Source organism: Pseudopodoces humilis, chromosome 2, assembly GCF_049639895.1.
Source record: "Pseudopodoces humilis isolate 2021_Gansu_Grassland_sample_001 chromosome 2, ASM4963989v1, whole genome shotgun sequence".
Lineage (NCBI taxonomy): Eukaryota > Metazoa > Chordata > Aves > Passeriformes > Paridae > Pseudopodoces > Pseudopodoces humilis.
In genome coordinates, this window is record NC_142201.1 from 94,897,128 (window position 1) to 95,117,384 (window position 220,257).

Genomic DNA, 220,257 nt, shown 5'->3' on the forward strand with positions numbered 1-220,257 from the left:
AGGGTGTGTGCGGGTACGATAGTAATGAATGCCTGGATGTGACCATTCAAGAGTAAGTGGCTCCTGTGTGGGCGTGTATAACAAGTCCAACAAGTAAAGGGGAATTTTACGGCCGCTTTTTGCTCCGAGCACCGCCAGCTGCGAAGGCCAAGGCTCGTATTTCGAAAGAAACACTCCGTCAGAGATCTGCCTCGCCATGGCAGCGCCGAGGCGGCGCGCGGGCAATGAGGTACCGCCATGTTGGCCGAGACGGGGCGGAGCCCCGCGCGGCGGAGCGCGCACGCGCGCGGCTCGCGCAGGCCCGGCCTCCCTCCGGCCCCTTCTCTCTGCCCTGCCACGTACGGGCGGTGGCGGCGGCCGTGCCCGGGACTCGCCAGGGGCTGGACGGGGGGGCTGCACCGGTGCGACGGCGGAGAAACCAGAGTAAGAGAGCGGCGGCTGCTCCCAGGGGCAGCCGCCCGTGGAAGCGGCGGGAAGGAGGGAGAGAGGGGCAGCTTTGGGTTTGGGGCGAGCCGGCCGCCCCCTCCTCCCCACCGCCCCCCATCGTTCCCCGGTGCCAGGGGCTGCGCGGCCCCTGGCGGAGTGCCCGGGAGACCCCTCGCGTCCCCCGGGCCGCGGCTGAGGGAGGCGGAAAGCGCCCGCGGCCTCCTGGGCCCGAGGGAGCGGGAGATCCCGGGATCTCTCCCTCGGCACGGCCAAGGGCTCCCGGGGTCACCCAACCGCTTTCCTTTGGGAGCTACAAGAGCTGCCGGCTCCTCATTGCCAGTCAGGGGTAGCCTGTGACTTCTGTTCCCCTTTGGGCCGGGCCTGCCCGTGTGGGAACTGGAGAAAACCGAAAAGAGCTCTTCTCCTTTCTGCTCCCTCGCGTCACCCCCCCCCCCCCCCCCACCTGCCTTGGGAAAACTCATGGCTCTCTCTCGGCTGGCGTTTGGGAGGCAGTCCTGCTTGCTCGTGTTTCTGTCGGCTTCACCCTGATCCTTAACCCTGTTTGACAGGAAAAATTGAAGCAGGAGTGTCTGTCCTTCCCTTGCCTGGGCAAGGCTGTTTTTCTCTGCTGCTGTGCAAAAAGGGTAGTGAAATACAACGTGGTGATGAGATGCTGGTTTTAGAGGGGGATCATGAAGCGACTGGCCTAGATTGGGCAGTCCCTGTCCACATGCACCACCTAGATTAGTGCATGATGCCAATAGAAAGTGAGCCAGGAGGGGAGGAAAAGTATGTACCTGCGAAATGCAAGTAGTACGCCAGGAAGGTTAGAAAGATGTCAGTGTGATTCCTATGGGAAGCAATCTTTAGTCTGAAACATGGAGACATAAATGTTTTTTGGTTGGTTGATTCCTCTCTGACCCGGGAAAGTAGATACACACAGATTTTGTTAAAAAGCTCATTAGTGTGCATTCTGGATGTGTTCTCTGAAAAACTCTCTCAATGGAGTCATCCATTCAGCTGTGTCATAGTGAGGGGAAAAAGCTTTAGTGCTGTGTAATTCAGTAATTTGAATATTTTACATAGTTTTCTGTAACAGTTGCAAGCAGCTGCAGTGTTTAGAATCTGTGTCTTTAAATCTGGACACCTTCAAGCAGAATGGAGAACAGCTGGACCAAAAAAAAGTGCATTTAAATATTCTTTTACTATCTTTTCATAGTCATTGACGGACAGCAGGTTTCTGTGTGTAGTGCTGGTAAATAAGGCATTACAGTAGCTCCTTTCCTTGCACAAAGATACAATTGATACCTTGTCTGTTGAAAGGCCCCAGGAGTTCAGCTGCGTCCACCAAAATGTGTATGTTTAGGACTAACAAGTGAGATTGGGTTCCTACTATTAACAGTTTCTGAGTAGCATATATTGTAATGCTGAAGAAGCAAAACCAGTGCCCAGCTCTAATGATTAAACAACATGAGGGGATAGCTAAATGAACTCTTTGGTTCAGCCACCCTTAGATGCATTATCTGTATCTCATATTTGTCCAGTACAGTAAACTTACCTGGACCTGTAGCAGCTCTGGGGTGAAAGGAGTGCTATCTTCATGCCTTAACTCATTTCATAAAACATGAGTGAGGCATCAGAAAAGTAGTCTCTTCCTGTTCCCCTGCTTAGTGTGTCACAACAGTCTCTCACTGTCAGGAGCAGCTCTCTTTTTAAAGGAGACCATTTTGTACCCAGGATGAGGGGAGCAGCCTCAGCCTTTGAGAACCAGAGAGTGGCTTTGTGTCTTCTCTGGGGTTTGCCTCTACTCTGACTTCATCCTGTATGTTCTGGTTTACTTCCAGTTGAGTTGAAAGAGGAGAGCTGGGAAGCCAAGCTTTATGTGGATAACGAGAAGCCTACTTTTTTTCTCTGGTTAGCAGTGAATCATCTAAAAATCAGATTATGGATTTTTGAAATTGGCTGTACATGTGAGAGAGAAGAGTTGCCAGAAGGGTACATGCATGGGGTCAGAGGGAGGAGCCAGGTGTGTTCCCTGTTGGACTGTTCTGTGTGCTACATCATCTCTTGGAGACTGTCCTGGAAAGGAATACATTATTGTTAGGGATTCCTACATGCCATTATAAAATTAAAAAAAAATAAAAATTATCTTCTATTATGAAATTAAAAGTCTTGTTCAAGAGCTGTTTTAGATGAATGCAAATTCTACAATACTCAAAAATGTAAATCTGATTGTTACATTGTGGATAAAGTAAGGGATTTTTTTTTAATTGGGTATGTTCACTAAGAAGTTCTAAAGTGAAAGATTGATGTGAATTGTGTCATTCTACAGAAGTGTGACTGTAAATATGTTTATTTTCTGATGCAGCTTGCTGTTCTCTGCCACTGATAGTGCATGGCGGCTAATCTTAACTCTGTCCTGAAGTGAGGTGGGAAAACTGTCCAATAATCCAACATCACTAAGACAGACAAGGTAATGATAAATATGTATTTTTGGAAAGCAGATGAAAGGAAACCTGTGGGTCAATACTGTTTTATTTTTTAATGGTTAAATTAAAAAAAAATTCCAGCAACCAACTAACTTGTGCAAAACCCTATGCTTTTAAATCTAATTTAATTAGGCTGGGTTGATGTGCCTGTAGTCAAGACTCCTATGTTGCAAAACCTGAATAATGCATTAGTGAGCATTAACAATACTACAAATCTCACAGTTTCATCACAGTGCATCAGCAGCAATGTGGCTGTGTTAATTGCAGGTCCCTTTTCCCTGCAATTAGGCTGTATCCACCTACCTCCTCTTATGTGTGATTAGGAGAGTGAGTTTTGTTCAATAATTACCTGTATCTTTTTGGACTAAACAAAGGGCTTTGCCTGAAATCTTTGCTTTATCCCCCCCAATTTAATTGCAGTCTAAATATAGCATTATACTGCAGCTTTTTAATGCAAAATGTTGTTACTGAAACAGTAAAGTTAAATCTATACAGGTGAATCAAGGAATGGGAATGTATTAAAAGGTTTTAGCTGAGTGTCTTGTTTCTGGTAGGAGAGAATTTTCTTTGCAGTACTTTAAAAATAGACTGATTATAGCAAAACTCATTTTTCTTACAGGGCACTGTGTTATAACATCATTAAAGGTAAAGGAAAAATGACTGCATATCTCTGAGAGCTCTTCTTGCACAAGAGAATTAATAACATATACTTTCCTGCATGTGGCTTCAGAAGTCTTGATTTGGATATGGGCTGCCTATGTTTTAAGTTCACCACTAACTGTACTTCAGATGTTAAGATAACTGCTTCTTTAGTTGCTCCTTGTTCCAGATCTATTGTTTTGGCCCTGTCCAGAGCAGTGAAAATAGGAGGGGACATTTGACTAACTACCTGGATCTCCTTTTCTGGGGCTTTTTTTCCCCTCTCATTCCTCTTTTGAGTAACTTTGCTGTAGTTATAGATTTTTAAATGTAGAGCCTTTGTGTTTTCAAAGAGAGATGCTTAATACAAAGTGGTAATTTTTAAATTTTCTTACATAAAATGTTAAAATGTAATATTAGTATATGCTGTGTGCTGCTAGTACACAAGATGTCTTTGTTGCACTTACTATTCAGTTGGAACAGTTGTTCACCTCTTAAAACACGGAAAGTAACAGACTGTTCTGGCCACATGTTGAGCCCAATGAGTAGCTCATGTGTGATCTATTGAGCTGCTTTTAAAAGTCTAAAATCTTGGTTAAAATATCCCAATCAAAATTTTTAAAAATTAAAAAATTGTGTGTCTTCCTTTCTGGACAGGAACCTGCAGTGAGTTCTGATCATCCATGTGACGATAAACCAGTGTTTAGCTCTGCACTTGTTCAGGAAGTGATACATGATTCATCTTGATCCCCTTAGTAAAGCTATCTTACAGGCTGAAATCTTTGAGATAAGATACTTGTTTTGGCAGTCTTTTCTTAAATGAAAAAAGAAAAGCCATTTGTTCTTTTTCATAACAGGGGGGCATGTAAAAGTAATTGAGTAAGGTGATAATGTAAAGCTTCAGAACCATCATCAGATAGATTAAAATAACTAACAGTTCAGTTTTTTAAAATGTTTGTAATGTTTTGCTGCTAACAGGTCTGCAGGCAATAAGGAATCCACCATGAATGGGCAGCTGGACTTAAGTGGGAAGCTGATCATCAAAGCTCAGCTTGGGGAGGATATTAGGAGAATCCCTATTCATAATGAAGATATCACCTATGATGAATTGGTGCTAATGATGCAAAGAGTTTTTAGAGGAAAACTTCTGAGCAATGATGAAGTCACAATAAAATATAAAGATGAAGGTAAGGTTTAATAACTACTGTTGAGGTTTAATTGACTGCTGTTACTCTGATACAGTGTATCTGTGGATAGAAACTTCACCTTTCAGAATTGTCCAATGTCACAGACAAATGCAAGTGATTTATTGTGAAATCTTTTTAATCAGACAATAGAAGCTGTATCTCTTGTTATACTCTCTTAATAGCATTTTCTCCATTTTTTTTCTGAAATATTTCCTCAGTTTTTTTTTCCTGAAAGTGCACTTTCTGCTGTTGCAAGAAGTCGATTGCAGGTTTCTCTTCTGCTCACTCATTCAACTTTTTTTTTTTTTTTTTTTTGAGTTTTCAGTGGGTTTGAAGATGAAAAGTGAATAAACATGTATGACCTAATACAAGTTCTTGTAAGACTGAAAACTTGATTTATGTGGTGGTAATTCTTCATTGTTTTTCTCCATCAATAAAGATTAGAAAAATAATTTCAACTTGAAATATGCATTAGAAATTATCTTTCCTCTTTGGGACCATTTGAATCACTTTGGTTGTTCCAGAGAAATTACTGATCGTTAGTGTTAAAATAAACATAACCTTAAGGACTTCCACAGAATGAAGAGAGCTCTATTTGAGATGCATAGAGACAGCAAGTTCTGATTGGAGGGCTTTTCCTCTTTGAATGTCAATGTGGCATGGATAAATTACTTAATTTGGGACAGAGGGATGGTGTTCATAAAATGAAACTTGGAATGAAGTGATAAAATCCAGTCTGTTAAAGACTGATGATTATGCTGTTGCACAGTAAAAAGTGCCACGTTACTGAAGCGTTGAGGTTCATTTTTCTTAATAGCCCTAGGAGACCTTAGTGCTGCCTGTGCTGCCTAAAATGTTAACTTTCATTCATATATCTAAGCAATAAAATTCCACTTTGAATAACCCTGAAACAATCTTTTGAGGTTCATGAAGCTTTTGAGATGCTGCTTATCAAAATTGTAAGTAGTGTAGGTCTTGGGTCTTGACCAATATTTTGGGTCATGGTCTCTAGTGAAAGGGAGCTCAGCAGATTTGTGGTGGTTTCATTTTCCCTCTTACCACATTTTTTTTTTTTTCTGAAATGAGAAGGGTGAAAGGAGATTGGATGCTTTTTTATTAGGTTAAAGCTTCAAGTAACTTTGGTTGTTTTGCATTCTTACCTCCGCTTCAAGTATGGTCCTCTGGGGTTTTTAGTGTATACTGTTCTGTTATATTAAAAATAAGATAATGGTGTTATGATGGAGACAGTAATTTAAGTTTCATTCTTTGGTTGTCTTTAACAGTCCAGAGACTTCCTGTTTTTACTTTTAGTTTTCTTTGTCTCAGTATTGCATTTGGTTTGCATAGCCAGGTTTTGGTAGTAGGGGGGTTACAGGGGAGGCTAAAGCCAGGCAGCTCCAGGACAGACGTGCCGGCCAAGGCTAAATCAGTCAGAAATGGTGGTAATGCCTCTGTGGTAACATTTTTAAAAAGGAAAAAAAAAATTGCAGCACTATGGCACTGGTGTAGTTTTGGCCAGAGAAGAGAGGAGCAAGAATATGTGAGAGGAACAGCTCTGCAGACACCAAGGTCAGTGGAGAAGGAGGGGTAGGAGGTACTTCAGGCGGCAGAGCAGAGATTCCTCTGCAGCCCGTGGTGCTGAGCATGGTGAGGCAGAATGTGCCCCCGCAGCTCATGGAGGTCCATGGAAGTGCAGACATCCACCTGCATGGAAGTGCAGCCTGTGGAGGAGCCTTGCACCAGAGCAGCTGGATGCCTGAGAAGAGGCTGTGACCTTGTGGGATGCCCATGTTGAAACAGGCATGGGTTCCTGGCAGGACCCATGGAGAGAGGAGCCCATGCTTGAGCAGGTTTCCTGGTAGGACTTGTGACCCTGTGTGGGGCCCATGCTGGAGCAGGCTGTTCTTGAAGGATTGCACCCCATGGAAGAATGACCCATGTTGGAGCAGTTCCTGAAGAACTGTTGCCAGTGGGATCCACTCACATTGGAGAAGTTTGTGGAGGACTCTCCCATGGGAGGAACCCCAGGCTGGAGCAGGGGAAGGACTCCTCTGCCTGAGCAGTGGCAGAAACCATAACCTTCCATTCCCTGTGCCCCTGCATCACTGGGGAAGGAAGAGATGGAGCTGGAAAGGAAGGAGGGGTTGAAAGGTGAATTCTCCCCTCTGATTTTGACTGGTAATAAATTCAGTTAATTTTTCCCCAAGCTGAGTCTGTTTTGCCCATGACCGTAATTGATTTGTGATCTCTCCCTGTTCTTATCTTGTCCTTTCACTGTATGTTCTCTGCCCTGGCCACTTGTGGAGGGGAGTGATGGAGTGGCTTTGGTGGGTATGTGGCATCCAGCCTACACACAATGTACTACTATTCCACTCTGATTTCAGTGTATGTTAGCTGATCATCACTACTCTAAACAAATAAATGTTCATAATATCAGAGGTAGTTGCAAGTGATCAAGGAAAAGGTTAATAAGGCTTCAATTTGCTTGTCATATGAGAGCTGATATATCCTTAACTTCATTTCAACTAAGCTGAGATTGTTCCTTAAATATATCCCAGTCATTAGATGCATTGGAATATATACATTTCAGCTATTTCTGTTTTATTACTTATCCCCTCAGACCTCCAGGAATGCTTGTCTGGATCTGTTATGGGGAGATAGCTTAAATGGGTCTAACGATGTCCACTACTTCCACAGCCTCCATCTGGGTCTTCTCCAAACTCAGGTGCACAGTCTTTGAGTGTTGAAAGAATGCTTCATCTACCCCTCCATATTCCTACATTATGTTTAGGTTATGTGGTGTTTTTATTAATTACCAGAGAAAAGAAGCCTCAGGTTGAATGCTGCTTTGTGAAGTCCAGTTTTATATTCAAGCTTACAAACTCCTAAGGAGTTGAGCTAAGGAAATTGCTCTGCTAGATGTGAAACAATTTTCATGTCCTGTTTAAAGTTCTTGAGTACACAAAACCCAATGTCAGCTAAAAAAACCCAACCCCAAACTAGTGAGGACTGTCAGCAATGAATTTGTATGAATCAAAGAGTAAAATTGCGTCTTAGGCCCACCATGTTACTGAGTTACACATGCTAAAAGGCCCTACAGAGCCAATAACAAGAACTTTACTTTTTTTAAAAAGTTATGCTTGAATTTAAAATAGAGAGTGTAATACGAGATTGGCCTTTTTCCTCTTGTTCTTCAGTAGTTTGTAATAGAAGATGGTTTAGTCATACTGCATGTATTCAAGCTGCTGTGCTAGTCAGTAATCTCTCAGCCTTTGGTAAATTTACCAGAGTGAAGGAAAACTACATTTTGATATTGTGTGGTTTTTTGATTGTGTAGGGTTTTGTGTTTTGTTTTTGTTTTTTCAAAAATGGACTAAATGAGAACTGTAAGGGTGGATAAGTCTAGTAGATGATGAAGCTTAGTAGATGATGAAGCTTAGTAGATGAGGAAACAGCAGGGCAAAGGAATGAGGCAAACTTCTAATGTCATCAAGGTTGAAATACATCATCGTGATGCAGCATTAATGCTGAAATACCTTACAGTGTTAGTGGTTAGTTAAGGGAGTCACTAGTTTATAGAAGGAAAAAAATTGTAATTGGCAAAACAGAGAATGTGATACATGAGAAATTGTAGAGAGGGAAAGCTGTGTCCCTTGTAAAAATGAGAAAGATCTTAAAATAACAAGACAAGTAGGGAAGATAAAGGAAAGTCTGTTTCATTTTCCAACAGAAAATAATTAATATTGTGTAGTTTTATCTGTGTCATCGTAACAGGAATTAAGCTTCATTGGCATTCCTTACGATGAAAAGTTTTTTTGCTAAATCTAATATACTTAAATTGTCAGACATTTCTGTGACTTTATACCTTATGAATCCTAGCATATACTCTTCGTGGCTAATAGCTTGATGGCTGTCAATAGGAATTACAGAACTGACTATGCATCTAACAAGATTCTCTACTTGGTGCTTCTCAGCCTTTTTTTTTCTGCTAACAATTTAAAATAGAAAATTTATTAATTCTTCTTAATGCCCTCATCCTAAAGGTTACAATATGTGAGGGAGAATTAAGATGGAATGATCCCAGTTCTTTTGGGTGACATTAATCCATGTAAGCCATGTATATTGATGTGCATTTTCATCTCACTGTGCAGGATAGACTGTTTAGAACATGCATCTTTGTTCAGACAGTGAATCTGAGTGTGTCTGGTATGACAGAAGAGCATCAAAGGATGGTTTGCCAGTGTTGCAGATTGCTAAGAGAAGTAATTATCATTTATTGTGTTACCATGATAATAAGGAATAGAAGGGCTTTGTGTTAAGACATCAGTGGATTTTGGAATCAGCGTTTAGGAAAGGTTACTAAAAAGCTGGAGAAAGTGTTTGATTTGGAGGGAGCCCACACCTCATCATACCCCTTTTTACTGCCAAATTAAAAAAATCTATTTAACTTTGATAAAGTCTGATTGTCCAAATCCTGTTATGGATCATAATGGCAAACAAGGACGCGGATCCTCCTCTTCCTGGCACTGGTGAGGTGGCACCAGTGAAGGGTGCATGTTTGTGCTCACGTAATGTGTGCACTCCAGACTTGGAAAAGCTGTGGAGGGGTCCAGCAGCGTATGATGAGGACAGGGAGGGGATTTGTGCAGGCGGCCTTCAGGGAGCATGGGAGGGAGCTGGGCTTGTTCGCTGTGCTGCAGAGGGGGCTGAGCCAGTGGAAAGGGAGTTGCAAAGGCTATGGAATGTGAACCATTTGCGGTAGCACCAGATGGCAGCAGCCTGAAATTTCAGTTTGAGAGGCTGAGCATGAGTTTTGGCCAGGAGGGCAATGTGTCACTGGAGCAGGCTGCCTGGTGGGGTTTGGAGCCCTCATTTCTGGAGACTTTCCAGTCTCTACTCAGAGAATCCATGACTGATGCTGCTATCAACAGATGTCTTTTTGAGATTGTGAAAGTGAAAACTGCATTAAAAAAATCTTGGGAGGCAACAGTATTTCTTTCAGGAAAACTTGAAAATTGTTTTATATGCCATCACTTTATTAGTGTTTGTAACTTAATTTTGTTAGAAAGCACCTTCTTTGAAGTCTGGCAGGGACTGTGTTATTAATGGTACTTAAGAAAACCTTCCATTGCAGAGGTGTTACTTGTAGTCAGGGATGACAGAATATGTAGTTCTTAAAATTCTGAGCTGTTTTTGACTTCGTATCACGTGTTTTATGACTATTTATACTGAATCATTAATTTATTTGAAAATTTTAACTGTAACTTAGATACAGTTTGCCCTTGTCACCAGTCTGTAAGGAATTTATATACACTAAGAATTTTAAGGCAGTCATCTGTAATGGAAAACCTGTTCCTGTGTCCGTCCACAGAACCCCCTTGCTACAGTGTTTCATAGAGGAGCCTGGGCAGCACGGAGTTGGCTTTGTTCCAAGCTGTGTGGCATTTATCTAAAAGCTGTTGCTTTTCAAGGTGAAACTTCTCTAGTTGGATGGTCTTTCACCTCTGTTCTCCATCATCAAACTGCTGAAGGAAGTGTTCCTGCTATCCCTTGTGCCAGAACACATTTTCCTGATAACGCGCTCCCATTCTTTCCTTGCGCTGCTTAGCTTGGGTTCATTTAAGCTATGAACAACCTGTTGAATATATTAAACACGAGAAAATTTGTCCTCCCAAAGACAGTAGTCTTGTTTTAGTTGTGATTTTGTTGAGTAAGCAAAGATGTTAATGTAGCTTTCCGTGACTCAATTTAAAAATTGCAAGAGACCAGACTTAATGGGAACTTGGTATCACTTTTGAGGACTAATACGATTAAAGGTGATCAGTGCTTTGTGCACAGCCCTTTGTATCTTAAGAATAAATGATCCCATCCAGTTCTAATATAGGTCCTGTGACAGATGGCAATGTGCAAATTCATCAGAATCCTCTGACACATGACATGGAAGAAATCCATGCCTAAGAATTGTGATTTTGTATCAAATTCCTTTTTGAGAGAAGTTTTCTTCTGACTACTCTGGCATCTTTGTGTCTTCATACTTATTTGTGTGTTAAAGCTGAGAGAGACCTTTACTATTCACTTCTACACATGAGTTTTGTTTTTCAGCAAGGGAATGGTAATAGTCTTGCAACCTATGTTTTGAATATAACCTGAGGAAGTGCTCTAGACATTTGAAATTTTATTTTGATTTTTAAAAATTGAATTTGGTTTGGCTTGTGCATTTATCTGACTTCTCTCTGTTCGTGAACAGCATGGTTCTAGAGCCACTTGGCATAGGCATCTCACTTTTAACTGGTAGCCTCATTCTTCCTGGTGCTGGACTTTGTGAACTCTTAGCTCTAATGTTTCATCCTGTATGTAAACATAAAAGAACGATGGACTATATGGAACATCGAAGGGCTAATGTCAGAAGACTCCCTTTTGGAGCCAGTCATGCGTCTGTCTTGCCTTCTGTGCACAATTTCTCTGCACACTGATTCTTGCACTAAAATAATAAACATTTTTTCTAGCAACCTCACAATCAGATAGGGGAAGTTATTTTTGAGTAATGAAGGAACACTTCCATCCTGATATGAAGCTCAGTAATTAGAGGCTATAATTTTAATGTATTTTTTTCTTGTCCTTTTCAGATGGAGATCTTATAACAATTTTTGATAGCTCAGATCTCTCCTTTGCAATTCAATGCAGTAGGATACTTAAGCTGACATTGTTTGGTAAGTATAGAAGACAGTATTTTTCTATTTCTTTTAAATAATATTTATTAAAATTCAGGCAGTACTTCAGAGTGGTACAAAAAACTTTAAATTTGTCATGTCAGAAGGTGAAGAAAATGCAAACAGTAAGTTGGAACTGCTGAGTTAATACATGATATCTGTTTTCTCTTGATGTTTTTTGTGAGAATTCCGAACTTAATGGGAACCGAAACTACTGTTTTGTAAGGTTGCTCAGAGTATTTGGCATGTGTGCATATACATGTGATCAGTGGTTCTTTCTTCCTTATTACTCTTTCCCATGTTCTCTTCCACTCTCTAGCATTTGTGGGGTTTTCTTCACAGGTGCATGAGAATTTGAAGCTGACACTTATCTTGCAGTGGTAGCCTGCTCCAAACTAGTGTTAGTTGTTTGGAGCTGAATAGATCTTAACATTTATCCTTTAACCTTTGTGTAAAAGTTCTTTATTTTCAAGCTACTGTAGGTAACTTAGCATGTAATTCCAAGACTTTAACTCGGACACTGACCTTATTCATGAATTGCAGCAGTGTTGTGTGTGCCATGTTAGTTCTAAAGGTACAGCTTTCCAGAACCACTGCATCATTCAGGGTATATTCAGGGAAATGAGTAAACAATGCAGACACTTGCTGTGGACTTTGCTTTGGATCTGTAGCTTTTTCTGAACTGAGATTATATTAAAGGAACAGTAAGCTCTAAAATGAGTTCAGTGTGTGTGGACTAAACTTTGTCACTTTAAACTTCACAAAGAGTGATGGTGCTCCAAGCAAGTCAAAGTTGGAGTTTTTTTTGTCAGCTTAAACTGGATGTTACTACAGTCTTAAGTTTATCTAATTGCTGTTTTGCAGTGAATGGACAACCAAGACCCCTAGAATCCAATCAGGTGAAGTACCTGCGCCGAGAGCTGATAGAACTTCGCAATAAAGTCAATCGTTTACTGGACTGTTTAGAACCGCCAGCGGAACCAGGGCTTTCCACTAATCTGCCTGAAAGTGGTAGGCAGCCTGGCAAAGAGTTGTTTGCTTTGATTTGCAGAGTGGTGCGCTGTTTAACAAAGTGAAACATGGATCATTCTTAATTGTTGCTTGATGGCCCAGAACTTAATTTTTAATGCTTTAGTTGTTTCAGAGTGTAGTGGTTTTTTGTTCGAGGTTTCTGGAGTAAAGTACTGAACTAATTTAGGAATTAAACTTCAGAATCCAAGGTTTTGTTTCAATGTATGAAAACACTGTAACTAACACCTGTGAACCCCAGCAATGTCTTGAGAGGGCTTTTAGCCAAATTAATAGTTTGTTGCTGAAGAGTTCTTGCTCGCAGTTGAGTAGTCCCCTCTGCTTACTTTGGGCTAGCTCTGGTGCTTATCTTGTGTTGCTAAGCAAGTTTGATTCACTAAAACAGTCAGATGTCAATTCAGCAAAAATTATATCCACTTTTCTTGCCAGGTTAGGAAATTGAATCCACACATTTTGCGCTCAGACCAGCATCAGAGCTGTCTCAGGGTAAGCAGCACGAGGGTGCAGGTAGGGGTGGGAAAGGATTTTTGGGGGAGGGCAAAATGGGAAAGAAAGTCTTATTCTCCTAGTTTTGAGATGTTGATCTCCTAGCTTAGGGCAGTTGTACTGCAAATATTCTATCTCTGTGTGCTTAACTACAGAGTTTAGGTAAGATGGAGACAAAAAATAATGACACAGTCATGAAGTAAAGTGCTCTGAGTAAAGGAGTGAACAAAAACATTAGCCTGCCTTTTAGGAAATGTTGCTTTTGTACTTTGAAATTCTACTGCTTTTGTTGCTTAGAAAAATCCCAGCCCTGTTCCTACAAAATATGCAATTAGTAATTTCAGTGGAATACCATGGATTCTGGTTACAAACTATTTGGAAGGAGGTTAGAGTGATGATCTAAGAGTGTAAACAAAACTAGCCAGTCTGTATTTATCTGTAGTTGTTTGCTTTTAACAGAAAATGTGGCTCTATTAGCTAAGGTATTTCTGAGGGATTTAGTTATGCATATAGTTGTAAAGATCTCAACTGTCAGTTTAGGAAAAATTAGTGGAGAACATTAGAGTACAAACCAGAAACTGCAGCTGATAAAACAGCATAATAAGTTGGAACTATCCTGTATGTTCTCCTAATTTTGAATTCTTTGTGGGCAATTCATTTGTTTGAAGCAGGAGCTTTGTGCCTTTGAATTTCAGAACATGTGATATATATTAATAGTCCACAGGGTTAGTGTATCTTTAAGTATCTCTGCAAGAAACTTAAGCTTTGTGATCCATCCCAGTTTCAGATACATCAGTGATTCTTCACTGTTACCCTAACATGCACATTTCAACACTTAAATTTACAAAGTCCCCCAGCTGTGCGTTGTTGCAGTTGCTGTAGTGCAATGTGTGTGTGTGCTGGTGTTTCAGTTCTGGAGAGCTGGTAACTGGGCGTTTTGCTTTGTAGATGCTGTAGATGGTAGGGACGAAAAGCCTGCTGCTGCTGACGCTAATGTTAAGCCATCCACTCAAGTTATAGCAGCGAGCATGTCTGCATTCGATCCGCTAAAGAACCAGGATGAAATCAGCAAGAATGTCATGTCAGCCTTTGGCTTGACAGATGATCAGGTGTCAGGTAAGGATGTGGCTGGTGAAAAGGAAAGCTAAACCTGTTCATAATCGATGACTCCAGTTTTGATTTGTAACAAAGCGTTTGTATGTTGGATGTATTAAGCTGTGTTCTGTGTTCACTATGTCCTTTCGGAATTCTAAAACTTGCTATGTTAAGGTGTTGTATCTGTGTGCTAACTTTTGTATAGAAAATATTGAAATGTTGCTGTTGATTTTAGCATTGTGTTTTAGCTTGGAGTAGAAAATGGCTTCAATTTTTTTTAATTTGAATTACTTAAACCTATTGTGTGGATAAACTTAATTGGTATCTGACAGTGACAGAAGAACTCGCTGCTCTGCTTTAAGGTTTGGTCTTGCAGTTCATGTTCTTGGCTTGTGCTTCTGCTGTTTGGGACATTCAGAATGTGTCGTATGGTCCCGCCTTTTCTCTTTTTCATTTTAGAAGTAAATGGAATCAACTTTTTCACTGTGAACAGAAAGGAATAACATATTTCACTGAATTATATTTATTTTTGAAGACCTGAGGACTGTTAGCCCTAGTAATAACATGCTAAGTATATGAAAACTCATTATACTAAACTGAATGCTGTCAGCTTGAGACAGGATAACTGAAGCTAGAAAAGCTTCAATGGAGAATGTGATAAGGAGTGTGATGCAGAACTTAGGGAAGTGATTTTGCACAGCACCTGTGCAGGCCTGGCAAGGTTTAATGGTTCATTGAAACATGAAAATGAAACTGCTGTTAGCTAACAGGATTTGCTGTGTACTCTCAACTCCAGAGCGAGTGAGTTTTATATGATGTGTGAAGTAATGATACAGATGAGCAAGCCAGTAGCAACTGGAGCTCATTCTTCCAGTATGGGTGCCATGGCAAGAGTGTGGAGTAAAAGGAATAGATCTGCACCGTGTGATTGTGACTGTGCAGGATCCAAAGTTGTACCCACAGAGAGTGGTTGACTTCAGTATGAAGTACTGGTCTGTGGACCAGGCCTCATGTGGGATCTCTTCCTCCATGGGACGTTTTGGGTATTGTCACAGCATGGTTCTTTCACAGACCAGATGTATTTGAAAATTTGCAATGGGCTATCTGAACAAGTAAGCAAGAGGAAGTGAAGCACAATTGGCAGAAAATTTGAGCTAATTTTTTAATGAGTGTTTTTGTCCCCATCAGTTAATGTTTTGATCAGTGATACTTCAATATTTGTGTCTCCATAATTCTTCTGAGAGAGCAAAATGACCATTCTTTGAACGTACAAAGAGCTCCACAGAGGACCATTTAAACAGGGTATATGAAAAACCATTCCTAAAAGCTGTAATCCTGCAGTTATGTATATAAGTGCAAATCAAGTAATAGGCAGATTTAATTAGCTTTCCCCTAATAAGATTAACATGAAAACACAATTAGAGGCTTGTTGGATGCATATTTATCTTGTGTAAATATAACTATCTTAAAATTGCAAATGAACTGGCAGCAGTTCTAGTACTTGTGCTTAACTTAAAGCAGGTATTTGAAAGTAGTGTATCTTAGCATTCATACAGTTGGAAATATCTAGGTTTAAGCTCCTTTGTTTCTAGCAAAATATTTTTCATTAAATTGTAGTATATTGCATTTGTTCACATGTGTGTTTCTTCTAGTTCTTAGTAACAACTTCTTACTAATGCAGAGCAAATCTGAATTCCCAGTTTCCATGCTGTCTTTGGGTGTCAGTTGGAGTATTTTCAATATCAGCAGAGCAGACAGTTGCTTTTAGACTGAAACCTACCATATCCTGTCTGGGTGTATGATTTTAACACCTCTTCAGAAGTTTTCTGTTCACATGCTATTTTACTATCAGTAAAACGCTTTGTGGCCTGTCCATGTGTTTCACAATAGGACACTAATCCATTTGGATAGTTCCATGCAACCTTTTAACTTTGCTCCAGATAAGAAAAAATAGGTAAGTGCATGTTGCGTCCGAACATGGCAACTCTTCAGTGTGTGTGCATGGGTGTGTGTGCAAGGTTAGCAGTTGAAGCTGTTGAAAAAATACTCTGTCATGAAGGATTTTATCTCACAAATGAACAAATGAGTCAGGTTCCTCAAAAGAATGAAATCTGAGTGAGCTAGAGATAGGTGGAAAAATCCCCCCCACCCCTGCCAGTATTTTCGAAAGAAAGTTTAGATGTGCAAATATACACTAATTTTAGCTTGGGTATGACACACATGTAAATCTGAAGTGGAAAAAATGTTGAAAACATCACAAGGGAGGGATCTTGTATTAGAATTTTTTAATTTCAACTTGGTGTTCATTTTGCATACTGTATTTTGTTCTTCCTCCTCTAGGACCACCCAGTGCCCCTGCAGAGGAGCGATCAGGAACGCCAGACAGCATCGCTTCCTCCTCTTCTGCAGCCCATCCCCCTGGGGTTCAGGCACAGCAGCCACCCTACCCCAGCACGCAGCCACAGACTGGACAGGTGGAAGGTAAGCAGTTTGCTTTTCCACTGTCCTGGATGTGAAGGATGGTGTCTGAGTCTGCCTTGAATTAGCAGACTTAGCACATCCAAAGTGGATGCCTTTGGATACTGCAAATCGCTGTGCGCCCCTAGGCAGAACAGACTTTGTCCTCACTGCCCGTGCTGGTCGATGCAGGAACAGCAGGTGGAGCAGTGGCTCTTTGAAAGGGAGACAGCAGAGAATTTTCATGGTGCTGTTTTCTGCTTGTATCTGTGCTCGTGTCATACACTGTGTGTTGTGTCGAGCTTTCACTCAACTAACAGTTTGTGGACTTGTCTACTATGTATTAAAACTGTTGTTCATTCATAATTTCTATCTAACAGACTGGAAATAGTATTTAATGGCTTCCTTTTTGTGTTTGGCTCTGTGCCAGTCAAGTTAAACCCCGTAACATCTTAAATGTATGGTAGTTCCTTTTAACTCCTGAGAGCTCAGCTGGCTCTCCTTTAAATTTAAAGGTCTTAGCTCTGGTATTCAGATTTGTTTGCACTATGTCCTTAAAAATGCTATTTAACTTCTCACAATTTACCTATTCTGAGGTTTCCTACATTTGGACATAATTTCTTCTTCTTGTTTTCTAAGAGCACTGAGCCTTCTGACCAGCACACTTCTGGATCAAACTGTTTGTGTGTCGTGGTTTTAAACCAATAACTAAAAAAATTACTTATTTCTTGCTGTGAGATATGGATTAGAACAAGAGCAAAACAGGCTTAAAACTTAAAAGGAATAAAGATAGTTTATTAATAAACTACAAGAATAAGAACACCAGAATAAACTTCCAGAAAACTCTTTTATTTCTTACATCTTGACCATTTTTTTGTACACATGACAACATAGAGACAAACAACTTTAGAACTTTTGGTGGTTAAAAACAGTGTCAGTTCTTGCTACAGTCTTTTCATCAGTCTTTGTAGAGAAACAGAAGTCTCTTTCTGCTAACTTATGGAATTTCTCACAAGAAAACTATTGCTATTATAGTTTCCTATTGCTCTGATGTCAGCTGCCTGGAAATCTGTCATCAGTTCTTCTCCTCTCATTTCACACCGCTCTGAGGTGTGTATGGGCCATGAGTTTAGGGATGTCATTTTAAGGATGAGTTATTTAAAGGCAAAAGTCTTCTTTATCTTTCTCTGTTAGCTTTCCTGGAAAAACAGTTTTCTTTTTGCCCCCAAAGGCTTCAAAATCTTCACTCTACCCAGTTCCAGCCACTCACAGTATCACAAGTACTCTCTTTTTCTTCAAAAGTCCACACTTTGAACACTCTATTCCTCCCAATACTCTGTTATGAATTAAAGGAGTCTTTTTAAACTACTATTTTCTATCTCTATAGCTTTAACAGAAAGATATTTCAGCTGTAAGCATCTCCCTATTCTCTCTCTCTTATTTAAAACTTAACTCTTTTCCTGACTGTTTTTGGTGGTTTTATGATGTCTTCTTCATGTTGATTGTCTCTCTCTTTCTCTGTCTTTCTGAGAAAAGGAGTAATCTGTACGTTTTATCCAGGTAGTAAAAGAATTAAAAGCTTTAGAAAAACTGCAAGAGTTCATGGTGTCAGGTTTCAGTCCAGCAGCAGCAGTAACTGAGCAGCTCTGCTTTCTTTTCCTCCCCCCCTCTTTCGTCCTCTGCGGCCTTATCTGGCCGCGGGGGGCGGGGGGGGTGGGGGGGGAAAGAAGAGGATATGACAGGGCCTTGTTACCTTCTCAAAAGCCAGAAACAAAAGAGGACAAGAGAGCTCTGATTGTACTTCTTAAGGGGGTTGAATTCACTTTTTAATGGTCAGACCTGCTGTCAGTTTTAGAAATGACTGATAATTGGTCAGGAGAAAAAACTCCTATCAGCCACCAGCAGTTTCAACTTCCTTAGCTCTCAAAACCACTTTAAAGGTAAAGCTACCCCATGACATTGTGAAATAACCTGCTTTGTTACTTCTTTCTCCATATGAAGAATAGTACTAAATTATTTCTGTGCTGGTGTTGGCACAAGTGAGAGCCCCCTGACGCTTGCTTTACTGATGTAATACTCAGACACATGTGAGATGATGGTCAAATATCCATAGTCATTTGGATTTTCTTGCCTGAAGGGAAATAAGTAATATTTTTTTCGAGCAGAGCATTTGAACAACTGGTAGTTATGTATAATATTTAAAGAGGTATGAATACTGTTGGTTGCAGTGGAGCTTATGAAACACTACCTGCTTTTTCAGCCTTTTCTTGCTTATTAAAGTGTTAAAACATAGCAGGAGACATCTTTGTAGCTTAAAGATAGAGCAGTTTGGTGTTTATGTATAAGTTACTTTTGCGAAAAAGGGCTCCAGGTTCATCTGTTGGCAGTGAGAAAATTTAATGTTCAGAAACCATATTCTCAGCTACTGAACTTGCATTTTATGAGTTTAGTTTTTTTACTTTAGTTTAATACAGTAAGGTAAGAAGTTTTAAATGTTGCTGTTAAACTAGAACTGAAACAAAAAAGTGAAACACTTAAAAGCACTAGGAACACTAGCTTGGAATCCTGTATGGCTGCTAACACCAGGGAAGGGGAAAAGTATTTGTTTCTGTAAAACTCATCTTATTTGTGGAAGATGTTATCTAGGCTTATGTATCAGAGTAGATGTAGTGATTTTTCTAAACTTGGGTCAAGAAAAATATAATGCAACAGTGCTAATTATAAAAGGTTTTATGTAGTTTTATGTAGTTTTTATTATTTCTACTGCAATCTTTTAAGTATTGGTTATATTTTCTTTGCTCTGTGGTTCAGTCTCTGGGAAGAGATCAGAAGCAACTTTTGTCTTTGTTCATTAGAAATACATTGCTTATGCTGTGCATTGTATGTATGTGGTAAACAGCAGTCTCTCACCAAAGCTGGATAATCTAAGTGCAATTATCAATTTTATTCCAAAGTGTTCAAAGACTTTTCTTTGAAACATGGAGTTGGTTTTTATACGTCACTGAGGTTTGATAGCACCTCAGTCCAGTGCTAGTCTGTGGGCTTGTGCTCTTGTCCCCACAGAGCCATAACCCAGCCAGAACTTTGGACAGGTTTTGATTGTTTGGTTTTCAGCAGGATGGACTCACATGAATGGCACTGCTGGTGAACTGCAGGTTCTGTTAGAAACTAGTTTTGAAACTAGTTTTAAGATTATTAGTTCATATCATAAAAAACCCAAGACACCCCAAGGTCTGCTTCCCCCATACACTTTCCCAGTATTTTGAAGATATAAGTAAACTGGTGATGCCAGTCATGTGTCAGTCCTTCTGGTGTACCAGGGTTTATTAATTAATGGCTTTCTCTGCCAGTCCATGCTGTGATGATTGTGATTGGTTATTAGGTTATGTGTGAATACCAAGTCACCTCACTTCTGTGTGCTGATACTACTGAAGAGCTGCCTCCCTTGAGAAGTTTTCAGCATTCACTAATTTCAATTAAATCAATCCAGCAAAGATGTTCTAGTACAGTACTGTGTCTTGTGGCCTGTGCTTTTCTACCACTAAATTCAGTCCTGAACACACACACAAGAAGCAGTTATATACAGATGTGGATGCTTTTTTAGTCTTTGCTGAAATACATGTGAAATCTCAGTCCCACAAGCACTTCATGGTCTTCTAGGGAAAAGAATGTTGTGTGAATGTATGTAAATGGTTATATTCTGAATCAGACTAAAAGTCTTTTTCAGTGCACAGGAACAATGGTAAATGCTGGCAGACTCTTTGCTGCAATAAACACTGCTAAGTACAAAACCATACACTAGTGCTTTAGCTCATCTAGTTTTCAGAACAAAAATGCAGGGAGAGAGAAGACTGTGTGTGAGGACCCATAGGATCCCTGCCTGTATTCATTGCCATAAATTAAGAATGTTTTCTTAAATGGCACTGGAACACCTCTCTCTTCCCCAGTAACGCCTCAGCCTTGGAGAAAACAGCAGGCTTTCTCAGAAACCTCTGGTAAAACTCCATGCTCTTTCTTTGCTCTCCCTTTACCTGGGATTTCCAGCAGGTGCCAGTGTGGTCTCTCTGTTAGCCTGCAGGGAATTATCCCAAGACAGGCAGTCTGCTGGTTATTCTCTCAGAACTTCCCCACATCAAATGAGTTTCAGAAAGAGAGCTTTCTAATTCTTAATTATCAAGCTAACAGGCTTAAATTCTCTTCAAGCCTTGTGCTTTGAACTCTCATCATCCCACAATAATTGCACACCAAATAATATTTAAGTGACTGCATCAATATAAAGTATTCTAAATACCTTAGTGTGAATGTAAAATACTGCTCCTTTCAGCTGCAAATAATGCAGATAAAAGAAGAAATAAGGTGTTACTTTAAATCAGTGTGGACAGGGGAGTCTGGGAGGACTTGGAGCAGAGTTAAGTTGCTTTTCTCCCGGTGCAGCCCCGAAGATAGAGTTTACAGTCTATTTATACAGTTTGCTGGTCTTTGCAGAATGAATAATAGTACAGTAACACTTCATAATAGTAAAGTTTCCATGTCTGCTTCAGTTCATCTAAGCTTTAGTTTTGGCAGATAATTGATTTTGTTCTTTGACTGTGACTTACTAGATTGAAAAACAGCAGAAGCATAAAGCCTCAACAGGACCCATAGGTTGTCTAAACAAATATTCTGCCTCTTCTGGCCAAGAAATTGAAAACAGTGAATGCAGGAAAAATAAGCATAGACTTGGACTATCAGGCTTAAGAATGTATGGTTTTATTTTTGCTTCAGGTCTATACCACTGGGTCTCTTAAGAAAACTTGGCGATGGTAAGAGATGGATGACTTATCTGGAAAATTTGGTCGGCATACATAATGTACTGCTCTGCTTACAGTACTTGGTTGCAGAAATGGTCTTAAAAACATAATCTAAACAGACAATCTGAGGACATGTTTAACTTTCAAAGTACTTTAATTTACAGTGTAAGTTCTGGAGCAGTTATGAAGATGTTTAAAGATTCCTGGTCTGTTACCCACCAGAGCAGTGCTAACTAAGGTACAGCCTCTGAAAATGTGCAATAGTAAGCCTCACGTAACTCTTTAGATAAACTTTATTTAGTCAGAACAACGTGTTTCAGAAACTAAAATCTGTACTTTGATGTCATTGGGCTTGTTTCTGTGATGTTGAACTGTCAGGGTATCGTTGGCTGTAATGCACCAGGGTACTGGGCTTCAATGAAATGCGTTTTTAATCCCTAGGTCAGATGTATCAGCAGTACCAGCAGCCTGGTTACCCTGCTCAGCAGCCACAGGCTCAGCCCCAGCAGCAGTACGGCGTGCAGTACCCAGGTAAGCAGCTCTGCAACAGCAGCTCAGCTGCAGGACCTCTCCTGCAGTGCCCGACCCTGTCAGCTTCAGTTCCTGACCCTGTGGGGCAGGTCAGGGTGCTGAGCTGCCCAGATGCCTGTGTTCTTTTTTGGGAACTGGCACCATTCAGAAATTGCCAGGAAGAGAACACTGTAGCTGTTTATGTTGTTAATATGTAGTCAAAGTTCAGCCCTACTTGATTGTGACCAAAGGCAGATGTCATTACTAGTCAGCAGAATGCCTTGTTAGAAAGGCAAGCAAAATTCATCACCTGAAGGGTGAGCAGACTTCAGGATTATACTCTGCAGTCATGGTATTCTAGCAAGTAAGTGACTAAACATCCCAATTTAGCTTCCTTAAATATCAAAGGTGTCTAAAGATGGCCCCTATTTCTTGTGTCTAGAATGATCTCCATGTCCAAAATTTACTGATTTAAACACCGTAGCTGTCAGTCAGTAAATCCTTGGAAATGACACATACTGTAAATCCCAGAGAAACTTTCAAGTGATAGTTTTTCTTTTTTAGTTTTTGATTTTGCTGATTCCTTAAGTAAAGGTGCCAGTAGACTTTCAGCAGAAGAATATTTTAGTGCCCTAGTGGTTTATGTGCTGTGAAATATGAAAAGCTAGCTTTGGTGTATACCCAAAATAAACTTGACCTCAGAACTTTCAGTTTCTTCAGAAGCATCTGGCATCTAGGAATGCATAGTATATGCTAGGAATGATAATCTAGATGAGGTTTAGGGATGAACCTGTAAGAATAGATTCTGTAACAAATTGCATTTTGCTTAATAATTTCAGAAGACGATACAAAGCATTTATCATTCCTTGTTTTTAAAAATCCTCCTAAACAAAAGACTACCATTAAGTGGGTCAGATCCAGTGTGACCTTTTCTTGGTGCACAGTGGGAGTGCATCAGTTTTTATATCGATGCGAAGATTTGCAGAGCTCACAAAGAAATTCCATGCTTAGCTTGGAAAAGAACCCTAGAATACTTGGACTGAAGGTTTCTGCCTCAGACCTTGTTCCTGTGAACTGTGTGAGAGCTTGTTGTTTTGAACATCGATATGGTAGCTTGTTCTTTGCAGATTTCTACCCCCTGCATTTGTAACTAGATTACAGAGACAGATGTACTGAGGTATAATTTCAGAAGTAGCAAGCCTGTTGGAAGTAGAAGGGTCTGTCTGACTCTCTAGACTTAAAAACTGAGTGGGAAAACAAAGGAATTTCAATCTACTTTCTAGACATATCCTACCATCGTCTAATCAATTATTTTACTGATGTTCCTGTGAAAGCTGAAGTGCAATGTGAGTTTTGCTTTCCAATTAACATCATTGTCAAGTATGAGTGAAATGCCACCAGAAACTTACGGGGGCAACTCTGTTTGTCATAACTTAGTTCACAATTAATCTTCAGAAAAAGAGGTTTTTTTGAGGACCTATTGCCTTTGGAGATGTTGGGTCATAGGATCTTTTTGTTTGTGTTGCTTTAGTTCTCATGAGTATTGTCTCCTTTCAAACCCATGTCTCCCTGAGAGCAGGATCCCTTCCCATTCTTGTAGATCTACTACTAGGCAACAGTGGCTATTTATACAAGGGTGTAAAAAATGGACCCTTCAGAAGTTTGTCTCATGAGTAAATTTTGATCCCAGTTTCAAGGTGAGTTTATTGCAGTGCATTCTTACCCTTACTCTTTCCATTTAGGGCTGTGCACTTTTAATAATTTGTGTGTCTGGTGTTTAATGCTGACAGGATTCCAGTCACTGGAGAGGTTTCATTGCAAGTAGCTGCAGGTGTGTTTCATGATGGATAAAAGTAGCTATTTCTTCATGAAAGGACTTTGTTCCATTTTAAAATTTTCGAGAAGAGAAATTCCCTTTGGAAGAAGTTTCATACAGAAACATCAAATTTTTGGGGCATATGTAAATGGAAGTTTTGTGCTAAAGGGTTCTGTTCTACATAACCTTTTCATATTTAATGCTAAAGAACTGAAAACACCTATCATTTAACCAAAGGCATGACTTATATTAAACCCTGAGAGTATTATCAAGCAGTTTAATTTGGAGGTTTTATTTGGGAAAAGGGTTGAATTTTGCCTCATTTGCCAATGAAGATTTTTTGTGTGTGTGTGATATTAAGGAAAAGACTACTTGTCTTTTTTTTCTTTATTTCTTGTCAGTCACAGGAAAACTGTTTTTTAGTAACTGTTGTCAGTGTGCTGTGCTGCCACGGTGTGCACCAAAACCCTGGCCGTGCGCTTGTGTGAAAGGCAGGAAAACTTGCAGTTCACGCTTGATTTGCCTTTTCTGTGCTTCCTGCATCGTTTTGCGTTTGTCACTGTGACCATTAGGAACAAAAGGTCTTTCTGCAGGCACCCACCGTTCTTTAGCGTCTCTTACCCTACCTTCCTCTCTGCCTTTCCAGCAGGCTACAGCCAGCAGCAGCCCCCGTCGCAGCAAGCCCAGCAGTTCCCCGCCTACAGCCAGGCGGCTGCCCCGGCCCCGGCCGCCGCCTTCCCGGGGCAGGCGCAGCAGCTGCCGGCGCAGCAGCCGCCGCAGTACCCGGCGGGCAGCTTCCCCCCGCAGCCCTACACCACGCAGGCCTCCCAGCCCGCCGCCTACAGCGGCTCCCAGGCGGCGCCGGGCACCTTCCAGCCGCGGCCCGGCTTCACCCCTCCGCCCGGCAGCACCATGACCCCCCCGCCCAGCGGGCCCAACCCCTACGCCCGCAGCCGTCCCCCCTTCGGGCCGCAGGGCTACACCCAGCCTGGGCCCGGCTACCGCTAAGGAGGTGCCCCTGAAGACAGCAACTGACACGTGCGATTCCATCCCGACTCCAGGATTTTTAATTGAGATTCCAAAACTGTAATGAGGCAAAACTATAGCTGTTAATTAAATTCTGCTGGGGGAGGGAAATGACCAAATCTTTCCTGCTTTAAATTGTATTCGCTTCCTAGTTTAATTTGGGGCTGGGTGGTTTTTGGAAAACACTACTTAAATGTCTGTAAAGTGATTGACATTCTAGCTTGCCTTGTCTGAAGGATATGAAGATACTAGTTGGAAGTTTAGCCCACTTATCAGGCTTGTTTTTACTAATACCATGATGTACTAAATTAGATTCATTCTGGAAGTCAAACTAGATATGATGTATTATAAATTGTAATGTTCACATGGAAAAACTAATAAAAACCCTGAATCTATTAAATGCCTGATCTTGATTTTAGAAGTTAGGGAATACTGAACAAGACAACTGTGCTAAAGACCGGTGTGCATGCTGGGGGCAAAGAGCCCCAGCTCTTTTTTTCATGGTAAAGAGCAGTGTGCTGGGGTTTGCAGGAGGAGAGGCAGAGTTCTGGGTGTGTAAATGGAGAAGTGCTGCACTGCAGATGGCTTTCACAGAGGTTTCACAGCTGGGGGTGGTTTTGTGCTGTCAGCTGTCATTAATTGTCTAGTGACCCTTTTACCAAATCGTTAGGAACCAATCCATAAAATCTTAAAGCCTCTTATCAATTTTGCATTAACAAGGTGTGGGAGAGAATTCATTTATTACTTGAAAATTTAAACCAAATGTGTATCTTTAAAAAAGAACTCATAAAAACCCCCCAGCTTTTGACTGTGACTTCACAGTTCTTCTGGGTGGTTCTTTGCCACCCAGAAAACTTGGGAGTGCAATCCTAGCGACTCAATTTTGAGCCAAGAAAAAGCAGATCAAGGGCTGTAATGAAGTCAATAGACCATATTACAGCAGAGGGCAAAACATTCTCCCAGTTAATATTTTCCATTTTGCAGATTCTAGGAATATGTAAAACTAAGTGGGGAATAAAAAAATGAACTGAAGCATGCTGCTTGAATTCTCCTAAAGAAAAATTAGGAAGTTGACTGAAAATATTCCTACCTTCAGCATCCTTAGACAGTGCAGTGCCCACAGCTAGCCAGTAAGCTGTGGCTGTACCTCCTCCCATTTCTGCTCATACCTAACACATCCCATTTAACAAGGGCTTGTATCCAGCAAGCAGTTTGTTCTGAATAACAGCATTTACCACAGACACTAGCCCTTGATTCCATGTAAAACACTTGAAAAAAAAGCACTTGATTAAAAAATATTTTATTAGGAGTACAGTGTACCTGCAATGTACTTTATAAGGTATTTTCTATAAATGACTACTATATAGATCTGGGTGTTCCTGTTCATATTTCTTCAATACATTAGTAAGATAATGAATAACACCTTTAAAAAAACCTACATCTCTTTATTTAGTTCGTAAATGTTCAAGCGGTACAACAAGTAGCTTTGGGAGAGGTTTTAATCAAAATAAATGTAAAGCAAAGTTCAGTTATCAGTATTTCCCCTTTGTCCCCAATGAAAAATGTTTTAAACCAGAATTTTTCTTTTTAAATAAACGTGATCATGCTGTTATAACTAGTTTATTCTTTTTCCTCTTTCATTTGTCTTTCCAAGTTCCCTTGCACGGTACGTACATTTGGCTTTTGAACCAGTAAGTGTCAGGCTCTGAAAACTGCATTTTCCTGAAAAACCCCAGCCGGGTTTTTCATTCCAGCCAGGCCAGCTTTGTTTCTTCATTCCATGTACATATGTACCTGTCCACTTCAATTAGAGAGCACCAGCCCTCCCTGCCAGGCTCACAGGCAGCGGCTCTGACTCCACAGTGGCAGGCTGAACATGGCTGTGGCTGGGGCTGACACATTTGAAAACAAACACAGAAGAAAACCCCACTGAACTTGATCATTTAAAGCTGCACATACAGCAACCTGCATTTTGGCAGGAGCATAAACTATGTGTAAGGAGAAAGTGCTTCAAGTTTACTGGCTGCAGAATATTAAAAATTATAGGATCTTTTCTATAATTTATGACTGGGAGATGTTACAGGTGGATTAGGATGGGTAGCTTATGGCACTTACATTACAGGACCAGTGAATATTTAAAAACTAACGCACATTGCATTCCATGACCAACTCTGGCATATCTGTGCCTTAAACATTTATTACAACATCGTGATAAATAATATACACACTGTATCTTTTAAAATACCATATAAACCATACCTCAAGAATAGGGAGCCAGCTTCCCTATACATTATCCTACAACATGTCCCTAGCCTGTGTTTCTTTTTATTCTAAAAACAAGTTTGTAACACTGGATAACTACAGTAAGCAGCCTACACTATTACACAATTAATGCAGTATTGGCATTAGACTGGCATAAGCCTCGCTCGTCAGCCAACACCGAAGTGCCGGGCGCACTGTAAGCGTTGCCTTCCTGCAGCCTGCGCTGGGCAGTTGGGCTGGGCCTCTGCACCGACCTCACGTGGCATCTACCACTTGCCAGGTATCGATGTGCCGCACTCGTACCAGCGGACGTAGTTAATCTGAGTCTCCCCGCCTATCTTCCCAAATTTGACAGGTTCCTGACGAACTGCCCTGAAAAACCCTGGAACAGAGAAGAGAGTTTTGTTTGCGTGAAGCTCTCAGGACAGTACCACGCTTTGGCTCCCTGAGAGGCCTGTAACATAGCCACTCACTGCAAAAGTAGTCACCAAGCCGTTAACCTGACTGCCACAAGCAGAGCTCTTTGCTGCCCCTACATCCATTAGCACTCTACAATTTTCCCACCCAACTCAAAGCCAAAGTGCTTGGGATGGCAGCACAGAGGTGAAGCCTGCCTCCCCTGGGCATCCCAGCACCCTGCCGTGGGTGGTGCTGGCTGGGCACAGCCTGTGCCCCCTCTGTCCATGCTGGGCTCTTGGAACAGGAGGCTGCTCCACATTGCAAAGTGACAGTGACAAATAGTCCCCACTGCGCAGCCTTGACACTGCAGTGGACCTCAATAAAACCCAGACACTGGGGATAGTTCACACTGTCTCCCCATCCTTACATGAGAAATCATCCTCCTGGCTTTCACTCTGCCGCCTTTTACAACACATTTGCTTCCCCTTCAAAAAACATTAAGTTTCAAATTAAAGTGGGGAATTGGGGCTCCATCCAACCTGGCCATAAGGAATCTATGTGTGGCTGGAGCAGACACATGGGCACACGCACACAAAATACTGTTCTGCAGCTAAGAGACAGCATTGGCCGTGATTCCCTGACAGCATTTCAGGTCAAATACATGTAGGTATTCAGAAATCGACCCACAGCAGCCAGAATAATTGGTCTGTTGGTCTTTCTTTTCTCTATTCAATTCATTTACTAGAAAACAAGCTATTGAAAAGCTACTTTTGTTTGCTTGTTTCGTTGTTTGTTTTGGTCTAAAAATGAGTGTAGCTCATGAATTCACTCAAATCCAGTTGCTGAAATCAAATTGCTTTTAAGTGTCTTTTAAACTGAGGTAGCAAGGTTGTTAGGTAAAAGTTTTTTTAAATATTCAAATATTTTTAAAAGTGTGAATCTGGTACAACTGAGAAGTTTGCTGTTCTGGCAATGCAGATTAGATTCTGACCATCTCCTAGGCAAAATATCCTTTCAAATGGGCAGCACTGACTGGGAAGGGAAAGCAAAAGCCTCTTTAGAAAAAGCTCACAAAACACATAACAAACACCCTTCAGACCATTCAACGACTTTGTTTTTTGGAAAAATTTGTGAAAGACTTAGCAATTTCACACTCATCTCCCACACCTACCTCAACACATTTCTGGACTCGTGTGGGGTGTTTTGTAAATGGAGCACAGGAAGGTTTGGTCAACACGCTGATATTGTACTGAAAACTGTTTTGCTGTTTTCCTCAGTAAAATGTTCCATGAGACGCTCAGCACGTGTGCATGTACCAGCACAGCCTGCGTTCTTACCCCACTAGGAACGGAACACCTCAGTCTGGCACTGCTGCCAAGCAGCAAGGCAGCAGTTCAGCTGACAGAAGAACAAATTTTGTATGCCTCAGCCTCAGCAATGAGTGAAAAAATAGCCAGGCAGGTCACAGCTGTGTTTAGCACACCCAGTCCCATGTCCACTTAGACCAGGCTGGAATTTTGGGCACCCTTTTGCAATCAGTACACACAAAATTACTGCAGCATGAATTATATTTTCCAGCTATAACTTTGCAGTTTCTCGTTAGTACCAAACAAGGTATTTTAATGCCCAACGGATTATGTACGGTGCTTTAAATCAACCTTGCTAGTTTAAGCACACCACTTAATGCCTCTCTGCAAACTCAGATTTTTGGTTGGGTTTAAATATGTAATACCAACTGTGAATAATTCGTTGGGCTGTTTTAAACAGGAGAGAGGCTGTTTGCTACCTAACAGAATCTAAGTCATAACCATCCTAATAAGTCATCATTCACTGTCAAAAACTTCTTGACCCTCTTCTGCCTGCAAAGCTGGCCTTTCATCACCCACCCCAGCAGTGGGCATTGAATCCACCGGCAGGAAAAAGAGCAAACAAAGAATTGCCAAGGTTTGCTAGGAATTACCGTCTTTGACTGGTAGATCTTCTTGCTGTCCTGTCCTTCCATCTAAGAATGAGTCTACAAATTGGCAGTGATCTTCTCCATGGCCCCTCTGGTCTCCTATGTTATAAAATTTTCCTGAAAGCAAAGAAGCAGCAAAGTTAGTGAAGGCTATTTTCAAAAACCACCAGAGGCAATGGGCTGTGCTCTTTCCTCTGTGGGGAAGCCAAGGTGAACGCTATGATTCTTTTCCTCTCAGGACCTGTAGCTGTAATTTGAACATGACGTGCAGGCTCCAAGTGCTCCTGGCTAAGGCAAAAGTGCCCCACTCCTGGCCAAAATGTATGCATGGATATAATTTTCCCCTCTCCTTACATTTCATACAGTAAGGGAAATTTTGTTACTACCAAGAACATCATCAAAAAGCAAGTTTTGGTAGTGATCTGAATGGAAGGCGGGTCTGGTTCCCTGTCAGGAAACCCCCAGTATCTTCAGAGATGTTTTTATAGACCACCTCCTAACATAGCCAAGGCCTGCTTTATAAATCATCATATTTTTACAACATGTATATGCAAATGATAGCCCTTAACATATAGATGACCTCGCATACTAAGTACTTCTCCAGAGCATGGAGTGTGTCCATGTATTTACTTGCAGGATTGCTGAACAGGGCACTTGACTGCAACTGAGTAGAAATCCAAGTCTCACGTGTCCCATGTAGCATGTGCTGATGACACTTCTGTGCTTATCCTGTTAACAGGCACAGTGAAGGAGCTTTGACAGATGTTTTTACTTGCTGATTTGATTTGCAAGACATTAGTAAAATTCAGTTCAGGAGATGGAGGAGAGCATGCTACATTCTCTTCCCAAACCTGTAACAGAAACCTTTGTAGGTTTCTCTTTCTTTCAGAACTTACCATTCTTTCTAATCTTTCACAGCACTTAATTCTCAATATGTTTAACCTTTGGTTGAGATGTTGAAAGGAAAGGTGAAAGCATTTAGAAAAAGGCTCAGGCAGAAAGTCTGGCAGAAAGTCCAGTTACTCATTAGATACTGGGTGTCCTGGAGCCTTGAGTCCATGCTAGTCTGGTCATTTGAGAGGTGGTGGGATGGGTTGTAATACTGCTCCCAAAGAGCAATTAATGAAAGAGTAGCCTACCAATAAACTCCAATGTTTTTGTGATCTAAGCAATACTTTGCCAAAATTTCTCACCTCCAGTTGATGGCCTCTGTGTATGTGGCTCTTCTCTAGCTTTACAGAATTATTTATTGCTATCTAGCTTTGGCTGCAGACATGTTTTTTTCCATAGGAGAACTGGTCAGAGTGAGTTCCTCTCAGCAATTTTGTTCTGAAATTAAGAACATTCAGGCTGCCCAAAAAAGTCTTTTTTTTATTTTTTTTTTTCCCCAGCTGTTGAAGGTCACACATAGAGTTTATTTTTTTCCTTCCCTCAATAAATACTTATTTTTAGGTGGCCTGCTTTTCTGGAATGCCTACAGTGACTGCTCTGGTGGACTGTTAAATGAGGTCAGCAGTAGATGCCAGTTTATAGAACAGTCCTGGCATGTGAAACAGAGATCAGCTTTTCTCCATAAGAGAAAGAATAAGCCAGATATTTTTATGGCTAACACCAGAACAGTAACTTGCAGATACAGACATATTCTTCTGGCCCACAGCTTAACCTATGCATAACTCAAACAATTGGTCTTCATAAATTAGCAGCATTCTCAATGACTATTACACTCTTACTGCCCAATTATTTCCACAATAAAAGAACACACTTAAAACTATTTAGCTAAAAAATATAACTGGTTTTCTGTTTTGGGGATAGAAATTCTAGCACTAAGTAAATTTTTTTCCCCAGTGTTTCCTTGGGGGTGGCCTTACAATCTCACATACAAACTTTGTTTTATACATTACAAATTCCACAGCACAAGAAGAATAAATTCATGCTAAAAACCGGTATGCAAAGATACAGTTGTTGCCTGCCTTATACAACAGCATTTGGACAATGCACCCAAGTTTTGAGGCAACTATACTGCTTCAACTGCAAAGCTTCAGAAGATTTTTCAGCATCCAGTGGAATTCAGAGCTCAGTGCAGCCCTGCACTGCTGGCACATACGGTCCAGCTGGCTGGTGCTTGCAGGGACACTTCTGCTGGCCTCGGGGGCACGGCGAGGCAAGGTGACCGAGAAACACATCAGAACAGAGCTTGGCTTCAAACGGGAAAACTTCTCACTCGCAGGCAGAGGCCTCGCTTAGCAAACCGGGGAAAGGCAGCTTTCCTTCTACATAACTATTTCACTTTTAAATATTGTGACAACTGGTCAGCACCGGTTGTAACAATTCAAGTGTAAGAACCAGGCTTAGCAAGTATAATGAATACAGTGTGTCTACCTCATCTTCTTCCAGCGAGGTTAAGCCACCACCCTTCCAGCAAGAACAAAAACAATCTAATGAAAATAGGAAAATGGGCTCTTGATATGAAACTTTTCTTCTCAAATTGGAGTAGCTTTCACTGTGGTGCTAATTCACTTGATTTAGGGCTGAAGTCTAGTCCTGCTAGATTAGCACTGCTATTTCCTCTGCTGGCTGGTTTTGGGACTCATCATGCCTCATTGCCAGTGCTTGTCATTTGATCACAGCTGGTTAGTACAGTGACAGTTGAATGAATGATACATCTGTTCAAAACATTCTCTTTTATTCACATAACTGCTCAGATATTATTTACATACAGAGCATTGTACTTGCTATTAATGACAAGGCTTTCCTTCCTTGTCTGCTCATCGGAGAATGGTGCTGGATGCAAGGCAGGGAAGATTAAATTTATGGCAACGTGGGCTGCCCTACAAGCCCCTGATCTTTTCCTTCTATGTTCCTTCCATGGAGCCCAGAGCCCTGCTCCTCTGAGGTACTGGGCTCAGAGATGGGGGCAACTTTAGGTTATGGAAGTGAATTCTTCCAGGCACAGTCTCTCCTAGCTAATTCAATGCCATATGTTGGACACACTTGTCTGACTTACACTCAAAAGGCATTTCCCACATGTCTTTGTGCTCGGTTGCCATGCTAATGCCATTGTCACAGAGCTGTCTGTGGTAAGAGACCTCACACAGAAGAGAGCCAGGAGCCTGAGATGCATTGTAAGAAGTTAACATATTTCTTAATGTAGCAGATATAGCTTGCACAAGCTGCGTGAGACAAAAAGATCTCCTATCAACTAGCTGAAAAACACTTCTCACAGGCTGCTTCCCCAGCATGTGTCACCTGATTCAGGTCTTAAACACATCACACTCAATTGGCCTCAAAACACCAAACAAAGCTTGAGAATGTAAGGCCAGAAAGTTTCCCTTTAGTAATAAAATGTAATATGAAGAAAACAAAAGGGTGGGGGAAAAAGATCATAAGCAAAAACAGGGAATGGGAAAACAAAACAAAAATGTCAAAGCAGGTGAGTAGAACATGTTGACTACAGTCAATTTATTTATAAGCCTCGTAGTAATGAAGTAACCAGATGTTTACCAAAAGGGATGGGAACGTCTGGTGTGATCCTGGTCTAAAATGAGGTCCTGATCCTCTAATTAATTATTCCAGGCTACCCTTTAAATACCAATTTGGCTGTTTCACAATATATGCTGTCCACTCTGATCTTTATCAGTCTTCTATATGATCCCCAGTATATGAACAGGTACTTAAAATCAGATGATCACCACAGAGAGTGATCACCACAGACTCCTCTGAAGTCTGAAAGTTCAGTATCAAACATATCAATGGTTACTGAGCACATGCAGATTACTATTTATGATTAATCTATAGTAATAGTAATAGATTACTATTTATAATTAATCTGACTAATTTAAACAAATCTGATCACACTTCAGAAGAGCTCATCTTACTAAACCTCTTATTTTGGGAATCATAATATCTTTCAGGAATATATAATGTGGACACCACTGTTTTGAATACTTCTTACCTGTAAGTGAATCACTGAGGTATATCTTGTATCTCAAAGAATTGCACAGCTGCACACCTACAAACTTCTTATACCAAGTCCTCTTTACATATTGTTTGCCTTTGCATTCTGAATATGTGTCTGAATTGAATGGTATTTCAGTCCAGATAGCATCTTTCCCCACTGCAGGAGAGGAAAAAAGAGGTTGAAGTATGATGCTGCATACAAAATGACACTCAACAAATACATTTGAATAACTAGAATTAGAAACCTTGATGAAGCAGAATGTACCATGACACCTGCATTTTGAACATGAGAAATTTTTCAGAGAAGCAGCAAAGTATGCAGATACAGTTGGTGCTGTGAACTTCTCCTGCTGTCCTCTGGTTCAGGATTGGAATAGATTCATTCAAGGACCTTGCTGGGGGGACAACGTTTGTATTGGAAAAACTCTCATTTACGAAGTGTGTGATATAGTCACCATTCTTCAGTGCATTCAAGCCAAGACAATCAACTTGCAGCAAACTGTGATCTAACAAAAGTACATGCAATAATGAAGGGCCATTAATTATGTGGAGAAAAACAGTGCCACAGTGTTTGTCAAAGTGAAAGTGAAGTCTATTACAAATACAAAAAGCAGCCAAATTTGCTTGAGTGCTCTCAGCCCTTTAAAAGCTCAGTCCACCTTCTGTCAAGGACAGCAAGAGTCTTCTAAGTGGTCTAAAGCAGAGCTAGATCAAGCTTTCTGAAGCAGAAAATTTTCCTAAAACACAAAGACAGGTAAATAGAATCCTCGGAGTTGTGCTCTGTTAACTCACTTAAAAAGTGTGGAGTAGCTTATTCATTTTGCAGAGCTTTCTTTGCTTTAATGACAAGGTTGAGAAAATATGAGGCTGTCCTTGGCTCATTTGTGTACATTGGTTTGAAGCCATCCCAGCTGCCATGGGAGTTCCAAATCACACTGATTGCCATATGCTCAGGTAAACAAGCAGCCTTTCATGAATTCCTTAGCAGGGGCATGTGTGGAAGGAGTGAAATTGTGTGTGAATGCTGCTTGATTCTGAAATTCATCCAGCTGGTGCAGCAGAGCCACCCTCCTCGTAAAATTCTGCTATCTCATTTCTGAAAAAACTGCTGATCAGATTTATATATAAAACACTTACTTGAAATTGGCTCACTCACTCTTGGGTCCGCTGGGGGAAGAAAACAAACATTCAGTCAGACACTGTAAAATGACCATTCCCAATAATTCGATGGAAAAGCATTGGTAAGTGATTTTTTACAGCTGACGTAAGCTGTAATTTGTGAAACAGAAAGAGTTTTGGAAGCAAAGTTAACTTTTGTATTAAATTAAATTAGAAGAAATATATTTCTTATGTGAAACTCCAGTATCAATGAGCTTTTAATAATTTTACTTATGGGACAACACCAGCCAAGCAGACTTCTAGTAAATACTAGAGTTTAAACCTGTAACCAGTCAAACCCAATTGTACTGCATCTTATTAAAATTTCAATTTCAAAACCTAAATAATAAAAGGGGTACATCTGTAATACTTGCCACAAAAAAACTTGGCTTTGAAAGCCCAAATGTGAGAAATGGATGTGTGCAATTAAGAAAAAACAAAACTGGATGTTTAATTTGTCCAAACTAAACAGGAGACAGAACATAAGCCTTGTCATTCATGAAAACTGCATTTGGCACAAATATTTTTTTCACTTTTAACAATCTAACATTACAAAGAGTGTATTCAGAGTTTCTAAATACATGTGGCATAGTCTGCACTCCTCCCTGAGTAATTCTTTGCTCAGCCAAAACTCTCATCCATCAGTGACAGCACTAGCTGAGGACTATTAAATTATTACACCTGGCTCAAAACACAGACTGAGAAAGTCCTTTTAGAAAGGCTAAATCCATTTTGTGTTTTATGTGGTGTTTCAGTACTACCAAGCAATAAACACTTCTGCACAAAAGACAGTATCTTGCTTGCCTAAAGTCAACAAGTCAGCTGTAGTTAACCTTGGGGGGAGCAAGAATAGGGAAAGCAAAAGCGCTCTGATTCTTACTTCTGAGTCAGACAGAATTTGACTTGGGAACCAACCAATGGCCAAAACAGGCTTGTGTACACCTCTTAAACAGTTTCACTGGAGAGTAAACAGGATGGAAGGGAACCTATTGGGACACTGACTTCTCACAACAGCTCTTTCTCAATCCTTATTTCAGCCAAACAACGTCATTGTTTACAGCAGCCTTATTGAACAGGTAGCAAAAGCACCTACGAACACACCAGCCCAAAAACACCCCTAATGTTCCCCATCCAGAAGCTGTTAATGAGTTGGGTAGATGCAAAAAGGTCAGGAATATAAATCTGAAATGACTGAGCCCCCTCTAGGGATGAAGTAATTTTCTTTGCGATGAATACCAAACAAACCCTCTGTGTTCCTCTGTTTTTTCCCTCTTGCAGTCTGTCCATCTTACATCCTCACACAACACAGTTCTGATCCCAGGCTGACTTTCCAGGCATGGTGGTAAGAAGCCAGTCAGGAGACAGTAAAGAGCAAGATGAAATGAACAAAATGAAGCAAGAGAGCCTTTCATGCATCCCACAAACATGGGTACTAAAGCTGCTGCAAATGATGGTCTGGTCTGTGGAAGTTCTTACCTGATTCAGTACTGAATGACACAACATTGCTACTTGGACCTTCACCAAGGGGATTCCTAGGCTTCACATGGAATTCATAACTGGGGAATAAAATAGAAGAGATGAAAATTTTGAAAACTAAGCATTCTTGAATAGTTTGGAGCAAGCAAGCAAGCAGCACACACATTGGTGCTACTCCCCTTCTGGAGAAGAACAAAAAGCCCAATTTCTTGCCACAAAACAACTGAAGCATTTTTTGTCCTAACTGTGTTAGACCTGAACTGAACACAAAATTAACCAGCCCTTTTGATAATTTGCACACATACTGTTGATACTTGATTTAATTCACCACTGACTTGTCTGTCTCCTCTCACACAGCAGTTTCAGCTCTGGCAAAGGGAGCAAGTTCAGATGAGGTCTGAAGCAACCTGATAAGGAGAGACTGAGTAAAGGACGTTGCTATTTATTTGTACTTTTTTCTTTCTTAAGAACACAAACCTCCAACTCAATGCCTGTTAGGCCCACCAACAATGACCGACAGGACCAGTAATGAAACATAGGGCAAGTCTTCCAGGACAGGAGCTCAGCCAAGGCAAAGATCCAATTGCTTGAATGTATGTTAATAATAAGTATATGAAGCAAAGATGAGACACTGTGCAGAGTCTCTTTTGCTTGCGTTTTTCCTGATGTGGCACCACACCAGCCTGTGCTGTAGTTATCTCATGATCACTTTTCATCACTGTGTTGGAAACCAAACACAGTGCTATGAAAACAGAACATGACTGAAGAAAAAAATCCAAACCAGCCTCCTCTTCTTAAGCCTCCCCCAACTCTCAGTGCTTGATTAGCAGTGGAAGTGCCACGTACAGAAGGACATCTCCCATGCTCCGAGCACAAGCGCGGTGAATCTCTCCTGACACAGAGTGTCTCTTTGTCAGTGACAGGGAGCTGCAGGACATGAGTCAAAGGGACTGTAGACCTGGAAAATGGGCCCCAAATTAGAGGCACTTCTGCTGTAAACACAGAAAAACATGGAAGTCCCAGAAGTGGGCAACTAAACATTCAGCTCTTGACTCGAGAGAGGATCATATACCAACGATAACTTTGGCAGCTCGTGACTGTAACATAGCATTGTAACGTAGTGCTGGAACTGTTTCCAAACAGCAATTTTCTAAAGAAAGAAAACCCCCATACCACACTCGGCACAGTTGGAAATTTGTAAACTCCATTTGCAATTCCCCAGAAGAATAATTCAATCCAAACTTTGGATTACCTCTCATTCCTCCTTGGCTCCTGCAAAACCTGAGCTAATTAACCTCAGTGGAGTATTCATGCAGTACCAAGCAACTGTTTTCCATCCACTGTACTTCTAAGACAATATTTAACTTTAAAATTGCTTACTTAAGCAATTGCCTTTATTTCTAGGGTTTTCTTTTTAAGGGAAATACTTCTATAGACTGGTATGCTGAACAGATGCATTGTGGAAATTCACAGATATTGCTAACAGCTTGTTTTCAGCTAAAAAAAGTCTATTTTGAAAAATCTTGACATTTATTTAAACATGCTGAAAGAGTATTTGGATCTACCCATATTACCCCGTGGTAGGAGGGAGACATTAACCAAATAATCAGTTTAAGAAATTTATGAATCTTTTATTATCAACTTCAAATTGCTTGCACAAAGACATGCTTTTAAAAATAGTACCTGAGTATTTAGTATTCACATTGGCCATGTGGTACAGTAACTTTTTTGGTCAAGAAGTATTCTTGTCTGGTAGGAAAGGTTCTAATATAGAGAACTGTAGCAAAGCAGTTGGAGATTCTTTCTGAAGAATCACTGAAGTATAAACAAAGATTTCCTAATATGTTGGGGGTCTTCATGTAATAGCTAGATGATACATTTAAAAAAATGTAGGAATTAATCCACACCTAGACATAAGACTGCAAAGAAGTTTTCCTGCTCCCTTCACAGGAAGAACGTCTTATCTAAAGCTATTATTGTAATTGTGATCATCAAGATGGAATGTTCTATTGCTTTATGGCAGTTTATGGCTTGATCTCCCAGGTGATAATAATCTGTTTTAGCCCCTTTGTATGTATTTTGCTGATTTTTGAAGAAATATATTGTTCTCAATAGCTGATATGCCCCACTTTGGGTTGCATTAGGCAACATTCTTCATAGGAGTAAGTCCTGGTCCCAAAAATCTTTAGTCTGTGAACTTTGACTCATAAATTCTCTAATTCCAAAAAGACAAAAACAAGAACTGAAGGTTATTTTCCAAGCACTGTTTTTCAAATTACAGTTTAGAGATCACTAGGTTCTCTGCAAAAGACTAAACCATAGCTTGGAAAATTAGGACAAAATTTAAATAAAGATATAAAATCTACAGATATAGATTTCAGCTTATATAATCATATAAAGAAAATAGGAGAAAAGGAAAATAATAAAGAAATGTCCAAAGTTTAGCTCAGTCAATTAGGGAAGCATCTTATTAACAATGTTAAAAGGAAATTTTAGAAATTAAAATACATGCAATTCTATGGTTCTGTGGTATGTGTTTTTACAAGCATCTCAGGCTCCTTTCCTCTGCCAGTTTCAATCCTAAAACAATACCAGTGGCTTCCACAGAACAAAAATAACAAACAACCCCTTTTGGAGATAAAATGAATTAGCTAGTTGACAGAACATCGAAAAGGAAAGGAAACGTAGGACTGGGATCACAATATGACATAGTTTAATTTTAAAGCTATGCTGTGGCTGTTTTAATAGAAGACAATCTAAAGTCTTCCTTTTTGTGTGTCAGGTGAAAGATCTGAAAAATAGAAATAAAATGGTGAAAAAAGGGTACCATCTGCACTGTTATGCACTTCCATAAAAACCACAAGGAAGAGGAAAAATTGGTTAGTTTCAAGAAGAACGTATGGTAAAATTAATAAAGGGGGATAGGGAAGCCATACAATGGTTATCCCATGTCTGCTGGTTAATTAGACTTACCTAATGAGAAACTGGAGTCTATATTCCATCTTTATATCTGCCTGCCTAATACACCAAAACCTCTGCTATCCTATGTAAGTAGCAATCTAATGCATCACACCTTTAAGATTGCTGTTCTACAAACCTTTGGAGACCAGGCCTTCCAAATCCTCCCCAACTGTGTAAGCCAGTAAAAGTCCTTGTGCAGATTAAATGGACTTGACTTACAGTAATTACTACTTGGAGTGTATTTTTCCACCACAGGAAATCGCTATACCACATGGAACTCTGGCAAATGCAGCTGCTCCTGCATTTTTTAAATCATGCAAAAGGAGAAGATTGAAGATTGCAGGACTGAAAATAGGTGAAGAGAGATTTTCACCATAATAGGAGAACTGGAGCAGCTGAGTACAGTCCTGAGACTTCAGGACTATTGCTGGGGAGTTGCTGGTGTTGGATAGCAGTTGTGCAGGGCTCTGTGCACAGAGCTTCTCTGTCTCTGCGGAGTGTGCTTGGATGGTAGTGTGGCCAGGAAAGAAAGAAAGAGAGAAAGAAAGAGAGAAAGAAAGAGAGAAAGAAAGAGAGAAAGAAAGAGAGAAAGAAAGAGAGAAAGAAAGAGAGAAAGAGAGAGAGAAAGAGAGAAAGAAAGAAAGAGAGAAAGAAAGAGAGAGAAAGAGAGAGAGAGAAAAAGAAAAACAGAGAGAGAGAAAGAGAGAAAGAGAGAAAGAAAGAGAGAGGAGGAGAAAGAAAGAGAAACAGAGAAAGAGAGAGAAAGAGAGAGAGAAAGAGAGAAAGACAGGAAGGGAGAGAGAGAGAGAAAGGGAGAGAGAGGGAGAGAGAAAGTGAGAAAGCAAGAGAGGAGAGAAAGAGTAAGAGAGAAAGAGAGGAGGAGCTGCTATGCTTGTTTGAGGAATCTTTCTCCTAGCAAAGTTGGAAGAAGGTCTAAGAGAAATGGAAAGTGCTTATCCATGAACCCTGATATCAACAGCAGTACCTGTTAATTTTTTAATAAAACAAATAGAAACCTCCAGCATTTTTCTGCCACTTTCTGAATTTTGCTGCATTGAAGCTTCCTTTGTAGTTCCTATCTCTTGAACCATGCTGTTAGCAAAAGCTAAACTCTCTGCATTGATAGAGATTTTCTTGGGTTTTGCCTCATATGAGATTAGAACATTTGGGTGCTAACTACAATACAAAACAATATTAGATAAAGGTGATAACAGTCTTGGGACACAATCTAACACAAAAAATCCAACAGAAACCACTCAAAATTTTTTAAAAAGGAGAAGAGTATATTTGAATTACCAAAATAATTAATGAGGAAGCAGATCAGTACCTAATGGGAAGTTATATAAAACAATGGAATGCAAGCATCACAGGCTTTTTGTTTATTATTAATAATATTTTTCTATACCAGTAGGCTGATGGGACACATCCTCCAGTGGCTACTCAAACTTCCCCAGAGTAATTAGAACAAGTCTTACTATTTTTCTTTACTACCTTCCAATTACTGCCATTACAAATATACATGAGAACAGCTTTCAGCAGTCTTCAGGCCCTTTTTTGAAGGCTTGCATAGGAATTTGGGCTGTAAAACTTCCTGGACACTATGGCCTGTGCTATGGGCTTCACTGTCCTTAAACAAACTACCAGAATGAAAGAGAAAATGTACACCGACCAAAAAACAGAAGGTTCCAAGATAGGGCAGGGATACAGAAATAAGAACTACATATTTTGGCACAGAAATCAGCAGAAATAACAAAAAATCTCATTGGAAAAAAAACCCAAACAACATCTGCATTTAATATTTTAGGCTAGGAAAGTCCATGAAAAAACTACAGGTCAGTGAAACCAATTTTTTCCAAGGAGAATATGCAGAGGAACACCATCATTACTACACAAGAGATGGAATTAAGACAACAAAAAACACAGTAAGCCCTTTTCTCTCTGGGGCCTCTCAATAATTATTGCAAACAAGCAGCTCAAGGAGAAAAATACTGAAAATTGTGGATAATAACCTTATCTTGACTCACATATGGGAGATCTTGCTTGACTAATATTAACATGGGAGAAGTTACTGCAATGCTTCCTTATGAAGGAAAGTTTTAATGTGAAACAAGGAAAGAGCAGAGTCTTGGGTATGCCAGTGGTCCTCCCATTGGGAGTTCCAATGTGAGCAGCCTTTTAAGGAAACTGAGAAACAGGAGACCTGTATGGCAGCTTAGATGGAATATTGCAGGTCTCATTCCTCAAATGGCTGCTTGGAAGTTAGACTGTAACTACTTTGACCAAAACTATCAGTCTTGCAGTTTGACTCTTTTCCAGGTGGAATAAACACTGCATTTCTCACTATAAGAATCACAGAATTTCCATGTGGAGGATGAAAAATTGTTAGTTCCTAGTAATGCATTTGCTTCTCTCATTTTTCTTTGCTAAGATAGAAATGACATTTGCCTTAACACACTAAGCCTGCATTAAAGAAATTGGAGGAAACTGAGGTGTGCAAGACCAGAAACTGCCCCTAAGGTCCAATCTTACAATAATACATGTCACACCTATAAGGGTGACCTGGTCCAGGCCCCTTTTCATGACAGGGCTGATTTAGCTGCTTTGAGCTCAGGGTTCATAAGGTACAGTAGTGGCAGACACTCTTTGAACAACAGAATAAAAACTGAGTAGCTCACTACTCTGTTCAGACTAACCAGGAGAAGGAAGGATAAATGGAATTTGGTTGCTACAATCTTTTCACCAACAGAAGAATAAAGATGGCAAAAACTGCAGAAATTTTGGTGTGTGCTTTTGTGTGATACTGAACAGAGGGCTGAGTGAAATGTGACCTGGACCTTCTCTAAAGTTCTTGGAAGTAGTATAAAGGATAATAAATGCTAACTACAGTACAAAGTCATAATCAGCACTGTGTATATGTGAATATTAGGTCACAGAAGCACATCTATAGAGCAATGTTTAAGCAGAAGACATTCATAAAACAAGAGGAAGTTTTCTTCAGGCACCAACTGGTATATGTAATTATATCCAATTAACTATCTGTAGAAGGAAGATGTATATCATTATCTGGCTCACATAGCGTAATAACACTACATGCTTAGTGATATTTCAGGTAAAGGTTACAATCAGAAGCAAATCTGATGAAATTAAACAGAATTCTGGACTGAAGCCAAACAGCAGCTTACCACCAGCAAGAGTACCAATTTCAAGAACTCTGACCAACCAAATAATGGATATCAAGATTTGAACTTCCCAAGTTATTTAAACTATCAGAAATCTTCTAAGGTTTTAAATCCTGCAATCACCATATTTGGCAATTCACTAGGTGAAAAAGGATAAAATAATTGTTGTATAAGGAAAGATCCTTTAAATTAATGTGTGGTTGTCAACTGTGAGGCATGCCTTACTGTGGGAAAGTGGCACGGATAGGATATGTCTTTCCTTGGGCAAAAAACATGGATCTCAACATTCCAATGAAATCACATTGTACAGGAGCCTCTAAAACTTTTTTTTTTAAGAAAAAGACCCCCAGACAATCAGTTGCATTAGAAAGCAGCTGACTGTGCCCCACATTTATTTAAAGGGTCTATGTCCTCACAATCAGAAGTTTTTCAAAACTCGATTTTACTTTCATCTCAGAGTATCAGACTTGTAGTCAAGTCACCAGGAGCACATAAAGCTGGGTGTATTTAAGACAGAAAGGCAACAAACTTCTGTAATATATATGACTTGATTTGTTTAAAAGTAACCTTCACAAGTTGTGGTATGCCTATGAAAGTCCATTTTCATTTCCATCTCCATATTGTCATGGTATGAGTCTGCTAAAGCCAAACACTTGATAACTGTACTCAAAGTTGAAACTCTCTTTTTAGCCAGTGCATTTTTTCTGGATCTAGTCACTTTTCAGACAGCTAAATGGACACACAGAATACTACACGATAATCCTCATCCCATTTAACTTCTGTGTTTGTACTTACTGACAGCTGCAGTCTCACATGCAATTTTTGATGAGGGACTGTAAAAGTCTCTTTGTTGCTTCCCTAACACTGTCCAAATTCCTGAAATATTTAAGGTCTGGCCATTAGCTCTTAATCTTTAAAAGCTGCCTTGTGTAAGGGCCAGCTCAAAGGAAGAAGGGTGTCTGCCTTGCTGCAGAGCTTCCAGAGGTGTAGCGGTATGACCCATTTGAAGAATGCAAAAAAGTAAAGCAAACAAACAGCATGATCTGGCACCCAGGTTTTCCCTGCTGCTTCTTCTACCCCCTTCACACTGAAAAGTTGTTTGTCTTGCTTCCCTCCTGCTGACTGTGGGCAATTAACTCTAGCTTCTGGGCCAGGCTTTACCATATCCTACCTGAAGTACATCAGCAGGATGCTGGGTCAGGTACAGCTGCTCAAGAGCATATGTCTGCACAGCCACAGGCTTGAAGTGCCTCGCTGCCACAGGGTCTTTCTGCTCTAAACTGACCCATGAAGGCTGAGGTAACAGATTCACAAGCATTTTTATGCCTTTTTGGGAAGTCTTTGTTTAGGTCTGTCTGCTTTAGATCTGTCCTGAACTGCCTTTAGCTCTGAATGCGCTGGACCTTCAGAGCAGCATAGGGGGTTCACACAAGCCTCACTGAGGGCTTCAGGACAGAGGGAAAAAATAGGGTGTCTAATTCAGCTTGTCAGTTTTTCCAGAGGAAGAGGTTCTTCCCAGTTAATCCACCTTCTGCTGCTGAGAATCTCTCTTTCCATATATTGCTGGTACGTTTGCAAATGTTGATCACTTGTGGGAGGGATTTCTATTTCTCTTCCAAGTTTCTTTGCCAGCTCTACCTCTTCTATAGCTCTTCCCTTTAAGGCTAGTTATGGAAAAGTTTCCTTGCCAATCTTAATGTATTGTTTGATGAATTTTTAGACATTTCAGGGACTCTGTTAATGAATATTGAGCTGTGTTTAATTGTCGCTCTTCCTCCCATTTGCAGTCAATTTTATCCAGAAGTCCATTTCCTTCATCTAATGAGCAGCTCCTGATAGACAGGAGACTTTTATTATGGACATGTGATGTTTCTTGGCAGAACAGATACTGTCTACATGATGCCAGCTGTCTTAACCACTTTCTTGTTTTCCCTGAATTTAGTGTGCCAGCAAGCCTGGATTTAAGTGGTAACAGGAACTTCTTGTGCTTCTGCCAAAGCTCTCAAGGTGTCCTCAAAATTAGGAAACACACATTTTGCTTGGAATGGGAGTTTATTGAACAGAGCCACTCTGAGGACTTTACATCCTTAAATCTGGTGAGACTTGAGGGACATGTACCACTGCAATTTATATCAAAGGTTTTCAATTTTGGGCAATGGCCCTCTGGATCTAGAAAAGCTTTCACTCTTTCTTTTTGAGGCTGGGGTTGGTGAATGGTAGTTGCACTCTCCTCAGGAAAATTTATCCCTTTATGTCTTAAGTCAGCCTCCACCAGTCACTCCTGATTTCCTACCTAGCTCCTTGTAAAAAAATGCACTCTTCAAAAGACAGCTGTACCCCATGGCGTTTGGTTGGCCCTTGCCCACCAAAACATGAATGTCTTCTCACAGGTTTGACAGAATTGTTGCTAAATAAGATTAAAAAACATTTTATCTGCTTTTGCATAGCTCCTGCCTTCATTATGACCTTTCCAATGGCTCTAGCTGTATCTGTCTGTCTCCATCTTGCTTCCTTTCTGAACAAACAGCAGTGTAAAAAGCTTTTCTCTTATGGTCATGTGGACACTGCTCCCAGTAACAAGGGTTTTCCTTTGCTTCAATGTCCTTCTACACTTAACCAAATCCATCCCATCTCTGCCACCACATGTGACATGAAGAGTTTGAATGTGGAATGAAAGAGAATCTGCTTAATAACACAGAGCTCTTTTCAAAAATGCAACAGTATTATTTCAAAACAGAACTGAAATGAAAACACAAACAGCATAGACTGACAACTTTAACAGCACCTACTCCCCTTCTTAGTCACCACTCCAGAAATACATTGTTTTGCCATCTCTTATAAGTCTTCTCAGCTGATCAAGAAAAACAATGCTTGTTGCCCAAGCTATGTATTGCTAACATATCCTAATTGCCTCTTAACATGAATGAGCAACATAGCTGCTGTTCACCCACACACAAGCCACATGCTTTCAGGAATTCTTGAATTCCCAAAGCAAAACACAGCAATTCTAGCCCATCTTGTGAGCCCATCTTTTGAAATCTGTCAGATAAACTCTTTTGGGGTATCATAATCTTGTTTTTCAAATTCTCTTCCCTTGCCCTCCACTTTGTGCAATAGGTTTTCATTCCTTCTCCCAGGAGCTGCTGGTAACAACAGAGGTTGAACCAGCACCTCAGATTACACCACACATTGCCTAAAAATAAAGGCTCAACGTGGGCTCTATGAAGAATTTTGTGCTGTGTTTCCAATGCATGGCTGATAATAATGGAAAAGGGTAGCTTATCTAAAACAGAAACATCCATTCACCAAAGCCAAATGGATGGTCTTACAGGAAAAATCCCAACTGTCACTCATTAGCTTTCTGATTAAATTAGTAAACAACATTACAAAAGACAAAGGGTTTTCTTCCCTGCTCTGAATTTCACCATAAAAAGAAGGATACATTTTTATGATATTTGATATTTAAAGATAGATCAATGCTTATTTGAATTAGTTGCATGAGAATCACACCATCAACTGGAATTTATTTACTCATTTTTCATTTGCCAGCTCTTTTAACACATTGAAAGAAAACCATAAGTTCAGGACAAATGTGTTTTTCCTCCTCAGGGTGATTTCCTTACTTTTGACAGGTAGTCTTTCTGATACCACAGGTCACTCCTGCAGCTTGTCCAGACCACAAATACTCTTGCAAATTTCCTAAAGATTCCTCAAATATGTTTTATCTGTTAACTTAGAAGAAAGATAAACCAAACCACACATTTTTTTCTATCTAAACAGGAGTAAAACCAATTGGGTCTTATTTCCATAGGTATTTCCATCTGATGTGGCAGACAACTGCCATTCTAAATTAGTAGGATTAACTTAGAAAATTATATTATTTAATTACCTTGTGTCAGGTTTTAGGTTTTCCACTGTAGAATGGGTTTGATTTGTCGTGATAATTGATTTCTCCTTTTCACCATCACTTCCTCCATTTTCAGTTGATACAACCTCATACTCTGGAAAATTACAGTAAAGAAAAATCACATCAAGTAACATCTCTTATTTGAGCTTCTTAAATACAACCAGATAGTGAATGAGTATGCAATTTTACAGGAATTCAACCTTTCTGCCTTTTGCCAGCCTGAAAGTCAATATATGATTTGGACTTTTTAATTCATTCAAGTTGGAAAAGAAAATGCAGGAAATGAATGAGCACACAAATATGTGCATGCAAACACAGACACACACCAAGAACTACTGAGTCCATTCAGTGCCTGCTTGTTACTCAGTGCACAAGGCAAGAAACTGCCCTCCACTTCTGTGGCAACACAAAGGAGCAAAGCGTGAGCAAAATGGTCTTGGTTCCTGATGTTTGTAGTTTTTTATGAAAACAAGGAGGTGAGTGTGATCTCTGTTTTCGTTGTTATTTGTCAGACCTTTCCATTATGTTTTGGTTTTGGGCACACCCAATGAAACCCCTTGTACACAGTTAAAGTCAAGAAAAATAACCATTCAAGAAACAAAATGATGCAACAAATTATGTTTTCTGTTTCTACCTTTCTATCTGAAACAGTGCATTTATTTATAAAAAAGAGATGCAATGCCTAAATACGATGATTGGAAAAACATGCATAAACTACAAAAATAGAAAGAGACGACAGCAAAATTGGTTTAAGCCTGTCTAAACAAGTCATGCCATAATGGTGCCAATATGAAGCAATCACTTCAGCATTCAATGCCTTCTCTTGAATTCAGAATTGATTTTGATGAGTCATTGACTGAGTTTTTAGCTAACTGCAATGTTCAATTTTTGTCAGCTAGTGTTGAGGTACAGAAGATGTTGGAAGAATTAGGAATGTCCATCTTGCATGTTTACCTGTCTGTGTGCCTAGTCCTGCATGACTCACATGTATTAATTCTCAATATAAACCTCTTTAGAAATGAAAAAAAACCCAAGAGATTCTTTTAACAGAGAGGGCTTGTTGACCCTCTTGCAGTGGGTACTGCAAGTATTATGCTGGCAGAGTTCTACTGACTTACTAGATGGATGTCAGCTTTGATTGTGTCTGGCCCACTGTGAAACAACCTCCTCAGGTGGAGAAGGATGCCTACATTATGTGTGTGCATCCATACTTACTGCTGTATTGTTGGAACTTCTTGACTAGATCTTACCAGATCCTGTACTGAGAGGGTCCAGAAAATTGGAGAAGATACAGAGTCATAATTCTTAAGTATCTTTTTGTGTCATCACTGGCACCAATGCTCCTTGCTGTGTAAATCTTGTTGTAATCTAGTGGCAGGTTTTCACCCACACTGGAAATGACAGTAGCACAAAAAAACCCAACCCCACTGGGCTCCTTTAATCCCTGAGGTCTAAAGTACTTTTAAATAGCAAAAAACTACTGTGAAAGTAAATTAAGATGGAAATACTGTATTATCACACAATGGAGGAAAGAAATCAAACCAACCAGTAACAGTGTCATTGTCCGGTTTTTCCCAATCCAGTATGACAAAGGATGGACAGCCCTCCACAGTCACCACGGTGAGGTTGGTTGGAGGATTTTGAGGAGGACGAGTGGGTTCTTCCTTGCTGCCAACTTCTTCTTGAGGAAAATGCTCGAGGGAGCTTGTGATGGAGCAAGGCACATCATCATCTTTCTTCATGTACTTGACATGGGGGGCTAAGAACAATGAGAAAGAGCTGTTACTCAACAGAGTGTTTTTACAAACTGGCAGCACCATTTCACCTGGTGCACGGCACCCATACAAGGACACTAAGCAAAAGTCTGCACAAAGCTTTCAGAATAAACCCCATATATTCAATATGAAGCTGCTTGTTCTTGTTTTTGTTTGTTTTGGATTTTGTTTATGTTTTTGTTGTTGGCTTTTTTGCTTATTTTTAAAATTTTACTTATTGTTGCTTGACCTGGAATCTGCCTTCACTCCCTTCCCACTGGCACTACTGATGAAATGACATTCTGAAGGTATTAGCAGGTGATACACAATGTTTGAAAGAATTAAAATCTGTCACAAAAGGATCACAGAAGGATCTGTTACAGAAGGATTGAGAACTTTCGTCTAGAAAGTAAAAGTAAAATTCAATCAAGAAAATACTGCTTTGTACTGCAGCTCTTTCATCTGTCACTAAAGTGACACAGAATCAAATAAAATTTTGGTCTTTGAATAACCAAATAAGATAATTTGATGCAAGATGGCTCAGACTTCATATACTCCCTAAAATAAAAATACCATAGCTATGAAAATCCTACCTTGGTACCTTGGTTTTCCTGAAGAATCTGTTTCTGATGTAGGACTTGAGCTGAAGACAGTTTCATCAACTGTAGAAAACACAGACATAATTTGCAATAAATACAAAGTTTCAGTGTTAGAACTGCAGCATTTCACAGTTCCTTTGGCACTTTAAATCATTGTAAGAATAGATAAATGGTAGATATTTGTTGCCAGATCTGTCTATTTATTTTAGGTACTCCATTTTTTCTGTGATGCTGTGTAAATCCTGTACTTACCTGGTAGTACAGACAGCCATAATCAAAATGACAGAATTCATGACTGCTGCTGGATTTAGTTCTTGCAATATATGTAAAATACTTTTTAGACCATTGTCCTGGGTTTGTTTTAGTTGAATTTATGGTAAGGACAAGAAAGGTCAGCCACAGAAAAAGGATGTTTTTGCACTGTGCTGGCTGTTTAGCTTGGAGCTTTTTTGATGTTCCTGGGATATATAGAACTACTACACTGGCCAAGTAGCTTCTCTAAAAATAACAGGGAAATAAAAAATTCTATTTTCAGAGAGCACAAATTCCAAAAAATTTGAAGGAAATTGAAAACAAATACACTGGTGAAGAGAAATGTGCTAAAGCAGTCAGGATTCATGACACAATGTTGTATTAATTAGCTACTACACTGAACACGATGCAAATACTACAATGGACCTCAACAGATAAAACACAAACCTTCCCATCAAGCAGTTATAAATAAATCTAGCATCCAGCTCGCTTTACTGAGCACTGAGGATTACAATGATCATTGTAAGGAGACAAGAATTTAAGTATTACTATAAATCCAGGAAAATTAGAAGCAGCATCATTAATGACAATGTACCAAGAGCTGCACATTTGGGCTCAAAACTTCTAACCACATCCTCTTCCAAACCCTTTACTGTATGCCACCTTGAAAAGACTTTGCTCTAAATTTGTAACCAACTCTCAGTTTTATAAATGGAAAATTACCCACTGACCACTATGATTGCACTACTACAGTTTTTTCTATTTAAATGGTGGCAGTTTGATCAAATGAAGGAGGATATCACATCTGTGATGAGCACTATCCACCACTGACAAATAACATTTTGAATTTATGTATTGGGAAAATTGAAACATCCAGAAAAAGAAGTGCCTTGTCTATTCTTTGCACAGCTTTAAATGACCACTGATTAGTACTGAAAGCCTACTGAGCATGTACAAATTTCTAGGAAAATGGAAGTCCTGACATGTTCTCAGTTACCAAGGTGTGTAAGAGAAGGGAGCTAGATCTCAGTCAAATCAGAAAAGTCACAAAGTGGCATAGAAGAAATCAGAATCACCCCAGACAAAATACTTTTTATGTTAAATATAAAATGCATCAATAAATCTTAGGGAAGGGAAGCAAAAGAAAAATGGAAACCCTAATGTTAATTAAAAAAAAAGAAAAAAGGAAAAACCAGGAATGTTTGTAATATGCTCACCATAATACTCCGGAGTTGCAAAAGCTGTTGGTGTCTTATATAATGTTCCTGTCCTCACAGGTGGTGTTGGTCCAGCAGGCTTAGCTATAGTGACAGATGGAGGGACTTGTAGCAACAAGACATTCAGCATTTGAAGGTGTCAAACAGCTTTCTGATTTTCTGAGAGAACTCAGTTTTGTGACAACTGCTTCATGCAACAAGTATTTTCATTTAAATCATAGTAATCCCTCAGCTGGATTTAGGAAAGTTCTGAACTGTGCTAGCTGCAAATGTAACCTAATCCTGAAACCTAGTAAGAAAACTCTTTGCTACTTTGAGGTTGTCTTGGATGACTTTAGTCAACTAGCATATAAACTGGTTTAATGCACAGAACCGTTCTACACAGGCTGGTGAAAGGATGTAAAATGACCAGCATGGACACTGATATTCCTTAAAGAAAGAGAACATTTCTTCCTGAGTTGCAAGACACAATAGCTGAAGTCAGCAACTGAAACTTGGATCCTTCCCTCAAATATAGGTAAGATTAATTTCTGCTCTCAACTCAGCACATACATTAGCAAGGGTAGTGCTGGAACATTTGGAGTGATAAAACACCAGGTCCTTAACTGTGGACTGCATTAAGAGTTTAATTACAGAACAGTACTGGAGCTTCCACTAAATGAAATTAAGATACACTTCAAATGAAGGCAAAGAAAATGCAGCCAAGTCCAGCATTTTCAACATTTATTACACTGTATCAGTCAAGAAGAAAAGTTTTCTTGCTCGACTAATTTCTTTAGTAGTTTCCATAAACCTGGACAGAAACTGACTGATAGAGGCAGTATTATCACCAATAATTCAACAGCTATTTAAAAGAAGTATTTTAGATTATGTGACATTGTTTTCATTCTTGAGCTGTTACCACCTAATAAAGAAAACAGGTTTCTAAGAGGCAAACAATCCTTGGTAAAGGTCTTGATTTCTTGCATAATAGCTGTAAAAGACAAGAATTTAATTCTTAAAACATGCAGATACGCCCAGATAATGATGATATGACAGTGAAATCTCAACCCTGAAGAGTCAAGAACTATATAATATAGTTACTTCCCCATCATATGCGATACAAAACATGGCAACTGAAGGCAGAACTCTGGTGAGCCAAGTTTAAGACAACAAAAATCCCTACTTCCCACTTATTTTCTTAATAAAGTGGAAATCTGAATGATTCTCACTAGGGTTCAATTTCACAAAGTTTCTGGAACTCTCATTTCCATTTTTTTTTTCCCATTCAGGAGATTTTTAATGTCTGCATAGAAACCTTTCCATAATATCCACTGGATGAGTTAGAAAGATGCAAGTAAGGAATTAGTCACAGTGTTAATGAGAAAGAGGACAGAATTCTGACAGGGAAAATCCAAGAAGAACATTGAGGCAAATTTTTCCTGTTAGTACAGTGGAACTGCCTCTCCATGGAACCAGAAGAAACAAAATTACAATGTTTAAAACTAAGCTGGATAAAACACTAGGAAACACAGAAGAAAGAAAATATTCTACTGTCCCCACAAGGAAGAACCAGACTGTTTAACCAGTTTATTCCATCCTGAGAGCCTAGGAAGGTACGGTAAATGCTGACTACCACATAACCTGGCCTCCAGTGTAAGGAAAAAGGTTGAAATTTCAAAACACTGGTAAATTAATTAGATTCTTATTGGAGAAAATTAGTATAGACCCCAATACAAGCAAAAGAAAATATATCAGGTCTAAGACTGATGATGTCTTCTGTTTTCTTGTAACTATTGCTAAGGAAACACTACCCATCAAGTGCAGACACAGTATTTCAATCTTGGCTCTGCTGATGAATAAATGGTTGACTCCAGCTTGGAGATTCTTGCTACTCATCTGCCACACAAAATACTAAAGTATTATTTAGGTCTTTAGTACCTTAAAAGCACACAAAGTCACAAATGAAAAAACAAACAAACAAACAAAAAAAACCAACAAAAAAAGCAAACAACCCACAATAGGCAATCCAATAGAGCTGTATATTCATATATAGCTGTATATTCATATATATAAATATATATTTATATATATATATAAAGGCCTTTATATTTCCAAGGAACTACAGAGATCAATATGAAGAGGAAAGAAGCTGTCATGATGTTAAGCTTAAGGAGATAGTTTCTGACTACGTCGAATAATGTTAGCCTAAGGATTCTTGTATAGAATCCACTGATGAAACATCCATGTGGATACTGAATACCTCCTTCAGGATAAACTTAAAATGAAACAGAAAAGGTGAAAGTTTCTATGTCCTCTTAATACTGAGAAGCCAGAATACTTTAGCACAATAGTCAAGCTAAACTCTGCACATGAAACAACTCAGCTTGCTCTACCTCCCAGTGCAGTTCTTGTCTGGGTGACTTTTAGCTCATTTTTTTGCAGCTATTAATGGATGCATGGTATATATGTGAGGAGTTCCATAAGAAATAACCAGTTAGGACTAGGCATTGCAGCACAGTAATCAACATCTCCCATCTAACATGCACATTAAATAGCAAAAAATTATTTTAGTACACATGAAATATTCTTAAGGTTGATCTGCTTATAGGATGACTTGGAGTGTGTTATTTTGCTTTCAACACCCTTATTAGACATGATTTCGATATAACTAGGTTAGAGGAAGAAAGAGGGCTTTTTGTAAGAACACAAAAGACACAAGGCCCGTGTGTTCCAAAAGACTAGTTTCTATAGATATCACAGATCAAAGAAATCTATGCTATAGAATCCTCCTGTACCCTGCTAGCCAGTATTATCTCACACACAATAAAACATTTATTCTGAAAAGGCAGAAATACCTGGACTCCCTGGTTTACCAGTCACGGTGTTAGGAGGCAGAGGTTTTCTTCTCATTTGTGTAGGCCTGGCAGGAGGTATAGGAGGGTGCTGAGGGCCAGGTGATGAAGTCACTGAATGACATTACAAGACACCATTATTAATTATTTAACCTCAAATCCCATAAAATCAGAAACACTAGAAGTTATATTCTGACTTCTCAAGCAATATTTCATGTCTGACTTAATATCAAAAGTGGAGACGTGAGATTAGGAGCTGATCTGAGTTGTATTTTCAGCCTTAAATTCTCTAAGAACAGTGTGCCATGAAGTTTTAAACAAAGTTTCTGCTGAAAAAAAATGTAGCTCCTTTGGGATTTTGTACAAGTGTTTCAGTGATTCACTTTCTGTGTAGTTACTCATTTTTGTCAACAGTAATTTTTTGGCATTCGAGTGGATACATCTTCACACAACAAACACCACCTCAGTGTGGTCAGAAACATCTTCAGTATCCTACTCACAAAATTTCTGACCTCTTGTGCATTCTGACTAATACAACTGGCCACCCTCATCTTGAAGAAAAAGAGGCAAGAAAAATGAAATTATCATTAGGAACAATTTATTCCATACCATTCAAAACTGAAAAAAGTTACTTCATACACTGACATTGCTAAAGACAATTACTGTTGTAGAAATTTCTGAAGTACCCAACTTGGTTATTTCAATGTGCAGCTCCAGCCAGTACCCATTAAATTTATCTGCTAATGTCCTTTGACAGTGAGGTCTAAAAGGAAAATCTAAGCTCCTTAATTCATACTTACAAATCATTTTACTGTATTTTCCAGACAATTATGAAGGGTTTTATTATGCAAAGGAAAGGCAAAGGAAAGGCAAAGGAAAATATTTTTGTTCCACTATTCACCTTTGCCCTTCTTTCCTTAAGAAAATCCAGAAGATATGTGCAACACATTTATGTAACAAAAGCCTTTTTGTACCTAAAAGGAGAAAATCCTCAAGAGTAATATAATTCTCATAAGGTTGCCAATGTCAACAACTATGTAAGTTGCCTGATACTGAATTGCTGGCTCCATAAGGTACCTCAGGTCCTCTGTATCAGACCTTAGTTTACCCTACAAACAGAGAGATTGTGGGTAAGAAGGGAGCAGATCCAAAGGCTCATTTAGGAGAACTTTTCTGGAAATACTTACAATATACAAACAGGAATATCTCTATCTCTCTCTCTCTTCCATTTTCCTTTTTGGGCTCTTGCACTCACTTATAAGACAGTTGGTTTTATTTTTTTTTTAAATCCCTCAGATCAAGACAAAAAATAATGCTCTATCTAATATAGAAGGATATAGTGGTTTTGAAAATAGCATTTGAAGGTTTCATAGTCATTTTAAATCTCCAGATGGAGATGAAAAAAATATGCTTAAGGCCTGAAAAAGTATAATAAATTTTTGTGTATGTGTCATCATACCCTAGGTATTACTATATGGTAGTATTCATCTTTATTTGCCCCCTGCCCACAATTAGAGAAGGGATTGTCCAAGATATTTATGAAGTAAAAATGTGCAAGCATTGACTTCCCAGTGGTTTCTTTCATATCACCTGAACAGCACAACCACAACAGTTACAGGCAAACTAAAACATTTCGTTCAATGTACCGGGTCACAATTGAATCTACTGTACTGGACTCTGGGAAAACAAGGATTCCTACTACTTCCTTCTGCTACTTCCCGCAATGATTTGGGTGCTGGTCGATGATCCTACCAAATTTAATTACCAGTGTGTGGAGACTGCACTTGTAAACTAGGATGCACAATAGAATTTAGGGATTTTTTGTGAGTGTGGATTCTTGTAAGGACAACAACATGGTGAAATATTGGGACTTAATTAATCTCTAGGCTTCTTTATGGACTGGGAGTCCTTGACTCAGTCACTCCGGATGAAAGAGAAGAATGAGCAGCCTCTTATTGACAGATGCCTTAAAGACATTTTTATTGGTGGCACAGACAATGGGAATGAGAGCACCCTCAGCAGTTCTGTGGATGACACCAAGCTGGTCGTGCAGAGGACAGATTGGAGGGAAGGGATCTCATCCACACACCCTGGCAGGGTGAGCAGGGGCCAGTGCAAACCTCCTGAAGTCCATCAAGGCCAAGCACAAGGTGCCACACCTGGATCAGGTGCAATCACCAGTCTCAGCACTGGCTAGATGAGACAGATGAAAAACAGCCCTGCCCTGCAGGTAATGACTTGAGGATACTGGTGGGTGAAAAATTAGAGACAGATAGGGTAGATGGATATTAGGTAATAATATAAGCAGGAAGAGTGTGGGTTAGGTTAGAAATTAGGGAGAAATTCTTTACTGTGAGGGTGGAAAAACCCTGGCACAGGCTGCCCAGAGAAATTGTGGATGCCCCGTCCCTGGAACTACTCAAGGCCAGGTTGGATGGGACTTGGAGCAATCTGGTTTGGTGGAAGGTGTCCCTCCCAAGGCAGGTGAGGTGGAACTGTTTGATCTTTAAATGTTCCTTCTTACCCAAACCATTCTATGATTCCATGAATTTTAATATCCATATTAAGGCCTCATGAGAGCTGAGACTGCAGTTATACAAGAAAATAATGAAACAGTAGTAGATAATTTCACAACTGTACCCAACTGCCTTTTGTGACTACAGTTCAAGGTATTGGCTTACCTCAAAGCTCTAAAAGCTTAACTTTAGACATCAAATGTCATAAAATGAGTAAAAGTTGGTCTTAATGTCCCTTCTAATCAATACATAAAAAACCTTCAAGTTTCTGCAAATCACAAGTTGGATTTACTTAAGGAAACCCACTGCCTGACATTCAGTAACAAAAAGTGCAGAGCATCATCCTTGTTTTCACTTTACACTTTGCAAAGATTAAGTCTAGCATGATGCACTATTAGTAGCAGCTGAACGCAAAGTACAGTGGTAAGACTGAATAAAGTTAAAAATGATAAAATACCAGAACCTGGCTATCAAGATAGACTCTTATCTTTGTAGAGGTAAATTAGGTGCAAAGGAAATTCAACAGGGATTAGGAACAGGGATTAGCAGTATTTAAAATAATGTTTTAAGATCCAGTAACATGTTATCAAAAGAGTAGCTAGCTAAAAAGAACATCTGCAGCTGAGTAGTAAATCCAAGAGTAAAACAAAAGAATATTTCATTTTCAGTCAGTTTCTATGTCACAAAAAAAACACAGCTAAAGCAAATTCTGTGCCTGGTTATGCTTATGAAACCGAGAAATTCTTTACACCTCAGGGTATTTATTTGCTTTATGTATGTTTTAGTTAAAATATTTTGATTGCTTTGAAAATATGATTGCAAGACTTGCCAGAAGAGTAAACCTTACAAGTCTTGCTTTAGACACGTAAAAAAATCTCTGTAACCTGATTTACTCCACATTGTTATTTTCCTGCAAGCTTAGTATTCTAATTTTCCCAAAAAATCCCAATATTCAATGAAACGTCCTCATACATGGGAGTACAAGTTGGTTATACTTTTACCTTATTCACCTTTGTTGTGTGGATACTATTTGCATTTAAAAAGTCAGTGCTTACAGTTTTGTGGCTTTTAGATCATAAGGATAAAACTCTGGTGGTGAAAATTTCTACCACATGTAGTGACTAAGCATATGTAAGTGACTAAATAGTGGCTATGAATGACTCTTTTTTTAATCTCTTTTAGTAGCATCCTGAAGCCATAAGATTGTGTGTTGATGAGGATGATTAAGAATTACTTTTTCTTCTCAGAGGAGGTGCTTTGTGTGCAGAAAAAGAAGCGTTTTTATTTCTAATAACAACTGTTAAAAATTGCTGTATTGTCTGCTTTTATTAACCTTACCAGAAATTGGTTTTTGCCAGGTATCAAAATGTTCTGGAGGTCTTTTGACATCCATGTCAATTGGTCTGGCAGTAGCCTCAGGTGTATAAAGGTAATCTGTGAAAAAAAGGAAATTAAATAAGTATCTAGAGTGTGGCACCAAGTCATGGAATAGTTGTATATTGAATATGTTCAAACTCCAGCTCACATGATGTGCAAAACCAGCATGTGTGGCCCATCTATGTTTTTACTGATAACATGGTGATATGCCTTATCTTCTTATATAGGTAAGTAGAAAGTGATCTGGTTCTACAAAGTCTGCAGTTTAATTTTAAACATTCATTTAGTGAAGTATATTTTGAAAAAGAAAATTAATAAGATGAAGAGGTAACTGATGAGTTAAACCAAGATTTTAAGTGGAAAAATGAGAAGAGAGAAAATTCTAGTTTTTCAGTGTAAAGAATAAAATGTCCACTGATTCTTGCAAAGGGAAAGTTTTCCTTCTCCCCATAATAAGATCTCTGATCATCCTCCATATTAAATGGTTAGAGCAATTCTGGACCACATATATTCACCATAGTTGGAGTACAGGAGACAAAGTATACATAACATCCAGCTTGTACATAAGAGAAAGTCCTATTTTAAAGTTATATAAACACATTTTTTTAAAAAATAAGTGGTATTAAAAGATTAACACAACTCCAGGTACAGAACAACTGTTCCACATGCTGGTATTTATAGGACAGCCAGACTGTTAAATTAATATGCTTTCTCTAAACAAAGTAAGTATATTTACTTTATAAGGACTCTATATATAGTAAAGCAAGAAGATGCACTGCAACTTCATCATGTTTGTGGGAAAAAAATTCCCCACACCCTTGCTCATGATGTAAGACAAAAAACCCTAAAATTTGTTGTATTTTAAAAACATAAATCTCAGTATTTAACCATAATCTAACTAACTTTACTTTACTATCTAACTTTAACTATCAAATTCCAACCCTGATATAACATGATCTAATCACTTCAGCTAAAGATTTCATAGATTTATAATCTGTTTCTCATTCTTTTTTTGATATTTCACTAGTATTTTACTGGTATGAAGTAGATAATTTTTCTGTTACTTTACTGTTTGACCATTTTTGTTGCATGTTCCTTACACAGTCCATACATGATAAATCCACAGTCCATACATGGTAAATAATTTACTAAATTAATTAATTATTATCAATTAATTATTTAATTACTTATTATTTATTTTCTTATTAATAATATTAATTCATATTAATTAATTATAATTATTAATTTAATAAAGATTAATGTAATGAGAGTTGCAGCAAGCTGGGAACAGGATGCAGATGACCTGGTCCCTGTGTCTAAAATACCTGAACACATCATATGGTTTGGTATAACTGCAATTTGTCTTCAGGTAAGTAAAACAATTAATTAGATCTTCAGCTATACAAAGCACCAGAGTGATAATCAATGTTTCATGTGAATGATGTTAAAGGAAGAAAGGGCATGAGAAGACCAGCACCAGCCTTAAGAAAAATAAAAATAATCTTGTAAATCATGAGTTAGAGCATGTTTAGTTTCTCAGCTCACCTTTCAGTGAAAAATATCAGCAAAATGTGGTAGCACATTGACTAATTCACACTAAATCACCCAAGTCTATATTACAAGACTAAATTAGTTTTGCATGTTACAGTCTCTACAGAAAAACCTATCTCTATCCTACTCCTTGGAATCTAATTTAGAATCATAATCTTTTCTGAATTATATCAGCTGAGAATGAACAAAATATTGCATGTCTTCTAGTTGGAGGAAGTATTTTTTTTTCTTTTCAGAAACATGCACTGCTGTTCTTCCACAGGTAAAGTAGTAATGAAAAATAAATCAAAGTATCAAACCACAATACTTTCATGTTCACAAAATCTCCTATTTTGAGAATTTTAATACACTTTAAAGTTACATAAAAGTTTGTGTTTTCACATGAGGTATCTGCACAACCAAGGTTTGCTGTATTTGTCATAGCATTTGCCTTACTCTACTAATGTAACTTGCTTATTAAAAGCACTTATCACATTCATCCAAACTTTTAATAGAATTGAGAATAGATCTATTACTAGCATATGTCTTTGTGTCTTCTTTTAATTCCATATTTTTTCCTGGAAACATTAATGGGGTCTGGAACACGTTTAAACTGACCTCTCTGTCTTTAATTGTAGGAATACTATTAGAGGGGTGGATCATTTTAAGGGAAATAATGGAAAAAGTGTCCTTGATAAAATGAACTGAAATACACACAGAGTTTAAAAAATAAAATGTAAACAGAACACAAAGTTAATGGCCATTTTAATGAAAACCATGTATGCCTCCTTTTCACAAGGAAAATGGAAATGTTGCTCAAAGTTTGTTTGCCAACACTTTTCAGGAACCTCAGCAGATCAGGAGCAGTATTTATACAGTCAGGATTAAATGAAATATAAATTTATATAAAAATAAAAATATAAATTTTTATAAATTAAATTAAAGTTATATGGTTAGGATTAAATTAAAAACCAACCCAGTAAGTTAAGTTACATACACAAACATGAAAAACCATCTGAATAAAATGATATTCTAGAGAAAATTACTAAAACATGGCAAAAAAGTAAAAGGAATGCTACTCATGAGGAAGCAATCCCTGCCTCTTTTCCACAGTCAAGTTTGCCACCTGGCACTGCAAAACTGGCCAGGTGACTGGAAAGCCTGCCAGGAAACCAGCCACAACCCCATGTGCTGGTGCTGGAAAAAACAAATTCCACTGCTTATCATCTGGGCCCTGCAGCTGCCAAGCCCTCTGTGCATGGGAGCGAAACATCTTTGCACTGAGGCTAAGGAACCCAGTCAGGAAGAAGAAATGGAGTACATTCAACAGCAGTGCCAGTCCAGCAAGGAATTAAAAGATCCAAACTGGTGTCCAAATAAGGGAATATCCAAGAATAAGTGATGTAATGTCTAAAGGTAAGTCTGAAAACATATTGTTACACATATAGCATATTCCTGACAGCCCAGTTAAAAATTCTGATCATCTTAGATCAAAAGTTCAGGATTTTGATAAGCCAACCAAAGAAAATACTGAAACAGGAACTTTTTTTTCTTTGCAAAAATCTGGTAAGATTTGGGGTTCCAAGTTACAGAGTTTCCCAAGACCCTTTTGAAGACTTGGGAATTCTTTTGCAATAGATAATTAATTGCACATTACCTTGGAGAGATACAGAAGATTTCTTTAATTAGTTAATTCCTTTTTGTGCAGATTTATTTTTGTGGGCACAGTCAGCCTTGTGTCTCAGACATTGGTGCAATGAGGTGACGCACTTGCCTTATGGAAGACTTGGGATTTCACTTACTGATTGTCAAGAGAAGTACAGACTGAAAAGTTGTGACAAGCTGCAGTCCCCTCTCAAGATGTCATAAATATATGAAATTCACTGGTGATTTCTCTTACACTTCTCAGAAGAAAGTTGCAGACTCACAGAAAGGTGTCAATGAGTTGTTGTGGCAGTGGGGTTGGAGGTACAAAGAAGTGGGCAGGAGATAACAAAGGCCAGATCTTCTTTGATACTTTGGATATCAAGTTTGACCTAAAGGGCTCACTTGCCAGGACACAAAATTTAGCTAAGAGACATCTACAGGGTGATTCTTTAACTTAGAGAAAAAATAGAGTTATGTAACTTGGCAATGGAAACCACTACTGGAATTATCAGTTTTCAGAATAATTCTAAAAGAAGGTACTTATTTACCAGTGAGTACACAGAGTATGCACAGTAAATAGTAGTTTTGTGGTGACTTTTGACACCATCTACTGCAATCAAGCTCTAGTTCTTCCTGGCAACAGGCACTGCTATAAAAACATGGAAATAATAACAAATGGTGGGCACAGCAAGTGGACCACTTGCAATATGATTGCTTAAAACAATACTTTAGCAACTCAAACTAGCATTAAGCACAAATAATTCCATGTCACAGTTTACTACTATTATGATTATACTACTGGGTTACTAGCATGTATTCATTTTTGCTGGTGATTTTTATAACCTACCAATGCCTCTGAGGAGCCATTACAACTACAGGGGAGAAGAGAAAAGCTCAATGTACTGTGTAACATAACATGTGTGTTAGTGCATCATTTCAACAGCTGATCACTCCTGGAGATCTGTGTTCATTCTCCTGTTCCAGTAATCAGATATTAGAAAGCTCATTTGCAAGGTGACTTCCAGCACAAGTGAAGAGCAAAACCCTTTGACCCACAACTACTGAAATCGGGCATTTAAGGCTTTAACTGGCTCTGGTGTCCTGGAATTTGGCCTCTTTTAATTTACCAGAAGGACTATGAAAGGTTAAAGAACATCTATCTCTAATGAAGGCATTCATTCCATATGTAAAACAGAAATATATGTCATATTCTAAACAGGTTAAATTTAATTAAATTTAAATATACAACTGTTTCCCTGAAAACTAAACCTTCTGATCTTGTTTTCATAGTCACAGTTACTTTCCTGGGAAAGTAACTAAAACTATGAAAACAAGATCAGAAGGCTTAGTTTTCAGGGTGACATCTCACCCTTTCTTCTTTAAAAAAAGAAAAAAGGAAAAGAAAAATGAACAGAGAAAATGAATAATATTTTAAACAATCAAAAAGGAAAGTAATGAAGAAAATAAACAATGTTCTAAACAATCAGAAGGCTCCAGTTTCAGGGTGATATACAACCATCTCTTCCAAGTTTTTACTATTTCTAACAACATGGTGGGCTTCTGAAAATGTATAAAATGAGTACCTGAAGATATTCTATGATCTTCAGGATCATACCTGAAGATATTCTATGATCAGCAACAGGCATTGAATTGACAAATATACCAGGAAGAAACATTACATAGTCAAAAATGTTTACAATAGATGGAATATCACTCAGGCTATCCTAATCTAGCTAGCATAGAAATAACAGGAGTAATAGTAACAGGAGGCAGCAATAATATGGGACAGTAGCACTTTTAGTTGGTGGTCAGCCAAAAGTTTGCCTTGAATATGTACATTATTTATTATTTTGAACTTGAATTGTTGATGAAGAATCCCAAAATCATATATTTAATTAACCAATGCCTGTATATAAAAAAAAAAATCCCCAATGCTACTTGTATTGATGTAATAAATTAATGCTCTATGAAATTAAAAAATATGGCTTCATTATTAATTAGCATTGAAAGTATGTTGATTGGATGGAAAAATCAAGTACAACTGAAAAAGGATAAATTATTTTTCCCCAAAACAGACCTGTATTTTTAATAAATCTTTGTGGTTAGGGACATTTGTTATCTGCTTGTTTAAGGATATGTAAATGTAAGTCCTCGCTGTTGTCTGCCATCCACCACCGTGGAAATTTTTGGTGCTGAAGTATCCAAGTCTGAATACTGCAGAGTCCAAATACTGCATGGTCTGAATGTGAGGAGGTCTGATGTGAAAACACCACATCCATAGAGAGTAACTAGCAAGACAGTTGGCTTTAGGGCTTCCCTACTCCTGACATGGACTCAAACAAATGGGTGACCCCTTTCAAGGAAGCATTTTCCAGTAATTATTGTGGATCTAACATCTAGAAATAATTAGTAAACAGTAGCCACACAAAAATCAATCTGTAAATTTCCACAGACTGAGTACTAATAAAATTTTATAACCACCCTCAGGAATTATGTAACAAGATCAGTAGAAGCAGTTACACTTGGCACTCTGAGGAATTAAATTTCATATTAAAACACAATGAGATATTTTGCAGGGCTCAAGATGACTTGGGGAAGTTACATTTCAGTATTTTATTGATAAATTAAAAAAATCCACCCCAAACCTAGAACTCTACCTGTTGTTGGCACAATCCACTTTGGCAGTCCAGGTGCTTTTGTTCTGGCTGGTGCTAGTGTGGTTTTAGTAAAAGCTGTGAGAGAGTTTCAAAAGAAAAAAGAAAAAAGAAGAAAAAAGGAAGAAGTTCCATGAGAAGAATACCCAGCAGATTTCAATGTGATGCCAAGAATTCCGTACTAGAGAAGAAGTAACACCTGCTGTGAGAGCACACACACTTTTGGTTTCCTTTCTATTTTTTTCTGATTTGGAAAGGCTTTACCACTAGACTAATTAATTCATCGAAACATACTCCTTTTTTGTTCCTCCCAACAATACTTAAAATTCCACTAAGAATAGATGAAATTAATTAACTATATAATCCCCTTCCCATCCCAGACTGAATAAACAATTATTACCAGGTCTGGTCTGTGATTTATCCGATGGCTTTGGTCTTGCAGAAGTGAGACGAGTTTTATGAGGTGCTAAAAGAAATAAGGTCCTGTTTCAATGCTGTGAGTAAAAGAACATGGGACAGTGCAGTGCAATTTGCCAGACAAAAAGCACCATGCACCAATGTGATACAACAAAATGGACATATGAGAGTTCTATGAGTTCTAATTCAAAATGCATGTGGAAAATGCTAGTTTCTTTAGCTGCCAGATGACTCCATCATGCAGTCTGACCAGATACATTCATATGTAGGTTTAGGAAAAAGATGTAAAATATTTACAGCCAGTTACCCAACTGTATATGGATACAGAGTTAGCTCTGCAAGGTATCCATGGCCTTAAGACATTTAGTTAGGTTCTGTAAAAAACAAACAAACAAAAAACCTCAAAATAAAACACCGAACTGAACCCCTCCCCCCAAACCAAAGACTTAGATAAAATTATGAAACATTAAAATATTGCTGAGGAAACAACGGGAAGCATTCAATGCAGACACTGTGTGGGGCAGCTGAAGCACAGTGTCATCAGCAAGGTTGAAATCAGAAGCCCTCAAATTTTTTTTATTGTTGCCTTTCACTTGCAAAGTAATTTTGATAGTGTAGATGTTATGTGATCTGTGAAAATCACACTGGAAGCTGAAAGCATAAGAAGTAGTCACTATTATCTTATACCCAATTAGCAACATCTGTAAATCAGTTAAGTAGAGCTGGCTATTTGATATTCAAGACAAATAAACGTTCAACCCATAACACTTAATCCAGCCTCTCTGAAGCCTCAGAGAAAATACTTATGCAGGACAGAACACATTAGTCATTTTTGACATTTAGATTGGGGAAGTTTTACAGATTTAGATTTTGTAAGGAAAAGGTTGGAACTCAGTTACATCGATGTTTGCAACACTATATATATATATATATATATATATATATATATATGAGTAGCCAACACACAGCTCTAATACTGTTTAAAAACTTCATATAATCTTTGATATTTGAGGCAATACTGAGCAAATCCCATTTGCAGAGCAATAAACAAAAATATTTGAAAAGGGGAAAAAAATTTCATATTACATATTTGAAATGGTTTTAAAGGTAATAATGAACAGACCATTAAACAATACTGATTTTACTTAAGATCTACAGACTCTCAATAAAACCACTTAAGAAAATCTTGAAAAATTACCTGTATGGAACCAAGGAATTTCAGTTGCTTGACCAATTTTGGGCCTGGGTGAAATGTGGTATGTTTCATTGGGAACTGAAAATGGACATATTACTGCTTATTGAATGCAAATTATTTCCTTTTAAACATAAGACATCACAGGTGGAAAGGAAATTAAAACTGTCTGTGCAGATCATAAACACAAGAGTCAGTGCTAGAAATCTGGCTGAAAAATCATGCTTTTATACATGTAAAAGACTTTTTGAGTCTGGGAAGGTTTATATAATTAGTAAGTCAGACAAAATCAGAAAAGATGATAAGGCAATGCCTTTTTATGTGTCTCCCCAGCCTCGTACATGTAGTACTTATTTCTATAAAGAATCACATTAAGAAGAAAAATGGCTGGAAAATTAAAACCAGCAATATTTTGTACATGCACTGCACTGTATCTAACAAATTAACATGACAAAGATATATCAAGGTATTTCTGTTGATTAAAGTGTAGGTTTAGCCATATAGCAAAAGCAGAGAAAGTAAAGATTGATGAAAAATAAACTGATGTAACATTCTCATTACCCAAAGTTATTTTGGACCCATCAACAACATGAACTGTTACAAGGTTAATTGATCCCAGGTGTGTTGCCCTTGGAGCTATAAAAAATAAACCATTGTTCTGTGAGAAGGGAAATTAAAGAACTTGGATTTCATGAAGGATCTGTCTCAATTGTTTCCTAAAAACCTATCTGCACATCTGCTAGGACAATTTTAACAGACACGAGACAGACATGTTGTGATTAGTCTGGATGTATATTCATGCTGACAACCAGACAGTGCAACTATTCTGCTGAGCCCCCAACAACTTCAGAACACTTGCCCTAAACCTGGAGTTCTGACAGTCTTTGGTCTTTCTCATACTTGTATTAACTCACACTTTTCCAAAAGGAAAAAAAAAATAGAAGTTTTTAGTAATGTATTTATTTTTCAGACCTCACTCAAATTTGAATGAATTAATTGAAAGATCTCTAAGTTACTGGATGAAAAGGACACACTGGCAGGCAGGGGCACACACTACATAGCTCTTCGTCTTTCAGAAATAAAATATTGAAGCTGGAAAATATCCTACTTATTCACATAAGGAGCAGTGGCTAAAATGTGCCATTTATATTTAATGGTTAACATTTGTTTACAGTTTTTTCTACCAGTAGCTTGTTTCGCATATACACCATTATAATGATTTAAACTTTAAAAGGCAAAAAATAAGCCCCTAAATTCTGTTCTCTAAAATTGTTTCCTTAAAACTAAATTTGTAGCGGTACCAAAAGATGACGCTTGTTAACTGATGACATGATTGGAAACAGCTCTTATTCAGATGAGACTTAGAATCTCACTTGGCTATTGAACAACCTTTCAAAATAAGGTATTTAGAAAAGAAATATTTTTCCTGGACTGTTCAGTTTGATGTTCACAGTAATACATATGTACATGTGGTATATATATATAGAATATAGTTCTTGAATGAATAGGGTCTCTGCTTGAAACCTTTTTGGCCATATAAAATGGACAAGGAAGGGGGGGTGGAAATTACTGAACCATTCTTTAAGCTATTTGTCTAAGACTAAAATTTTATCAGTTCAGAGGTTAGATCAGAGAGGAGGAAAGACCAGGAGCTGCTCTCATAGATACGTAGTCTCTCCTCACCTGACTATATTCTTTCCTCCTGTTACTTTCCTCCTTAGAAATTTTTATTGAAATAGAACACCCCATGGTAAAGCTGAGATATCACCACCCTTCACTATAATTGTGCATCCCTGAATCTACCATGGTTACTGCAAAAATCACTAGTATTGGAGGCACTTCTACTCTTAACATGTAAATATCTTAGACTGAGACTCTGTAGCTCGATTTTCAAAAGTACTTGAGAAATTGAATAAATGTATTTAGAATAATAAAATTTCCGCAAAGAAGAGAACTTCTTGAATGTAAGCACAAATATATTTTTATTAAAATTAACTGAATTTCTCACATTTTTAGATGGCTACTAAACCCATCCAACTGCTTTCCATGGAAGTTGATCCAATTCTTGGGCATTCACTTTGGTATAATTTATGAACAAATTCTCAGCTGAACAATGATAAAAATTCCTGTCTACTTATTATGCATGCCTCGTGACCACAAAACTCAGTGACAACAGAAATATAACTGAGGCAGTGCCACAGTAACACTTCTAAAGTTACAAATTGTAAATTACCAGGTTTAGTTTGTGGTACTTCTGGCCCAACAGATGTTTTGGATTTGGAAGGAATGAGCAGTGTTTCTTTTGGAGCTGAAAGAAAAGGAAAAAGATTATTATTGTATTCTTCAGGAGTCATGATCCAATACCATATTAACCCACAGAAAATGCATGCCTCAAATGCCTGAAAAAAAGACAATAACAATTCCATGGCTTTCTGGAACCTGAAACAAAATGACTAGCCAAAACACAGAAAAGTCCCACCAGTGTGCTGTAGGATCAGTTGAGTTACTGGCTAAAATTGTTGCTCTAAAAGAAAAACTAGGCCACTGATTTTGGTTGGAGATCTGTCAAATACAGACTTCTGACCAGACGTAAGCTGTAGGCTATTTTTGCTTTAGTTGAAAAAATAGAAACGAGAATCCTCTGTGCTAAGATACACGCATCTGGCAGCAGAATGAAATATACTGGAATGGTGTTACATAAATACCACATTGGAGCATGTTCTCTAGAAATTTCTCCACTGAAAAATTAGAAATACCTGCATCTTAAAGTGAAGGAAACTTATTTACCCATTGTTGCCCTTGAATGACCAGTGGTAGTAGAAGATTTTGTAATAATTGGTTGTGGAGTTGTCGGATATATTGCTGTTAAGGAGAAAATGTGAAAAATCTTAGAATATTTATCTGTAATCTAAACAAAGCAGCATTTGATAAAACCTGCAAAATGTCCCAAACTAAGGAGCAGCAGAATATCTTGAAAATCAACTACCAACCGATATGATTATCTATTAACTTCTGGTATACATTTATACCAAGAAATGGGAAGCCACACAGCCCTCCATAACTATTTTTAAAGTTACTTTCATTTCAGTACAGCAGACAATGTCTGTTGCTAACTGCACAAGCACATTGTAAAGGAGTTCTGTTGCATTTCAAGAGAAGATTAAAAAAAAAGTGCTCACAGAGGAGCACCCAAGATTACCAGAAGTAATCACAGAGAACTTAGTCCACCTAGCCACTGAAATTTGTCAATACCCACATTACTACATTTAAGTCACCATTTGCTATGTGTAATAGACAGAGGAAAACCATTACATATATTATGTATTACTATTATTTGTAGTGTAGTTTTGGCTTATTTTGGATTGATTATCTGAAATGTAATCCATTTGTTTCACCACAAAACTGGCTACAAATAGTCCCATTAAGAAGCACAAAACCTGAAACTTGGGGAAAGAATGATTAAACACAAAATTGAAAGAATGACTCCATTACCAGGTTTAGTGTATGGCACTCTTGGTCTTTCAGTTGTTTTTCGTTTGGTGTGAATGAATGGTTTTTCAGTTGGAGCTGGAATAAAAACAAACAGCACCCAGAACAATAATTGAAAAAATGCACTGCTTTTCACAACACACAAGGAACATAAGTATGATCTGATCTGGAATAAGGCAAATTATGTAAGAACAAAGTTGAAAGTTGAAATTCCTGCAAAGAAGGCAAAACAAGTTAAATGGCCACTTACACAAGAAGACTTCTAAAGAAATAGATATTAATTTGTAGCTTTGCATCAAGCAGTCTAGAATATAATCATTAACATCATTATACTGTAATAAGAGAAAAATAGACAGTGATAAGCTGTGTCTTCTTCCTCTGCCACACATGAGTATCTGGGGAGAGGATTTCTTTTTCAGTAGAACATTTATGTCAAACTTGATTTCTAAATTAAATTCTTTTGTTCTTATGTGGGAACGGCTTAATATTGTTATCTTCATACTATTCAGATAAAAAAAAATTAATCCTGTAAGTAAAAGTAGGAATCATTTACTGGAAAAGTTATCCTTAGCACTTCTGAGTCTGTGGTCTACACCAATGTGAGAGGTCCAAAATGACCTGCCTTAGCCTGTGCAGTGTTCATCCCCCTTGCTCTGAAGAGCCATTTTCTGCATGTCAATGTTACTCAGGTAGCTCAGGTGTTTACAATAGAGCACATACTTCATAAAACTAGATGAACAGATGAATATTAACCTAAGTATCATTGCACACAGGAAATATATATTGAAATAGAGACATGTTTAAAAGCAGTTTTAATTTCCTCTTCCTCAAAACAAAAAAAAAGACATAGTTTGAAGATTATAAAATGCCTGTTAATATTTCATTCTCAGAAAATATACACCATTTCATTCTCAGAAAATCATAGTCAATGTCTGTCTCGGAAACTGGGGACAGAAAACTGAACAAAGATTCGTCAAGCAATGCTCCTGTTCCTGGATACTGCTTGGATTCAGTGACCCTTACTTGGTCAACATCTGACAATTAAGTTAAGAAGGAGGAACACTCAGCTAAGGTTTCTTACATTTTAGCAAGTTTTCCCAACATAGATAACTAGAAGTAAGCAGAGAGGATGGCTTTAAGAAGTAGAGTTGGATTTAGACAGTCACATAACTGGTCTGGAGACTTTATGCTGTTGACACATCAGAATTTTTTTCTGTAAAATTAAACCTTGAGTAGTGAAGAAGAAGAGTATTTTAGAATGAAATTATCCACAATTCACATGAAGAATAGAGGATGAACTCAGTTAGTTAGAGCATGGTGCTAATCCAAGGGTTGTGATGGGCCAGTTTACTTCGGAGTTGGACTCAATGATCCATGTGGGTCCCTTCCAACTTAGAGAATTCTGTGATTCTTTGAAGAATCACTATCTGCTCTTTAAATAAAGTCCTCTTTTACTGGAAAATAGATAACATCTGGAGGAATTGCATCATCCTGACTGGAAAGACTAGAAGATGAGGAAAAGAACCTTTGAACGTGAATGAGCTCATCCATTATAACCCTTATCAAGACCAAAGAACAAGTATCTACAAGTAGAACAAAATTTCATTATTAGCTTGTAATAAAATATAATGAGCTCTCCCTAAGATGACATTCTCTAAAAAAAAGTGGAAAACAGAATAATTATTTATGAAATAACAGTTACCAAATGGTGCCTTTTTTCTGTCAGGAATATGAGGAATCATAGTAGCATCTCGTTCATCAAAGGTTGGAAGAATCTCTGTTGGAAAAAATGTCAATAAATTAACTGCATAATGAAAGGAATTTCCCTTTCCTCCTTTTCTTAAAAAACCTTTCAGTACTATACTGTGCTGTGTATGTGTGTGTATACTGTACAGGGAAGGGATGTTTTAAAACAGCAATGGGCATTCGCCCTCAGAAATTTATGGTAGGAAACAACAGTAACAAGCCTTCATTGAAATCACTTATTATATTACATAGGTCAGTTGGATTTATGACGGAGAGTCACCTAAAAATGTAATTGAAGTAAATCCCCACTCTAATCTGGGTGAAAATGTGTGTATAAAGGAAAAGCAATGCAACAGCGTTAGGAGGTTGCTTTCACAAGAGCTTCAAAAACATGGTGCAAACTATTGAAGTGTGTTGCTCAGATACAAGCTGCAAATAACTTTTTATCCTTGATCAAAACATATAGGTCAATACTATTTCTTCTGTTAATATCTGCATAAGATACAAAATCTCTTGAACTCTGAAGTTTCCATCAGATTCAGTTGCATCCCTGCAGAGGTTTCTTAACCAAGAACAATAACCAGGCAACAGCAGATGCACTAATGGCTATTCCCCCCCACTGCCACCCCAAAAACAATTGTTGAACTATCCACTACAACTTCACAAAAGACCAGATAATTTACCAGGCTTCCTGTATGGAGCATCCGGGATGGGAGTTGCTCTAGGTTTAAAAGGAATATGCTGTGGTTCTTTACGAGCTGTAAGAAAAGATCTGTTTTAAGGATTTATACTTTGACAAAATTAGGTTTGTTGAACAGGCACTGCATGTCTCATGCTTGCAAAGAAAAACAATCCCTGCATGACAGCCTGAAAAACTGAGTGTCAGATACATACAGGAATTCAAGGCAAAACAAAATCCTCAGTGAAAACACAGGTGGAAAATTAATCAGGTAAGCAAAATCTGGAGTCAAGCAACAAAACCTGAAGGAACACAGGCTAAAAACTACACGGTTTCTGTTTGTGTTTCAGAACCCATAACTGCAATACCCATGGTGTGCTGGTCTCCTACAAGTGTCAAAGGGATTACAATGTGTGTGACAGGGAAAGAAATTTTCTGTGAAGACAACAAACCAGCTAGGAATCTTTCAACACCTGCAACAGAGTAGAATGTAGTTCAATTAATAGAAAAGATAACAAATCAAAACCACAAACCAATTATGTGAAGAACAAGCAAATGATATGTAAGCATTGGCCCAAGGAGTTTTGAAAAAATAATAGTGACTAGCTCAAGGTAACTCATTTTTGTGCTGCTGTCTTTTGTTGTTCAACTGTTAATGCACTAACTGCCAAAACTTCATAAAAACAGTAAGATATACAGAGTTAGTGGTGAATATAAGTTAGTGGTAAAAACACTCCCTTTTACATGACTGGTTTGTTTTCAATTTGTAACATATTCTTTTTTTTCCCCCCTTTAAAAGATATTATTGCTTTGTAAAATTATTGAATATACACTCACTCAAAATAATATGTTCAGTGGATACTCTCAGAACTGTTAGAAGTCACAGAGGTTTGGCAATTCATTAGTATGTAAATCCCTATAAGGTTTATTTTCAAGGGTGAAATTCCATTACCAGGTCACACAAACCTATGAGCAGTTTCACTTACAGATATTTAGAGTCCTACATGAAGGCCCTCAAATGAGTTTTTCTATAAGCACCTTTTTACAGGCACAAAAGAGATGCAATTTCGTCCAACTTCTCATGATGTTTTTATGTTGTCTACCCTCCTGTACAGATTATTCATCAGCGATAGAAGTTGTGTCACTGAAAATCAGAGGCAACTACTAAAACTCAGACATTAAAAAGAGAAATCAGCTCTGTTTTCCTTTAAACGCCTATTAATGATCATCAGAGAATGTGTGTGTAATATGAAGGGATATTAAAAAACAAAATTAATTAATAATTAATCACTGAGGAAGGACAACCCAAATGAACCCCTGGATATTCAAACACAACCAAACAGCAATGTATATACCAGGTTTTGTGTGTGGTACATCCGGACTTGGCGATGCCCTGGGCCTGGAAGGGACTCGTCGACTTTCTTTTGGACCTGTGGAAATGAGCAAAGTTTTGAATTTGTTACTGAGCATGATTGACCTGTGAAGATGTGCAAATTTTTGAAGACGTTGTTGTGGGTGATGATTCAACATATGTCTTTCGATTTTTCTGATGAATCAGAAAATTTATTTTCTGCTAAGAAATTTTTTAATGGATTATTTCTGTCATTGGAAAATAATCCCAAACAGATCTCCTGTTAGTGCAATCAATACAATGCCAGTGCAGAGACTAAAGGCAAAATGACTTTTACAGTGTGGTGTCAGATGAACTCTCCAATCCTAACAGCAATAACAAACAGAGCTTTCTGCAGAGTAAACTGCTGTAGCTCTAACACTTCCTAATAGTGCTTATTAAGGGTTTCACATTCAAAAAACCTGCTGCATTTAAATCAACTCTGTATTTAAAAAAAAACAAACAAAAAAACCTCAGCAAAGCAGTCAAAGCAGAGCAAATGTGGAAATTTACCACTAATTTTCAAGTGGACAAAGCTATTTCCAAAGTTTTGGGAACAGGAAGGTATTGTAATTTTAGACTTTTAAAGAAGCAACTCAAAATTACAAATATTTCAGTCACACTCTAAGGAAATCAAGATGCAGATTTTCCTTTGTGCAGGGGCTCAAGATGAATGTTAACCCACACATCTCCATCATGTGGCTGTATGTATAAATATCCAGCTGATTATCTTGTTCCATGACAGCTGTATAGCAAAATTTGATTATGGCAGTGAAGCACAGCCTATTCAATAAGTATCTCTATATCTTCAGAGAAATCATGAATTCTGAAAATGTTCAAAGTGATAAAATCTTCATGCACTGAAGGGGAAAATATTGATAAACTTACTTGCTCTAGTTGGAGGAACACGTGGACTGGGTGATGTTTTAGGTTTGGAAGGCCTGTGATATATATCTTTAGAGGCTGAAATAAAGAAATTGTGTTAAACATTATTAAATTAATAAGTAGCTTGAAATACAAATACACTGCTCTGTAATGGATGTTGTCCTGGAATGATTCATAATATCAAATTCAAGTGACAAAAATGCCTTTGTCAAATGGATCTGCCTCAAGGCATATGATCCAGGATCAATGAAGTGATTGTGTTCTGACAGTGAAATTGAGGTTTGAGTGGAACAGAATTATTATTCAGTCCTTTATGAAGGACTGAATTTCATTTCATAAAACTGGAGGGGAATGGAAGCAGAGAAAGAAAGCTTTCAGGAGGGAGGTCTGCCCACTCAAACCTCTTGACCACCTGCAGTGGTGCTACCTCCACATCTCAGGAAGACTGAGAACATGTAATTGGGATTTTGTTCTGATCTGCCCTCTGCTTCTTACCATTAAAGCTTGAAGGAAATTTTCCTATCTTATGTGCATAACAACTTGAAAGGAACAAGGATTCTCTTTGATTATTTCATAGAAAATAAGAGACTGAGAACCTCAACTGTTAAATTATTAAGGAGCTTGCAGAGAAAGATGACAAATTTATTCAGGTCTGCTTTTAATGATTTGTGCTGAAGAAGAAAGATAATGTGACCATTCAAACAAGACACCATCATTACCTATTGTTGCCTTTGATTTCTCAGTTCTAAACCTAATTGTTTCCAGAACTGCATTAACGTAATAAACAACAAAACCAGACTATTACCAAGAACAATCAAAATTTTACAATCACAATCTCCACAATAACCATACCATCCCTGCTAGGGCTGATGACAGATAGTCACCCCTCCCTGAAACTCAACATAGAAGTATTATGTTCCTCAGAATTTCCTCCAATTCAAGGTAACATCTCTAATACAGAACAGATCCCAAATATAAATCCAAAGCTTTTGTAAAAGCCACAAAAAGACTGTGGGTGGGTTTTTTTGGGTTTTTTTTGTTTGTTTTTTTTACCTTCAGCTTTGTACACTTTCCTGACTTATTTAAAGGTTTTGTTTCAGGCAATAGGTGCAGATTTACTGGGGAGAAAAGGAACCTGAGTTGTTGTCTCTCTGCCCACCTCTTCACCAACACCATCTAATACTTTATATACCTTGGATACCCATACTAGGTCTGACTGGGATGGAGGTTATTTTCTTCATGGCAGCCCCTGTGGTAGTCTGTTTTGGATTCATGAGCAAGGATGTGTTGATAAAATACCAATGTTTTAGTTATTTCTGAAGATGGATTGTTAGAACATCCAAGAGTTCTTTGTTTTTCACTCTGCCCCAGGCAAGAGGGCTGGGCAGGATGCTCAGAGAGGTCACAGCCAGGACAGCAGAACCACCCTGGCTAAAGGGATACTCTACCTCACATAAAGTCATACTTGGCAACAAAACTTTCCAAAGCCTCCTCTGCTCCTAGACTGGCATTGGTTTGCCTGTGGGATGTGGTGTGCGGTTGCTTTGTACCACTTGCTTTTTTCCCTCCTCTTTCTATCCTTCCTTATTAAACTGTCTTTATCTTGAACTATGATTTTTTTTCCCTATTTTTTTTTTCCTTTCTTCTGCTCTTCTGATTGTCTCCCCCAGAACACTGTGGGGTAGAATGAGTGAGAGGTCAGTGTGTGCTTAGCTTCTGGCCAGGTCAACACACTACGGTACCTCACGTCATGCAAGTGTGAGTTGCATAATTTACTTTCTCCCCCCTTAATTCTCCTAAGGTTGTACATGGGTATAACAACCCATGTAGACACAATTATAGGAAGTATTACACATATTTGAATCTCTGAACATCACAAGGGCTCTGGCAAAGTGAACCAACAAGTATGAAAGAAAGACTGTGCCTGAAAAAACAGAAGCAAGCACACAATTTGAGGAATACAGAGCAGAATCCTTCCTCTTTGCAACGACACCCCTTGTTTACACCTTCACTTTCCCAGAACACAAGCAAGTTCACACAGAAAAGACTTATTTTCACTGAGAATTGTACAGAAAGCATCTGTTGCTGCAGTGAATTACAATGTAATAAAGAATTGAATATATTTTCAACTAACCAGGCTGCTTATAAATTTTTCATGTCAGCGAATTTTGCCCCTCAAGGAATGTTCAAAAATATATTCCCAAGAAATACATGTAAATCTGAAGCTGCAGTGATCACAGTAGAATCCATGAGACACATGTGTCAGCATGAAAAGGTAAAGAAACAATGAACTTACCAGGTTTCATTCGTGGCACCTCTGGGCTTGGTGATGTTCTAGGTTTGGAAGGAACACGCTGTGGCTCCCTAGGAACTGGAATTTAAAAAAAAAAAAAAATAAAAAAAGCAGCAACTACAGCAACTATTAGAATTTTTTGAGAACTGATACTAACTGAAAGCATTACATTTAAGAAGAACACATGCCTTTGGGACCCTTCAGAATCACAAAAACTTGAGTGATGAAGAAGTATGAATGCTTGGTACATAACAAACCCCAGTATTGATGGAAAACCTATGTAACAGGACAATATAAAACAAGGCCAGTATGGTTGGACAGTATAAAAGGTGAAGCAGCACATGATAGAAAGGGAGTATAGAGACAAGCAGGCAAAGGTAGGTTGTGGTGCTTCCATCCACTTTGCAGAACACAGTTGTGTGAGAAAAAAACAGGAAAAGATGATCATGAATTGTTAGTGAAAAATCACCAAACCCCCCCTTACAGGATGAACTTTAATAGTAAAAAAATTATGGTAGTGGAGTGCAAATAAGAAGTGCTTGTGATGCACTGTGAAAAAATGTGAAAAAAGATGTGAAAAAAGCTAAATGTGACGGTTCCCAAGTGATTGACACTGTAGGTAAAGCTGTTACCTATTGTTGGTTTTAGTTGATCAGTTCTAAGTGTTATAGATTCCAGGACTGTATCAGAAACAAAAGAGAAAAGATGTTTTGAAAGTTGAAAATTTACAATTAGAGCTACTTTCTGAATCATATAATTTGTATACTGCCTCATACAAAAAAAACTGGATTAAAAGAAGCATCTGTGAAAGCAGTATCATTTTCAACATAGTGTGAGCTTTTTTCTCCCATAGACTTCAATGAAATATCCAAATATTATCATTCTGTCATTCAGAAGATGTCTTTTTAGGGACCCCAATCTTTTCCCTTGGTGATGTGTTTCAAATGCACTCCATGTACACAAGTGGAATCTGACAGTACTTGTTTGTGTACTGAGCACCATTATTAAAGAACATTAGATATTGTGTTGCATAATGCATATAAAGTCATATAATCCAGCTCTAGACTGGAATGGATCTAAAATAAAACTGGGTGGTTTAGAGACATAGGGATGTGAAATTGATGTGTCAATTCTTCTGTATGGATTACAGTTAAAAAAAATAAGTGTCTTTGGATCTTTTAAGACAATTACAAGATAAGTGGATGATGCTGTAGAAAATATTCTATATATTACAGATTCTTGAAGAAACAGTAAACTGTTGGGGCTTTTGTTTTTGTTTGTTTGTTTTAAACATATGTTGATACAAGCTCATAACTTTTGTGTAACAAAACTGTAAATTATTTCTACCATTTCTGAGAAGGCCAGACTACCATAACATTAAAAAATGGCCACAAAGGTAAAAACTGAGTGTATGAGAAGTTGCATTTTAAGGTGTAATTGGGAAACAATGTTTTATAATCAGATGCCATGGTTAAAAAATTATGAGACGACAAGAATTATGACTGTTCGCTACATGAGGAAATCACATCTAATAGATAACATAAGATTTCAAAATTATTGGTCTATGTCTACACTTTAAAGGTCTTAATAAAGTGTTTATCCTTAGATTTTTCACATTTACCAAAGGATAACATATGGTGATATTTGAGACTCTTGAAATTTTCTGTTGATATTACCAACTGGAGAACATAGGACAGTACGTAATTTTTTCTGCCTACCATTGAATTCAACTGCTCCCACATTTAATGACATAAAAATCAAGTATTTTGAAATACAATTTAAAGGATCATTAATGACAATATTTATACTCAAGTACTAAGTGTGCATGTATAAATGGGAAATTTACTACCTCTTTCATAAAATAATAATGACATGAAATTAATTGTGGCTTAGAACGGAAACAGATTTATTCTAAAAATGCAAAGCGATGTTGGAAAGAAGTATACCCCCAAGGAGCCTCAGTACACACTTTATCTGCTTGCTATTTGCTTTAGTTAGCAAGGTTAATCTGAGTGTAACACCACTATTCTCATCCTGTTGTCCTGAAGTAGCAGAGGTTTATTGTTTTGCTCAGTGAAAAATACTTAGTAAATATCACTACTCATGAAAACTACAATTAAATCGCTGAACATCACAGAACCCCATTCTGTTTTAACTGGCTCAGATAACTAAATAGCTGTTCATAAATACATTTCAATCCAAAATAAAGTGTACTAGAAACAATCACAAAGAAGTTTACCATCTTTGGCTTGTGGGATGTGAGGTTTGGGTGAAGCTTTGGGTTTAGAAGGAACACGTTGAGTCTCCTTTGGAGCTGGAAGAGAAAATGTGGGCAATAAGTTGGTAAAATTGCACAGCAATTAGCATCTGATACCAGCTGAACACACAAGCACAGAAACCTCAGAACCACAGTACACCTGCAACTGAGAAGAAGTAGGCAAGTCAGGTAATACTCTCCATGTGTTTACAACAATTTAAGCAAGAAAGTGGAATTTTAGTAATTTTTGAAGCTCAGTTTCTGTTTGTTTTTAAAATAAAATCTGGAGCAGATGCAAACAAGCATAATTATGAGAAAGGTGATTCAGGGCTGGTAGCATAATTTCTTTTTTTATAAAGGAGATATTCCAACTGCAAAGAGAGCAATACACCCAACTGTTTTGAATGCCAGGCAAGATAATTACCTAGAAGAAAAATGAGGTTAAATGAAACAATCCTGAGGCATAAGGATTCACTAACTTCAGTAGTGCTTGCTGTGATGTAAATAAAGCAAACACAACAGCTTGCCAAGGAATACTTTTACCTATGGGTGACCTTGGTGGTTCAATTCGAAGTGTAATAGGTTCCAAGACTGCAACAGAAACAGTGTGACGAAGTGAGTAAGGAGCACACTCCAAAAACTTAAAATTACTCCAGTTGTAAGTATAAAAGTTGATACCAACACAACACCACAGTAATGTGGATCTTCAAGCTGACTTTTAAACTGTGGTCAATTAAAATTCTCAATAATATAGGTGAAATAAGAAATAAGTAATTGCACAAACTTGATGGCAATAGAAGCAAAAAAATGTGGATATAAACCAGTAAATCCAAGAACAAGCAAGAGAAGAGATCACAGAGCTTAACTCAGAGACAGCAAGGGACTCTTGATATACAGACTGTCAGGAGTCACCAAACTGAACTCTGTACTAGAAAGTAGCATGATGACCATGACAAAATAGTTGAAATTTTCCTCTAAAGTGAGCAGTTAAGCAGAGGACTAAAAGGCTGCCATTGGTAGAGCTGTATTTATTATCTGAAAAAACTTAGTTTGATAAAGCCTATAGTTAGTTTTTTCTCATATCCACTTACAATTTGGATCACAAAACCATTATATCATGCCCTTTTCCTGGCCACAAACTATACCAAATGGGTCAAAAAAATATGAGGTTGCAGAATCTATGAAAATTTCTTGGCAAAAAAAGAAAATATATTAAAATAATGCATAAATTCTTGCCTCTCAAGGCAGTAACAAGTAAAGTAGTGTATAGCACACAGATACCCACACCTAAAGATTGAACCTGTTCTATAATCCACATTCACTTCTCTCCCAAACTCTCTTATGCATCTACCCATTTTAAAAATGGGCTTCACAGTAAGTAACACTATAAAACTTTGATTGCAATTGAGGGGGTTAATACTAAAGTATTTATTAGATGTCTATTAACATTCACAGTACAATATTCTGTAGTATTAATATTGCTGCAAATGAAGAAAAATCCCCAAAACAGCCAGTATTAACTTCTACTGACAGTGGCCAGATAATCCATAGAAATCTCAAACTAGTCAGTAATTTTTCAAATGTTCTCACTACATATGCAGAAAGTAAAGAAAATAAAAACTACCTAGAGGAAAAAAAAGTTGAAGTTTTTATTTTCTTTACTTTCTGCACTAATGGCAAGCTTCAAAGTACATAATTTAAAAATAAGTACCTTATCAGATTTAGCTTGAGGTGTTTTGATCTTAGCAGATCCTTTGGGCTTCAGATGTGAGGAATATGTATTTTGGACACTGGGAAAAGTTTGTTTTGTGAAAACCAGCATTTAAGCTGAAAGTAAATCACATTCACATTCAGTAATGAGGAAATGAAGTCTAGGAAATGACCCTCAGTCCATATCAATGAATAATCACAGAAAAAAAATTGTACTATGTGTTTAATGCATGAAGTATCGTTGGATATGAACCAAACAAGCAATGATTATCCATTTGATGGATAACCAAAGAGCTGGATGTTCCTCTGCAGCAAAATTAACTTCTCATAGTTTAGTTAAAATCCAAAGAAAAGAGACTTAACCTGCAATGCAGCATTGACCTTGACAAATCAATGTCATTAGAGGAGTTTTGAGAGTATTTCATTGCGTAGAACTTGTAGTTGAAAACTATGAGTTTAAGTGATTTGTTGCTAATTGACCAAACCAAACTCATTCTATTTTATCAAATCATTTAAGAGCTGTCCTTGTCCTGTGAAGTATCTTATATGTCAGCTTCATCCGGGTTTTAAAGAGCAAATAGACTGCTGAAAACATCTTGAAGCCTTCTCAGAATACAACTGGCACAGTAAATGCAAACAGTGATTCAAATTCTCCTTTGAATTAGATATAACATTTCAGGGCTCACTGCAAAGGAGAGACCTTTGTTCTTAGTATGCATAAAAAAATGTATCTATTAAACACATCACTTATTATGTCCTCCCATACTAAAAATAAGGTCATGTATTACTTTATATAAACTGCACTCCTCATTAAAAATAAAATTACTTTTCTTAAAAATTGAACACAAGTTTAGATGTATTATTTGACATAATGCAGTATTTTAGATTATTTCTATGTTCCATAAAATCTTTATTATTGCAATATTTCTTATTCTTTCTTTTTCTAATGTAAGTGAAACTTTTAAGCAGATACCTTTGAAGTTTTCTATTTTTTAGAAGACATTTCCATGTTAGAAACATGGAGAAATAATAAAGCCCCAAGACTGTACTTCCCTTTGCTGGGTTTGGACCACACATGAATAAGCAAGAAGCCTCCAGGAAATGGGGTTTTCTACTGCACGTATTTTCAGAGCAATGAAAAGAAGAATGACTAAGGATGACTCATAATCATTACCCTCTGCAGTCTTTGGACATTCATATGTGTAGGGACTCCTAGTAGTGACTGACACTGGAATGGCTGCTGCTGGAATAAAGAGAATTTTCTTAAAAGAAATACATGTGCATCTGTACCTATTTTTCAACTGCTGGTATGGCTCAGTTGCTCTTGCTTCCCAAATATAATCCACCTCTTCAAAACTCATTGAATGGAAACACTGAGTAAATGATAAATTTACTGAAATAAGCCTGTATATATGACTTTTTCTGCTTTTGGAAAATAAAAAAGTACATTTATCCTACAGGAACACTGGGAGATGAGCTCTCTAAAGCTTCACCTCCCTGTTTTACTGAATCTTTTTAATCTCTTTATGGCTGTACACCTCTGGAAAGAAACAGTTCCAGAGAACTCCATTTTCTTTGGTAAATCTTTCTATTAATTTTCCCGGATTTCTCCCATAGTGATACAAAGGATAGATGTGAAAGACTTCAGGTGTAAATAACTGTAAATTCACAGAAAGCAATGCTGAATATCCCAGCAGATTATCTAGTGCTACTGCACATTAGATCATCAGGTTAACAAGCTTCCCATCTCTATCTAGAGTATTTAATTGGGTTTGAAGGGAAAAAAATCCAAACACCCTGAAAAATAGAAAGAACTTTGAAGTCAAAATTGGTAGAATTATTTGATATTAGCTTGACTTTTCAAACAGAATCCATTTTCATTCCTAAATACATCTACAATCATTGAGTAATCTTTGTGCTTATCCTTCAAAGTTTGCTTTGTTTACTCTATTTTGACTCTTAGCCTCTGTCCCTCCCTACAGATTTTAGTTAGGAAAGAAAAAGTGATGGATAAATATTGTATGATGGGCTTCAAACTGTATTTTTGGACATATTAACAATTTGTCATGCTGTAATTCACAAGCATTTTAAGACTCACAAGTACATTATTTCAAGGAAATTACCTTGAAATTTTAAAATACAATAAAATATGAGACCTAACACTTCCAAAACTTTGTCAGTTTAGATAAAAAATGACATTCTTAATTTAAAAGTTTCTATTCCCCCACAAGAAGGTTTATGGTGATTTACCTGGGTGGACAGTGATAAAATTTAAAAGATTGAATTATTTCAGAATTCTAAATTTTCTCTCTTTACTGACATTTTTTTTATAGCTTAGACAGCTTTTATATTTGGTACTATTGACACTATTCTAAGAATGCAAAATACTCTAAAATGTCTTCAGAAGAAATAATTTATGCATTTAAGTAAATGCCCAGAGAGGCTGTGAAGTCTCAATCCCTGGAGATATTTAAAAACTTTTCTATAAAGAAAGTGTTGCAGTGCATTTGGATGCACAACAGAAAATTCATTATGAATGGAGAATGAAAAATGGAGAATATTTAGAGAGAGGTATTCATGCTAACAATAGTAAAAGTGAGGACAATGGCTGGGAGTGATCAAATTGACAACAAAACCTTATTTGTTTTCATGCAGGCAACAGATTCAGTTACCCAAATACCAAGAAAGAGAATGAAACTCTGAATTTTCACTAGAATTCACAGTTTGTTAGTTGGAAAATATGAAAATCATTTAAATGTTTGGGGTTTTTTAAATGAAGCTTTTTTTCTCCGCTGCCAAAGAAGGCAAATACTTTACCAGAAACAGCACAAAAATCATGTTAATAATGAGAGGCAAAAATAATTGCTTGACCCAAAGGCAGCTGTTAGCAAATCATTGATTAAATATGAATTTGGCATATATTGTTCATTATTTTGATTCACTGTTAGGGAAAGGTGACAACCATTATCATGAAACAAGTTTCTAGCTTAAGCTGAACTTCCAGTTGATGCTGGTACACAGAGAGGCTCCTGCTCTTTGGCCATTTTGCCACCTACCCAAACCAAAGCTTAACCCCATGCACTGCATATTTTACAGCTCAAATAAGATTTTCTGAACAGGAACATCATTTGCCACATGAAAACACATGCCAGTTTCACTACCTACTTAACAAGAGTCATGACAAGCTTCATCAAGATTGAAAAGTGAGTCTTAGGATTCTACTTGATTGATTAGTGAGACCACTACTGGGAAAGAAAAGAACCAGAGGCATGTGTACAAATATGGAACAATGTCCCTTTCCTTGCAGGCATACAGAAACTTGCTATAGAGCCACTCAGTGTGGAAACACCAGGATAAAACCTCGATCTTGGCAGTCCCAGGGTGTAAAACAAATTTATGCAACAGTTTCCAAATGAGTTGCTTTTTTTCTCAACCCTTTCAAAAAACAACATACAGGGCTCAGATCTATATTCAGACATAGACATCTACAGCAGAGACAAAAGTAATGATTCCTGTAAAATAACACTGGATTTCCTACACTAAAAATTATGAAGGAGCGGTAATCAGCATAAAAAACTAATTATGCACAGTATTCTGAAACAATTCCAAGTCATAAGTGCCATTCCTTTAACAAGCTTCACACGGAATAATTTGATCTGAAGAGAATTAATTTCTTTTTATGAGCAAAAAATTATTTGGGGGGAATCTGGAAAGAATTTAATAAAATCATCTGATCTCTTCCAGTATTGAGTAATATATTCTTGCAATAAACAATTATGCAATTTCAAGCTTTCTAATTTCATTATAAACCATGTAACACTAGAAATATTTTTACAACTGTATTTGTTTATTCTCCAGGTCTAGAAAATGCCAGGTGTGTTTTATTCTCTGCTATACATCACAGACCAAATTTAACCTCAGTGTGAAGGTGCTATTTCATTTGGGATAATAAAATATGTCTTTACTGAATTCCAAAGCAAAATTCCACTCTTACTTTCAGAGTTTCAGGTAAGTCTACATATGCACTAATGATCACTGAATCAATACAAATCCTATGGTTCTATGTAAGATACTATAACCATCAGCAAAACACAAAAATTTGTGTTGTCTGGACCCTATGCTGAGCTAAGCTGGAAAGTTTGTTATTTCAAAATGAAAAGCAGGAAAACAATTTGCTTTGATGTCAGACTGCATGAGTTGGTGACTTGGTTAAAAGTTTTCTTGCTTTGCTTCTATTTTTTTGGGGGGGGGAGGTGTCCAAAACAAAAAAATATTTTTCCTTGAAGAGGAATTCCTCACCTTTCTGATGATTGAGCGCGGAACTTCACATTCACACAGAAGAAACTCAAGCTAAAATGCGCTACTTAAGGGATACACTATAAGAAATGCTTGCTATGGAAATTAGTTACCAGGTTTAGTTCGTGGCTTTGGGGGTCTGGCAGATGGTCTAGGTTTAGATGCAGAAGTAGTGAGTTTTGCTTCCTTAGGAGCTGAAAGAAATACACTGGTTTATAAATTTATGCTTTCCACTGTATCACAAAAAAATCAAATGAGGCAATGAATGGCTACTGGGAACAAAAGCAAATGGTAGAATCAAATATGCCAAGAAAACTTCTCAAAAATCTTCCTAAGAATTCACTATTCCAGCAAAACCTCTGTTAGTTCCTCACTGTAAAAATGAGTAATTGCATTTAAATATGAAACTTAAGCTTGCAATCACATCTGAATGTTCCTCTCATTAAGTTAGCAAATTCATTTTTGCTAGATGCCTAAGAGATAAAACAATAATGCTTTTTATCCTTTTGAATTCCAGGTCAATTTAAAGCCCAATTAGAAGACATATATAGACAAAATATACAGAAATGTCCTCAATTTTTGGCACAGTAAAATAATTACTAGTAAACAGCTGGAAGAACATGGAATCAATTAAAAAATAATGGAACTGCTTCATAACTGCTGTCATTGAATTCTGCTAATAGAACTGAAGTAGCTAATATAAGTAGAATAATATAAGTAGACTAGCAGTACCCTGTGAATGGTAAAAAATTAAGAAAAATGAGTCAGAGAAACCCTTTTCCCACCAAACATGCACACGTTGAAATTGTAATTAGCTAATCTGCCTGTTAGCCTGATTTCAGATGAAGCGTAAACTGAGTTTTTGTACATTTTAAAAAAGCAGTGCAATTAAATGTTTCATAGCAATTGACACAGCGGAAAAGTGTTTGATGTCTACAGAAAGAGCAGAGAGGAGTGACCCATGAAGCGACTGAGAGATGTTTTTCAAACCAAAACTACATTCAGAAGGATTCATAAAACATGTTAACTTAGTACCACAGGAATCCTTCACTGAGAGTTCTGGGATTAACATCCGCATTTACTACTTACTACCTTTACTTTTAATATTACCTTTCCACTTGGCATTTCAATTGTATTTCCAATGAGTTTTCTGAATAAAGAGTGTTGGTCTAGAAAACCTCTCAGCAAAATGGAAGTTAAAAATTTTTACTGTACCATGGAACTAGCAAAACTGCAATAAAAAATGGTTTCCTTTTCTCCTAAGTTTAGAAAAAACATTTCTGAATGCTTGTCTCCTAACTTTCTTCTTCTTTCAAAGAAATTGATTAAATAGAGCTAAAGCTATGAGATAAAGTGTACAAAATGTGGCTTGGACTGCAAAGAAGCGACTAACAGCCACAGAAACATGTATTACCTAGGGTTGCTTTCGGTTGTTCAACAGTCTGAGAAGTTTTAGGCTCCAAAAGTGGTGGTTTAGGAGCTAGAAAAGAAAAATTCCAGTGTAATCAAACCGATCAGTAGATGTATCAACACGAAGCCAAAAGTGTTATCATTTCAACGGTTCAAGGGAGATTTTTAAGCAGTGTAGATAAGCCTTAGTCTTGTGTGTAACACCCCACACTCCCTTTAGCTTTGTTTCTTATGAAATTGCACACTGAATGATTGTGTGAGAGTCTGCTTCTAAGGCTCCTTCCCCTTATTTATGTTCTCAAGACATTTCTAATCCTGCTTTTGATTCAATCAGCAAATAAATTTCTCTTCTGTAATGGGAGAATAGTGAGAAAGGAGAGATGATGAAGAAAAGAACATTGTAATGAAAACTGAAGAATCTATATGTAAGGAAATGTCTAAAGGCCAAAGTTTTGTTAAAAATCCTAAATCAGTACCTGCAGTTGATTATAAGAGAGGCATAAGACAATAAAGGCAGGTCCTGTGTTTTACTGATCTGTCTGGCTATAAGACATGAGAACAGAAGCATTTGAGGCCTCAAATAATCCACAGGTATTGGTCCAGTACCTGAATCACTAAAGGAAACAAATTGTTTTCCCTTAATACCAAATTCAAAGAAAATTAGTAGAGGTCTGTTTTTGCATCAAAAGGTAGAAAATACATGACATGATTACGTTCCTATGGAATTAGCAAAGATGTCATCTTTGCCATAGTACGTCAGTGTGAAAATGGGATATGGGGAGTGGCAAAGGACATTGTAAATGTTATAATCATATTTATTGCTTATAGGAGTGATATCAAAACAGCCTTGTGCTACCCAGAACTTTTTTTTCCATTCCAGTCCTTTAAAATAGTTAGAACACTAGAGAACTGATTTATATTTTTATCACTGGACCCAAATGCATAAAAGTGATGAGTTTAACATTCATTAAATTTATGAGGGTCAATGACCAATTTGAGAATGATGAGTTAGTTAGGATGCTCATGTACTGCATAACTCCTGTTCTTTTTAGGAAGTTTTGCTTAGATATTTTTAGAGAAAATATCTGTCTGCATACCAACTTATGAAATTGTTGTGCACAATTACCAGGTTTCACATGTTGTACTTCTGGGGTAGCAGATGGTTTCGGTTTAGAAGGAATAAGTGGTATTTCTTTTGGAGCTGAAAGAAAGAGCTCAGTTTGCAGTGAAAAATTGTTTAACAAGCATTTCCCGCAACAAACAGCACATGTCACAAGTTTAGATTGAAGACAACTTAGTATGGAATGTCAAAGCCAGCTGATGAGATCAGATTTTGAAGTGTGGAATGGAGATGACACTGAAATGCTGTATGTTGATCAGAAATAAGATTCTGTACGTCCAAAACAGTTAAAATTTCCATTTTGAAGGCTTTACATACCAGAGACAATCAGCACATGCGTGTGTACTGGGAGTAAAAGAGATAGAATGCTGATAAAAGGATGATGGTGTTTATCATGCAAGAGACAAGTTTTGCTTCTCTGAGACAGTAAATCCACCCAGAACCTTGTTCTCATACACAGGTATGTCAAGAACAAACATATAATGATGATGGAAGAACAAGACTCTCTAACCAGGAAAAAGAATGATTATGGATGTGAAATGATATGTGGAAGGAATGCATTCATATGGGATGGAGTACTCAAAACAAACACGGAGTTTTTCACTGGGTGAAAACAACATTACCTAATGTTACCCTTGGCCATTGAAAAGGACGGGAAGTTTTAGGTGTGAAAGATTCCAGAATGGATTCACTTCTTGCTGCTGGAAGAAATTATGACAGTCATAAGAGAGTGAAGAGCTAATGGAAGAAACTCTTCCTTCATGAGCAAAAATAAATTTATTTTACCAAGAACAACAAATATTTCACTAATGCTTGGACATTCATCAGTTTAGTATACATCGGGGAGAAATCCAGAACTGTCCAGAACTTCAATGACTATAAATCAGTGCATCTGTGACACACATAATTCTGGATATTTATTTCCTCCTGCCTTCATTGCAACTGGTCTGGATCTCAACCACTGCCAAGTAAGATTTTAAGTAGAGCTTTTGAACATTTTGAGTACTGGTCCAATATTTAACGGAGATGGTACTGTGTACAGTGTAGATATTTGATGAAAAGGACATGTTGAACAAGCAATTAGTCACACATTAAAACATAAAACATTTGGAATAGAAACCTGACAACAGATCCAGCTGTGGTTTCAGTCCAAAACCACTGTCTGTAACAGTTAACCAATTTCATGTTGTTAAGGATGCACTCATGTTAACATTTTTAGTGATGTTACAACAATAAAATGCAACCTACAGTTCACATCACAGTGTTTTCATCAGAACTCCTCTACAAATACTGTTTTTTCAATTATTTTGAGAAAATAATTTCTATTTTTCGTATTTTTCAGCATACTGAATCATGTGACTGTGAGTTACCATATGCATTATAACTGTGAGAAAACAGCGAGTTTAACCATTAACAGCAACGTAAATTTGAAATCAGCTGTTAGGGGCTAATCCAAATGTACACTGAAAATAACAGCAGTGTATTAATTTTCAGTTGAGTTCTAGAGCATGGCTTGAGCTGTTGAATTAAGAACTAAGTAGAGATTATTGTACCTGGTCCAGCTTCTGCTATTTCAGGCTTACTAGGTGCCACAGGAGTTGAAAGAACAGGTTGAATACCACCGAAAACTATAAAAAAACCACGTCACATTATCTGTATTATTAATTCTACACACAGCTTTTCTTTGTCATAGAAAAACAACCAAAAAATTTGGTATGTTATAGCACACCTCATTTGCACTTCACCATAAGCACACCTTACCTCAGGAATGGAGCAGTATTGGTTTAGAGTGTGAGCTGAAGGTAGTGCTTAAAGTGAGAACTAAAAAGAAATTGTCATCCAGATAAAGCTAATATTGCTTTGAATCACATAGTCCACATAGCTTAAAGTGACCCAGAAAATACAAAGATAAAAACTTCTAATACCTATAACAATAAAGATAAAGCACTCAGTACCCCCTGCCTCCTCCCAAACTATAAAAACTAAAAAGCACTGCAAATTTGTTTCCATGAAAAAAGCACCTGTCTTAGTTCTCTTAGTTGCTTTGGTTTGTGTCAATATTTTTTAGTGAATTTTAATGTCATATAATCTGTCATGCACACATTAAAAGCAAGGATAAAGTTAAAAACAAATATCACTAAACAGCAAAAAAATAGTAAGAAAGGAGCTTCCTATGCTGGCAAGACAATATTTAGGATAAAAATGTGTTCTAACTGAGCATGTAACAATTAGGCTTGTAAGAAAACAACAAGTAATTTTGGAATTCTTATCTAGTCAGTAGTAGTATTAAACCTAGTTTACTAGTATTAAAACAAGTTTACCTCATTTAAGTATATCTCAAAATAGCCCTAGAAGGTTTTTGAGAAATGAATGTGAGATCAGAAACACTACCAGATGAGTTTCTCAGCAGAAAGAAAAGTTGTCATGTGAAAAAAAGGATGCTTTCAATGATCATGACTCACACAGAAGACAACATGGGAGATGATCAAAATATCTAGGATTAATAAAATTTCAAAAATGGCTGTCCAAACACCAAAAGGGGTTTAACTGAAAAACTAAAGCATTACTATTACCCGCGGTTGTTGTTAGCACATGAGGTGTTCTGGAAAGTGGAGGCAGAGATTTTTCCAGGTCAGCAAAACTTGTAACTGTGGAAAAATGTAAACATCCCATGAGATAGATTCACACTGATGCACACATAGCAAGGGGGGCAAAAAATCAGAAAAAGAAAGATTGATTTACATTGCTTTGCAAGATGCCAACACCGCTACAGCAGATTTTCATAAATTTCCAAGTTTAAAATAAAGTAACAAAATTTCAAAATTTTGAAGATGTCACCTGCACCTAATAGACACACAGTGACAGGAACCCTGGCTGTCCTCCTAAAAGCAGATTTATCAACAGGAGTCAAATGTTCTGTGCCCATGTAACATGAAAAAAACCCTGTGCTTTTGACTTCACCTGCACCACAGAGAGAGACCTATTCACTTTAAACGCATGCAAATATGAATTTGTACAACCAGGTATTTCCATTTCTAAAGCTTTGCATGTTTCCATATAGCAAAAGCCATTATTTTGACTTACGGGTTTTAACACACTATACATCAAGCAATTTGTCATTTGCAGTATTTATCTAATTGATATAATATACATTAACACAACTTCTGTGATATATTGAAGAGACAGACTGGGACAGAAAATCTAACACAAAACTGTAGAAATATTGACTGCCAAGTTTAGGATAATTTTCTTTCTTATCTCTTGAACATTTGCAATACCTTCAAATACATTCTTGAATACCTGTGACCCCAGCAATAAAAGTTCCAAGGTGCAATAGCAACATAACTTGAAAAAAGTCTCATGAATAGAGAAAACTGAAAAATAATGTGTACAATACGGCTAATAGAAAATCCTCTACAGTGAAATATCAAGAACGTATCTTTATAACTGATAATGAACCCATCTAGCTATTGGTCCTATTGCTCCTAATCTATCCAACAGCTTAAAACGACACAAAAAACATTAATTCCTGTGGTTTCATTTGTATTTGATCCTATACCACAAAATATCACCATGTAATTATAGAGCCTATCAGACACCTCAAACAAAATTCTGCTTCAGACATCAAGCAATCAAAGTAAACAGCCTGTAACATCATTGATGCAAAACCAAATACTAAGCAATGGAAGTATCATAAATACAATTTACCAGTCTCTGGTTTTGATATTTCTGCAGATGCAGAAGTTTGGGACAGGAAACTAATATGATTAGAGTCCAGTGAAGCTGGAAAAACAAAACCAAAACAAAACATTTTTTGGCATCATCTGAACATATAGACTGAACAGGTTTCAAGACATTACTAAGAAACTAGATCTTGGGGAAAGGAAAATATCTCAAATGAACATGCCATGGATTTCCTTATGTAAAGGTGTGAAAATACACTGATGATGAAAATGATGAAGAGATATGAAGAGATCACATTACAACAGAAATGGAATTGCCACAGCCAAGGGAGTAATTAAATATGGTTTTGCACATATGGCCCCTTTCATGTCTACACTTATGCTTTACTGAAATCTAGGCCCAAGAGAAGCAGCGGGTTGGCTAAAAGCGCAATATCTCTTGGGATAATTCCCATCTTGCATTGCTACCAGAACTGAAAAAATATCATTATTGCCAGAGGAAGCCGGTGTCTCAAAGTGTGAAGAAACATCCTGTGATTCACCAAGGCTGAAATGACGACTTGATCTTAAAACCCTAACATGGCCTCAAAAGCAGCAGCAGAGCAGAGCATTCCCAGCCCAGCTGGGTTTGCCTCTTAAGAACACTGCTGTGGTTTGAATGCATCAGAGAAAGCAAGACCCAGCACCCAAACACAAAGAAGCAGGGGAATGGAGCTGAAGGCCAGGTGCAACAACGTGGTCTCTGCAGAATGTCACATGCTTCCTGCAGAAAATGCTCATCAGCCATGGGAAAAGCGTGGGATCAAACAATAGAATTGCAGAACCAGTGTGGCCAGTGCTCCGGCAAGCCAAGCTGCACCAACAAGTCTTCATCCTCTCCATGGAAGGTGACAAGGATGTGCGGTGGTTTGGGGTGGGAGGTGTGACGGGAAGTGAAGGAGATGGGAGACAATGGGCAAAGGAGGCTGTTGCTAGTTACCCATCACAGTTTGTTGAGTTGCCGGGGAGGAAGGAGTGCTGGACTTCGGCCTTGGTCTTCGAGGAGCTAAGATCAAACACAGAAAGCACCTTCAGGTCCTCACACAGGCTGCTGTCACACAGCTCACATGGAGACAGAGCTAGAAAGAGGGCACGTGGCCCTGCTTGGGCCAGGCTACCACGGCACGGCTTCACTGCCCATGGTGGCACCACGCTGCCTTTCAGCTGGCACTGGCAGCCAAGGCACGAGAGGAAACCTAGAAATGGTTCCACAGGAAATTTACGGGGAGAAGAGTTTTTAGTAAGGAGCCAGAAGGGTCCAGCCACATCACTGACCCACTCTTTGGGTCACCAGCACATTTGAACAGGCTCATCACTGCAGAGCAGAGCATTGCCAAAGGAAGCAGTGAAGGAGGGAATCTCTGGCTATTTACCCTTCCTTGTGGTTTCCCGTGAAGCAGGCGAGGTCGATTCCAGGTCTGGTCTCTTGGTCGCTACAGACACAGAAATGATCTTCAGATACCCACTCAGCCTTGCCACCGCAGTGCAAGCAGCAGCAGCTCACAGCCCCATAAATGTCTGTATTTAGGGCCACACGTGCCCTTTCCTGGCAGTACCTCGTGACTCAAAGCCACAGTCAAGTGCTGTGCCGTGGTTGCAACCAACACAACACTCCCTGAGCCTCAGTAGCTCAATGGCTCTAGAGCAGTAGAAAAATGCCAAAATATCCAATTCACCAAACTACTCCTTACATTTCCTTGGAAGCTGCAAAACCAGCAGGAAATGCAGGCAGAGCATGAGCCAAGACTCGTCTTAGAATTCAAAACTCAGGATGACAAGTCCTGGATATGTCTTCAATGCAAGCAGCTACAAATACTAATTACTAATTTTTCTAGTATGAAGGAATAAACTGCACACTATGCTATCAATATTCATTCATAACTCCAAGCTTTCCTAAAAGTTCAGTAATTTTTGCAAATAAGTATTTTCTTACAGTCTTCACTGTTATTGTTTTTTATATATAACAAAATATATAAGCTCTCATCATTCACATGACAGGCCTTGCAATTCCCTGTGAAATATAATTCCCATTCTTACTTACAGTTAGTCTCTAAGCCAATGATCAACATGTCTGCTCATCAAGCTTGAACTTTAGTTCTCATCCAGAAAGATAAAAAATTCTGTATGCTAACAAATCCACATCAGTAAGAAGACACAAAATTATGTTTCTGCCATACTGGAATAATTCAAAAGGAATAGGAAGAATTTTCAAAATAAAAAATACACATAGAGTCAAACAGGAACTCTGTGACAAATTCTTTTTTTCACTGGTCCCTTCAAAACTAACTTTTCAAGTGATGGAAAAGAGCATATGTTCAAACATCGTAATCATGTCATTAGTATGGCAAATGTTTTAAAGTGCATTAATAAACCACCTGTACTTCTCAAAGTAGGTTAAAATTATGTGAAATGATGGCAAGGAAAAGGAAAAAAATTAAAATATCTTTTTACCCTCTAATGTTCCTTGGCTTGTAAGGTCAGGAGAAGTAGATTTCAGCTTTGGCCTCTGAGTAACTGAGATTAAACCAGAAAACTGCCTTCAGAAATAGAGGTGAACTTTTTTTTTAAAGCTTTGTCAGTACAGAACTGTGTGAATAAAGTCCACATTACACACAGCTTTTTTACATAACTATTTGCATTCATTACTAGGTTATTCCACTTCAAAATGAGGGGGGCTTAGTTGATTTAGTGTAGTATACAGACAGTTAAGCTTTTAGTGAACTAAGCCTATAGAGTAGAAAATTAGGAAAAGTAATTGAGAAGCTTAAGAATTAAGTATCTCATCATTTACATGACTGACCATCTTGCTGAAATGCTTGGCATTGCCTCTATCAGTAAAATAATTTAAATGTTTGGACTAAATTTTAAAATACAGCTTTTCTTATTTAAGTATTGTGAAATGATAGAAATTAGGATGGAATCACTGTTTACCCATCACAGTCCTCGTGGTTTTCAGGAAAGGAAAAGGTGTGGGCTCCAGAACTGGCCTCGGGAGAGCTAAGATTAGAGATGGAAACTATCTTGAGATGTTATGGCAGTCTCTTCATGCATATGAAAGCATTATTTAATCACACCCAAATAAGTCAATATTTAAATTGTGGTTTCTCATGGATACTCTTTCTACCAAATAAATCCTACATCAATTTATAGTCACTTGATACTGCCACAAACCCCACAGTCACTAGCCAAACACTGCTCCAACTGCACAATAGTGATGTTCCAGAGCTGCTTTTTAACTGCACTAAATGACACATTCCAAAATCCTTTTTCAGGCATGAAATATTTTCCAACTATAAATTGTAAACTAGACAATGAATATATATCCAGAACTTTTGTTTGCATCAAAGATACTGCCCACCTTATATTTAATCTGAAAAACTACTAACTAGCTCTGATTATTATATACTTCATCACACTTAAAAATATGAACTTTGGGTCAAAACTAATATACATTTGGAAAAAAAAAAGAGGAACAATAGGTTCTCCACTGAAAAATGCATAAACGTGAATTTAAAAAAAATGCATGAAGGCAAACTTAATTAGGATTTCCATCAAGAGTTGGGCACACCGGTAGAAGAAAACCTACTTGTGCTTTCTTAACCAAAATCAGTAAGAATCTCTAACAGAATAGTTGATTAATATACAAGTTTCTATTCTGAACAGCTATGAAGTACTTTGAACAGACAGAATCTCATATTGACACTGGAAGACAAGGATAAGCAACAAGAAGAGTCACATTTACTGCACTTTACTGCAATTAGCAAACAGATATGCAATTGACAACTGTGAATGTAAAGACAGGAATAAAAATCCCTTCTCTTGTCTAAGAATATATTATTGAAAAAGAAAAATGTTTCTCATAAAAGCATAGAGCAAATTCCTAACACAAACAGATGATAGTCAGTTTATCTAAGAAAAGGGAATCAAAGTTTGAAAACTGTCACCACACTTGCAAGAACATAATGCAGAAAAAGTAGAAGAGCACAAATCTGATGGACCAACAAAGACAACATTACAAACATGGAGTTCTTGTTCTGGAAGAACTCTGTTAGACTCCTCCAGTTTTAGCAAATAAAATCTTTCAAAAATACATCAAAAGTTTGTAGAGTAGATTGATGGGGGGGTGGATTCAAAGAGTTTCAGAAATTTATCCCTTTACATCTGACTACACACTTCTCTGTGGCACAGGGCTACTTACTGTCCTCTGAGTCTTCATTTTGTTTGGTGAAAAATGGGAATAATAAAGAGTTTCACTGATACATTTTCTGAATGTCTTCTCCTTGCCTACCACTGGTTTAAAGAAGTGTTCAACAGAGCTGTTAAGATGGCAAATATAAAAGGAAGTACCTACTTGTTAGTGTACAGGGGGATACTATAGAACAATTACAAATATCTATAGAGGTGTGCAGTAGAAGACAAGGTTCAGAGTGTACCAAGAGAAAAAAATGAGAGTTCCTGTGTTCAGCATTAGATTTGTCCTGTCGGGGAAGAAAATATGAAAGAAAGTGGCTTGATCATTTAGGAAACATGCAGAAAGCTGACAAACCTTTATCTGCCTAAAAAATTTTCCCCCTAAATATATCTAGACTATCAGGTCTCAAGCTGTTTTTCTTAAAAAGATTCCTAACCTGACTTGTGTTTGCAATGTTCACTGTGCTACCTTGAATCTCCATCAAAGGATTTTTGTCATAGTTTAAGAATCCTCTTTAATGAGAAATACATTTGAATATTCTATGCAACCTCTGGATTTACAACTTGAGCACACATTAAGCTGCTTTCAACCCACAACTGAACATGAACAACATTTATAGAAAATAAATCCTTGAAGAGAATTTCCTGCACACCTCACTCTCTGTCCCCAGCATTGGAACTGACCAGGATGATGTCTTAAACACCAATAACCACAGAAATACACTTTAGTAATAACAAAGTAAACAGAAAATAAAAAAGGCTATGACTTGAAGTAATACAACAGCTATCTGTATCACGATACAGTGCATATAGTAGAGAAATTAGAGTTTGGTTATAAGCCCCACAGTTACTCATGGTAAAATTATATTCTGTTAAGTGATACATAATTGGTCAATGGCAATCATGGGTAATACTACCAAATAGTACTGTAAAAGTGAACTCAGAATTTGGAAAGAAGACAATAATCCAGTATTTTAAACGTCATAGATACTGCCTTAAACAAAAATAGTACCTGATGCAGAATTTTTATCTTGCAGCTGCTCTTATTCCCAAAGTAAGGAACAACAACATCTCCCCAAAAGCATCCTGGGAACCCTTCTGATAATTCAAGAACACTCAGTTTGCAAGAAATTTCAATACCAGACTGAGCTGATGGTATTTCCATGACTCCAGATGCTTTAGAGGGGAATTGTGAAACTGTCTGTGATTCATTAAGAGCTGCACAGAAAATCTGGATTTAAAGTGCCAAGGAATCTGACTGTTGCTGGGATAGCAAACACACAAGCTGTGCTGCTCAAGATGGTGTCACTGCAAACACAAGCAAGGTACTGGACACTTCAAAGTCCTTTCTGTATTATGTGAATAAGAAGACATGCAGCCCTACATGGTGACAAGAAGATCCAGTATCTGATGCTAGACAGAGCTCCTGTGAGTCTTCTTCTATACTTTCTGGAGTTTAAAGGTTTCTGATTACACCAACAGAAAGAAGAAATTCATACAAGTTGGTGCAAAAGATCAGTCTTTCAGCACCAAAAATGCTTTCTAGCTGCTGATCAAGAAGTGACAGACATAAAACTGTCCTTTAACAGGCTGGCCATTTAGACTTAGAAGAAAATTTGTTCACAGCAGAAAAAAGGCAGCAAGTGGAAATGTGGTGAAAGTTGAACCTAAACTACTTTTTGCTGCAAGGGAGTTTTGGCAACAACTTGAAACAGACTTTGGAGGAAATTGTTATTATTTAATGGACATTAAATATTTCTTCCTGCAGGGACGCTAAACGAAACAGAACCTTGAGCACTGATAATATTGCATTTGTTCAGTGTCCCATTTTGTAAGGTATTGGTAAGTTAGCTTATTTTATAAATTGAGGAAGTAGAAGCCTAAAGGATAAATGTTGACAAGGAAGATCAGGAAAACTATATAGATTATTACATATTATTAAGTTCAATTAATTTAAATGTCAATAAAATACCATCAATCCACCACTTCAATTCCATGGGGGTCTGATATAACAAGTTTCAAGGGGTGTTTGGAAGCATCAGCTTGGAAGTGTCTGGTCAAGAGCAATTTGTTGCAAATATTTTCCTTAATTACAATGTTGTGCCTTTTATTTACAAAGTTCCACTCAAGCAGTACAGCAATACAGGTGGCATTACACATTTTTGTTTCTGTTAGTCTTGTGCCTATGCAGTCTCTCTTTCTCACAGCAAAATGTCTAATTTAATCACTGCTTTAAATACATTTTAATTAAAGTATTTAAGGGTCTATTCTCCACCATTTTGTACCCTATATGTTCATTGTAATTGTTACTGCTGTTTCTATGCAACTTACTTAACAGTTTCAACTTAGAATGGTTTCATTCAGGGATTTAAACAAAACTTAAATTACCTTTCACTCTACCCCTCTGCAGCATTGCAACTTAAAAAGAGAACTCAACTTTATGGAATAAGATATGCTTATTAACACTAAACTCAGTAATACAGACTTGTAAATATACCAGGAATATAGGCCAAAATTAGAAGAGAATATTTGCTATTTCATGCAAAATTTCCTAAATTAACCTGGTATTTGAGAGAGCAACTTAATTATGACAATTCTGAAGTTATTTTGAGTCAAACTTAACTAACAATATACCAATTCTTTGATTAAATTCTGGGGCAATTTCTATCTGAAGGTACATTTTTCAAGTATTACCAGGTGCAGCTGATGGCATTTCTCGGATGCCAGATGTTTCAGATCTTGAAGAAATGTGCTGACTTTCATCAAAAGCTGAAAGAAAATCTGGAGTTAAAATTAGAACTGGCTTCAGATCCCACAGTATTTGGCCAGTAGTTGGGCAGTTCAAGACAACATTGATGTGAGATCAAGCAAGGTGACAGCAGCTGTAAAGATCAACTGAGAAATGAGGTGTTAGATGAACACGGAAGCTGGTGAGAAATGAAGGAGGGCCAATTCCAGTAGCTCATGTGAGGCACTCTTCTTCCAAGTGGCCTCTTTTAAAAAGCACTTACTCTTTGAAAGAAAACTGCAGCGACCAGAAGAAACCTAGAGGCAACAAAAGCTAGCAGAGGTCTATTTGTGGATTGTTATTCAGACACCGTGGGGAATTATTTTCCAGCTTAGATCGCACAGAAATGGCTGAGTTGAGCAGAGGTGAGGGTGGAGTGTGGGGAGAAAGCCCAGCATCAAGCAGTCTTCGAAGCAACGTGTCTGAATGAACCTTGGCACTCTCCACAGCTGCTGGAAGGGATGGCAAGCAGTGGAAAAGCTAATGGAATTATAAGTTATTTACCCATCACGCTCCCTCTGGTTTCCATGGAGGGATGAGAAGTGCTTTTCAGGCCTGATCCCTGGGTAGCTAAGATCAAATATGAAAATAATCTTGAAGCAGTAAGTTAAATCAGCCTTTAGAAACGGTGATCTTCAGCCCTTAGCAAGGGACAAAAACTTATTTTAGATTTATTGTATACACACTTCTAATTGATATTTGTGGTAGCCTACTCCATTTTTGTCTCATGGGGTAATTTTCTTTTCTGGATACGTAACATTTAATCTCAGGCATTAGCTATTAGGCCAGCTGTCTGCGTCTGATTTTAAAATACTATCCAATAGCAACAGCTGACAGCAAACTTCTTCTCCCTACACTTTAGTTTGGATATCCCAGACAAGTTTTTTAAATAAGGAGTTGCAAATGCCCAACATTATTTTGATACAGTATGCACACAATTTTCACATAGGTGGTATCAAAATATTTTCCTACAAATTCATATTTTGGCCAAGAATCAGATTCTCCCTGCAACTGCACAAAGCTACTTTGATAGAAGCCGGACTGTTGAGACAGACCATCCTTTGCCAGAAAATGGCTTAAAAATACTTTGATGTTTTTCTGACAATACATTAGTACAAACACAAATGCAAAAACAAAATAAAAATCAGATTCTATCAGCCCTAACCATTTCCATTAGAGAAATTATGCAGCCTAGAGCATGAAACAAACATTTCTATGAGTAGTATTATATGAAAAAAGGAAGAGTGGGTACTCTTAATGTTAAGAACACTCATGATTTATTAAAGTGTAAGGCCAAGTAATAAGTAATCTAAGCAGCCCAGTTCTTTAAATCAAGAGAGAAGGCTGTGGTAACTCAGTGAGAACAATCCTGCAGACAGCAGCAAAGTCATGCCTGATAAACTGCTAAAAGTTTTCTGTCTAGTGAAGATAGAAATGACTTTGGATAGATAGAGTTCTCAACTTCAAAAGAAAACAAAAATCTTGCTTTCATGCAGAGGCAAGATAACTGTCAGCACCACCCACCAAGTATTAGTACAGCTGTGTTGTGTTTGTGTTCAGTGTGAATTCTGCAATAGATAAAAGCTTTTCTAAATTTATCTGTAAAGAGAAGCTAAAAGAACACTGACCAAACTGTAACCAAATAAGACTAGAGAAAACACAAATAGTGTATATATGCTGCAACTAGCTAATCTTCAGATGACAAACCATGTCAATGCTCATTTTCCCAGTTGCATTCGATTGGTCCCCAGAAAGAGAGTGATGTTTGATGCATTGATGTAATAAAATGTCACTTGTTAAATCATGCTAGCATGAACAGAACCAAGGATGAGAACCTCACAGCAACCTTCTACTATTTTTTATGACTATACTTTGGGAAAATCTCACACTTAAATACAAATGCAAAAATTGTGCCTAAAACCTATATTCTTCATGAATACATGGAGGGAAATAATAAATTATTAGCAGAAGTAACAGTAAAAATAGCTCTTAGGACCAAAATTCTGTACTGCAGCAGCCTTTTAAATATTAGAGACTACCTAAAAAAGTTATAACAGGAAGCCAAATTCCAACCAATGAATCTCTTTAAAAGGTGTCTACTAGATAAAGAAAAACATTTCCCCTGCAAAAGTTACCTGTTATGTTGATATCAAAAAATTCATCAAAGCCTGTGGGTTTCCACTTAAGTGCTAAATTCTACCCCACTGACCACATCAGAAGCCTTCACTAATACAATACTAGCCTGAAGGAGCTAGGTGGTATCAAGATCACCTACTTGAGGTTAAAACTGCCAGTTATACACTGGTAATTATTACAAATAACGTGAAGCCATAATGGACAAATGAAAGAGCGCTGGAGGCAACATTAAAAACACAGGATATATAAAGACATTGGAATCCTACCATTTAAATATCAAGAAAAATCATACCACTTCAATATCAAGAAAAATAAAATAAATGCCATTTACCAGTCTCTTGCTCTGACATTTTTGCAGATGTAGTAGTTTGGGGAGTCGAGGTAACATGAAGAAAGTCATGTGAGGCTGGAAAAAATGGTGGCTTATTATTTAAAAAATACATGAACCATCACACCATGGCATCACCTGCAACCATGGACTCAATGGTTTAGAATTTTAAAAAGAAAGAGGCTAATAGGCAGAGATATGTAAAACCACACAAATATAATGTGAAAAATTAAACAGAATGACACAAGGAGTATAGGAATATGTAAAGAAATTCCCATATGCTTAGAAGGAATGCAAGATTAAAAAAGTACAAGAACACTGGCCAAGAGGAGTCAAGGAGAAAGCAAATTTATGAGATGAAGATACTGGAAAAAACCCAATTTAAAAATTTGGCAAAAATAAAAGAACATAAAAAGTGATTCAGTCAACATTGCCAGGCAGGGAAACAGAAATAAATATCCTTAGCCCAGCCAAATTTCTATGCCTTGTTATAAGTATCTGATTTCTCCAGTGTAAAAAACAAGAAAGCTCAGAAATTTACTTCAAGTAATGCAAAGTAGGGAATGTAAATTCCCTGGAAAAGATCCTGAAGTGTGTGAAATATCTCAGTTGATATGAAAGCAAGACTGCTCCAGAAAAAAGTGCCTAGGCACTTGATATTGGTAATTTCATTTTTAACTTGCACTCTGCTTCAGATTTTAGGCACACCAGCCTGCTCATGTTTATTACCCCATGGGCCACAAAATACTGCAAGGACACAGGACTGGTCTTGCACACCTGCCAGTGTGAAAGAAGCTGTTGCCACAAACACCTCCACCACTTTTGCCAAGTGCCATAGACAATGCCTGAACTAAATATGCTTTGCATGTATGGCCCCATTTATATCTACATTGAAGGTTTAGCCCAATACAGGCCCAAGAGAAATAACAGGCTGGCTAAAAGCACAATATCTCTTGAGACACTGCTGCATTGCATAGTTGTCAGATCTGCAAGAAATATTGTTAGTACCAGAGGCTGCCAGTGTCTTAAACCATGAAGAAACATCCCCATATTCACCAAAAACAGAAATGAGGTATCGATTTTAAAAAACATAACACAGCCTCAAAAGCAGCAGCAGGGCAGAGCATTCTCAGTTCCAGGTGAGGGCAATGTAAAGGCATGGGCAGAAGAAAACCAGCTGCCTTGAAAGTCAGTGGTGAGGCCACCAAGAGACGCAGCCTTGTCCAAGGAATGCCTAGAGGGGGGCTGAACTACTGCGGTGTGTTCTTGTGCCAGCCCAGCCAAGTTTGACTCTTAGGAACACTGTTTGAATGCATCAGAAAAAGCACAAAGAAGCAGGGGAATGGAGCTGAAGGCCAGGTGCAACAACGTGGTCTCTCTGCAGAGTGTCACATGCTTCCTGCAGAAAAAGCTCATCAGCCATGGGAAAAGCGTGGGATCAAACAATAGAATTGCAGAACCAGTGTGGCCAGTGCTCCGGCAAGCCAAGCTGCACCAACAAGTCTTCATCCTCTCCATGGAAGGTGACAAGGATGTGCGGTGGTTTGGGGTGGGAGGTGTGACGGGAAGTGAAGGAGATGGGAGACAATGGGCAAAGGAGGCTGTTGCTAGTTACCCATCACAGTTTGTTGAGTTGCTGGGGAGGAAGGAGTGCTGGACTTCGGCCTTGGTCTTCGAGGAGCTAAGATCAAACACAGAAAGCACCTTCAGGTCCTCACACAGGCTGCTGTCACACAGCTCACATGGAGACAGAGCTAGAAAGAGGGCACGTGGCCCTGCTTGGGCCAGGCTACCACGGCACGGCTTCACTGCCCATGGTGGCACCACGCTGCCTTTCAGCTGGCACTGGCAGCCAAGGCACGAGAGGAAACCTAGAAATGGTTCCACAGGAAATTTATGGGGAGAAGAGTTTTTAGTAAGGAGCCAGAAGGGTCCAGCCACATCACTGACCCACTCTTTGGGTCACCAGCACATTTGAACAGGCTCATCACTGCAGAGCAGAGCATTGCCAAAGGAAGCAGTGAAGGAGGGAATCTCTGGAATCTATTTACCCTTCCTTGTGGTTTCCCGTGAAGCAGGCGAGGTCGATTCCAGGTCTGGTCTCTTGGTCGCTACAGACACAGAAATGATCTTCAGATACCCACTCAGCCTTGCCACAGCAGTGCAAGCAGCAGCAGCTCACAGCCCCATAAATGTCTGTATTTAGGGCCACACGTGCCCTTTCCTGGCAGTACCTCGTGACTCAAAGCCACAGTCAAGTGCTGTGCCGTGGTTGCAACCAACACAACACTCCCTGAGCCTCAGTAGCTCAATGGCTCTAGAGCAGTAGAAAAATGCCAAAATATCCAGTTCACCAAACTACTCCTTACATTTCCTTGACAGATTCTAACAGTTCTTGCAGATATAACATGGCAACTAAGTATCACAACTATGCATTTAGAATTCAAGATCTGATCTCACTTTTCCCTCTAACCAATAAAACCCTTCATTCTATGGGCCAGAAATTACTGTCCTTGGCACTGATAAAACACACTGCAGAGAATTATCCCTCTGTATATACATGCTTGCAAGCACATGAAAAAGTAAAATTTTCCACAGAATTCTAGCATATCTTAAAACTTACACTTGTACAACTCAACATCTCTTTGTACACTGAAGAACAAGTCCCTTTACTGATCTCCTCATACTCTGCTATCCTAATTTTGCACAGGGAGAATGAACAACCGAATATATAAACCAGTGTCAAATCTGGGCTATGTGCACTCACTACCACTGTGCATATTTGCCCATTGTCTTGGGCTTGGTTTCAGGTTTAAGGGAGACAAGACTTGTTACAGTTAACTAACATGCCCTTGGATGAGGCTGGTGGCAATAAGAAAAGGGTGCTGAGGGATTCCTCTGGGATATTTTGATATTCCCAATATTTGGAAATGAAAATCCACCTTTTCAGGTAGGTCTCTTTGACTTATCCTTTTCTAGCAACATTCAATGACTCACTAACCAAAGTGTTTGCACCTGCTTAAGAACAGTAGATAAATCTTTTTTTCTGCCTGTGGAGGAGCTTTTCCAATGAGTAAAAGGAGTTTAACACATTAACACATATTTAACCATTCGTAACAACGGGCCTCTACACACACACACATATATATATATATATATAGGTATGTATATAGACACCCATATATACAAACTATCCTTCACAAGAAAACCCAGACAAGCTAATTTTACCAACACAAAAAAAAAGTAATGTTATTGTTGTAATATTTTATTTCCAATGTCTCAACGTTGCAGCAGATGCAACTAATTTCTCTCTCTCCAGCTTTATACAGAGAAAGTCAGATTAAACCCTCCATTTAGCAAAGCATTGCAGTGTCTTTTGAGAGACTGCCTGGATGTGAGGAGAACTAGAGAGAAGACAGAGAAGATATTACCAGCTGAGATTGGTGGCACTTCTGGCATGCCAGATGTTGTGAATCTTGAAGAAAGAGGCTTCCTTTCACCTAAATCTGGAAAGATAATCTTGTGTTAAAAGGCTTAATTGCCCCAGAGCTACCTGAATAACTAAGGACTTGGGGAACAGATGTTGCATTGTTAAAATGGAAGCAAAGGGAAAATTGCTTGCAAGTCAGCTGGGCATTAGTCTGTCTCATGGACTATTAGGCTGTTATGAAAGTCAATGTGGAAACCAGGCGACCTAATTATTCATAGCAATGAGAATTCATATTTTTACCTAACAATCTTAGCACATAATGCATGGCAGAAAGTAAGAAAACACCTCTGGATCCAGAAAGTGGTCAGGGGACCAGCCTTTTTATGGAAACATTACACAGAAATAAGAGTAAGTTTTTTATTCCCTCTCACAATTAAGTTTGCTCAGAACAGGAAAAAAGCCCCAAAATTAAGAAAGGCAGGTCCACAGCTGAGTATGTTAATAATGAGAAAACCAAACACAACTAGCTAAAGAGAACTCTCCTCTTTGCCTCTGATCCTCTATCTACGAAGATGAATAATGAGTGCAGATGAGAATCTAGTTCAGTAATCACACAATAAGCTCTGTAGTATTATAGGCATGGATATTTCCAAATCATTACTATCTCTAGCTGAGTAACCAAACCTGAGAAAAAATTTCATGTAAGTAAATTAAGAAGGAACATCTGGTGGAGAGAAATTTTACTTTCCACTACTCTGCAAAACATTTATTATTTTTTACTTATTTATTTAAAAATTAACCCCCTTTGTCTGTTTCAAATACTATCAGTAATTACTTAGCTGAAGATATTAACTTGGGCATCCTCACCTACCTAAGGCTACACAAAAAACAATCTATTCCCAAAGCTATAACTCAAAGTATAGCTTAGTTGGTAAGGTCTGCCCTTAGCTGTGTTGACTTATTTTAATACAATATGTAGGAAAAAATCACAGCCAACTGTATGTGAAAAATTGACAAAAAATCTAACCATTGAAAAGCATGGTCTTGACTGGAACAGCCTTCAGCCCTGGAAAATTTAAATCTTTTCCTGACACACATATCTTTGATTAATACTGCATTATTCTGCAAGCCAGTTGCAGACTTGCTTTAAACTTGTGCTCTGCCTGATCATGGCAATGAGGATGCTGATACAGGAGTTGAAAAAATAAAATGTAGGGCAACACCCAAGGCAAGCAGTATGCAGTAGCTGTCTGAAATCATCAACATGGAAACAGCAATGAACTTCTAATCACCAACCAATCAAAAGGGTATGCTTCTGAAAGAATATTATTATAATTTACCAGTGCCAGGTATTTCTGAGGACGTAAAAGTTTGGGGAGTAGAAATAACATGAAGAAAGTCATGTGAAGCTGGAAAATAAAAGCAAAAATAATGTTGTATTGTTTTGAAGTGACAAGAAACCTTCTGCAACAACATCATATTCCTTCATTAGCTGACAGAACTTCTGTGTAATATTTAACACATTATATTCCACAGACAGGTAGAGTCTGAAATGTACAATAACTGATTAAGTGTGACTTGAAAATGATTTCCAAAAAGATGCATTAATGCATAATGTATTTTATGACCAAATTGTTACCAGACTCACACAAAAAGTTGAAATACTGAGTTAAAAAGTGGAAATACAAGGCTATTCAAAATAGGAGAACAAATTATGAATAAAAAGTAGCAAACTGTGACTGCATGGAAATTTTTTCCTAGGATCAGGAAGGAGGATATCCTGGTGTTGAAACTAGAGAAGGAAAAAGAGTGACAAAACAGGAACTGGACCAAATGAAACATAGAAGCTGCCTTTTGTCAGATATATGAACAGCCGATTGTTGTAATCTATTTCCCCCTCAGTAATGGATTTCCTTCAATGTTAATTTCTTCCAAAAACATATGCGTCAGGAATTACACTATTGGCATGTTAATGAAATTAAATCCTCCCAACTGGCTCTCATCTTAATATTTTTTCCTTCTTTTGGAAGACTGTCAGTTGCCCCAGGCAAATAAAATCTCTAAATAAGAGAAACACATAATAGAAATTCTGTAAGGACCAACTAGAAAGCATCTGAATCTTCAGTGGTACGTTTTTTATAGTGCCAGTTTAGAAATCTGGGCAGAATTTTGGCTATGTTTATACAGAAAAGCTAAAAGAAGAGCCATAGTTTCAAGATACGTTGGAATTTCTTCAATTTCCACTCATGTTTTACAACTCAGAATCCTTCAGCAAATCAGGATATTCTATTTATGAAACTCAGCTGTGGACAGTCTTATTTAAATTTGATATTTACAGTAAGTCAAATTTAATTTTAAAACTAAGAATTACATGCTGTTGCCAAACATGGAAAATCCCCCTAACCACTAGTTTAGTATTTCACATAAAATGTCATAAAGAGATCTGATACTTGATGCAGCACTTTCATACCTCCAGTTATTCTTAATTTATGTCAAACTGAACAAACCATTTCATGAGGGGCACTATGTCTCCTCCAAAAATTCTCAATTGTCAGGAGGATTAACCTCATGAGAAACCATTACCGGATCGGGTTGGTTGCACTTCCATGGTACCAGACGGTTTGGATCCTGAAGAAACAGTTTGCTTTTCCTCAAAAGCTGAAAAAAGAATCTAAGCTTAAAATGCTGAGAGAGGTGTAGTTTGATGGATTAGCATCAAACAGCTGAGTGAAGGCTGTGCATTTCCAGACAATGCTAATGCAAAGCTGAACAAGATGACAGATGGCCTCAAGTGTGATATGAGACAATGGCCCCAATAAGGGGAGGAGATGGCTGGAAAAACAGGTTTCTGGCCTTGAAATGCAAGTGCCACATGCTTGAAAGAACTCTTACCAGCAAGGAATTCTCTCTTATTAAATTTCCTGGGTAAGAGCTGCAGTTATGCCAAAAGAAATAGGATGATGACAAGATACGGCAACACTGTTTTTAGGCAGTTTTTAAGCTGACAACAAATACATTTTTCAGGCAGTTACACAGACACAAGAATGGTGAATAAGCAGCTCTCTATGAATGTTGGTAGCCAAGATTAACATTTGCAGGTCCACATGACTCCAAGATAATAGAAAAAACATCATGGAACTAATCTTCTAATTACCCTTTTCCATCTCTCTCGTTTCTGCAGAAGGTAGAGATATGGGTTTCAAGGCTGGCCTCTGAGTAGCTAAGAGCAAACATGAAACAATTTTATCATTCCAAGACAGACTCTTCTGGCAAGTGATACAAAACCTAATTTCAGCTGTAACTAACAAAGTTTTTTTTGTTTGAAGGTCCCTTTGTTCCATTAATTTCTACCCATTCATATTTAGCATACCCTATTTAATCAAGCCAAATCCTTATTGCTTAAGAGGATTTTATTCCCAGTAAGGCAGCTATATCTAATATAACCCAATATTAGATATTCACACCACTTGCAGGTCTCTAGTCACTACTACAATATATATAACTATTTTTAAAGGAATTGTAATGGCAAAAGATAAGAGTAGTACAATGAAATCAGAGAAATAATTGCTGAAGTTAGTAAATGACACCTACTATCTGTTATCTGTAATGAGGATTATTACAAAGACCTTCTGGCTTCTTTACTTGGAAGCATGGATAACCCGAAGTGTGCTTTAATGAAAATGGAGTCAAGATGGAATTGGGCACTCTTACCTAAAAGCCATCATGAACAAGCTTCCACCATGTGCAGGTTTTGCACTACTGTCCTGCCACTGATCCTACTCAGCTGTGTGTACTGGTCAGTAAGTATTTTTCTTTCTGTTAAAACCCCCATTCAAATAATTAGGGTTCATTTCTAGTACAGAAAATATGAATACATGCCAAAAAGTGAACAGACTCTTTTTCATACATTGGATCTGCTTTCCCATTTACTTTTAATCCACTTTATCACATTAAAAATTTGGATCCCAGGCTACTACCCTGGTATAGTTGGACTCAGCAGCTGGACCAGATGATCATTGCAGGTCCCTTGCAAACGGAACCATTCTATTCTATATTTATAGAGAAGAAAACACTACTAACAAAGCCATATGATTCACAGCTTTTGGCAAAGTCTTCCATTGATCCACTTACATCCACTAAGAACTACAAGAGATCTCCCAAAGGCATCAGAACATTGAAGGCATGTTCACAAAAATATCTTTTCATAAACATTTGGATTCAAAATATACTGACCACACAGGAAGTTTACAAACCAGAGGAGAGATCTCCCTCCAGCACAATCAAGATAGAAAAATAAAGAAAAAATTCTTCAGGGTGACTAGGGCAGAATACAGGTCAGGTGCAGCTGAAATTCATAAATTAAATTTTGCTTTCTTTGCTGGTTTTATGATAGCAGGTGATCAAGGCATGCAGGGTCACAGGGCAGAGAAATCTCCTCTGTATAACCATGTTCTGACTCTCACAGAATGTCTTTGACTTCAACAGTGATTTCATGGAGAGGACAGATGCTCCCTCTGTCCCAATGGCTGGGCCTAGCCTCACATAATGAAATCCCACTTTTGCCAAGTGAAATTATTCTAAGGGAATGGAGGATGTGAGAACAAAACCATAATAAATACTTGAATGAAACACTTATTTTTTCCTCAAATATTGCTGTTATTCCACCTTTACCACTGAAACAAACATAGGATTAGGTTATTATTCTCTTATTTCTACAGAAAGAAAAAATACTTCACATCCCTAACAATTTTCAGTTTTTCAGTTACATTTATAGCAAATAAGTTCCTAAATAATTATGTGTCTCTCTCTTTCCAATGCTACTTCTAATTGGATTTAACCAAATGTCTTTCACTGCAGTGAAATCAAATGTCTGTCCCCATCCCCTCAAACATATCTGGAAAAGAGCTGTGAAAAAAAATCTACCAAATGAAGAACAAATTGTGAAGATTATTTTCATGTTCTTGAGAATCTGCTTCAAATATGCATTTCAAGAACTATGAGGCATTTCTGGAAATGATTTTAAAATCTGACAACCTACATTTAGCAAAAGTATGCCATCCTAATAAGCCAGCATTATTCTGAGACTTCCTGACTAATGCTTAATGAAATATAAATGAACCTGATTCAAGGGCCCTCCAGGTAACTAGTGTAATACAGAGAGCAGCAACAAGCAATAGTTTCGGTAGAATGAGCTATTTATGACTAACACAGAGAAAACACAGGCCTGTTATGAAATCAAGGTCATGAGGAAGGGAGACACAGGGTACAATGTAGAGGAGAAGAGGCATGAAATGGTGAGAGATGGGACTAGGGTTGGCATTTGACACCTCCTGCCACAAACACCTCAAAAAGGTCTGTTGTAAAAACTGCGGACTTGGAACTGGACAAAAATTAGTTTAGGGTAACAACAAGGACACAGAAATGGTATCTACCATTCACAAAATGCCCCCTATGTGGTGAGCTCACATCTGAGATGTCTCCCAGCAGCAGAAAGTAAGAAAGAAGGGAGGAAGAAGAAAACATCCACATAAACATCATGTTCTTCCCAGCACAGGACTCCAGATGCTCACAGCTTGATGAAATATCCCCACTTATCACCAACACAAGCATCAAAGCACTGAGCATAGGGCCCAGTTATGTAGTGAAAGGGCGTAAAAAACACCACAAAAAGGGTACAGTATAAGAAGTTTGTGTGTTACTCCTTTAATTACATTACTTGCCCTATTGGAGCAGACTCTGTGAAGATAATTTTTCACTAAAGTTTACTCGTATTTGAAAAGAAAGTAGTTACCAAGTTCTGTCAATGGACTTTTTGGAGCATCAGGGAATCTGGATCCAGAAGGAAGTAGCTGTATTTCGTTAGAAGCTATGATAAAAAAATAACCACAACTTTACTTGATTAAAAATACTACAGAGCACAACATGGATTTATATTTGGCTTATGGAGTACTCACTCCTGAAAATAATGATAATTAATAAAAAAGAAAAAGTAGTTCCAACCTAGAGAAAAAACACATAAATTGTCACTTAAAAAGGTATGTGGATTATGAAGGAATTCCTTTTTCTCCTAAATGTTAAACAAAGACCTATCAATCATGTGAATTTGGCAATGAACATCTATCAGTAACTATAAGCACCTAGTTTAAAATTAATGATCCATCTTGATTAGTTTTCATATTTTAATCCTTGAAACATAGGAAAACCAAGGAATGTTGAGTATGGTTAAAAAAAGCTGATTAAAAGTTAAAATGAAATTAGATTGACTGTTGGTTTAGCTTCAGTAAATTCTGGAAATCTGCTGTCAAATTTAAATGAAAAAGAAAAAAGTGCAAGACATTAACATGAATCAATAGGATTGTGTAAAATGCATTTATTGAGAAGCATTGGCAGTCCTCTTCATGGGAAGACCTGCATTTCAGTCCTGAAAACATTCCTTGTTCTTCCCTTTATCACACATCCTCCTGAATGCAGGCCAGCTGTGCTTTAGAAAAATCTAAGCAAAGTTTTTTTTAAAAAAAGAATTAAGTACAACTTCAAGTTTAGATTTGTCCTCAAAATTTTGCATGGCTCAGGGAAGAAAGTACAAGCAATAAAATCAACATTCGAGAATTTAGAATTCTGAATACCGGAACTAAATCACAAAACTAACCATACAACATTGGGACAAAAAATGAAAAAAATCAGTAGTGCTTCTCTCTCCTTCAAGGCAAATACAATTATATCCCATCACATGCAATATAAAATCATTCTTATTCATTGCTGTTAGTGTTACCTAAATGAACCTGTAATCAGAAGAAAATCAAGGAGGTAATTATTTAAATTCTATCACTGAGGTAAATTTTACAGATAGAAATTTTAAGTTATGTCAAACATGCAGATCACATAGACAGAAAGCATTAATTTGAAAAATGAAATTGAATCATGCAGTCAAATCTGTGGAAGCCACAGTTTAGCCAGAGCTAGGTGCATCCTGCTTTACAACTCATTCCAGCATTAGTCACTGGAACCACAAAAGAAACCAGAATATTTTAATCAGGACTTCCTTTGGAGCCAACACAAAAAGGATGCAGCAAGTAGTAGAAAAATTCTGCTGGAAATAAAAAAGCATTTAATGCAGAAAGAATGTAAAAAGCAGCAAAATTAGTTACCCGGTATGTTTTGAGTTTGCACCAATTTGGGTTTGGGCGTTGATTTAAAATCTTCAGGTCCGTGTGTTTTCTCAGCCTGAGCTAAAAGAAAGAAGCTTAATGTAATTTAAAATCCCTCTGAACTTTTCTTGATCTACTGCCCAAAACTTGATGCTTTTCTTATCACCACTGCATGTCATATGACTAGAGTGATTTCTACAGCAGCTCAACTGCATCATGATTAGTATTTACTTTTGTTTTCAGATGTGAAATCTATATGACGTTTTGGATTTATTTTGCAGCAGTTTTATATGAACAAAAGAAAATATAAGTCATGAACAGCAAGGTTAAGGTCAGAAACTCACCCTGTACTTCTGTTACAGCCTCTTAAATTCATTGTAATTGATTATGAACAAGATCCATTACATCACAAAGTCTATTTACAAATATTTTCCATGTTATTCTGAATGGTTTTTAATCCTTCTAATATAAAACTTTTCAGGAACATGATACTCACCTGTAATATCTCAGCTCTTTCAATTTTCTAGCAATTATAGAATAGATTTTAATTCCCATTCATTCTCCTAATTCTACATTTTTAGAGTTATACATGGGCAGTTTATTAAACAGCCATTAAATGTACCTAAACTGAATTGCTGGCCATATTTTAAGATACTACTGCATAACTATACTCTGCCAGCAGTTTCACATAACAAATAATACCAGGAGTAAGTCAGTCAAGATCACTTCTTTCCTCTGCATCTTGCTGGAGATCCCAGAGGTGTTTAATCAGCCATAAAGTACTCAGAATTGGACATCTAAGATTGTAAAATGACAGAGCTTATGGATATGGAACACAGAATGGTAAGGTCTCAGCCTTGAATGCACAAGCACATTAATGCCCTCCACAGAGCAAACTGCACAGTATTTAGCACAAATTGCTATTTGGAAGAGATCTTGGCATCAATACGGCACTAAGTTTTAGTATTAATTTAATAAAAGGTGACTTTCTTTTTGAGCCACATTAAAGGACTCTTTGGCTTTTCCTGCATGCTCTCCAAGCTTTTCTCACAATCTACTTAATGCGGTTAAAGCAAGAGCTGATCATGGAGGTTTATAAGCTTCTTATTTCATTTAGTGAAAAAAATGTTTCCCACATTCTAAATAGTGGGATTTGGATGCTATTACGGTTACAACAGTTACACTATTTTCTAGTTTGGAGCATGTGCCACACAATCTGGAACCTTTACAGATGCTGCCTTCTTAGGGCTCAGTACAGCTTCTAAGTCAGTTATAGTGCTGTTACTCTCATCAGTGCAAGGATGTCATCATCTGTCCATCATCATGATCATGACAACATCACGTGTCCAGAATAAACACCATTTTAACATAATTTGCCTTAAAACATCCTTAGTATATGGGAAACCTAGAGTTTTGGAACTGTCTCATAATTTGAAGGGCAGGGAAACTGAATTCTGAATTCTTTGCTAGTTTAAAATCCCATAAGACTTTTCTTTCCTATAAAATTGGATTTTGTTTTGTGAAGATATGTAGAATCTCTTGAACCTGGTTGTACCTCAGGATCTTGAAAAGCTTTCAAGGAACATAGATACTTTTCATTGTCCAGAGAAGGTAGAGCAATTTCCCTGTTTGAAACTTGTGGGAGAGAATTCACTCATAAGAAACACTGAAGCAATAACTAACTACCTGTACCTCAGGAGCAGTCCAAAATCTAACATTTCTTATTGAGAGGCAATAATAAAAAAAACCCAAAAAACAAAAAACAAATACAAACAAATACAAAACTCATGATGTTTAGGATTTAGGGTTTTTTAGAGGTCAGAGGGTTTGCACTCATATGAAATGTATCTTATCTGAGCAAGCTGATCAAGATAAAGCATGTCTAGAATTAGAACAAAACCAAGCTCTCCATTTTGCACAAAACATGGCAGGGATGACATGAAAATAAGAGACATTTTTGTTAAAAAGAAGACACAGGAAGAAGAAAGTTTAGGCTCTGAAAGCTAAATCAGAGAAAAGAGAAATGCCTCTGACTATTCCAGGGCAGCAGGCAAGCTAGGCCTATTGCACTTGTTCAAGGCTACCTACAAAGTAAAATATGAACACAGCCAAGTTGCTTTATCATCACAGCATGGAATACAGCAAGAATGCACCTGGGAAATGCTTCTTAAACTGTTTCCTCTAATTTCTCTTGACCCTCTTTTCATCTACATCTGGAATTAAGACATTCGGATGAAAGCATTAATCTCATTCCTGATATAACCTGTGAGCACAAGGGGAACTCTTCAGGGGGCAGAAGGAGGACAGGAGGAGCAGAACTTGAGAAACATGGCAACAAAGGAGTTATTTCAACAGCATATTAATCCTAGCTAATGGATTCACAGGTGGCACTTTTCATTTCAAGCCTATTCTGTATTTCACAAATCTAATTAATTAAATTAGTAGAATAACCCTCCACATAATGAAATAACTAGGTTCTTTTTTTGTTTCTTTTGTTGTTGTTGTTGTTGTGGTGGTGGTTTTTTGCTTGTTTAAAAAAATAAATAAAAGAAACTAGTTCTTTCATCTCCCAGACTAATGTGCTCATATTTCTAAGGGCTGGTGAGCTCCAATTTCCCTGTGAAGTTAATAGAAAGATGCATTTAGAAGAGAAAATGTTGTAGCCATAGTTTGAGGCATATTAGACAACAATTCAAAGATTGAGGAAAGCACTAGAGATCTGTGCTGTTGTGTTAAGAATAAATTAGTCCTGAGTGGAAAATATTGTAACAAGCCTGGCAAAAACAAAGAATTAAAGAGCTTACTAACAAGTCTTTCCATGGAAATGCATGCCAAGGGAGTGGAGGATTGAAATTAAGAAAATGATGGGATGCCTGGTGGACAAATATACGAAAAAAAAAGTTACTAAACTGTGTCACATCTCAGAACACACCCTTTGATAAAGAGCCAGTGGAATACAAGAGCAGCCCAGCTCACAGAGCCTTTCAGAAAGACTGCTTGCTAAAACACTTGGAGCTCCTTTCTTCCTTTCTAGCATGGCTGATGACACAAGAGCTGCTACAGCACAGAGCTCCTTCTAAATCACTGCTCTGTTGCCAGTCTGGCACCAGTCCTTAAATCTTCCACAGCAAATAATTATTATACCTCACTCAAAGAAGCCAGTGTAATTTTTCAAATAGCAATGTCTGAATGAAATATGATGAGGTAGGTCCTATTGCTAAACTCAATTAATTATGTCTATATACTAAACTGTCTTTTAAATGCAACCCTTGCAAAGGGTTGGTGCTCAGATCTCTCACCTAAATTACTCATAAAAGAATAATAAAGCATTTTAGCCAGACAAGTTATTTTTTCATATGCCATGGCAAGATAGAATTACACTCGAAGAACATTTTTCTTTTAAAGGATTCACTTTGACTTCCCTGTTTCCTGACTTCCTTTTTTTTTCTCTCTTTAAGTGAAATACTGTAACCATAATGGAGTGTGATATACTCTAACATGAGGCACTGGTGTTGAGATTAACAAATAATATCTGAAAGGAATGGTCACCACAGGGAAAAAAGCCACAGAAGCCATAAAGGAAGCTTGAAATGGAAGAGGAAAATTATTCTAAATATTTCAGTAACTATTGGTGTGAGAACAGTAAGAATGTGTTTAGTTGTAACAAATTGTAACTAAATTGATGCAAGGAGAGACAGTACTTGCCGCTTATTACCAGCACAATAAAACACTCTCCAACTTCATAAACATGCAATTCTGTGCCATGTCAAGACATGACAATATTTATGGTTACAAATTCTACATGCTGGTACATAAATATAATTACAGAACACAAAGGAAAGGAAGTGGAATGGACCAATGCTCTCCTCCCCAGCTGCCACATTTCACACTCTTTAGATGACTGAACAATACATCTCATCAATGATATATTTTGATTAGATGAATGCAAACTTCAGGGCTGGGATTTGAAGACATAGATTCTGACAGGGAACCAACCATATAAAATGTATTCAGTTCTCCCTTTCACAAAAAATGGTAAAGTTCTAGAAAATGTGCTTCCATATTGCCAGTTCTTAAATAGCAGTTACTTAAACAAGGTAAATAATCTAGTAAAAAAATTTAATTCCACAAGAGACCTTGAACTGTAAGAGAAAGCAAATCAAAAGCAAACCAATCAAACAACCTAAAAAGACTCCTTACAACTTTCTAAAAAGGATCCACACATTTTCAATGCATCCTTTGATAATAAGTTCCTGTGAAGAGGCATAATTTTTTTCCCCTCTTAATATTTAGGATGAACAGATAAGAGCCATCTAGGTTTTGCAGAAAGGAAGGAATAGTTTAAAGTAGAATTTGGCAAATATACTTATCTATTGAGTAGAAAATAAAGTTCTAACATCTACACAGAAGAAAAAAGGGTTAGTCTGAAAGATTATTGTCAATAACATGATTTTGCTGCATTTCTTTACATCTTTTTAATTCTCTGTGTATTTTTGGGAGGGTTTTTTATTCTGTTGGGTTTTTTTTGTTTTTTTTAAAGATTAAGATGGTATGATGAAGTTAAGCATAGCATTTTTATATACTTAAGGAATAAAATAAACACAATCATATTTATATGATATTTATAGTTAATAAATAATATTTAATCAATTAATATTCAGGCAGTATCTGCCTGAATTGTGTGATGTCAAAGAAACCACATGGAATACCATTTCATCCAGCCAGGAAAGACTTGATAGATAGAAAAGAGTAATGCCAGCAAGATCACATAAAATGTCTATACCAAACCAAAGCAAACCTTGGGTCGTCATTGTTTCCTCAAATACCTTTTTAATTTTAAATTCTTGCCACTGTTCAAGCATCCCTTTTTCCTTTCAGCAAAGAAATTGGCAGAAGCCAGCTATTGTCTCTTGTGACAGCAGAACCAAGACTTCAGACTCAGTTACAGGATTAGAGCCAGACTATAGAAAATGAAGACAGGCATATGCCTTTTTAAACAATTCTGAAATGTGGGTCAATAAAGTAGATGAAAAGTTAATCTTCATTATTTGTCTCCGAAAAATTCAGCTCTTTCCAAGCCTCCTCCCCACACCAGGCTGAAAATGTTAAAATATATGTCTGAACTTGAAATACAAATTTATAAAGCAGTCTGTGTTACGCAAAAAAACCCCTCATTTTGTAATTTTTCACAATTTCAAGGCATCCACCATGTCACAAATGAAATTAATTCTAAGTACTTTTATAAACCTAATGATTATATCACCTGATATAAACTTTTGTCCAAAATTAGATTCAAATTTTTATCCACATTTTACCACTCCTTGCTAATTCAGCCACTATCCTCTGGTTTTCCAACTACTATTTTAACTGTAGATTAAGCAGCACAAAGACGGATTTAATTTTAGTTTATATATTTGGCAAAGATATTCCACAGAGTTTCTAAAAACAGAATTTTCATTACCTGGAAGGGACTGTGGGGAGATTTCTTGAACTTCTGGTGTTTTGGATTCAGCAGGCCATACTCCAGTTTCATTCTTAGCTAAAAGAACAGACATTAGAGAGTAATTACAAAGATGTATCTGCTCTCTTTTACCACAGATTTATTTCTGTCCCACTTTAGTTTGACTAAGTAAGCCAACATGGATAAATATGGACAGCTGAGTACCTTTGGACCCAGTGAACTTCCACTGCACAATCATGCTATGTTAAACACATGCATTTTTGGTTTTGTTTTGTTTATTAAAAGATACTTTAAAAATAAAATATACAGCAAGGATTTAATGACCTATGAATAATGATTTTTACAGTGCAAAATTGTTTTCAGCATTTTTCATTTGTCTAGCATTTCTGCTTACCCAGTTTTTTCCTGGATGCTTGAGGTATGTCATCTATTGTCAGGAGAGGAGGAAGTTTCTGCTGACTTTCATTGAGACCTGGAACAATAAGGTGCACTGCAGAGAAAGATGTGTGCCATTAATTCCAGAAGACATGAAAGCACACAGCCTGCTCTCTGAGATATGTGAGCAACTACTACCGAACCACTGGGAGTTTATTCTGAATATCTGGAAAATGAGTTTGTTCTATCCCGTAATTTTCTCTCCCACTTAGTGCTATTTCCCCTTTATACCCCTCCTTCCATCTCCACCATTTCATGATTTATCAGAGTTGGAAACTATTCAATACTGGAACACAACCCTGGAATACTGCAGCATTACAGATACTGGGACAGATTCTGTCTGGTGGGCCAAGTAGGCTCAGCACCAGACAGGGTTAGTATGTGTGTGTTTGACTCACATCAACACACTGAAACCCACACAAAGAAAACTTAAGCCAAAGTTGTGCAGTCATATAAAATATTTCCATAAATAAAGGACTAAACAACAAATCCAGGAATAAATTGGTCACAAGGTACGTGATGCAGTGAGCCTTTCATGGCAATTTCAGGCAGACCAGTAGTTCACCACATTGTGCACGATATGACAGACTTTCCCCTGGTTTTATGTTCTAAGCCAGTATTGCATATTCTTATAGGTGAAACAAGAACATAAAGCATGAAACTGAATGGCTTGGAGGGAAACAGTAATGCCCTGAGGTCTGACTGGCCCTGACTTCTCACTGGCAAGATTTCTGTAGTTTAATATATCAGGGTTTTGACTGTAGATGTGATGTTACTGTCATTTGATGTTATGATGAAGTCAGCATTTGATGTTACTGCTACATTAAAAGGCCAGTAAGAACAATCCCTCATCTCAATGAGATCTTTGCCATAGAACTTCATTTGAACTATGAAACAACTCCTTGGCTTAAACAGTAGCAGTGTTTTCTTTTTAATACAATGACAATAAAATGAATCTATATCACTTAAGCTTTAAAAATATTTAACAACATTCATAAGCCATCTGTACCACCATAAAATGGAACAAATACTGTCTGCACCAGCTGCAAAATACCCTTTGATATGCAAGGAAAAACTATTAAGATCAAGAAAATTAAAAGCATTTGCAAAATTCTAAGTTGCAACCAGGGGTTAAGAGAAATGATAAAAATATCTTTTAGTCACCTAATATTGCTCCTGGGAGAGAAGAACTATCTGGTGCTTTTGACTGTGTCCGATTTTGAATAACTGTGGAGACAACACAGGGATGTTAGAATACAATTTAAAAAAAAAAAAAAGGAAATAAGAAATAACAAACCTCAGCATTCTAAAAAGCTTTCCTCAATATTTGCAGATGAGGACACCATCCTAATCTTTTTATCAATTTTGTGAAACTGGCATTCTACGCTTATGTTATTGTAGGGCCAGCTGCAGGACATCCCATTGCCCTGACACTCATTTTAATCTCAAATTACTCTTGCAGTGTATAAGAATAAATTTTTAAAAATACACAAACTTACTTTGTTTGATTATTGTGACAGGGACCAACTTCTTATTATCACTAAATATAATCTGAAAAAAAAAAAAGAAAGAAGAAAAAGATAAAAGTAGCGCCTTGGGATAACTGCCATAATAGTAATTGAACTGAGTAATAAAAATAGAGGGTTCTAATCCAATACCACGCCTGTCCCAAGTTAACACTGGATATGAATCTGGCCCTGGTCCCTGATGGTTGTGCTATTGCTTCAGTTCCCACAGGCTAATGTGGTAATATCACATTTTGATCTCCTTCTACCAGCTTGAGATGTTTTACTTATTAAAAACACAATATTTGACATCTTAGGAAACCCCAATTCTTTTTTCTCTTAAGGATATCTGGAGCACTCACTGAGGTGTAGTCCAGAATGCTGAGAAAAGCTGAAATTTAACTACAGCAAAACACCTCAAACATATGCAATTACTGTTTGGTCACAGGACACAAATATATTCTCAGGAATACCATATTTAGAACACAGACTATTCCAGAACCAGGTTCACATTTGATAACCATCATCACTCTTGGGTACACAGCCTGATTAAAGTAGATTAGCTCAGAATAATTTTATTTATTTATAGTGGAATTGTTTCCAAATCACAAGTGGTCAGCCACCCCACATGAGTCTTACATTTTTATGCTAAATACTTGGACTTTTATGCTGTTCATTTTTCTTTGACCCAAATTACATCTTGCCTAAATGTGAATATCTAATTATATTGATTCCACTAATAAAAAAGGAATACATGAATGGACCCCAAAGTTACTAAAAGAAAACATAAGAATTATGAAAAAATTCTGAATGCTCAGTAATACACTCAAGCGATGAGTGACTGTAATGCTAACAAAATAAAAATGCTAAATATATTAAAAGGGGAATTTTTTTAGTTATATTTGAGTTACAAGAAAGAAAATAACTCTGACAATCACCTTCCGTGCTAAATACATTCTGTTCAAATCAGAATCAGATAATGTTAATTTTGCACTTCATGACAGCTGGTCTACTTCATGTGAAAGAACACTTGCATGAAAAGTCAGCATTTGACGACAAAGTGCTAACCATTTACCTAAGGATAGCTATTTTTGTTCTATTCTAAATACTTCTGAAAAGCTTTAAAAACAGTGATTGGGATACTTTAAACATACCAAAGTTTAAGCTGGGTGAAGACCAATCTCCACAAGTAAGATGGACCTTTCCTTGGGGAAATGGGTGGAGGTTACTTATTCGATGAAAGCCATTACTGTCTGCCACCCAATAACAGTATTGCATTGGTGTGAACGTGGTCTTAAATTCAGTGGAGATTTCAATCACTGCCATTATATGAGAATAGAAATAATCTTCTTTCTTTATTTTTCCTTTTTTACATTTCCATTTTGTTTTCTAGTGAAAAAATTGTGTTGCAGATGATCTGCTTTTGAAGTAGCCCTCTTATTCGTGTGACTAAAAAATGGGATTGAGTGCATTTGTTAGAATAAGGTGTTCATTTTATTGTATTTCTCATCAGAAGCCTTACAATCAAATAAACAGTTCTGATGTTGTAGAGAGCATTTGTGTAACCTCTGCTGTAGAACTTTTAATCATAGTTACTATCAGCTCTTTTACTAGTAAATGGTTCTTTTACTGACAAGAGCATTCTTTCTCTGTTGAATAATAATACATGGCTAAAATGATAGCAATATAAAAATACTAAATACATTTAAAATGTAGTTTTTCACTCTGGAATGGATGATTGACATGAAATCCATGTTCCCCAGCTGCTATAATTAGACTGCTCAAAATAATATAAATATATTATAAATAAATATAAATAAATATATTATAAATAAATAATGCTGCTATAATTAGACTACAAATCTGCAACTGCTGCACTTGAAATCTACCCATGTTGTCAAAGCTTTCTTCTCATTTTCCACAAAGTGACTAATTTAGATATTCCTAGGGCTAGTAATATTTTCTACTTATACAAACTATTTTGGAAACATCAGCCCATCATCTGTAGAAATGGCACTATCAATCATATTTTTTAGACAGGGAATATAAAACATTCAGGCATTTGGAATGTTAGTTATTGAGACAACTGTTACCATCATGAAAGAAGATGACAAATAATATTCCTTATTTTCAGAGGAAAATTAGAGATGTAAACTATACCATAGGTCAGACATCTCACTTTTTACCATATACATACAGCATATACTCACAGGACTGCAAATCTCAAATGTTCTGTGAAACAGCACATGGCAACATTACTTTAAGAGACACTTTTTCTTTCTTTCTGTGTTGTATTCTGATACTTCTAAAAGGCAACACAAACTGGCATGCATGTAAGAGACTCCTCAAGGAAGGATCATGGTCAGTCTGGACTGAATAAGGTTTGAAAGAGCAGAAATGTTTCCTTCTAGAGTTTAACAAATGGTAGAAGCTAAGTGTCCTTTTTGTCTGGAAAAACTGGGGAGGACCCCACCTTCCAGGCCGACATGAAATCAGAGAAACTTAACCAGACAGAAGAGGAAATAAATTTCTACTGCATTTTCTCTGCCCTACCACTACCCATTGTTTATGAAGGGAAGAAGAATGACCATTTCTAGAGCACTCCTTTTCTTCCACTGTCATTACTTGTGGCTCACACAGCCCCAGGAGCTTAGACAAACTTGAAGGATGAAACTGCCAAAAGAAACACAAGATGATACGCGACTGATGTTGAAAGGGCAGAATGACTAGATGGGTTGGTACTGTCGTTCTAATAAACAGCCTTTAAAAATGTCCTACAGAGAAGAGCTAGGACCATGTTATGAGTCAGTTGTGTCTTTGGAGCAAAATAAAGCACAAACAAATTTGGCCTAAATAACACTCAGTCTGGCTTTGCATCAGTGATCTGATCACGCCATTGAAACATACCCCACCTACTGCTGTGGAAACTGAAGGAACAACGTGAGCTATCTGCTTTTTCGGCTTTTTGCACCACTAAAGCAAGAATGATAAGAGAAGTTTTATAATAATCTATGGTATGTTTTCATGATATTTCTGCAGAGGGTGATAAAGCAGTACTGCTCTGGAGCTGAGCCCTGTGAAGATCACAAAAAGACTAGATGTTGGCTCTAGTCCTCCTTTCATACTTGAGCTGTGCAAATATTTGGAGAACTGTTTTACCTCACTTTCTCAATTTCTCCCCCATAAATAGAATCCCTACTTGCACAGAAGCAGCGTAACAGTCAGGGTTCTGGCACACAGGGTTTGCTAAGAGGAGCAAAGGAACTTAGCTTGCACTCCATGTCCCAGAATTAATTACCTGATCTTGGGCCGTGTAGCTTTAAATATGTTTGTAGGACCACGGGGAAGAACAGTAAAGTTGACTTCATCAACATAATGTGATAAACACCCTCCTGAATATCTAACCAACTGGATTCATATTACTCACAAAATAAAACATTTTCTCATGGAAGCAAGGCAAAAGTATATTTCCAATAATATAAGACTTATACCAATATAATTGTATATGTAATGCAGTAATTGAAGCATTACTGCCCTAAATGAATGGACACAGACTCAAGTTGCACTGTGGAGGTTTAGATCAGATATTTGGAAAATTCATTTTCACATAAAGGGGTGTCATGCACTGGAAGTGGCTGCCCAGGGAAATGGTGGAGTCATCATGCCTGGAAGTGTTAAAAAATATGTGAGTAGAGCACTTGAGAACATGGTTTAATGGTAAACATGGTGATGGTGCCGGGTTAGCAGTTGAACTGGAGGAACTTAAAGATCTTTTCCAACCTCATTGATTCTATGATTCTGTGCATACCTAATTAATCCTAGAAGAAAATGTATTCAATTAATTATGGTTTGATTCCTGAAGAAATTCCAGGTCTGATAATTAAAGACCATTTATAATATTCTGAAATATGAAAAACAAACAACAAGAAGCCATACATTGCCATTTTCTACCATGAAAACATTTAGAAAATCTGAGACAGAAAAGAATTATGAAGAATGAGTTATTTTCTTGTAATAATTAACACTCATTAGTTAAACCTCTAGAATCTCTAAAGTAAGAAGGCTTTCTACAGCTTTTCTTGGGGAGTTGCCCCATAGTATGCCTCAGGGATAGTAACCTAAAAAGAAGGAGAGAAAAAGAAAAACCAAAAAAACAACAAACAAACAAACAAACAAAAAAAAAAAATCCTCCAGAAGATTAGATGCTGAAACTTGCACTTTGATGAAAAGACAAGGAAAGGAAATATAAAGAAACCAATTTAATCTCATGGTAGAACTGGTAATGCTCAGAAGTTGTGACTAATATGTCTATTTTTCATTGTATTAGAACCCACTAGCTGGTTTGCCCTAGAGAGCCTAAATTTCTGCTTCAGCTGTTGGAACAAAAAAGTATCTGGGTACATGAATCCATAAACAAATGAAATCCATCCATGCTTGTTTATGGAAAAAGTCAGGTGAATAAAACTTTAAATAAATAAAACTTTATTTATTTATAAAAATCATCAATTATTTTTTTATGAAATGGTAAAAATTCTACCATGCCACATAAAATAATTTAATGGATAGCCTAGCAAACTTGCTCTTTCCAGCTTCCTCTGGTTTTGCAAAACTAGCCTCACATATGGGAGCTATTACTGAACTCAGTGGGATGACACATTTAGAGGACCTGAGTGTATACAAAATTATTCTATAAAATCACCTCACCAAGTTATCCCAAAGTTAACTGATCACAGCAAATATCACAGGTTAACAAACCTGACTTCTATAAAGGAATAAGCAACTTTTAAGTTTGGAATTTACACATGGAAACTATCAAATTAATCTTTGATAGGTTGGAATAAGTGTATGTAATCATCTCGGTTACAGTTCTCAATTATTTTATCCAACAACACATTTAAACATTTTCCATACAGTGCATTTAAGAAATTGTTTTCTGTATTGGGAGTCTGTGGCCTTGATAATGTCTCACTGAAGAGTAATAAGGAATAAAAAATTTGATCATATAGAAAATAATCAGGTAAAAAAAGAGACTGTTTTGCATACCTGTGTTTGGGAATTGGGTACCAACTTGTACATATTCTGGATTTGTCCATTTACTTTTTTACCTGTTTTGACAGAAAGATAAATAAATACACAGAATTAATTTTTTGTTTTGTCTGAAGCAAAGTAAACCAACTTTATTCACTTTTTTCTTCAGCTAGGAAAGTTAAGAGGCTTAATTAAAACCTGTATAAAAACACATAATGGAAAAAATATTTTTGTCCTGTGTCTCCAGATCCATTAACACATATGCAAGGCCTTCTATTCACATTTTGACACCAAGGAAATGAAATGTGTTCTTGTTTTGTTTATGGTTTTGCTTATCTCAGTGTATGAGCAAACCCCCAGATTTAAATTCTGAATTTTTTCTTTTATGTTTTTCCTCTTAGTTTCTAAGTATTAGAAGTTTCTTGTGATGCAGCTGTTGAGTAAGTCAGGAAAGAGTTCTGTTCAGCACCCGTTCTAATCTAGCATGATGCTTCAAACTTTCTCTGTATCTTCCACCTTTATACTGCTTGTGCAACAAGAGTCAAGCTACATGTTGTCATATTTTTTTCAAATTCCATCCAGAACAGATGAGAAGTAGAAAACAAATGTCAACTGTAAAGAAATATCAACTGAGATACATTTAAGTTGGAAAAAAGTCTTTCAAAGTGTTTGATACTTCTAAAGAACATAACCTATTATTGACCTAAATTCAAGAGAAAACTGACAGAAGTTTCACACTGACTTCATGAGAAAATCATGGTGAGACGGTCTGAAATAAGCTACTTTCATCTCTTCTGAAAAAAATCAGTTAAATAAATGCTGAGCTTTTGCCATGTCTTTCATGTGTTCTCAAATCATGAATTAAAAGCAGATTCTCCTCCCAACCCCTCCCAACATGTTTAGTATATAACAAAAATTTGGCCTGTGGATTCAACAAATCCAGGAACCTGCAAAGGAATTTTCAGTTTCTAGTAACTGATATATTCTTCAGTGGGAAAAAGAACATTTACAGTGGAGGATATTTGGTTTAGGTTGAGATGCTTCTCCTATAGGAGGAGAACTTGAGTTCATACAAAACAGGAAATTAGCACAGAAAAGAAGTGTCTGCTCGTGTTGATTGATAAACTTTACAGGCATCTGGTTATACATTTATAATAAATATACACTCTCTGTTTACCACTCACGTTTTCTGTATCTACCTGCTAGTCACTAAAAATATGAAAGGCTTGAAAGGCTGACAATTTTCCAATTATAGGATTCTTTATCAGTAGACCAAAATGTAGATATGCAGGTTAATCACAAGATCCCTGGATTTAGCTGCTGCAGAAGCATCCACTGAATACACAAGTCTACACCGTAGACAAAATAAATCTTATGGAAATAGAATATGAACTCTTACAAGAAATAATCTTTTAACCAAAGTCAATGGGTCTCCATAAACTTATAAGAACGATTCTCCTGATCTATTAAAAATGTAAAATGTCTGTACAAAACACCATTTAGGAATACATTATTACAGAAAGAGAAAATTTAGTGATGCTTTCATCAGTCGTGAACAAGTAATAAACTGTAAACATTTTGCATTCATCACTCCCTGTTGTTCTAACTGCTGAAATATATTTCACCACTTGCTCTACAGATGACTTTAAGATGTTTGAAATGTAGAAAATAACAGAAAACACCCACTTGGTAAGATATCTGTAAAGCTGTGAAGCAGAGCTTTTTGTGACTCAAAAAAGGCTGGGAAAAGGCTACCACCATTATCCTCTTTAAGCTCATGGCATAACAATGGATTCTAATTCTGGACTGCTAAAACAACTCAATGGACACTGGGCAGGTGCTTCAAAGTTACAGCTTTGTACTTCATAGTGAAGGCCAGCAAAGCTCTTTCTTAGGGAGTATGAAGGCTTTGCCAGTGTTACAAGCCACCATACTGCTCCCCTCACTTTTCCTCAAGTGTATCGAGCTCCTTAACTCACCTACAAGTCAAAACTGAAGTCCAAATTAAATGTCATCTGGAAATCTCGTATGAATAAGGCTCTCTAACAAGAATTCCCATTCTTTACATTCTTAGCCAAAAATACTAAGCATAGGAGTTTGCAGCATCTTCTGACCAAAATCATGTTTCGAAATACCTTTATGCAAATGCTTGAGGAAAATGAATCAAATTGGATAATCTCTGTTAAGTCCTCTCTTCTTACTAAAAGGAATGAAAGTCTGCTGATGCCTATTTCCTCTACTGGCCTGAGTGATTCTTTCAGTAGTATATGCTGTTACAAGGATTAATTTGACATCACATTTCCTGTATTGTCTTGGGGCTTCAGAGGAGAATCCTAAAATATGACTGACAGCCAGCCACAGGTGTTGTACACTTTCTCCATGAAAACACAAACAAAAGCATAAACAAAACTGCATGCTTCAGACACGATCCATATAATATTCTGATTGAAAATTAGCTTCAAATTCAGCTTTTGAGTCATAAAGGGCCCATTGAGGCAGGACAGGGCCTGTCTAGCTTGAGGACCAGCTCAAATATAAATGCAGGGCTAAAAGAAGATTCAAACAATCCTAATAATTTTCATTACTCATACTAGTTGATGGAAGGAATTAAATAGATTAGTTGGATGATGATTGATGGATTAGTTCATTACTTGATCATCTTATTATTCATGGCCTAAGGAAAAAGCTTAGAATCCAGTCAGAAGTATAAATATTCTTACACAACACTTGATGTGTATCTGTACTAAACACCACTAGAATTCTACTGACATGCAGCAGTTCTTCTATTTGCAATGACAAGAGAACACCTTTCAGAAGACTAGGTGGTAGGTTTTCAAAACAAAAATATTTCTAGTTCCAGCAATTCCTAAAAGAATGCTTTAGGGGCATAATGGATGACATTTAGATAATAAAAACTTGGCCTACTCTAAAGTAATACAATAATAGAAGAAAAAATACTGTCAAAGTCAGCAGCTATTTGATTAACTATTGTCAAATACTTACTTGAGAGAACTGTCTTATGATTCAAAGTCTTGCTCCAAATACTGTCTTCTGCATTGTCTTTAACTCCAAATTCATAAGGTGTGTTTGGCTTCAGGTTGTCAATCACTGTCTCTGTAGCTGGGCAGAGCTGAAAAACCCATTTCTTGTCTTTACCTTTTTCTCTGTAGCGAACTGTGTAGAATCTGCTCGGGGGAAAAAAAAATAGATCTACACAAAGGAATTCACTATAACTATTTTTGTGAGGAAGTAATAATAATAATAATAATAATAGTAATAATAATAATAATAATAGTAATAATATTAATAATAATGTTTTATTGTTCTTTTTTTTTATGGCTCTTTATTGTTACTAAATATCAGAAAAGCCAGATTTATTCCACATATATATATATATATATATATATATATATATATATATATATACCCCATCATACAGACCCTGACATTAGGAGTATTGTACAAAGCACAGAAGGACAGTCTCTTTATTCACAAACACCCATTGTATGTGAGGTTCTAACCACAAAGTGTAAGCTCATTGTCCAAGCAGTTCCTGTGATTCTGACTTATGCCAGAGCCAGTCGTTTAAATCATGAGTCTGCTGGTCAAGAAGCCTCTACTGATTTATCAGAATCTTCTATATCCATCCAGTAAAAGGTGTTCCCTTCAAAATTAGTCCAAAAACATTCTCCAGGGAAGACCAGTAATATCTGTTGTTTGTTTAATACATTCCTCATTCAGGGATCCCATTACGTATTGCCCCCACTTCAAACAAAAAAATAAACCAAGACATTACTTTCAGCAGTTTAAATCAATAATGTGATGAATACTAACAGATTATGAAACTAGGAAACATTTCTACAGAAATTGCCCAATTCTGTCAGGGAGCACCACCCTGAAAAAGCATGACTGCAGTGTTAACCAACCAAAAACAAGGCAGTGAAAGTGGTGAGAGCTTCAGCACAAGAACTGCCCTGCTGACTACAGTCTCATTTTCAATATACGTGCTGAATTACCACCAGAATGGTGTGGAGGTTTCTTTTTCTTGGAAAAGCAAATCTCAGAAAGATTTGGCAACTTCTTAACCCAAGTATTACTGAAAATTGTTACACATAACAAAAATAAATTCTATCCATCATCCATATCTATCTCACATTTACATCATCTGAAAAAGTACAAATTCAGACTGATTGTATTTTGCCACACTTAAATAGAACAACTTAATGCTTGCAAATCGAGGTTGTGAGATTTATTACAGGTATTATATAGACAATTATATAGAGAAAAAGGAAGAGAACTTAAAAAGCCAACCAAAAAAGGGTTCTTAAACAACTGAAAACGTTTCAAAAGTCCAGACTAAAATTACTTAGTGGACCAAACCTAATACAGTGAATTCATAAAACTGCTGCTTCTGAAGTTACAGAAGAGCACTTTCAGAGCACAGTTTACGTGAAATGTGAATGCTGAGTACACAGAAATTGCTACTTCGCTATTAAAACACAACGTAAGACAAGGCATGTATCACTCATGCAAGGTATTTCCAAACTGGTTCACTTTGTTTACTTATTTTATCTCATAACTGTCGAATTTGTTTTCTTGGCACCAAAAATATAGATTCTCCTGATTTAGTTGCTACTTCAGCAGCTCATTCAGGTATTTCACCAGGTTACAAGATCAATATTTATGTCGGCTCATGTATCTTCATTAACTGTACTACTTTGTGTTCAAAACAAGATATAGTCTAAAACTTGAAAAACTTAAAACTTGAAAAGGAAAGAAAAAAAAAACAAGAAGGAAAAAAAAAAGACAAGTAGTGAATATATTCTCTCAGTTCCATGACTACCAAGTAATAATGTGCCTCCTTACTTCTGTGGGCTGTGATCTAATGAAATCCCAAATAATAGACCTAATTATCAGTTAAACTGACAAAGAACATTTTAAGCAATCAATTATTGGAAACATTAAAAGAAGGAAAATTTCTTCTCCTTTATCCTCTTAATCCATTTGTATGTAGTCAACACAGACATTAACCAACAGGAAAAGTTTATTTGAACTCTGTCGCTGTCTTGCAAAGGCTGTAACTTTAATAAACAAATTCAGTGTTCAACACAAATGCCTCTTACTGGACCCCATACAGTCTTTAGGCAAGGGATTTGGAATAAGTATAGACAGACATCAAATGTGAATTCAAGTGGAAATAGTCACCTTCTTCCCATGCCTGAAAGAGGAATTTTCATTTGTTTTCATCTTCATCCTTACCTTTTCCTACCTATTTAAATCCAATGGGATAGAAATAAAATGTTTGCATGTGATGGAAAAAAGAGAGTATACTGATCCAGTTCAGTTATTGAACAATCTAAAAGAAAAATGCATCAGAAATGAGGAGAAAAAAAATACTAAAAATACTTGTTAATAATGAATTGGCTTTTAAGTGGCTGACTCCACTTACTTGTAGTGGACAAAATGTTCTATTTTTAATGCTGACTCCGCACCTGGAAATTCCTTCACTCTAACATGAATTAAAATACCAAGAACACTTGCACAACAACAAAAACAACCCATCTTTCACTTAAATTCAAGATTATTATAAAATCTGAAAAGAAGATTTCCATAGTTGTGCCAAACTATGCCATTAGAAAGAGAAACATACAGCACAGAAGAAATGTGCTCTCAACTCCAAGATTTCCAAGCCTATAAAAACTTCAGCAAGAGTATAATTATTTCAGTGGAAACCTGCCATAGTGAGTACTAAAAACACTGACTGTGATGACAGAATTTCCTCAATCATTTCAGAAAAAAGCAATAAAAATGAAGTTCCATTTAACAATTTGCAGGTCACAATCATTTGACTATTAAAAATATCTAAATATCTACATGTGCTTTTGGAGAAATGCAACCATTTAATTACAGAGTAAAAATTCAGAAATTCCAAGTTTTGTCATCAAAGAACAACAATTCATTGTTAAACCAGACCAACAAACTGCCAAATAAAATGCAAATTCAGTCTGCCTGAGAACACTGTACTGATTGAATTTTGTTGTAATTTTAATTTCTCCCTTTTCCAAACCTTTCTTACATCAAAAATACAATATCAAACAGTCAACACATATAATTGAAGACATGAGTAAGCAGTAAGACCCAGTCACCACTCACATCTATCAATCCCCTTGTGGCAGTGACATACATGCACAAAATGAGTGCAGCTGGCTGAACTGGAAACATTCAGCAAAACATCTTCACAGATTCCCTGCAGAATGATAGAAGGCAGGCTGAAATAGAGTGCTGTCATAGTCACACAGAGGGGACAGCTGCACTATGTGTTACTCAAACAAAACACTTCCCATTACCTCTGAGGTAAGGAGAGGAAAATCTGATTGCTCACCACAGGGCCCTAACAGCTAACATCCAAGTAATACACTGGGGAACACTCCCAGGAATGCTATTCCCACCTGTGAATACTGGTTTGATGTTTCAGCAAGAAGATGGCACACCCAGCTACATATGGTGAATCTAGATTATCAGCAGGTATGAAGAACTAACAATATTTAACTTTTTAATTTAACATTTAATTTTGATTAATTGATTTGTTATGTGTTTTGGTGGGGGACATTTTATCAGAACAATGTTTATTGAATACTCTTGAATCTCTGTTTACAACAAATATTAATCAAATGATTGTAGAGGTCACTCTCTTTGCCAGCTAGCACTCTATAAAACATTAGATCAAATGAGGGAGGTTAGTACCTCCCTCTCTCCCCCTAACAGGCAATGCTTCACTCATTTGAAGATACCACCAACCAGGCCACCCCAGGAACTGCAGGGAAATTTTACCTCCTCTCTTTTTACTAGACAGCTAACATTCCAATAATGTAAAAGGTGTCATGAGCACGTGAGAGCTTTTGGTGCACTCAGAATTTAATCACTGTTGATAATGAGGGGGGAAAAAAGCAAAACCCAACACAGCAGAGGAATAAAGAACCTACATTCATCAAGAGAGCCTCTTTCATATGCATTTGTGCAACATCATGGAATATTTAGTGTCTGCATTCTTGACACTCTGTATCTTTGATGATACTTTAACTTTGCCTGTCCCCATATAAGAGGTACACAAAATGTGATGGCAGAAATAAAATAGGACCAATTTCATAATTTAAAGATTACTCACAGGTCAGCCACTGCAATGATTACTGTATCTGCAAAGTCAATGTAAAAGACTCCCAGCCTCACACAGAAGGCTGCTTCTATTCTGTGCTCAGCTTACATAGTTTGTTTTTTAAAAATGCAAGGGAGTTCTCAGTTTAGAGACAGCCTTTTCATTGCAATAGATGTCAAAATAAAATGATCATTTTAAAGAAACAGCACAGATGATTTTGCTTTTGAAATGAAGCAAATCTTATTCACTGTTAAAGGAAGTAAAATTCTAGGATGGATAGGCAAGACATCAAGTTTTCATCTATCAGTGTGAATTATACTGTTTTGCCCAGAATTCCAGTGCCATTTTTCCGTTTTTAAACTAAATCTCTTTTCAGCCAGATTCCTAGAACATGGCCGCAGAGTCAAATATTCAGACACAAACAATTAGATACTGGAAATCTTATAAGACAGATGGTTTTACAAGATTTCAAGACTGGGTCAGTTTGTATAAATATCATGGATTTATTTGGAACCAGGTCCCAACCAAAACTCCAAACAATTTAATCATGACTATTTTAGTCACATGTAACACTAAACAAACAATTAAGCCTTGGAGAAAAAAGAACATTCCAGCTCCGTGGATTTGTGTTGCCAGAGACAAAAGATTATGAAGCTCATTTCTTTTTTGTTCACAGAAATGTAATCAGAATTTTTAGAAGAGACTATCAGCATACCAGGTATTTCTTTACTTAGAGTTATACTTCATTAGATGTGCAGCATCCATTTAATGTTAGAAAGTAATACAAGAAATGGTTTGAACTATGATTTTTCAGACACTGAGTTTTGTGCAAATTGACATGTGATGTTGATTATATTGTTTCTCTTTTTACTGCTAAGTTTACTTTAAAGTAACAGACACCAGCATATATAACAAATGGGAAGCATGACGTCACTGATGGTTAGCAGTTAAGTTTGCAAAGCACTTTCCAATTTAGTTTTGACTTTTACATGATACTCAAAACTTTTAGTAGAATGACTGAAATGAAGAGTGAGAGGCTCTGAAGAGGGAGAGACTGAACAGCAACAAATCATTCCAGTTTACACCAGCTTTTAGCATGTACTCCCACAGCAGCAACTCAAAAACATCTGAGACTCAAGAAGTGCATTTGCTGCTTTAAGAAATTCTTCTATGTTTAAAGTACATTTTGTATGACACTTGCAACACAAAGTATGACTTGGTTTGCAGCTGCATAATGATAGCAGTTTGTAAATAGGCACAGGAGGAGATAGGCACATATCTTTCGGAATTTAGGGTTTTAAAAACCCTACTTCTACATACTATACAATATAAAAGAGTATGTATGGACTCTGGTTTTCCCTTACTATTTTTGGTTTTGGTCTTTGTTTTTAAAAGCATCCGATAAAAACAAAAGAAAACATAAAATTTGTGCTACTTGCAAGTATGATATTAGGACATTCAAATCACAGGCAAACCAATTAAAACAACGTCAATGTGAATTTGTCATACTTTTTAACTTAAAATAGACACACTTCAGGTTTTAAATTCCTACTTTTGCATGTATCTGAAAGCATTTTTGTTTTTCTATACAATCCACTCAATAGAATATTATATTTTACTGTATCTATAAACCCTGCTTTCATCTAACATGGAAAAAACCAGTTTTTGTTCCATCCTCTGGCTTTCCTTCCTAAAGAACTGTAAGTCAAAGTCCACCTTTTTCAACCCACAGCAACAGAAATGTTCTAATCAAAGCAAATACAAAGAAAGAAAAATCTACAGAGTATTCTCTCTTTTTCAGACCTGGATGGACAGTAAATGAAGCCCCAGTACTTTTATTTTGACAGATCTGCCCACTAATGTTTGTTTGAACACAGGCAGAGAGAAAACAAGCCTCTCACTCTCTTGGAAATAATAAAGAGAGGAACTGAACATGGCTGTGCAGCAGGATATCATGACTTTGCCATCTTCTCTCACCAACTGTCTTCCACTGGCGTCAGAAGGCAGAGGATGCTGAGAAAGGTTCCACCAACAGTGCTTTCTGGTGTAATGTAGCTCTCATCAGTTATATAAAACTAAACATTTGTGGTTTTCGATTTATATACTTTTGCTTTATTTTAAATTCTAGTGGTAAGGGCCTGATGAGAGATAATAATCACTTCAAGAATGCTTCAAAATTTCACCTTTTATTTTTGGTCCACAAAAATGGCAGTGAATACTTTTGCTTCAACAAGGGATTAGCATTTGGGGTTATCTTGAAGGAAATACATAGAACTCTATTGGCTTATGCTGTTAATCTCTAGGGAGTTAACCCAAAAGAATGGTTTGTTGAAAAATGTCACAGTCAGATTTTGTCATGGAGTTTCTTAAAAATTTCATAGATACAGAAGACCACTATGTGCCCTGAAGAAGCAAGCAATAATTTCATTGGAGCAGTAAAAGATTATCAATGCTCCTTGAGAATATGGGGCAGCTCTTATTCCAAACTCATTTGCTCACAAAACCAGATCTTCCAAGGAATATCCCTCTGAGGTCAAACTCGCACTAGAGAAAATCTTGGCCAGCAGAACTGTGCTATTCCATGTGGTTTCTATCTTCTGACTCAGTAACACATTGAATTAACTTTTATTATGCAACATTTGTCCAAAAGCCTAACATCCACGTGGAGATGGTAAAATCTGAGGCTGAGAACAGTGACTCCATTTCAGGTCATAGAGAGTTATAAATTCAAACCTTGGTGGGAGATTTACTGACAGAACTGAGCCAAGAGGTCCTGGCTGCTACGTACTGCCAATGCCAAAGGTTAGAGGTTAGCCACTAACAGCAATCTTGAGGATGATTAACAGCACACTGCAGCAGTAAGAACGACAGATGAAAAAGCATGGAGTCAGGTAGACTGCCCCTGAAATAGACTGACATTTCAGGGAGTCCATTATGTGCTTTTTAAGTCTTGTACTTTTATCACAACACTAACTTGCTAAGAATGGGCTGCTTCCTGTTTTTTTCTTATCTTGCATTATCAACATTCATTCAAATTATTATAATAAATTTATAGTTTTTCTTCTACACACTGACTAGAAATATATATAGACCAAATCTCTCTTAGAATTCTAGATATACATACCATGATCACATGGACAACTGTTCTCATAGCTTATACAAATCACAAGTATTTTGGCCCAGTAAAGGTAAAATTAGTAAGAACACCACTTAAGTAATTTTTTTTTTTAAATTCATTAACTTCATTTTTATGCTTGATAGCAAAACAGAAATCTGGTTATAGGTATATACCTATATTTGATAATATTATTTGTAACTTGATATAAATGTTTTTAAACTAGCTACTCCTGTCTGACAATAATTCACTAAAATGGAGTGCACATTAAAAGTAATTCCTGAGAGGAGGAATACATCAGAATATATTCTAAACATAGCAAGACACTAGTAGAACACTGCCCTAACTGAAAAACTATGTTAAAAACTTGTTCAAACTTTGAGTCAATGAATCATTTCTCTGCTGAGGAGAAAACACAGAATTGATGAAGCCATGGTGGATACCATTTGCCTTGAATTTTCCAGGTGGGTTAATACAGGACATAGGCTTCTCCTGAAGTGTTCTTCATTCCCGCTGCACAAGGAGTGCTGCAACATTGATGCTGACACATCACATAAAGATAAAATCCTTGGTAAAAATGGTGCTATAATTGCTACGTCAGAACACTTTAGAAGCTCATCCAAAATCAGCTCATTGCTTCAGTTTCTCACAGTAGGAAAATATTTGCTTTTTTATTGAAGGAGCAAAGTCTAAGCCTAAATCAACTTTTATTTCTACTGAAGAAAAATCCGACCAAATTTCATCCTTGAACATTTACTAACATTCCATAACTTTTTCCAAACAAACATTAATATCTTCTAATAGTGTTTGAAATTCTGGTTGTTGATGATTTTCTTTTTCAAGAGAAATTTCTGATGCTTGAAAAGGATTAGTCCTTTTGTGAGGTATGAAACTATTGTAAAGGTATGAAAAAGTTATCCGAGCTACATGGGATGTTTTTCTTAATATTACCTATGTTTGACATCCAGGTTAATCGTGTCAGCTACAGCTTTCTTATGAACAGCAGAGTAAGAAAATTCAAGTCTAAATTAGACAGCTACAAATTACACAAATATTAGACAGGTAAAAGAAATGTTCTGAACCATGAAAAAAAAAAAAAAGGTGCATTTAAAGCCCAAAAGATAACAGTTGCAAAAGAGATGTAGATGCATCCCATGGATGCAAAATATTTCTTTTTAGTTTTAGAAAACTCTGCTGTGTAGAATAGAGCTTCACACAATGTAAATTAAGGTAAAAAAAACATTCTTCTGTTGTCAACGAAGAAGATAAAGAGACCACAAAAAGACAGAGTAGGGAAAACATCTGCATTAGCAATTTAAATACTTTTATTCATCTCCCAAGGGCTGACTAAACCATAATAGTGCACTTAATTGAGAAGCTCTTCTGCACTGACTTCTCTTGAAACTGCTACTTGGTGAGCCTTCCTGAATTTCCCACCTACTGTGCCACCCAGTGAATGCTAAAAATATTGACATAGAAGAGATCCTCTTACAACAGAAGGTTAATGAAAGCTGTACTGTATCAACAGAAGGAAAGCCATTATAGTGATAAGACAAAATAAAGGAAACAAAAAATCAAATGGTGCTAAAACAAGGCATCATTCCCCCACTTCAGCACAACGAAAGACTTCTTTTACACTTAATCGGTCAACTCTAAAGTAAACTATTTCCAGTGATTTAACAAAGTTTCAATTGGTTCAGATACAAATGGAGGTAGAGCCAAGGCCATTAGTTTAAGAACAAAGGATTCAGTGTGAAATAGCACAATTTGTAATTCAGTGTGTAGACATCTGACTAAACTTGCTGTCAAGTAAAGAATTGCAGAGCACTAGCATGAGCAAATGAGAAAACTTACTTTACATTGAGAGCTATTGTTTACAACATTTTAATTTCCACTGTACTATTTATCTTAATCACAGCAGAGAGCTGCACAGAACAAAATCATGATAGTAATAAACCCCATCCTTTTCTCTTGTTACCTGTCACTAGCACAGTTACTTGTTGCTGTCCAGTCATGCTGAGGGTTGACTAGGATGCCCCAAGAGAGAAATACAGAGGTTGGGGTGAGGGTGCCAACCACCAGCTGCAGAGGCTTTTGTGTCTTGTTACGACCTACATAAAAAACATAAAGTTAATTTCTCTCTCTCGCATTATGTAAAGGAAAATTTTGCAGTTTGATAATTAAGTAAAATAAGATCCCCTCTTCTAAGCTTGAAGGGAAAGGTACAACAGTTCTCCATTTTTTGTGGTCACTATTTCTAACATATGATTTACAAAAGTGGCAGAGGCAGTGTCCATAGTCACTTTTTCAGCCTAACATTCCAGTTAAAACTAGTTTTTGAAATTGCTCATTTGGTGGTTTCAGTATACCTCGTATAAGAATAAGCTATAGGTAGTTTAAATTAAAAACTCTGGCTATCTTGGACTATATCACAGAAGACATGACAGAGTCCAGGACATTAGAAAGTCTCCATGGATGTGATAAAAATAGTAATTTCTTGGCAGTTTTCTCAGTAACAATGCAAATATATCTACACATAATAAATATTTTCTAGAGCATTCTTAAGAGTAAAATAAAACCTACAAAAGTTCTTTTGCTTTTTACTGCAGGCAGATCTGAGCCAGGGTCTGTATCTGCAGGATTTTTCTCTTTAATTACTGACTATATTGAAACCAGGTTTTGTGTGATGCTGAACTTCAGCTTCGCACTGTATGAAGGAGTACAATTCTTGTGTGGAGAAAGTACTTATTTTAAAGAATGTTTAAAAGCTAATAGATGAAAATGAACAAATGATGTGGAGACTCTATTTTGAACCCGTAGTTTATGGACTGCTACAAGCCCAAGGAGAATCTCTGGTGTTTGAAAGATGATTGACCATAGGAAATCAATATATTCTTTATATTACATTACATACTTCAAAAACCTGAAGGATCTGTACCTCCTCAAAACGTACAGGTGACCAACATTTCTTGAAAGTTTGTAAGCCACTGATCAAAAGGGTTTATTTCTCACTGTTGTGAACCAGATTTGACTAACTTTATCCTTATGCCTTTTGAACCCCACTATCTCTTTACTTAACCAGCCCTAGTGACAGCTTGATTTATATTTTCAACCAATACCTGTGTGTACATTTAGAAATGTTAACCATATTGTTTTTTACTTTATGTTGATGATGAATATGTTGCTACAAAACCTATATTAAAAACCAGCATATATATGTTGCATCTGTAAGGCAAATCACTTTCCAAAACCTTTCTAGACATATTGTGTTTTACCTGGTCAAGAGCAAGAAAAGATTTATCCCAAGCATTACCAGGAGTTAGGAAAAAAAACCAAAAATCATGTAAAGATCATAGAATAATTTGGGTTGGAATTGACCTTTAAGGACCTTCTAGTCCAAGTCCCCTGCCATGAGCAGGGACATCCTCAACTGGATCAGGTTTCTCAGAGCCCTGTCCAACCTGACCTTGAGTGCTTCCAGGGACAGGTCATCAGTTTATTTTTTGCAACAATCCAGTCATCCTGAAAGAAGTCTCCATATTAAAGTACATAATTAAGTCTCCATATTAAAGTAAGGAATTCAGAACTAACAATATTAATGACATGATTAAGGTTATATAGAAAGACTTTGAAACAGAGAATAAAATTCAGATTTCTACTCTGCTGCATATAGATTCAGCTGGAAGTATCACTCTTTCCATTACTTCTTGCATCAGAAAACTTAGTAGTAATATTGATATAGAGAGAGACAGACAGACAGAAGCTACCATTTGCCAATGAGAAACAAAGAGCATTAACATATCAATGGATGAAGGAATCCTCACTTGTAGTTTGGGAAGAATAACTGCAATGTCTTTGAACACCAGATATTAATATTCTAATTTTCACTTCTCATTTGTAAGAACTTTATGCAAAAAATCTTTAGGTAAATCATGTTTTGAATGCCATGTGTGTGGTGGCTACTGACTAGAAAACACTCTCCTACATTTTACCTTTCTGTGTATGGAATTTGTGTGCCACAGTAAGACGCCTACAGGTAGGAATATCTTTTCAGAGAAACTCAGCAAAAGGTTCTCTTTTCTCTCAAATAATTTAGGAAAGAGATGCAGTAATATTATATTACCTGAACAAGATTTCTTGTTATTTGAAACACGTGCTGGTCTTACTGAAACCAAATACCGCGGCTCTGCATCTGCAAATGAATGAAAAAGCAATGAGTACAGATGTGCTGTCTATTGGAAAAAGACAATAATCTGAAATTAACAAGAAGATGTCAAATAGTCAGTGAACTCTTGACACATTATCCAATCTTTGTGATATTTAGGCTGTTTACCTTAAAATTCATTGAGTTCAAAATTATAAATGCTTCAGTTAAAACAAGGTTGAGATGTTTATTTGAGTTTGGGGAATTCCTCTTCAGAAATAAGCTTTTCACTCCTTAAAACCCAATGTCAGAGATTTCTGCCCTTCTTAATTCTTTGAAAAGAAAGCTCTATTCTCTCTGAACTGCAACATGAGAGAAGTTGTCTTAGGAGATTCCAGCAAGATATCCACAGGCAGAATTTGGCTCACTCTATACTGACCAAAATTATTTTTACTCTAGCTTTTTAAAAAAAGGATTACTTTACATGGAATCTTATTCATAGATAGTTAGTTCAGCTATATTTATGTAAATGTATAACTATAAATAAGTGACTGAATTTCCTGCATATTTCAGTGCAACAAGCACCTTTAATTCTACCAACTAAACAGAACCACTAAGAAATCATTCAGTTTTCTCTTACATGCAGATTTCTGTAAAGAGAGAGAAAGGAATAGCAGTACTAAAAAAGCCAAAGCTCGCTGTACTACTGAAAAAGTTCTGCCAGCGTGGGAAAACCACTCTAACTTCACTGATTCTGTGCACCTAAATAACTGGAAACCCATACTATGCATGTACTACTTTAATTATTTAATTAGTCTTTTAAAATGGGTTTCATCTGCACCCAATAACCAAGGTAAGCATTGACAACAGCTGTTCAAAGCAGTGTGGAAAAAAGAGTTAAAAAAAGGAACCCTCAAAGTGCAAATACATCTTCATTTACAAAAAATGTTTTTTAATATTTAGAGGGCTACATAAGTGTGGCACCTGTGTAACCACTCGGACATTTTTTTTTTATTGAGACTGAAAACTAGAAATAAGCAACACTTTAAAAGAATTTGTTTTCCCTCTGTTTCAAACCCCGTTTTCTGCTCTGCATTTATGCCCACTTGTGAGACTATTATAACTCACAAAGTATTCAACAGGGTTATTCTAAAGCATGACCTTGAAAGTTCGAGAACTACAAAGCCAGTCTTCAAAACTAAACAAAATTTATGGGTTTATCAGTAAAATGTCCAAGTATTGTGAAAGAAAGTTATTAAAATACTTTGAAACTGTTTTTTCCTGCTCCATAGATGGAAAAATTAATTCAGGCTGAAATATGAAATTATTTGTGTAGCAGTATAGAAATAGGTCAGCTGCTAAACAAAATCTGGCAATAAACAAAGACTGTTAAGGCCTCACTGGACATCTCAGCTACAAAACCTGGCAGTTTTCTGGATTCTTTTGCTCTAGTGGGTGTTTTTGTTCTGTAACAAAGTGTTTTCTGTGGAAATATTTTGTGTTATGTACTCTTCATTAAGCTTTATTTTGGTGAATTTAACAAATGTTGCCTTAATAAAGAATATAGCATATTCCCATTTTCCAGAGAATTCAAGGCTCTTCTGACTGTAATACATCCTACAAAAGAAAGTATTTAGGAAAACAGGCTGAGACTAGATGTTGAGAGAGTGCTGTTAGAGAAGAAGCAGGTTTAAAAAGTATCACTTCTTTAAAAACACGAAATTTAAGACAATATGATCATTATAACTGGAATCAGAAAATTAAATTGTTAAAAAAATCCATTCAAAACCTGGGATAAATCAATAAATTTCTGTTCTGTACTTAAGATATATCTTAATTTAGAAATATGATTCCATGATTCCTGAGCAGAACCACCCATGTTACTGTATAGATGTTAAGAATAGAGCAAGTGTAATTCAAAATAAATTCATAGGTTTGATGCACAGTATCAAAGCATTATGCATGGGCTGGAGGACACATGCCTTGAAATGTTTTTATTCTGGGCAGGTATACAGTCTATATCCAAGGCACCTGAAATTAAAAAAATGCAGAGAGCTTTTTCAATATCATATAATGAGTCCTGGCTCATTGGAAATGGGAGATCTTTCTTAGTCTTCCACTGAAATTCAACATTTTTTTACTAAGTTCAGAAGACTACTGAGTTTTCACACTGAATCAGTTTTCTTGCTGAGAAATATGACTATCAGTCATCATCACAATGCTGAAATCATCTGATGCTACTATTACTCAATTCATTTTCAGGGCATTAAAACATTGTCTCACCCATTATAAAATTCTGTCAAGTTACAGGAAATATTTAATGATAATCTGTGTTCTTTTATAATGCCTATATATTCAGAATCCATTCCACAGATCCATGTCTATAAGAAGCAGAAATCTTGGGGAGAGGTGAGTAACACAGCAGAAGAAAATGAAAATTGTGCAGAGTACCAGAACTTAAATAAAACCATTATTTACTTTGCACTAATTCATTTAGTGCTTAAGAGATAAATTGCTGAAATAAGAGGTAGGTGGGAAAATGTGACAGTCATAAAAATATGGATGTTTGATTGGATGTAATTATGATTCACAGAATAGATCAACAATTTACAGGAAAATATATTTAAGAGAAGCTCATTTGAAAGATAAAATTATAAACTCGAGTAAAAGCGAACTACACCACAGAGTACAGGCAATCCCATTTGCAACTGAATATTTCTTATATTCTTTGAACTGTATTTAGTAAGAAAATGATAGTTATATAATTAAGATCAATGTTGAAATGTCTGGACACAGATGCATGAATCCAGCATCTGCCTCCAAAAATCACTTCAACATTAATCAGTATATAACAGAGACATATATGATAAAGATAAAAATTACACACTCTGTCTGTCTCTCACCTGTGAGGATCTGCAATCTCATAAATTAAGAATCTGTACAAAACAACTCAAGCTTTAACAAATTAAGTTTGAAATACATTTGCAAATTTGCTATGAAAACTTTATTGACTCCTTGATGCCTAACACATTCTTGGAGGGCTGCTACTCTAAGACCACTTGTTTGAATCTATTACTGTCTAACCCCCTTTATTAAGGTTAGCACAACAAATATCTTGGCTAAGAACTCCTTTCAGATCAGAAATAAAGTCCAAATAGTGATCACCTTCAATTCTTTAGCCACAAAACTCTAGGAAAATGCCCAGATGTACCAGAAAAGTGCTCCTCGATAAATCCATGCCTAATTCTTAGTGGTATAATTCCCCAAATATGGGTTATTATATCAATAAATACAATTATTAAAAGAAAAAGGCTTCTATTACCCACCTTAACAGCTTGTGAAGACAACCAGAATGTAACAAAAATACATGCCACTGACAAATCAGATTAACATAGGAGAGCACTTACTTCCACATGCCATGAGCTAGGCTTTCAAATCAGTGGCAGCAGGCAACTAACATACACTACAAAATGCTAGGGAATTCTGCTTTTGTTCAAGCACACTATTCAGGACCCACACTATTTTTGTTTTGAAAGCAAAACAATGTATGAATGAACTTAGAATGAATCTTAAAATAGTGTCACAAATGTATCATTAGAATTCATGGACCACTGGATTCAGAAATCAAATCAAAGTATTTTTTGGCTTCGAGGTGCAAGTGCTTAATCTGTATTTAGGGATTGATTGTTAAAGACTTACCATGGGATGTGGTTAAGGACAAAGTTGGAGGAAGGGGAGGATTGTAGTGTAACAAAAACGGGAAAAGACAGAGAAGTGGGACAAAGAGGCTGGCATGAATGAACCTGCTGCTGATCAACGCACTTGTCTAGAGGAAGAAGCACCTGCTGATCTCCCCCAGGTCCTCCCTTCCACCAGACTCAGCTAGCATTAGCAATGCTTTATAATGCTGAATTAATATTCACGTTATTTGGCATCTTGAAAGGTGTGTGGCTAATGCAATTGAGAGTTTCTGGTAATTGATCAGATATAAGAAACTGCACAGCAAGATCTTTTAGCTAAGCACTGCTCTAGCACAGATCCCTGAATTACACTTTTTAAAATGTGCTCAAGGTGGTATAGAACCTTCTCATATATATGCATAAGCACAAATCTCACCCATCACTTACTGGCACTGTTATAAAGCAGGATCACTAACACGCCTCTTACACTGTACAGTCTTGTACAAGAAAAGGAAAAGCAAAAGCATTGCCCAACTTTGAGCTGGTTTTAGAAACTGAAAGGGAAAATAATTTTGTTCACTCTGTTAAGTAATTGCTGTTCATTCTTACAAAACTTTCCTGTCTCCACCCAATTTTTTGGGTTTCTCCAACAGTATCAACAATTTCTAGGAGATTGGCTTGCAATCTTCCTAGCCAAGTTAGAAAAGACTAACAAAAGTTTCTTAAGCAAATACTCTTTCTTTATGAGTCAGGAAGACTGAAAAAATTAGAGATAAACCTCTAAAGTCAAGCCCAGAGCTTTTGGATGGGTCCATTCACCTTTTTATTAGTCTAGCTGAATTAACATCTTGATATCTTTTGACACTGTCTGAAAAGCTTTAATGACCAAAAATAATGTTGTTTACTGTCATGTGAGCACATAAAGGATACTCAGCACAAACCACATCTGGTGTCCTGAAACAGAGGCATAATTCTTGGAGACAAATTTTGCTGCTGCCTTGTCATTGACATTGACATTTCAGTGAGATTCAGATCTATCTACTAGTGCATGAAGCTGCTCAAGACTTTGTTGCCAGCAGAAACTCATTACAAGTTCAGGAAATCCAACAGAATCCTTTCCTCTTTGCACGTGCCTTGTGCAGCCAGATCCCAATTTATTGATAATGTTATGTAATTGCTGCTTCAGTGACTATAAAATTCACAAAACAAAGGTAAAACAGATATTTTTAAGAATTACTGCAGTGAGGTGCTCAATATTTTAATGGATGAAATGTGGATAAATGTCATATGTTGTACAAAGTCATATATCTCTCCTGAAAATCCTAGGAAATGTCATGTCCTTAATAATTTCTTTAAAAATATCCATTCATAGAAATGAAATTTTATAAATTAATATTTCTGCTGACTTCAAGATTCCTTTAAACAGGATCATAAGAGGTGTGTGACCCAGCATAAAAGCTGACAATAAATTTCACATTAATCTACAGTGGCTGGGTTGGAAATATGGAATTTGTGGGCCTTAGAAATACATATTGTTGTTTATATTGTGTCATCTTCCATACTACAGTTCCAGCTGGGGGCAATTACCCCAAACAGAATACCAGCTATGCAGCTCCATTAACAAAACCAGGGATGCACAGCTAAATCAAGGAAATGGGGAAATGTCTGCAAGGCACTTCATTCTACCTTGTAGACCTATAATCTTTGTTAGAAAGGAGAAATGATATTTTAAATTGTTGATGCCTTTTAGGAAGGGAATAATGACTTACATGTGAAGTTTATGTGTTTTCTTAAATTGGCCTAACACCTAAATTAATGCTGGTTTGTTTTGTTTTGTTTTGTTTTGTTTTTTGAGTAGGGTCTAGAGCTGATTGTGTATTTGCACAATTTTTCCTTAAAAATTTTGATAGAATAAACAATTTTAATACTACCAGAACAAAATACACATTCACGGATCTTCCATTCTCCTGAATCTAATCTCTCTCCCAGGGGATTACATTCTACAGCATTGTTCCTTAATGTATTAGAAAAACTACCTTTTAGAGAGTAAAAAATGCCCTTAAATGTCCATTTCTAGTATTTACCTTTCAGTTACAAACCAATTTAAAGTTGTGATCATGGTCCCTGAATTGACTGGGGAAGGTTTCTCTTTCCATGAACCACTAAAACTGACAAGAAAAGAGGAAGCATTAAATTGTATTAGCCATGGTCTACATAGACCACAATGAATTTTCATATTTGGGAATCACTTCCTCCACATCCTGTTCAATAAAAGCTTCACCTACCACTGTTCAGGGAAGCCTGTAAACTCACCTGTTTTCTGTAAAATTCACATAAGTCAAAGCATGAGAGGACCAAAAAGTAGTTCTCAGGGCAAAAATGAATGCATTTTTTATAAACCTAGTTGTTTTGACTGTGAAAAAATGTGTGGAGCACACTGAAGACCATTTTCAGAGTGTGCAGTGGCACTTGGATCACTAGAATATCTAGAACATGGGACAGACAGCCTTGAGTGTGAAATTTAAAATACATTGTTTTAATATAACATACTGGGCCAACTTCATCACATACAAGATGTACTAGGAGTACAAAGATAATCTGAGATTTTTCAGCAGTAGGGTTTAGAGGGTTTATATGTTTGGCATATTTCTTGAGAGTATTTTTATTGTCCCTCTACTATACCTTACTTTTTCTAAAATCCATATAAATTGTATGCTAGAGCTGAGGTCTCTGGCTGCCACAATAAAACTTAATAATTTTTCCTAGAATTAAGAACCATTCTGCAATTCTTCCAATTTCTGCCAGCAACTGATCCCTAAATATGATGGGGAGGAGGGAGTGCACTAGCAATCATCTCTGTCTTCATTTCTGCCACACAAGTCACTCTAAAGTAGAGCCAAAAGCACAACTGATGTTTATTGCTTTAGCTCGTGCTCCATACACATTTGGAAAGCACAGTCAAAGCTGAAGTTTAATGTTGTGTTTAATATTTGTGAAATGGGAAAGATTATGCACTCTCTGCTTCCAATAAACAAGTCCCCGAGGTATACAATCTAACCCTAAATCTCTCAACTAAAAGCAACAGCTCCAATAAACTTACTGGCAATTGCCTTAAATAAATGTTTGCAACTTGAGGTACATATTGCTGATAACTTCTTTTACTCCTGTCTTTTCAAAGATGATGTTTTATGAGGGTTAGAAATGCTTGCCTTGCTATCTATATTATGTTACCTTTTGCATGTTTAGTTACTGGACATTCAGAAGTAACAAGTCACAAGGAAACTGACAACTTCTATTAACATGAGGGAGATAAAATTTAAAATAATCATAAAGGAAGAGTATTCCTCAACATTTGTGCTTTTCCCTCTCCAGACACCCTACAGCAAATGGATATGCATGTGGTCAGCGCTCTGATGTGCTGTAGAACAAAAGAAAGGTGCCTAGCTTCCAGCCATTAACTTTTATAGTTAAAGCTACAAAATGTCAATATACCTGAAATTCCAGGTGACCTTGAGCTTTCAGTTTACATTACATCAGGTATAAAAGCTTTATTAAACAGGAAGTGCAAATGATCTTACATGATGATCCTACATTCAGTCTTTTTTTTGCTCTTCCTTAAGATCTCAGAATACCTGGAAAATAGTAATCCTCACTACTCCTGCAACAAGCATTGTTGTGCCTAATGCACAGTATAGTACAGAAAATCCTGTACATCGTTCCTAGTGAACTGATTCAAAAGTGACACATAGGATGAATCAGGTAAGCCAGACCCAGTTTAAGTGATGGTTATGAAGTCAAACACTGGATTGGTGATAGAATTATAAAGAGATCCCAGGAGTATCAACTGATGAAAAGGAAAGCTAACCTTTGCCACAGTGATCCTATAAGTCTCTAATATCTTAATTATTCCATGCCTAACATCTTATTTTTTCAGTTTTTATTCTGCAGTTTTCAGCCTGGAGCAGACACTCACAATGTCCCTAACTGACCACATCAAAAACGTGGCAATTATTACTTTTATGCTCATGCATCCTTTCCTCCCCCTTGTTTTACCCTAAGACCACTAGCATTACTATGATGAGGGTAAATTGATTCATTTCAGGCTAGAAAACTTTAAAGAAATCAATAGGAAAATCCTTAGGGATTTAACAGATTTCTCAAAAGGTCAAATCCTGATAAATCAACACTTTAATAATTTATTTTTCCTTCCCCTTATTCCAGATAACAGGATATAGAATTCTTGACATGGTTTAATCTCTTCCATAAAACAGCTCATGGAGTTCCATCAGTAATGTCTGACATGGAAGTTAGAGTTTAATCTATAACATGTAATACTGGAGCAGATCCCTACAAGAAGAGGCATCATTTTGATATGAATGTTTCTGTCAAAAGCAATCAACCACACAATTCTCAAGACTCTTTCACTGCTTCTTCTATGATTTGTTAAAAGCATGTACATTTCCCTCGTATTCTACTTTATAGCTGCATCTTTAGGCAAACCATCCCATTTGATCTGTGATATGTTCAAGTATAGTAGAATCTCTCAGTGAAACAAAAATCCCCAAAACAAATACTAGAAAGCAAACTTTTCCAAACAGCAAGAACTAGTGGTTCTCCTTGAAGGATCTGCTAATGCCACTTTCCACTGAAATTCTTGACAGCAGCCTTAAACAAACACAAATATTCCCTGAGCAACACCCCAATAAAACAGAAAATTAGGCAAACAAAGGGTTCATATTCTCCTGTCTCTTCCCATAATTCATTACAAGAACAGCATGCAAAGCAAATATGTCTTACCAAGTTCTGTTATGTAGTTTTTTCCTTCTGAAGGTAAAGGAATGTACTGATTAGAAAAGAAGTTGCTTCCATAACCCAGGACAAAACCTTCTAGTTTGGTGCTTTGACTTGGTCGAAGATACCTCATGCAAACAGTGTCATCTGTTGCATTGATCTGAACCTTCAGACTCTGCCTTTTCACTGGGGAAAGAATGAAGAAGAGGAGATCAGAATGCATCATCTTGCAATCACATGTTCAGTAATGGAACATGACAATATAACAATATGTTTAATTTGCTAATAGCATGCAACTGAAAAATTTCTTATAGGTGATGTCTCCTGGAAACACAGTGTATTTTAAAAAGTAAACTAACAGTCATGTGAAATAGTGGTTGCCAACATGACTGTTTTTCCACTAGTTTAGCATTATCATTTGCTTTAACATCTACAATCGCAGTGGTAAAACCATGCATGAAGTAAGTGGAAAAAATGCAAGTATTTTTTCCTTTAAATGCAAGAGTTATAGTATTATTTACCATATGTAGGACCCATAGGAGAAAAATGTACAAGCTTTTGGTTTGATTTTTTTTTTTTGCTTCTTAGTAGAAAATATGAGGTTGTAAAATTCAGTTAATCAGTTAATCACACTCAACAATTATGGTAGAGGATAAATAGTAATTAAATCCAAATAAATCTTCTACATTTTTTTCCCCCTACATTGGGCTGGAAATGTAATTTTGTATTTGGAATTACACCAGGACACCTAACTAACATAAATACTTTACTCAAAACTATGAAGAAACTCTTTTTAAATGTTCATTTTATGCTTTCCAGGGGAACAGCACATAAAGTAAGAAACATCTTGTATATCCATCTACAAAAATTTAACTTGTAGCAACAGAGAATGACTTCACAGCAGAATAACTAAGTTTTTACACTACAAGTTGGTGTTTTGGCTTTTTCTTGGTGGGGTAAGGGAGGATTAGCTCTTTCCTTTTCCTTCCTTGGTATGTACAATTTTAATACTCCCTTGGTACTGTTAGGCCTATCATATTTTTCAGAACTGTTAAATTGCTGGCTTTTCCCCAAACTTACAACACCAGCACTGGACTAGTACATTTTGGGTTGTTATTTCTCTTCTCAGTCTCAAAATATAAATTTTTATCCCCAGCAGATTTTCAGGCATCTGTGAAATCATGAGGGCTGAAACTAACTTATCAGGAAACAAAAAGAACTTTGCAGACAATCATTTTACTTCAGAAACTAAATTGTGAATGAAACTATTAGATAAATGATAAATAATATATCATTAAATAACAGGATAGAGCAATACTAAACTTTTCTTTTTCTCTTTTTCTCTTTTTCTCTTTTTCTCTCTTTTTCTTTCTTTCTTTCTTTCTTTCTTTCTTTCTTTCTTTCTTTCTTTCTTTCTTTCTTTCTTTCTTTCTTTCTTTCTTTCTTTCTTTCTTTCTTTCTTTCTTTCTTTCTTTCTTTCTTTCTTTCTTTCTTTCTTTCTTTCTTTCTTTCTTTCTTTCTTTCTTTCTCTCTTTCTCTCTTTCTCTCTTTCTCTCTTTCTCTCTTTCTCTCTTTCTCTCTTTCTCTCTTTCTCTCTTTCTCTCTTTCTTTTTCTTTCTCTCTTTCTTTCTCTCTCTCTCTCTCTCTCTTTCTCTCTCTTTCTCTCTCTCTCTCTTTCTCTCTCTCTGTAATTGCAGACTGATATTCAAAGTTTCTCTAGACAAGTACATACTGATTCTCTGGTATCACCCCAACATACCCTGCTTTTTTTAGAGAGATTCTAATGACTAGAGTTGCCAAGAGACCAAAACCCTCACTTTGTTTTAGTAGATGATTTGAGCATCTGCAGTTGTCTGCACAGAGAATGTAAAGCCTTAAGCCAACACTTTATGCCTCTTCCCTTTGCATAAAAAAGCGTACAAGTAAAATTGATGGAAAACATCTGCCTCCCTTCCTTTATCTAAAGACTAATCAAGAAAAATCACTCAGCCAGGAAACTGTCACAATTTTCCAAAGGCAACTCTGCCAGGTTCCAGAGGACTGCAAGGTTTCTAGAAAACTCAGATCTCTGGCATTCTCAGCAGTGCAATACCTTCATGGGGAAAAGGGTGGCAATTACTTCTAATCTCCATGACATCCTAGCTCATTTATTTTCAGTACACAAGACTGCTGAGAATGTGCAACTCTGAATATTGACAGGGCTCCAGGTAGCACAAACCAGGAATAAAACACAACACACTTCAAATACCTCTAATGGGCTTCGTAAAGGCACTTAGTAAAATCTGGTAACAAAGCTTAGGATTATTATCTCTGACTGACAGTGAGCTACATCTGTTTAAATTATGGATTCTTCAAAATCCATTAAGCATTACTGAAATGATGGTCTCCTGGTCTCTATTGAGTGTTCTTGTCTAAGAACAAAATAAGACTTACAGAATTTAATTCAAATATGGTAATTTGATTTCCATAGCAAAGTTCTTAATCAGTCTCAAACCTGAATTTACCAAAAAAAATAAAATTAATGAAGATCTATTTAATTTTAAATTTACAATAATTTAAACAATTTTCTCCCCACAGTTGTATCCAGGTATCTCTCAGTTATACTTCACATCAATTTGAAGACTTAATTCTATATCAAGATTATATCCAACTGAAATATCCATTTCAGATAGATGGATACGGTTGTGTAATAATGTGGTGGGTTTAGTGCTGGTAGTTATGGTGCCAAATTACAGTATTATGACAATTCATAAGCAGTCAATTATAGTGACAAAGAGTCTTGATTTTATTAAAGCCTTAGAACTCTCAGTGAGGCTTCTGCAATTAGAAAGCTTAAATGGGATCCCAAAACAGTAGCAGCTTTAAGACCCTTTAGACCTCTTTTTTATAGCTATCATATCAAAACCACCAAGAGAGCTTTTAAAATCAAGGACAGTTCTAGCAGAAAATAAACAGGAATAATGCCTTTAAAAAAAAAAAAAATAAAAAAAAATAAGGCAGGAAAGAAGAAAAGGAGATGCACTTGATATTTAAAAAAATAATTAATTGTCCTCGCCACCCTGTCTTGGCAGGGCTGTTAATTTTCCTCTAATTTACTTTTAAGTACAGTAATGGTCTGGATGGCAAAAAGTATTGCAGAGTCCCTGTAGAGTTTAGGAAAAAAACATTAGGAAAAAATTATTTAGGCTGGAAATGACCACCAAGGATCAAGATATCAACTTCAACCACAAACCCAGCACTGTCAAGTCCACCACTAAACCATGTCCCCAGGAGCCACATCTACACAACTTTCAAATACCTCCAGTGATGGTGCCTCAAACATGGTCAGTCTTTTCCAATGTTTCATGATCTGTTTGGTGAAGATATTTTTCCTAGTATCCACTCTAAAGCTCCCCTGTCACAGCTTGAGGTCATTTGCCCTTGTCCTGTCACTTGTTACTTGGGAGAAGAGGCTGACTCCCACCTGGCCCCTCCTTTCAGGCAGTTGTAAGGAGAGACAATGTTCCCCCTTGAGCCCGTTTCTCCAGCTTCCTCAGCTGCTCCTCATAAGACTTTTTCTCCAGTCCCTTCACCACCTTTGTGCCCCTTCTGTGGACATGCTTCAGCTCCTCGACATCTTTCTTGTAGAGAGGGACCCAAAACTTAATATAGGATTTAGAGTGTGGCCCTACCAGTGCCAAGTACAGGGAGATGACCATTTCCCTGGTTCTGCTTGGCACACTATTGCTGATAAAGGATTGGGTCCCATTGGCTCTTGGTCACCTGGGTACACCCTGGCTCACGTTTAGCTGCTGGTGACCAGCACACCCAAGTCCTTTTTCACCAGGCAGATTTGGGTTGTCATGAGCCAGATGTAGGATCTAGCATTTGGCCTTGTTGAAGGTACACAATATCCACAACCTTTCCCTCATCCAGTAAGTGAATGACCTTGTCATAAAAGAAGATCAGGTTAGGCAAGCAGGACCTGTCTTTCAAGGAGCCTGACCCAAAGAGCAGCAAAGAGCAAGGCAGACAAATCTCCTTCTTAAATTTGACTTAGCTGAGTGTTTTTCAGGGAAAATAACCGCTAAAGCAACAACACAGATGCCACACTTCATATGACTAAACCACATTCCTATTCATGGGCTGTATGCATTCCAGAATCAGTGAAAATGAGGGATGAATATTAACTGGTAAAACAATAAATGACCAGTTTCTGGAAGCGTATGAGCAGAAGTGGAGCAACCAAGGACAAGGAGAGCTCAATCCTACTTGCACAGACACTGCCAGTCTAGTCAAGAGAGGGTCAGCCTGGAGCGATGAAGATATAAATGATATATAAATTATATTGGTAAATGTGGACTGCCCCAGGAGCCAGTAGCAATATAGATTTCACCTGTGTTAATCTCACAATGTTTTGAACAACTAACCAGGAAAACATTCTTATTCTGAGTGATATGTCTCTTTTTGTCACCACTCAGATAAATATTCATTAAATATGATTGAATAGACAAGGGAAGTCATAGGAACTTAACTGTTAAAGTACAGTGATAAGAATCTATTTGATTTTGAGAAAATTATTTTTTCATATTAGGATTTCAGGAGACATTTTTTCCCTGCATCTCCTTGATGAAAAACTCGAATGATGCCCTCTAATTCCATTCATTTGTGCCAGTTTTTGGCATTTGTTGGTGAAACCCTGGTCTTAAGTATTTGCATTTGTAATGTAATTCCTTTACGTTGAGACCATTTCCAAATGGAAGATTCTGAGATCTATAGCTACCTCTGAAACACAATCTTTTCCTCCATGCTTGCCAACAGAAATTCCACACTGATGTGCAAGTATTCTCTTCAACAAAAGTCAGTTGTTGGCCAAGATCAGCAGGAGAAACTGTGCAAAGCGAATCTGAAGTAAAAGCATGAAGTTAAGTGCATCAGAGTGTTTGGAATCACTCTAAGGAAAGGAGTCTGCCTATACTGTGAGAGAAGGAAAAACAGCTTGATGAATCAGCTGCATCATAAGAGAACCAGCCACCACCAACTGTTCAGAAAGAAAATAGCTACCAATGACCTGGACAATCCACCTGGAAGCAGCATAGTTCGGCTGGTTGGAATGTATAGGCAACAGGAGACAAAATCAAAAAAATATTGACACTTTAAAAGTTTAGATGTTACTTTCACCAGGAGTCTACTGCACAATTTAAGAGTGCATGGTCTCTTGTAATCAAATACAGTCCTATTTTTTGTTTTTATCCATAGAGTGGGGATCCTTGAACTCTGCCCTACAAAACTAGAGGGTGAATACAGCTGTAGTGATTTAGAGCAAATTTGGCTTTGTTGCCAGAATTCCTTTTGCCTTACATTGAAATTGTTTATTTTCCATCATTTCAAAGATTTTAAGGGGCATGAAGGCAAGACACAGCACTGCCTCCCAGAGTGCTAGACAAATGAAGTGTGTCTTACGAAAATATATTAGCACCATCTATTTGTAAGCACTACCTCACTTATTCAAATAATTCACAGCAGTGCTCTGATTTTTCCAAATCTGGTGTCATAGTACCACCAGGCAAGTTTTCAGTGATAATCTAAAACTATGAAACTTTTATTTTCTGCTCTTTTATATTTTTGTATTTATTTTGGCTGACAAACTGGTGAAATATTGGTTGTTTGGCTGCAACCCAAATGTATCTTAAAATGGGAAACATTTAAAAATAGTTCTGTTTCTATGTACTACAATAAACAAGACACACTTCTAAAGCAGCCACAGCCACAGAATCATGGAATAATTTAGGGTGGGAGGAACTTCTCTAAGTCATCTAGTTCAACTCCCTGTTCAAATCAGGCCTCAAGTTGCTCAGGGCCACATCCAGCTGAGTCTTGAACACCTCTGAGGACACAGATTCCACAACATCTCTGGGGTAATCTGTTTCAGTGCTTAGCATACTTCTGTTTTTAAAAAAAGTCCTAATATCTAACTGGAATTTCCCATATTCCAGTTTGTGTCCAGTGCCTCTTGCCAAATTACTCTGCACTTCTGCAGAAAATCTGTCTTTGTATCCTCCAGTCATATAACTGAGGACAATGTCTGACCCTTTCTCATGACAGATTACATCAAACACTAAGGCTCCTAGCCATGAAATTCACATTCACAAATGCTCTGAATGATGAAAGTAGGTGCCATATGAAGAGGGTAACCAAGCATACATTTTTAGGGGAGGATGAGCTAACAGCCTTGCATGTAGTTTTGTCATTTGCAAATGAAGTTCCCCAATTGTTTTTTCTCAGAGTATTATTATGCCTACACAAGTCTAACATTGCTTCACAAGAATAGTCTGTCAACACACAGCAGTTAACTGTGTAACAAACAAGCATGTCTATCTACAAAAACCTAACTCTTCAGCTCTCAATTTACATCTTCAAACTACTTAAATCTCAAAGACGGCAACTTTTTTTAGGTGTATCAACATTCCTAACAGAATGCATACAGCAAATAAAATAGCATAAACTGTAATTCCCTCCATATTTCTTTCATATCTGGGACCATTTTAGTAATTTGAATGAGAGAAATTCACTACTAGAGGGGTACCAGTAGCTGAAATATGCAGTAGGGAAACTTCTCCATGCTGGTGTCCAGTTGAAGGTAGTGACCCGAAAAGGACATGTCCTGTGAGGGGACAGGGTCAGTCCCATCCCTTTCTGTGTCCTTGCTCACAGCACCCCTTCAAGGTGACTGAAGATTTTCCTCCAGTTGCTGTGCAAATTTAGTTTTATTAATGCTAGTCAGAAATATGCTGCTCTTTAATGTTATAAACTAAATATATACTTCTGAAAGACAATTGTTACAGCATTTATATTACAAAGCTACAAGGTTTTAAAATTTATTTTGCCAATTCCTTTCTAGTGATTACTACAGTTCAGAACTGAGTTAATAAGCTGTACTCATTAGTACTTTAGGACCAGTTAGGTCAATGCAGAGGGAAAGATGTAGTTATTAACAATTCCAGCTTCTATGGAGATACATAAATCATTGCACAAAGGAAATTTGTTGCTCATATGTTGCCATCTGTTTCACCTGTCTTCAGATCATTCAAGAACATCACTGAAGTTCTCAAATCACTGTCTTCAGAAGTTCTCTTTATCACTATCTTCTTCACAAGGCTCCTTAAACATGCTGGTTTAAAATTAATTTTATTTGCCTTAGTAAAGTAACTGTCACTATTTTTAGGGTGTAAAGCTGAAAACAGTCTGGATTAAAACCTGGGATCCCATTTCAGTGACCCAATGCCCAGTTTCATCTTTCATTCTGCAGGTAGTTTTTCATTATTTATTAAAATAGGAAACAAAACTGAAAACAAGAAAGAAAACTGTTTGAAAATAACCAAGCTTGCAGCTCTGATGGAAAAGGGAAGAGGAGTTAGACATCTGTAAACTTCTGTGGTAGGACTTAAAAAAACCTGACTCTGGCTCCTCTTGTGGGATTCTGTTTAATTTTTATTTTAAATCTTAGAAAATTCAGCTTCTTTATGTGTCCAGTTAGTAAACTTAATTTGGTGTTTGATGGTAAAAATTTATAAAATTCAACATTAAACAATTCAACATTTTTGAAGGATAGGGACCTATCCTAACCAAGCCTATTCATTAATTCAATACATAGTGCCCTTTGAAACTCCTTCAAGTTGAATAATTTTTGATAGAAAACAGTTTTAAAATAAACAGCACACAAATTTAAAAGGACAAGACAAAAACTACTTGTCAGTAAAACAACCTGAAACCCTTATTTCAATTTAGATCATTGATCACTTATTTGTAGTAGGATAAAGATTAATTTTGGTCTGATGTCTTTAGGTTCTCCAGGGCCTTGTTCCCCTGGAGAGGAACAAGAGAACTTTGACTCCCAAAGTTCTTTATTGTTGTTGTTTTATCCAGACTGGCCTGGTATGTATTTTTCTGGATGTAATTTCACCTGGACAGAGCAGATGAGACAGTGACTGCATCTTGTCCAGAAGAGCTGTCTTTCCAATCCTGGCTCCTTTTCCTGTCCAAGGAACCAAGTCCAAGGCAACTCCACCCAGGCTGGGCTATGAAGAAAACTGTGTCCTGGCTTAAGAACCTGACAGATTCTGCAAAAAATATATTCAATAAAGGCAAGCAGAAGACTGTGGGGAGCAAGGAGAGACTCACAAATTTTCTAACTCTCTTTTTTTAAAAGCCTTTAAAGAGCACCAGCCAGTGCAAACACCGAAAGAGGAATGTGGTCTTAGGACATGGCCTCATACAAGGTGATTATATTCTAGAGCTGATCAGCTGAATAAAATCAGGGACTCTTTTAAACAACCTCTCCTCAGTAGGAAAAGCCCAACAAAATACTAAGAACTTGAGCAGGTGAAGGATTCAAATGCTGTTGCACTGGCTTTGCTCATAAACTTCAAATGTATTGAAGCAATTGGTACTAAAGACCAAGGACCTTAATGCAGGAAGTTTCTTACAACTCTGTTCATGAGCAGGCAGTGCATTATCACTGCCATTACCAACTCAGTGGCAGGCAGTGCTTGGCATCACCACTTCCTCAAGCCACCTTTCATTTACAATTATCACTGCAATTTTTAAGACTGGAAAATTGAAGGCATAATAAAAAACTCTCTCTGGAACTGAAGTCACCTTTGCTTCCGTGAGAAGAGTGAGGACACTACACTTTACAATCCAGGAAAAATTAAAATTAGTGTTTATTACTGAGTGCACAGATAATCTGCTACACAGGTTACATAGATTGTAGTGAGGGACTAATTTCCTACAGAAAATTTGGGGTCTGTTCCTTACATGTGATCACCATTTATTACGCCATAATACATAATTTTTTTTCACTCTGTGTCTACCCATCTGGGTAGCTTTTGAAACACTTTGGGAGCAATCATTCGAAAGAAGAATATCTAAATAACCAACAGTAAGAAGGTATAAATTCTACTGTGTTATAATAAGGGAGCTCCAAATCAACAGTTAAAAAAACCTCAAGCAGTAATAAATTGAAATTTGCATGTTTATCTGTGTTAATAGAACAAAACAGGTAGCAATATACTGAAATCTTTTTCTGTGATATCACCTTATTAGCCATAATCCAAGCAATTGAAAGAGCAAGTCTTTAGCTCAGTATTCTGCAACATTGGCTTAGATGATTTCAAAGCTAACTTTGTTTTACCTCCTTCTCTGATTCAGCACATGGTTATTTTTTAGAGACAAAACTGCTTAAAGATAGTATTTAGACATCTAGGAGGAGTTATAAGCTATAGAAACAGAATAAATTTGAAATCAGCATGTACTTCCAACCATTTTTATTATTATTTATTTAGTTTTAGTAAATTAATCTATAAGTCTTGTAATCCCCAACATGTCCACATATATTTCAAAATTGTTACCTTCTCTATTTTAAGTTTGAAGAGATGGATCCCAGTCAATTTATGTACTAGTTCTCACTTCTAAAAAGGTACATAGAGCACTGAAAAACAGGCTGTTTTGATAAATCCAGGGAAAAAATCAAATTCAATGACTAGAAATACAGAGTATATTACCTAGGAAAGAAGCCTGGGGAAATAGGAGTTATTCACCTTAGCGAAAAAGTACATAGATAGATATGAAGACTGTATCCAAATATATATGGCTAACAAACAAAGCCCGGAGGAAAAGCAGTATAAATTAGTTTTGCTCCATGTTTGTGAAGTGACAAACTGTAGCAAGGAAGATATCTGGAAAAATGATACAGGAAGTTACACTCTGGAACAAACTGTCTCAGGAATAAGAGCAAGTTGGTCAAAATGAGCTCAGGAAGTCCGTTTCAGCCCTATATTTCCTTGTAAAAATGACTATTTTTTCTAATTGAAGGCAACTAGTTTTGTTCTGTACATCTAAGTATGCACCATAAAGCTCAAGGAGGGCTGCTCTTCTCAGGGCTCTGTGTGAATTCCAGTATCCTACTTCCTATCTCCAGCACACAGAAAATGAAAATCCAATTAGGCATGGTCTCTTCAGTAAATGGATAAGCATAAGAGAATTTCCAGTGAAAAGCAAGATTAATTTGGTACGTGAGAAGAGGAAAATATCTCAGTGCAATTGATAGAGCAAAGGCAAGGAAGAGCATCCAGGAAACTGCAAGCTGTTGTCCCTAACCTCAGTCACCAGGAGCAGTCACACCTACAAGTTCACATGGTGAACATGAAGGTGATTCGGAACAGCCAGAGCAAATTTACCAAGGCCAGGCTGTCTGGCAAAGCTTTCTGCCTTCTGTAATGTTATTCCTGGCTTTGCATACAATGGGAAAGGGGTGACTTCATTGACTTCAACTTTGGCACAATTTCCACAGGTATCCTTCCTGTCAGACTGGAGATATGCAGGCTGGATTCCTGCATTACAGGAGAGATGGAAAACTGGGCTCAAAGAATAGCAGTTGGTTTAACTTTTGGTTGAAAGTCCAAAGTCCCTTTTGATATCCTTTTGACATTGCTCAATGTCCTCTTTCTGGTTCTTGAGCAATATTCATTGTTAATTCCTATACTCATTTCAGTGAGGGAGAATGTTTTGTGCTTTGTGTACACTTGGGGAAGAGCTTGGGTTGGGTTGGGGAAATAGAAGCAGATGAGCTGTCCATAATGAGCTGCTTTGAAACAGATTCAGAAATAGGTGACGTTCTGTTTATAAGTCCCCCCACTATTCAGGGTATAGTTGAAGCAAGAATCTTTAAAATAATAAGCAAAAATATGAAAATGGAATGGGATAATCCTTTTTCTGAAGTCACAGTGGTTTTCCACTTCCAGCATTGCAACCCACATATTGATCACACAAAATACCTGTGTTCTCTGCTCTTAATAACACCCAAGACATACAGGAATTCAAATAGAACAAGGATTAATAGCTCTGAATGGCATTTGGCAAAGGTGCTTGCAACATTCTCTGTTAATTTTGGAATAAATTTCCCACTTTTTAGAAGCAGACAGATGATAAAGTAATTAACTATCTGAAGCACACATAAGAATTCTTAGTCACTGGTGTATATCAAATGCTAAACTCAGAAAGAGTAAGAAAACTTTGTCAGTAACAAAACAGTATTGAAATATGAAATTCTATTGTGTTTTGACAACTATGATTTTGGCTTGTCAATAGAGTCAAGTCTGTCAACACAGTTTTTAGCCAGTTACTTCCCTTTGGTTTAGAAACCTGTAGACACAAACAAAGAAGCAAAATGTAAATTTTAAAAAATTGCCCTGTGTTTCCAAAAGGGCAGTCAAAATAAAGTGGTTTCACTTATGTTGCTGGTCTCCAAACTGAACGTTCTCACACATGTCTATGACACTTGCTGGATACAACCCAGTCCTATAAGGATTGATTCCAACTGCACATAGTTTTTCCAGCTGGAAAATGTATCTCAACTTGCACCATTAGATGAGACAGATCTCAAGACTGATGATCTGGCTTCTTACTACTACTACTCTAAAATAAACCCAACAAAAACCCCAACAGATTAAGAAAAATCAGAGGTGATCCTTTTAATCTTCTATATTGTTCCACATTCTGAGGTTGCAGTGATCAAAGGAAAGTTTCTATAATCCAAACACATCTGGAGAAAAGAAGCAACAAATTGCCAGTACATCTTTAATTAAAAAAAGTAATAATAAATACTTCATAAGTTTAGAATGTATTGTTATTGGATGCCTAAATTTGTCAGAAATTCTTTTTTCAGCTCTATGGACACATTGTGAAGCAGAGGCATTGTTAACTCATCTTAAGAAAACTAAAATATGAAGTAAATAGTTCTAAATCAGTGGATTACAGAAAATAATGGACACCCAGCCTAGTAAGTATACAACATGTAAAATAAATGCTATGTCTATGATTAAGTGAGTATTAAGATCATACAAATACTTATTTTTGATACTGAAGGTGTTTCATCTTTTCTCCCACATATTACCCTTCCTACCCAGGACAGGGCATATGTTCTGGGTTCATTATGTTCTCTGACTATATTTCCAAGTTCTTTATCTGTTACATCACCTGCTGTATTTTCACCATGTTGCCTTATATCTACAGAGATGAAAGAGAGCTACAGGAAGTTATCTCTCTTTTCAACCTATCTTTCTATGTCTCTACTTACTTTTTTTTTTTAATAAATTCGCCAGCCAGTGCTTCATTTAAAGATAAATGCCAATAAAGGATAGTATCAGCTACACAAAAGGAAGGCTTATGCAAATTCTAGGGTGGGATAAGGGCATACATCTATTCACAAAACCATCAGCTAAGCAATCTTTGTAGCCCTGACTTTGCATTTTTACTTGTAGTTCTCTCAGGCATTTATCCAAATGCTCATGGAGAATTTATGGTATGTAGGAAGCTATGTCTCTCTCATTACTGATCTTGTAACTCAGTTTGCATTAGATTACATTAATTCCCAAGGAATGCTCTCTGACTTAAGAGTGTATTAAGCACATAAATAATGCTTCACAACTTCAGAGTTTCTAAATGAGATGGTCTTCCCTGTGCCAGTTATTTTTGACAACTGACAAATGTTTTAATCCTACAAAAACAAATTATTGGAAAAAAATCCAGAAAGGCCAGATCATGGAAAAAATTATTCCCAATGCCTGAAGTTTCAACAGGGCATAAATGAGATTATCTATTCCCTATATGTAATTTTTCTACATCCTTAATACTATGAGCAATTTCTCACTGCCTTCAAATAAATATAATAATAGCATATGATCTCCCTTGCTAATTGCTGTAAGTATTTCTGAGTGTAAAGGGAACACAATAAACATCTGTTACATTACTGAGAAACTGCTTTCTAAGAATTCATGACTGTACATTAACAACATACTAATGCTTTTATCAACTGCCATTTGACCACATTACAAAAATCATAAGAGTACAGGGGATTGATGAAAGTGTGAAAGATTAAAACATAATTTTTGATGTAATGCATTTTCCAAAAATGAGCAAGATCCCACACTGCCTTTGTGTGCACATGCATGTCTCAGTGTACTAGAGACTCCAGGTGAAATCACACTAGTGGCTTGCTTGTGTGCAAGCTGACTACAGATTTTCTGTTGGAGCAAAAATCCCCAAATCTGCCAACAATTCAAAATAATTTCTTCAGCTTAATTAATATTTTAATATTTTGGGGGAAAAAATCTTATTTATATTTATTCAGACTCAATTAACAAATGACATAAATTAAGTCCTACTCCATAATACCAAGTCACATCAGATGTATCAGCTACTATGGAGCACTTAATAACCAACCAAGCAAGAAGACATTTCTATTAGAATTGCCAGTTTTTGTGTTCCTTGTAACTAAACCAAAGAGCAGGAAGGAATGCTGAAGAGATGCAGGATTGGTGCTTGTCAGATCATAGCTAAAAGCTGGTGCTCCTCTGTAAAGTAGCAAATGATGAGCTGTCACTGTGGAGCAATTTCATAGTCATGTTCACACAGTAAATGTCTCTTAATTAGCTTTATGACAAAAGAAGACCTATTGATTCAAGCTGAAAAGGAAATCTCTCCACTTTTACCTGAGTCAGCTCTTCATCAAACTAAGGGAATTCATGGTTCTTAAGCCTGACTGCAGCCATTTCCCTGACTGTGAAACGAACTGCACACTGTGCTATAAATAAAAACTCTGCCCTGCCATTTAATCCAACTACTGCAGTGTTTGGGTGAGCCACAGAATGGAACTCTGCCAAAATGTTCAGGTCAGACAGTAGAGTTTTCATTCTATTATTTGTATTGCAAAGCTCAATTTCTTATCAACTTTCAGACTATTGCACCCATGCCTTTGTTTTCAGTGTATGTTTGTTCATGTTGTACAGAAACACAGATTTCAAAAGAAAAGCGATAAGAGATAAGGTCTGAAAGTCTTGTAATTTTCTCAGTGTGCATTTTTCTTGTTCATGTATAGGCTTGAACTGTGGTAATGAGGTAATCTAAATCTCCAGAAAATGTTTTAACTTCAAAGTCAGAAAACGATCTTCTGGGACATTTCAAGCATACATATTTGTATTTTTGAACCAACTACAATTTTATGTGTTTTAAAATTACTCCAGATTTTACACCACAGAAAGAAAAATTAAAGTGAATAATTAATATAAAGTAGATATTGCAAGCAGCTGATAAAAGAAGAAAAGTCTTTTCCAAATGTGAATTTAAAAATAATGTTATCCCACATACACTCTCAGTCCTTTAAAACTGGCCAGGTTCCCAAACTATTAATTATGTAAACTCCTATCAAGCACTCTGTGGCCATTTATAGATCCATAAACTAATGCCACAACTGCAGGGGATTGGAAAGAATCTTTTCCCACTCTATTGAATCATGTTATTCCTGAGCAGATTTTAAGAATAATGCAAAACCTTGGAACTATATAAAAAAGCTGAAATAACCCTAAAAAGGAATTCCCTCATACTTTGAGAATCCATTTTGCCATCAACTCTTCAGCTTGAGAAAGAGTATAGAATTACAATTTCTTTTTAAGTATGTACAGTGATACCCTACTGTTAGCATACCCCATACACACACAAAATAAATAAAAATCAAATCACATGCAGAGGTTTAGGCACTTCATTAAGCTGGGTTTTTTTGAAGTGGATTTATTCACATGGAGCCATGATGACATGTTTGTGCAAGGTAAACATGATTTATATAAGAGCCATGGCTATAATTAGCCCAAGAAAAATTGTGGATTCACTTGCCTCATTTATTTTTCTTCCAGAAAGTGCTCTAAATAATACTAGATTATTTCATAGTGATGGACCTCAGCATGAACACAGGTCATATTTTGTCTACCAATCTCTGAACAAGTGCAGTAAACATTCCCCTCCAGAATGGGGGAAAATAGTTTTCCTCTCATAAAAATATATTCCTTACTTCCCTGCCTTTAGGTCTAGAGTCTTCATAGCTAGAGCTTCAACTCTGCCAGCATTTTATTCAGCAGCTCTGAATCAGTGAAGATTCTGTGTTGATATGGTTGATACAACCATCCTTCCATAACCTTGCCTGGATACCTGCACACTTCGATAACGTCACGTTGGTGAACCAGTGAGTGCAAAAAACATTCAATTCAGGTGACCATAATTACAATCACCACTTCATGAACAGTAGAAATTCACTTGGTGGCTCAAAACTTGACCTGGTTTTTCTTCACCTTGATATGACACACACTGGTTTGCTCAAGTGGGGAGGTTTAGAGTTGATGTAGCTAGAGTAAAACAGCACATGATTGTTGTGTTTTGAGGGATGGCAGTACTGGAAAAGTTGGCTCAGGACTTTCCCACACAAAGGTTTCATACATGATGCTGTCAGTAAAATCATCTTCATAACCACCTTTCTCACAGCACAATAAGGCAAATATGTATCTTGCAAAGCAAATTAGCACAACATACATGTTGTCCTGTATTGTAGAAAAAACTACTATTAACTAAGACCATTTGAACTAAAGCCTGTCAAGCAAGTCTGAGTAGGATCTGGCCTGTTTCCAGCTGCCCTTTTCCATTTGGGAAGACACTGCAGACTGGGCTGTTTTGCTAATGGCACCTCTTTTAGGCTGCAGGCTGTCCAGAACACGAATACCTGCTTCTGTTCTTACCAACATTCACCATGTCAGTGAGTAACTGTCTTCTGTAAAAGGCAGTAGTCAAGAACGCTCCACAGCAACAAATTTGTCTTGCTCACAAACAATTTCAAGTCTGCACTTGAATTTCCCCAAGGAAAACAAATCCACCAGGAGCTGCATGAACAGTGCTGTTATGGCAGGTCACTACTAGCCATTTTTTCCCCCTGGAGCAGACAGGGGTTTTTGTTTCCACACGCAGTGTGTATCACACCTGGTGAGTCCAAACGGTCCAAAGAAACCTCAAACCCATTGTCCATTGTGTCACCAGTCAACAGATACACAGACTCTGCTATCCACATACAGTAGGTCTGGCCCCAGAGCAGCAGGATTTAGCCTACAGCTCTCCCCTCAAGTGAATCATGTAGCTTGCCCTTCTGGAACAGCTAGATCCAAAGATTATATAAAGGAGGGCTGAAAAATAAGGTTCAGAAATAGATACTTGGGAACACAAAAATTAAAATGAAGAGGTGGAAGGTTATATAGATTACCCAGCAGTGAGATCATTTTGGAGGCGTTCATACGCAGTGGAATTTAAGTCTGGCAGAATCCACCCATATGTTTCATTGCAATGTTGCACCATGCATGTGCCAATATAAAAATGGAATTCTGGTATTACAGATTATCTTTGAACTCAGAAGCCTGACACTCAGTACTGGGTTTTGGTGTGTTTATGTGCAAACCTAGGACACAACTGTCTGCATGATAAGATAACTTTGATTAAATGAACTGCTACAATTGTTACATTTTTAGAGACTGTTTTCACTTTCACCAAGAATGAGCCAAATTTGACATATCTAGTGACTGAAAACCCTTTTACACCTATTACACCAGATAAAGGATCCCTTTTAAATTTCCTGTTGGACTTCTTGCTTATATGCCATTAAAAATAAGAAAAATATTTCACAAAAGAAACCCAAATTAATTTTGCACTTCTTTTTCCACACACAACAAAAAATGAAGTTAAATAATTTAGCTCAAATTGGCCCTTCTTCATAAGAACATTTTTTTAAAGGTTAATGCATTGTGCATTTTGAAAACTAGTTCCCAGAAAGATGTTTTGTAAGCCATGGGGACGGTAGCATATAAACCACATGTCATTTCAGTCTTTTTCTGATATTTTGAGATACTAGCTTCATTGCACATTCAAAAACCCACAGCTTCCAGGAGACTTCGTCCTGTCTTACAATTTTTGCCCTGCCACCCTACAGCTGCCAAAAGGGTGCTTCTGGCAGGAAGGGAGAGGACAGCACGAAAGTTTAAGGTTTTGCTCTTGCAATATAATAACTGTGATACGTTGAAATAACTCTACATTGTTTTAACTGTTTGACACTAGTAAATGAAAACACATGCTCTGCTTAGTAAGACATATTACGTAACATAGCATAGCCAGCAAACTTAGCTAGGAATAAAATTAGTTTATTCCTTTTCTGAAATGTCAAAGTTTGGGAGTCTACTGTAAATACAACGTTCACTCTCAAAGGGATGTCAGTTATAATTACCTTAAGTACAAATATTAGCTAGTAGCTATCTACAACATCGGACCAAATATATTCAGTACTTCCAAACAAAGAAACAAATCCTCAGTGCAAAACAATTATTTTTCCCACTTTTCTCCACTGCTGACAACTGTAGATAAAAGGAAGTTTTGGATCTGGTTTTGCCTACAGAATCAGGCTTTTTCACATGGTCCCCTAAGAAATGTCAGGTCCCTATTCTTTTTCCCTGAGAAGACAGCAACCAGGAGAAAGCTGAATTCGGGTTTCCTGAACCCTTTCTGGACAGCAGAGTAGGATAGGCCTGATCCTGGAAATTAGAACAAGAATGGACCTGAATTCCACTGTACCTGATGACTAATTCAAATAGTAGGAAAACCACAGTGGTCAGAAACATGTCAAAAAATGTCCTGAAAACAAACTGGAAAAACATTCAAACTCTTTTTTTAAAATAACTTCCTAAAACTGAAATTTTATAGGAAGTGATCAACCCAAATTCTTTTTAGTTCTAACAAAGTAAAACAGAAGATCATAAAGATAGGCAAAAGCTATCAGAAACAGAGATTGTAGTGAAAAACCACACTTCCATGTGTGTCTGTGCTGTAACTGGAAAGTCAAATGACAAAATCTAAAACATGAAACGCTGTTTTACCAAGAACTTATTCTTAAACTGTTCCTTCAACAGTTGTACAAGCTCCAACTGGAAAGATGACAATGAAACACAGTTTATAAGGCAGTACAATCTTGTGGACTATGTTCTGTGACTTGTTTATTCTGGATTCTGTGGCTTTGCTTTCTCATCTCTGTCTCAGATGCAGGATGCTCTGCTTACCAGCTCAATTTTTAAAGACAAGGCTTTTTGTCTGTACTTAATTCCTGTCTAGAGAGACAAAACTGAGTTCTTTAAGAATGGAACTTCTCTGTTATGCAGAACCATAAAAATTAGAGCATGTTTCTGTCCATCAATAAAGCACAACAGTGTTGAACTTTAGAGTCATACATGTTGGATGGCACTGGCATAATGGCATAATGAGAGAGACAAAAATAAGTGGAAGATTCCTAACTAGAAGAAAACTTCAGAGGCTAGACAAAGTTGAACAGATAGCCACTGTAGTACTGGATGAAGTGTCATCTGCAATGATACCATCATCTCTCACTCTGTGTGTTCTCTGATCCCTCACACAGTATCCAAAGGCATTGACTGCAGAATTTTCTTAGCAGCTGATCCCCCAGATGAAACACAAACATAATTGTAAAAATCACTGCTTTCACACTGAAACACAATACCCACCAGCCTTCCTTTCTGAATTATATTGTCTTTACCTATTATTATTCTCCCTCCAACAATACCTTAATCTTTGAAGTCAAAATAATGAAAGAAATAATTAATTAATAAAGAACACTCTTTTGAGAACAACAAAAATATTTTCTTTTTCATCCTAGTAAAACACACATGTATTGAAGTTGAAAGTACAAAAATGTATGGGAAAAGGGAGCAATTTGTGTTCCAGCCTCCTGACCAGCACATTTGCACAGTCTCTCAAACAGCTCTGGAAGTCACTGTACTGGCTCTGTTCCTTTGCAGCTGCAGGAGGCAAAATGTTCCTTCCACCTTGTACCAGTGAAAGGAAATCCCAGTCCATGAGACATGGGGTCAGTGTGTTTCACCTCTGGAAGAGAAGATTTGAGCACTAGAATTGCAAAGTGCTGGTAAGAAGGGCAAGATTTACTCTGATAACCTGTTCCCACAAGTACCTGCACCACCAGAAAGCAAGTTTGGCTAGACTGCTCTCCTTCAAGTTATGAACTTGATTCCATGGTTCCCCAGAGAGCAAGACTGACTCTGAAGGCTCAGTTACATACTTTGGGACTTAAAGAGCACAGGAATTCACTGGAATTTCAGCTTGCATAGAAAGGCAGAGAAGCCCTCTTAAAAGAATATTACCAGTACATATTTTAATTTTTAAAACACTTTAATATCCACATATACTCTTTGCTTATGAAAAAAGTCTGCAGTCCCAAACAAGACAATGTTGTAGAAGACAATCCTTTGAACATTTCCAGACAGTAGCTAAATACTAATACACTTGCTTTTTCAATGCAATTCTTCGTAAATAGTAACTGGAGAGGCAGCTACAAACAAAAGAATTAGACTGCTGTTTCCACACTGCAATGGTAGAATCTTAAAAAAGCTATTTCACTGAAAAGAAATGAAGTTTCCACCTGCAGCTTTATGCACTTGGCAAACAGAACTTCACTTCTGCAATGTTATTTTAGGACAGAGAAAAATGCATGCCAGAGTTAATCTTGCAGTGGATTAGAAGCTTTGTCTGAATTTCACAGTTAGCATAAACTTAGAGCCACTATTCTACAGCAGTGAGCAGAAAGTCCATTTAAAAAAGACAAGCACTAGGAAAGTTCCTTCTCTCAGTGTAGGCAATGCATACAAGATTCCTCTCTGGTCAACATAATCCTCTCTTAAGTCCTTTTTTTGATGAAACTGAAGTCTTAGAGTTAGCTTGACTTGAATTGCACATCTGTTACTCACAGACTACACACCATTCCACTATTACCAGTATGCAGCAAACGCCACATTGGCTCCAGAAGACAAGATTAAAAGAAATATACTTGCAAAAGAATGTCACCATAGGGAAGAAAGAAAAACAATGAAACTCTGGAAAAAAAGAGAAAAAGTCTTTTAAGGAGGGGTGGGGGGTGAAAATCACCTCAACTCCCCAAAATACCTTTAGGTTTCCCTTCTATGAAAGCGAATCTGCTAGGAAGCCTTCAAAGTGCTTATTTCTTGATAAACATTCTCATAACTAAGTCACAGGTTCCTCTAAATGTCAGTGGCTGCAGGAGAATGCAGATGTAAAATGCATTACAAAGCACATTGGACTCAGGCAAGCACTTCCACAAAGAGAGAGCAGTATGTGCAGTACAGAAACAGTTGTGAAATTGCTGCTTTAATGCCAAGGCACTACAAAGTGTTTTACCATCCAGATAGAGAAATATTCTTTTAATTTTATGCTATGACTGTTCTTCCTGCAGTAAGCAATAAAATACTATTAAAATGCCAATGTTACGTGTGTCATATTACCAAGGAGAAGCGATCACTGCCAGCTTTGCAAATCTACTGTACTTCCAGACTTTGAGAGAAAGGAATAGTTAAACAAATATTCACACAGGTTTGAAGGGTTTTTTCTTCTTGTATAAATTTTAATCAATCATATTTCTCTGCCTCAAAATGCATGCAGCCTGACCTACACTAGTCAATTCCTACTGAATTGTTACGGATAGATATAAAGGGAAAGTATACAAGTTCTTTCAAAGACGGAACTGAATTTTTCCACCAGTGACACAGGTTGCTTCCAAGTCACATTATCTTTAAGATATTAAACCACAGACCTGAACAATTCCGTCCAACTCACTATAAAATCATTAAATACAATAACTTTGTGTCATGATACTTCTCACTAGAGTCACAAATATTTTTCATACCATGAAAACTTTTGAGTTTATTTTATTCAAGAGCTTTAAGGTTGCTGTTATACCTGGACTTTGCCCTTTTCCCTGACCTTCTTTCATCTTGTCTATTACCTTCAATCATTCTTAACACGTTGAAAGCAAATTTCCATAACAAAACACAGGCATTAAAAACCCCAAAGCCCCACAACAGAAAAACAAACCCCCAGAAAGTTGTTCATAGCTACTTGCCTCTTGGCAATTTCTGAGTATTTCCCAGGTTTAGTGCAATATATCCACAGAAAAGAAGACAGACAAATCTTGACATCATGGTCACAAACCCAACCTCGCACTGGGAATGGCTCTGACAGGTATCACACAGAAGTACCGCAGCTGCATTTAAGTGAACCGTTCTCTCTGTGACAAGAGGCAGCAACACTTTGACACAAGCTTAGTTTACACAGTGGGAGGAGACAGGATGACATCATTCACTCCCACTGCAAAACGAGAATTAGCATAAAAAAATATTATCAGGCTCCCCCTGCAATAGTCTTCTGGGGCTTGTTATGAGATCTTTTCCACCATTAAGGCTAAGATATTACCATTTTATTACTTACATTTCATGAAAAAAAAAATCATGAATATCAAACTTTCTATTAATGGAAAACTGATCTGAGAGACATTTTCACTGTTTTATCCAAGAGAGCTGGACTTAAACTGCAAAAACAGCATTTGCAGTCCTCAGAGAACTGTTTGCTTTATTGACCTCAGTATTTTTGCAATCTCAACATTTTTCTTAAGGTTAATTCAGGCTACTTGTGGCTTTCATCCAGGCAAAATAAATACTAGTTTAATTTGACATGACATTATAAACAGGCATTGTAAATATTTATTCAGCAAAAGAACTGGACTTGAAAAATTTAAGTGTCATTTTTTCACTTGTAGCAAGTGTTTGCAATTTAAAAATACTTTATAATTTTCCCTTTCATAAGTGTCTGGTGAGTTAATGGGTTGAACGTAATAAAGCAACGCTTCTCATTCCAGGGTGATCTTCTCACCAGTTACATAACTTTAGGTAGAAAAGAAGTTCCATTTTTCCATTAAAAGCTGTTGTACTCCATGTTTACAATGAGCCAAGTAAGCATAGCATTTGGTCCCACTCACAAGTGAGAAAATGGGAAGGAAAGGGTAAAGCAGAAGAAAAAGAAGCAGTAAGGAGGAATTTAGTCTCAGTATCTGGAAAAGTTTCCAAAGAGATTAAATCTATTCAACTAAGTAGTGACATCTCTCTCTCTCTCCCCCTAAAAATAAAAACCCCAAAACCATACAAGGGATAACACAACAAAGAAAACCCAAAACAGACCCCAAGGGGAAAAGAAAAAAAGAAAATCTAACCAAAACCAAACCCAAAAGAATCATCAACAACCAAACCTAACCATAACTCTTGCTTACAATATGTGGAGTTCTTCAGTATGCTTTGTCTGCTCTCACTCCCCACTTGACTGGACCCGATGTTCTGCTTCCATAGTGTTTATAAGCAGGTAAAATCACTTGTACCTGGGTTAGAAACAAGTAGTTTAAAATTAAAAGGTAATATCTTGAAGCATACACGAGCATTTCTTAAAGATCAGATTAATCGCATATTTAAAAAGACCCTGTGTTTGCTATAATTCAGGAAGAACTTCACAACAGAAACCACTGGTCATTGTCTTAGAGACAAACCTGAGGAATTTCAACCTCTTCTAATCAATATGGGCAGCACACAGCTATAACAAAAACAGCTGGACTATGGCAATGTGTTCCAGACTCATCATACTATCTGAATTTGGACATAAGGAAACGTTTGTATTATTCATTAACTCAAATCTGGGAAGAGCAATTTGAAAGTTAATATTTGAGGCAGACCCCAAAAAATCCCTGAACACTATCACCTGAAGGATGTTTGGGAGGATTCAGACCTTGAATATGAACACTCTGAACAGGTAAATGAGATAGATACAATTTGAACGAGATGAAAAGATGTTTGAAAGGCTGTACAGTTAGACAGGGGTCTTACAAAAGACTGTCAAATAGCAGAAAGGGGCATAAAGAGAGCAAACATGCCATTCTTATTGGCTTTTAAGTTAAAGTACTGTTTTCAAAAATGGTCCAGAAACCATATTCTATTTTTCACCTTCAAAATTAAAAAATAGGAGATCAATCATTGATGTAACTGTCTCTTGGGAGGACTAACGGGAAAAATTGCTCCGTGGTCACACAGAGCTGTCTTTGTATTAGTGTAAACTGGACTCTCCTATTTGTCTTAAGGCAAATTCACTTTCCTTCAAAAGATTACACAACACCTTCCAAAAAAAGGCACAAAGGCCAGCTTCTACTCAGAAAAATCTCAGTGAAACAAACATAATAATTATTTGCCTACCTCACAACATCTCTCATAGATAAATATAATCCCATCCCTGCTTTCACAACTACTTGCTTCTCTGCTGCACTTACTTCTTCCTCCTTGGTGCATTATCCAACATGCTTCTCTGCTTAGGTGCTCCAGATAGATAATTAACTTTCCCCTTGAGATCCTGGCAGACCATGCAGATCCCTTTCCCTCTGATCCCTTTAGAACACAGCTCTTCTCAGCCCAGAGTTCAAAATCCCATGTCAATCCCATCCCATTTTGTTCTGTCTTATTGAGGATATGCTTCATCAGGGACAATTTTGGTATAAGCAGATGTAAGTGTAACTTTCCATTAAATACATGCCAAGAGTACAAAAATCAGTTACATAATATTATTTTATAATTTTCTAATATGCTCCCCTCATCTGCACCATCCCAAGATGATAAATAACTAATCACTGATTTTGTCCACTTCTTTTCTTGCGGGACTAACCTTTCCTAGGAAACCTCTGATATATGAAAAATAAAAAAATAATTAAAAAAAAAATCAGCTTCTGCTTTCCTTTTTCCTAAATTCTCTTGCCATTTCAATGGATGTCGACTACCGCAGTGCAAAACTAAACATGGGAACGTAAGGGAGTTCTTGGTTCCTGGAACTTCAAACACTATCCTGCATTGCTGGATGCTTCCATAATGCTGTTCAAGTATGCAATTTCTCCTCTTGTTGGAGACCTGCTTCACAATCTCCATTGAAACAGAGAGAGGATCTGATTTCCATTCACAAAGTTACCAAACCCAGCACATTCCTCAGGTTTCTCTCATCCACACAAACCTGGAAGTACATTACCCGTCCTTCGACTCTTCAGAAGGAAAATATTAAACAAAGAAGATTCAGTTAATGACAGTTTTGTGTTACACCTTTAACATAAAAAAGGCAACAATACTGAGCTTAATGCAGTAATGAAAAGTCTCAAACTGATCAAACAGGAAAAGACAAAACCTCTGATCCTTTAGTGACTCCTCCTTTTCAGCACCAAATTAAAATTTAAGTAACAAAGTCAAGTACTCAAAATTTTACTCTATTACCTCAACTTCAACTGATTCTCTGCGGGTTAGATCTCAAAAGTGGAGATTCCAACCAGATAGTATCACAGCACATCTGGGGGCAAAGCAGAGCTTTTCTAGTCCTATTGTAATAGTTCCCAGACCGGTAAGTACAACAAAAACAAAAGTATGGAAGGAAAAAGAAAAAGTTGGGGGAATGGGAGGAAGAAGAGCAGGAGACAAGATTTTACATTTTGTTTCCAAATACGAACATGCTTTTGTTTTGATTTGGGCTCAGTCCCGATTCACCTATCATTCCTGATTATTTTGACAAGCAAAAGCCAAGTGCCTCAACTCCTTGCTGTTCTAATTTAAAGCAGAAAGAGTGTGCAAAGAATAACCTTACAAAACAGAATCCCGTCTTCACTTTGAAAAGCCCAATAATGCCATTTGGAACTCTCCAAGAGCAAGGACTTACAGTACACTTGGTCTGTCTTTTCTCAGAACATTTCTGGTTGATACTGTACACTTCAGCAGTGCTTGTCAATTACTTGTGAAGCTTCTTTTTTACGAAATATGCTATATAAATTTTAATTATAATTTTCATTCTCTTATGGGTGACTCAATTATTGGACTCCTTTTCTTGCAAATATCATGGGATCTCCTTTAAAGGCCTTCAGGAAAAAAGAGGTGCCAAATAACATTCTTTCAGATGTGCTGTTTAGAGAAGAAAAAGAAGAAAAAAGAAGAAAAAAGAAGAAAAAAGAAAATCTTAACTCTGCTTTCTTGAAGTTTCTAATTACTTCTTTTCCAATGGTTTATTCTCTAAATTTATTCATTACTAATAAGCAAATATTTGAGTTCTCATGCTATCAATAATACTGGATTCACATGTTAGTCTATTAGTCAAAGGTAAGACTCATTCATTTCATAGATAAAAGTGACAAAGATAGGATATTCTAGTGTCCTTATCCCAAACTGATTTCCAGATTTCCAAATTAATGGGATCTGAGACAAAGTGCAAAGAAGAAATCCAGTGAAAAGGAGTGGACAAAATAGCTGTTTCTTGTAACATGCTTTACATAGTTCAAACTCTTTCAGCACTCACTCATTTGACAATTGTTATTTCAGACAGTGACTCATCTTTTCTAACAGGCAGTGTATTTTACCAAAATTCTGTACAACATGGAGCGAAATAAAAAATCCCATTTCTTTAATTTCTCTATTAAGTAATGACTTATCTTATTGCTCTCTTTGTAATGAAAATAAGCTTGTAGACTCAGTTCTGCAGTTTTAATAACAATATCATGACCTGCCCCATGAAGAACCAAAAAAATTCCAGGTTCTCAATGGTGCCACTCCTCCTCGTTATCAAGATTTTGTTATTATTTTATTTAGGGTTTATTTTACCTTTTATTTTTTTTAACAGTCAGGTTTTGACTGACTCCAAGGCAGGACTCAGCAGAGTGTCACTAGGCTCCTGGTACAATGCCTGACCACCCACTTGGGGGAAGAACATTTTTCCCTTGTAACCAATCTCAACCTCCTTTGTTTTAGCTCATGCCTGTTTTCTCTCATGCTTGCACTACGCAGCAATGTGAGGAGCCTAGCTCCATGTTCTTGGCCACCTCTTGGGAAGCACTGTAAGGGCCTGCTGTTATGTTCCCTCGTCCTGACTGAGCAAGTCCCATTCCCTCAGCCTGTCTTCACAAGGCAAGTGCTCCAGACACTGACCATCTTGGTTGCCCTTCTCTAGACTTGCTGCAGTTTATCATTGTCTGTCCTGAATTTGGGGGTGGGGTGAGAGACCAACACTGGATGCTACCTAGGTATGTAATTCATCGAGTGGTGAGTAGTGAGGGGAAATGACTTCCCTCAATCTCCTGGCCACGCTGCTGTTCAGACAGCCCAGGACACTGCTGACCTGCCTTGCTGCCAGGACCCACTGCTGGCTCCTGTGCAGCTTTCCATCCACCATGGTCCCCCACTGCTTTTCACCAGGGCTGTTCCCAACCCGTCAGTCCCCAGCCTGCATCACTGCAGGGGTTACTCCCATGCAGATACAGGACATTGCAGTTGTGGGACATACAGGATGCTGCAGCTGTACTTGTGGAATTTCATGATGTCCCTGTCAACCCATTCCTCCAGTGTGGTGAGGTCCCTCTGAATGGCAGCCCTGCCCTAAAGAGTATCAAGAGATCATCCAAAATTTTGTCACCTGAAAACCTGACAAGAGTTCATTCTGTCACTCCAGGTTACTGACAAAGATGTTAAATCCTAAATAAGTCCTAAGATAACCATCTATGGTGCCTCACTTGTGACCCTCATCTATGCAGTGCATGATCCACTACCTACTGCCCTCTGAAGCCCAAGCATCCAACTACTTACTTGGCCAGATAATCACAGTCTCTGTGAACTGCTTGGGTAGATGTGCACTGCATTAAACACCTGATGTGTGCTACAATTTATATTTTAAAACACTGTCAAGAAACCAGCTTCTTTAAGCAAACACTCAACTCATCAAATGGGTTCCTTACCTGAAGGCTTCCCCTTCATTGTTACATCTTAACAGAAAGAAATCTGCCCAATCTCAGCAAGCCTCTAGAGCAAAAACCTAGTGCTTTTGAAGCACTATGTAATTACTAAGTGCTGAAGACACTGCTTCTGTCTGTGAAGAAAACCACCTTATTCTCCTCTTCCATCAACACATTTGTGCCACTTGAGATAATTAACACAATTACAGCCTCTCTATTATTGGATTACCCCAGAACATTCCTTCCAAACATCTTCTGTCTCTGCCTTTCCTGCATCATATCTCTAAATACTTATCACTGTCTTCCTGAACACGATCTGATTAACTTGAAATGCAAGCAGAAACAAAGAGCAAAACACAAAAAGGAGTGTGACAGTAATGAGTCTTTAACAGAGTAATTGCATGAATTAAAAATATCTCAGCATATATTGATTTTCCTGTGATTAGAATGAATTTTGGAAAGCTTCAATTATCCTCAATTATAATTTAATTATTCTATACAAACTTATAATATGAGCAAAGACTATAAGCAGCAGTCCTGTCCCAGATTGCTTTGGAAGGTGAGCTTCAGAATCCATGCTGTATCAAGTCTTCAATACTCCATTATAATCTTCCTTTGCAGAAGTCAGCACCTCCTGGTCTCTTTCAGTCTCATTCCACAAAATGTTCTGATTTGTAAAGATAATGTAAGATCACAGTCCAGATTAGTGAATTCAGATGTGAAGTCTGGAGTCTATTACTATACACTAGGATAGGATACAAAATCTGTTTATACGTTTACAACATGAATGTTGATGCCATTAGCAATTCTATTTTGAAGAAGAAGAGGGAGATCTGTCTGCATCACAGATCTGCAGAAGCACTCACCTCTGAAGATAAGAATGAAGTACTAACGATTGGCTTCTCTGGTGTTTGCCAAGTTATAGTGGGTTTGTACTGGAATAAATACCACACGCCACATGTCATATCACGTAGCTGATACAGATTCGGTTTATTTTGGATTATTGCCACGGGACAAACTACTATGCCCTTATGCTGCCGTTTCCTCACTGCTCAGCCACATTCTAATCAAGTACTTCTGGCTTCCACCCAAAAGAGATATAATAACGCTTCCTTACTTCTCAATACATCCACCATTTTCTGTGCCCTGAGCCTTTACCTCTGGCTCGCTCCTCTCCAGTTCCCGGGGGAACCCGCCCCGAGCGCTCCGGGCGCTGCCGCCGCCGCCGGCCGCCAGGGAGCAGCGTCGGGACAGCGGGGACAGGGGACAGGGGACAGCGGGGACAGGGGACAGGGGACAGCGGGGACAGCGGGGACAGGGGACAGCGGGGACAGCGGGGACAGCGGGGACAGGGGACAGCGGGGACAGGGGACAGGGGACAGCGGGGACAGCGGGGACAGGGGACAGCGGGGACAGCGGGGACAGCGGGGACAGGGGACAGCGGGGACAGCGGGGACAGCGGGGACAGGGGACAGGGGACAGCGGGGACAGGGGACAGCGGGGACAGGGGACAGGGGACAGCGGGGACAGGGGACAGGGGACAGCGGGGACAGGGGACAGCGGGGACAGGGGACAGGGGACAGCGGGGACAGGGGACAGCGGGGACAGGGGACAGGGGACAGCGGGGACAGGGGACAGGGGACAGGGGACAGCGGGGACAGGGGACAGCGGGGACAGCGGGGACAGCGGGGACAGGGGACAGGGGACAGCGGGGACAGGGGACAGCGGGGACACCGGGGACAGGGGACAGCGGGGACAGCGGGGACAGCGGGGACAGGGGACAGCGGGGACAGGGGACAGCGGGGACACCGGGGACACCGGGGACAGCGGGACGGGGACAGCGGGGACAGCGGGGACACCGGGGACAGCGGGGACACCGGGGACACCGGGGACAGCGGGACGGGGACAGCGGGGACAGCGGGGACAGCGGCCACCTCCACACGGCGGCTGGACCGCGGAGCTCCCGAGGGGTGGGCGAGCCCGCTGGAGCAGCAGCAGGAAGGAGAACGAGATGTGCCCCTGCACGGCACAGTCCGTGTCTCTGAAAGAGAGGAAGGATTAGGAAGGTTGCTGCTGCTCAGACTGCTCCCCCTGTACCTGCTACCAGCCCTGCTCCTGGCTTGGGCTGCTTCTCTATTCATTTCATGGCTCCTCTCAGCATAAGCTCCGAGGACAGAATGGAGGTGGACACCAAACTGCTCTTCTCTCAAGGCAATGCACAAAAGCGTACAAGGCTATGCTCTTTTACTTAAAATAGAGAAAGTTATTCTCCCCGTGGCTGCCGGCTCAATTCATCACAGAAAAAAGAATCCAAAAAAAGTTTAAGTTCTGCTTCACTACAGTGGGGGCACTGAATTAAATGCAACTGAGTACTGAATCTGGCCCACTCCAGAGACAGCAGGTGCAGCCTTAAACTGTGCTTATTTCCCTCTTCCCTCCTCCCTTTCTCTACACCAGTCTTTCAAATATTCTGACAAAAAGCCAAGGGAAGCCCTGCAAAATCTAGAGCAAATAATAGAAACAAAACACTGTTAACTTTTATGAAAAGCAGAGAAGTCATCTCGAAGTTATATGGAGGAAAATGACCAGATTCTTAGTTTTATTAAAAGATATTATTTTCTTGGCATAAGAAAATTAGTTCTTTGGCTAGGATGCACAGATTTGATGAATGCATGCAAAGACAGGAGGGAAATAATTCATGTTTTTTCCTCTCTCCATATGAGTCATTTTGGCCTAAAACACATCTTCCAGAAACTTTTTGGCTGAATTTGGCTACATTAGTTTGCACTCGACATCAGCAGCCTTATCTAGGTCAGAATACTGTGAATAACATTCAAGTGTCATTGCTTGTCACTACTGTGCACAGAATTTAAACATATAAAAACCGCTATGAGCTATACACTGAAAGCTGAAAAAGGCAGTCAATGAGCAACAGAAACACATTAAAGTACACAGCACATTTATTCTAAAGAACTTGTACATATTAATATGAAATTCATAAGTTTACTTGTTGTAATTGTCCTCTGTATCCAGGAATAAAAATTTAGGAAGTTATCTTACGCGAAGATTAAAGTAACAGTGCATGTACAATTTATTTGAAGCAAACTAAACCCAGGATTAAATAAACTCTAAGTGTTGTCTTTAGAACAAAATTAATTGCATGACACTCTCAGAGCAAGTATTTAACAACTGTAAATCTATTCAAAACAACTCTGAAACATTATCATCAAAGCACATTTTCTGTACAGGAAAGGAGTTTTGTTTCACTTCAAAAATGAACAGCAACTGCACATTTCCAGCAGGTAGCTCTCAAATGTGTGATAGAAGATTTTTTTGAAGCCAAGGACTGTGCTTAGCTTTAACAAAAAGCACAGCCCAAAAGAAATGTCTTTGTATGGTCAAATGGTGCATCAGGCCTAACATCCTTGCTTTAAGTTCAAGACAGAACAACAGTTACTTAATACTGATCTTAACCTGGTTCTGTGGACCAAATGACCAGTGGTGGTGTTGTGGACTGACCCAGGCCAGATGTCAGGTACCATGAAAGCTGCTCACTCACTGCCCTCTGTAGCTGGGAAGAGGGGAGAAAATTTAACGCAGGGTCCCATGGGTTGAGATAAGGACCAGGAGACATCTCTCATTAAATACCATCACAGGCAAATCAGGCTCAGCTTAGAGATATAAAGCGAATTTATTACTAACAAAATCAGAGCACGATAATAAGAAGTGAAATAAGCCCTTAAAAAACCCTTCCCCTCACCCCTCCCTCCTTCCCAGCTTTACCTCCTACCCCAGCAGGAGACAGGGAATGGGAGTTATGGTCAGTTCATCCAGACCAAACCCCATTTTAACATAATTTGCCTTAAAACATCCTTAGTATTTGGGAAACTGAAATTTGGGAACTCTTGTAATTTGAAGAGCAGGGAAACTGAATTCTGAATTCTTTGCTAGTTTAAAATCCCTTAAGACTTTCCTTTCCTACAAAATTGGATTTTGTTTTGTGAAGATATGTAGAGCCTCTTGAACCTGGTTGTATCTCAGGATCTTGAAAAGCTTTCAAGGAACATAGAGACAGTGGCCAAAGTGCAAGTTTTCAAGAGCTCAGACGGTCTGTAAGAGCTGGGAACTGCTACAGAGACATGGACACTCTCTGGAGTACACCCAGTTGTAATAGTGTATTTTAGAAATCTCATCTTGTACAACAGTTTTCTAGCAGTTGATATCACTATTTATCAAATAATATCAGCATCTGTGTTTCTGTTACAGCAAACACAAGTAAACACACAGAAACATGCACACAAACTTAGAGCTCAATTCAAAACCTTTTCCCGCACAATTATTGTTTCTCTATTTTCAGAGGTAGGTTGACAGCACAGAGTAGGACAATTTTGAAGCAATCCTGAATTGAGCACAGGGTGCCAGATGACCCTCAACTATGAATTCCTGTTTAATCACTAGACAAATACTTTACTAGTTCAGTAACTGTATTCTGCCAGTTTGCATCAGTCATAAAACTTAAGGATATTCTCCAAGAAAGGAGACTTCCTCTCTCAAGCTGTTCATCCTTGGTGTCACTGCAGACAAATGAGAACTATGAGCATGGTGCTCATTTTACAGCATTGACACCTGGCTGCAGTCACTACCAGCTCACCACAGAGGCATTTGCAGAGGACCCTAACCTGCTCTCAAACTACAAAAAGCCACCAAACAACACAAAAACAAATCTTCTGGATGACTATTATGTGACAATATAAAGCCCTCATTGGCAAGGTACAAGAAGCTGTGTAACAACCACATACATGGTTATCCCCTAGCCTAATAAGAAAATAAAAATTTTGGGATACTTCATGAATGGCAAATTACATTGAAATAAAAATATTAATATATTTGCATCAATTAATATAAAAACTAGAAGTTTTTAAACAAGCTCTGTATCTGCTACACTAATGAAAAAGCAAAGTATTCAATGATGAGAGATACTAGTTGAAGACATATGGAAAAAACATTAACATACACCTGTTCACCACTGATTTTCACTTTTAATCTTGTAATTAAAAGTAAGAGAGAATATGAAAATAATTTGTGGGTTTGATTCATTCATGTGTTATCTTTTCCTTCCTTTTCACATTGCAAATATCTTGATATGCCCTCTCTAGTGCACAGGGGAAAAAGATCTCCCTTTTTATTTTTGTTAAAAGCTACTTACTGGCATACTGTGAGAAAAGAATCTCTGAATCTTAACTACAAACCCGTGCATTCCAGATCAGGAGCAGTAGTAGTCCTCAAATGCATCTAAATTGCCTTTCACTCATAGTCACATACCTATGAAATTGGAAATATATTCTGATCTCACATGTGCCATTCTTATCTTTATAAGCAGATGCTAAACATGCTTTTGCACAGAGGAGCTTTGAAAAAGAATTGACAAACAGAAGACATTTCCTAATTTGAGTGTGGAGTAAGACAAACCATTGAAACTTACAAAGAAAAGAATACCACTTGGTATGAAAACTCTTCTGACTGTAAAGGCAGAAAAGAATTATACTACCACCATTTTTTAGTTTAATTTGATGAGACAATGAAAAGACAGATGTGCAAAGTAATTGCTATTCAAAGAAGTCATGGTTTTTCCAAACAGAATGGATCCCATTGTCATTACATTATGAAATCACTTATAATTAAAGCAGTGTACGTGCTTCCCTGTGGATGAAAGTTTCCCTAGCCAACTCAGGAAAGTACTCAAAACTTCAGATTACTAGTGGGATGTGTCTGGCCTTTGGACAGTAACAGAACAGCTAAATAGTTTGCATTCTCCTGTATAATTTATAACAACTCTGATAATACCAGGAGATTTGGCTTAGAAAATTTGGAACATAAAAGGGCATCAAAAGCTCTCTGAAGTCTGCAAACAGAACTCCTGGAATGGTATAAAAATGTTACAGAATAACATAACACACATCAATTCTGCTGCTATACCTAATTACAACCCAGTCTTGGCTACTGAAATCATTTAGTAAATGGAGATAAACCTTCTGATTAACTACACATGGGTATACAGACATACCTTTTGTAACAAGCCTTTCCTTTAACAGCAAAATATTCTGTCATCTGCCACATCCCTAAAGATTTCTGGGCAATGATGAGTCAAAGTAGTTAAGGGGAGAATCCCACAGCATCAGTGGTATCGTGCGAGCACAACAAACATGGAGTTAATCTACTGAATCAAGTAATTCTTAACTCAGTGTTCAAGATGTTGGCTCACCCTCAGTGAACCAGTGACAAGGGAACAAGTGCTGCAAGTGTAGAGCGGTCCCAAAAATAGAGAAAAACAGCAGAAAGAAAGACAACCTCTTGATACTCTCAGAGTATCCTGAAACCAAAATTAGCTCAGTCTCGGGTCAGAGGCTTCTTCCCCCTGTTCCCCCCACCCTCCCTTTTCTTCTATAGGAGAGCTGAAAAAAGTCAAACATGACATGGACTTAATTCGCAGAAATTCCTCAGGCATTGGTTATGCACTTTCCACAGATGTTAGCTGTTTTCAAATGGAAATTACAGTGTCAGACATCGTTTTCTCAGAAAAACAGTTTTAAACTCTTTTGATCAGAAGAGATTTAGCTCAGTTTCACATGAGTCAGGGTGAACAATTTCTAGAAGGTCCCCTGGGAACAGCATTTGGATGTTAAAAGACAAAAGCTCTTCAAGCAACATGACAATAGAAAAACTAGAGGTGTCTTCTGTAGTGTGCAAGTAGAGGAAGGGAATGGTGGGAAGAAGTGCATGGGGACTGTAGGGATTTTCCAAAAGAGCATGTGAGACAGCAGCCAATAAACTGACAAAGCATACAACATCACTTATTTCACAAAGAGCATTTAGTCTCTAAGGTACAAAAAGGGTTTTTTTAGCTTTCAAAACAACTAACAAAGCTGCCAGCTGTTACTCAACGCATTATCAAGCTAATGGAGGGAAGGGGTTGGGGCAGGCGAGACAGAGAGAGAAAGGGCTTTTATCTTCTCCAACACTGACCAAAAGAATGAAGTCAAAAGTAACAACTTCAGGCATAGGTCAAGGTTCTCCCCTGCAGAGCAGTACATGGCTGGATGAATATTAAAATTATATATATGATGAATATATGAAATTAATGTACAAAAATGTGCATGAAAACGCTGCCTTGAGATGTCTTTATTCAAAATGAGTATTACAAATATATTCACCTGGTTATATAAGCCTAAGTTAATCTTTCTTTTCTGGTCATCTTACCTCTTCCTTTTTAAAAACACAGGAAAAATTCTATTTAGTCACCAGCATGTCCCTTACATGCTCATCTTACAGCATTCATTTTAGGCTTGCCCTGCTTTATTGGCATAAGGGCAATAGTCCTTCTGTTGCATTGTGAAATTTTTCTTATCTTCCTTTTAACACTTTGATGAATTTACTATAATAGGCAGATTTCTGTAAAGCAATACTTAAAATCATTAAACTAAACGTTTTTGAATGTTCACCTTGTGGGCTGCCAGAAGTCAAAATAATTCTAATAAACTGCAACAAAAATGTCCTGGATTTAGAACATAACAAATAATTCCCTCTGCCTTCATCCAATGAATAACTGTCAAAATACTTGCAGTTCTGGCTTGAAACAACTAAGGCTTTTGCAAAGGAACTATTCTCCTCTGACCACACTCCACTACACTCCTGTCTCTCAAAAAAATAGGGCAGACGCATAACTTAAGACACTCAGGTTCAAATGCTGAAAAATTCACAGGCATTCAGCAAGTTTTCAATCCACCTCACTATCCACTTATCTAACCCATAATTTGTCAGTTGGTCTACTAGGATTTCACAGAACACAGAAGGAATCCCAGACCATTCTATGTTTTAAGTTGTGTTTGCAGCGTTCTTTGAATGGCAAAAAGGAATTAGAAGTAGCAGCTGAGCTAATGAAAACAGACCATATTGATCTCTGGTGTGAATCCTATTCCCTCTTTCTTGAACCTTGTGACCCTTGTCTGATGTTCATCTTACAGAGGTATTTTTGAGATTTGTGCTGATTTTTTTTCCCTTTCCAGTTGAATTTTAAGGGCTAATTTAAAATATACAGGACAACTATTGCTGTCTCAATATGCTTTCTGTTTTTTAAAAAAGTCTAAAGAGAAAGCCAGTAAGGATTTGACCAAAACATAATCCTAAAAGTCTTTATTACAGTAGTGTCTTTTCCATATCTGGAGCTTTTCTGTGTAACTACTGATAACATTTTAATAGCATGACTAGTATGAAATGCTTCTGAAAAGAAAGTTTAAGTTATTTCTTGAGGAAGATCTTTGACAAGAGAGCAGAAAAGTCTGGAAGAGGTTGTGGAGCCTCATGAGTTTATATACTTGTGTATTTCTAAATAAAGAGGAGGGGGTTATGCTGATTACATATTTACCAGAAACACAATGGAACTGATGATCTAATCATGCCTTTGTCAAGAAAGGCGAGAAGGAGGATATAGGGAACAGGAGGCCATTTCACAACAAGGTGATGGAGGAACTAATCTTGGAAACAATTACCAGATACATTAATGTCATTGGGAGTAGCCAATCTATGAAGGGGAAATCATGCTTAATAAGCCTAAAAATCTTCTTCAATGGTGATTAGCTTGGTAGATGAGGGAAGAGTTGCAGACTCAGCAGATTCTCCTCAACTTTAACAGGGTTTCGGACACTGTCTCCTGGAATTCCTTCCCCTCATGTAAGTCCAAGCCTGAGGGACTGAGTTTTCTGAGATGTTTGCCATTCATATTTTTTTTCCTTTCTTAGAACAGCTGACAGTCTTTCTCTGCAGTACCAAGTTTCTGGCTGTAGAAGCAGGTATTGAAATTTCAAATGCTGTCATTATAAAATTATGGATTGTTAAGCAGTAACTTGCTTAAGGTTCCACAATATTATCCCTCATGTTTTACTATTTGTGATGGACAAGCTTTACAGGTGATCAATAACCCTTCTCCTACCAAAGGGAGATACTAATGAGAAAGTAGTGGCCAAGAACAGGACTGGTCCCAAACTAATGTGCAGGCTGTCCCCACATGCAGGTTCAGGTGAGCAAAGAGGACAGTGTGAATGGGTTTTCTGGCCTCAGTGGATTTCCAGAACCTGTCTTCCATGCTATCCTACTGTGCACACAGACAAAATCCAGCACTGAGCACTTGTGGATCAAATACCTTGAACAAGTAACACATGGAGGAAAGTCAAAGCAGTAGATCTCTCTTTGGTGTTCAGATCAACTTACAGCTATACTCTGCTCTTCGGTGCAAAGGAAGGAAAATAAATGAAGAAATAAAGACCACCGTTTGGGACTCAAGCAGTAACTGGACAGGATCTTTCCACTCAAAAATCCTTCATTAAAGGCAATGTCTGTTTTTACTGAAAATTGAAAATAATTTGCAATACATAGGAGGTAAGACCAAATGATGAAATAATCTCGTTGTTTTAGAGACCATATGACTGCCCATAACAACGGTGATTTTGTTTATAAATGTTCTGCACACCAGTCCTGAGATCCAGTATATGTTGTGACTAAGCTAGGCAAATGCCAGAAATACTTGTATGAGATGATACATACACATGATTCTTAGGCAGACTCCTTACGGGAACCGAAGGAGAATTTTCAAAAGAAAAAAATTAAAAGCTGTAACCAGCCTGAGGAAATCTGATAGCAATGAAGGCAAGGCAGGGGTATCAGAATATTTGCCAAGAAACAAGCAATCTGTTTATACACACCCATTATTACATCAGCTGTTGCACTGCAAGTCAGTATTAATGAGTTTTGAGAAACATAGGTTTGTCATTGACTGAGATGATTCCAAGCTTTATAAGGGCTTCCTAATGTCAAAACTGGTGCTCAGTAGCACTAAAATCTGTGTGCAAGAAAACCATCAATAGTAAGTCATGAGGTGTAATAATGTGGAACCCCAAGCAGGTTACTGCTCATAATTAATAAATCCATAATTTATTTTATAATGCCAGCATTTTAAACATCAACACCTGCTTCTGCAGCCAGAAACTTGGTACTGCAGAGAAAGGCTGTCAGCTGTTTTAAGAAAGGGAATAAAATATACATGAATAGCAAAAATCTCAGCAAATTCATTCCCTCAAGCTGAAACATAAAGGACTCTGAAGAGTTCTGGGGGTTCTGAAATCAGAAAGACACCCATGTTAAGCTATTCCAGCAATACTAAGATTAACAGAATCTCGTGTCAGAAGCTAGTGACATGTTACTAAAACAAGGAACACTTACAATCATAACACCAGTTTCAAGATCTCAGATGATGCGAATTCTATCATTAGCAAAAGTAAGTTCTAAAGGATGCAGAGATACAGTACGTTGTCTCTTTTGGGCCTGGTAATTGTCAACATGAAATTGTTGGGAAAGAATATGTTTCAAAGACCTGCTTAGTAAATATTGACCACCAGCTCTAATTCCAATACCAGTGCCATTTCAGAAATCCCTTAATTCTCAATGAAAGTTGGTCTTATCATAAGCATTAACACTGGAGATACTAATTTACAATGAATATGCCAAGCCAAAAAGGAATTAGGAGAGAATATTCTTATGGAAATACTTCAAAGTTTGAGGCTTTTTACTGTATTCTCCTCTGCAGATAGATTATGCTAAGCATGGGTATGATCAGTTATGACAGTTCCCCTACCCTGGTGCGAGGAAATCTTTTGTAATGCCTCCACCAGAGTATGGCAACACAGATGTAAAGCAATGTGATTTGAGAGACTCCTCACGCAGCTTATACAATGCCAGACTGGCAAAATTAACAGAATACCGAAATTTAACATCTGGCTGAACTGACAATGTCCGGAACAAGGTTTCACATTCATTCCAGGAAGCAAGAATGCTTCTGTAATGCAAAGATCCCATATAAGAGACTGGTTTCATCTGACCCTTAGGAAAACCATGCCAGTGGCACATAAAAATAAAAATAATAATAAAAAAATGTCACAAACAAGACCTTAAATCACAGAATGCAAGAAAATCATCGGGTGCAGAAGACAGTGTGGTACTATTACATGTAAAGAGACAGAAGTTCCATCTCTCCAAGAAAATTGTACAGATTAAAAAATTCCAAAAACTTGATAAAGAAAAATAACACTTTTAATTTCATAAATACCAGTTAATCTGATACTTGCAACTCCAAGCAGTTTACTCTTTCCATTTCAATCTTTTCTAGTATGTTGTTGACATCTAGTATGTTGAGACATTGGATTGAGTGCTGTGGTTATTTCTTCAGGCAAAACATCCCAATGTTCATCATTCCCGAATCTTGACTTTAGAAGTTATACTTGTGACAAGCAGAAGCAAAACTGAGGGAGGCAAAAGGCTTACACATCCCCAGGGACAGACTCAGCTCAGCTTTTGTTGCTTTTCTGACCTTCTTCAGCTGGTTTGTGTGATAAACCCCCAGACCAAATAATTACTTAAACTAATTATCAGGGAAAGAAGGGTCCAAAAAAACCCCAAAGCACTTCTTGAGCAAAATCAGCCAAAAAAATTAGCATGCGATTCATGTTTAAGTTGCCCCACCTCATTTTACAAGACTTCTAAAATAGCTACACCATGCAGCATCATTTATATAATGTAAAAGATAGCCCAAACAGTGTCAAATGCTGATTTTTCAAATTATTATTTGCAAATATTATTGCCACATTTCCATATTTTGTACCACATTATCACATGTTTACAAAAATGACAAACTTCCCTTTCTCAGAACACATAATTTATTTATTACACATCATTAAATACATGCCTGAATAGGATTTTTGACTAACAGTGTTAATCACCCTGAGGCCATGCAATTGTTAACAAAATAAGGTAATTATAAAATCACATCTGGCTTTCAATGAAATGCATATTTCTCAATAAGAAATTTTGGGGTATAGTAAGATTCTAGCACAACATAGAGAATACTTAGGTAAATGGACATGTAGCTAGGTAGGGACTTTTTTACACAAAAACTGAATTGATTAGTATTAGGTTGCAAACTTAATAAATCAGTAGTAAGAGCAAGAGTCCTTTGCTACCTTATTTTATTTAACATGTATGATAGTCATGATAGGATGACTGTTCCTCAGTCACTCTGCTGGGTATTCATTGCTGGGTGGCTTGCTCTCTGAAGGGAGCAAGCAGAGATGGAACAGCAGGAAAGTAAAACATATGCTAATGAATACTGAAAAACCCAAGATGCAGGAATGTACAAGCAACAGGAAAACTAAGAAAAGAACTCAAAAAGAGTTCAGAAAATAATTATTTTTGATATGGTGGTATACACCAGCTGATCTTAACTTTAATTTTGAAGAAATATTTGAATAATATTTGAAAAATGCAGGGAAGCTTTGACACATTCATACACTGAAATCTGCTTCCTGAAACTGTTGCCTTCACTTGCAAACAGAAACAACCTGTGCATACAGAGAAAGAAATCTTCAGCTACATGTCCTCTCATTCTTTTCCTGCTTAGTCTGAGAAAATACTCATGGTGAGGCTGTTAGAACAAGTTCATTCATTGTCTTGAAAACATTACTTTATTAATACAAAATCCAGTGGATATGACTTTGAGACGGAAGAATAATTACTATATTTTTGGCTAAAGAGCTAGAGATGAGTCAAAAGGAACTTCTTGGCAGTACCCTGCCCCAAGCAAACAAAACAATCTGTGTATTTTACAAACAAGCTCAAGAGGAAGATGCTGCTTGCTCATAACTCCCCAGATAGTTTAGGACACGTGCAGAGTTTCCCCACTCACACTCTGATATTTCTATCAGAACCTCTGGTGAACAATCACATGTTGATTCTCCCAGTTGCCAATGAGAGAATCCATCCAGTTCAAACACTGTGCTAGGCACACTAGCATGATGCCATTTCTCTGAGCCATGGTATTAATGCTCAGTTAAGAGTTCTCTGACTGATTTTCTGATATATTTTGCATTAGAAACTGTCACCAGTCCCATAACAACACTCCCACTCTCTGTCTCTCTGCCAAAAAGAAGAAAACAGACTACATGGCTCTTACTGTTTCAAGCCTTTCCCAGCAGGCAGCCAAACAATCAAAAACCTCTATTTAAAATCTTTACCATTCTTTTCTGTGAGCTACAAAATTGTCCTTTCCAGCTTGATCACTTCCTTCTCCTCTCATATACATTAAGTATTTCCAATGAGACATCCAAATTCTAACCAGTTTTAAATATACCACATACAGAGAAAGGAAGTAGTATTTTCCTAGGTCGGAACTACAGAAAGATCCTCTCCCCTTCTCACAGAATACAAGAATAGCAATCAGTCCTTCCAAATATAAACAGCTTCAATAAGCAGCATCACCAACAAAAACTTATTATTATGCAGTCACCAAGTAAAGTGATGCCTGTCCAAGCTTATGAACATTTACTCAGTATTATGTTATATAAATTCTATTCAAAAATAAAATTTATATTTTTCCTAAATTTCCAGTGTGGGCTCAATTACCACAAGAGAATTATTTTGTCAGCCTACAAGTAAATACCATTATCTTAGTTATGATCATTGACAATTAATCTGCAAGGATTTTTTTAAATGTTCACACATGGTCTTTTTTCTTATCTCAGGCTAAATTAATTTGGCATTGGGACAGTAAAAGTCAGGAAATTTTAGCTTACTGGAAATTATTCTAGAAATTCCATTTTTTATGAACATACTTAGGGCTAAACATCAGACTTTTATCTGCTTGCACAATCCTGTAACCCATGGCTTACTCATGCACAGTGCCTATAGTATTTAGAATCACCATCCTTAAGTGGCAAGAATTGTCAAAAACAAGAGAATTCATTTTTGTATCTTCTTGACTCAGGAATGACTAACAACTCCACGGCCTAAAAGTTGAGAATTAGGAAAAAATTCTGTATATTGTGCTCAAATAGCTTTTTTCTTTCCCCTAGCAGATGCATCTGACACTCCCTCCCTCTGCAAGTGAACCAAGCTGGATGAAAAGCAAGGGAAGGACACTGTGTTACGTTGTTCTTGATGAACTCTAAAAGAGTCAACAAAAATATTGGTGTATTTGGAAATTCTGGCCATGCTGGTTAACCTGAAAGGAGCAGACACTTCACTGACACACTTTTCAAGTTCAAACACCAAGATGATCTTCATTACACAGATTAAATAATACTGCTGAAATCTGACTGCAAAGCAGAGGATAAAAAAAGGAAATTCATTTTGTTTTGCCGACATTGCTGAATGCTTATCTGACTGCTCTGTCACCATATCTTGTTTAGTCTAACATGAAACTACTCTTCTTGCCAGTGAATAAAATCTCCTACTCAAGCATTTGACTCAGATACAATCTAAGAACAGTATTCACTATCAGATGTAAAATTCAGAGAGAAAAGGTATAGTGAAATGGAGAAGAAATTAACATCACAAAAAATCACATCTGAGTAGCATTCAAACAGCTTCCCACATATAAAAGCAAATTTTGACTTGGTGAAGTCTACAAAAAGCTATAATCCTTAAAAAACAATGTTCAAAATGAGCTGGTCATTGACAAGGTCCCACATTCTGGCTGCATTTGTGGGCTGCATGAGCAACAAGACCTTAGCCATAGTAAAGAAGAACAACAAGATGTTAGCAAAGATTTGCACAGAGAACAACTTTAAAAAATGGCAAAATAAGTAAGATGAAGACCTTAAATAAAAGTGCATCCTGAGGCTTCTGAGTGTTTCTGTCTTGGAATCTTGGGCTCCTTTTGAATAAGATATAAAAGAGATTTGCTTCTTTCAAAGTTTATTTTCAGGCTTGCTAACTACAAACTCTTAAAAAACAGCAAGACATGGAACCAACATCTTCAAATAATATAGAAAAGATGTTAATTTACTTTGTTTTAATGACCATGCATGGCAAATTTGGAAAACCTGTGTTTCAACAGAATAATTTTAGATTGAGTAGATTTATCTGATCTCTGAGTAAAGCAGATTCACAGAAAATATTTTTTGTCTCCTTTTGTCCACCCACTTTACAGATTTGTTGGTTTGTCTTTTATGACAATTGTTAAGCTGCAAACCCCAGAACTTCCTCATCTTTCATGTTTTTGAAGTAATACATATGACAGAAGCAAAACAGCTTATAATATATTCACAATTATTCCCAGCTGTTTGCAATCTTCTTGTATGAGAGCAAATATACTTTGTTTGCGGAAATTTTTTGTTTTGTTCATGTGACAGAGAGGGCATGATATTAGAAATATTGCATTAAAAGTCCACAGCAGGTGAGCTATATGCATCATTAATTCAAAACACTATGACTTGTGTTTTGCTCATTGTAGAGACAGTAGCAGTTCTGTAAATCTGTAAATCAATGCCATTCATGTTCTAGAGAGTCCTGGATTCAGCTAGTTTGGGGGGAAGGAGCTACATATCCAAAGAGAAGCTACATATCCAAACTGACCTAGAGAAAGTTTTCACATAAACATGTCTGGAGGAGCACCCAAAACAACTAAAATTTATTGTGAAACTCTTTGGTGCTCAGTACTCTGTCTAAGTCAAAATGTTCAGGCAGAAGTTAAACCATGAAGCAATCACATCTGCCAAAACATTTGCCCTGTGTTTTAGTATGCATAGTTTACATGCTTATTCAGAAAATTACATTATTCTGGAAAGATACTATGTGCAAGGATGATGACACCTGTTTAAAAATCTCAAATAAATACAACTATTTATCCAAACATAATTATACATAGGTACACCAATAACCACTTTCTTAGGGAAAACTTACTTCCCTCCTTTTAGCTTGCCTCAACTTTCAACAGTTTTGTCTTCAGGAGCCATAGGAGACACAAACCACATATATGTAACAACCATTTGACAATAAGGTTATTGTTTGAATTCTTTTGCTTATTTAATTTAAATTATTAATGCTAATTGTATCTAGTTGCACATGATTATTCTCTCTTTAACTACAGGTAGCAGGATTCCAGTTCATTTTCCTCATCACCACTGCAGCTGCTAGCATGTCCCACAAACCACAGTGGAGTGTGCAGAAAGCTTTTCACACCAGTGCTGTTTGCAGAACGCTACAGATCTCCACCCACCAACATTTCCTGACAGTACCCACAGCTTCAGTCCTACACTAAGAAGGGTCAGTTGCTAGAATAATCCCGCAGCTCAGAGATTAAAGCCCTGACAACGTAATTCCATTGCTGTACAACTTCCACATGGGGAAGGAAAGAACCTTTGGGCAGAGGCCAAGCACTTTCCAGAGTAAAAATGTCATTGTTTACTTCTTCCCTTTCAACTCCAGGCAGAGTTACCAAGCCTGCTATGCTTGGACAATTGCCTGGTGGTTTGATCAGCCTGAGGCAAGCAGGAGGTGCTTGAAAGCTCATCCAGATCCATTTAGGATACCACAGTTTATTTTCTGTGTAAGGAACAATTGACAGTTACTTCAGTTGATTTTTTGAGGTTTTTATATTTAGATAATCTTTTGCACTGTTTTCCTCCAGCAGTGCAACTAGAGAAGAAAATATGAAAGTTGTTCCTTCTGCTGTGGCAAAGACTCAGATGCACAGTATTTGGCCTAGCCATAGTTCCAGAATATCCTAATGTGGACATAGCTTTTACTGGCAAAGAATACTAGCTAATGTCACAGTTTGCTGAATTAGGTTGAGCAGTTTTTCAATTATTTATATTTTTTCCATTTCTACAAGGTTTCAGCTGTCCAACAATTTTCCTAACCCAAGTGTCCTTTAAATAAATATGCTCCTCAGCAACAAAAAACAAATCCAAGGTCAGGCCCAGATGCAGGGTAAAATTTACACCATTTAAAGTCACTTCCTAAAGAGATGGCAGGACAGAGTACTTACTTAACAGAGTATGCCTCTATCTCCATTTCTGTTTTCAAGCTTTGTGTTAGAATAATTTTATTTGTGAAGGCATAATTATTTTCTCTCATAATAAAAGTATTTCCACAATAGAAACACTTTACTTGTCCCTGCTGAAACCTTTTAATTTCACTCCCGAATATTTTACATGAATGTGCATTGCCAAATTGCAAAACCAGCAAGATGCTTTCCCATCTTCTCCAATTATATTTTTCAAGATAAAACACAGGTGCAAAGTCATAGTTTTTTGACTTTAGATAAAATGTTAGTGAGTGCTGACAACATCCTGAATTTGTGTAAATAGTTTCCACTTTTGTCTGACTTGGCACTGCCTAGAATTTGGACAGGTACATCACAAAGAAAAAACATGTAACCAACCAAACAAAGGAGTTTCATTTAAGGGTGTTTCTTTTTTCACAGAGGGGCAAAGAAAGGGAGGATGATCAGGATTTGAGTTGGTCTGTAAGATAGAAAGGACTCTTTAAGCCACTAGATCCTTCCACTTATAACTTCTGGGTATTTGCTACATTTATATACTTCTGTTTCTAAGCTGATAAGATGTTTGAGTTGTTTACAAGAAGGAAAAACAACTGTTAGCTGTGCAAGTGGTTAGTTTTTGGTAGACAAAATCTCTTTAGCTTTCTTTTAACTAGAGTCAAATCTTTCAACCACAGAGCAGAGAAGTAGAACTGGCGCAATCCTGAGACAATGAAACAATCGTAAACAATATCATATGTCAGTTCTGGATATTGATATGAATTAATTAATCTATTTATTAGGATAAGAGGTGTATACAGGCAAAATATGAAATAGGCATCCTACAGCATCTAGAACATTCAGGCTATTGCAAGAAGAAACTGTAATTCTAGGAACCAAAAGAGTAAACTGTAATTGTACCACAGTTTGCTGATAGTGGAAGAATAGGCTTGGGAATGAAAAGCTCTGATGTTCATAGAGCAGCTGAAACTGTTTTGAAGTGAGTCAGCTTGAAGTTACTAAACCAGACAAAGTCTTAACCACATCAGTGCCAGAAATGGCCAGTCACTGAAAGTGTGGCAGAAGGCCTATAATGACAACATAGAATTTATATTCCTAAATATGTTGTCCTCCTCAAGACTGCTTTTGAATACCCTCTTCCTGTTTGTCTGTCGTGAAAAACAGCGTGGTGATGAGGAAGAGACTACAAATTCCAAACGATTTATTTATTCAAGCCATAACATCATTTCCTTACTATTATGCCCTGACAATATGAAGTATTAAGCTTTTGAACAATCTGCAAACATGCACTGGAAAGTTTATTTCATAAAGAAATCAGAAAGGTGATCTAAGCGATACCTGTCTAGGAGGGCAAGGGGATGACATATCACCTAACACAAGAGTGAGTTGGACACACAGTATCAAAATCTTGGTTCTAACTTGGGCTTTGCAACTCCAGACCTCAACACAGTGAGCCAGCCTTTCTAAAATGAATTCAAATGTGTTTTGGAAAATGCCATTCACAATTTTTCCATAAATCAGATCACACAAACCAAGATGACAATAAGATCCCAGTCATCTCTCCTGGCCATGCCCTGCACTAGCCCTCCAGTCATTACTCATCAGCCAGCACTCCCTTGGTTCACAGCTGGGAGAAGGTGCAATTCAACAAAGAGCTGTCACTGCAAATGGAAAACCCACAAATTCCCAGAGGCACGTGCAATGTGTGCCTCACCAGCCACACCCCTACTGACTGTGTACACTGCGTCCAAAGGCTCACAACTTCCTCAAACACCACTTCCTCTCAGAGCATGCCAAGTGCAAAATAATAATCCCAGAAAAGCCAAAGCCCACATGAACTTTTAAACTGACTTTTTAAAAAGAGCACATTCATTACTAAATTTTTTTGGTCTTGGCTATTTGTAATGACTGAAAAAAAATACTGAATTAAACCGGAATGAAAGAAACATGACAAACAGGAATTACACTAACTTGATTACAAATTTAAATACACAAGGTAAAATTGAACACCATTAATACCAAAGTAAATATGCAATACCTTGATATCTACTTTTGTCTCCTTAGAGAATATTATCTGTAAAAGTGTCCTTCAACTTGTGTTCCTCAAAATACAAGTATAAATTTTGGATAAAAGAGACAAACTGTATTGCAACAAAATGTGCTGATGACCTAGCTACAAAAATTGGCAAAAAAAGATGGTCAAATAAATAAAAATCATTAAGAAAGAGACAACAAAGAATAGCACTGTGCCTAAGCACTGTATAAAGCACAGAAGGTACAACTGATGCAGCTGTCTCTGCCCCATGCCCCAAACCCAATAAAAAGGAGATGGCACAACTGAAAAGATAAAGGAAAAAAAGCAACCATGGGCAAAGTTTAGAAGTAGATTCCACATGAAGCAGAAATAAATTTCAAAATAAATGAGCAAGTGAGCCAACCAAAAAAAAAAACCCCACCCAAAACTTTTCAACAGAGGGAACAGCAGCTGAAGGCTCCTACACTAAAGAAATGTGAATCAGTAGTGGAATAGTAGAGGTGAATGAGAAGTAATTGTTTCCTTTCCCCCTAATCATGAGGCCAGAAAGCACTGAACTGAAATTTTGAGGGCAGAAATGAAACATGCCACTTGCTTCTTATTTTCTTCTAAAATACTTAGTTAAAAAAATAGTATAGGATTCAAAACATAGCATGTGTACTGCAATTTCTCTCTTGCTACTTTCTCCCAGGACGTTTACAGAATTTTAGTATTTCTGCAGCATAAAGAACATTTATGGACAACAATGTAAGCAAAATATATGCTCATAACAGCTTTATTTTCTTAAAAAGTCAGGTAAAAAATGGTACATTGGTCCTCAGACATTTCTGGTAGACCAAGTGTTTCAAAATATTTTTATTCCAAGTGCTGTTCTTCCATGTTTCATCTGATTTGAATTCAAGTATACTGTGGATGGTAATAGTCATAAATGCAGTAATAATTATCACTATATATTCATGTACTAAATAAAAAAATCTACAGTGTAGAGGGGGAAGATGAGTAGAGTGAAGGAAACCTCTTTCTACACAAGAGATTTCTATGTTCACACTTTTAATGGGTTCTAAATAATTTCTCAGAGTAAGAAAGATTAAGACCTAAAAATTATTAAAAATAAAAATTAAAAATATAAATAATATAAATATAATAAATAATATACGATATATTATAATATTATATAATGAAATATTTTCAATTAAATAATAAGATATTTAAAAATACAAACATACAGAAAAAAAAGTACAGTTGTAAGAGACAAAGCTGTGAGTTTAGGGAATATGAACAAAATCAGAAGGATTGTTTTCATACCCTGAAAAACTCAAAAAAACCAAAACTAAAAACCCTAAAAACCTAAAAAATCCACAGGAAAAAAAGTGGATTTTTATTTTCATCTTTTGGGGATGGGTAGTGGGATCCAATCCAAAGAAAGCTATAAGGAAAGTCTTAGAGTGTATCATATACCTAAACTAGAAAAAAAACAAACCAGACCATTTAAAGCAATAGTAATACTGGTAATTTCAGCATAATTTTTCATTGTAAAACTAAAAAAAAACCAAACAGCTATTTATGGAATATAAATATCCATGAGTTTGAACGATATTTTTTTCTTGAAGTTTATTTATATATGTCATCCTTTTCCAAAAGTAATTTCAGTTTTGACAAATGCACATTCTTAATAGAAAAAAATAATTTTCTAATATACCTGAGAAAGTCTGGATAGAAGGTAAGTGCACTTCTCATTAAAGAAGGGACAGTAGAAAGTAGCTTTAATAAATGCAGTACTTTCTATGGAAAATTCACATAAAAGCAGTGACAGAAGGTTAAATAAAATGTAGAGCCTACAGTTGCGTGCTGTTACCTACACATTAAATTCTTTAGGGGGGGGAAACACCAATGGAGCCAATTCTTTGATACCAAAATGTAAAAGCATAACCAGGGCAACAACTTGTACCAGTTATGAAAGATCACACTATACACGGTATTGTTTATGGTACAACATGCTTGTCATAAATGGCAGAGAGTTTCCAGAAGACACCACAATTCATTATTTATATAGAAAATGTTACTTGGGGCTAGTTGCAAGAACACTTTGCCAAAAGTGGATCCCAAATGGAAGTAATTTTGAATTAGCCTGAGATTATGAGATCATCAAAAATATCTCTCTCACTTCATAATTGTACTTAAACTCATTCATGAATCATGAAGTTAGCATTTCAAAACTACTCATCTATGCAGCAATCAGATAAATAGAAGAGGAATAAAAACTCAAAGATGCACACCAACATCTCACACGCTAACTCCTGAACCTAATTTTATATAAAAATCCTCTTGATTGTATAAAGGAAATTTGATTCTAGAGAATACAGTCAACTACTACAGAGTTACTAACAACTGGATTTCACATGCGTAGTGTTAGTTGATCAAACAACTGAGGACAAGTCAATTCTATATGCAAATTACTGTGAAATATCATATACCATTTATACTTTACATTTTCTATAGACAATCTATTTCATGACAGCTACTCATTCTTGAAGCATATACTCACAATTGTTCTATTGCAAATTAGATCCTCAAATTTTGAATTTTCTTCAATCTTCTGAGCATTCTCTCTTACTGAGCATCATAAATGTCAAGATGACTGATATTTCTAATTTCCTGATGCATATATTCTGTTGAAACATTTGCATTTTTACATCCCCTTTAGACTAAATTGGCTCTGTGAAGGGCCATGGCAGCAGTCCCTGGTATTGTTTACTGTGGAACCCAGGCTTTAGAGAGTAAGTGGAAAAATCTACACAAGAAGAAACATGATAACTTTCAGATTACTGGCAAAGTTCTCCACTCTGTGCTCAAGTTCTAGCAGTAAATTTCTGAGAAGCAATATATTACATCATGACAAAAAAATCTACTCCTGGGAGTCTGTGACATAAAGAAGGAGATACCCCCAGAACACTGGTGATCCACCAAAGAGGGATATTTTTGTACACTCCATCTTTCCAGTAAGTAATCCTAATAACCCCAATATTGCTTCTAATGTAAACGCAGGTGCCACCCACAACAAAACGTAACCTGCAGCTCCTGATTCTTTCTTAACAACTGGAAAAGAGATGCTAGGCTCAGAGGTGATTGTGGACAATAAACCAGGGCAAGTCATTTAACTCTGAGAGACATCTATTTTATTGAAACACCCTTTTCTGAGGAGTCTGGAGACTGTTTCAATCTCACACCGGGGACACAGACACAAAAGAAAAGTTCCTGGGGGACACTGAAGTTGTAAAATACAGTAAGCAATGTCACAAAGCGTGAAAATCACTACATCTACATAATTTTTAAAGGAAATTAATTGTTGAAGACTAGGCAATAAAATTAAAGAAAAATAAAAATATATAACACTCAAATTGCAAGGCATATCTACTAGTACTACAAATTGCTGTTGCATTTTTTCATACCTACAGATGTACCAAAATATAATCCATCTAAGCAGACGAATCAATACCAGGTTTCATTTCAGAACATTTTAGCTTAATACAAAAAATAGCTTTGTCATTAACAAATAGTGTTTATAGTCATAACATATGGCCTTACTACAGTGGACAGCGCTGTCCAAAAAAAATCAAAAGTTAGAACTGGCATGTGAAATAATAGAAAAACAGAACAAAGAAGCAGCCTCACCCGAAAGAAAAATTAAGCTTAAAGAAAAACAGATTAATCTCAACAAAAACAGATACTGACAAAAATGCAAATCACAGAAGTTTCAGACTGATAAGCAATACAAACGTGAAACTCAATATCATATCAACATAATTATCATCTGCTGTTTGACCCAATTAAAGAGATTATATAGATCCATCTCTCTTTTAGGAATTAAGATAAGAACTTTACCTAGTCAAATAATAAACCAATTCAGCAGAAATTCCCTAGGAAAAATTTAATTAGACTTTTCTTTTGCATTAGGGTCTGTTGTGCATCAATACAATGCCTGGTACATGACTGGTAAAACCAGACATGAACAACAATCAGCTTAACCTATTTTGGAATTGCAAACCTTTAATTGTTCTCATAATTATGTGGGTTTTGAATGGCATAATCTGTAAGACTAAAACTAAGACAGCAAAAAAAATAAGACCTAAATACATTATTTCAGATAATTTCAGATATTTTAAAAACTTTAATCTTTATAGGCCATTGTTATCAATTAACATTTATAAGTGCACACAGAAATTACTCTCTGTTCTGGTCTAAGTACTACAAACAATTGCTCTACATATCAACATCTGTAACAGCTTGCTGGCACCCTCCTCAAAATCTGGGGTGGTGCAAGGGGAAAACAATACACAGTCTACTCCACTCGTGACTGAGGTTCGTTTGTTCAGCAGCACTGTGACTGCATAAACCATCCTAGTCAGTACAAAAATAAACAAAATAATTAGCAAAGAGGAGAAAAAAAGACAGTCTGTGGCACCTGTCACTACAATCTCTCAATGCTAATAATTCAGTTCACTACTAAATGTTAACTTATTTATTACACAAACTGATTATTTCACTTCCTATAGAGGAACTTACAAATGCTAGCTACAATTATTTACTACATGTAATTAAGTAAGTCTGTAGAAAAAGTCAATATACTTCATAGTTTTGTATTAAATCTTTAACTTATCATAGAGTGAGAGAGGTCAAATACCTTGCTTGACTCACATTACCCTGAAGGAAAATAAGCAGAACTAAAGCATTTAAACATTAGATTTTTGGTCAGCAGTCCAGACTTACTTAACCAAACCAAACAAAAAAGAATTACAAACCCCAGAAAAACACAACAAACCCCAGTCAAAAGTATGCCACTGTGCCAAACCAGAGATTTCTCAAAGGATTTCCCTTTTTTTTCACAAGAAGAACCACAATTTCTACAGTGTTCCCAAGTCAAGATTAAAATAACTTATAACTTTCATAATACAAAATAATGTGGCATTTGAGCCCATTTGGTGGCAGATATAAAACAATATGCAATATACTTAAGTAGCTAAACTATTGGATAAATATTAGATAAATAGCTAGATCAAGCACAGCTGTGTTTCAGTGCTTGGCACATGTTAAGTTTAAAAGAATTTTCATGATGGAGAACTCTCAGATTACTGGTGGAATCTGTCAGAGTATATGGATTAGTGTCTTTTTCCATTAATGTGTTTTGCTGAATATGACATTTGCAGGAAGATACATGTACGTGAAGCTGCACATGACACGTGAGAAGATATAGCAGAGCAGCTGATACAGAAAGAACACGTACAGTGTTCAGTATGAACTCTTCCAGAATATCTGGTGACAGTACTACCTGTTTAATGCCAAGTTTAATGCCCAACCAATTCAGCTGTTTATTTAGCAAAAGCTGCCAACAAAGATGTCAACATCATAAACAGTAGTTACTTGTGCAGTTTGGAGAGCTGCCCACTGGGAGTGGAACTGATGCAAACAAGACACAACACAGACTATGAAACAAGCATTGGAAGGCAGTTTTAAACATAAATTTGTATTTGTGTGGGGTTTCATGGATGTTAGTGCTATTGCAAGGCTGAATGGGATTTCAACATTCCAAGCTGCAGCAAAGTAATTGTTAATAGATGATGAAAGTTCACCAGATATAAATCAATAATTGAGGGTATTGAATTAGTCCAGTCTTTCACTTACAGATGTTAATTCTATGCATATACTTCCATATTCTCCAATTACTGTACTCTCCATATCTATTCATAACATCTCATTTTCTCTCATTAAAACAGATGTAGTTAGCAATGTAGGAACTAGCTGTTTATTAAGTTCTTTGAACATTGTCTCAAAACACAGTCCACACAAGTACAGTACTCAATCCAACTTCTACATGCCAAAGGGAAAAACAAAAAAGATTACCACATAGCTTTGCCTGTAGAAAACTGTGAAGGTTAACTCTCAAAGGCTAGAAGTCTTTGAGGATTCAAGAAGTTTTGACCATGGCTGGCACCCTATTAGGCTGTGTGAGAGGAATTTACCAGGACAGCCCTATCTGGGAAGTAAACCAGTACCATACAGACAGCTTAGAAAGGAGCAACACATGAGAGAAGCAGAGGAATTGTTTGCCATTAAATGGTGAGCCAACAAGTCAGCGCTCAGACATTCCACTTTGGGCTGATCTCTTGTCTTTCTTATGGGGCCTATTCCTTAGGGGCTTTTTTCTATCAGTCCAGCATGTCAAGAGAACAAAGTTTAGAGCAGTAAGAACCAGCCATCAAGCCTTGGAACCTTGAGCCCTTCCCAAAAGAAACAAGACCTCTATGTTATTTTAGGATTGCTTTTATAAACAAATGATTTTGCAACTTTGAAAAAAATATCTCAAAGAGCATACCTTAAAATTTAAAGAGAAAAAACATAGAAAGTAAACGTCTTTGTTAGTTCAATCATTTCTCAAAGGAACTGACTATGGTAACAAAAATAGAAAAATTGTATCAATGTGCATAAATCCCTCTGTCACAAATTCTTTCTCCACTCACAGTATTTCCAAATCACTGTACATCACCACACCATAATTTCCCTGAAAACTGAGCTGTTACTTAAAAGCATAAAGGTTTTGAAATTATCTGGAAGAAAGTTGGGAAATAGAAAAATATGTCAACTCTTACTCGTTTTGGAGCAGCACATTAAAATTGCAATCTATAAAGCATGAAAAATGTTATCATGCTCAAGTGGTTTTTTTCCTAAGTATCAACATCCATCATTTTCTTTGACATAGTATGGTCCCAATTCTATTATTCATATATTACAGCCAAAAATATTAAAGGACAGCCATGGTTTAATGTTAAGGGCTTCATGAGGTGAAGTAAAGCATTCCAAAATTCACCCTCAAAAGAGCAGGCTAAAATAACATGCAGACTCTATAAAAGAACAGCTTTTCTATTAATTCAGCTTTACCACCTTAATCCAGCAAAAGACACCAATTCTTAACAGGAAGAGCAAAAACTATTTCTCCTCCTGCCACCTTTCCCCCTTCATTCCTTTTGTAATCTAAACCCTGGAGAGGACAGAAGTAATTAAAAAATGAGCTTTCTTTACTTGCAGCTTTGTCAGCATCTTACTCAGGTGACAGCAATATATTGCTTTTGAGTCTTTTTTGTTCGGTTAAAAGGGAATTCAAATGTAGGTGTTGCTTGCATGATGACTAAATAAGGAAAAAACAGAGAACATTAAAGTCCTTTTGCACCAGATTATATTTTGTCACAAACATAATTTGCTATTTTTAGGTGAGAGTGTCATAAGTAGCAATGCTTTTAAGTTTTTGATGTTCAAATCACTTTTTACAGAAGATAGCAGCTGGCTCAGCTCACATGTATTAAAAACATGAGGATGCCAATGTGCAGGTTATTTTCAGAAGCAACACAAAGATGAGCAAAAGCATTAAGAAGAATCTTAAGACGACTTGGCTCTTTTACTATCTTCCCTATCAACAACTGGAACATGCCAAAAACATGATATTAATTAATGTTACATTATTTGTCAGCAGATAAGTTGAAGGAATTTTTAGAACAGCATAGAAGCAAGCAGGGCCCTTAGGTATTCCTAACCTTTCCTGCTATTAACCCCCACAGCTTTTTAAAAAATAATAAAATACCCCAACCAACAAGTTAACTGGACAAGATATTTTTTATCTCAGCAACTTACAAAAGTAGTTCTACCATTTTGACAGCTGTTACAAAGTAAAACATAAATCTCAACTCTAAATAGTCACCCATAAACCAGAATCTGATCCTCCTGACATCATTTGCATGCCCACATCAAAAACTCATCATGTATTAGATATGCCACTATGTTGGATTTCTCTTGAAGTGACTCTTGCAGGCACTATTTATCATTTAAAAATTCTGGAAATATGCTGCAAACATAGCAAATTTATTCAAAATAGCCAGAGAGCCCTTGCTGTGCTCTATCACTGTACATACTCTTGAAGAAAACATGCTACATCATCTTAATTGTAGCAACAGCTGCATTTGCACAATTGTTTCTGCCTTACTTCTTGTTAATAAAGCAAGATGTCAGAAGAAGTAGAATCATGATCATCTTTTCAAACATTTCCATTAGTTGAATCACTACTGTTGGCTCTGACTCCCAGCAGAGAGCCGAATGTGGGAACTGTCCTAGACAGCACTGAAAGTATTGTAATGCTGCCCCTACAGAACCTCCCTGCAAGCCATGCTGGATCAATTCTTCGGTTTTAGAGCCATTTTAGAACGATTATAAACCAAATTCAGATCTTTAAATGAATGCACTATAATGTTGTTGGAAGTATTGTTTAAAGGTAGTATTCTGGCAGTTCTGTTATCACCAAAAATGACCGAAAGTCGGCTAAAGAGGGCTCCTTAGCAGCAGTGCAGCATTGAGAAGCAGGCACGTTTTACTGCAGGCTGTGGGGGACAGCTCCATCCAGTGTGCATCCCCATTCTCTGCAGACCACACTGCTTGCACACATTCACCACAGGCACGTGCATCACAATTCCTAGGATTTCAGGCATATTATAATTGCTCATTACCGTAAAATTCTCCCCTGGTTCAGCCCCTTTCACAGTCTTGTTTTGGCTGTGGCTTCATTCCTAAGCCAGATACACTCCCCTCCAAAGTTTCTTTATCTCCCTTCTGTCCTTGCTCAGTAAGCAGATCCTGCACACAGATACAGTAGAACTCCTTGTTCTTAGATTAACCCTTTGGCACCAATTTCCTCTTTGGAATCCTCAAATTCCTTAAGGACATTTGATAAGTCTCAACTCAGGTTTTATCTACAGTACATATATTCCTGCAAGATTAAGGTCAATCATTTTGTGAACACAACCAGTAGCAATGCTGATAATTATTACAATTATAATCACAGTTATAATGGTTTCCCATACCTCGGCCAGCCATCCTTTCAAGGACCATTCTCCTATTTCTTGAAAAATTTTATTGAACCAATTCGTTTCAGAGGCTGTTTGGATAGCATTGTTATCAGAAACTTGCTCTATTTTGTTGTCTTTGGAGATCTTCTGTTACATTTGAGATGTGTACACAACACTGTTCTCTATCCAATGTTTAATATTCACAAAACCCTTCTTCTTTGGACAATAATAGATCCAAAGCCATTCTGTTTCGTAACATCACGTTAGTATCAATTTAAAATTTGCAATCCCCTTTCTGTGGCTTTGGATAGTTTCTTTATTTACCAAGTTCCTTTGCCATTACATTAGTCAGATTATCATATTGAATCACCAGTGACAGATTTATGGTGATAAATTCCCAAGGAATACATTCCCCTTCTGAATCAGGGATAGGGAGGCAGGCTGTAATGGTGGACAGAGCACACATTTTACCAAACCCTTGGATTAAAATCAATATTAAATTTTCTTCAACATATCCACCTAAAGATAAAATGATTCCCATAAACATTAGTCTATACATTTTGCTGCTCATTTACAATGGTCTTTGAAATTTTCAGCTGCAGTCTGGTGTCTGGTCTGGTGTTTTCCACTGTTCACTCTGGGCCAGGAGCCCTCTTAATTTGGATACAATGTGCCCAGGAGGTAATTCCTTTCACAGTCATTCTTGTAGTCAACAGAACCCGATAAGGTCTCTCTCAGTGCTCCTGAAGTGGCTCAGATTTCCAGGTCTTGATGTATATGTGATCCCTGGGCTGAAATGAATGAACTAGAGTGTGTAGGGTAAGAGGTTCTGAGAGAATGATAAATATTTATCATTCTATTGTGTATATTATAATATTATATTATTATCATTATAATTTAATTCAAGGATTTCCCTAATGAAATTAAATATTCTATTTCCTGATTCCCAATTTGTTCCTCTGACCCAGGAAAGGCTGCAAAGGTCTCCCAAACATAAACTCATACGGGGTCACCTTCAGGTTAGCCCTTACAGGGCCTGTACTCGAATTCATAACAAGGTTAGTGGTAAAACCTGTGGCCATTTCAAGAAAGTTTCCTGACACATTTTGCTCATGTGTCCTTTAAGGTTTGATTCATCCACTCAGCCCTTCCATTAGATTGTGGTCTCCATGGACTATGTAAATCCCAACTAATACCCAGCTGCTCACTAAGTTGCTGTAATACTTCAGATGTAAAATGGGGTCCCCTATCAATGACATTCAAACCTGGGTAGGATTTCTTTGAGGAGTACCTTGGTGACTTCTGTAATCTTGTTCATGCAGCAGCAGCAAGCTTCTGGCCACCAGGAAAAGGTATCTATTAATACCAGGAAGTACTTGTATCCTTTTTGGCATGGTAGCTCAGAAAAATTAACTTGCCAGTAACCCCCAGGAGTGTTTCCTCTCTTAGTAATTCCTGGAGGCAGTCTTTTTGAATTCAAAGTATTATTTTTAAGACATTTCAGGCAATTTTCTGTAATAGACCTGACTATTTTTGTCATACAGACACCGAGTATCTGAGTCCATAGACAATCATCATAACATCGATTCCCCAGTGGGTTTGCTGATGTTTCTCCTTCACAATTTGCAGCATCAATTGTGGTGGGAGTCACCAAACACCCATCCTCTTTATTCTGGGCTTTGAGCTAAGTGGTTAATTTTGAATCAGCTTGACTATATCCAGGGCTAGTTCATGGAAGTGAAATAACTTTCTTATGTATTAATGCTAAGATGCCTTGTTGCACAACCTCTTGCGCAGCTTTCTCTGCAAGTCTATGTCCTACATGAATTTGGGAATCCCCACACTGATGTACCTTGCAGTGTAGTACAGCCACTTCTCTGAGTAGTTAGAAAGCATCAAAAAGGGACAATTTTCCTTGTTTATATTTATTTGGAGATTCCTGTGCTGTTAATAGACCTCTTTCCTTCCATATAGCCCCATGGGCATGAGCAATGCTAAAAGCATATTTCGAGTCAGCCCATATGTTTACCTTTTTTCCTGCTCTTCCATTTTTTCCTGCTCTGCCATTTCAAGGTTCTTCATAGCATTATGAATTCTAATAGTAAATTCCAGGTACTTTTCATTAGTTTCAGTTGCTAGTAAGATGTCATCAGCATACTGCTGGACCAGCCCTTTGGGATTCTCCTATTTCCAGGTCTCTAATTCCTTTGTCAGTTGGTTCTCAAAAATCACTGGACTATTTTTAAATCCTTTTTGTAACACAGTCCAAGTGAGCTGAGTTTTCTGGGCTGTTTGAGGACTTACCCACTCAAAGGCAAAAATACTCTTACTTTGTTTGTCAAGAGGTATGGAAAAGAAGGCATCCTCCAAAAATATTGCTGTGAACCACTGCTGATATCCTGTAAGGGCTGTTGAATTGGGTTCAGCAGGGTGAATGTCCTGGAATATTTGAGTGATCATTCAGAGGTCTTGTACTAACCTCTATCCCCTTTTTTAGCTGGTAAAGTGGGAGTGTTATGTTCTGACTCAAATTCTATCAATAACCCAAATTCCCTGAAATTTTCTTAGACTCTCAATTCCCATCCTAATTTTAAAATATATTGTTTCTGTCTTGCCAGTTTTGATTCAGGTTTTAGGGTAATGCTTACAGCCTGAGCTCGTCAGAACAGTCTGGAGTTCTGCCAGCCCAAACCAAGGGTGTTACTTCATTTTCTATGGCTTCTGATATTCCTCCAAAATTGTGTGGTTCCAGTGTTCCCTGCAACACAAAATTCCTTGCCTCAGTAGCTCTAGTCTTGGGTACCAATAATTGTATTTTTCCATCTTTAAATACAATCTGAGCCTTCAATAAACAGGTCTCTTCCTAAAAGAAGAACCAGACACTCAGGCATATATAAAAACTGGTGTATTATTCACTGTTTGCTAAATTTAAAGTCAATGGGGTTAAAGAATATTTGTTTTTCCACTTTCCCAGTTGCACCAGTAACATTTACTGCTTTACATTTAATTTTTCCCTGGTTGGTATTTAACACCAAATAAGTATCCCCAGTGTCCATTGAAAATCCATTTTCTGTTTCTATTCTTTTTCCTCCTCCTTCTTTTTCCTCTTCCACTTAGACACACAGCACACACACAGTGCACAGAGAGCACAAGGGTAGCATGAGACAACATCAGCTGTTAAATGTTCACCTTCAAACCTCTTCCAGCCATGCAAAATGCAATCTAGAGGTGAACTTCCTGGTATTCCTCCATCTGGGCCTGAGATGAAAATTCTAAACCCATACCAAACCTTGCAATCACTAAGATTGAAACAAGAGGGCACTTCACACCCACAGATGCAATTTCAGCCATGCACAGAGAAATCAAAGCACACCCCAGTTGCTGCAGAACCCCAAGAGACACTCAGCCACACACTGATAAATGAGTGAACGAGCAAACGAGCCTTACATCTCGGGCATCCCGGTGTCACTCCTATGTGCCAGCAAACCCAAATCAACACACGACTCACTCCCGTACACACGCACTCTCAGAGCCCGAAAAGTCCTCAGAGCATCTGAACAAACTCCACCACAAACCATGGAATAGCATCGACCATTCGGAATACAGCAATCACCTCAGACAGGGACCCCATGGTGGACCCTGGGCTGTGGCAGGGCAAGGGGAACTGTGTTTGAACTCCTGAACTTTAGGGTTATAGGACAAATGTGTCCCCACAAAGTCTATTGCAGAGACCAGATAACCTGAAGTTCTAAAGTTTGGAGAAAAATGACAGGGTCGAGGGGGGAATATGTGCTAGGCTGTTCAGGAAGGCTGTAGCTTCCTACTACCTCAGCTGATGTGGCAATACATGACTGGGAGTTTTGGGTAAAAGGAGGTTGTGTCCTCCAAAAGCATGAGAGAGAAACCCCACAGAGCTACACTACAGTGGACTCTCTCCCTTTATTCAAACAAAGGTGCAGGACTCCAGTGTCTCTTTTGTGAACAATGGCTTCTCATAACATGATTTTCCACACCACAGTTTCATATTTTGAAATGATATATAATATCATTTACTAATAATATGAATTTATTATTGTTGTTCTTGTTATTATTTTTATGTGCAAAAGGCATTGTTAAAAGGTATTTTAGTATGCAGATAGGTGCTTTTCATGGTGCCCAGCCCAGGCCTGGTGCCTGAGCCGCTGCCTCCCTGTGGAGGCTGGAGCGTGGCAGCAGCGCAGGCCATGGGATGCACTTGGATCAGGGATGTCACAGGGAGAGGGGCCACTGGAATGGGCTGCCCAGGGACGCAGCACCAAGCCTCTCGGAATTCAAACAGTGTCTAGCCAACGCTCTTAGTCATATGGTTTATTTTTAGGTAGTTTTGTGAGGAGGAGTGGTGGAATCCTAACACATTCCTTCCAACTGAAGACATTCCATGATTCTATTGTTAGTTCAAGCCAAAGGTGTTATTATTCCCCTCTTACAGCAGCATTGAAAAAAACACAATCACAACTGTTCCAGTTCCAGTGCTGGATGGGACTGGTGTCACCATAAATTAATTGAGAGGACCAGATAAACTAGAAGGCAAATGTTTTTTTGCATGGCTGCCAGGTGTACATTTGGTCTAGCAAACAAGTTTTTAGCTGACAGCCTGTGTGCTGCTGCTGCATGGAGAACATGATGGGAATTGTAACAGAAATGGTGCCAGAAGCAAACCCCTAGGCATTGATACAATAGCAGGGCAGCAACATATACATATAGTAATATCAAAATCCCCAGCTGCTTGTCACTCCAGGCTTTCTTGTTTAAATCTTCAATTAGGAGAGAAAATCCATGCTTGAAAGGCTAGAAAGGGCTGTGCAGGGGTTTCCTGCTCAAGGTTTTCTAGAGATGCACTCACAGAAAAGTCATGGCTGGGTAAGACTAGTCTTGAGTAGTCAACAGACATTTAGGATTTCAGTAGGTCAAAACTGCTCAGCAGGTTGCAGCAGCACTACATCTGATGATACTGTGGTAGAGCAGCACTGTCCATCCTTTGACTTACGTGAATGTTAGTGGTTTGCACCCCTGTGCTGCCTGAATCTCGTTTTTAAAATACAAGGGATGCACAGCTGGCATTCATAAAGCAATATATAAATGTTTCTTGGTTCTGTTTGCAAGTTGTCAAACACCCTTAAGTAGCTTACAGTTGAGTCTTACTCAAGGAGAATCTTCATTGAAATTAAAGCAGAGATTCCCTAAAGCTCCATTTGTTGGATTTAGATTTGTTGTGGGGTGTTTGGTGTAGGGGTTTTTTGGTGGTGGGTTGGGGTTTTTTTTTTGGTTTGAGGTTTTTTTGCTTGTTAAATTTTTTTAATAGAAAAAAAGAAAGTTGATATATGCAATGTCTGTATCAACACACTGAGAATTCTAACTTCAATGCAGGCAAAATGGGAGAATATTAGGTAAGACAGCTGATTTTAAGGGTTAAGAACAGGAGATGGTAAATGTAAGTGCTTTCTTTTATGGGGAGAACAAGTTTTGGTAAAATGTTTTATAGACTGTCCAAAATGCTACATCTCTTGGTCTTAATACACTTCAAGAAAAGGTATTTTCAAGAAAAGGTGTAGGAAGAAAAGACAATGCTTTCTGAAGTACAGCTGAACATTTTCTTTATTATTATTATTTTTAACTACTATTGCAAAATTAAGATTAGTAAGAATGATGGAAATGTTCTTCATTTATTGTAGAAGATCTGAGCTTGCAGAAGACAGAAGCTGCATCACTAAAAACCTGGAAAATAATTTGAAGCAGCTACTTTTACTTTTAAACTGTTTAGCAGTCCTGGAAACAGAGGTAGTGAGAGCAGTTAGCAGTTTTGAGATTTACAACAGCATCCCTGCACAGAAGAGAGGAGAGTTAGCTGGAGGATGGCACTGCAGGGAGCAAAACTAGATGAGTCTTTGGGAGGCAGCGCTGGTGGCACTACAACCCTTTCTTACATGTGCCGTGAGACGTATTTCTGAAGCCTTGGGTCCTGTTTGGAGCTGGATACTGTCTGAAGAAATTTCCCAGTACACCACCATCTTCAGGTGGAAAGAGCCAGTACTAGTTTGTCTGTTCTTCACATAAGGTTTTAACTCACCAAAACAGATTTTTTGCTTTTGCTCTGGAAGCCTGTGCTTTAATCCCTAATTCTGGGATTAGATTTAGACCTGAAATGTGAGGCTTCTGTTCTTTCCAGTGCTTTTTTTCCCTCAGGCTTTTAGCTGTGGATACGATGGATAATTAGGTTTTATTGTCCTTTTAAGTGGATTGTGAAGGCAAGATTTCTTGGTTACTTAGGTTTTTATGTTGGGGGTGTTTTTTGTGTGTTTTTGGTTACTATTATCATTATTGTTATTACTATTATCATTGTTATTACTATTATTATTGTTATTATTAATAGTATTAATATTGGTGGTGGTGGTGTTATTGTTATGTCAGTGTGTGTGCCAGTTATATGAAAATTTGTCTTCCGGAATCTTCAAGGAAAACATCCTAACTGTTACCAGAATGAGGATGTGGAGCAGTGACCACACTGCTGTGTAATGATGTAGGAACTAAAAGCTACTTTCATCTTCATATTGGCCCAGCATGGCCAAATGGTCACGTTGAACTCCTTGGGAAGTAAAGTAAACCTTCCAGTTATCATGGGAAGCAGATCTGTGGGTCAGCAGGGCCTTAGCTCAAGTACTGCTTGCTTTGAACACACCCTTTTGAAATGGCAAGTTTAGCAGTGGACATATTTTTTTAAGGTGTATATTATTTAATCAGGGGTTTATACATTGCCATACTGAACATGGATTTCGGAATAGGATACAACTGATTGATTATTACTTGTGTGGCCACCGGATACCCACTTTCATCTGTGCTTTCAGCTGCCTCTCAAAGCACACTGATAAATGCTTTCATAGCTGATGGAAAAAACTCACCCCCAAAAAAATCGGTACTGTAAAGCACACGTCCCAAAAACAGGTGTTTAAAGTAAGTGGGAGAAAAATTGGAAATAGGATGCACTCTTTTTGCCCATGCTGCTGGAAGCTGAGAAGATGTTACTTGTGTGTTCCAGCAGCTCACATTTCCTATCTTTTTGGTCTAAGAGACAGGTACAACCCAAGTTGGCACACCAGCATTTGCATTGCAGTAAACCCTTGTCATTTACATTTGTGCAGGTTTGATCACATCTCCTGTTCAAGCCCAGCATGCCAACTCTCATCTCTCCTCCCATACTCACCCCCTGCTACAATTAGCTTTGCAGCTACAGGTTTTTTGACCTTAAATGTTAATTTGATCCCTGTCAGCAAAAATGCAATAAATTAGACTGACTGCATCCAGCTCCACAACTGGAATGAATAGTCCTTCCTGCACTTATAAGGAAAAACAGGATATGGGGGAGCAGGAGGCCCCCAGTTAATGGAAAGTACAAGAATCCTAAACTGACCTTCCTTCTAACAGATTAGAGTATCATTTGGAGAAATTAAGAGCTCTTTTTTGTGCTGTGGTTTAGGCATCTTTTTTATTATATACATTTGTTCTTTACAGGCTTTGCAGTTCTAGGTAGGAAAATTTGATTCTTGGAGGACTCCTTTTTTGATATCCCAATTTTAAAAAGTTGAGACCAAGAACTAATCACCATGTTTAAAAGGAAGTTATTTTGAACTTTGCCTGTCTGCTCTGGGATCTAAGGACATATTCTCTGCAAGATCTGAAACATTTTCCATCCAGTAAAATTATATGGGGAGTAGGCAAAACAGGGAGACTTTGCATTTAATGTTTGTATCAAATCAGCTGCTACCATTTGTTTACAAAAGGATGTTATTTTAGTTTTTAAAAAGAAACCAAGCAAACAAAGCTTCTGCATGGTGGCAAATGGGTTGTGCCCAGTTGCAAAATGGTGAACAGCTTTCTCTGCCTTCTAACAGTATTCACAGGACCAGTCAGTGATGTGCAATTTCCATTCAGAATTTTTCTGTTGTGGAGTTTAGTAGAAAGTGGCTAATTTTCTTAATCCAATTGTAGTAATATCTTGAAGATGTGTTTCTCTCTTCAAAGGCTTCAGTAGAGGACTGAGACACACATATTTTCCTTTATAATTAACATTTTTTCTGTGAAAATGTAGGTAGATGGTTGTTTTCTGGAGAGGTGTTGAATTAATTGATCACCTGGTCTTGTAGAGTACCATGGCATGTCTTTAAGACAGTAATAAGAAAAAAATAATGGGGTGGGCAACAGTAAAATTTAGGAAGTTTCTTCTTTCCACTCTTCCCTTCAGTGGAAGATAATTGTGATACAAATGGATTAAATGAATACTTCATCTCCACTTTTCTTTTAGAAATTGGCTTTTCCATTCATATTTGATATAGCATTTATTTAAATTTTTCTTGAAAGTTATCACTGAATTGAAGTCTTCCATAGTAATTTGGGATAGCAATCTAGAGGTAACGGTCTCGTCTCTGCCCTGTCCCTGAGACAGCAGATATTGACTAATCCCTGAAATTTCCTTCCCTATTGTCCCATACTGGTGCTTCCTTCTAATTAAAATAGTATGCTCATTCTTTGAAGTGCAGATACCTTTTCTAATGCATCTCTAGGACACAATATTAACAATAATTATAATTATCATTTGTATAGGTATAAAAGTAAATTAGTTGAAAAAGCATGAGTGAAAAAATTGTGTTAAGTACCAGCCTAGAAATTCCAGCAGAGTGTGCTGCAGGTTATCTGCTTGAAATTGAGGGAGTAGAAGCAGTCTTGGGAAAGCAAGTGAGTGTTTTCCTGTGATCCAAAATGTGAAGTTCAGATAGTGAAGCAGAGCCTGTATACAAGCCTCAAAAATTTCTCAGATATTATTATTAATTGCTAAATTTGGTAGCTGTAGAATCATTTTATTGATTTGAAGCCATCGTATTTTATTATTCAGGCTGAAGTAATAGAACAGATTGATGTCAGCAAGTCATTTACATTTAATTTCTATTTTCAAGGTTACCCTGTTTTAGTCTTCTAGACTAAACTGGTGAAGTAGATATTGATAAGAAGGAGTCTTGCTTCAGTTACTTTGTAGACTCTTTCTAGCTTGTGTTATTGATTGATTTATAGGAGCAAGTTTAATTTATTTCCGATGGAAAATTTTTCCATCAGTAATACCAAAATACTCTTAATACTGCAAAATACTTCAGTTTCACAAAGATTGATCCATATTTGTCTGCTGCATGCCTAACAGCCAACAATTCCTGGCCAGGTCATTCCTGTATGCCAAACATCAAACAGTCTTGATGTAGAAGTCTTTTAGGATTTCTGAACTATGTTTGGGTTTGATTCTGTTATCTTTCCCTTTTGTCCCAAAGCACAAAAGGTGAAAAGAAAATAGCATGAGACTTTCTAGAGAGAGGTCATGGGGAAGGCTCAAGTTAGCAAACCTCCTTTAAAATCAGGAAGCTGTAATATAGCCTCAAAACCACACACATCCTCACATCAAAGAAAACAAAGCAAATGCCCACTTTAAACATGTTCTTTTAAGTGCACTATTGAAAAAAAGTCTCCTGTGCTTTATGAGCAGCCAGAAGGTGTTGCTGGAAAGGCATCAGCTGATTAACTAGCATTCAGGTTGGTTGCATTCCAGCCTGTCCTACAGTCTCTCTGTTGCTTAGTCAGATGGTAGTCTATTTTTACAGACTGGCTGGTTTGTTGCCAAATGGGATAAAGGGACTCATCTGACTGACAGGAAAGCTTAATTTTTCCGAGCCTGTCAGGAAAGAGGTCTTGTAGTAAGGGGAAAGCTTGCAATATGTCATTTGCCAAAGACAGGACTGACAGGAGGTAAGACTCTTAAATAAATGGATCAGCTTTCTTTACTCAGAAGCTCTGCAGGAATGATAGACCATCTGCTCTCCTGATTGTCCTTAAAGGATAAATGAAAATTGAAGAGAAGTTTGGCCAGGTTTTCTCCTTCATTCTTTCTAATGAGCCCATGTGCTGCTAGTTCAGCATGCAATTTTAATTTCAAACAACTGTTACTCCTTATGCCACTTGACAGCTTGACAGTGAGACCCTGACACTGGGGTTAGTGAGACACAAGGTGAACCATGTAACTGGAGAGTTTTTTCTACATATAATTTGGAAGAGAGGTAATAAGTGTTTAATAGATTATGCGATCTTTCATGGATCTTTTGTGGATGCTAACTCTGTAACAGAGAGCTTGTGGAACTGCAGGACATATAGCTTCTCAGTCTTGCCTGAGAGGCTAGCCTGGGAATTCATAAGGAGGATTCAAAACAATCCTCAAAGACAGAAAACAGCCTTGCAGGTGTTGTTTCTCTTGTTGCTTGTTTTCTTTGCAGGAGAAAGTCAGGGGGTAGTGTGCACCACTGACCAATGATGGTAATGTAGTAGTTTACTAACCAATAAGAGTTTCCTTTCTGTACTTTCCATGTATCAGTCTATAAAATAGACCTGAAGTAATAAACTAGGAGACATTCTCCTAATCGACTTCATGAGAGTCTGTGTCATTCAATCCCAGCCGTTCCTAATAGAGCGACAATCTTTATTTGCCCTGCACAGTTGGGGTTTGAGGTGTTTCTCTGTTTCGCTTTTCTGTTTATTATTGTCCAGACTTAATGGTTTTGGTTGGGTTCTAGTTTTGCTCTTTTACTACAATTCATTTGTACAGCTTATTTTTGTACGGTGGGAACCTTTCTGAAGTGCTTAACTGACCTCTTCAGCACCCAAATAAGGCACTTTGTCTAATTATTAGAGAACAATTAATAGATTGAGGAAAAGGCATACACATCAGTATCATTTGGCCTACCATTAATCTGAGAAAGCTGAGTACTTCTCTTGGTTCTGTTGAAGAAGAAGTAGGTGCTCCAGACTTCCAGATACTTAGCAACTTAGCAGCTTGCCTAGAATAACATAGAAACCCTGTGACAGCTAGGAATGTGGCCCAGAGCAGAGGAAATTAAACATGATTCTGTAAACTAAAAGTACAAGGCCAGATGTAATTTCAGAATATGAGGATGGTGTGTTTATAGCTATATAAAAAACTGGAAATAGGATACTCTTCTGTGTGTTATTAAAAGAAAGTTAAATTCCCTTTTCTTAGCTTTTTAAGTCTGGATTGGTGGGATTTTTTAAGTTAGCAGCACTCATTGGATACATCTATTGGGCAGATTTCCTCCTGGGAAACCATGTCTGTGGGGTTGGGATGGGAAATCATCCCAGTCACCCCCATTATTAGAAGTGTTTCACAAAGGAGGTCAAGGAACTCTCTGCAGTTGTGGACAAGAGTTTTCTATTGGTAGTACAGAGAGTGGGACAGCAAAGGGTGGTGGCACTAAATGGGATGGGATGGCAGTACAGTGAAGCAGTAGAGTGGAAGAGGAGGTAAATGTGTTCCTGGAGGCAGAGGATGAGTCCTGGTAGAGCTCCCAGGCTTGTGAGGATGACTGATCAGTGCAGGAAGTGTAATTGAAGCTACTGCTTAGGGTGACTATCTAAATAGTGCTACACTGAATAGCTCTGAGGAAATGTGATTAGTATAGAAATGCCGGTGGTGATGGGGCTGAAAGAAAAAAATGTCAACCTGATGAGAGAGATCAGATTCTATAGGTATTACAAAGAAAGAAATAGCAGGCACAGGCTGGAGATGAAACACACACACAAAAAATGCTGTGGTCAGTGTCACAAGTGTGATATCTTTACAGAAGAAGAATCCAAGATTATTTTTGACCACTTTGTATTTAAAACCATTACAGAATGTCTGGAAAAAAATAAAAAGTGAAACTCAGGTCAGGATCCAGGAGTTGATAAAAGATGAATCAAAACGTATTTCCTTGGTGAGCAGTTTGTGAAATTCACATTTGAGTAGTGTAAGTAGATATAATTTTTGAGGAAAGCAGCCCCCTTAGGATTTAACAGTTAAGAATGTGAGTCACTGAGAAAACTTCTAGTAGAATGTGCATGCATAAACTTTCAAGAGCTTTGCTCCCTTTGGTGCTGGTTTCCATATTTGTTTCAGAGAAAAAACAACTTGATGCCTGGGGTAGCTCTGTGTGTACAAAGGTATGACTTTTTATGTGTATTACACAGATATTCTGATTTTTATGCTAAGTTAACCCAGTCTCATGTAAGTGTTTCTGTACCCTGAGGCTGATCTATATCACAGTAGTCATGTATGGAATGTAAAGCAGAATTGCCAAAAGCAGATCAGGACAGATGGTGATGGCTGAAGCAGTATGTCAGTGAGTGGTCAGCTCAATCAGAGGTGTAGATGAGGACAAGGATGAAGTCCACATACGTGCTCATGCTAAAAGGTATTGCTGTCAGATGACTTCAGGGGTGCCATCATATTTCTCTCTTGGAAGTGAAGCTAAGGTATCCCATTTTAGAAAGCTGAGGGGAAGAGTATTTGGGTTTGAGGACTCCAAGTAGAAGTGAGTCCAGAGTCTGAGCAACCCCTCCAGAACTACTGTGTATTTAAATGCCTGAGTACATCTCAGTTGTTGTCCAGTTCTTCTAATTTCATTGTTAGGTCACAAGAAATTGTTAAATGTCTTTCTAGGTAAGATGAAGATGCCTCCAGTTTCAGACAGCTTCTCTTATCATAGGTGAATAGCAAAACAGATACATTTTAGTCCTTATTTTGAATTATTAGGTTGTGATATTGAACTTAGGGCATAACAATCTGATCAAGGAAAGGCAACTGTGTATGAGGGGACAACAAAGTATTGTTTAAAGCTGAGGTACCTGAGATAGCACATGAGAAAATCAGCTGCCATTCAGTGTGCAACACTCCTTCAAGTCCTACTTTATGACAGGAGAAAATTAATTATACTAGATTATACTCATACAAAGAAATGCAGCTAAGAAGTGTGAGAAGTTGAGACAATTAAAGGATCGAAAAGTCAGAAACTAAAAGAGAAACCAGGGTAGGGAAAATGAAGAAGGGGAAAAGAAATAAAGAATGTAGTCTTAGCACACACCACTTTTTCTCTGAGTGTTTTCTGGTACATCTAATACCATTGAAGTCTGCTGCAGTAGTTGTGTGTCTTTTTTAATTTTTATTTTTTTAAAATCCTCATGTGATATTTTCTTTTACATATTTATTTATTTATTCCCCATCCCCCCTTGGAGACTGAGCTAAAAGAGTTAACAAGATGTAGAAGGGTAGTTCCACAGTCTGATTCTTGCTCTGGCAGTGAGGAAGCTTGCTGATTACAAAGTTAAGAGGCAGTTTTCTTTGTATATATTACTGCAAATGTAAATCCAGTGACTAGAACCTAGGTCTGAACTCTGGGTTTAAGCTCACCCAGAAGAATGTTACTGCATCCATGGTTATGATGATGTATGCTCCAACATGGACCACAGGGCTTCTAAGAGTTTACTGCAGGAGTCTTTGCAATGTAAAAATGCAAATGCAAAATTCTCAGTGGAATTTCAGAGCATTTCTCTGGCTTTTGGAAAGCATGGTCCCAGAGGAGCTGCAAATTGTGGGAAGCCACTGGTGACTCTGTGAATTGGACACCTTACCAAACCTCTTGGGATCTTTGCCCTGGTTTTACACAGCATCCAATAAGACACCTGGTTTGCCTTGCAAATGCCACTGCACTCTGTTTTGAGCTGTTTTTGTGGGGATGACAGCGAGTCTCTGGTACCTCCTGTCCTCTGGTTTACCTTTTGTTAGAACAGCACAAGCTTATGTTGATGTTTTGTGGTCCATTTCAAGGGAAACTTTGTCTCTTTATGTCTTTTTTAGGACTCCCTCTAGTTTCAGTCAGCTTGTAATTGTATTTAAACATGTGTCAAACTTTTGATTTTTGGTCCTGGTTTTGTATTTACGTTGTTTTTCTCCTAGAAAACAACTTGCTAGAGCAGTGCACCAGCTGACACAGAGCCTTAAAGAAGCCATTTGTTTTGATGAGAGACAGGAAACTTCTCAGGACTATCTGAAAGCAAGGCTCAAATAAAGCAGTCTATCCTTCTGTCTTGCCATAAATGCATAGAAGAATCTGAAGGAGAAAGGCTGTGGATTGAGATCTTAAATGGGCAAGTGTCAAGAAAATCCTAAACTGGGTTGTCTTTCTAGCAGGCCATGCAGATATGGCAGGCATCTGGGCCTGTGCACTTACTGCTCCTTGAAATTCTTGAGTAACCCTTCATGTGTTGTGCTTTGTTTTTAGAAGAGCACCTCTTGAAACTTTGCACATTCATTCACCTGGGAATTCCACTGTGGTTCAGCAGCTCTATAATTAATAGCATGCAAGAGCTAGAAGGGAGAAGTCATTACCGAGAATGAGGTGCACACTGTGTTTAAACTAGGGCCTGGAGTTTGGTCACTTTAAAGTCATGCAGACTGTTCTCTGTTTTACAGGGCTACTTTTGGCTCCAAATATTTGGTGACTAGTCACTGATGCTTTATTTTAATATGTGTGTATTTCTCAGAGTAAGGATGAAAGCCCAAAGATACCTGGAAAAGTTCAGCATATGCATGAAAATGTTCCCTGGGGAGCCCTGCCAGAAAGTGTATCCAGACACTGGTGATCAGACCAGGGAACTGGTGTGACTGGAGTATGAAAAGACATAATATGATTTGTTAGATGTTGTTTCTGGCAGATCTCAATCCCTTTTAGTTATTTCTAGTTTTGTCTTACTTGGCATGTGTTAATCATCCTGATAAAACATGCAAAGGAGAAAGAAAAGAAAGTCTCTAGTTTGCACTGCCATGCCTTTTATCAGTAGTGTTTAAAGTGTACATGGGGTAATGAAATAAGAACACTTATTGGGGTTTTTCATTAAGAGGCTACAAAACAACAGGTGCAGATTTGCCAAGGAAACTTAAGAGATTTCTCTGATGCGATTTGTGCTCCTGGTCCTTACATGATGTGAAAGTATCTGCATTCAGCCTTAGCCGAAAACACACCACTTACTCTGGGATAAAAATAGAGCTTTAAAGAAGGCAAGCAAATTATCTTCTGACTATCCCAGTTTCAAGTTATTCAGAGAAGCTCCTGTATGCCACTAAGAAAGATCTCATACATTAAACAGCTAGTAATTTCTGCTATACATAAAGTGATTTCCACATTTCCAAGTGATAAATTAACAGGAAATTCAGAGGCCATTTATGTACCTGTTACTATTAATTTTATAACTGATGGTAACTGCTTGCATGTTCCCTACAATACTAATGATAATATTTCTTTTAGAAAAAAAGTCTTTCTAACTCATAGGGAGAAATTGGAGCATGAGAGAGCAAATTTATAAACAAACAAGGTAACTCCAATTTGGACAGTACTCTTGAATAAAAAAGCACAATGTTCAAAAGAACTAATGGAGACATAGAAGCTGATTACTTCAGGCTTCCTTGTATGGGTGATATAAGAGCTGCTAAATGTGAATTATTATAAAGTAGCATGGCTATAGCAGCAATGATTTAAGAAGCTAGCTAAAACTTTTAGAAAACTTTTAGAAAAGGATAATATTGTTACATCTACTGCTTTGGGGGCAGTTGTGATAGAGGAAAGGAGTAGATGAGATTTTGGGTTGAAAGCCATAAATCATCCTCATTCCTTAATAAAGGGAATAAAATATGGTAGATCGTATTTTAATTTCTGGTATTGGGTGGTAGCATTATTTGGCATTCAGCTGTCCTCACTTCTCAGGTAAATAGACTGGTTATACTGGGGGAGGAGTGTCCTACCTCTCTTTGATCTGTCTACTGAGAAAGCCAACAAGACTTCCAGTTATGGTGGTGGATTTTGTGTGTGTGAGATATAAACATCTGTTTATTTTCCATAAAGTAGTAAGTCACCAGATGGCAAAGGTTTTTATCCATGCTGCTCTTGCCGGATTTACCAATTGGCAAATTGGAGGTGAAAGGTACCATATGCTACTGTTAATCTCCAAAGTATTCATTATTCCTAAAATAATTTTCAACACCTTTCATTAATGTCCATACTAATTTATGTGGGTAACATTCAGATGAAGTGTGACTTAGAGTATATGGGGTTTTATGTGAGTGCTCCTGAGATTCAGTGCCAACTACAAAATCAGTTGTCCTCGGATAGTGAATTGCTGGCTTATGTGAAATGGTCATATCACTGAGTTGGTCATATCACTGCAGTCCCCAGTGGATATGGACTGTCACCAGCAGCCTCAGCAGAGAGGCAAACTGCAGATGACTGTGACAACTTGGGAAGTGATATGTGTTCGGGTGGATAATAGCTGATTATTACTACCAGAAAATGTTTCACTCTGAGCAATGGTGCTTACTGTCACTGCTGTCAAGGATCTATTAGACTGGGATAAAACTCTTCTGAGGTCCTGGGAGCAGAGCTTATTGAAGATACAGTTAAAGACTGGACCTTGGTGACTGTGTGGGTAGGTGGTAGTTTTGGAGGGAGGTGTGAAAGAAAGGATTAATGTTGAAGGAATTTACCTAGATAATTTTTCAAGACTGGGCCCTGATCAATTCTGGGACACCTAGGGGTTTGTTCAGTGGCTGGATGTTCTTCAGCCTGGTAAATGTAAGTGTCCAGGATGATATTCAGCCAGCTTTCTGCAGAAAGCACCTTGACTACAACATACTGCCTCTAGAAATACCTTGCGGCAGATTTCTCAGTAATGTGTCGATACCTGAATGAACGGGTTGCTTTTTAAAAGCAATAGGCATAAGATTTCCAGCATGATTTAAAGAAATAATTTCAAAGCAAGTAAAATGTCAAACCTGTCATGCTGGCAGTTGGAATAGGACTGCATTTATTTAGTCTTCCTTTAAGAAGCAAAGGCTGTATTAGTAGTTGATGTCTTCTGCAGAAGAGTCAGTCATGAAACTGCTTTCCATAATAAGCTTTGAGGTGAACTGTCAGACCCTGAAACCAGAGAACACTTTTGTCTTTGTGGTTCTGTCTGCTCAGAAGATGCTGGAAAATGTCTGTTTGGCAGCTGCAGTGTTTCAGTGTTTCCACCCTTGGCAGTGAGCAGTGCCCAGCACCATTCCAGCCTGTGCCATTTGGAGAACCAGCACAGTGCGGTGTGTGCCAGAAGTGAGTACCCACCAAAGCCAGGGCACCCCTTCTTGGCCAAACTGAACTGTCATCACTGGGGAGCGAGCTTGGCCTCCCTACCCACAGGGAGGTGTGGATAGGGGTCTTGCTGAGAGGACATCTACTGCCAGTGCAGGTGAAAGGACCAGAGTGATGTGAGCCCATGGGGTGATCATTTCCAGGCCAGCAATTGCCAGCTGCGACCAACCTGCTTTTCCAGAGCACAGTTGCTGGTCAAGGCAGCAGAACAGCACTGATCAAACCATCATTTGTGTGTTCTGTGAGGTCCCCTAGTCTGGCAGCAACCTGAGCAGCCTTATAGTCCATGTAGAATAGCTTACCCAAGAGGGAAAGTTAGCCTTCACTGAACTTCAGTCAGTCCCTGCATGGGATCTTTATCTCTAGACCATTGCCCTGAACCCAAGCTAAGGTGGCAGTCTTCCCTCTTAGTATGATATCAACTGTTCGTGGTCTGCATTACTTTATGGCAACTTTACTGAGCTGACACTTTCTTGGTAGGCTGTCATTGCTTTGGTCTTTCTTGCTGATGCTCAGGTATTTGTCCATATGGTATTCTGAAGGCAGCTGCAAATGAGATTTAATCAGCTGGAATCAACCAAAAACCTTTCAACTAGAGTAAGCTGACATCAGTTCTTTGTCCTGTCCTTGGAAAGACCCTATAAACACAGGTGGTTGGGACTTCGTTCTTTTTCTACAGTTTCACACAGATTTGTATCTGAAGTGTTGTTGCTGACTCAGACTGCAGCCAAGCTTTGTCTTTTGTCTGTTTTTCTGCCCATCTTTTACTCCTTCCTCCCAGCCTCAAAAAGCACTCCAAATTGGGATCCAATTAATATGCATGTAGATCAGTTAGTATTGCTGTTGCTAGTCAGTTCGGCTGCTTCTTTAATTTGAACCAAGTTTTGATTAGGCCTTTCCAAGCTGAAGCTCTTTGATACTAACTAGAGGAAAGAAAGCCCAGAGTGGCAGGGTTTTGAGGCAAGCACTGGGGATCAGCAGATGTCCTGAAATGATCAAATAATCCCAGATATGTGAGACAGCTAATGGTCTTAGAAAATGCAGGCGAAGACAGAGTTAGCAATGGCATTTTGCTCTATCAGTTCTGGTTTTCAGCATTAATTTTATGTGGGATTTTGCATGATCTTTCATCTGAAGCTGGGTAAACACTTCTGATTTTCAAATTTGGTCCCTGAATGCATCCTCTGTTTGATGAGTGATCTTTACTAAATTTGAGATTTCCCATTTCCCAGAGCAGAAAGGGGACAGGGCACAACCACTGTATGTCACGAAGCTTAATTAACTAGAGCTGGTTTAAGAAATGTTAATGAGTGGTTCACATGAATGTTGGAGAATTCTCATCTTTGGTTTTCTATATTACATGGCTGAACAGCTCTCCTATTTTTTGTTGGGTTGTCTTGTGGGGTTTTCCCCGCATTAACAAGTTTCTCATGATATAAAATCATCTGCTTTTTGCACACAAGTAATTAAAGAGTGGGAAGTTTTGTTACATACTGGTCATCACAGCTAATCAGGTTTTTCTATCATGACAAGGGGTGCTGCAGTGCACCACCTGAAGAGGAACAATGCATAGTTTACAAGTTTGTTCACAGGCAGCACAAGACAGTTCTTGAATAGGTGCTGAACAGTGAAGCTGCAGAACCTCTGCTCTACTGGGTCCCTCACGAATATTTCAGAAGTAAAATTTTGCATATAACCTCTAAGGATAGATGCACACAGCATACTTAATCCTTCCTTTCTGCTTATCTCTGCATGTGGCGGCAGCAGCAGGCTGCAGAGGGCCTGACTGGGCAAAATGCTCAGAGTTCTGCCCTCCCCTTTGTAAAGCAATATTAAGCATAATTACATAAAAGCAGCTTATTGACTTGAAGGTTTATCTAATCATAATGGTTATGGGATGTTCCTCCTCTTCCTTATATAGGAAAAAACCTTTGAAGTATAACCTCTTTGTTTACTTTGTCTTTTTCTGACATGACTTTATTCCATCTTTCCAGGCTAAAAGATCCCTTTTTAGAGACTGGTTTGGTCTGCCTGCAAACTGTGGATTGTTTCTCTGCTTTGAACGCCTTACCAGCAGCTTCTATTTCCTTTCTTTTCTTGGCAGATAAGAGAAAAGCTCTCATGTGCTTTGATCTATGAAAAATATCTGTAGTGTTACCAATGTTCTTAGAGAAAACCCCAAAGCATCTACCATCAGCCTTACTCTCAAGTCACATGCCCACTTCTTCTGCTTTTGTTAGTTTGATGTTTCCAGTGTTGCATTAGGCATGTCCCACTAGGAGCTATCTGCAGAATGCTAAAGGTTTAAGTCCCTTGAAAGGTCAGTCTCTGTGTTTATGAGGCTCCCATTCACATTCCCTGCCAGCCTTGGGAGGACATTCCAGTGTGGGATCTTTTTTGAAACTTGATGGGGTTTTTTAACAGATATTCACATGGTGACTTCATAAATGTTGCTGTGGTGGGAAGAAGAGCAAAATGAGAATTCTGTGTGGAAGAGCTCTGTAGACCACACTGCCTTCCCACCATGGCTGTGGGTTTGCATTCACATCTAAGGTGGGCAGGTAAAAACCAAACACTAAGTGTGGGAAGCTTTTGTTGATTTTTTTTGTCATTGTTTCTGGTCGTTTTGATTTAATTTTTTAATCAAAACTTTAAACAATAAATAATAAAGGACAAAAAAGATTTTAAAAAAGCTGTGCAGCAGTCTCTGGTTTACTGGAGGACTGTATAAAGCATTCCTTTGGATAAAAACATCCTGATCTTTCTACATGAAGCTAGGGATGGGAAGAAAAGCTGCTGCCTTACTGAGCAGATGATGGGATCTACAAACAGTTAACTGTAGTCTTTTACCTGTAGGTCACAGTAGGAGACAAGTCCTGTGCTGCTGCTGAAGTGTTTTGCATCCCCCTCCCTTTCTGAGACAAGAGATCATATAATCACTGTGTACTCCTCTTTAGGTGGGGCGGAGTGAATTTCCTTGTAGCTGTCTCCCATGAGTCAATGGAAATCTTTTACACTTCGGGTTGCTTGTAAGCTCTCCTCTGAAAATCTACCTCTGCACTTGCTCTCTTTTATCCAGATATGTGCCCATGTTACTACATAAAGTTTTGATGTGTAGCCATATCCTTTATTGTTCCCATTTTCGTTTCTGTTCAAGCTATGTCAGCCTTTCCAGAAAAGCATGGTTTCCCCATCTGGCAGTCAGCTGTAGAGATGCAACTGCAAGCCTAATTAACACCAAATTTAACTTGTGCTTAATAGATTTTTGAAGAGCATTTAAACTTCCAGTGATTCAAGACAGTCATATTTTGCTGGTTTAGTTGTATAAATGAGAGCTGGGGGCAGTGTCCCCTCCTAAAAGGTCAGGCTTCAAGTGTAGTTTACTCCAACTTATATATTTAGTACAGAAACAAAGTGATTAGATATGCTGATAGTAGAATTGATTTTTAAAAAATATAATCTGGCATCTGTCTCACAAAATTCTAGTACTGAGGCTATTTCTCATCCTGAAACAACTAAAAGTTGAAATCTACTTTTGTGTTTAACTGGAAACACAGGAAAACTAAAAGTGCAGGCTCAGAACAGCTGTAGCATCTTAGGCAAAATGACATTTTAATCCTGCAGCCTAGCAGAGCTATCAGAGCTGTCTGCACTGCTCACTGCAGTGGGTGACCCAGCAAAGAGGTTGAGTAGCAGCACAAACAAAAGTCCAAGAGGACAGGAACTCAACAAAAATTCCTGTGGGTCATTAATAATCTGGAATAGGAGAGCAAATTAGTGGTAAATATGGCAAAACCAAAACTTTTCCACTTGGTCTGACAAATAAAAAAATCCTGGCCCAGGAATAGCTTTGGAATTTTTTTTCAGCTGCAAAACCAAAATAAGTGGATCATGCTATATAGAAGATGATGCATCTGTTCCCAAACTGGATCAAGTAGTGGAAGGATAAGACAGAAATGCTGCTGGTGTTGTAGTACTCTTCAAATAAAACAAGTACCACAAAAGCCCTGTGAGTTTTCTACTAATATTTAAAACAGTAACAATGCCCTGACCCACTTCCTATGCTGTATAGAGTCAGTCTGTGTCTGTCCTACAGTGCTTACAGATAGATAAATTGGTATTGGTGAATATTTTTGCTTTGTGTTTTATAGTGAGATGACTGTTCCTATGTAGGAGCTGTAGCACCTTTACATGTCTCTCTTCACAGAATCCATGTGGCAGAGGCCCCAAAGTGGAATCTTTTGGAATAAAGAAAAATTCCTGCAGGCCTGATGAGAAATGTGAATGAAAGTCTTGATTATTATGGGTTTTTTTCCATTCTAACATTTAAGCTGTAAGTTCTTAAAATATAAAAAGTTTATTCACGCACTTCCTTGGTTTGGTGGAGATAGTAGAAATTTGTAGTTTCAGCTTCTGAGAACTGAAAAAGCCTTTTTTCTGGAACTAAACTGTTACCCAGCAGTACAAGAAGCTCACAGCCTGGGGCTTTATGGAATGGAAACTCATTTACTTGGTATCTTTTAGCTTCTTGCTGGGCAAGGCTCTGTGCTTTACAAAAAAGCAAATACAAGACAAGAACACAATTATT

General features: G+C 37.6%; 2 protein-coding genes across 20 annotated transcripts; one reads left to right on the forward strand and one right to left on the reverse strand.

Annotated features, from left to right (window-relative positions):
* The first annotated feature begins 269 nt into the window (after positions 1 to 269).
* On the forward strand, positions 270 to 25,060 carry TFG (trafficking from ER to golgi regulator). 4 transcript variants are annotated; one of them, XM_014253372.2, is made up of 10 exons: positions 270 to 423; positions 2,795 to 2,899; positions 3,535 to 3,560; positions 4,533 to 4,741; positions 11,368 to 11,451; positions 12,316 to 12,462; positions 13,915 to 14,082; positions 16,402 to 16,542; positions 21,750 to 21,839; positions 24,281 to 25,060. In XM_014253372.2, exons 4-10 carry the CDS (start codon positions 4,558 to 4,560, stop codon positions 24,640 to 24,642), a joined length of 1,176 nt encoding a protein of 391 aa, XP_014108847.1. In that variant the 5' UTR covers positions 270 to 423; positions 2,795 to 2,899; positions 3,535 to 3,560; positions 4,533 to 4,557; the 3' UTR covers positions 24,643 to 25,060. The 4 variants fall into 4 exon arrangements, with proteins under 4 accessions (XP_014108847.1, XP_014108848.1, XP_014108849.1 ...); XM_014253373.2 differs by having other exon boundaries at positions 24,284 to 25,060; XM_014253374.2 differs by lacking the exon at positions 13,915 to 14,082.
* Positions 25,061 to 26,824: 1,764 nt separating this feature from the next.
* Positions 26,825 to 165,233, reverse strand: ABI3BP (ABI family member 3 binding protein). 16 transcript variants are annotated; one of them, XM_088052310.1, is made up of 58 exons: positions 165,072 to 165,233; positions 144,242 to 144,421; positions 135,744 to 135,812; positions 133,599 to 133,731; positions 124,356 to 124,537; positions 121,368 to 121,429; positions 116,319 to 116,370; positions 115,984 to 116,046; positions 114,779 to 114,874; positions 114,385 to 114,462; positions 108,924 to 109,004; positions 107,567 to 107,641; positions 104,930 to 104,995; positions 104,359 to 104,433; positions 103,116 to 103,184; positions 101,777 to 101,851; positions 100,397 to 100,456; positions 99,961 to 100,026; positions 98,349 to 98,423; positions 96,386 to 96,451; positions 95,788 to 95,862; positions 91,834 to 91,899; positions 91,354 to 91,416; positions 90,276 to 90,335; positions 89,843 to 89,908; positions 88,889 to 88,963; positions 87,754 to 87,828; positions 86,734 to 86,808; positions 85,804 to 85,881; positions 85,187 to 85,261; positions 84,065 to 84,130; positions 82,764 to 82,844; positions 77,188 to 77,235; positions 76,627 to 76,701; positions 75,020 to 75,067; positions 74,391 to 74,465; positions 72,098 to 72,172; positions 71,175 to 71,249; positions 69,824 to 69,898; positions 69,097 to 69,171; positions 67,398 to 67,472; positions 66,693 to 66,767; positions 66,139 to 66,213; positions 64,467 to 64,541; positions 63,912 to 63,986; positions 62,697 to 62,762; positions 62,300 to 62,374; positions 56,427 to 56,522; positions 52,576 to 52,686; positions 49,739 to 49,822; positions 48,264 to 48,332; positions 47,463 to 47,675; positions 45,899 to 46,010; positions 35,870 to 35,949; positions 34,373 to 34,402; positions 33,231 to 33,392; positions 29,282 to 29,395; positions 26,825 to 27,304 (listed from the first exon to the last, which is right to left on the reverse strand). In XM_088052310.1, exons 1-58 carry the CDS (start codon positions 165,148 to 165,150, stop codon positions 27,189 to 27,191), a joined length of 4,806 nt encoding a protein of 1,601 aa, XP_087908436.1. In that variant the 5' UTR covers positions 165,151 to 165,233; the 3' UTR covers positions 26,825 to 27,188. The 16 variants fall into 16 exon arrangements, with proteins under 16 accessions (XP_087908436.1, XP_087908435.1, XP_087908434.1 ...); XM_088052309.1 differs by having other exon boundaries at positions 85,804 to 85,878; positions 87,748 to 87,828; XM_088052308.1 differs by having other exon boundaries at positions 87,748 to 87,828.
* Positions 165,234 to 220,257: the final 55,024 nt, after the last annotated feature.

Coding starts and splice junctions, on each gene's coding strand:
- TFG (XM_014253372.2), top strand. CDS start 4,558: ATGAATGGGCAGCTGGACTTAAGTGGGAAGCTGATCATCAAAGCTCAG. Junction 12,463..13,914: donor CACTAATCTGCCTGAAAGTG/GTAGGCAGCCTG, acceptor TTTGCTTTGTAG/ATGCTGTAGATGGTAGGGAC. Junction 14,083..16,401: donor GACAGATGATCAGGTGTCAG/GTAAGGATGTGG, acceptor TTCCTCCTCTAG/GACCACCCAGTGCCCCTGCA.
- ABI3BP (XM_088052308.1), bottom strand. CDS start 165,150: ATGATGTCAAGATTTGTCTGTCTTCTTTTCTGTGGATATATTGCACTA. Junction 114,875..115,983: donor TCTCCCAGGAGCAATATTAG/GTGACTAAAAGA, acceptor CTTTCTCTGCAG/TGCACCTTATTGTTCCAGGT. Junction 62,763..63,911: donor AATTCCTTGGTTCCATACAG/GTAATTTTTCAA, acceptor TATTTCTTTTAG/CACCTCATAAAACTCGTCTC.